The 264,867-nt window shown below is 38.3% G+C and overlaps 7 protein-coding genes and 5 non-coding genes across 22 annotated transcripts; 8 read left to right on the top strand and 4 right to left on the bottom strand.

Annotated features, from left to right (window-relative positions):
- Positions 1 to 18,657: 18,657 nt before the first annotated feature.
- On the bottom strand, positions 18,658 to 25,047 carry chmp2bb (charged multivesicular body protein 2Bb). Its single transcript, XM_026932376.3, has 6 exons — positions 24,889 to 25,047; positions 24,348 to 24,439; positions 21,588 to 21,782; positions 21,303 to 21,405; positions 21,056 to 21,162; positions 18,658 to 19,385 (listed from the first exon to the last, which is right to left on the bottom strand). The coding sequence occupies exons 1-6, from the start codon at positions 24,920 to 24,922 to the stop codon at positions 19,272 to 19,274; spliced, it is 645 nt and encodes a 214-aa protein (XP_026788177.1). The 5' UTR covers positions 24,923 to 25,047; the 3' UTR covers positions 18,658 to 19,271.
- Positions 25,048 to 26,520: 1,473 nt separating this feature from the next.
- On the top strand, positions 26,521 to 37,039 carry creb1a (cAMP responsive element binding protein 1a). Of its 2 annotated transcripts, none has more exons than XM_026931688.3 (8): positions 26,521 to 26,728; positions 30,245 to 30,385; positions 31,803 to 31,952; positions 32,054 to 32,154; positions 32,261 to 32,400; positions 33,858 to 34,040; positions 35,364 to 35,502; positions 35,670 to 37,039. In XM_026931688.3, exons 2-8 carry the CDS (start codon positions 30,296 to 30,298, stop codon positions 35,812 to 35,814), a joined length of 948 nt encoding a protein of 315 aa, XP_026787489.1. In that variant the 5' UTR covers positions 26,521 to 26,728; positions 30,245 to 30,295; the 3' UTR covers positions 35,815 to 37,039. The 2 variants fall into 2 exon arrangements, with proteins under 2 accessions (XP_026787489.1, XP_026787490.1); XM_026931689.3 differs by having other exon boundaries at positions 26,523 to 26,728; positions 31,806 to 31,952.
- A 21,781-nt stretch (positions 37,040 to 58,820) lies between these two features.
- Positions 58,821 to 99,756, bottom strand: dhrsx (dehydrogenase/reductase (SDR family) X-linked). 4 transcript variants are annotated; one of them, XM_026932368.3, is made up of 7 exons: positions 99,105 to 99,756; positions 87,522 to 87,629; positions 84,831 to 84,899; positions 72,730 to 72,831; positions 68,971 to 69,178; positions 67,495 to 67,702; positions 58,821 to 60,925 (listed from the first exon to the last, which is right to left on the bottom strand). In XM_026932368.3, the coding sequence occupies exons 2-7, from the start codon at positions 87,574 to 87,576 to the stop codon at positions 60,743 to 60,745; spliced, it is 825 nt and encodes a 274-aa protein (XP_026788169.1). In that variant the 5' UTR covers positions 87,577 to 87,629; positions 99,105 to 99,756; the 3' UTR covers positions 58,821 to 60,742. The 4 variants fall into 4 exon arrangements, with proteins under 4 accessions (XP_026788169.1, XP_026788167.1, XP_053086023.1 ...); XM_026932366.3 differs by lacking the exon at positions 99,105 to 99,756 and adding an exon at positions 91,915 to 92,084; XM_053230048.1 differs by lacking the exons at positions 87,522 to 87,629; positions 99,105 to 99,756 and adding an exon at positions 91,915 to 92,089.
- A 5,144-nt stretch (positions 99,757 to 104,900) lies between these two features.
- Positions 104,901 to 132,457, top strand: cd99 (CD99 molecule). Of its 2 annotated transcripts, XM_026931799.3 has the most exons (13): positions 104,907 to 105,142; positions 111,032 to 111,058; positions 111,228 to 111,260; positions 111,626 to 111,655; positions 112,628 to 112,657; positions 112,811 to 112,834; positions 113,408 to 113,443; positions 113,537 to 113,617; positions 115,194 to 115,214; positions 116,601 to 116,624; positions 128,693 to 128,809; positions 129,768 to 129,821; positions 130,854 to 132,457. In XM_026931799.3, exons 1-13 carry the CDS (start codon positions 105,085 to 105,087, stop codon positions 130,880 to 130,882), a joined length of 564 nt encoding a protein of 187 aa, XP_026787600.1. In that variant the 5' UTR covers positions 104,907 to 105,084; the 3' UTR covers positions 130,883 to 132,457. The 2 variants fall into 2 exon arrangements, with proteins under 2 accessions (XP_026787601.1, XP_026787600.1); XM_026931800.3 differs by lacking the exons at positions 128,693 to 128,809; positions 129,768 to 129,821; positions 130,854 to 132,457 and adding an exon at positions 119,500 to 122,756 and having other exon boundaries at positions 104,901 to 105,142.
- trnar-ucu (transfer RNA arginine (anticodon UCU)) lies at positions 125,617 to 125,708 on the top strand. Its single transcript is given in 2 exon segments — positions 125,617 to 125,653; positions 125,673 to 125,708. It is a non-coding gene; the product is annotated as a tRNA-Arg (tRNA).
- Positions 126,612 to 126,703, top strand: trnar-ucu (transfer RNA arginine (anticodon UCU)). Its single transcript is given in 2 exon segments — positions 126,612 to 126,648; positions 126,668 to 126,703. It is a non-coding gene; the product is annotated as a tRNA-Arg (tRNA).
- On the top strand, positions 127,654 to 127,745 carry trnar-ucu (transfer RNA arginine (anticodon UCU)). The gene is given in 2 exon segments: positions 127,654 to 127,690; positions 127,710 to 127,745. It is a non-coding gene; the product is annotated as a tRNA-Arg (tRNA).
- On the top strand, positions 128,136 to 128,227 carry trnar-ucu (transfer RNA arginine (anticodon UCU)). The gene is given in 2 exon segments: positions 128,136 to 128,172; positions 128,192 to 128,227. It is a non-coding gene; the product is annotated as a tRNA-Arg (tRNA).
- trnar-ucu (transfer RNA arginine (anticodon UCU)) lies at positions 129,565 to 129,656 on the top strand. The gene is given in 2 exon segments: positions 129,565 to 129,601; positions 129,621 to 129,656. It is a non-coding gene; the product is annotated as a tRNA-Arg (tRNA).
- A 148-nt stretch (positions 132,458 to 132,605) lies between the features above and the next one.
- gyg2 (glycogenin 2) lies at positions 132,606 to 146,964 on the top strand. Of its 5 annotated transcripts, XM_026932068.3 has the most exons (11): positions 132,606 to 133,465; positions 134,876 to 135,017; positions 135,691 to 135,865; positions 136,477 to 136,639; positions 136,894 to 137,020; positions 137,347 to 137,614; positions 138,572 to 138,733; positions 141,589 to 141,729; positions 142,091 to 142,231; positions 144,047 to 144,189; positions 145,314 to 146,949. In XM_026932068.3, the coding sequence occupies exons 1-10, from the start codon at positions 133,459 to 133,461 to the stop codon at positions 144,170 to 144,172; spliced, it is 1,452 nt and encodes a 483-aa protein (XP_026787869.3). In that variant the 5' UTR covers positions 132,606 to 133,458; the 3' UTR covers positions 144,173 to 144,189; positions 145,314 to 146,949. The 5 variants fall into 5 exon arrangements, with proteins under 5 accessions (XP_026787869.3, XP_034155910.2, XP_026787868.3 ...); XM_034300019.2 differs by having other exon boundaries at positions 134,847 to 135,017; positions 144,047 to 146,953; XM_026932067.3 differs by having other exon boundaries at positions 144,047 to 146,952.
- A 4,644-nt stretch (positions 146,965 to 151,608) lies between these two features.
- On the bottom strand, positions 151,609 to 165,267 carry mxra5a (matrix-remodelling associated 5a). 2 transcript variants are annotated; one of them, XM_026932116.3, is made up of 7 exons: positions 164,572 to 165,267; positions 164,094 to 164,311; positions 162,223 to 162,352; positions 161,722 to 162,112; positions 156,954 to 161,072; positions 155,018 to 155,939; positions 151,609 to 154,559 (listed from the first exon to the last, which is right to left on the bottom strand). In XM_026932116.3, exons 2-7 carry the CDS (start codon positions 164,270 to 164,272, stop codon positions 152,651 to 152,653), a joined length of 7,650 nt encoding a protein of 2,549 aa, XP_026787917.3. In that variant the 5' UTR covers positions 164,273 to 164,311; positions 164,572 to 165,267; the 3' UTR covers positions 151,609 to 152,650. The 2 variants fall into 2 exon arrangements, with proteins under 2 accessions (XP_026787917.3, XP_026787918.3); XM_026932117.3 differs by having other exon boundaries at positions 156,954 to 161,069; positions 164,572 to 165,266.
- Positions 165,268 to 182,103: 16,836 nt separating this feature from the next.
- prkx (protein kinase X-linked) lies at positions 182,104 to 219,963 on the bottom strand. The gene is made up of 8 exons (XM_026932122.3): positions 219,360 to 219,963; positions 206,045 to 206,213; positions 205,488 to 205,751; positions 199,909 to 200,028; positions 192,767 to 192,862; positions 189,337 to 189,394; positions 186,600 to 186,677; positions 182,104 to 185,882 (listed from the first exon to the last, which is right to left on the bottom strand). The coding sequence occupies exons 1-8, from the start codon at positions 219,517 to 219,519 to the stop codon at positions 185,757 to 185,759; spliced, it is 1,071 nt and encodes a 356-aa protein (XP_026787923.1). The 5' UTR covers positions 219,520 to 219,963; the 3' UTR covers positions 182,104 to 185,756.
- Between the last annotated feature and the right edge of the window lie 44,904 nt (positions 219,964 to 264,867).

Genomic DNA, 264,867 nt, shown 5'->3' with positions numbered 1-264,867 from the left:
CAGCGCCAAGAAATAGCACAGTTTGGTACCTTAATTTCTAAGAGTGTATGTAACTATGTGAGAACAGCACCTTGTTATTATGCAGTTCTCAATATTTCCATATTTTAAGATCTCTATTTTACTTACTACATTTCCCTATCAAAATCTGCTTATATAAAATAGGCATACTTTATGAATACATGTTTGACTTAATCCAACTTTACACTAACAAATTTTGTTGCAGACAAAAATTTGCCCATCATAAACAATTTTTGGGGCATGAGATGAGATCGGAGGTCTTAAAAAGCTTAATGTGATTTGCTCACCAGTCTCCGATTTAGTGTCATTGCGACCAAGACAGCCAATGACAAAGTTCTGGCACTGTCAGAATTTTTTTTTTCAGAGAGTAATCATAACTACGGTGCTCATCTAGAAGCCACTATATGGAGGACGGTATAGGATTATGCAAAACTCACAGGACAACAAATACAGTAGTAGCCATGGCAAAACATAAATGAAACATGCTCATCACCAGAATGTATTTAGGTCGCATTGACTGACGGCAAGCAGGATGTCATTTTTAAGCCACAGGTCTATTATCAGAGATCCGTAATCATACAGTCACAGAGGTGATGCAAAAAAAGGCTAGCTAGCTATCTACCCAAATAGCAGATGATTTCAGAACAAACATATTTGAGTATAGTCACCTAAGGCTCAGTTAATACAGCAGCAGTGGTACCTGAGCCAAAAGTCGCCTGATTACAGCCACATTTAAGGGGTTTTGTGGCATTTGGAATCTTGTAATAAGTGCCATTTTAGCTTTGACCCTAAGGTGTAGGTTCTAGTCCATATAAAGCCTGAAATATGGCTTCATCAAAGTGGAGTTATGGCACCCAAATTTGTTAGGGTTTGTTGCTATCATTCCACTATCACATATGGGTCAGATGAAAGTGTAAGTGTGGGCCAACACTAGGCTATCGCTCATTTGCTATCTGGGACATACCACCATGGAATAAGGGGTTGACATAATCAGAAACTTGCTGCCAGAAGATCAAATTAACATTAATGAGACCACATCTCAGGCAAAATGTGGACCAGCTGGACCAGTTTGAGAGAGAACTGAAATGCTACACAGACACTAGATAGGTTTGATTTAATTTAGGCCATTTTTGATTCGGATTCCAAATACTGTAAAAACATTAAATATGGCTGCTCACGGTTCAGAAACTCCTTGTCCCAAAATATTGCCAAATATTTTTTTATTGCCATAAACCTACTGCTTAAACCCAACCATATTTGGCCCAGAAAATGATCTGTTGTAAATGCTCATATGAGTTGGGTCATATAAATTCTTACAAATATACAACATCTCTTCTTGATGGTTGGAGACAAAGGTTAACATTCAAAATTATTAAAGAGACCAAAAGTATGTTTATCTCATACCAACACCAAACCCACCATGACGTCAGTGTCATTACCAACAATATCTTGTCAATGGTGGTCCCATGGTGGTCCCTTTCCACTGATGGACAGGGTGGGGTGGGCTGACAAATTGTCCACAGTAGCACTTGGACTAAAAGTGTACAGTATATCTACAGTAACCTTTGTTCATATGGTTGGTTTACCTGCAAAAATGGAGATATATGTTAATTGGAGCTAATACTGTATACTGTATACAGTATTATCTATGACACCTTTACTTCATTAAGAATTAAATGTAAGTCAAAGAGCATAGTCTGTCATAAGAGTATAGTCTGACATAATTTAAAAAGCAACATACTTAAAATACTTTATATCAAATTATAGCGTTAATGGCAGTTTAAAGATGTATGTATAAGGCCAAAGAATTTCAGATGTCTCCTCTAACACCATTTGCAATGAATGCCAACTCTGAATTTTAGCACCATGCGTGCACCCATTAGGCCATTCTCCACAGTCCCTGGGAGCTTCAGTCCTGCTGTGTGTGATTCATAATAGTGAGAACTTAAGCAGGGTCTTGGTTATGTAACTGATGAGAGAGTGTCACACAAACCAGACTGTCTTTCAGATATTGGTTCTGCACATGGCTAGATAAAATTTTTAGCCCAGGCACCACCTCAGTCTAAACACTTCATAAGCCATAGACTAGAATATAAGATTAGATATGATTTGCATTGCATATAAATTCCTCTGTAAGAGTGTGTGTGTGCATGTGTCTGTGTGTGTGTCACAATAGGGTTTTAATGGAGTGTGCCAGAGGAAGCCCGTGGGGTGACCTCTTTAAAATTTGAGGTGGCAAAATATACTGAGGGAGACGATGATGTGATGATGTAGAACAAAAGAGGACAACATGACAGAAAAATGCCTATGCCTGCAAGTGTAAGGGAGAATAATAAACAATTGAACAGGTTAGCTGGCACAGGAAGAGAGAGAGAGAGAGAGAGACTGAGGTGGTGGCAGTGTCCTGGCAACCGTGTGAAGCTCTTACGCAGGCTGTTACTTTTCTTCCTCGCAGTCAATCTTCCCCTGAGCAGAAGATTCATCACCCAAGGAGCTTTATCCATTGCAGAGACTCGTAAGATACAAGAAGATTATTATGTATCTTTTTTCCCCATCTTTTCCGGAGCCAAGGAAATGCACTCTTATTTAAAGCAAGCTTTTTCGCATAAAATGGCTTTTAAGGCAGTCCCTTTTAAAAGTTCAGGTTATGTGCACATATGTATTAGGAGTAGTAATTCAAAAGCAATGCCAAAAAAATACAGAGTATCCATTTTTATGGTTTAATTTTTCTGTAAGTCTATATATAGTATATACAGAACAACAGACAAAATATTTGTCCACCTATAAGAGTCATGGTTATTGTCCTTAAACAGAATGTGGGAGCTAGCTACCAGAAGGTTGTGAGTTCAAATACTAGGACTGCCAGAGAGTTAAACCCCTGAGCATTAGTCCATTAACCCTCAACTGCACATCAATATGTTTGGATTGGGTTCGGTTTTGGGTGAAAGCTTTTGCCAAATGTATAAATGTGTAAATGTGTAAAAAAAAAAAAAAAAAAAGTCTAGAATTGAGTGCTATCCAGATACCAAGACTACCAAAAAAAAAAATCCCATACATACATTTCTCCTGAGCTGTAATACCCCCCATTAATGGACCATGTAAATCCTTTCAGCTCTATCATTATACTTCAGCTGCTGGAATTACAGCACTACATGCGCATAGCACCTATTATTATCACCAATCAAGTGCAATTACTTGCAATACCCTAAACTCGCTACATTCTGTACATATTGTGAAATATGCTCAGGTTGTAATTATACTACTGTTAAACCTGTACATAAAGTGCATGTTGTATTTTGTACACTGCATCTAGTTGACATTTTTAATGCTTGCATTATCTTCTCTTAGACAGCTTTTTCTTATTTTTGTTGGTTACAGAATTCTGTGTCCATGTAATCCAACATGAATGATATTTGACTTGGCCAGTGAAAATGATTCTGATCCTGATGCACAAAGCATTGAAATAGCAATATAAACCCTTTTAGCTGCTCAGATTCTAAAACGAAGTACACCGTAATGAATGCATGAGATCAGTATGTATACATGTATATATAGATATTGTATGTATATATGTATAATATATACATGTATGGATGGATATATGTAGAATATATTATATTGTAAAAAGTATAATAAGGTATAATACAGTATAAGACAGGTGGGCGCCCAGCTAGTTCAGTTGGTAGAGCATGGGATTCATGATCTCAGGATTGTGTGATTTTAGCCCCATGGTGGTCACCAACCCCAGCCACTGGGGTGCACAGGCTAGTGCACTCTCAGTGCCGGTCCCAAGCCTGGATAAATGGGAAGGGTTGTGCCAGGAAGGTCAAAAACCTTAACTCCTAAAGGGAGCAGCTGAAAGAACAACAGCAACAACAGTATAAGGCAGTTCGCAGTCCAGATGTGGACTCAGTAAAGTATTTTAGCGGACTAACTCAATCATTTAAAAAATAAATAAATACTGTAGCAAAACTGATCAAATGTCCATAGTTCAACTACACTAGTTTTCTAAAAAAAAAAAAAAAAAACAGCATGGCTTCTGTAGCAGACTCAGCTTGTTATGGCTTGTAGCAGCCAGTCACATCCATTTATGTAAATAATTTAGCTAGCTAGAGACAGTAGAGAGAGTTTTCACAGACTATCAAAGATTTTCTTTACATTTTTATTTATGTTTACTTAATTTGGGTGACACTTTTATCCAAACAACTTACAATTGAGATTATTTATCATCTTACAATTGAGACAAGATACAACTGAGCAGCTCAAGATTAAGGGCCTTTCTCAACAGCCCAACAGTGGCAGTGCAGTGGTGCTGGGATTTGACTTCATAAACTTCTAATTAGTAATCCTGTTGCCCAATACCTTTACCACTGAGCTGTCACTGCCCTACCACTGCCTTCTCTGGTCTTATTTGTAAAATAAATAAGACATGGCTTAAAATAAGTCGATGATGAAAACAAAATGTTTAAAGATATGAGCTTATTGTCTTGCTGTCAGATTCAAAACAGGGGTCTCATCAATTCAGAGTCCATGGCTCTACCCAAAGGTGGTAACGTGTCTTATTCATAGTCACGGTCTAATCATTAATGATTGAGCATTATTGTAAATGGTAGCTGTTTTGTCATCCAGTCATGCTGGGTGACCTTTGTAAGCAAGCAATTTTATGTAACTGGACAGATTTTTGTTGGTGTAAGGTTGTTTTGTTGGTGTGTAGGTTGTCAAAACATGAAACAGTAATATATTGAAAGCAGCAATGGATTTGATCACAAGCAGATCTTCATCAGCTCCAGCACAGGCATTAGCCCACTCACAGTCTTCTAGCTATTACCAAGGTAAGCTGCTCCTCATCTCACTAATGGGACTCAAAATACACCACCACTTCAACCCTCTCATTTGCGAAGTCTTGCCATTGTTTCTCCCATTGTGCATTTCTGAGCCTTTGTTCTTAGTTTGGTTTTGTGGCTTTGATCTTTGCGTAGTTCACTCAACTTGACTGTTTCCTGCTCTTCCTATAGTAGCCTGCTTGTCTGTCTTTATTTGACCTTGCCTAGCTTGAGTATGACTCATTTGGATCCATTCAATTGTATTCTACCAACTCTGTGTGATCTTGACAAAGATTCTCTGTTAATGTTGTCACCTTGTTAGTAAAGAGATATATTAATCCACACACACAAGCCCCCCCCCAAAAAACACACACACACACACACACACACACACACATACATACACACACACACACACACACACAAAGTGTGAGGTGTAAGTGGTGTCAGCGTAGGTTGTGCTACACCTGTTGATGCAAACACCATTTGAAAGGTTATTCAAAAGATTATTTTTGCAAGTGTTGCAAGCAACCATCTCAGACCTACAGCAAATCCCTGCAATACCCCTGGAAATGCAATCCTTTTTCAAAGCCATTAAACGAAATGTATTTTGGATGTTTTTTATGTGTTTTTAAGATAAGAGGATGAAAAAAATGAGACAACAATTTAAATTTTCTGAAGGAAAAAGAAAAAGCAGACACCGAGCACCACATTAATGAGAGCTACTTGATGTGTGGTGGTGGCAGAAGATAAAGGCAGCCTGTTTCAAATTCCGCCTGTTCATATCTCATATATATTGCAATCATTTCACCTGTAGCATTTTTTGTTGTTGTTGTGTTTTTTGGAAAGCCGAGTTGCTGAAATAACGCCTTGAAGCTTGCACATAACTTTGTGTTTGATCAACTCATAGCAGCTCTGTGTCATACTTTCTTTTATTTATTTCATTATACAGAAGATTGTGAGAATAAGGGTATATCGCAATAATCCTTTTGTGCTTCTTTGCAGTGGTGTTTTAGCACCCCGTGTTTATCTAGGGCAGAGAGAGAGAGAGAGGGCGCAGTGAGCATTGCATATATAGGACACAACCCCAGCACTCCTATTTCATCCATGTTCCTACACCGATCAGAGGCAACGACCCTACTTTACAAGCCGAACCTCACTTGACATACCCTAACTGGCTCCCTAAAATCCACACACACACACACACACACACAGCCCCCTGCCCGCCCCCTGCCCATTTGGTTGTTCATCTGTTTTGCCTATCTCTCTCACACACTCAACACGGAGTAGGTCTAAATAACTCTAATGTCATATGATGTCTATCTCGGCTCATCAGGCTTCTAATACCCTGTGCTACGGCTGTATGGGAAAGTGAGATAAGGATAACAGAGAACTAGGCATCCACACAATGTAACAAACATGCACTCCCAGGTGTTTTTGAAACAGGTCTCAGCTTTCAGCTCTTGAAACACAACTGGGAAATGTGGGTAGATCGAAAAAACTGATAAACCTGCTATTATGCCATTAATCTGGTGCTTAAAATTAACATGGATGGGGAGCTAGAATGATTAAACCCCATACAAACAGGGATAAAGGACTAACAAAAAAGCAGATATAAGAGGATATAAGGATACTTTTAACAAAGAGCTTAGTCCAAAGAGATGTATATGGTGGCTGTAGGATTCAATAAGCGTAGTTAGAAAGTCCATGTTGGAAATAAGTGGTGATGTCTGTGCATTGATTCAGGTGAGGATATCAATAGTGTTAGAAACGGTAGTTTCAGCTTCTCAAAGGAGATATTGACTGAGAATGCCCAGGGACTATAACCACGACGACACTGAGATCACAATGTTATGTTTTCTTTGACAATGCTTTTCTAAATAGCTGAGAATATAATAGTGCAGCCCAACTCAATTCTCTAATATTTCTGTTCAACTTGGTAATTAACTGATGAACTGAATCAGGTTTAATTAAGCAGAAAAATCACCAAACCATGCTGAAATGTTGTTGTACAGAGCCACTGGGGAAACTCTGGTGTAAAACTTTAGCTTGTCTCTAGCACTTGGCTTCTCCATGAAACACACACACACATATATATATATATATATATATATATAGGGCTTCATTTCTCACTTACCATTTTCCAGCAATGTCATATCAATGTCACAGTAATGAGAAATCCAACACAGAATTAGTGGAGACAGCAAACATTTGTCAGAAATCTGTTTGATCAGAGTGTATAGCTGAGGTGAAAGGTGTACAGACCAAAGGTTTAAAGCACTGCTGCAATGCTAACCTCAGGTTAGAGATGAAGCAAAGGCTAAATCCTACTGGAACTACTATAAGCAGGTAGGCAGATGGCATTGTGGGTAGTCTGAGCAAAAAGAAAGTACTTGATTTTCCTTTTAAATAATACCTAGCTATTGTATGGGGCTAAGACATGTTTGGGGTCTGATGTTTGCTTGCTAAGTTTTGTACTGCAGTTATGAGGTTAATGTTGCTAAGTAGTAAGGCTAGTTTATAGTTTCCGGGTTAGCATTGTGCAAGAAATCATGACGAAATCATCTCACACTAATCATAAAAGATGTAATTTGACTGAGTAATACCATTTGCACATAAACACTTTCCAAAATTGTGTCCATGCCTTAGAATGGCATGTAGAAGAAAGTAATTTGGCTATAAAATGGAGCTACAACTATCTTCATCTCTGTGACATCATTTATGTCCATCATGTCATACAGCCTTGACTAAAGAAGCAAACTTTCAACCCCTGTATTGTCTTGGCTGATCCACTACACTACAAACTATTTCTTTACAGCACCAGCACCAGTTAGAAATGCTAACCAGAGTGACAAGAAAGCTAATGGTAGGAAGTGAAGTGGCACTGCTAATGATGGAAGTAAGATAATGAATGGAAACATTAGTCACCTGCTCATTTAGAAAAAGCAAAAAAGTAACTTATGATTCTCTTTCACTTTCATGGAAACTCTCTGAATGAGTACATTTGATTTGCTCGCGGTTATTTGCTTTGATACAACAAACACATTCATTATACAATCAATCATTTAACCCTGCTGCTGCTCTTGATGCAAAACAGCAGAAATTAATTACCCATTTCCATGAAAAGAGAAACTCTAGTGGGCTTATTTCTTCATTCAAGTGTAATGATGTTTTTTTATTGCCTTTGCCAATGACAGATATACACTAACTACTGCAAACTGTTTCCAGTGAGCAACAACAACACTAAAGTTTAATGAGATACTTTTATAATAGGTTGAAGAAAAGTTGCCCTTTGCATTAATATTAGACAAAGGTGTCATACCTGTAACCTCAAACGCAACTGTAATCACAATCAAGCCAAGATGCTGATGGAAATAAATACGGGTCCTTAATTCAAAGCATAGCTATTGTCCCTGACCTGTGTCTGTTATTAATGCTTAAAGGGAACAGTGCATCACCAACGATGAGCTTGGGTCTCAGGCCCAATCTTATGCAAGCAAATAAGGATGAAAATGGTTTATAAATGAGAAAGCGTCCTGGGAGATCCTGATCAAAATGGTATTCAGTCTTGGAACATGTGTTTGGAGCAAGACAATAATGACATAGAAGTGGTCATGGGGCTTCAGTGCACCATGACATCATTCAGGCTCTCATCTCTTAATCATGAAGGACTTTCATTGCCTCTTCCTGGCGTGCAGGTCTCTCTCTCTCTCTCTCTCTCTCTCTCTCTCTCTCTCTCCCTCTCTGTCTTTCTCATCTCTCCCTCTGGCCTTTCAGTATAATTGGAGAATGTTGCTTCTATTGTCTGTGAGGCAGATAGTGGCAGCATGGAAGCAAAAATGCCAAACATTAGTATCAGTCATGGACAGGGTTGTTACTATGTCCCGGTTTCATGGTTAGTCTTGATGCATGATTGGATGGTTTCCTCACCTTTTTCAAAATACTGATTAAAATGCATTTCCGTCTATTACTGTCTACCCGGTCAACTTCCTTACTCCAGTGTTTCTCATCACGTTTATGTCTGGCTGTGACTTCACAAAAATTTCCACCTTAATCACACTACAGCAGCCCCCATTTCTCAGCACAGGGGACTTGGATTGCACTGAAAACCCTTTGGCTATGTGATCTGCTACACATTACATGCTCCTAGCATGTTCCTAACTTTATCATACTCTACAGAAAGAACATGCATTGCTGACCAGAGCTAAATGTAACAACGTTCTAATTTTGGCTAAATAGTGCTGCACACTGCCTCGCTAGTTTGACTTATTTTTCCCCTCAATGTCCTGCCTTTTCTCACAGCTGCACTCTCTTTCAACTTATAATGACACCATGATAGATACTGACAATGGGCCTCGTTACTCAATCTTGTGTGTAAATGTTTGCGTAAAACAAAATGAACGAAAATTTTCTGCCAGATTTATATAAGATCGGGGAACGCTGATCTTCTTCATATTCGCGTGCGTATGTAAATTAATGACAAAGACTGGATATTACCAGGCATGTGCACAGCCTAGCTGATTTGCTGATTAGCTTATTTATAATTTGATCTGGAGCCAAATTAAAAAAAAGTTAAATTCAGTGTGAATTAAGTGAGGTGAAAATAAAATGGTTTGACATGAAAATGCAGAAAAAAATATATGGCTACTGTACCCATGTAATAATGGACACCAAGGACATCACACAAGGAAACTGCTTTTTTTCTTTTTCTTTTTTTTTTTTTTATTCAAAGCATCTTGTCGCCTGTCTGACAAAAATCCCTCACACACTAATATACCCTGTTGGCACACATGACACATTGCAGCTTGAGGCATACCAGATCAGTCACTTATTAGACACTTAGTGTTGTTTTAATAAAGCATTTCACAGCATTAAAAGAAGATGTTGTGCAAACGGAACCAAGTTATACGCTGAACTATTACAACTCGTCCTCCTTTTATACAGCAGCATTTCTTCTTAACTGAATGACTAGTCTTATTTGTCCTAATTTATGGATTTATGTTGGCTTGCTTTCTTTAATTTTTTAATATTTAATATTTAATTAATGTGATTGATATAAAATGATTGGGTTTCATTAAATGTTTGTGTGTAATTGAAATACATAAACTATTTAAACTTGACAGCATAAACTGCATATAAAAGTGAAGTAATCTATGCAAATGATATGCTTTGAAGCTGATCAGCTGAGTTAGTCTTCTTATACATAAATTTACACACACTCAGGAGTACAAGTAGGATATGAATGTTTTTACAAAATTACGGGATTTTCATTAATACCAAATTTCTTGTGTAAATCACGATTTATGAATAAATCCATTCTCAAGCAGCTTGATAAATGAGGCTCCATGTAAAAGAGTTAATGGAAAAGTTGTTCTAAAATTGTTAAATTAAAGTTGTTCTTTTGGTTTTATGTTTTATATACAAGAATGTGCAAAGAGACTTTTGTACAGTGAGATTGTAATACATTTTTACTTTATTTTTCTCTGTTTTGAAATGGTAAATTAGTGCCAAGATGTGGTGAAACCATGATATTTTTAGACTAGGTTATCATATTGTGAAAATTTCAAACCATATCACCCATAGCCATGGTTACAATATGACTACTTCGCAGATGACTGATGCGTTTATCTTCACAGGATATTCACTGTAGGTGTTGGAAAGAACTCTTGACTGACGTTCTTTCCACAGACTTGAAATCTACTTCCCATTTAGTCTCCGATCGCATTTGCATTCTCATCAGCCCAGAAGATCTCAAGGCAGCGGCTCATCTAAACACATTTATCTGATCAGTTTAAAAATTAATGGACTTGAAAGGCATTGTGTTCAAGCAGCCAGGCTTGCTGCGTGACTCTAGCCTTGGGTGCATATCAGCATGGTTTGCAATGGGTCTTCTGGGGAATTCCTTTTTTTCTCAGGATCGAAATTCAGATTCACTGTCATAACATGGAGCTTTTGAGAGTGCCAGCATGCAAGCCAAGTAGCTGAACAGAGAAGGTGCTGCCTTCCAAGTTCATTTTTACCATTTATACCTCTGACAGTGAGAAATACCAGTGGGAGGCCTGAAAGTTAAAACTGATTGACAAGAGTCTTAAGCTGTTTTGTTTCATAGACTGCAGAGAGGTCTTTAGAGTCAATGCCCTCCATTATTTGTCAACAGCTGGACTGCCACTGGGTGTGTCATGACCTGAGAAGAGAACCTAAGTACGTGTGGCAAGAAGATTCCTTTGAGCCCAGACACTTGCACACCAGACACTTGCTTGAGCCCAGACACTGCTAAACCCACAAAGGTGCAAAGAGGCCCTTTGTGGTACATGCCTTTTAATCATAAAGGAAGTTGAAATACAATGGTGCATTTCCCCAGAACACAACTGTCTAGTTTTTTCCAGTGACCTTCAAGTGACGCCCACAATTGAAATTCGAGGGCTTAAAAAAACTAGATGTAGGATTTGTATGTGATCGCAAGAAATCAATTTTTAATCTTTGAAGGAGAAGGCCGCTGAGTGTTGTTGCTTGTGTTCCTGTTGCTGTGACAGTAGCACTGAACAAGCGATAAGCTGGCTGAAACATCCAAACAATTTCTTCTTTACTTTTAACCTTGCTTAACTATATCAGCATTTCCTGTTTCCAACGAGTCATGGTCAATACAGCCATAAACAAGACAAATTGCACATAACAGGCTGACTCAGAGTTCGGTGAAGGTACAGAGACATTTATTATTGACCTACTGACTTGTGTATGAGTCAACAAACAAGTCCAGATGCATCCAATGACTCACCTTCGACATTGTACATCCATGATCTAAACATCGGACTCATTCATGAGCTAGTAATTCATCAATCCAACCTTTTTAATAAAGGGTTTTACAGGTGTCTGTTGAATTTCAATCAGATTGTATACTCAACTGCAATTAAAATGTGATCATTTGATCTCAGCCTATTCTAAATGGTCCTAATCTAAAGGTTAATCTAGATTAACCAAACCAAAATATCAGCATAAAGCATTAAATCAGCTATATACAGAGAAGCAGGGCAGAGAAGAGGAATGTGCCCCTTCATAGAGAGAGAGAGAGAGAGAGAGGGCAGAAAGAGCTAACAGTCAATAAGAGTCAATAAGAGTCAATTATCAGCACAATTCAATGATGTGATGATAACAGAGTAGCAAATCTCAGCACCATACCAAATTGAATCTAAAAGCAATAAATAATCTACGTGTACAGCATACTATTGTTCTTACAACATTAACTTTCAGCCGCAGATTCTTTATTATGTGAAATTGTTAGCAATAACAACACCTGCCATAGACTCATGGCTTGCATTCAAATCCCACTGTGTTTATGAGAAAATTCCACAGGAATGCAACAATATTGCAATATCTTTTTCCTGACAATCATGATTCCATGAACTGTTGACGTTTGTTAATTACGGAAGAATCCTTGGTCGCTTGTTTAGTAGCTGATGCCATGTATAATTACAGTATAATTTTTGCTCAATACAATCTAGTTGCCTAGCAACAGTGTTGTCATGAGTTTAACTTGAACTCATGAGTTCCATTAGAAAGCATCATGAATTTACATTTAATCATTTCATCATATGCAGCGCTTGAATGATGTTGTTTGTTCATCGTGTACACAATATGAATTTACATGAACGCCTTAGTCTTGTGATATTCGCTCCTAGTAGCCCCGAGTTTACAAGTTGTGACTCAGCACTGATGTTTCTCAATATGATGGAGCCTACATTAGTTCAGTTAGGTTTTATTTTGGTGTGATTGAGCTGAGTCATTTTTTTTTTTTTATTAATTTATCAACACGTCTGAGGAAATGTTGCATATTCCTAACAGTTTTGTCTTGTTTCCACTGACTAGCTAACTGAAATAATAGCTTCATTCATACACTTTGCATCCATGTTTCACCCAGTAATTAACCACTTGAACGAGTATACAGTTCATTTGCATTTCCAATGGAAATGCGCTCACCATATCATCAGGAAATTGCGAGTTTGAATCCAAACCACACCCCAGGGAGACCAAGAGTAAAATTATGGGAGACCAAGAGTAAAATTGGTGCAGCTGTCTGGGTGGAAAAGATGGACTCACTCTGACCCCTGTCAATCAGAGCAACAGTGGCAAAATATAGGCAAGGATGAGCTCATGTATACTAAAAGGGCAGTTAGCGTCTGCTCTGTGACGTAGCATGAGCAGAAGTTTGAAAATATGTAGAGGCAGAGCAGCACATCTCAGAGGAAACATGTTAGCCATCATCTTCTCCTGGCTGGTAGCTGTCATGTAAAAGGTAATAAAGATTTAAAGGGATTTTGCTTACATTCACATATTCGACCCAAAAAACCTGTTTCCTCAAAGTCTAACAAACTTCTTGAACACGCTCTCGATCTCATAAACTTCAGCAAAGTTCTTCCTTGGAGTGTTTTAGAAAGCTGGATACTTTATAACTAGTCTCAGCCCCAGACATTCTGCCAACAGGCTAAGGAACTTTTGATAGTTTTATTACACTTTTCTGGCCACAAGCTTCAGGATCTTGCAATATGGCTCGCCACACTTCCATGTACATTTCTCTATCCTGGTTTCTGGCAGGGAAAAAACTTTAAACCCTGGAGCACAATATAGTCACTAGATTGAAAAAAAAAATCATGGCATCACATCTATAAAAGTTATGAGTTTTGTTTGAAAAGTGACAGATAAACGAAACATCTTTGCGTGTGTTCCAATATGCACTCTAAAAGGCTTACGGTTGTTTGGGTGTATGGTTTGTGATGAATCATACCAGACACCCTAGTGAAGGCTAATTTATCACCGATTTACCACTTAAGTAAAAACAATGCCATCTTATCATCTGTTTAAAATTCCCCTTGGAACCTTAGTATTCCCCTGTGTGTCAGTGTGTCTCCAACATACTTCATTCGATCTTCTTCTTTGGCCCATTAATTCCTTCCCCTCAATGTCATGGCAATCCATTTTTACTTTTCTTTGCTTTTGTAATATTACTGCCTTCTGTGAATGTGTTTCTAGTAGTCACATTGAAAAGGGTCTGAACTATATATATATATATATATATATATATATATATATATATATATATATATATATATATATATATACACACTATATTACCAAAAGTATTCGGTCATCTGCCTTGACTCACATATGAACTTAGGTGCCATCCCATTCCTAACCCATAGGGTTCAATATGATGTCGGTCCACCTTTTGCAGCTATTACAGCTTCAACTCTTCTGGGAAGGCTGTCCACAAGGTTGAGGAGTGTGTTTATAGGAATTTTTGACCATTCTTCCAAAAGCGCATTGGTGAGGTCACACACTGATGTTGGTCGAGAAGGCCTGGCTCTCAGTCTCCGCTCTAATTCATCCCAAATGTGTTCTATCGGGTTCAGGTCAGGACTCTGTGCAGGCCAGTCAAGTTCATCCACACCAGACTCTGTCATCCATGTCTTTATGGACCTTGCTTTGTGCACTGGTGCACAGTCATGTTGGAAGAGGAAGGGGCCCGCTCCAAACTGTTCCCACAAGGTTGGGAGCATGGAATTGTCCAAAATGTCTTGGTATCCTGAAGCATTCAAAGTTCCTTTCACTGGAACTAAGGGGCCAAGCCCAACTCCTGAAAAACAACCCCACACCATAATTCCTCCTCCACCAAATTTCACACTCGGCACAATGCAGTCCGAAATGTACCGTTCTCCTGGCAACCTCCAAACCCAGACTCGTCCATCAGACTGCCAGATGGAAAAGCGTGATTCATCACTCCAGAGAACGCGTCTCCACTGCTCTAGAGTCCAGTGGCGGCGTGCTTTACACCACTGCACCCGACGCTTTGCATTGCACTTGGTGATGTGTAGCTTGGATGCAGCTGCTCGGCCATGGAAACCCATTCCATGAAGCTCTCTGCGTACTGTACTTGGGCTAATCTGAAGGTCAAATGAAGTTGGGAGCTCTGTAGCAATTGACTGTGAAGATAGTCGACGACCTCTTTGCACTATGCGCTTCAGCATCCGCTGACCCCTCTCCGTCAGTTTACGTGGCCTACCACTTCGTGGCTGAGTTGCTGTTGTTCCCAAACTCTTCCATTTTGTTATGGTAAAGCTGACAGTTGACTGTGGAATATTTAGTAGCGAGGAAATTTCACGAATGGATTTGTTGCACAGGTGGCATCCTATGACAGTTCCACGCTGGAATTCACTGAACTCCTGAGAGCGGCCCATTCTTTCACAAATGTTTGTAAAAACAGTCTGCATGCCTAAGTGCTTGATTTTATACACCTATGGCCAGGCCAAGTGATTAGGACACCTGATTCTGATCATTTGGATGGGTGACCGAATACTTTTGGTAATATAGTGTATATATAGTTATAAATATATATATATATATACTTGCAGCCATTCACTTCAACTATAAAATGTAAAAAATGTTTCAAAAGAAAAAGCTTCAGTTGTGAAATCACTGACCGTACAGTAACATGAAGAAGAATGTGACACAAATTTTGCACCAGTTTGCAATTTGATATTTTATGATTACATGTTTAATAACAGCTACAACCAAAGCCAGAAGTTACACAAGTTCATGGCTGGCTTCCTAGACAGATGGTGGATGACACATGGTGGATGCCTCCAATGTTTTTCAGTTCTCTCACAACAGAACAAAATGTTGTAGTGTCGAAAAACAAGCAAAGTGTATCTACTTTAAGCAACACAGATTTCACACTGAAATCTTCACAACAGTACAGTGGTAGCTCGGTGTAAATCTGTGTTACAGCGAGTTCAAATCCTAAACCAGAGATCTACTGTTACGACCTTAAGCAAGGCAATACATTTTTAATAGCTCGGTTCTAGCTGTGGTAATACATTCTCAGGTTCACCTAGCGTGTGTCTATGAGGACAGGTCTAAAGCAATAACAGAGCTGTTTGTAATTTTTAAAGCCTTCTGATGCTGTTGAAGCAATGTGCTACTGCAGTGAAAACATTAAAGAGATTTCCATTTTTCCCTTTCCCACAACCGAGCCACACTTCCTCTAATGAAACTGTGGCATCCTGTCACTTTAATTGGTGCCTCGATGATTCCTTGAGTCTACATTCTTCCACCCATGATCCAGAAATCTTTCAAAGCCCACTATGTTTAAGGGCATACCAATTGTTTAAGCACATTCAATGATATAGGTATTCTAGATTAATGATACACAGGTGCTTTTTAATGCAATCTTTTATTGCAGTTTGTGCTATAAGCATTGGGTACAAATGCTTCCCCTGCTCCAAAAACAAATTCCAGTAAGTAATATGATGAGAAGCACTAATAGAATGTTAACCAGAATATTCAAGCGTGTGATATTCATCCATCCATTTTCCGTACTGCTTATCCTATACAGGGTCACAGGGAGCCTATCCCAGGGGACTCGGGGCACAAGGTGGGGGACACCCTGGATGGGGTGCCAACCCATTGCAGGGCACAATCATGCACACACACACACACACACACTATGGACAATTTAGAGATGCCAGTCAGCCTATAATGCACGTCTTTGGACTGGAGGAGGAAGCCGGAGTACCCAGACAAAGCCCCCAAAGCACAGGGAGAACATGCAAGCTCCACGCACACAGGACAGAAACGGGAATTGAACCCTCAACCCTGAAGGTGCGAGGCAAATGTGCTAACCACTAATATTAATGTTTTTATTGATGTTTACTCCGGGGCGGAATCAGACCACACTGTGTATATGCAGATTCGTTATGACCTATGCAATATGTCATCAACAAGAGAAGACACATTAGAGTGATGCCTTAGTGAGAGAGGACAGCTCATTTGGCAAATATGTTTCCTGTCCTCAGAGGGAGGATCTAACAAGCAAGGAAAATAAATGAGGAGGTGCAATTAAAGAAATGAGAAGCCACCGTGTTGATTTTGTGGGTTCCTTTTTGAGGAAAGATGCATAGATGAGTAGCTGTGGCAGCTGGAGGCAGAGGAAATTTACAGGCTTAAAAAAACAAAAGAACTTGCTGAATCCATACATGACAATATCTTAAATCAGCAGTTTTCTGTAGGCTGTACAAACGCCTTGAGTGAGTTTTAATCTCAGAGCTCATGAAACAATGGCAAAGAAAGCTGGATTATTTTACCTGGCTTGTTACAGAGAGAATGCTATTTTTGTCTTTAACCTGCCCCCTTGTTTGATTGATGTTGTCACTTTAGCACTAGTCCATGGTTGGAACAATTGATATTTTTACTACACTTTTCTGGCCACAAGATTCAGGATCTTGAAGGTGGCAGTACGATCAACTCTCTGTAATTCCATGTACATTTCTGTGTGCTGGTTTCCATTAAACAATCTTTAAACACTATGACAATTTTTTCCAATCTTCAACTATTCAGTTTTTCGGTGAGCCTGTGCCAACTGTAGACTGTCTTCTGCACTTTTACCCACTAAGGATTTGCACAAAAAGGAGGTTTGTGCATTCTGAGATGCTTTTCTGATCACATTTTTCCCCATTCTGATGTTTGATGTGAACTTTAACTGAGCTGCTGCAGCATATTTTTATGCATTGCTCTGCTGCCACATGATTGGCTGATTGGATAACTGCATAAATGAGCAAGTGTACAAGTGTTCCTATTCACGTGGCAGATGAGCGTAGTCACTATGCTGATATAAGTTCAAGGCATTCCATTGATTAAAGATATGCAAGAGTTGTGCTTGAAGCTGTCCAGCGATGACTAAACAAAATCTTTCGAAGAGATACCAGACTGCACCTTTAAGTGTTCACCGAAGCTCGCATATTCTGACACTGCAACATTAGTGCAAGCTTGAAAAGTCTATGGATTTCAATCCCTGCTATATACCCAGCTTTGAATCTCAGTTTAAGCTGGAGGCTTCAGCACCTCATGCTTACACACTGCCCTCTGGTGTCACAACCAAATCCAGCAGAGTGTACTGTTTACATGTGCATTACACTTCCATTCACACTTAAAATAGAAGACATACAAAAGACAGGATAGTTAAAAAGGCGCTTTATTCATGGTTAACAAAAAAAAAATCTCCCATAACTGTTCAACAAATATCAATATCCCCTAACTCTGATAAATATGGCTATGAATAAGAAACAGAAAAAAATAATCATCCACACTTGCACTATTTACAAATTTATAAAGCCTATTGGAGTGATTCTTAAGACACAGTGGATTGTGCCTGGCGTAGGTTTAAAATTAGATTCAAACAGAGCTGTTGTTAATTAAATCCCATTGTGGACTGTGATTTTAATTAAAAAAAAACCATCTTGCTTCGAGGCTGCACTCACCCTCAGTGATAAATGTTCAAATTAAATTTAGCGACCCTAAATAACAAGCTCATGGGGTAAAGAATACAACTCCTTCCTGTAAGAAAATGAGTACCAGTGCCTTTCACATCCAAGCTGACCTCGAAGTTGGCCTGAAGGCTACCAAGCCTACGCCTCAGCACTCCTGCAATAAGACATGCTAAATGAACACCAGAGCTTATGAGAACAAATTACACGGTTGAAAATCCTGCCTTGTCTATTCATCCATTCTCTTTTAACGAAGCCATGGTGATGGACAATTAGAAAATGGCAAAAGTTTGGCCAAAAAAATAAATAAATAAAAAGAAGAATGACAGCAAGGCATGAAAGTGATCTAGCTTCGTCATGCTAACTGCTGATTTTCGTGCTTCGTTAGCACTTATTCATTGTTATTCAGCTGAAATCCCACAAAATCAATCCAGAAACACAATCAGGCAGACAGGTAGCTGGGAGACATGAAGGAAGAATAAAGCGCTCAACTATAGCTGGGATTTTGGAAGTCGTTTTAACAAGATGTGCTACTGATGTGCCAGGATCGAAGATGGGTTTTTTTTTTTAGAAGGATAAAACTACAAAGGAGAGATGTGAAAAGTAGGAAAGTATAAAGGATGAATCAACTCCCAAAAGTACAGTGCCACTGTTTCTAGTCTGTTATTGGAGGTAGATCTCTCTAGAGAGTTCAGGGAAAGGAAGAGGAAAAGTTTTTGTTTTTTTGCTTAATGATTTGATCTCAACCTCTCATGCATTCCAGTACACATTCAATTTATTTAATGAATTTTTATAATAGTGAATAAAACCAATGATATGCAAGCATGCATTCAAAAACTGTATATCAGAACAGTTTTCTTTAAATATTTACACTTTTTTTAAAATTTTCAACACAATTTAAACAGTGGCTCGTCGGTAGGAGTCCTACCGCAACAACGGAACGGAATTTTCCTGCTGTGGCACTTTTTCCCCGAGTGACTGCAAATGTCAAGGCTGAGAGTTCAGTAGTGTGTGTGTGTGTGTGTGTGTGTGTGTGTGTGTGTGTGTGTGTGTGTGTGTGTGTGCGTGTGTGTGTGTGTGCATGTTGCCAGGCAAATCAGAGATGTACATGTCAGCATTAGTCCACTCCAAGAGCTTTTAGCTGTCTCTCTATCTCCTCGTCTGATATCCCATCTGCTTTGGAGGTGGAGGCGGTGGGTTTGGTTCGGCTGGCAGAGGGAGCGTGGGCCATCTGCCGAGGAAACAAGAGGACGGTTAGGGCTTAAAAACGTAATGCAGAAACGCAACAGAAGACACAAAACGTCAGGATGCTGCAGAGCTCAGAATATCTATGATAACTTTCACATTAGTGAGATAAAAGGAAGTGGCAAACTGGTTTATGTGATGTATGTATGTATATTTCAGATAATTATCAAGATGGTAAATGCGTCTTGTGCTATGAGAAACATAGGCAAGCGGAAATGACTTGTGGGATTGTTCCGATGTCTTGATGATAAATGCACAGATAAATATGTAAAGCAATAAAATATCTTCAAAGTACTTTAACATAGTCGTTTATGTTTAAAGTTGCAGTTTGTAATGTTTATAGAAATACTTTTGCTGTTATTGGAAAATAATCAGTGGGCAACTTGTTCCACCGAAGTTCCACAACATTATACTTTGTAACTATAAATGGATAAAGATATTGGGTCATTCTTTAATAAATTAAAACAAAGTAATTGTTGGCAAACTGCTGTGGTGTAAGTGGCACTTCGGGATATGCTGTTATTATAGTCGTTGATTATTTTCCTCTAACCGGACGCTCCATCTTGTTTTTTTCCATACACAGCTGACAAAGAAAGAAATAAATACAATAACCTGCAAATTATGCTAACTGTCAGTTTAGCCACACAAGCAAAAAATTATCCAAATGGGGAATACTGATGTATATATTTTGACTTCAGAGCACCAAACTCATGTGCTTGAATATATACACTCATCACCCACTTTATTAGGAACTCTTTCGCATTAGTGCAGTTATCCAATCAGCCAATCATGTGGTGCAAAGCATATAACCATACAGATGCAGGTGAAGAGCTTCAGTTAATGTTCACATCAAACATCAGAACTTGTGACTTGTGGCCTTGGCATGGCTGTTAGTGCCAGACGGGCTGATTTGAATATTTCAGAAACTGCTGATCTCCTGGGATTTTCACACACAACAGTAGAGAGGCAGTTCTGTAGGCGGAAACACCTTGCTGATGAGAGAGATCAGAGGAGGATGGCCAGATCGGTTTGAGGAAGGCTATGGTACCTCAAATAAGCACTCTTTACAACCATGGTGAGCAGAAAAGCAACTCAGAATGCAAAACACGTTGAACCATGAGGCGGACTACAGAAACTAGACAGTTGCAGATTGGCATTTTTCCCCATTCTGATGTTTGATATGAACTTTAACTGAAGCTCTTAATCTGCAGCACATGATTTTATACATTGCTCTGCTGCCATATGATTGGCTGATTGGATAACTGCATGAATGAGCAGGTGTACAAGTGTTCCTATTCAGGTGGCAGGTGAGTGTAGTCACTGTATAGAAATAAGTTCAAGGCATCCCACTGATTATAGATAATCTGTATCTGCATGATTTTATAGACTGCACTGCTGCCACATGATTGGCTGATATTTGCATGACTGAGCAGGTGTACATATTAAACTGGGTGGTGAGTGTATATAAAAATGCTGTTTACACACTGGTTTTGGGTGGGCTTTAATATGAGTAGTATGCATAGTATGCAAAATTAAAGGGCCCTAAAATATGAAAGACTGCTCCTTTAATAAAGAATCCTGTGCTTATATACTGAAGCCTTATATACTGAATTTCAGTTTTTAATCTCAGCCGTGCGTGAAGCGCATCGCTCTCACCTTTCCTGAGATCTCGATGCCGATCTCATCCAGCACCTGGTTCACAATGTCCTGAGATTCTTCCTCGTCTCCTGAGTCCTCAAAGAGATCGTCCAGCGTGTCGTTAACTGAGAAGGGGAAAAAAAAGCATACCGGGATCGTTACGTTCTACGGCTAACGTTGGACTCCGCCTGATCAATACCATTTAGATGAGTCCTCTGATCAGTGAAGAGGTTTTAAACATTAAAAATTGAAGGGGAATACTTACTCATCTCTTCGGTCATCTCCATCTTCGCTGTTTCTTTCTGGAAGTTCTGCATAGTCTGCATAGTCTTCTGAGGATCCATCTTCTTATTGACTGCCTGCATCGTCTGGAAAAAAGATACACCACGAGCCCATGAAATGAACATACGGATTTACAATTCAATATTAATGTGCTGTTATACCGAAACATCCACAAGATGATTGGTGTAGACCATTAAAATGATCAATGATGAACACTTAACAAATACTTTTGTGAACTTGTAGTATATCTTTATATGCTGCCCCGTACCTTAGCGGTGGTGCCCATGGCTCCTGCCATCTTCATCTGCGAGTGCATGAGCTTGCTCTGAGTGGACATGGACGTGACTTTAGAGCTGACGGCGTACGTCCTGGTCTTCTGTTTTCTCAGCTGCACCAGCTGTTTGGCCAGGACCTTACACGCCTCCTTATTCCCCGATTTGGCCATCTTCTTGATCTCCATCTCCTGTTTCAGCAAGAAGAGATGCAACAGTTACAGAATGTATACAGGATGTATATAGTACAGTTGGTAGTGGTGGCTGCAAGGCAAATCACAGGTTTAAATTAATAAATGTAACTATAAACTGATAAAAAAGTGCCCTTTTTCCAGAAATAAAAAAGTTGTGCATATTATTATTATTATTATTATTATTATTATTCATTTGCAGTGGCAATTTAAGGTGTAGCGGAGCCCCTCGACTACATTTAAGTTTAAAATGATATGAAAAAAAAAACAAAAAACACATGGGGTGTGCTCTTATAAAAACATTTTTTTGACTGAATAGTCACTCTTATACCACAGCAATCTGCCAACAATTTTTTTTAATTAAAGGTCAAAACATTGTACTTTCTATTCATTTATAATTACATTTCATTTTGTAGAACATCCATGAATCAAATTACTTCCTGTTATCACACTTTTCTCCCTTTGAAGTTAACAAGACCAAAAAAGTGCAGCTTGTCATGTTAACAAAAAGCCGTAAAGCGCAAAGTACTCCATGAAGACTTTCCCAAGTCAGAAATCTTGTTACAAAGTGCTGACACTGTAGACTCCTTTCAAAAATGTGAAATAAACATCTACTCACAGAAAACTTCACCATATCAACAGTTAGACACGTTTTTAGATCTGTTTATGTGGACTGTCCTCTATAAAACCCCTGTGAATGAGCTCTAACATATTAGAATGAGTGCATTAATGTAAACCTGGGATTTGTTTGTCTTGCAGCCGGAACTACTGTAAGAGCTGCTGTTATAGAAAATTAATCAACACCTTCTATAAGAAGAACAAGCTTGTAATTGTAATGTCAAGGACAAAAATTGCACAAGCTATTAATAAAATGAATAAAATGCTTATTTAATGTTATAATGCCTATATTCTACTTATTTAAGGTTGTGTAACACATCCACATCATACAACACTGTACAGCGAGGGGCTTTTTTGATATATTTTTTTGAAACTTTAGCAATATCAGATGTGTGAGTACTGCCTGATAAGATACTAACATTCCCTTCCTGACTTTGGGCAAGCTTCAGGCTCTCAGAACTCTGGAGCAGATTGATATGCCACATTCAGCAATCTGATTGGCCGCCACCTAGGGGTATTCACGTCTTGTTACATCAAGTTACATAATATTTTTTTAAAATTTCACTTGTCTCCACAGAAAATGAAATGAAAATGAGTTTTAAAAAAATAATCTTTGCACTTCAATGCGAATGCACCATTAGTGATTTGCAAACCTCTCTTTTGTAGCCAGGACTGTAAAATAAATTCCACTGACCTCCCATCAGCACAGATTTATTTCATTATATACATGTGACCACACTGATCAAAAAGGCACAACAGCGCCTTTACTTCCTTAGGAAACTAAGGAAAGCTCACTTATCCCCCCAGACACTACTGAACTTTTACCGCTTCACCACTGACAGTGTCTTAACAAACTGCATCACAGTGTGGTACGGCAATTCCACGGTCTCAGATCAGAAGGCCCTCCAGCGGGTGGTGAAAACTGCACAATACATCACTGGTGTCCAGCTACCTTCAATCAAAGACAAATCATCAAAAACTCTGCTTACGGAGGCTGAGAAGTATAATCAAAGACATCTCTCCCCCAACCATAGTCTGTTTACTCCTCTACTATCTGGGAAATGCTACAGGAGTCTTCGCCATCTCAGACTCAAGAACAGTTTCTTCCCATCAGCTGTCAGAATTCTGAACTCAGGCGCTGAACTGTACACCCCTATTCTGACCAATGTTATTTAAAAAAACAAAAAAAAAACAAAAACAAAAAAAAACACTGTACTGTACAATATTAATGCTGTGTGCACTCTTAAATACCATCTGTATCTTGTCACCTTGTATATTTGTACACCTTGTCATTTGCACTGAGCTGGTCTCTACTTTCTCTACCTCACACCTTGCACATGTATATACACACACGTGTATATATATATATATATATATATATATATATATATATATATATATACATACATATATATATATATATATATATATACACATATATATATATATATATATATATAAATAAATAAATATGTGTATGACATATTGCTATTTGCACTTCTGGTTAGATGCTAAACTGCATTTCGTTGGCTCTGTACTCATACTCTGCACAATTACAATAAAGTTGTATCTAATCTAATCTAATGTGTACAATAATATGTTTCTATTTATTAGAGTCATAGAACTTCCTACTCTTGAACGTCAGACTGACGGAACACGTTAGGTCCAAGTTTTTATTGTTTTTGAGCAATTAAACCCATTCAGTTGAAGAGATCATAACTAGATATACTCAGTAATAAATATAAAGCTTTGATAAAGACGTCATGTGATTTGCGCCACTGTAACTGAATTAAAAATTCACAGACTCCCTGGACATGCTCCATGGACCCCTGGGAGTCATTTAGTGGATTCATTTCCATACTGAAACTTTCTGTGATACCAGAAATCACAAACACTTTATCCAGCAGCCTTACTGATACGCTGAAACTGGAGGGAGGTGTCTCTCACCAGTTGTTTTTCCTGTTTCTCCAGTGCGGCCCGGTCTCGCGTGATCTGCCTCTGGGTTCCTCTCAGCTCCTTATTCTGCTCCTTTATGACATCTGTAACACAAGACCAGAAATAGCTCTGAGTCAACATGTCCATTACGTTGTTGTTGGTGAGGAATTCAGACACTCAATCAGTTCAATCAGTTCCTAGTCCTGTCCTCTTGATTTCCTCTTGGTTCTGTCAGAAATGGACTTTTCTTTACACAGTGATGTTCCTATTAGAGCAGGAATTCTTTAAATATCCACCAGAAATGACAAACTTGACACTGGCAGCATTTGTATTCACAAAATACAGGCTGCCAAGAGAAATAGTAATCGATTACAGCCAATGTGTCATGAATCACACATATGAAATTAGCAAACAATACTAATAATACTAAACCGAGGAATTAAAGTTACACCCAAATCAACAGTCATCAACACTGCTGTTAGCTCCCTACAGCTAGTTCCAGCTGGGCTTGTTTTTATTTCATAAAACTGTCTCAATTCCGCTGTAAACTCACCTTCCACCGTCTTCTTCTTGAACAGCGACGCCATAATAACCTACAATATCGACCAAACAAAAAAATACTATTAAACAAATCCTTCTGTCAGACTTTCTGCTACTTCTGTGCCGTCTGATAAAATGACATACCGACCTAGTTCCTGGTTCTTTCCCTAATAGGCGGGACAAATAGACCAACCGAAGTCTCGGATTGGTGCATATTTGTGTCATGTTTTTGAATCGACCAATCAAAATCGTTCTCTGAAACAAGAAGTGGAAACGAAAAGAAAGACGCTATTGTATTCCTCATTGAGATATATATTTTTTATTATTTAATTTATTAATTGAGTCATTGTATATAACACTATTTTTATTTAGTTAAAAAATAGTTTTAGATTTTACATATATAGTTATATACTTTATAACACCATTGTTTTAGGGAGTTATGCTACCCACAATGCACTGCAGTAGTTAGCGTCAAAACGACGTAACCAAGGGGATGTGATTTTCATTATTATTATTATTGTTGTTGTTGTTCCAATGCTGCTCAAAACAACTTCATATTAATAATAATTCAGTTAGAAGGTGAAAGAATCTCGCAGATTTTCTTTATAAACATATTTAAATCATAAATCTCCATAATCCTGACTCCTCTGAGTTCAGCACTAATTCTTTTGATAACCCTTTGACTCAGTGACCAATATAATGGCCAACAGTCATTTACATTTTTTTTTTTTGATTTAATAAGTCAATATAATTATTTTCTTTTCGTGAGATCTGTTTTTTAAAAATAAAATCCTGACTAAAGCACTGACCTTCAATATGGAAAAAAACCCCAAAAAAACACCCTTTCCCAGTTTTCCATTGGAAATGTTTATAGTTTGGTGTGTAACTTGTATTACAATTGTAGTGCTATAATGCAGTGTCACTTTAATACTGTTGTGTGTTTGTGTTTTTGTGCATTCTTGGTGTGTCTCTTTTATATTTTTTATACTTATATATATATATACATATATATATATATATATATATATATATATATATATATATATATATATATATATATATATATATATATATATATATATATATATAGGGGGACGAATAAAGGATTATCTTATCTTATCTCTAACCTAAACTAACCATGACAAATCTCTGATTTTACATCCATATAGTACACTCATTATCTATTAAAATTTACCCAATCAGCGTCTAAAACTTTACTTGTATAAATGAAAACCGAATATAAGACTTTCTAATAGCAGATTTCTGCCCTGCACTTTGTATCATGGCACTTTTTAACTGGAATCTTTACACTTTCTTGCACATTTGCACAACATCCAAGTGCATTTGTTAACATTTTTTTAATGCATATTTTTGTATAGAGAAGCTTTTAGAAACTCTTTCCTTTGATTTTGACTAGATTATTGTTTTTTTGCACTGTGCTTCTTTACTTTATTTTATTTTTATTTCTAGCTAGCTACCTATATTTGCAGAGAACAGACTGTAAGAAATGCACTATTTAGGAAATACTACAGCAGTTCTTTGGCATTATCCAATCACGTTGGGCGAGTTTCCGCGCATGCGCAGTATAAGCACGAACGCTCCCTTCGTGAAAGTCCGGCCGAGCTTCGTGGTGACTTCGTGAGTCTTCGCGCGCGCTCGACGCTTTCCGGCGCTCCCCGATAGCGAGTCGTGCCGCAGTTTCGTCCTTGCTCGCGTTGTTGTTGTCTGCGGTGACGCGGCGGAGGTGTACCCTGACGCGGGCTCTTACGTGTCGGACTGAATAAAAAGTGGAGCTCCGGAGGCCCGGGAGTGACGCGAGAACAGAGAGAGCGAGTAAGCGAGTCCGTGACCGGGTAAGGAGGAGATACGCAACGCAAATAAACGCGCGTCTAGTTTTCAGCCATGGCGTTTCCTAACACAAAGCGATCATGGCGGCGGCGGGCATGTTGTTGTTTCACAGCACAAGCTACACCGAGCCGCTTTCAGTCAATGAGTCACACCGAGCCGGGGGAGCACAGGGAAGGCAAATGGGGTCCTAGAAATGTAGCTGTGTTCAAAACGCACACACTTCTAACAGATAAGCTGAGCAGAGCTATAAAGCGAAGATGAAACCAGCAGCTAGCTAGCCACCAGGAAAATGTTTTCCAGAGCGCGCGAGCCTGCAGCATTAGCTGGCTAGCTGAAATAGCTAACCAGGGTGACTGTACAGTGTGTGTGGTGTGGTGTGGGTGTGTGTGTGTATATATTTATATATATAATGATGTAGCATTAGCTTGCTAACTACATTACAGAGCATCTCATCCCTCAGAGCATCAGTGCTTGGACTCTCCAGATGTAACATCAGCTGTATTTTACAGACTGATGTCGGAATTGCACCCTAAAGTATTGCCCATTTAGGACAAAAACAACGCTTTCACTGTTAAACAGATCATTATGATTAATATACCGCATTTCCTCATCCACCACGCAAACTAGTGATGATTTGTTTTTGCACATTTGTGTTCTAGTGAAGGTCATTTTTGATTTGTTGTGAAAAAACAACCTCTACTAAATGTCTCTCATGAGCGACTCAGGTGAATCGGTGAATCAGGTGAATCGACTCTCGAACACGAATCGAAAATCATTTATTTGTACGTAACTAAAGTAAGTTGTGCTTTTTAATGAATTATTTTTCATATCTATGGCGTTTTGGTTAATTGCTTGTATTAAATAAAACACGGAAATATACACTTAGTAACTAAACAACTAACACATTCATTGTAACTGTTCATGTAAAGTATATTAATATTAAAAACCAGCCCAACTACAAAGTAGATCTGTTACAGAGACAAAACAACAATCTTATATATTGGGTCTGTCTATCTATCTATCTATTTATCTATCTATCTATCTATCTATCTATCTATCTATCTATTGCACGGTGTTTGTGAATGAAGCTACGAATCAAATGAATCAAAAGTCGCGTACCGATTCACTTAAACGAGTAGTTCAAAAGAATCGATTCACTCTAGTGTGTCCTAAGCCCATCGCGGCTTGTGTATGCGGAAGTAAAAAGGCGCCAAAAAGGTACAAGAATTCCTGATGGCTGGACTGATTGTATGGTTCAGTACCAAAACTCACAAAAACACATTTCCAAAAAGAATAAACTTACATGAATTGAGTATAAAGTGCTACATTTAAACCCATATTAACTATAATTATAATAAATCCCAGTGGAGTCACATTGTACCATTATAATTGTTATAAATGATCACATTTGTTAGATATGTCATTGATTTCAACCTAAAGTCCCTCTGAAAGCCACGCAGATCATCACCAAGCATCTTAATACCCCACACAATGAATATATACGCTGCACTGGATCTGGGCCGAAGCGTCACATCTTCATAAGATCTGCATCTCAGAGCTGATCCTGTGTCACATCGGTGCAATAATGGAACCGATCAGTTTTTACCAGATCTGCACCAAAGCAGATTTAGAACCGGCCCAGACTAGCAATTAACCAGTGCAACAGAAAAGCGTTCACCCTATCATCTGGAGATCGTGATCATTTGAAACGATGTGGTTGGCAGCTTCATGTGAATCGGAGGAAGCACGTGATACCCTACGCCCTCCCAGATTGGTAGCTGTCGTATGATAGGAGAGACCTGAAAAAAACAAAAAAAAAAAACAAACAATGAATATCACATTACATCTGGCTCTGAGGTGTAGGTGCAAATGATATTTTTAATATCTGGCCCAAATGTGGCACGGATCCGGTTTCATAAACAAAATGATGACTTCAGTAGATTTGGCAAAACTGATTTTTTTGAAAGTTTATTGCTAAAGAAGCCATTCGAGCCACAGCAGAATTCACACCTGAACAGCACAAATAAAGATTTTTGCGTGACTGGTTTCTCACAGAGTTATTCCCAAGCGGTTTATTACCATCTGTCGTTTTATTACTCTGAACCCGAGCCACTTTGACGTATAAACCTGTACGCTACATTTACAGGACAAATGGTTAAAGGAACTTGGTTACTGAATAACATACACTATTAGTCATCTCACAGTAAACCATGATTTCTAGATTTTTCTCTCTCAGCTACACAGACACTTTTTTATTTTTTATCTTTTATATTTTTTAGATATTGTTCCTGAATCTTTATCAGAAGTGCTGTGCAGCAAAACAGATGGAATTATTATTATTAAAAATAAAGTTTACATTAAAAAAGCTACCTTTATCTGTTGATTGTTGTCGTGATGATTGATCCTGAAAGGAGGAAGGTTAGCTTTATAGCAGCGCTGTAGGATAATTAATGAATAAATCAAGTTACTCTTACCACCTTGAAGTTGATTATTTTCCAATAACAGCATGTCCCAAAGTGTTTTATTTCTCCTACATCACAGTGATTTTCTAATGATTCATTTTTTTTATTTAGTAAAGAATGACACATGGTACTTTTTGTCCGTTTATAGTTTAATTTAATGTTGTGGAACTTCCACAAAGCCAGTTATTTCCTAGCAGCTATAAACACTTGTTCACTCACCAGCTTGTCTTTTTTTCTGTTAATAAGACACAAAAATTGTCCTGAAGACTTTCCCATGTCAGAACAGCTTTACTTCTGACTGTTTCAAAGCACCGACACTGGAGACTCCTTCTGTAAATGTTGAATAAACATTTACTCACAGAAAACGTCAACCTATAAATATATGTAGACATCATTTCTAAATAATTCTTCAGATGGTTAAAGCCTTAGATGTAAACTGCAGTTTGACCGCCTACAACAAATTAGCGTTGCATGTCGATGCGTTTTCTGGTGATTAAAAAAAAATCCTTGGATGCATAGTTATACGAGTTAGCATCATGAAAGCTACATGCAGAAATCAGCACACACTTGTTTTATTTGACTTAGTAATGCTTAGTGCATAATCAGTTTTATAAAATAGTAGAATAATCCATGTTTAAAAGTTTACGCTTAAAAAAATTCAAGTAATTCCATGTACAGACTGACATCAGCTAGTATTCTGCAATGTTTCTGACGTCATGTCAAAAGAGTAGACATGATCTGAAAAGCTTCTGTTACTCCAGTAAAAAAAAAAAAAAAAAAAAAAAAAAAAAAAAGAAGGAACTCTGAGAAACCAAACGCGTCTTAGTTGAATGAATACACTTGATTCAAAGTAAACGTAGATATCAATGTAGTGGTGTTTTTTTTTTTTTTTTTTTTTTTTTTTGACCAATTCATTAAAACCAAAACATTCCAGTAGGAATATTTATTGTCTTTGTTTTCTGCGTTGGTGTTAAGAGCTGCTTTGTGAAATACTTACACACGTCGTGTACACGTGAAGTGGCTTCAGCGTAATTGTTTTCTTTTTCCTCGTCCCCTCAGGCAGGCCGTGCTAACCGAGTCCACCTCGTTTTCTCACTGCGACTTTTCTAAATGACCATGGACGCAGGAGCAGATGTGCAGCAGGGCAGCGAGACAGCTGTCTCTGAGACAGACACGCAGCAGATTGCCACCCTGGCGCAGGTGAGCTGAATGCTTTATCCGCATTGCGCTGTTGGAATAGTACAGTTAGAAAGTGTGTTTGTGTAACTTCTTTAGGAGTTATTTTGTGTGTGATGTGTGAAATGGTTCCTAACAGTATTCTTACACATGATGAAATTGGCTCAATATATCGCTTAAACAGACCAAGGCGCTATACTACTCCTGGGTCAACAACAGTGCCACTTTAGTTCAGTTTGATCAGCTGATTACAAACTTCACTGTGTGACATCATCACTGAATCTGTGTAGTGCTTCCCATTCAACACTGATTTTAAATAATAATGGTGTGTTAGTAATCTACCCCAAAGTGTTTTATTTCTCTTAGACCACAGCAATTTCCTATCAGTTACCTTCTTATCTATTTATAGACACATTTAACAATGTAAAATTTTACGAAAAAAAGTTCCTGTGATCACTTCCGTTATAGCAGCTGTAAACAGTTGTTCCATCACCAGCCTCTGTTTTTTTCTGTCTCGAAGTGAATAAAGCAAACACGCAGCTTGTCATGTTACCAAGAAACCATAACGTGCAAAAACCTGAGGACTTATCCATGATGGAAAACATACGAGTGGTTACAAAGTGCTGACACTGGAGACTCCTCCCATAAATGTTTATTTAACATCTCCTTACAGAAAACTTCTCCGTATCAACGATTATACATTTTTCTTTATTTACCAATAGCATGTTTTTTTTTTCTTTTCTTATATTATTGTGGACCGTTTGACACTATATAGGTCCCTGTGTATGTTGTTACTATAGAAACGATAATGTATTTGCACATGAATATAAACCTGTGAACTGAATTACAGCCAGAAGTACTGTTATAGAAAATTAATTATCACCTCCTGACCAATCAGAATCGAGAACTCAGTGACGAGCTATGAAAATGTGGCACTCTGCTACCGTTGTAAGTAGTTAGTTAGCTTTGTTTAAACCATTTGCGAGTGACTTATGAAATTTAACCTAAGCCCCGACCTTACTGACCGGGGAATGCTTTGACATGATCAGTTAGTTGATTAGGAAATGTTAGTAGTAGTAGTATGTTTGACATATGCACAAAGGTAAACATATTTTTACATATAACGTCTATATGTGTCTACCAGATTCCATTTTATTTTATATTTATATTTTATATTCTAATCATTATAGTCAGCTTTTGTTATATTCTGCTTTTATTATGTATCACTGTTGCACTGTGGGACGAGGCACTAAGGAAAAACATTTCACTACATTAATACATCACATGTATGTAATGTATGTGACAAATAAAGAACCTTGAACCTTGAATGGTGTTTTGTGTGACCAGTACCTACAGCATAAAGATAATAAATATATTTTATAATTTCTCATTACAGTACATTACACTGTTTCTAAATAACACTCTGTGTGTGTGTGTGAAGCAGGTTTCCATGGCAGCCGGCCAGGCCTCAGCCACCGGGCCCACCGTCACACTGGTGCAGCTGCCTAACGGTCAGACGGTGCAGGTTCATGGTGTGATCCAGGCAGCGCAGCCGTCTGTCATCCAGTCTCCCCAGGTCCAAGCCGTACAGGTGAGCGAGAGAACTTCCTGGCTTGTCGGACTGATTTTCTCTCACTGACTGACTCAACACTGATGATCCACCATGTTTATTTTTTTGATGCTTGGTCTCAGATCTCCACCATTGCTGAGAGTGAGGACTCGCAGGAGTCAGTGGACAGTGTGACAGACACTCAGAAAAGGAGAGAGATCCTCTCCAGGCGGCCCTCATACAGGTTCGTACTTTTCTCCAATCCATATTGTCTCGAAGCTCTCGGGTCTTTGTATTAGTCCGTCATATATTAGCTTGATTTAAACCCGATTCTTTGCTTTCCTCTACAGAAAAATCTTGAACGATCTCTCATCAGACACTCCAGCCGTGCCTCGGATAGAGGAGGAGAAAAACGAGGAGGAATCGGCCCCAGCCATAACTACAGTCACAGTGCCCACCCCCATTTACCAAACCAGCAGTGGACAATACAGTGAGTGAGATGATGACCTTCTCTCTCTCTCTCTCTCTCTCTCTCTCTCTCTCTCTCTCTCTCTCTCACACACACTCTCATACTCTCTCTCACACAACACACACACACACACACTCTCAATCACACACTTTTAGACAAAGCAGTTCAGTAGGTCACCTGTATTTTTATGCAGCTGAATTATTAGTCATCTTGAATTCGACATGTTGCCATTAGGTGGATTTTAGAAAAGATTTACTCCATTGTAAAAACATTACTCTTTTATTAGAGAGACAGTTTTACCTGCCATGTTTTTTTTGTTGTTTTTTTTTAACCTTTAATAAACTCTACCAGAAGAACATTTTCTGTGCTGCCGTTTATTAGGCAGCCTCCACACAAATGCAGGTTTGTTGAAGTGTCTAACTTAACAATATTGTACACACTGAATATCATAATTTATATGGTATAGATTTATATTGGTGTAGATCTCTTCACAGTTCTAAATTAATGATCTACATACTATGAAACAATGGCAACAATCCTAAATTATACTTCAGGTTAAGCCTATGTTGCTAAAATAATAAAAAAAAATTAATGTCATGTATGTATGCAGAAAGATTATTTATAAGAGCATATACTGAAACCTAACTATAATAGAAATTGTATAATTTTAGCCCATTGATACACTATATGGCTAAAAGTTTGTGGACACTTGACCATCACACCCATATGTGGATTTTGCCTAAACAATTGAATAGGATGTCTTCCCTTCACTGGAACTAAGAGACCCAAACCTGTTCCAGCATGACATTGCCCCTGTGCACAAAGCGAGCTCCATGAAGACATGGTTCGCAAAAAGCTGGAGTGGAAGAACTCGAGTGTCCTGCACAGAGCCCTGACCTCAACCCCACTGAACACCTTTGGGATGCTGACTGCACTTCAGGTCTCCTCACCTGACATCAATGCTCAACCTCACTAATACTCAAATCCCCACAGCCACACTCCAAAATCTAGTGGAAAGCCTTCCCAGAAGAGTGGAGCTTATTATAGTAGCAAAGAGGGGACTAAATCTGGAGTGGGATGTTCAACAAGCACAAATGGATCCACATTTTTTTGGCCATAAAGTGTATGTTGAGATGCAGATTTAGAATTGGTAATGCTTTTGCGTAATTAAAACATCTTCAGCAAAGTAATGGCTGCTGATGCATGTGTGTAATTGGAAAGAAATGACTTGGTGTTCTGTTGTTCCTTGCCTCTGCCTTGTCTGTTATGTTCTGATGTCAGGAAACTTTCTAGGCGTTATCTTTTATATGTTGTGTAAAAAATTATCGGCACTGATTCATTAAAAAATATATATATATAATGTTACTAAGTACTGTACGAAAACCAATTAAAATCTTGCTCATATTAGTTCAGTGATTAATATTTGTTGGGAAAGACTGTAGTTTGTAAAAGGCTTTCTGCTTCATTTCCTCTCTCAGTTGCCATCACGCAAGGCGGAGCCATCCAGCTGGCCAATAACGGCACAGACGGCGTTCAGGGCCTGCAGACTCTGACGATGACTAACACAGCAGGGGCCCAGTCAGGCGCCACCATCCTGCAGTACGCTCAGACCAGCGACGGCCAGCAGATCCTGGTGCCCAGTAACCAGGTGGTGGTGCAGGGTGAGCACTCTTAAGCACTCTGTCTGTATAGACAGAGTATGTTGGGTTATACAGTGGGATAAATTAATTGTCCGTCGAGGCAATACAGAGGCTTCGTAAACGAGTCTACACACAGTCCAAACCTGATGACCACAGCACTCTTGAATTCTCAAAATTCATTTTCTGCACTCGTTCTAATACATTATCGTTTCTGTAGTAACCTACACAGGGAATTGTATGGTGGATGCTCCAGATAAAAGTGTGTAATTATTGCAATTCCTGTGTCACAGTGCTTATTTATGAAAGGAGTCTCCAGTGTGAGCGCTTTGTAAGAGTCAGTATGTTTTCCACTACAGAAAAGTCTTCAAGACTTTCTACTTTCCGGTTTCTCTTTAACATGATAATCTGCAGGTTTTTTTTGTATCATTGACTTCATGCAAGAAATTAGAGAGAGGCTGGTGAGGGAACGTAAGTAGGAACTCACTTCTGCTAACAGTTTAGATCTAAAACAGTTTTCAAGCCTGCACGTTAAAATGTTGTAGTCAGTATTGTCAAATGACGTTATTTTTATGTTGCTGTTCTGAGTTTACACGGGATCAGACAGGAAGCCACTGAACTGAGTACAAAAAAATACAAAAAAAAAGTGTTTAACTTGTAACACTTTAAAACAGCATACTAGCAATGCAGTAAATCTCTCAGGATATTTCCTTTCATGAGGCAAAATTTTCTGGCTCAATAACATGATCCAAACATAACTTGTACATTGTGAATCGCTCTTGCATTTTAGACACTATTTTCCTCTTCAAGCTGCATGACTAAATGGGCAGAACTGTTTTCTGAAATGGCAGTTGGTTTTTAGTCTCAGTGACTTGGAATGAAAATATTTATTTTGCGCTTTTTCCTCCTGGGGTTGCACAATATACCATTTTTAAAATCATTACTGCAATATTGATCTTTGAAATATTGATATTGCAGAAGCCAGTACACATTGTTAGTCTGTTCAGACCTATCTCACATTCCGAGTAGATAAATCCTGATAAATCCTAGTATTGGTATAATAAGAAATAGTTTTGGGTGAATTATGCAGGTCTATAACTATAAGGTTCACCAGTGTGATTTAATATATTGCACACCACAATCGCAATGTAAAGAAGTATATAATTTCAGTGTAATATTTGGCCATATACAGCTGTAATTCGTGATAGATATTTGATCGACGTCGTAACATTTTACTTGTAGCTTCATGTGCGTCCTTAGAGCAGCGTGCATTACACAAGAAAGTTGTCGTTTTTGTGTGCCCTGCTCTGTGGCTAACATGTTATCTCTCTCTGTCATGCTGCTCAGCTGCATCTGGCGATGTGCAGGCGTATCAGATCCGCACGGCATCGTCAGGCACCATCGCTCCCGGAGTGGTGATGGCGCCGGGTCAGGGAGGTGCCGAGGAGGCCACGCGCAAGAGAGAGGTCCGCCTCATGAAGAACAGGTACAACTCGTACACACTCGGGGTCTGCGGCTTGACAGCTTGTGGTGGGAAAGAAGGAAAAGTGTCTGAGTAGCGGCAGGATAGACAAAAATGTAACGTAAATGTTAAACCGAGGCAGATTTAACGTGTTCTTGTTCTCTGAGTGTAATGCTGAGTTTTGGCCACAGGGAGGCAGCGCGAGAGTGTCGTCGCAAGAAGAAGGAATATGTGAAGTGTCTGGAGAATCGTGTGGCTGTGCTGGAAAACCAGAACAAAACCCTCATCGAGGAGCTGAAAGCACTTAAGGACTTGTACTGTCACAAATCGGAATAACACTCGCACACGCATGCACACACACACACACACACACACACATATTGCGCTTTTCCCCAGGTCCTACTGAGGCAGTGACTCTTCCCCGTTACATAGGCACCTGGGCAGCAGTCTTTTCTTTTTCTATCTGTCTCTTTTTTTTTGTTTTGTTTTGTTTTTGTGTGTTTTTTTTTTTTTTTTTTTTTTAAAGATATTGGCCTATAAGAAATGAGAAAACCCGAACTCCTAAAATCTAATGCCTTTATTGTCTTCTGTATAAAAAAAAAATCCAACCTTTTAAAAGAGTGTCTCGTGAGACGTAAAACTCCAAAGCGGCCCGACAGATGTGTTACGAGGTATCGCAGATGCAAAAACAGGGCTGATTTCATCTCAAGTCCTTCACCGTGATTGCGATTTCATTCGGAGAAATCCCACGATGCACCGGTGTTGGATGGCCACGCCTCCTTTCAATCACGCTGACTTTTTGGGAGACGGCGTTCGTCCGATATCACCAAGTGGGACTTCAGTGAATTAACAAATGAACTCGGATTTGTTTGAATTTCTATGTGCTTCTGTTACTAACACATGAACCCTATTTTGATATGAAAAATCTATCGAATATGTATGTATATGCTTCTATTATGGGTTGTTTTGCCATTTAACCTGCGCCTTTGCCTCTTTCTTTCAGCTCCAGCTTCGTTGCATTGTTTGTGTTAAAGGAAATAGGACTTTCGATCTAAATCAGGATAAAAGTGATTATTTCTGCAATGTTCAAAATACAGTTAAACGCTTTTCAGCATAAGAGCTACACTTGTAAAAAACATTTTTATAGAACATTAACACATTTACGTATTCATATCTGTTTTCATTATTGAGTTGATTCTATTATTGATTTATTCTTTATCCATTTCATATAACGGGACCCAATCCTGAAACACTTTGTGCTGGAATTTTTTTTTTTTTGGCTCATTTTACAACAGAAAATTTTATATTATATATATATATATATATATATATATATATATATATATATATATAAAATGACTGCTTGTACCTCTATCTCGCGCTCGCTGCTGAGTTGAAAACCCATGTTATGCTTTTGTTTTCAAATGTAGCCATCTGCCATCTGAAACAATATTATATGCATCCTGTTTTTAAATCTGCCTTTTTGCCATTTTATTTTCTGTATACGTTGTAATTTTAATCATGTGTTGCTTACACACATGGAATACAGTGCGGAAATGCCTCCTGGAGCCGATTTTCTTCAGTGATTACCCATTTGGCAGCTGATGCTAATCAAAAGCGTCAGTTATGCCTGTCAAATTTTGTGTTCTTGCTAATTCCTGTGATTTGGCATGTAGGTCATGCATGCTTTCGAAACATCCTTTTTCACCCTCTTCTTACCTGGACACAGTTGGCGGTGTCATTTTTGCGTGTGTGTGTGTGTGCGTGTGTGTGTTTACTTGAGCTCAGTTTAATATGCAAACCAAGACACATGAATAATACACTTCTGGATGTGCTGTTATAGGAAAATGTTCAACTTCAGGGTGATAACAGTAACTCCGCTTCAGGTCACACCACCCTGTTACAGATCCTTCCTTATTTAATTAATTGACATATGAGTTGTATTTACTGAATTATAATAGAAGGAACCAATAGTTTTAACAATGATCTCCTTCTTGCGTGTAGAGCAATCTACTTGGGCATCATACTGATCTTTTATAAAATGTTCTAGAAAAGGAAAAACACTGAAATATAGTAGTTCAGATCCAGGATTAGGAAACACTGCCCTAAATAAATTCAGTGATTTATTTGACTCGATGTTATGACGTTGTCGTTGTCCCCCTTCGGCTGAAAGCTTTCCAAAAGCATCTGCTCAGAGGACAAGAAGGACTCCTTGGACCTGTCGTACACCATCTGAGCTCCGTTTCTTCTCATCAGCGTTCCTATGCAGCAATGGAAAAGTATGGAATTTGATTTAAATAATTATCCAATCATGAAGGATTAAGTGTGAGAACTGGTGTTGCTATACATTTGCTGTATTTATAACTTGTGTGTAGATGATTTTATCACTTCTCCCAAGGTGATGCTAATCCTAATGAGCCTCGTGCATAAGACAGGATCTTGCGTTGTCTTCTGTCTTGTGTCCACCCCCACCCTTTTTTTTTTTAACTCAGATTGGTCACCTGCCAATTCCCACCCACCAGCCAACTATCCTCTGTCATATGACGGCACACAAACAGGGAGACACATGAAGCCGAACTGCTGCTCATGCTGTGTCACAGGGCAGCATAGCACCTGTTTCAGGAGGAAAGCGCTATCTGCCCTCTTCAGTTTTGCTCCTTCGGAAATGGATGGCTGTGGCATCGTCTAGATTCAGAGTCACAATCTCCCGACGATAGGGCAAATACATTTTTGTTGCACCACTTGGAAGCAAATTATAGCATTTTAATAGCATTTTACGAACAGTGCTGAAAATTAGAGAAAGTCCTGTGGTCTGAATTGGCCCTTCTTTGTGTTTATGTAGGAGGCATGGAATTAGAGGTCTCTAATCAATGTTCTGAAGACTGCTTGTCATCTGTTAACTATGACTTATCCATGATTAATACAGCTTTGGCCCAGACTGGAAATCAAACACAAAAATGTTTTTTTTCCCCTCATGTTTCATACTAATAAGATCAAAGTTTTGGGGAGAAAAATGTATTAAATTGAAAAAATGAACAACGGATAATTTCTCCCCAAACCTCACATACAAACACTAATAATCAATATATTATTACGATAGTCTACTCTGATTTGTTGGTATTCAACATTTTATGGTTTTAATTTGTAGTTCTACAGAAGTGCATTTAGTATTTTTGTATTGTTGAATTATTAGGTCCAAATGGTTAACTTTTTGGTGAATGGTCAATTAAAAAAAAGTTTAACCAGTAATAATTCTAGCAAAATTGGGCTAATATTGGAAAAGTGAACCTAAATAAAAAGTAAACTAAAACTAGTCTTCCATACAAAAAAAAAAAAAGGATTGTGTATATGTACTGTATATGTGCCCAACGTAGCATCGCATTCCCGTTCTTGCCTGACAGGAGTGGAACCTGGTGTGGTCTTCTGCTGTTGGATGCTTTTCTGCTCACCGCGGTTGTAAAGAGTGGTTATTTGTGGTTATAAGTCTTACTGTCAGCTCGAACCAGTCTGGCCATTCTCCTCTGACCTCTCTCATCAACAAGGCGTTTCTGCCTGCAGAACTACTGTTTGTTTTTCTACACCATTCTGTCTAAATTCTAGAGACCAGCTACTCTGGAACCTTTAACTATGGTTATCTCCATTCTGATGTTTGATGTGAACATTAGCTGAAGCTCTTGACCTGTATATGTTTTTTGCACTGCACTATGAACATGATTGGCTGATTGGATGATTGCATGAATAAGCAAGGGTACAGGTGTTCCTATTAAAGTGGCCGGTGAGTGTATTTATCCTTGTTGGAAGTAATGAAGAATGCTCATATAAAAAAAAAACCTTTGGTGATTATGTCAGAAAAGTGGGCAAAGTGTGGAATTTCGAAAGGAAAATGTGTAGAAATCGTTCAACGTTCATCTTCGCTATATTTGTGCAATCATGACAAATGAGGAGTTATCACATAGGAAGAGATTCCATTAGAAGATAAATGGAGAGAGCGAGAGAGGATGTGACGGAGGAATAAAGACTCATGCAGTAGCATTCGGTGACATTGACTTCAAACCTAATTAGATTTATAGCATCAGAAACCTATTTAGATTTATCAAACACTTTTAGCAGATGATTGTTGTAACCAGGTGAGTGAAAGTGAAAAGGCTCATCCTGACATTGTCCAAATGAAAAGCTAAATCATTGCTGATTAGTGTAAATGTCAATCCAGATGTTGCTTTGAATGTTGATCATGACTTAATGAGATCGTTAAGCTGAATGAGGATCAATAATGATGACTAAACTATTAGTATTGATCCACCAAATGATTAGACCTACAAATGACCCATTACAGTGGCTCAATAATAATGACCCGATATTCTTTTGTGAGTCTGATTTGAGTGACAGCACATATTCATGATTGAATTAGCTTGCATGTAGCTAAAAGTATGCAACGACGCCATCCAGTCTAGCAAACAGTGCAACGCAGATAGTCGACAAAACAAGCACAAAATAAAGCTTGTTATTTACACAAGCCACTTCCCATGCCCACAGAAGTCTGTGTGCAGAAAGACAGCAGGCATTTATAGCATCCAAACTGCAATCTAGACAATAATCCGCAAGCAAACACACACACGACTGCTTTGCATCAGCTTCCCCGCTCGGTCATTCGTTAGTCACATCTGATTAGCGATCACTGATATGCACAGAGTGATTGCTTTTGCCCTGCTACAGCTGTGACAGGACGACCAGCTGAGGTTGTCCACTCGAGGCCATATGGTAGGACACAACCTCTCTTTCTGCTGTCTCTCTTCACTTCTCTCTGCATGGCCAACAAGATGGCAGCCATTTTTAGCCTGAGGATTGTTGCACAATAGACATTACACAATCCACATCCATCCATCCATCCATGCATCCCATACATCCAACTATCCATTCATCCATCAGCTGCCTTGATTCTTCTTCAAATCTGTCCCTATTGCAGATCTTTTAGTCAATCTAATCCATCTCTCCAACCATCCATTTTGATTCTGCTCTCTCTCTTTCTTTTTCTTTTGATGCCACATAGATAGATGGATGGATGTGTTGATGTGGTACTAGGCTGAGACAGGATAATTGGATGGATGGATAAAAAGAATGGATAAGTTTATATGGTACTAAAAGATCTGCTTTCGGGTCAGATATGAAAGAGAATAATTGAGACAGTTGATGGATGGATGGATGGATGGATGGAGGGGGGATGAGTTGATGTGGCATCAAAAGAATGATTCTTGATTCTGCTCCTTCTCTTCTCACTCTTTTAATGCCACATCAAATCCATCCATCAATCAATCCATCCATCCATTACTCTACCCACTTATCCCTTACATCCAACCAACCATCCATCTAAACAAGTGCAATAACATATCCATCCATCCATCCATCCATTCCTTCCATCAATTCATGTACCATCCATCCATTCATTGATCTATCAAACATTCATCTATACATCTATTCATTCAACTACCTATTTATTCAACCACTGATCCAAACATCCATCCATTTGTACATTTATCTGTCCATCTATCTGTCAAATTATACAGTCCACACAACATACACTCTATTCATCCAACATTTCATTCGTCCTTCCACCCACCCATCCATTGACTGTGTTTGTCTTGGTTCTTCTCTTTCAAATCTGACCCCAGAATCAGTCTCTTAGTGCCGCACCAACAAGAAGATTCTGTCCTAGTCTCAGGATGGATGTGAGATTAAATCCCAGGACAGCCACGAGGTCACTGATGGATCCTTTAAGAATACACTGAGTGTGTTATTGGTCAACACTTCCACTAAACACAGAATCCATGATGGATATTTCCTCATTCTGGTATTTCAACAATTTCCCCCATACAAAATATTTCTTTGTTATACAGTTCCTACAAACAGCCTGCAAATGAGATCTAATTAAATTGTAATTACCTAACAAACGGTGTATGAATACTCTGGAGCTGGCAGTCTTCTTTCTCAATCTTGCTGAAGCAAATGACTTAAATGAGAAATCAAAAGCAAAGTATTTGTCTCCATGAAATCAAAGACAATATAATACTTAAACCCACATGCTTCAAAAGGTACAAGTAGTGCATATTTGAACAATTTCCTCAATTCCTTTACAAGTATGCAGATTAAACAAAGCTCACAGTGACTTCATAATTACAGTTTGGATTAAGTCTCTCAAATTTCTCACTCAGCTCATTCACTCTGCTTTTGTTCTTTGGAGTACAAAAAACCCTTCCTCGCGTGTATCAATATCATGTGTCTATTCATTCAAATGGGATTCATTTTCAGTCGAGTAGGCCCGTGTATCATCATTCAGAATATGCACAGGTATCACACACTGACAAAAGTCCATTCAGCCACTCAATAAAAGCAGCGTAGTGGGTCGCGTCTGCCTGAAGTCCATTTCTTTTCGATTTGGAGACGTTTCAATTATCTCCGAAAAAGTGCTGCGAGCATGAGTGGACATGAATGAGGATTCAAGAACTTAATTTCACTGGGCTTCTTCACAATCAGACGCTTCCTGACGCCTGCAGCGAGACAACCAGTCGCACAAAGGTCAGCCAGACAATGAACAGCCATATTACTTATAGCCGATGGCATGGGGAATGGAAAGGAAACACTGAAAGTCTGTTTACGCTTTTCATTTGGGTACATGGTAGGCTTTGTTATTTTGTGTGCAGACATTTTTCTCTCTCAAAGATAACATGGAGAAATTGTTTTTGGAGAAAAGAGTGACAAATGTGGAATTACAGTTGGTATGGTTTTTTTTACAAGATATGGTAGGCCTATTGCATAACATGATCAATGTTTTATAATAAGCTTACAGTTAGGAAATTTCATTTCAAAACTTAAATCACTTTTGGTCCATTTACTGACTGACAAAAACCTCAAAGGAAATGTAGGTTACAAGATTAAATATTTAAGATTGGCTTTTATTGGGGCAGTTCTTCAAACTGGACTTACTCCTCTCACTTAGAGCCAACCCCAGAATTATTGACGCCATTAATGAAATAAATCAGAAATGCAAAGACTGTTATTTTAAGTTTAAGCATATGGGAACAGTGTACACTGTATTTTTGTGGTCATTATCTTGTTGACTTGTGCCCAAATCTTAACCTCCCAGCAGAGGCAACCAGGCTTTTGGATAGAATATCCTGCTATTTCACTGGTACATGATTGCATCAGTCTTCACTAACACCATATTTTACAGAAGTACCGGAGGCTTTTCCTTTTTTCCCTACGTTTTGCAGCCATGACAATGGTGTTCATGGCCAGAAAGTGAGACAAAATCTTGCTCTAATTTGATCGCAGTAGATTCCAATATTAGTTACAATGAGGCTGGATGAAGTTCATCTGCTGCATTTTGTGTGCCTTTTACATAGCTTATTGCCATGGAGGTGGCATCTTCTTTTGAAACTTAAAAACCCCAAAATCAGCAAAACTGTACAATTATGTAACTGTGATCTTTTGACTCCTCTTAGATTCACTTTGCTGCTCCTTGGGGTATTAATAATCAATATATTTTTGAGATACAATGAGATAGAGTGAGAGGAAAGGTAACTATCTTCTCCAACTTTTGTAGCAAAAATGTTTGAATGTAGTGTTTATTTACACCATAATCTTTGCTGATTTTCCTGATGGGTGCCAATAATTCTGAAGTTGACTGTAAATACATTAGGCATACTAGGTTATTTTTTCTTGTCTTTGTCAATGGTCTTGATAAAGTAAGCCTTGTAACAGATAGAATGTATTAAAGTCCTCTTTATGACCTTAGATATGCAAGAGATAATGACTAATCCTGCATTTCCTGCAAAGCTTACACAGATCTGTTTGCATTCAAACCTTAACAAGCGTATCAGCTCGCTAACGAGGCCGTGACGACAGTCGGCTAGTGATGATGAATATGTCTATTCCCGCGACACTGACAAATCCCATTTTCATTCTCAGTACTCTCCATGTGTCCAGACACATTCTATTTTCTCTCAATAAGCAGCCTGCGATCCCATGCTGGATGGATAATTCTTCCCACGCAAACTGCCCAGAGGAGAAGCAGCTGCCGTCATTCAGATTTAGTTTTCGCTGCTTGTGATGGGTCATGTCTTAAATCACATACTTCTATTAAATAGTATGACAATAGAATGTCAGAAGGAATACTGTTTCTAATAATAGAGTAAAAGGTGGTCTGATGTGACAAAAAATTGACTCGATGCTATTCAGTCCAATAGTTCCAGGTATTTAAAGGGGGCGTGTCTTCTGAGGCCGTAAGTCAACCCTGAGATGATGTTTATTCACATTCTAAATGTATTGAAAAGTATTGAGATAAAGATGTTTCTGCTGGTTAGCCAGTTCTACCATTAGATTCAGATGCGAGTGTAAGTAAATAGCAGACAGATAGTTTTATAATGAACACTATGGTTGATTGCAGTGAGCAGTAAAGTCTAAAAAAATAAAGGAGAGTTCATGGGTATCTTTTCCCTTTTGGTGACATTCCTGGCTTCTTTGAGATTGAGGCGGATGTCTCATGTTGTTTTCAACTTGTTGGGTGCATGTCTTTTTTGGTGCTGATCGCTGCACTTTCCCCTGTGTGGGGAAATATCGCAACCTTTCTATATGGATTTCCTCTTCAGTCTTGGGTTGGTGTTTACATCATAGTTTGATGGTCTTGTTTCAAAGGCAACTGAGGAGGGAAGCTTCCTGGATTTGTCATAAACATCATATTTGGAAGATCTCAAGCTTTTTCATGTCTCCGGTATATCTTGAATTTGTCTTTCAATATGGTTGCCTGAGCACTCTTGCTCTAACTCTCTGCTGTGGATGGCACTTTCTTTTCTTGGACCAGTGACTCCAGATATTTGGACTCCTTGATCTGCTAGATTTAGAGTCCATTGGGGTAGATAATAGTTTGTGATCCATCATGTATACACATCATGTATACAGTCGTTAAATGTAAACTAAAAATGTTGGTCTACACGACGCTATTTATTGATCGTTCACTGACCCGGAGACTATTCCAGGACCACTGGACAGGAGGCAGGAATACACCCTGGATGGCATGCCAGTCCATCACAGGTATACAGTAAAGTATTATGATATGATGATATGAGGCTAGACCATGTAGCCATTTTCTGTGGGATAAATTTTTGGATAGACTTATATATTCTTAAATAACTTAAATATTCTGCAATGACAACTACAGTGTATTGGAACTGCTCATGTCAGCCATCTGGTTATCATTCACTGTACCCGTAGCATAGAGAAGAATAGTTCCGTTTTGCATCATGTTTTCCATAAGTAATCTCACTTCATTCCCTTTTTCCCATTTGGATAAATATTGAATTTCCTGCTGACAGTCCATCCGATTTGCTCTCTATATTCTGTTGAGAATAGTGTTACAGGGAAGCTTGATGATTACAGTGTTATGGCTACTATCAGCTGCCAGTTATTGCCTTTTTGTTGCCACGGTGAAGCAAATTTTAGTCACTGTTACAATTTCAGGAGATTCTGATGTTAGTGAGGCCTGTGCCCCAAGTTCCAGGCATTGAATTTGCACTGAAATGGAAAAATAAGGTTGGAATTAAAGAGTGGGTTAGTAAAATACCTCAGCTGCCAATGCTGGCTAATAACACTCTGAAATATTTAAATGTTAAGTGTTACGGTGAAGAAGAATTTCAGATACCCGAGTACCAAAGGACCTGGAGTATAAATGTGTGGAAGAATATGGAAAGTACTGATGATTTGCATGTATTTGTTTAGCTGATGCTTTATCCAAATGTGGCAGAATTCAATTTGTTCAAAGGCTAGGGCAGTGCTAGGATGCGAACTCACAGCCTTCTGAGACAGAGGGCAAACACGAGAAAGTGAACATCACAGAGGTCTGAGGATAAAAGGGGAAAAATCAAGGATAGGACATGAAGTACATCTAGAGTGAGCAAGCAAAATTGGGAAAGAAAGGGGAGGCACACTGGCTTGTCTTTGTTCCATGATTAATGGCTATGGCTCTGAGCTGTTGACCTTGAGCACTCAGTCATTACAGGTGGCTGCTTATGGGAGAATAGGCAGAGCAGATGGGATACATTAGGCCTTGTATACCAACACAGAGGGACATTTCACAGCATTAACACACTGACTCACCTCAGTATTCAACATGTGCTGTGGTAGCCATTTAGAGCCACCTGATGAACAGTATGTGATTCGGTTATGGGCTGCGTGCTGAGATCCAGTGTCCACACTACAGAGATCCAGATCCACACTACAGAAATGTCCTGAATTTTTGCCAGCAAGAATAATTTCTTCATTTACAAAGCAAAATTCAGTTCATTTACATATTCTGTCTTTTCCTTAAAGGAGCAGTCTGTAAATATTAGAGCCCTCTGCTTCCTGGGTGGTGAATTGCATCAAAACCATTGACAAACACAGGGAATGTATGACCCTTGAAAGTAGTTGGGTATATGGAAAACTAGGAAAGAGGTTGGATTTTCTGAAATAGAGAACCAAAACAAAGGAAATGGTAATTATTTAGTGACCTTTTTTACTCACTCACAGTTGCAAGCAAGCAAACAAACAAATAAAATAGCTAATGTTACCTCCATGTTCATCCTAAATTATCCAAAAGAGCCTCCCATAATCACCTAGATGTGACTTTTGAATTTTAAATTAGATAGAGAGACAAATATCCAATGCAACGTCACCATTAACGGGTGCTTTTAATGTAGGGATGTAACTGAATTTGAATACATTATTTGGAATAAACAGAGAACGTATTCTAAACAGATACAAATACAGAAACAAATAGGAGGCATATTACTGTTGTTTTAGAAAGCTTGGGACAAAGGATCACAAAGCATCTGGAGTCTAGAGGTGTGAATCGGGACAGGGGTCACACAAAAATTCCCATAAACAGGAAGTTTTTACTTTCATGAAGCTGCAGGACAAAGAAAGACCACATTAATTAAAATGAATGATGCATTTACAGAGTTCATTTATTCATCCTTAGTAACTGCCTGGTCATGGTCATGGTGGTTTCAATTAGGCTAGTAATTTCTTTATATTTTAGAAAAAAGAACCAACTAAATTTGTTTTAAAAAGTGAAGAAGAAAGAAGCATAGTAAAATCCGCTTCAGGTTTAAATCCAATTACAGATACAGATACTGATATTTGTAGCACTAAACAGATACATATACAGGCATAGCGTTACTCCAATACTTTAATGTAAAGCAGTTCAGCTGCATTACAATCCAAATATGAAGTCTAAGTATTGTCATTTTATTCAGTCAGGTAAGGTCATGTAATGATATTTGTATCAAAATGCATTTAAAAGCACACAGAAAAAACACACATGGATGTTATTTCTCTACAGTTTCTACCATTCCACTTTCCCGCAAGCTATGACATTGTCATACATACGATTTTCTCTATTTCAGAGAGTTTCACATTCAGAGTATATTTACAACATTAATTCAGTTCTATTTGCAGGGTTTCCTCAGGATATGACATCATGATGACACCTTCAGGAAACATCATCATAATTATGCCTCTAAGTCGACCAGTGACCCTCATGCACCTGAATGACCTTCAACACAGCACGTGAGGGATTTCTGAGGTGACTTTAGACTTCTGTAATAAAGCATTGTGAGCTTTCTGTTTTTACACTCAGTAATAGACAACACCTAATGTGGATTTACAACATGATTGGACAAAACATCTGTAAGATTGAAATTTATATAGAGGGGTGTACCGGAGCGTGTCCCTCATGTATTATTCAAAAGCTCACCCCTGAACCTTGCTCAGCTGCGCTGCTAACGTGGCAGTTTATTTTCCCGTGGTGCCCCCTTCAGACACGCTTCACCTTGAAATCAGCGTGAACAGTGGAGGGGGGTGAAAAAGGAAAACACAACACCTTCTCTGCATAACAATCAGCATTTGAAATGCAAATCAGCCCCAGATGATGATATAACTCAGCCTATTTTAGTTGTTTCTGTTTTAATTCAGTGATTTTGTTAAGCCGACATTTGGGCTGTAAATCAGCAATGGTATCTTGTCCTTCCTTTAATTCTGTGTGGGTGATGGGTTACTTTTTCAGCATAAACACACATCCTTGGTATATCATCTTGTTCAGTAATGCACAAGCCCTCTAGGTAAATACCCACCCACACTCAGACACACCGTGACACATCGCAATCCTCCGATGTCTTAAATTACACACACTGGGTTTATATTAACAGCCCTGATATTGCAGCAGGCGTGGCAGCCATCCATCAGTGGGGCAATTTCATCATGTGCCGAGGCCCATTTCGGAAGAAATAAGCACAGCCATTCATCACAGTGTGTATTCTGAAGCAGAGTCCTGTAGCCTTATGGATGCAGGTCCTTATTAAAAGGGTTGGAATGGCTTGTATTAGCCACTGCACCTACAATAGTCAAAGTGAGGCTTTCACTAAAGCTCTAGGAATTCTATTATGGTGACCAGCAAGATGGATTTTTCCTTAGAACCCATGTCTCTGTGAGTATAATAATATGTGCATTTATACATCAGCCAAGCTTCACTCTGAATGCGAATCCATTTGCAATTTTTGCCTCCTTTTTATAAGGGTGTTATTTTTTTTACCCCCTTATACTTTCGACTTTATGAACTAGCGTAAATGACATTTCAAATGACATTTAAAGTGAAGTAGAGTTACTCTTACTACCACAAAGTTCATGATTTTCAGCTAACAGCACAAAGTGTTTTATTCCTCTTACATCACTGCAGCTTTTTATCATTAAATATAACACATCATAGTATTATCCATTTATAGTTATGTTTACTGTTGTGGAACATATAAGAAACAAATTAGTTCCTAGGGGGAATAGCGGCTTATTGGTTAGCACGTCTGCCTCACACCTCCAGGGTTGGGGGTTCGATTCCTATCTCTGCCCTGTGTGTGGAGTTTGCATGTTCTCTCTGTGCTCTGGGGACTCTGGTTTCTTCCCCAGTCCAAAGACATGCATTGTAGGCTGATTGGCATCTATAAAGTGTCTTTGTGTGTGCAGTTGTGCCCTATGATGGGTTGGCACGCCATACAGGGTGTCCTTGCACCTTGTGCCCTGAGTTGTCCTCTGGGACTGGCTCCAGGCTCCCTCTAACCCTGTGTAGGATAAGCGGTACAGAAGAAAGTTAGTTCCTGTTATTCTTATATTTTAGCAGATATAAACAGTTGTTCCCTCACCAGCCTCTCTTTTTTCTCTCTCGTTTGACAAAAAAATACAGCTTGTCATGTTACCTATTACCAATAAAATCCTCCATCCATCCCAAGACATTCTTGTGTCAGAAAACCTTTACCTCTGACTGTTACAAAGCACTGACACTGGAGACTCCTTCCAGAAATAAGCGTATCCTCAGCGAAGACTTAACCATATCAACAATAACACACTTTTTTTTGTATTGTTTATGTGGAGCTTCTGGCATACAGTTCCCTGTTGTTACTACTAGAAATGAAACAGGTGCTTTAATATAAACTTGAGATTTGTATTACTGTAAGAGCTACTGTTATAGAAAATTAATCAACACCTTCTGACCAATCAGATTTGAGAATTTAATGGCGCTGAGCAAGGGCAAAGTGGCTAGATTTTGTTATTTGTTAATTTCCTTAAAATGAAGTCTTAAGGATCAAATGCTATCCCCACCCCCAGCTTTTTGTATTTTTTTCATGTAAATTGTTATGAATTTTCAAGTATGAGACTATATCAAGAGAATAGATGACATTACAATTATGTCTCTATTTCAGCAAAGATAAATACTCAATTTAAAAGTAAATCAGGATTAAACGGTCAGGAAATAAATGTTTCCATGTGATATAGTGTATTTATACTATATTTTATATAGTGTGAACTAGAGCTATGTTCACTTTACTTATTATGAAAATTACTATACCAAAACATGCAACAAGAAAGAAAAAGCCAAAAGCCATGAAAATCCATTTTCATCCATTTTCTTCCACCTCATTCTGCTTCACCTGCTCATTGCCATTTCTCAGTAGCCAGCAGTGAAGACTGTCTAGCCCTATAATGCATGTGTAGTGCAATTACTGTCCTTTCCCCATCTGTCTTTGAGCACCTAATATCACCCACAAGGCACTGCACCATAACTCCATTTCTTTTGAGAGCTCAGAGAAAGATAGCTGGCCAGGCATCGGTTCTCATTTGGGCAAACTTTGAGAGTCCTTTCAAACCCATTTGGGCTGTAAGTGCACCAATGCAAGAGAGGTTGTTAAAAAGGGTTTGAAAATCAGTTCAGGCTGCTCAGAAACCTTATTCAGACAAATATCTGTAGTAGGATATGGTACGGCTGAACTTTACGCTTAATGTATTGCGTTTTTTTTTTAAACACTATCATTTCAGAAGCATACTGTATAATCATGTGCATTGGCTATATAATATATATATATATATATATATATATATATAATGAATTTTATATATATGACCATCAGACTCCACACCCATATGTCGTTCTTCTCCAAACTGTTGTCACAAAGCTGGAAGCACACAATTGTATAGAATGTCTTTGTATGCTGTAGCATTACAGTTTCCCTTCACTGGAACTAAGAGGCCTTAGTGAAACCTGTTCCAGCATGACAATACCCCTGTGCACAATGCGAGCTCCATGAAGACATGGTTTGCCAAGGGTGGAGTAGAAGAACTCGAGTGTCCTGCACAGAGCCCTGACCTAAACCCCACTGAACACCTTTGCTATGAAGTGAAGCACCGACTGAACCCCAGGCCTCGTCACCCAACATCAGTGACGGACCTTATTAATGCTCCTGTAGCTGAATGAACACAAGCCCCCTCAGCCACGCTCCAAAATTAATATCTGCCAGTCTTTCCTCTAGAGAAAATAACAGCACTGAGCCAAATCCTCTCTGGAATTTGAAATATGCCAGTGCAAGCTGAATTTAAAATGAACAAATCCTTTATTTGAATTTGTAATTTCTGAAGTTGAATTACATCACATTGATCACATCCACATTCCATGGCTTGAATTTGAACTCCGAGGCAGTGTGACTGAAATCTTTAAGAACAACCTAATCAGCAAGCAGAAGTGTAAACAGGGAAAAACTGGATCAAAAACAGAAGGAAGCAAACAGCACAAAATAACAATGATCAGAAAGAGAAAATGGTTGGAATTGGACATCAAAATGAAATGACAAACCCTCAGAAACAACTGAGTGAAAGTGTGCTCTTTAAGTACACTGACTAATTAACAGGACGTGAGAAACAGGTGAGAAAAATCTGAAGTGAGTTAGAGAATTGTAAAGTCTGGACTGGATCTCAAGAGTGTGCGGTGGCTCGTGGATCGGCAGTGGAGCTGGATGTGACAAAAAAATCAAATTCGATTTTTCTTGGCACAATTCATTCAAATTCAGTTCTTCAAATTCAGATTCAAATTTTCTTTGGAAAAGCAAAGTGAAACATTGCTCTCAATGTCCACTATTTCAGCCAATGAGCAAATAATGTGCTGAATCTGAAGAATTTAACATTTTTTTTTTACACCAGATTATTGTAAAATTGAATTTGAAACCTTGCAGACAAATTCAACACATGGAATTTCAAGTTCACCAACAAAACCTCACTTACAATTTCAAATAAAAGCTTACAAATTCAGATCGTAGTGGCACATTTCTCATTCCATAATCCTGTATTGTCTAACAATGTTTGACGACCTTGAAGTTTGTTTATGTGGACTCCCTCTTTGATTTAAAGTTGGATTCAAATCTGGAGATTCTCAATGCAGTGTTCATTATCTCATCAGTCTTCTAATAATTCAGGGTGCCAATAATTCTGAAAGTAACTTTATACTGGAGTACAGAGTAATAAATAATACTTGAGCACTCTCAGAGGGGGGTGAAACTGGATTGTCTTATTTCACCTGGCTGTTTTAAGTTGCCTGCGATTGTAAATACTCTACTTATTGTTTCATTTTCTTTGTGTCATTTTTTATACTCGTGTCTGGGCTTTGAGCAGAAATGCCAGCGTGGGGTCACACTGAGTTACCTTATTACCATTATTGATTGGATTTGGACAATATGTCGGTTGGTGCAGGGGAGGAATTTAAATCAGTGTTTAACTTTATTCTATTACGCTTTTTCATTAAAAGGTCAATACCATGAGTGCTACACATTTTATGGTTCTGGTAGCTGGAGATTATTTATGTCAGTACAGCTTTTAGCGCCAACATCAACCACAGCATGCGTCATTCACAACATTAGGCATAAAATGGCGCAACCAAAATTTAGTCACTCCGGGGAACATGAAAAGGTCAGTATTGCGATAGTTGGAGCAGATTTATTGAACCGTGGACCCTGCAGACCTACATCGTGTTGTAAAAAAGGTTAACTATTGGATTGAAGTCTTGTCAAATGTGAAATTCAACATGGACTGTGAGATCTTAATGAGAACACACCATATATGTACTCTCCTGGAAATGATAATTAAAGAGTCCAAGAATTTGCACAGATTTGTGTATTTCTCGAGTACCTCATACATGACCCCAATCCTGGACTAGAGAGATCATTAGCAGTAAAACATTCACTGGTTTAATCCAGGAGTGTTCAATCTTATCCACAAAGGCCCAGTGTGGGTGCAAGTTTTCATTCCAATCAGGCAGGAGCCACACCCGATTCCACCTGTTTAATCAGCTGGCTTTCAATAGACTCAGGTGTGGCTTCTGCTTGGCTGGAATGAAAACCTGCACCCACACCGGCCCTTTCCGGATAAGACTGGACACCCCTGGTTTAATCGTTCATGGTGAAATCTCACCCTCAGTTCCCCTTTGTTTGTCAACCATCAGTGAATCATCAGTCAGCTCCTGACGTCTGTGATTTGGACTACAGATTGTTTACACAGGCATGTTCAACTTCAAGGTCAACTTGACGTGATGCTTTGTTTGAACGTGAATAATGGGTGTCTTTTCACCTCATACCGAAGATCTACTTCAGTGAGAAAAATTCTTCTTAGATTCTGGTGAGTGCCAACCATCCTACCATAATGGTGGAAGTGGTGATTTTCTTATGAAAATCCATCTGAGATTCTCGTTAGCATGATATCTCAAGAGCAAGCGGTCGAATGTTTGTAGGATTTATATGGAATTATCATTCTAACCAGCAGATGAACTGATTAGATTCTGGAATTTGATCCAAACAAGGTCAGGGTCAATTATCTGAAAATATTCCTGTTTGAAGTATATTTTATGGGTATTTCAGGCATACAAATTAGTAACACCAAGGACTAGACTTGGAGGCAGAGGCGTCCCCGTCACACTGTTGGCAAGTTCTGCTTGTTTCCCAGATTTTTCTCCACAATTTAGTCACCTGCCAATTCCCACCCAGCAGCTAACCGAACGCCTTCTGTTGTGCTACTTGGGAACGGAACACTCATTAACCATTAATGTTTGCGTTGCATGCATTTAAAATATTTGCAAAGAAATTGTAGTTCTTCTTTTATCTGCCACAAAGCAACATTTTAAGTATGTGTTGAAATCACAGCATATATGATTAGCATCTTACTTAAAGCATTGTGTTGGAATACACATAGCCTCTAAAAGTGTCACGTTATTCAAAATCATAAGAAAATTATAAGAAGCTGCATCTCTTAATGCTCCAATGGGTATTATAGTATATCTAGGTTAATGTGTGGATTAACAGTAGTACATTTAGCCACAGATGCTCACAGAAGGCGAGCAACAGGAAACCAGTATTTGGAGGAAGAGATAGTGCTCAAAAACTGTTCAGCCAAAAGGAGAGCTCTTTTTTGATGAATGGATCGAAATGAACTGGTTCCTCTAAAAGACCCAGAATGTTATAGTCATGTAGTTGTTAATGCTTGGGCTTAAATCATTTCATAGCTGTGACTTTCACTACAGCTCATACTGTATGTATAGTTTCGGAAGACCTTCACTGAGCAATTGTAATGATTTTATATTTTTTTAGTAACTGAATAAATGGGTGCTACCATGATTGCCATTTGTGTCTCACTGATATATTTACAAATATTTATGTAAAGTAAAAGACATTTTAAACAAGCTGTGCCTGTCTCAACCTACGTTAACTACACTTTACCTCAAAATATAATCATTAATTTCTACAAATATCTTATTTTTCCGCATTAATGTGTGAATCTCTTTAACACCACATGCTTGAAACATCCTTTTCCATGAGTCGTCCATTATAGGTTATTTTATTTGTGTCCAATAACCTTCAATCACCCTTATGAAATATTTGGAATACCCCATGTTCAACAGGAACTTGCATCATATGCATTTCCTGAAGATCATTGGAAGAAGAAATGTAAGTTCTCTCGTTTTTTTGAGTTGCTTTTCAGTGATATTTTGAGGCTGACGAGGTCACTTTGAAAGTACAACCCTGTTATACAAATTATGATTGAAAGTAAATTATTAATTATTCATTGTCCTCATCCCATTAGCTTCTCCTTCATCTTCTTCTGCTAGTTAACCACGTTTGTGTCACTCTATGCTACAAAGCTGTTATTGCCAACCTTGTTACTCATGTAAGAGCAAAATACACCTCATAAAAAGTGACCTATTGTTACCAGATATGGGTTAACACACTTTTTGAATGGTCTAATCTATGTTTTCTGAGATTCAGTACTAAAAAAATGATGAACAAATGGCTAAACAACATCATGGAATTGTAGAAATGTTATAATGAGGGTAAACAAATTGCTACATACTGAGCTCATCCCTAACCTGTTGTATCTGGATTCATGTTGTTTGGCAAACAGATGACAATTAGCACAACAGGTAGATCAACAGGACTCCTCTAGATACGCAATATGAGGCAGGTTTGTGTTTACAGATGATTAAACAGCATTATTTTTGACATGCAGGTTTTAGAATAACAACATTACGATAATTAGAGAAGAGGTTTGTGTTTTACTTGGAATTCACTCACTTTAAATCTGGCTTCAGCTTTAAGAGCCAGGATAATAGGAACCACTTGATTTGCCAATTTTGGTGTCACATTGTGTTCTAGGATTTTATATAATAATTCTATAGGGAAGAAAGAAGGTGTGCTTGCTAAGATTAGCACCCTAATCCACCTCAAAGAACTGGCATGTTAGCATAGCTGTCCTAAATCCACTTAAAACCTCAGAAAAGACTTTATCATGCAGCTGACCTCACATATTATATATATATATATATATATATATATATATATATATATATATATATATATATATATAGGGCTTATACAAATGTGACAAATAGACTTCCTCACTAACCCCTGTGTAATGAATATTTAGCATTTAGAGCGCATTTCAATTTGATCTATCATTATGTATCTCCACTCAGGGGAGCAGAGCGCAGTGATAAACTCCTGTTAAATATGGATGTTCTCCAGGACAGGCAGACAGAAAGAGGGAAAGCAAGGGAGGGAGAGAGAGTCTTGGGTTTATCGAGACAGCGTTTAAGCAGGCCTGCTGCTCCAAGGAGATAAGGCCTCATGGTGGAGCTCGCTCTCAGAGCTCAGAGGGGCTAGTCACTGCAAGTTTGAGCTCACTCAGTGACAGCTCAGAGCAGAACCGGCCCGCTGATCCAGAACCGGCTTTCCTTACCTACAGGACAAAGTGGCAAAAGGGGTCTCTCAGCTGAGCTCCGATTCTCCGGTTCCCAGTGACTCCATTTCCAGTGTGTCTCAGACAAGGATCTGTGTGGGAAAAACCTGCAGTTTCGTCTCATGCTGTAGGAAATGAGAGATTTCCCAGCCAAGCTTTAGAGGCTTACGGTTTCACAAGCACAAAGCTCACCGTCTGGGACGTAGACTATCGGAGTGGAACTGATATTCAAGCAAATACATCTAGCGTTCCCGTTAAAGCTGACACACTATTATAGTCCTGACCTAATTTGCAACCTCAGTTCAATAATAGGATTTCCTCTAATGATTGGAAGGTTGGGAGCTTAAATCCCAGCAACACTAAGATTTAACTGTGGCCTTGAGCAAGACCTTTACCCTATGTTGTCACAATAGTAAGCGACAAGTTGCTCATGTTGCTTGTAGTTTGTCTCTTGTGGGCATGATATGACAGCTACTAATGCTAACTGTTTAAACACAAAGTAAATAGCACACTATTCAGTGTGAAAACTGGCTGTTCGATTTACATGTTACGTGCTAGGCTTCGTACTAGCTTCACTAGCAGCTATCCTCACTAGCTACGCACACTCAACAGGGGCACCAACAATCTCTGCTACTGCTTTTGAAGCTTTATTATTATTATTATTTTTTATAAAGTCTCTATACAGATTTAATGAGAAGTCTTATATGACAGAGTAATTACTGAGAAATTCAAATGTCACTTGTTGCGCTGTCGCATGCTGCTGTTGCTGAGGTCTTGGCTCATTGTCATGCATATACATAGAAAATGAAGGTCATCTGTTGCTTTGTTGCTTGCTCATGTGAACATAGGGTTAAGCTTCAACTGCAGAGCTCAGTCTGCCTGTTGAATAAACATCAATGCTAATAAGTTCATGGCTGCGTCCAAAATCGCGTACTGTGAAAGTATGTACTGCATTTGATTCATTACCTACTGCTTGGCTGTTGATCAGTATAGTAATTAGTACCAGTAATTATAAAATACTTTTTTAATATATTTCTATTATACACCGATCAGCCATAACATTATGACCACCTGCCTAATATTGTGTTGGTCCCCCTTTTGCTGCCAAAACAGCCCTGACCCGTCGAGGCATGGACTCCACTAGATCCCTGAAGGTGTGCTGTGGTATCTGGCACAAAGAAGGTAGCAGCAGATCCTTTAAGTCCCGTAGGTTGCGAGGTGGGCTCTACATGGATCGGACTTGATGGCCAGCACACCCCACAGATGTTCGATTGGATTGAGATCTGGGGAATTTGGAGGCCAAGTCAACACCTTGAACTCTTTGTCATGTTCCTCAAACCATTCTTGAACAATTTTTACAGTGTAGCAGGGTGCATTATCCTGCCGAAAGAGGTCACTTCCATTAGGGAATACCGTTGCCATGAAGGGATGTACATGGCCTGCAACAATGTTTAGGTAGGAGGTATGTGTCAAAATAACATCCACATGAATGCCAGGACCCAAAACTTCCCAGCAGAACATTGCCCAGAGCATCACACTGCCTCTGCCAGCTTGCGTTCTTCCCATAGTGCATGCTGGTGCCATCTCTTCCCCAGGTAAACGATGCACATGCACCCGGCCTTCCACATGATGTAAAAGAAAATGTGATTTATTGGACCAGGCCACCTTCTTCCATTGCTCCGTGGTCCAGTTCTGATGCTCACCTGTCCATTGTAGGCACTTTTGGCAGTGGACAGAGGTCAGCATGGGCACTCTGACAGGTCTGTGGCTACACAGCCCCATATGCAGCAAGCTGCAATGCACTGTGTGTTCTGACACCTTTCTATCATAGCCAGCTTTAACTTTTCAGCAATTTGTGCTACAATAGCTCTTCTGTGGGATCAGACCAGACGGACAAGCCTTCACTCCCCACACGCATCAGTGAGCCTTGGGCGCCCATGACCCTGTCGCTAGTTCACCGGGTGTCCTTCCTTGGACCACTTTTGGTAGGTACTAACCACTGCATCCCGGGACACCCCACAAGGCCTGCCGTTTTAAAGATGCTCTGATCCAGTCTTCTAGCCATCACAATTTGGCCGTTGTCAAAGTCTCTCTAATCCTTATGCTTGCCCATTTTTCCTGTTTCCAACACTTCAACTTCGAGAACCGACTGGTCACCTGCTGCCTAATATATTTCAACCCTTGACAGGTGCTATTGTAACGAGATAATCAATATTATTCACTTCACCTGTCAGTGGTCATAATGTTATGGCTGATCGGTGTATGTATTATATATCTATCTATCTATCTATCTATCTATCTATCTATCTATCCACACACACACTCACATGTTTATAATTAACAACTAATCTGAAAATGTTTTTTTCCATTCTGTTCTATTTTTTGATAAGACTTTTTAACACACCCTCCATTATCAACACTATATAAAGAAAGGTAATGTTAGCTGGCTAGCTAACTTAGGCAAATGCTAGCGGGGTTTCAGTAGCTTGCTAGGTTCGTTATGAAGCTAGTTCACGTTGTTACTAGCTATCTATCAAAGACGCCCCTTCCACATTATCCTGAGCGTTATACTTAGACAACACTACCAGCAATCACTAACAAACATCAAAGATCTGGCTAGCTAGTCTAGCTCACTCAGCTAGCTAATGGCTTACCTGTATGTTTCCACAGGTTGGCTGTTGAGCTCTGAAATGCTGATGTCTCTACGTGTAATCTGCAGATTGTTATCAAGCTGTTTCCTCTGAAGAATTTTAAAACTGAAGAGACCTGATAAATTGGGTCAGGTCTTCACTGTCTCAGACATTGCTGCTTAGAATTTGGCACCTGAAGTATAGATTTTAGGCAGAAAACTGTTTTTTATTTTGACTAGGACTTGAATTTGAATTATTTAAAATTTGCACGGCTTTCAATTGGGGTTAAAGTCATTACTATTATTATACTCTGTAACGCCGATCAAAAATAAATGCAGTGATGTTGAATATTTTATTTTTAAAAAAACTCAAGTAAAAGTACTATGATTTTATTACACACAAAAAAGTACTGTTACAATAAGCCATATCCTCAAGTACTGTATGGAGAGTACTTAATAATTCACTGCATTCCAACTGGTCATATCTTTCATTTTGTGCAGGGAAACAAACTGGAATGCAACAGGGTTCGAGTTTAGGACCTGGATTTGCACACAAACACTAGGTAATCAGGATGCTTATTTAATATGCTTATTTAACCTTTAATCACTGCAATAAAACTGGAGGAAGACAAAAAGGAAACACATTGTATGGTAGACTGAAGGGTTGCTGGATTTAATTGACGGGGTCATACTTGATTTAGAGTGCAGCGAAAGTTGCGTACTGGTGCATCAATACTCGAGTGTGTCTTTAAATTCAGCTCAGCTATGTTTGGTGGAAGAGGAGGGCGCTGCATGTCAGGACTTCAAACGGCTCCGTCTGATTTGCCCACGCTGCTGAGGGAAAACGTGACCCATCAGCCTTTGATGAGTCAAGTACTCCTACAGTGAGGAGCGAAACACACACTCAGGCACTATCTCTCATGCGCACACACACACACACACACACAAACCAACCCACACAGCTTATGACATCTTTATGCCACTCACCAAAAGAACACATGGGTGATGTACACAGAGCAATTTCAAAACCAAGATGTCAATTATTTTTATGACTTGTAGGTGACAGTATCTTTTTCTACAAGGGAAACCATTTCTCATTCCACAAAAATAAATTTTAATTCCCCACTCACCGGCATCACACATCAAATAAAGACACGACAGCTGAAGTAACATTGATTTCAAGGTTTCTTTTGAAATTTCAACCAAAGGAAATGCGTTTTCTTCTTTTTTTTTTCTCCCTGTTTAAGAGACGATGACACTTCCACATCACTCGACAGAACGCTCCACTTGTGTCGAGTGTTAAGAGATTGAGAATGACGATCAAACCATAATGGCGCTGTTCACAGTGAGCAGTGGTTGCCTTTAATAATCACGAGCGTGTGTGCAATTATCTCCTTCTGAGCTGCGTTTCTGATCAATCCTAAATATTGTTACAGATTTATTCCTTACCTTCTTATCGCTATCTAATTAAACTGACTGGTAGCTGAGCAAGGAAGCAATCACTCTAGGGCTGCAATTACAGCTGTAATTACCCTTGCGATTGGGATGAAAGCCAAATAGCTCCGACTGATTAGCATACACAGATCATACAATACGCTGGGATCAAAGAGAACCCGGCTCTTGATTGGTTAAAATAGAAGGGGAAGTTTGAATGGAGTTCACAGGAACAGTGAAATACTGGGAAGCGTACTGTTATAGCATTCTGAGCACATGTTTGGGCAACTCATTGGTCACTTACACATAAATACAGACACGTACACTTAACACAGTAACATTTGACATGGATACAAGTGAAATTTTCTGCAGGGCGAAGCAGCACTTGGAGGAGTTCACACATTCCAGTCACTCATAGTTTTACACAAGGGAGCTAGAAAACTAGAAGTCCTTTCTATTCATTTCTTATTTCTTTCCATTGCTTCACTCATCTTTCTTTTATCCAAAATACTTAGTCAAGCGCTGTGAATTCACAATGAGACTTGGCCGACTGGATTCAAAGTATTATTCAGGACACGTTTGAGTGTTTACGTCTAGTATCGAAACACTCCAAATACCGTATTCACAATTTATAAAATTCAAACATTTCCTCTCAACAGTTCCATGATAAGAGAACGACTAAATGGTGAAAAAAAAGGAGAAACAGAACACTACAGCTGTTAGTAGATTGCTCAGACACTACAATCACATTTTTCTAACACATCACAGTCACCAAAGATAGACAAAATAATAATAACAAAAGAAAAATAAAATCCTAGCAGGAAAGAGTAGGTAGGCCCAGGTGAAGTACCTGCATTGGGAAAAGCTACCGAGACGCTACTCAGAATTTCAGGGTGGAAAACTGAAAAATGAAGCTTTATCAAATAACTGTTTCCCCCGCTGTAGCCTTCTGGCTGTGCATCTGCAGTGTTTTCAATTGCACTCGGTTGGTTTCCATCATTAAGTGTTAGAGCATTTTTGATTTAGCAGCGAGAAAAGGACCACACAGGAACAGGGGAATTCACTGAAGACAGCACAAGACGAGATTTTTTCCCCTGAAGCAGGAGGAAATGAAAACAGAGAGGCAGAGCGTTGTCCATTTTGGACATTTTTTTTTTTTGAGGCAGTACATGACCATAATCCACAGGTCAAGTTGATTGTTTTTTGTTTTGTTTTGTTTTGTTTTTTACAGTAATTTAAAAGCCACCGCTTGCAGCTTGGCAAATCAGTAGAACTTGTTATTGCATTGATTCTGGTTCTTAGCATTAATGTTATAAAAGTTCTCATAGTGCAGAATCACAACACTGGGCTTGGAAATGGTATACTTTTTGTCCTTTTTGAGAAATATTTACCTTCAGACAGAAGAATCAATCTCCAGGGATTGCTACAAAGGAAGAAGTAATAACTTCTTCCTCTATAATGCAATATACCAGGTATGAGACAAAGTGCAAAATGAAACTGCCAGCAAATGAACCTTTGTCATTGTAATCATGACTCAAATGCTCATCAGGAAGATGTTCAGATGTTCCTCAAGGTTCTTCAGGCTTTCTGAAGACCCACCATCGCACAGCTCTTGGTCCACAGCTTTTCCTGCAGCTGTTTATCATAGGAGCTTGCTGAGGAGATCTTCTTCTGGCCGTTGTATAGGTACAGGCCACCGAGCCCCTCCAGCTCAGAGGTGGTGGCTGCGTAAACGCCCGTGGACGCTCCTTCAGCCGGAGTCTGTACGAGTGAAGCACAGGAGAAAGAGACACCCTGAAGGTTACATTTCAAAAGGCAGGTTTTTTTAAAAGCTTTCACTGAAAATAACACCACAGATGTGAGCATTCTTCAAATATTGAAATTAAGATGAAATCCAATTAGGTAAAGAAGAAAAATGGATGTGGTTTGAGCATACTCATGAACTACACAAACCATTAAAAAGCTTTCTAGAGCTTTTAAAGTGCTGCTTATTTTTATTCTAACAGCAAAATGATTTGGCAGTTACTTTAGTGAAAATGTGTCTGATAGATTTGAGGTAAAGTGCTTTATTCGAACAGAAATGCACCTTTTCAATACTTTCCTGCCATTATACACTCTATACCTAATTTTATACAATAATTTAGTGTTCCACAATCAGTGATAAAAAGAAACCTTTTAAAAAACAAAAATTTTGGCAAGTAATCCAAAAGTGTGCACACACACATACACACACACACACACACACACACACACACACACATACTGTATATATGTAGTGGAGAAAATTACCTCGCTAGCTAAATTTGTTGCAATATTTAGCAAGGTTAAATGAGATCTAATGTGATACTGTGGTGGTGTAATGTGGTGTTGCAAATAGCTACAGTGTATTATAGGAAAGTGGCCGTGCTGTTATAGGAAAATACTCCACACCGGGGTGGTGTGACATGAAGCAGAGGGCCATTACCACCCTGAAGTTGATTATTTTCCTATAACAACACACTCCATAGTGTTATTCCTTTTACACTCAGCAACGATTACAATTCTTAATTTAATACACATCATAATTTTAAATAATTTATCGTTACATTGAATGTTGTGGAACATCTATGAGACTTATCACCTACATAATAGCAGCTAGAAATAGTCGTCAGAGCTGCTGTTATAGAGAATTAATCCACACTTTACCTTCTGATTTGAGAATTCAAGGTAGTGATGTTGAATTTTCAGTTCTGATTGGTCAAAAGGTGTTGATTAATTTTCTATAAGAGCAGATCTCACAGGAGGATCTCTGGCTGCAAGGTAAATTACCGGTCTATATTAAGGTACTTGTTCTACTACGTTATTGTTTCCATAGTAACATCTTACACAGGGACCTTTTTGGCATACACTTCATATAAACAGATTGAAAATTCTGTGTAATCATAGTTATGGTGAGTTCTTCTAGGAGGAGACATTTGTTTTTGGAAGGATTCTCCAGTGTCAGCTTTTTTTAAGTTATCCTCCATGTGAGAGTGTGCAGGAGTTTGTGTTTTGTGCTTGAGGGAACGACTATTTAAGCTGCTATAACAGGAACATTAAATGTTTCAGGGACATTAAACATAAATATCTCAGAATTAAAATTATATCATGTTTTCATCACAATACAACTTTAAGAGAAGCAATATTAAAACGATTTCTTTTATATGTGTGTAGAGTAAGATCTCTCTAGTTTCACCCCGAACCCGATGAGATTGCTATGCAGGTGGTCAGTCAGTTCAGGCGGATCAATTATGGAAGCAGCTCAGCGTTGTGGAACGCCTGTGGCATGGCATGTGCTTCAAAAAGCCAGCCCTGAGGCTGGGCGACCGCGGCCGAGCAATTTCCTCTCTCCTGCCTTCCACTTCCCCATTTGAGGGAATTTGGATTAGGGTCAGTGAGCCTTTACAAAAACTTTCGCTTGGCCAAGTGGAATCAATATTCCAAACAAAAGAGAAAGAAAAGCCTCTTCTGAGGTGGCAGTCACCACACACACCTGCAGAGGTTGCACGCCTCGTAAGAACTAGCTGCTAAAAAGACTCGGGTAAGGGAACTGTTGCATAAATCAATACTGCACCCTAAAGTCCAGCAGAGATGCACCTTATTTACAGCCCAAAGATGTTTTCCTGCTGTGTTCTCCAGGAATCATGACCAAGCGTGACTGGAAAGCTCTGAGATAACAGTCTATTAGCATTGTTTCCTGGTGACTTGACTAATTTCAAATGCTGAGAGAGACACAGACAGAGAAACAGAGAGAGGTAGAGAGAGAGGCAGGGAGAGAGGTAGAGAGAGAGGTAGAGAGAGAGGCAGGGAGAGAGGCAGGGAGAGAAGTGGCGAGAAAATGAGAAAAACAGAGACAGACACTGAGACACAGAGAAAGTCAGAGACAGAGAGTGAAACACAGAGAAAGACAGAGAGAACAACGGAGAGAGTCACAGAGAGAGAGAGAGAGAGAGAGAGAGATACACAGTGAGACAGTCAGACAGAGTGATGCAGAGAGATAGAGAGAGTGAAAGACAGAGAGCAAGACAGAGATTGAGACAGAGAGAACCAGAGAGACATAGAGAGAGATAAAGACACAGACAGTGAAAGACACAGAAAGAGGAATAATCAGAGAGAAAGACAGACAGAGAGAGAGAGTTTTGGGTAATAAAGAATGGAAGGAAATCATGATTAGGATTCAAAGAGCGCTAAATACAGCACAGTGCTTCTTATTTTAAATCTCTTTAAATTTTAGAACACTAACTGATCCAGACACCAAATCTTAGGAACAGTACGCGCACCAAGTGAACGTCTGGCTAAATCGATGTGCAGCCGCAATGCAATACTATCCACGGTGTGTTTTTTTTTAGTGCCGTTCACAAGGTCAGCGTGAATGTGGACTGTAAAAAAATAAAAAAGTTCTCTCATTTAAATGCTCAGTGGTCATAATTTAACTCTTTAGACTCCAAGGTCCAGACTTGGTTGGCACTCTGCTAAATACCTGTCCTACTTCACTCTAGTTACTGTATAATTCATAACGAACTTAATAATAACCCAAATGACTCAACAATGTTACATAAACCCAAGACATGTCTCGTTTTCTCTCCGTTTCGCTCTTTCTCTCTCTACTTTTTTGGCAGAAAAGGCTGTCAGTGACTGAGACAGTGCTAAAAATAGAACTTTGGAATCTCATTCAGAAAATAGAAAATGTTCCACAAAACTAGTTATAACTCAGAGCTTCTCATTAAAGGTGCTGTGTCTGGGTTTTATTGTTTTAACATCTGGATAATCTGTCAGAAATCCCCTCACCCCATCCAGCACCTTTTTTCTCCCCCTGATGCCTTTCAAAATAATTTCCTGATGCGCGTCCCTAATTTCTTTGTCTATCCAATCGTGAAATGATCCCTGATGCTTCCATCCATTATTCATGATCGTGCTGCTTGGTGAGTTTTTAAGGTGCATACCTTCTAGCATAGCATGACGTGTTTGAAGAGCCAGAAATGAATGAACAGATGGGAAATGTACGTCAATAAACAATCTGGGACTCATTTGGATCTTCAAAAGCTTGTAGTTTACAATTGCGTACAAGTGTACAATTATATCAGCACTGGACTAATGTTTTGATATGACTGATATTTCAATATTTGTCACATTTACTGGATTCCAGAAAATACCAGAAGAACTTAAACAAGTGTGATTAAAGTAATAACACTGAACTCATATAGCTATCAGACTGAGTCACAGAGGCCACGCCTCCTTTCCTGAGACTGAGTCACAGAGGCCACACCTCCTTTAGTGGGACTAAGTCACAGAGGCCACACCTCCTTTAGTGGGACTAAGTCACAGAGGCCACACCTCCTTTAGAGGGACTTTATGAAATGCCCATGTGTTGAATCAATGAATCCTATTAGAGTTTCTTTTTGAATTGCTGATTCTTTACACCCCTGATTCCATAAATCTGGAGGTTTTGTAATATTTACACTGTGATGCTCAGACATATAAAGCTTAGAAACGACCTCCCAGATAATATGTGACAGCTTTGACCCCTTCTCCTCCACGTGAGCCATGTGCGTGAAAAGGAATATCACCATGGCAATGAACATCCCAATGAATCAATATCGGCACTCATCATCTCGACAAGAGCAGGAGTTTCACGGAAATTAAATTCAGATGAGAAAGATAAGTGTGATTTTTTTTTATCTGAAGGCCACTAGAACGACTGGCAGCTTACTAGCCACTCTGAAGGGTCCTTTCATGTCAGCATAATCACCTCAGTGTTACCTATTTTGAAAACAGGCTTCATAATATGCATGAAGAAACTAATAATAATCACAGCGTCACCTGATTTGCAAGCACTATGGAAAACAACAATACAGAAAATTACTCATTTTACTGAACCATTCAAAGGTGAAGCAGTCACCTATGATTACCACCAACCACCCCCTTCCCCACACACACACCTACCACCTCTACAAACATACACACACACACACTTATCTTCTTTTTGATGTGCAGACAAATAATAAATCCAATTATCCTTCACCTCGACACACATCATGGCGAGCAACTATAAGATTTTCAAGATAAATTCCAAGGGACCAGCTGGTCTTGTTGACAGCCACGAAAACAAATACACCAATAAAAAGACAAAAAAAAAAAAAAAAAAAAAAAAAAAAAAAGAAAGTGAACAGAACAGTGTCACGTCCAAGGCTGTAGAGAATCATTATCATATTACAACATATTCGGTCATGAAGGCTGGATCATAGAGACAAATGCTGCAATCATCACATTTTCTGTATCATGTCAGTCCAAACACAATTCTATTTATTACTTCACTCCTTGTAAATGATGTTGGTGATATTTTTTGTGAAAAAACATACACTTGTAAAGGTTCTTTGTGGGTTCTATGGATAGTTACGGGTTCTTAGTTTCTAAAAAGGGGGTCTATGTGGAAAATTCCCTGATAAGGAAACACATTGCAGGGTGCTACATAGAACCCTTAAGGCTAAATAATCAAATAAAAATTAAGTGTTCATGATTTTTCCTGAGTTTTTTCTGTTTTCTATGTTTTTTTAGAAGAGTGTATAAGGTTAGTGCGTAGTTTTATCAGTATTTAAAACAAGAAACTGTTTTCAAAAGTACTGGCACTTCACAATTAATATTTAGTGAAAACAACACTGAGTCTCTTCCTGTAATTTCTAACAAAGTTAGAGACACTTGTAAAGGGATTTTAGACCATCTCATTATGCAGAACATTTCAAACACCTTTATATTATTAGGTCTGTGCATGCTGAGTTTCCTCTTCAATTAAGATCCAGGGTTTCACCCAAGTTCCAATCCACAGGCTGACATGCTCCTTGTGAAACGTTTATTTTTTTCCCTACAATTATTTCTGTGTTGATGTGCATTTCGGTTTTGGTTAAATTTTCTTGTTTAAAGAAATACAGCCAAGTCTTAACCAACTGAGTTTTGGGGTGAAATATCCTGGTACTTTTTCGTGATGTTATGTTCAAGTTTTATACAAGCCCCTGAATTACCACAAAACAGTCCCAAAGTATCAATGGTTCACCACCGTATTTTACACTGAGCATCAGGTGCTTTTCCTTTTCCATGTATGCAGTCTCTATTCTCAAGTTATCCTCAACTAGTTTCTTGAATTTTTGCATAGAAAATCGTAATTATTCTGTGCAAAGTTTAACACAATTTTCACCCATTCTCTTGAAGGGTGCCAATATTTCTGGAGCTGACCGAATGAACTCTGATGGGCAATGAGCTATGATGAGTTCTGTAACCAATCCCAGGTACAAGCTGTTTCTGCTCACCTTATGCCAGTGGTGAGAAAATTGTGTTCAAGAACAGATGTATATGAAAAGAGGATATAAAGTAGAGCAATGTGTGTCCTTCAAGTTTTATCTTAACATGGAAGAAATTCTCCAAAATCTGTTGCTGTTAGTGGTGATTGCATGAGTAAATCATGTTTATCAGTAATAAAGTAAGAATGTAGTTGTGTAACAGTTGTACATGGATTTGTTCCAGGTACACTGCGTACCAACTGAGGAGGATAACAGGATTGCACATAATATTGCTGTATATATACATCGTTCTTTGAAATAAATGTGAAGTCTTTTTCTCAAGGAATTTCAGCATTAAAAGAATTGCTTGTGCTTTATCTTACTTGCCTGCGCTGTATGACCAAACAGAAAGGATAAAGTAGATGAGACACCAGACATAAATGGAAAACTGAACTAGGCTTGTGCAATATAGATTTTTGCCTGTTCATGATGTACCATTAAAAATAAATTTAATAAAGGATTTATTCATCCAAAACCAATAGCCTAAAAAAAAAAAAAAAAAAAGGAAAATGATATTAGTGATATTAATTTTCCGTGCAGTTGGGAACTGCTTGTTGGCAGTGGCAATCATGAAAACTCAGCTCGATGGTGGTTTATTAGGTGATACTACAGTTATAAACAGTAAGAAAACAGTGGATTATTAATGTAATCCTTTTACAAATCAGTTTCTAATGTGTAATAGGTCGGTTGGCTCAATCCCTCATTTTATTGGGGGAAGAAAGACTGCTTAGGTGTATTTTTGAGTGATACTCATACTAGTGTACTCTGATGTTAAATTGTAAAGCTCCTACATAAAATGCACCAAGGCTGGTAGGTCTGGTAATATAATATCAGAGTAAACAGCAATTAATATTGATTGAGTACAGAATTATTGTAGTTTAATAAATGGCAAAAGTCCTGTTTGACCTTTGCAAATTATAGCTTAACAAGAATTAGCCACAACTAAGTGAGAAAATGAGCAGTGTTTTTTCTTCATCTCACCCTGAAGAGTAGTTTGGCCACAGGTTTTTTGGCCAGCTGAGCAGGAGAGCACAGGTTCTGGTACAAGTCCGTGTCCACCATGCCAGGGTCCACAGCGTTAGCCGTTATTGGATCACCTCGAGCCCACAGCTGCTCCTGCAGGTGATAGGTGAAAAGCACCAGGGCCAGTTTACTCTGAGAGTACGCACCATGGGAACAGTAACACGACCTGAAATAGAGAGAGGTAGAATAGTCTTTTGTAAAATTGAGAGCTTCTTAATAGTCCAATTTTATTGACTATATCAGACACCCTACAAAACATATTTTACATGGTTTTAGATTGATGGATATGGGATGGACATCAGGCCCACACCATGAGGCTATATCATACTGAATTAATAGTATAACATTTTCAGTTAATAAATTAAATTATTTTACTTTTTTTTTTTACGTAAAATAGTAAAGAACTGGCCTCAAATCTTAACAAAGGTAATTTATTCATTGTTCTTTCTCAGAAAGACCAATTCCTCTGTAAACTCAACCATCCTTTATTCAAGCTCAGGCTGCTACTCACATACTTGATGTAGAACACTACAAGTTATTACATGGGTACATACAAGGTCCTGCGCTTGCTGTATTTCATTTTCTCCCTCGTCTGTATTTATTGCGGTGTTTGTAGTCGGCTCTTGTGGGAAGCCGGCAAACATTCAGTCAATCAATAGACACAAGGCTCAACTGGGTGTGCAGAATTATAGTCCTTGTGTCCTTGAGCAGCAAAGAATATCAGCAATATGCAGCTGCAGCGAAGGAGGAAACCTCTCAAACCCAAAAGCAATAAAAACAAGACCAGGGAAGAACAAGCAAACGGAAATGATACATTTTGAAGTGCCAGGTCACTGCTGGCGCCAGTTGGGTCTTGACCAGTGTAGGAAAAGGAAAGTGTTTAATATGACACTCAAGGACAAAATCATAGAGACTGAGCGTTGGAATATTTTCGGTTTGTAGGTAAAATTTTCATAGACTTGCAAATCTGACTGTAGTGTTTCTTACTGGGCTGTTTTTCTGGCTTATAAGATGATTATTAAGATATGAGATGAAAAGGGACAACATGTTATTTTCTTTTTATGCACTCACTCACCAATCACACACTTAGAGGGAAAAACATGCTTGCAAAAATTAATTCCTGTAATTACAAAAGCTGAACAATGGATAATATATGCCTTTACCTAGAACTACCTCTTCATTTTTTACAGTAATTTCTGAACCCAAGTTATACAAGAACATTCAGTGATCCAAGTTAATAAGGCTGAATGAATGTCATATGAGTGTTAAACATCAAATGGCCAATATATTTTATTAAGAACTAAAAGAAGCAAAAAGGGAATTTAATTTTGTATTTGTAAATTTCAATCTCGGTAAATGATGTTAGTTCAAGAGTAAGCAAACATAAATTACGCATTTTTATATGGTTGGTTTGAGAATTAAAGCTTGCTTTACCTGCCCTGCAGGTCGTTTAGGTCAAGTCTTCCTCCATAATGAGTGGCTGAGGACACTGTGACGATTCGGGAGTACCTCCCACTCTGCCCAGAATCTCTCAGCACGTCAAGCAGCAAGTTGGTCAACAAGAAATGGCCCAAATAGTTCAGTCCAAAGTGCAACTCAAATCCGTCCTCTGTCTTCCTTTCTGGGACCAGCATAACACCAGCTAGTGATGTGGAAAATGCAGAAAAAGCTCTAATATTATCTCAGAAAAGCATAAAATTATCAACTGCATTATGGGTAAAAGGAGTACAGAGCTCTATTCTTTTTCATAGATCATTTTATTCACAGCCAGTCTTGGTTATATTTGCGGGGGATTTGCCATAATAGACTCTAAAGCTATAATAAGCAGTGAAGCATGGGGGCTGTTAAAACACTGGTCTTCAGCCTGAACACAGATAAGGTGGCAAACTACATTACTAGAACAGATTCTGAGCCATAGGGGGGAAAGAGGCTCTAGACTAAAGTGGCTGTAAAAATGTTTGTCAGATTACCAAAGAGGGCATCCGAGGAGGAAAGGGGGGGTCAGATATCTCTGGGTGATTGTTGCACTAGCCCTCTCATGTCATTGACCCATTTTAGACACTTGGATTGTTCAATTGCTGAGGCTGAAGTGGTTTTGTCCAAAGAAATATAAAAAACAGTCGATACTGCAACTATCCCTGAAGTACCTTTTACCTGAAGTAAAAAAGGGAGTAAACTACCATTGCTTGTCACTGTGAGACCCTTAAGGGTATGTCCTTTAAGTACACTTCAAACATGACTAGAGCTGAAGCTCTGGGACTTCTGGTTCCTGAGAAACAAACCTCCCTGGGGCTCCAAATTGCAAATCTCTGGAATTCTGCAACAGACAACATTTGAAGTGCTTATAATGCTCATTAATATACTTCAAAACTATGTCCTCTGGTTCCTTAGGAATGAGCCCCCAGGTGCCCCAATTTGAAGCTGTGTATCTCCGGAATGCCACAAAGGACATGGACAAAATTTCAATTTATTATAATACTTGCAAATATGCTTCGAAAGAGACTGGAACTGAAAAATGGAATTTTACCTCAGCCATTGCCCTGAAGGTCTAATTATGTTCATTATTTTTCCCCATTTTCTTCCCCCAATTTGATCACCTGCCAATTCCCATCCACCTGCCAGTTCTCCCCTGTCATACAACAGCTAGTGTTGCTGTGATTGACAGAGGAGAGAACATGGCCAATTTTGCTCCCTTGGCTCCCAGCCACAAATGGCTGTGCCATTGTTGGGACTCACAATCTCTTGACAATAGGGTGAACGCTTTTGTTATGCCACTCGGAAACCCCTCGGGACTTTTAAAGGTACACTAAATTCACTTTCCTAGGAAAAAAGAGATGTACCAGAGTACAAGAGATGTAACCTTGAGAGAACCATCCCAATGATAACCAATATATCTTTTTTTCAGAGTGCACCTTTCTCTGAAAATGTATTCACGGTTTTCTTCACTCAGTTATGACGGAGTGAAAGGGTGTCAAGATCACTGCAGGCCATGTTCACCTTGACCCAAACCTTTCTGCCTTGATGCTTGAGCTCGCTGGAAACCACCTTGTGCAAGGTTCCATTATGAACAGCGAGTGCTGGATAATTTGACACAGGGGAGAAGTCATTATGGCATGGAAATAAACAGTGCTTAATCCGTGCCAAAGATCAAGCCCCCCATTGTCTTTGTGCACAACCTATTCTCAGGAAAGAGCATCAGCTTTACAACATATGCTCCATCGTAATTCTCTTTAGAGAATTACTGCTTGGCTCCTTTGAGCACATGGTAATCAGGATTACAGCAGCACTCTGTTCAATGATGTAATTAAAACCAAAATTAAGCTTTATGCTCTTTTAATTCTACAAAGAGCTGTCAATTCAGATGCAACAATACTTCTGTAAAATAAATCATGTGTTTGTGGAATTCTTAAGAAAAACAGAATCTGCATCTACTGACTGGTCAAAATGGCTAACCATATCGTCTCTGTGCCACTGATGAGGCTCTCGGGGGTCAAGCAGTGACCTTTCCGCATCATTAGACCCTCAATGGGGCGGTACAGATGCGTTTGTCCTTCAGCTGTTATCAGCAGGAAGGGACGTGTGCCGGGAGGCAGAGGCAGAGAGAAAGAGAGAGTGAGCGTGAGAGAGAGAGTGAGTGTGAATTATTAATTCTCCCCTGTTTGAGACAGGACGGAGTGTGACTGTTCCTGTCGTCTGCGACGTTCCCTGGGGAAGGCTGCTAAATAGGAGCCATCTAGTTAAAAACAAACGACCCCTAAGGCCCCGAGGACCTGGATCAGACACTTCAAAAAAAAAAAAAACCACAGGAGAGCTGGATTTCTATTGAAAGTGCCAGGTGGACAGTTCTTAACTGTGATCCTTGCTAATTTTGAAAGCTTTGGCACAGTTTTGGAAAGAACTCCACAGGCACTCTGGACAAGAACTCTGTATTCAGACTTAAGGGTTAGGAGTTACAGGGTTTTGGCAAGAGGTTGTGAAGGCCTTAAAGTCACCAGAAACTTGTTTGGAAAATCTTTTTATGTTAAATATTGAAAAGATTGACTTGCTGCTTTAAAAAAAAAAACCCAAAAAGGTACACACATACCTACACCCTTCCTCTCATCGAGGAATCAAATCTCTTGTATACTCATTGGTCCCACAGTGGTTCTTTTTTTTTTTCAAAGACTGTATATACAATAGAAAAAATAGAAAATTCCTTCAAGCTTCTATTTGCCTGCCCCTTTTCCCTCATCAACCAGAGCTGCATGGCTTGCATTTGCATACTGGAATGTGATAGGCTCTTATACTTTATTATATAATAATATGATTTTTTAAAAGGAATGTAGTAAAACCATTGTAGTTTACAACTTGTCCTTCTGAGCATAATGCCTAATGACCAAGCCAGAGGCGAGAGTGCAGAAGAAAATATCCTCAGAAGACATGAAGAAATCTCGAGAGGAAAGAGATGCAAAAGGGGACCTGTTCTCTTCTGGGTGACACCAGATAGTGCTACTATAAATCATTATAGTATAAGGGGTTTAGAAGTGTAAAGACAAGTTCAGGGTGAGTGTACGTGTTGTTCTTATACTTATCATTTGAGTGCTCAAGTGCTGAGCCTTATAGTTTGGGGAAAAAAAAGTATATAAATATAATAATATAAAAGAAAGCACATTAAAAGCTCTTTCAGTTTGTTGCTCTTAAGGGAATGGCCTTAAATGTTCTTTACATCAGAGGGTTTTTTTCTTCTACAAAAGGGTCCAAGTAAAACCCCTGTAGGAATCTAAAGAACCTTTGAGGTTTGATACTGAAAACCAGGTCATGATTAACACAAGCAAGCACCAAAACAGCTAGGACCAAAATCTTGCAAAGCACATTGACGATACACCCTATCTGTTTAATACTAAAGCTCTAAATCTCTAAAACAAACAAAAGAAAAATCGATTTTGCACTGTTAAGGGTTCTTTGGTTTGATCTTCTGGGGAAACTTCCAAGGAACTTCCATTAAAGAAGCTTCCAAGTACAGCCCCTTCAGCAAACTGTGAATTCCTCCAATCCTTCATTTTGTTCCTCTGAAGAAGCACTGAAAGGATCTTGAGAAACTTTACTTGGAAAATTATGTGAAGGAGAAACCCAAGGAACCTTTAAACACCTTTTTTTCTAAGAATGTAGCTGCTCTTTATTTATGATGCCGAGTGATCCATCAGGGCTACATACCGTTATTGACGAGAGTGTGTAGAGGCAGACCCCTGGCTTTAAATCTCTGCACAAACTGTCGCACGGACTTCAAGGAGGCCAAGTCCAGGTACATGAACTCCACTGCAAACAGAAGTGCAGCATAAGATCATTACTAATGCAACTACATCCAACCATCGATCATTTAAATCAATACAGTGCCATTTATTCTACGAGCTTACAAAGAGCTCAAACAGAATGGCTTATTGTCACGACTTCCATATCAACAAAAAAGCATTCGTGCCATTTCACACTGCTTTAATCAGCTGAATAAATGATTAACATTTATTTATATATATTTTTATGTATTTAAATATTGGGAAACGCAGAGATGGCAAGTTTAAAACTGTCAAGTTTAAAATTGAAGACAAAAAAGCAAAGCCTAAGTGAGATGCAATACTCAGATGACTGAAGAAAGTTTTTACAGCCAAAGCCAAATTAGCATTCCCATATACCTACACCTTCATGCAGATGCCCATTTTTGTTACAAAAGTCCACAAAATACACATACACAAGTACACAAGTATAAACACAGAAGTACTGTGTACATAAAGTATACCACGCGTCACGTTTCTGACTCTGTCTAAAGACAAAAAGTCATTCTGCATGCTGGCTGAAAGTCATCAAGCCATGCACGTGTACTTCTTCATGGAGCGGTTCACCCGCTAACCTTTCTCTGGGTTCCTCTGGGTCTCCGATCAAAGTAGATTTCCAATTAAACGACATATGAAGGGTGAATTGCTCATCAGTTTATACTGCAGACAAAGTGTGGATAAAACATCCAACTACAGCTGGTCCAAATATCCTGCCTGAGATGCTTAACTTCCTCAATTCCACATAAAACAATCAAATTTTTTCTTTGCACTTCATTTAAAATGTTTTGGATCTAAATTACTCAGCATTTTGATCAGGAAAGCTATTGTGGAGTGTAAAAGTTTGCACACCCTTGGGATAAAACAAAGAAGATGAAATGTAATTAACAGCAACAAGATGTTTAGTGTGTTCAGTTTCACAGATGTTCCTTAAGACAAGTAAATATAAACAGTAAACTAGTGCATCTTACGATATTAATAGCGGGGAAAAAATATGAAATCAATTCCAAAGAGGGCAGTTTCTTGCTATAAGTGGTATAAATAGTTGCTTAAAGTCCCCGGACCACCAGGGGGCACCATGATTTTTAAAACAGATATGAAAAAAGCAGACTTGACTATCATTAGGTGGAAAGGTTTATATAGGCAGTCAAAAGGTGTAAAAAGAATCGAAACTGCAATATACATAACTAAGGTAACTATCTTCAGAGGATCAGAGGATTGTTGATGTAACTGAAATGAAAAATGTTTGTGGCTAACTAGCTAGCTTAGAATCCAGAGCTAGCTAAGATCTGGTGCCTTGTTCAGTTGTTTTTATTTTATTGTTTATTAAACTGTTTTCCCTCATCCAAAATAATGAAGTATTAATTCTGTTCACTCTTGCATATAAAATTATATGATTGGTGTGGGTGGGGGAGACCTGAGAGAATTGGCACTTAGGGGCCCCAAATGTTCAGAAACGACCCTCAAAATGTTGCATTTCCATTTCTGGAAATGATAACAATATTCTCTAATATCCTGTTTGCTCATCCTTTGCCTTTAGATCCACTGAGCCGTTTTTCAGTGATATTCAGTAGAAAATGTGCAAAATAGCTTTTTTTCATTCAATAACAGAAGGGATGCAAATGTTTGCACTGAACTGTGTAAGATTCCGCCTTCTGAAAAAGCCCTCGAATGGAAAATCAATAAAGTAAATTGTTTATATCACCAGCCTCTTACAATTTGCACATCAAATAAACTCATTACACTGACACAACGTTTACAAAGCCTGCTTAATATCGATCATGCGAAGATCAAGATATCTGCGTGGGTGAGCTGGACCCTAACAACCATTTTATACAATCTGACGACTCCCCCGTGTCTCTGTTGGGGGGGGAGAAGAGAAAATCTTTTGTGTATCTGACTCTGGGCCTCCGCTTGCCCCCGGTGTCAACTCTAATTAGTCACGTTGTTCATTCCATCAGGCAGGAGGAACCTTTGAGCTAATAACGGCAATGAAAGTTATTACACAATTACCAGAGTGGACACGCCTCAATTGTCACAGGCCACAAAGAGTCAAAGGCTATGATGAGGGTTAACTACGGCTAAAGGGAACGAGACAGAAAACGAATATAAACACGTCCAACTGCTGCCTGAGGAAATGAGGAAATGTTGTTCATATTAGAACCAATTATTTCCTCATTCCATCCTTTACTTTTTTTTTTTTTAAATAAATCAAGCTCTACAATGAACTACCATGTTTAAACCAGTTTAAACCACAGCGCTATTGAATTTTCAACTCTGATTGGTCAGAAGGTGTTGATTAATTTCCCATAATGGTACCTGCGACTGTAATTCAAATCACAGGTTTATATTAACGTGCTCTTTCTAATGCGTTAATGTTTCTATTGTAACAAGTTATGCAGGGATTGTGTGGTCGATGCTCCACATAAATGGATGAAAAATTGTGAAATTGTTGACATATTTAAGTTTTCTATAAGAAGAAATTCATTTTTGGAAGGAGTCTCCAGTGTCAGTACTTTGTAACAGGCAGCGGTACAGCTGTAACTTTAAGTTTTCCAACACAGGAAAGTCTTCAGGACAGAGAAGTTTGCTCTTTCTATTTCTTTCTTTCTTTTTTTTTGTAACATGATATGCTGCATTTTTTTTGTCCTATTTACTTCAAGGGAAATTTTTCAGTCTTATATTATCTGCTTTCCTAACCTTTGTTCATAACAGATGAATATTATCAGTGAACCAGGGTAAGTGCAACAAGGGGTTAAACTAGGGGTAAAGCTATACAGAGGCCCTGACAGGAGACATTTTAGCCAAGATAGCTAACATTTGCTAGCTAGCAAGCTACCCATCGCTGACAGTAACTACTTAAATATAAATTAATAAATTCGTACAAATTATAATTATGTACCCATAAAAAACTAGACTGTAACAAAGGAAAACAGCTAACAGGTGTGGTAGTGTTAACGTAGCTAGCTAACAGCTAGCCCCTGCTAGCAAAGTTTTCTACTCAGAGAAAAAAAAAACAACTTGGCCTGTGCATTATTCAGATGCTGAACACTTGTTTGTGATGGTACCTTATAAAAAAAAAAAACAAAGCACACCCCTTCACCCCTCCAGTTATATGCATTATCATTGCTTTAATTACCTTAGCTATTCATGTTATGCTAATTCTGGTATTTGGCAGGTTCGCTCCCCCTGACACTCGGCACAATAGCTGAGGAGAAACGAGGTCGCTTATTACAAAGTGTGCGACGTGGCTCGCCTCTAGACGCTAAGTGGATTATCGGTAGCCTTAGCCTGTAGCGGGCCTCTGTGGATGACGGGATATGGAGGAGGCTTGCTGGCAAATACAGCTGGCAAAAAAAAAAAAAAAAAAAAAAAAAGTGTGTGGAGGAAAGATGGACTAAAGGGATTCTGTGATTTGTTTTCCAGCAGATCTTTGGTTTGAATTTGGGGGAGGTTTCAGTTTCATCACAGCAAAAAACGAAGCTGACTTGCCCGATTTATTTTTGTTCCAGGTTAAAAGTATGTTGATATGGCAGATTGTCTTTAACGTTTAGATCCAGATATGAGGTCCAAAAGACTTCATTTAATCTAAAACATCAAATCAAATAAAATTGCACTCAGTGTTCCTGGGACAGGCTCCAGAACCACCACCTGACCAGCATAAAGCGGTTACTGAAGATGAATAAAACAATGAAAACAAATAAAGAAATAAAATAAAAAAATGTTTAGTAAATATTCCAATTAAAATTCCATTAGTAAGAAACCCTATTGGATTCATATAGACCCTACGACTGTGAGTGGTTTTTCTTCTTACATCCAAGGCTTAATTAAGTTACAGTACAATCCTGAAATATTGGCACCCTTTAAGAGAAGAGAACGGGCAAAAATGACTGTAAGAAATAAAGGATTTCTCTTATGACTCAAATTCTGCTCTCAAACAGTTAAAGAAAATTAAATTGTAGCATTTTAACAAAGTGAGGCCTGAGCTGAAGAAAGCATTCTGCATGAAGGAGGGGCCAACGTGTCTCCGCCCTTGTTAGAGGCTGTTATTAGAGACTGTTATTCTCTCCATTGGATTATTAATTTTGGGGCATTTAGATAATTTTGCAACCAGTGTTTTATAGGAAAAAAAAATGCATTACTTATGAAAATGTTTGTATGTTTAAGCTTAAAGTCACACTCACTGCATATATTATACATTTATAGTCTTATTATATTATTATAGCCTTCTTCCCCTGTTTTCAAGGCCTATAAATTTATGACTGGCTGTAAACGATTGACTTAATGCTAAATAAAATTCAGCTAAGCTGCAATACAAGATGGACTACTCCCACAATACGATCCGTTCTTTCTGTCTTGATGCTTAAAGATTTGTGTTTGTACATGCTCCTTCCGAAATGATTCCTGGAAAATTAAAAATCAATCAGTCCAAAAATGGCATATCAGACTTCTCTGACAAAATATCTTTATGATACACCTCTCTCCCCGTCTCTGTCTCTCTGTCGTTCTCTTTCTGACTAAAACAACATTTTGCAGCATGGCGAAATGACCTTGAAAGCCTGCGAGCCGAAAGCGCTTCTCCTTCTTCCACCCCTGTCTGTCAGCCGCGACTGTAATTTACACATTAAATGAATTAACCATATCACTCACCAGCCAATCATCAAGCATGCCTCGGACTATATTAATTTGCATTTTAATCTGACTTCTGACGTTAATTGTCTCCTTGCTGTCTCCCTAATTGATTCAATATATCGCGTTGAACTTTTGATAGCTGAAGCCAAGAATGAGTGTCATTTCCTGTACATGCTGTGGTGCCTTCTGGCTGATGAAGGACACTCCTGATAGGGCAGGCTTTACAGAGACACTTTTCACACCAAAAAATGACTACTTCACTAACAACAGCATAACATTGACAGAAAAAAAGTCAAACTTTGGATTTGGGCCATTCAAACCAGTAATCTAGCTGTCTGTTAAAACAAAAACAACACCTGAATCAGTCACTGCATACAGCATGTCCCTGTGGGACGTCCTTGCCTGAGGAGACGATACACTCCCTGGCTGCTTTTTAGCTGGTGGGACCTCCGAGCTATCAATCCACTTCATCCATCGCTGGAGAAGTAAGCAAGGGAGAACAAAAATATTCACTGAGAGCAGTGAGAAGACTGACAAACACTGGAAAAAAAAAAAGACTGTCACACTGTTGATAAACGATTCAGTTGTAACCATTTCATACCCTTTCACACCAATAAACGCTATCATCATCGCTATTACTATGATATATAATTAATATGTTATACACTGGCATTATATAATCATGCTTCATATTATCAGCATACAGCTGTTTGACTATTTATATTCACCGCTGTTCATAATAACATATCTGAAGTATCAGCTTGTCGACATCGTGCTCTGGGCACGGCACGCGTGGTTCCTGAGCCGACTACTCAACCGCATAATTAAACTAATTATAGTCACGCAATCACTGTAATTACCAAGCACATTACACTAATTGCCCTCTTTGCGGGGAGAGATCGACTTCAATCTGGCAACCCTTCATTAGTGCAAAAACGCTCACCCATGTCCCAAACACATTACTTAGTAAAAGCACTCGCTGACAGTCCATTAGCTGCGCTTATAAATATTGTAATAAATGCTTAATAAGGTGATTAGTACATCAGGGTGAGGTTATAACTGCTCAATAAAGCTAAGCTCTACAAGTAGACCCACATACAGAATATGTTGTAGTCACTTCACAATCACATCTGAGTGAATATCAAATAAAACTGGAGAGAAAACTCAATTTCTAAACCTTACAGCGAAAACGAAATGTTAATTTTCTCTCACTGTCTCTTAAAGCCAATCTTTCCTCACTGCCGCTCCCATTCACGTACTTATGTACTTATGCATAATCCTCTTAAGATTTGCCAAGGAATCCCACACACACACACACACACACACACACACACGCACACACACAAAATGCGTCCCTTAAATGTGTCCCTTTCAGAGCCTCTCATCTTGTTCATTTTCCAAGCAGCCAGCGAACTCTTTCTCTCATCTCCACGCTTTTCTTATCTCTCAAAGCTCCACCACTTCGCTCCAGTGGCCTGAGAGAGATTTTGAGAGCGAATCCTGAACTGGCTCATATCAGTGAGGCAGCAGTGTGTGTATAAAACACAATGTGAGAAGTTCATGAGTCTGAGTAAGAAGAAGTGAGAAGTTAGTGCCTACTGTTCTAAATCTGAGAAGATCTGATTGTCTGACAATGTACAACCCTGATCACTGTATCTCACAGCTGCATGCACATTTTCAGTGCATGTCAAGATGATGTTATAATGAAGGAATGAAATTAGTTTGGACTGTGCTGATATAGGAAAATAATCAGCGATGGGATAGTGTGATGTGGCCCAATGCACTGCAAGTCCTGGGGTGTTTTACCCTCTTACACCACGTACCTATTACATATTCCCAATGGTAATTTTTTTTTATTTATTGAAGCACAACACATCATACTTTCCCTCAAGCTCAAAGTCCTCTGTCCTGAAGACTTTTCCATAAAACTTTAAAGTTACAGCTTTACCTCTAACCCTTACAAAGCGCTAATCCTGGAGATTCCTTCCAAACTATACTAAATAAACATCTTACAGAAAACCAGACCAGAAACCATTGCACAGTTTTTAAATCCATTTATGTTGTGTGTCCAGTGTACAAGCCCCTGTGTTGTTACTTTAGCAACAATAACGTATTAGAACCAGCACATTAATATAAACCTGTCATGTACCTTTTTGTATATGCACACTTTTGTACACACTTTCCAACAGGAAAAAAATGTATAAAATATGACTTGTCTATAGTATCCTGTCTTTCTTTATTTTCAAGAGATTTGTTTGAAACACTTAGTTCAAGTACATGTGGTTGGCGGTTTGCATTGCTAGTCAGACCTGTGAATGTAGGAAGTTCTTGGCCATGTTTTTTTGAAGAAACATACAAGACTCTAGCGAGGTTTGGCTTGCAAGACTACTAAAACTAGCTAGACTAGCTGGTGGGTTTGAAGTGTCTTGGACTAAATTCGAAAGAAGCAGGTGGGTTAGTGACGCAATGGATCGGCACCAAGATTCTCAGTTGTGGTTCACAGTGTGCGTGTGGTTTCCTCCAGGTTGTCTGGTTTCCTCACACTCTAGAAACATGGGAGCTGGATTGGCTATACGAAATAGCCCCTAAGTGTGAATAAGTATGCAAACGTGTATGATGTCCTGCGATGGACTGGAGGGCGTATTCCCATCTCACACGAGTATTCCCATCTCAGACTCCGGCGCCACCTCAACCCTGAACAGGACAAAGCCCTTACAGAAGACTACGACTTATTTTCAGTATCTGATATACTGTCACATCCCTTATTAGGAAGGATTCATACAGGTTAAGAATTCAAACCTGCAGATTTTGCCATTAGGATGAGAATCCAAGACCTGAAAATGAATACCTGACCTCACACTGTGTTTTCTCCTGATTATGGTCTGACAGGTTGCCTCGTTATAAAGTAAATATACAGCCCAGCTTGTGGATCAGGACAATCAATCGCAAAAACCCCACTATCTCTCTAAGTCTCATCAATCGTAGTATAGGTGCCAGAGACAGTAATGAGAAGCCTAGAAACAGTCTGCCAGCGTGCCAGCTGGTGGGAGCTATGACTGGCATCCTGCCATTTCTCGACACCGACAAAGACATCTTCTTTCCTCGAAGAGCACCAGCGAAACACACACCATTGATGTGATGCCCGTGCGATGGCACTTCTGCCTGGCAACGGGGAAAGGCACAGGTGTGCCAATGTGGTGACTTCGTCTTGAAAACAAGCCAGATTGGACAGAGAGCCATTCTCCAAGGAGGAGGAGGAGGAAGAGGAGGAGGAGACTGGACATTGGCAGATCGGTAAAATTGAAGGAAGGATGGCTGTGATAAGATTTATCTCTCTCTTTCAGTGCAGGATGAGTAGAGTGGAAATCAATGAAAGGCATAAAATACAAGAGAGGATGAAGGGTTTCTCACACTCCTCCCCCTTGTGTCATGATTGCAGTGACACGGTCGGTATCTGATTAAAGGACAGGAGCGGATCATCAAGGTCAGGCTGATAAATACACCCTTACTGAAGGATGCTGTCTATATGCACGGAAGGTTGTATAGCTGCATGACACACACTTTTATGATAAAAAAGTGTGTGTGGCTGTGTAGCATCTTTGACACACAGCGTGTGATTGATAAGTGTTGGGCTGCTGAAGTAATTGCATCACACACAGGGGTCCTCGGCGGCCATTTTCCAAAAAAAACCGGCTCCACCGGGACACAGGAACAAAGCTGACTGTGCCAAGGTCTGTTCACTGTGGCAACGACCAGATGACTGCTAACAAACACACTCAGAACACACACTGACTACACACACACATACCAGATGCCCACTTGTCGTTAAAAAAAAAATGTTATTTTCCAGGCAAAAGTAAATGTATGTACAGTGAAATTATTATTTTATTAATAGCAAAACTGGGGATTTCAGGCAAATTATTATTCTGATTTTTAAGGCTTTATTCTGACCGCAATCTCAGCCTGACTTAAAAAATATTTTGGGATATTTATGTATGTACTGTGGACCAGAACAGACAAAATTAGATATGAAATATATCATGCATGTTTAAATGTATTCTCATTATCACGTCATCTGTCAATTAAACTCAGAGGGTGGAATATCAGATATCATCACGAAACTCTAAACTGGGAGTATATACTGCATGTCAGGATTCATTTATGTAAATCCCACTATATATATTAAGCATACACGCTAATGGCAAATGTCACATCAGCAGTGTTTCAACAATAACATGTAACACCAAAGTGATGGAAAAAAAATGCTGTACCTGTAACACAAAGAAAGGAGCTTTAATGTTACATGTCACACCAATATTTCCTGCTTCTGCCTTGCCTTGTCACAAAGGCACTGTGATAGTATGGGTCTGTGTGTTTGTGTGTCTCCAGCAGGCTGCCCTCGTTCAGTCACTCAGTGCTTCACACAGAGATACTTCTACAATGTGGAGGAGGCTAAGCTTTGAGAGCTGCAAGATTTTCAACGTGACATTATTTCTGTCACAGAACATCGCAGCATCTATTCACAGAGGTGCCAACATTGCTAACAAGAAAATCCTAGCAAGCAGAGAGAAAAACAGAATTGGACCACAAGAATTCTAGTGTATATCAGTGGATGAGATGAGTAAATTTTTTAGACATCTGTATCAAATATGAACCCTCTTGACCATCTCGGTGATGCTATCTTAACCTGTAGGAATTTTGCTGACAGTCCCAGTTCCATCATGTAGCTCCTAGCAGCCCTGGTGGATTCCTGCATACCATTGTATTTTTCCCCAAGATCAAGGTTGCTGTCTCTGAAACCAAACATTCATTGACCACAGTACTGCTGCACCATGCTCACACCGACAAAAATATTTCCAATACCTAGTATACATTCATTCAATCATCTTTAGTATCCGATTTATCCTGGTCATGGTTGCAGTGGATCTGGAGCCTAAGGCAGGAATACACCCTGGATGGGACACCAGTCTACTGCAGAGCATATTCAAACACTCATTCACACTTTGGGTTAATTTAGAGCAGACATTCCACCCACAGGCTTGTTTTGGGAGGTGGGAGGGAACTCATGGACAACTTTAAAAACTCTCTACACACAGTAACCCGAGATCAGGATCAAACCGGGGATCCTAGAGCTAAAAGGCAGCAATGCTACCCACTGTGCCACCATGCCAAACAGGATACCTGACATAAAACAAAAATTGGATTGCATGCCACTGGAAATGGCTGGTGTTGGAGATGCAGTCCCATTATGCAGCTCCTAAAAGCCTTATAGAGCTATCCAATGATGGATTTGTGTATACTGTTGGTTATTTTACCAAACCATGCAGTCCCATCACTTGAATCAGCTGACTTGGCAGGCCTTGGCAGGGAATGCAGATGATTTGCAACCACCATGGACTTTGTGGCACATTGACCTGGGGTTACTCCTGATACCTTCCCTTGGACTAACTCCACAGTCTGTCAAACAGCAAGGAAGTGGGAATTGTGGTGGCTGGCTACTGGGTAGAATTCAATATACTTTCCATACCAATTTGCTAATACCAGTTGCTCAACCAAAGACCACTGCTGAGTAACCAAAATGGTCTCACACTTGCAAATTTGTAGCATAACTCAAGGTTTAAAACTCAAGGCGCAAAAGGTAAGGTTGGCATTAGTGGTTGGATTAGCCTTAGTACTTTCCCTTAAGACTTCAATGTGTGAAACCAAATAAAATCCAACCACATTGCCCTTGTTCATTCAAATTCGTACAAATTTCTCATGAGGTTCCCATCAGGTTGAAGGTAGATTCCTGACAGTTCACATCCAAAGTTGGTGTAAAGTATTTTGCTTTTTTAGTATTAAATTTCCTCTCTCATTTTCTTTTAGTATTAGCACTTAGATAGAACCACAAAAGATGGCACTCTCTGGCTCAGGTGCTCTCTTTGGCTGGGTCATGACCACTTGAACACAGCCCACAATGAGTCTCTGACTCACTGTCAGACCCAGTATTGCCAGTATTATTATTTCTTCTGAGGTACAAAGCTGAGAATTTGACTTTGCAGTTCTCCTCTTCGCCAAATCAGAAACGTACTGCCAGCGGACATCATTGTCCATTCAACTGCAGGAGCTGCATACAAATCATCTTTGTGCAAGGTCATCCCACTCTTTATTAGTGTTTGCCATGTAGCCACCAGGGTTATAAAACACTGTATCCTCTATGTAACTCTGACTTTTTTCTTTTTAAAATTTGTTTGTGCTTACGTCAAGCATCAGCTAATTTAAATCAGTGCCTGTTTATACAGTTGTTCTCTTTGGTCATTTTATAGAAATTCTATCTCTTAATCGATGGCATGAATTTGGTTGTCCATAATCAAGATCCCGAGAGCTTCACCTCCTGCTTCTGGATTGATTACAATTCGGGTCTGGTAAAAACCCTGATCAGCTTTTTAGCCATTATCATGCAGCCGTAATCATAGCTGAATCTGTTGTGTTAGAGCAGTAAACACGCCCGACCCTGCAGAGATCACCCAGTGCTCCGTAAACCATTAACACGGATGCTAATCCCTGTATATAATCACAGTAGAGGAGAAACATTAGCATGTTCTGCCTCTGCGTCTCTCTGTAATGAATCACATCCCCTTGCGAAGGTGATGAGTGGCTCTTGCTGGCAGTTTAAGCACCGTTTCCCGCTACAGGTGGTTTCACCTGACTGAGTGACATCATTAGCCTGTCGCTGAGTGCCAATGTGATGGATCGCACAGCACACAGGAGAGGCAACACACACAAACACACACACACAAGAAGACAGCAGCTGTCCCGGATCTGCCGTGTCAAAAGCAAACATGTTCATTTCTCGTTTAGTGCAAGCTCCCTGCACAAAGATTAAGCACTGAAGGTTGGGCCCATCTCGCTCTCTTTCTCTCTCTCCGTCTAGTTTGGAGAAATCGGTGGCATGTCGAGGCGCTGACAGTAAATCAGTGAGACGAAAGAAGGCGGATGGGTGGGAGTTTAAAGCAGGGATAAGGAGACGCCTTCATCCATATCGCATCTGCATGACAATGCGTCTGACCGGGGGACGGTGTTCTTCAGCGCCTGCGCATTTATCAAACGTTTTACTCCCATTTTCTGTCACGTAAACACAATCTTCCTGCCTCCTGCTACTTCTGTCTTCCTCATTCACTCCTTCTCACAGAAAAATTGGTTCCCTAGTGCACTTGAAAGCAAAACAGCACCAACAAAAAGTGATTCCAGATAGCTGAGAATAAATACAATGCATTTTTTTCCAAAAAAAAAAAATCCTTTCACGTTTCCTGGACACAATGAAATTTAATGCAAGTTTTGCTCATTCCCACAGAGTGCAGCGTCTGACCTGACACGTACCTTTCCTGTGTCCGCTCTCCTTCTGGATTTTCTTCACTGCAATGAGACCCTCCTCTTCCTCATTTCCAGCTGGAGGAGTAAAAAAAACAACAGGTTAATACAAAACTATCCAAACAAAAAATTTACAAAACACTAACATTTGACTGAACTTATAAATTTTACTAATTACTAATTAGAATTATTAAATTTAAGTACTAATAAAAAATTTAAACATGAAAAATGTTTAAAATGTCCATAAAAAAACAAAATTTCCAAACACAAAAGATGTTTAAAAAAAAATCAAATTATAAAAAATATATATATAATACAAAAATTCTGAACACAAAATTGATCAAAAAGATCAAATCCTAACTTTCCAAATACAAAAAATTATAAAATATAAAAATTTCCAAACAAAAACTGCTGAAAAAAAAGATCAAAACTTGCATTTCGAATGTAAAATATATAAAACAAAATTTCCAAATAAAACAAATTATCAGAAAGATTAATTTAACTAACAAATATTCAGACACAAAAAATTTAAACTAAATAAATAAATTTTAAAATGCTTCTATATGATAAATATAGAAAAGAAAATATAAAATACTTTTGTATTATAAATGTTATATATAGTATTAATCTAATGTTATCTATATGTTATACCCTATGTAGTGAGCGTATGTAGTGAAAAGGAAGTTACTTTAGAATTACTCCTACATTAAGGATGAGGCTGAGAATGGTAGATCTTTACACAGTTTGCCTAAGAAATTAAAAGTTTGGAGAAAGTTTCACAGCTAGTAATGTTTTTTTCATGTTTGGTACTGTTGCCTAAGGTTCTGAATCTTTCAACAAAGAACTGCACTGGATCTTTGAATCAATTATTTTTTCTGTTCTATGACCCTTCGTGGCAAGAGTTTAATTTTGTTTTTTGGGTTTAATGTCCTTGGGACCTCACATTAAGTGTTAAAAGCTCAGGGGTGTACTTCCTGTTGTCAGGAATATGACATGAACTCTCTCTCTCTCTCGCTCTCTCTGCATTTAAATGAACAGGTGAGGAGAGGAAATAAATAGTTCATGCATGGACCATTCTCACTGAATTTCTACAGTCTTTTTCTCCTCAGGTTACTGAAACCCACTCTCACACTGGCTGAAAAGTAAAAAAAACCTGTAGGATTTTTCCTAATATAATTATCTGTTGTGTATAACTCCAGTCCTAAGGTTGTTTTCCCCAGATTTAACAATTTTTATTTATTCATTTATCATACTGATGAACATGTTAGAGCTGGGAACAAACCTGTGCAAGATTGTGGTCCAGGGGAAACACTAAATTATGCAGTGTGCACTTCTGACCTAGAGCGATAACCAGCATAAAATCACTTACGTTCTAGCAGCTATAAACAGCCCCTTCCCTCTCCAGTATCTCTTTTCTCTCTCTCTTCAAGTAAGACAGATGAAACCTGAAAGTGCAAACTATTCTGTTCTGAAGACTTAAAATTACAGCTTTACCTCTGACTGTTACAAATTGCTGAAACTGGAGACTCCTTCCAAAAATATTAAATAAACAAGTCCTTACAGAAAACGTCATCATATCAACAATGGGCCTGTTTCACATGTGAGTGTTTTTGCTGCCAGAAGTAGCTTTCACAGTTGTAACTTTCACTACAACAACAACAACAACAACAACAACCTCAACTGCAACGGCCCGATTAAAGAATAAGAGCTTTTGTCATACTAGTAATAGTAATATTAGTTATTAATATAATTAATAATATAAATTCTGTCGAATAAATTTGACACTGAACAAACAAAACCACTCATCATTCTCACTACACGTGTTAACTCAGCTCTCGATTAACTAGCAATACAGCTAGCTAACATTAACAAACCATGCTATCATTGATTATGTAAGGAATTTTAACATGATTTAAACTTAACTTCCAAACTTAAACTAATGGAAATGAACTCTAAATGAAAGCATGGCTGAGTCTTGAGACCGAAAATCACTGAATCTTTTTCGAGGCCAAGCCTTCACTTTAGCTAGGTGGTGTCATTCGTGCATTGTGCCAATGATTATGCTGTTCACTAGAAGAAGGAATGATTTCTTATCAAACTTTGTGTATGGAAAATACAACGCAAACATTATTTTTACAAACTCTCGGTCGAAACAAAGACCATGTTCAGCGAGACTGAGGACGAGTACAAATGCAAATAAGTCTGAGACAAGTCCAAGTCAATACTGAAAACGTCTCGAGAGCAGACTTGAGTCCTACAGCGCTACGATTAGCTACATATCTAGCTGCATATCATCATGCTAACATCAGTTAATGTTACTTTACCCTGAGGGGTGTGAATGAATTCTTTCCACTGTGAGTGAAGGTGGTTAAAATTGCTGGTGTTGCTCTGGTAAACATTTGGCTATAAGGCTTACCAGAAACCATTTCACTCTGCATCTACGTTCTTCCAGTTTTCATGGGAAAAAATTCACGAAATTAGATACGTTAGATATACATTAGATATGTTTTTTAATCTGTTTATGTGGAGCATCCACCACACAGTCCCTGCGTAAGTTGTTACTATAGAAACGATAACATATTAGATCTATTAGAATTATTCCCTAAAAGCAGACAGTGCACTGTGGAGTGGAAAGGGCATGTCCTCGACACACATATCTGATGTGAGAGACTGTGAGACTGAGCGAGTGTGATGTGTTACCGATGACCACATGCGTGCCCAGGCTCGCCAGGTGTCGAGAAGTTTCATAGCCCATTCCTCTGGCTCCTCCCGTCACTATGGCAACCCTCCCATTCTGTCTGGGCAAAACTGATCGGGGAAAAAGGATGAAAAGAGAACAGGATTAAAAAAAAAAAAAACATTAAGGGAAAAAAATGATGCTACTTCTCGGCTTCCTGATGAAGGACACAGTGTCCATCTCACTGGGACTTCTGCAAAAAGGAACTGAAAAGTGTGTGTGTGTGTTTGTGTGTGTGTGTGTGTGTGTGTGTCTAACAGTGCATTATTTCACAGAATCATGCAGCAGGCGTCGTCTCAGTGAAATTTTAGGGTCAAGCTGGAAACAGTATCTGTAGCCAGGACGTACCGCTGGCAGCATGGAATAAAGTTTGTGACACTGAGATTCTGAGTTGAATTTTTATGTTTTATATGAAACTGAATATCAAGTTTTCAAAGTTAAGTTAAATCCAAACGTTTTGAGCATGTATGTATAGGTTTAAATACTCAGCTTCAGTTTAATTTTAGTCACATCATATGGACAAAATTCTAATACAACACAACATCAGAGAAATTCATTAGAAAAATGCACAGCTTTTTCAGTCGTTTCAGCCAATCAGCAGTCAGGAAATGATCAGCTGCTTTTCTCATAGTGAATCTGAATTTGATGCATTGAATTTGAAATCTGATGCATTGATTTGAATTTTGGACATTCATTTTTTTTTTATTTGATTGAATAGTGATTTGATTTGATCACTTAAGCCATTTTGCGGAATGAAATTATGGACGAAAATTTGGAAATTCATTGTCCGCTTTCCACTGGCTGGATTTGTATGACACATGGGTCGCATATGAATCAGGAAAGGGTTTTTCATCACTCTCTGTCTGTTATTAAAAGCATATTACATCTTTCCATCTGCCCTAATAACTAGTAACATCAACAGCCTTCACAAAATAGCATCAAGCTCCAAAACAAAAACAACTGAAAAACATGTAAAGGTAGAAGTAGCTAGTTTGTTAACATCAGGTTTATCTGAATTAATTAGCTGCCGATTGCTAGCTAATGAACTAGTCTAGCATTACATGAATTATTGTTACACCAGGTTTGTTTTATTTCACAAAATAGTAGCAAGATACAAAACAATAATAAGGCAATAATGATTTGATCATGTCAGGGTTTTTTTTTTTTTTGTGAGCGATTTAGTGAACTAGCATTTGATAGATATTTGAGTGTGTTGATATTCGTGCCCATATATGGAAAGCAGGGTTCGGGTTGGTACCGCTGCAGACTCATTTTAATCAATTTCAGATTAAGTCAACTTTAAAACATAATACACAATTTGACAAAAAAAGTATTATATTTCTGATTTACAAAATCCAGAATCCCAGGAACAGAAATATCATTCTTCAGATCGAATAAAAGTCATAAGAAGGTTTTAAAGTTTATAAGCTTTATAAGCATTTTAATAATAATAATAATAATAATAATAATTAGAGCTGATATCACACATATTCCAATTTTCCCATGTTTATGTATAATCACGGAGCTCATTTTGGTATTTTGTTATTTCTCATTTTAAGCACAGCATGAACTGACAGAAAATAACGGAAAACAGGCATGTACTCACAGCTTGTAATTAATTAAGTGAAGAGAAAGTATCAGATCAGTATTGGATAATGAGCTCACTATCAATTAAATGTGTAAAAAAATGAAAACAAAAAGGCTCTGTACATTTTTATTAACAGGAATTATAAAGCACTGCTGTAAAACAGCTAAGAATTATGAACTAAGTGAGCTTTAAGTAATGAATAAGACACATGGGGCATGCTGCTATCACAAATTATAAAGGATGAAGTAGTGTGATTCAGCCTGGTGCACTGATTATTGATTATTTTCCTATAACGGCACATCCTGAAGTGTTTTATATCTCTTCTACCTCAGCAATTTGCCAATGATTACAAATTATGTTTATTAGTGAACAACATATCATACTTTCTAACCGAGTATAGTTACATTTAATGTAATGTTGCAAAATATCCACAAGAGAAGTTAGCTCCTGTTATTACTTACGTTACAGCAGCTATAAACAGTCATTCCCTCACCAGCATCTCTTTTTTTTTATCTCTCTTGAAGTTAATAAGACAAAAAAAGACAGGTTGTCATGTTACCGAGAAACTGAAAAGCATAAACTCCTCCATCTTGAAGACTTTCCCATGGTGGAAAACTTACTGACTGTTGAAAAGCACTGTCACTGGAGACTCCTTCCATAAACGTTAAATAATCGTGTCCTGACAGAAAACATATCAACAATTAATTGTTTTCCTTTGTTAAATAACTCGTTTTTAATCTGTTTATTATTAGATCATGTCCTGTGAATGAGCTGTTACTATAGAAACGATAAAGAATTTGAACAAGCGCATTAATGTAAACCTGTGATTGAAATTACTCACTGGTACTTCTGTTATAGAAAATTAATCAACACCTTCTGACCAATCAGATTCAAGAATTCAACAGCGCAGTTGTGGTAAAAACACAGTTAACTGCTCAAGCATTGGTGTGTCAGCTGAGAGCCAGACATCTATGCAACACAAATTACACCATGTCCGCAGTCCTCAGGGACAACGTTTCCTCAGTAAGGCAAGTCTAAACTCGATTTAAAGAGTGCTCTATTGTTCAGCGATAATTGGATATCTCACTCCAAATCAAAGGAAGGACTGTGGTATTCTTTGCAAGATCGAATTCTTCTTCTCTGATCTATACCTTAACAGGACACAGACAGGTAAAGCTTCCTGTGCTGGCTGATCGCTATGACCAGCTATTTCTGCTTTTCTCCTGTCACTAATGCGTGTGAACAAGAGTCCATTGTGTAGTGCGTCTAAATCCCCTACACGCCACCTATCGCTGATCCGAGATCAGTTTCTTCATCTTCAGCCTGCATTACAGCTCCTCTGTGATGAAAGAAAAAGAAGTACAAAATGTCACCAAAAGCCATTTGTTCTTTCAGAGACTCAGTCGGCTTAGCTGCATATTTCTTCAGGATTTGGGTCAGAGGTTGTTCACGCAATCATCACTATGAAACATTAATCGCTTTTTCCTTTTACCCTAAACAGTGCACCAAAATGATTTCACATTTTCTGACCTTCATTCCCAGTAGAGATTTAAAGACAAAAAAAACAATACAGGATGAATACAATTACATTAACATTATTCTTAAAGATAGTATCATAAAGAGGTTTCATTAAACAGAAGACGAAAGGATAAATATGAAAAATATGACCATAAACAAAGACCATGCATTAGACCATAAACTGGAATTAAAAAAGTGATGTCTTATTGTTTAATAATAAATAAAATGATAGAATCGGTGAATAGCTGTGGTTTAAGAGGAATAAAACACACCACGCCATCACTAATTCCTCTTATATCTTACTTAACACTATATATACTCATAGTACCGATGATATCTATGAGATTTTGATGATACACATAAGCACAGGACATAAACAGTCTTCAAGCCGCCATCATCCCCAAGCTGGGTTTGGTGACTGTCAGGATGTCAGGTATCATCAGACACGCAGAGGTATTTATATCAGTATTGTATCGTTTATTCATTCACTCATCTTCACTACCTGGTCAGGGTCGCGGTGGATCTGGAGCCTATCCCGGGAATACTGCCTGTCAGGTGGGAATACACCCTGTACAGGACACCAGTCCATCCATGACAACATGCACACACACACACATTAAAGGCAATGGAGAGTATCCAATCCGCCTAAACCGGAGAACCCTGAAGAAACCCCCATGCACATGTACTTATATGTATTTGGAGCTGAACATTATGATGAAGGGATGATCAGGTACAGTGTAACAGGACATGTAGTCATATTCGCCATTTGGCAAAAGCTCAAAGTCCAAACCGTTTCTCACTCCACATGCAGTGTACTGATAAGCCCTAAGCACTTCTCATCTCTAGCACTTATAATAAGAGTGTAGTATGATTTTGGACGAAACCAATGATACACACCTACAAATAAATATATGTACTTTTTTTTCTAACATTTCTAACATTTTTTAATATTTTATTTACTAATATTTTCTAAAATTTTGTGTATTAATGGCTTGTCACTAGAAAGAATTTGTGATATAAGATATAAGTTAAGCAATTTTATACATTTGTACATGATAAAAATGAGAATATTGTTTAAACTAAACTAGAATAAATAAATAAACAACAGTAACAACAACAACAAACAAACAAACCACGTGATACGTCTCACTTCTGAACTTTCTTCTCTTTAAGAAGTAAAGCAATGTGCTGAACTTTGGCACAAAAAAAACAGAAAAAACACTCCATGGACCGTTTCAGACGCCTCTAACCTGGTAAAGCGAAGGATCTGTGGAGCAGCTGGTCGATGAGCACTTTCACACCGATGAAATAAAGCCTGATAACCGGCAGGATGAAGGCGAGCAGCCGCCACATCGCGCACTCTGACAGCGCTGTCCGGAGAGTGTCTCACTGTTTACAGTCCGACCTGACGCCAGCTCCATCCTGAATGATTCCGCTTTAGAGTCACAGTGCACTACGTAGGGTGTTTAAGACGGTAATACTTACCCTATATAGGGCACTTGTAGAGGGACTATACAGTTATTTGGGATACTGATATGAAGGCGGGGGTTTGTAGTAGTGAGTCGATACCGAGGAAAGCGACTCTAAAAAAATACACAAATAAAAATGATAGATAGATAGATAGATGTGCAGAAGTTCTATTTTTCAAAGCCACTCAAAAAAGGGCAAAAATAAAATATAATTCTACAAATATGTAAAAAAAAAAGTGTATAATTTATCATTTTGAATTATGTACATAAATCTGTAATGACTTGATGAGAAATATGTAATATCATAATATAACTATATGTTCATAAATAATACTGTTATATTCAATGTAATATTTATTATTTAATATTTATTATTATTATTATTATTATTATTATTAACAATAATAATAACAATAATAATAATAATAATAATAATATATTTATTATTATTTAATAATATTTTTAATAATAATAATACTTTTGTCATACATTTATTTAGCAACAGTTCTGGGATATTGTTGTGTGTTGGAGGTACATGTGCTGCGTCTCAATTCGCCTACTATCCGTCCTCAGTAGTATCCGAGATTGGAATTAGTGTGTCCCAAATCGTAGTATATTGAAATGAATATCCCAGAGGTACCCAGATGGTCTACTGTTTCTGGTAGATTTTTGAAGTGTGGATCTGTGGACACTTTTTCAGCTAATATTACCCACAACTCCTTGCGTGAGAGAGGATCAGTGTTGTGACGGTTTGTTTCGCTGAATTCAAGGACGCATTTTAGAGAGGTGTAAATGAAACGTGGAAAAATAAATCAAGGGAATGGTGAATGAAATTATATAGTATAAATTATATAATGAATAACGAATGAAGAAACTCTGAAACGCAGCGTTTGTTTACGGTGACAGTGTGCATTCTCTTCCGTTACGTGACGTGCTACTATGTCCTAGTACTTAATGTTCTTTTGCTACACACTCAAAAGTATGTACTTTTTCTTCACAGAAAGAGTACATACTTTTAGTGCATAGTATAAGTAGGTGAATTGAGACGCAGCAAGTCATTGGTGTTGGTATTAGGTGTTTTTTTGGGGTTTTTTTGGCATTGTGTGTATTTGTGTCATTATGGTAACAGTAATAATGCACCTATAGGTGTGTGAGAGGATCCTCACTGCATCCTGGACAGGGTTGTATCTTACATAAATTAAATGTTATTTACAAAAAAAATTCAATGCATGCCTATGGGGGACATACACTATATGGCCAAAAGTATGTGGACACCCCTTATGATTGACACCATTGCTATTAGGTGCATAAAATCAAGTACAAAGTCATTCATCCTCCATAGACGAACATTGGCTGTAGAAAGACAGCTCAGTATTAATGCCAATGGTTTTGGAATGGGATATCCAACAAGCTCAACAAGATGTGATGGTGAGGTGTTCGCATACTTTTGGCCATATAGTGTATGAGTGTTGCTGTGGTGGTGGCTTCAGGCGTGTGCCTTTTGTCGCCTAAGTCTTTAGTATGTTTATTTATGTGACTAGGTGGAAAGGCACTGGTCTATTAAACCTCCATTCATATCTTTATACTTGCTAAACCCAAAGGGCAGGTAGATACGTGAGGGATGTTTGGCATCTTCAGTGTTTAGGAATCAGAAGGTTATGAGTTCATGACTGCCATAACCCTCATCTGATCAAGGAGCATGGCTGTACTTTCTTTTACATTGGGATATTTGAAAAAAAAAAGGCAATTTCCTTTAGGGGATTACTAAAGTATATCAACCAAAATGGTTTCTCCTGTAAATTCAATTCACAAAGCAATCAGACAGACCAACAGCCAGAATGGGTAATGAGATGGGGGAGAGAAAAAGTGCTATTTTCCTAAAAGAATGCCCCTAACTGTGTTATTATAAGCAATGAAATTATTACAGCACTAGGAAAAGCAGATTTCAGAAATAAAGACAAACCAAAACCTCATTTCCTATCAGAGACATAAAACCACATATACAAAAAGAAGTGAAAAAAGGAAAGTTTAAAGATAACAAACAATAATATGGACGTGAGGAAGTTGTTGTTTTTATTTTATACCACATCTCTGCTGAATTCTCGATTCTGATTGGTCAAAAGGTGTTGAGTAATTTTCTCTAACAGCAGCTCTGACACTAGTATACTGGTTATTCATAAGATTATGGTAATGCATGTTCTAATATGTTTTTGCTTCTATAGTAACAACTTACACAGGGACTCGTATTACTGATGCTCCATATAAATATTTTAAAAACAAAAGTGTGTAATTGTTGATATGCGGAAGTTTTCTGTAAGGAGTGGTTTATTTGGTATTTTTGGAAGGAGTCTCCGGTGTCAGCACTTTGTAGAGGTAAAGCTGGTGGGGGAGCTGCTATAACCTAAGTTATAATATGAACTAATGCAGTGCCCTGTTACAATAATTGGACAGAATGTATGATGTCATTTTTTTAATAAATAAAACAATGTTAACTTTGGAAAACTGCTGTAGCATAAGATAGGAATAAAACATTTCAGGAGGTGCTGTTATTGGAAAATAATCAACTTTATGTGGTAAGAGTAACTCTGCTCTTTGATTATTTTTCCATAACAGCATGCCCCCAAGTGTTTTATGCAGAAATTTGACACAACCATTGGAAATGTTCATTTCATGCATTTCCAGGTTCAGAGGATTGATGAACTACAGAAAGACTGATTTCGTCCGTCCATGTATCAGTATTTTACTGATACATTTTACTGGGTATTTTACTGGGTACATCTCCAGAGAGCATGTTTTATTGTGATTATTGGCATTGAGCTCCTCCTCACAATTTTGGAGACGATCCCAGGTTAAACACTTTTCGCCCATTTCAGGCTCCAACACAGAAAAAAAGAAATGTCAGTACGTTTTGCTAATCTGTATTAGCAAGACATTTGGCAAGCGTGTTCCCTAGACTTACCACTTTCCAAGAGCCACCTGCTGTGATTATGTCTTATAAGGAAATCAATAAAATGCTGATTAAGTAATTATCTCTGACATGATGAAGGCGGCAATGGTGCTTTTCCTTCAGCAGGTGATATTCACTTGAAGGAACGACTAATTCCATGTCTTCGTAAAGAGGGAATGATGCTCTCAAGGGCACAGAAAAAAATGTAATGAAAGCTCCAAATGATGAGCATGAGGTTGTCATGTGATTGGGTGATGTCATGCTGATTGACAGGGGTGAGAGTAATGCCATCCTTTCCTACCCAGAGAGCAGAGCCAATTACGAATTCTTGGACTCCTGGCCATCGATGACTGTGGCATCAATTTGAATTTGTGATCTCTCAGTGATAGAGCGAATGCTCATGCCTGGTTTATACCTGATGTGTCATGATGGTTGCTTTATATTCAGATAAATCGGAAAAATATCATCAATTCTGTCATGTACATTAATGAAAAAGACTTTTGTAGAGAGGCTGGTGGGAGAAATATGAATATAGGGACAGGGACCATAAAGACAAGGAAAAAAAAAGAAAAGGACGTTTATACCTATCCTTCTCCTACCCCTCTTTGTTAATTGACTGAAAAGACAATCTCGTATTGTGTTTGCTCCTTAAAAACTAGCAACACAAACCTCAATTCCAATTCCTCCAGAAGCAGATCAGCACCGGGAGCTGCCATTTTCTAACAATTACTTTTACTGCAACTTTGACCCTGCCAGTGCCATACTGCTATTCCGCTATACCATTCAAGACGAGGTAGATGAGAATAAAATGCTTTCCGGTCATGCACCACCCATCCATTGTTATTCACCCTACAAACAATGTGGAATGAAGGGAAAAAAAAACACCCTTCAGACTAGAGGACTGTTTTTTAAACCCACTCCATCTCCCGAAGGAATTCTGACCAAGCCCATCCGCTCAGTTATTTTTGTTTTTATATGCTTGCTCCATTTTCAAATGAAATTAATTGGTTATGTTTCCCAAAATAGAAACAAATTAGTCATTGTAACCACTCCAGGATCGAGCAGTTATTAAGGATGAATGAATGCTGTAAAATGCGTAAATGATCGTGGCCTTTTTTTTTTGGCCCAAGAGTTTCATATGTGACTCTTTGTTTCCTGCAGGTCCCACAGGATCCCAGTTCTGATGCACACCTCTACTTCAGACCACCATGCACCCTGGGAGTCTTTTTTAAATTCGCTTTATTTATCACCAAAATGCCAAGTGTCTTTATTTTCATATATGCCAGTCTTGGAGCAAAGCTGGGGTTAGAGCACCAGAGAACTGGAACCACTGAGGATGTACCAAACCACGGTGGAACCAATTGGTATTGGGAACGTAGTGGCTTCAAACTCTAGATCTAGAATCTTTGTGGAGTTCAAGTGCCTATAGGAGCCCCACAGGGTTCACAACACTATAGGGAACATGATACGGTTCTTCCACTGTGTGTCTTGGGGGACCCTTATAGGTTGTACATAGTCTCCTACAACAAGGGTTTTGCTATTAGAAAGGGTTCCAAGAAGAATCACATTTTCGGAAGCTAAAAACCTTTAATTAACCAGTGAACCCTTGAAGAACCCCTTTTTTGGTCCAAATTACTGGTAATTATTTTCTCCTTAATTACCAGAACCTCTCAGGTGTTTAATATCTAGTCTTGGTAATCGATACGTGCTTAGAAAAAAGGGCTTTTTAAGGGTTTTTTAAGGGTTCATTGGATATTTAAATGTTCTTAGCCTCCTAAAAGGGCTCTAGGAAAACACTCTGTTGTAGATTATATGAGATTTGCCATTAAACTGATCCACTGATGAACTCGACTTACAATAAAACCCTGTCTTAAAACTTGTCACCATCATAACTCAGATGTTCTGCATAAAGTATTAACAGATCATTATCAGGTATCAGCTGATATTCAGAGCACTGATGTTGCTATTGTGTAAAGAAACAGGGAAAAATACCCTGCAGTGCCTAGTTCTTAGTTCAAGTCTTTGCTCAAGAATTCGCTGCCTCTGGTTGTGGCTCACATATCCCACTTTATTTTACTGAGTGTGTAATGAAGAGCTTCGCTCCACCGTTAAACTGCAGGGAGAAAGCCCCAAGGAGACGACGCAGCAGGCGCAGACTGGAAATCAAATTCCCACACTGTGCACGAAGCCGGAGCAGCCGCGAGATCCCCTTGTGTCTGAGTGGCATTCTGCAAACAGGGCTTTTCCTTCTGAGATTGCTCTCAGGTCTCTCCGTGACAGGGGGCTGTTATCTGAAGACCAGATGCTTAAACTTGTCGCAGTTGCAGCTGAAAAACAGCTGTGAGACATTGCTCAGGAGTTGGGAGATGAATCTTTTTTAGAGTTTATGAATGTCCAACTGAAATGATGCACGCTTTATGTCATTGTTTAGAGGAAGAGCAGGGGTAACCCTTTGTCCTGGTGAGGCCACTGTATCATTGTGAAGACATGCAGTGCTGTAAATATTTGTGTGCCTCGCTGGTCTTCCAGAACATACCTCGCCTTTCCGAAACCTTACTCCACTTGGCCACGAGTGCTTGGTATTCAAGGCTGACCTTGGTCATGACTCACGAGCAGTGCTTCTCAGAACTGCATGCCCGCCAGACATCATGCAAACACACACACACACACACACTCACATACAGACACACACGTTGTCAATGCTGTATGGCATAACAGCTGTCGCATCTCTCCCTCTCAGAGTTTGTTTGCATCTACGGGCTTCCTGTCAGAACGCATTTCCAATAGCACTAACAGAAGGAACACAACTCCAGGGTACTTCAGGAAGAAAAAACAAAACAAAAAAACAAAACAAAACAACAACAACAACAACAACAACTGCTGATTCACATGCTTTTTTTAGACACCAAACTCAGCAATGCACAGATGCCAAGGAGAATGAGCGGAAAGGCGCAGAAAAGGGTGCAAACCGTTTTGCGTGCCCTCTATTCGTCCTTCACGGCGCAAAATGCATGCGCATTTCCGCTTGGATTTGCGCACTGTGCTGTATTGTGTTGCGTTGTGTTGCATTGTGTTGTGTTGCATTGTGTTGTGGTGTGCTGTGATGTGACGATGTGGTGCTCCTGGTACTGCACTGATGCCCGTTCCAGGCTCACGCGCCGGGTCGCACGGGTTTGTCCGCTACCTCACGCGGACACTTTCGCAGACGTAGCCTGTACGAAGCGCGTGCGAAAGCGCGTTTGCGATTCTCCTCACGTTCATAGCGCGAGGATTAAAAATCGGTGAGTCACAGCGCTCAACGTTTTCTCCAGCGTGAAGGGGAAAGAAATCAATGTGAGGTGAAAAACAGACCCGGTGTATCTCACGGTGTGGAGATTTTTTTTTTCTTTCGGTACAGCATATACCCTACTACAGGACCAAGCAGTACAGAACAGTGCCACCATACCATACAGTCAACGCTTATGGAATTTCAATATGTAGTGCGCTTGCATGAACCTTTGCATGCTAATAAGCGGGGGAAAAGGTACCTGAGGTTCCAAACCGTGTTATAATTCATTATTAGGGCAAAAGCAATGGACGTGCTACAGGTTTGCGTTCCACTTTTACTAGCATCGACCTCTTGTCACCTGTAGGAACGCACACTTGGCACAGAACAAGACGCTCGTGGTGCACAACTTTATGGTGAAGCTGCATCAAAGGCGCGCGCTCTGCATGTCATAATGCTGCTGAAAAATGAATGCATGTCGCTAGAATATATATTTTTGAAAAAAAAAAAAAAAAAAAGATGTGTTGCATCTGAGCAGATATCTGGCTGACCCTTTTGTTTTGCCTGGCTGCAGCAACATGTGGGAAAAATGTTGCGCGAGCTCGAAAGGATGTACCGTGCATTAAATAATCATCAAAGCACACACTCACAATATATATGAAAAGGATCAAATCTTTTTTTTTTTTAATAATGCGATGGAGTTGCTCAGATTTGGCATGCACTGAATTGCTGATGGCAGAAGGGGAACGGTGCACTCACCACGGCGAGGTCATCCCCGTTCCCAAGGCGGCTCGCGTGCTCCAGAAAAAGAAAAAAAATCATAAATCAGATGCCGTGGTCGCAGTCCACGTCACGACATATGTACCACAGGATCACGTAGAGGATGAGCAAGATGGCGAAAATGAACAAGGCAACCAAGATCGCTTTGGTCACCGGTGAGATTAAGGACTGCATGTCAGCGGCGCGGACGCGAGCCGTTCACGAGAGCCGGACGCACGCGAGCCAATCCGCGGCGTCCGCATGGGCGCGCGCCGAGACGCGTTGCGATGTGCTCGTGCTGCAGAGGAACACACAACGCGCGCGCGTCAGGAAAGAAAGAAAGAAAGAAACTAAGACAAAAAAAAAAAAAATTCGTCCGCGCTCTTGCGCATCCGGTGCTCACCGCGTCGTCAGGGGTCGAGGTGACCTATAGGCTCATGAAGCTCAATCCGGTCAACAAAAACACGTGCGTTTCGGTTTTGAGGAAATAAAACTACTCAAATATCCAAAGTCTAACCAAGAGAAAGATAAGAACTTTCTTTAATCAACTCATCTCAGCGCACAATGATGCACAAATGTTCTTCAGCTGTAGATCCTCGCCAACGGACAGTCCATGAACGCTGTAGTGGCTTGTGAATGATTAAGTGATTGAGGAGGTTGCACCCATGCAAGGTCACAGAGAGAGAGAGAGAGAGAGAGAGAGAGAGAGAGATGGAGATGAGCTGATGCTCAGCACACACTTCAGGATCTGGCGCACTGTTCTGCTGCACTGTGTTGTGTTTGCTTTATCCAAACACTAGGGGTCAGAAAAAACCGGAGTAATCAACAGGTCTTTGTGTAATTATGTGCGCTACAGCGGTGATAATGTGTTCAATCCAGACCCAGATCTCCGAATTAACACTATACTATTATACATACTACTACTAAACTACCAGGTTCAAACCAAAATGTGATCAGAATCAGGCCAAAACACAAATCGTGACTGGTGTCACAGTGGGTAATGGGTAACAATGGTGCAGTGGGTAATAGGTAATGGTGGTGCAGTGTGTAATGGGTAACGGTGGCACAGTGGGTAATGATGGCGCAGTGGGTAACGGGTAATGGTGGCACAGTGGGTAACACAGACGCAGTGAGTAATGGGTAACGATGGTGCAGTGGGTATCAGGTAACGGTGGCACAGTGGGTAACAGTGGCACAGTGTGTAATGGGTACCGATGGTGCAGTGGGTAATATGTAACGGTGGCGCAGTGGGTCATGGGTAACAGTGGCACAGTGGGTAATGGGTAATGGGTGGGCAGTGGGTAACAGTGGCACAGTGGGTAATGGGTACCGATGGTGCAGTGGGTAATATGTAACGGTGGCGCAGTGGGTCATGGGTAACAGTGGCACAGTGGGTAATGGGTAACGGTGGTGCAGTGGGTAATGGGTAATGGGTGGGCAGTGGGTAACAGTGGCACAGTGGGTAATGGGTAAAGGTGGCACAGTGGGTAATGGGTAACGGTGGCGCAGTGGGTAATATGTATCGGTGGCGCAGTAGGTAATGGGTAATGGTGGCACAGTGGGTAATGGGTAATGGGTGGGCAGTGGGTAACAGTGGCACAGTGGGTAATGGGTAACAGTGGCACAGTGGGTAATGGGTAATGGTGGCACAGTGGGTAATGGGTAACGGTGGCACAGTGGGTAATGGGTAACGGTGGTGCAGTGGGTAATGGGTAACGGTGGTGCAGTGGGTAATGGGTAACGGTGGCACAGTGGGTAATGGGTAACGGTGGTGCAGTGGATAATGGGTAACGGTGGTGCAGTGGGTAATGGGTAACGGTGGCACAGTGGGTAATGGGTAATGATGGCGCAGTGGGTAATGGGTAACGGTGGTGCAGTGGGTAATGGGAAATGGTTGGGCAGTGAGTAACGGTGGCACAGTGGGTAATGGGTAACAGTGATGCAGTGGGTAATGGGTAACGGTGGTGCAGTGGGTAACAGTGATGCAGTGGGTAATGGGTAACAGTGATGCAGTGGGTAATGGGTAATGATGGCGCAGTGGGTAATGGGTAACGGTGGCACAATAGGTCATGGGTAACGGTGGCACAGTGGGTAACAGTGATGCAGTGGGAAATGGGTAACAGTGGTGCAGTGGGTAACAGTGATGCAGTGGGTAATGGGTAATGATGGCGCAGTGGGTAATGGGTAACGGTGGCACAATGGGTCATGGGTAATGGTGGCACAGTGGGTAACAGTGATGCAGTGGGAAATGGGTAACGGTGGTGCAGTGGGTTACTGCTTATGCAGAGTTTTGCACAATGTTCTCCCAGCGTTCTCTGGTTTCCTCCCACTTCCCAAAAACATGCAAGTAGGAGGATTGGTGAATGTGTGTTCATGGTGCTCCAAGATGAACCAACATTCCATCCAGGGTGTACTCCCACCCTCTGCCTAGTGTTCATAGGTTAGACTCCGTATCCACCGTGACCCTGACCAGGATAAAGCACTTGAATGAATATTTATTCAAAATAGCTAGTAAGTTGGCTGTGCAACTAAAATCTGTAGCTTCCATAAATGTTGGAATCAAAATACCAACATGTTGCAAATTTTCAACAGTCACATCTGCACTATTTATACAACATATCCTAAGACTCAAGTGGCTCTGAAAATTCCTCATTTGCTCCCTGTTACCCTTATACAACTTGATATCAGTCACTGCCTTCAGTAATTTCTTTCCTTCAGATGCTGCTGACACATTTCTTCTTGCCTCCAATGTTTCTCTCAGTGATTTATAAACCTGGGTGAATTGTGTAAGCTATATATGAGTGTTCCAGGTCCTAATAGCACACAAATCAAGCCAACATCAAAATTAGGACTATGAAATGTGCTTCTTCCTAAATAGGAAGGCACTGTCACAACATTGTTCATCACTGTTCTTATACCACAGCGCTGATGCACTCTTGAATCTGGTGTGAAGGTGTGGATTAATTTTCTATAACAGGGTTAGTTTATACTAATGCATTTGATTTAATACGTTACTGTTTCTATAGTTACAACTCATTCACAGGGGATATACTGTATATGGTGGATGATCTATGTCTAATCTAAAGCTAATAATACACAGATTAAAAAGCATGTATTCCTATTTAACAAAGAAAACACAAGGAGGCATTTATTTAATGTTTATGGAAGGAGTCTCCAGTGTCAGCGCTCTGTAACTGTAAGTTTTCCGCCACAAGAAAGTCTTCAGATCAGAGGAGTTTGCGCTTTCTTGTGCAAGCTGTGTTTTTTTTTTTTGTCTTGTTAGCTTCAGTTACAATCATACAACCATATCATAAAATAACACAAAATTAAAAGCTATTTTTACTTTGCACTGGATGTTTGTTGTCTAAATGGATCAGCAGTGTGCTAAAGCTTTGACAGGATGCACATTAAGTTGGGAAAATCACAAGTGTAATTGAACAAATCAGTGAACTTGTCAATGAAGGAATCGTTTAGCTGAACAGAGATAAATGACTCATGTCACTATGGAACCTTCCTTCTAGTTTAACCCCTGCTTATAACATGGAGCGAAACAGAGCACGAGTGTAACATGAGTAGAGATAATGAAATGGATAGAAGTGCTCGCGAGACATAAAAACAGTCTTCATATGTCTTGCATTTAGGCTGCAGTGAAATGCTGGAAAGATCTGACCGAAATAAACAAATAAACTTTCACATGACACACCCAAACAAGCCAGGGAATTATGCTATGGAAGGCCATAAGCTTCGAAAAATGCCTGCGCTTTGTCCAGGTACAAATGAAAGTCTGGCTGTAACAGTTTCAAGTCTTTATTTATCAACACATAATATCATGGCTGTCACATTCTAGATTCATTTTGTTGCCAGATTTAGTATCACTAATGTGACTATTAGCAAGACCACCCACTTTTTTTTCTTCGGCCACTGCCATTAGGGGTCATCTGGCAGATCATTGATGGGCATATTTGATTTGGCACAGTTTTTATGCCGGATTTCATTCCTGACGTAGCCTTCCCCAATTTTATCCAGGCTTGGGACTGGCAATGGAGTGCACTGTCTTGTTCCCTGGCTGGGAATCAAACCCAGGCTGCAGCGGTGAGAGCGCCGAGGCCTAACCACTAGTCCTCCAGGGACCCATTAGCAAGACTAAATGTATCTGCAAAAACAAATAAATGATTAATTAAATGACTAATGCAATTCTGTACAAGTAATAAATTACTTTCTGTTAGTGAAACACTTTTTCACTGGACTTTAATGATGGAGTTTTATTATGCAGGCTGATGGTAATACAGTAACATAGGCCTATTCAATACGCACTATTCACACACACACACACACACACACACACACACACACACACACCCATTAATGTTAGCCTACCTGCTGTTACAGGTGCTGAATAAACACTCTTTCCTGGAGTAGCTGGTGCAGTTTTTATTTTTGTGGTGGTTTTCATCCTTGCCCTCGATAAGCATAATATATGTATCATTAATTTTTTTAATTATATAACCTGGGAAATCATCTGAAGTTCTTTTCTGCTTGCTGTCTGACATTTTTGTTTGTCAAATGTGTCAGCAGCTATTCTGCTATAAAGGCTTTAACATGAACATCCTTGATTACCCAGACTTTTGTTCAAAATGAACATTTCCACAACTCCATCAGGAGTGAATGGACTACTTGAATTCAATGCTATGATGCATGTTTGTTTAGAAATAGTGTGGCTGTCACGTTTCCAGAAGCATTATTTACATTCATCAGACAGCAGTGAGACAGCAGCTTATCTGTCTCTAACTATAATTCCTATACTTATATAAGTGTGTTTATATGCTTTATATATAAAATAGATTTCTTACTGTCGTAGTTTGAAGTCCTTCTCAAAAACAGTGACTAGTTCGGTCAGCGTTATAGATTTAACCAAGTACTGTGTACTGTGTCTGTATATTAACTGATCTAAACCCAATACTGCTATAAACTCATTTAAAAGACTAGAAGTGATACCTGAGTGGGCGGCCATGTTGATTTAATGTCACTTTAGTTGCGTCCCAATTGACGTACTATACACTATGCACTTACACTATGCACTATGTACTCTACCATCTAGTGCATGAAATTTAGAAGGGTAGTATCATCTCAAATGGACCACTAGCAGTTTTTTACTAACTGGAAGTATAAACTGTTTCCCAGTCGATGGCAAATGACGTCAAATGCACGTAACGCGACGCCGCTAGCTTTAGCAGAATACCCAGAATCAGCGAAAATGAATTTCATTGTATCAAGGTAACACAAATAGTAAAATGAAGAAATTCGTTTACTGAAGTTTCCACACTCCTTTTTTTTTTTTTTTTAAATTCTGAGCAAACTTGAGCCAGCGTCGGCGCCTTTTAGCCCCGTCCCTCGTCCACCACGTAAGCAAAGCTGCAACCGTTGAGTGCATGAAATGCCCAACATTCCACACTTCCTTTTTTCGTTTGAATACGTGCATCATCCGGGTACCTGAAGTGCACTTCTTCTTGTTGGAATTTATACATTTTCACACTAATCACACTATTTATAGTACAAAACGGCGTAGAATAGTGCATAGGTATGCGATTTGGGACGCGCTTTCTGTAAACAGGGAAGGAACTGGTAGTTGAGAAGACTACTCCAAGTTGACGAGTAGAAATTATGACTTGAGGAGACATTTTTGGTGGCTTTTACTGGATGTAGGCAGGAGTCACAAGTTGCAACTTCGCCCTGAGAGCACTTTTTGACCCTTGTGGCCTTCCACATTTTCCCTGCGTCACTTCAGAGCTCTACACTCCTGCTTTGCTCTGTGAGGTGGAGTGCTGAAGGGGGCTTGGATTACTCGTTGTTTCTGGCAGGGTGTGTCCTTTGTGACTTGACACACCCATTTCAGAAGTATTAACTCTTTCTTCATGTGGATAAAAGTCCCATAGCTCGGAGGATCCACAGCCAGTGTCCTGTGCTCATCTTCAGCTCAAAAATGACTTCTTATCTGTGGATTTTACTTTTTGGAGTGCTTGTGATCACCAAAGCGCAGGGTAGGTGTTCTTTTCACACTTCCGGCCTAGTTTTAGTGTGCATTCGAGGCTGAAGCTTTGCTCATGCTTTTTCCCTTAGAAGGCAGACGCAATTCACTTGGACTTTTGCGACTTTAAAAAGTATCTATTGGAAAGTTAGTTGTTGTCTTGACCAGGTTCAGACCTGCACACTACTGCACTAAACAGCATGGCAATATAACACTAGGTCTATTTATACTTACTTACTCACTTACTATGTAGTATGTAGTATCACTCTCAGAAAAACATGTACCTTTCACAGGGGTGGTTCCTGTTTGCCTGCAGCATAGTGCAAAAGTTTGTGCACCCTTACTACATATATTTACGTCAACAAGACATTAAATGCAAAGTTTCACAGATGTTATTCCATTAACATAAGCACCAAAAATGGTCAAAATGTGTAAAAAAAAAAGCAACAAACAAACAAACAAAAACCCTTGATCTTTCAGTTTTGTTTGTTTAGGATTTTAAAGTTGCCTTTTAAACCTCATTTAAGCCACATAAATGAACCATCAGGGACCACTGTTGTACTCTTTGAGGCTATTTTTACACTGTAGCCTGCATTAGGAAACAAAAAATGGGTCACATTTGTTTTCTAATAGTGTATGTGGTGGCAAAAAAAGCTTCTCAAATGAAATGAGGTTTATTAGAACACACCCTGTTAGCTTGTTTCCTGATATGTTTACAAGTACTGTATGTTACATCGAAGTTAAATAACCTAAACGTGCCACGCCTTAACAAAAAAAGTCTAAGACCGGTTAAGTTTATTATTAAATGCGTGTAGGTATGAGTGCTGAGTAGAAGCTCTTTGATGAGCATGACATATTTGGAAAATCTCAGGCATGCTTCTTCCCTGAGTCACTTGAGTTACAATCTGGTTTGAGTACAGCATGAGGGGGAAAAAACAGCTATTGTTATTGTAATGCTATCCAATTTGAAAATTCTGCAAGAGAACAAAGATTTTTTCATGCGTATCAATTCTACAATTGACTAAATACAGGTTCTTGCGGTACAGTACAATATAGTGTACCATAAGGCTAAAGACTAGGACTAAGAAATCTGATGAAGTCATACTGATATTGTGATATAATAACATCATAACACATTTTTCAGAGTCAGTGCTTTTATAACTCATTTGTTACTCATTTGTAAAACGTAACTGACTGATTTTTGTACCAAGTATTTTATTTTTTTCTCCTTTCTTTGTGAAATGCAGTAATCTTGGAAACTGGATACTTCCATTTGCAAAAACATCACCTAGTAATTTTCAGCTTCTCAAATGTCCAGTTTTGGGGAACTTGTGCTCACTGTAGCATCACATTCCTGTTCTTGGCTTAAAGGACTGAAACCTGAGGTGGTCTTCTGCCTTTGTAGCCCATCTACCTCAAGGTTTGACGTATTGTGCGTTCTGAGATGCTTTTCTGCTCATCGTGGATGTAAAGAGTGATTATTTGAGTTACTGTAGACTTCCTGTCAGCTAGAGCCATTCTTCTCTAAGCTCTGTCATCAAAAATTACCGCCAACAGAACTACCACTCACTGGGTGTTTTTTTTGTTTTTAACTTCTGTGTAAACTCTAGAGACTGTTGTGCGTGAAAATCCTAGGAGATCAGCAGTTTCTGAAATACTCGAACCACATGATTAGCTGATTGGAAAATTGCAGGTGTGCAGCGGTTCCTGTCAATGTGGTTGGTGAGTGGATATATATTGTGTAGTGTGAAGATGACCACACGTATTGTGATATAATATTTTGCCCAGTTGCCCACCTCTACTAAACGACTGATGTTTTTAATGCTAATGTTCTGTACATCAAACAAAGTCCAATTTATGGTTATTTTTGGAGAAAGTTTCTTCAGCACATCAACAGTTTGCATTGTCTTCTGTTACTTTCACCCCAGGGGCTGTTTAGCCATGTGATACTCTTATAAATGATAATCCTTCGATAAAGCACATTAAAAATAAAATGATTAAGACATGGAAAGAAGATGAGTAGATGCACAGTCATGCAATGGTTTTAGGGAAATTTAGAGCCGCAGACTCAGAAATGGTATCGTCGGGTTCTCAGCGCTGAACATCCATTAGATAAAAGCACAGGCACATACTGTCCAAGTAAATGGGTCTGTATCTTTATTTGGCTTCATTTTGGGGTGAAATTGGTCATTCTGAGAAATGAAGTGCACGCTCCAAAAAAACATGTTAAAGTTCAAACATATTAAACATTGTTTTAGATTTTTACTGATACCACTTTAAAAACCCTCAGAAGAAAACAGATATATAAAATGTTTATATAAGTATTCTGTATGGTGTCTGTATGTATTTCTGTGTAAAAAAAAATAAATACAGATTACATTATACACCACAACCCCACTACATCTACGCACATCTCAGTGACTTTGACCACGGCATGGTTGTTGATGCACAGATTGAGTATTTCAGAAACTGCTGATCCCATGGGATTTTCACACACAACAGGTTCTAGAGTTTACACAGAATGGTGCGAAAAACAAAGAACATCGAGTGAGCAGCAGTTTTGCAGGTCGAAACACTTTGTTGATGAGAGAGCTCAGAGGAGAATGGCCAGACTGGTTCACGCTGACAGGAAGGTTACGGTAATTCAAATAACCACTCTTTACAACCGTGGTGAGCAGAAAAGCATCTCAGAACTCGCAACATGTTGAACCTGTTGAGACCAGCAGATGAGCCACAACAGCAGAAGATCACACCGGGTTCCATTCCTGTCAGCCGAGAACAGGACTCTGAGGCTACAGTGTGCACAGGCTCACTAAACCCAGCTCACTGAACTTCTGCCAAGGAAATGAAATATTTTAGCAAGCCAGTCTTTATGATTGTAAATAAAATTCATATCAGTGACCAATGCATCACTATCCAGTGTTATATGCAACATATTAGTATAGGACAGTATTATAGTATGCACAGTGTATTAGAAAACTGCAATCTTTTCTATACAAAATATACATACTTTCACACTATACAGTTACATAGATACTGAAGACCTACTGAACACCCGTGTTAATCTCAGGGCCAGCCGCTTAGTTTCATTCGGCCCAAACAAACCTGAAAAAAATTATAATGAAACGGCCCGCAGGACATTACCTACACAGCATGTTTACGCTACATCAGTAATATGCAAAATTCACAGGAGACGTGTAGTGTAAAGACCACCCACAATTTGCACACATCACTGTACGGTGCGAGTGAGCTCACATCTCATGCGGCTAAAACGCTGATTAAAATCTTATAAATGACAGACCCCCATCTAACAACAAAGACTCAGAAATGCATCAGGTGTTGGCCTTTAGTGTAAATTAGTGATTGACTCCAAATCCTGAAATGTATTAGTCAGTAGAGCCCTACAAATATGCTGAAAAAACAAAAAATCAGGCGGCGCAAAGACAAGACAAATGGGAGACTAAGGACATGTTCTTAGCTGAGATAATCCTGTGCGAATTCTTCTTAAAACTCTTTTCATACCATTATTTATTTTCAATATTTGGAAAACAGACATAGCCTATATAAGCGGTTATTGAAAAAAGTAGTGGACTACTGGGCTAGTCATCTTTTCCCTAGTTAAAGCAAAAACAGATGAGTGCAGTACACTTCATACAGATTGATATTAGAGTGAATCACATTCCATTAAAAAGGAAAAGAAAAAAAAAACTCTTCCGACACAGTGTTACAGAATGTGTAATTAACTCTGGAAGTCTGAAATATTGCATTTACACATTGTACATTTTTTTTTTTTTTTTTTTTTTTTTTTTTTTTTTTTTTTTTTTTTTTTAAACCATCTGCTTCACTGTTTTTTCCTACTGCCCCAACTAGTCCACATACCCACAGCGGCGACTAGTCCATCTAATCGACTAGTTTATGTAATATATATATATATATATATATATATAGTATATATTAAAAGAAAATTTGAATGTATTTGATAAATGTTATGACCTACTAGTGCATACAGTTGAATATTTTCTGTTAGCCCTTCTTTTTCTCCTAGAAACATCCTGTTCTACTTTTAGAATATGTTACAATAGATTAAATAGACAATAATAGTAATGTGTTTAAAAAAATATGTTTAAAGGCTCACAGAAATACTGAATTTGGCAGAATTTGAGCTTGAGACCGCTGTCCTAACACCAATTTATAGTCCTAATATTAATCAGCATTTAACCATATAAGCCATCGGAGTAGAGACAAGTGAGACAAGTAAGTGACACATAGTGTTGTATATTTTGCTTTTGCGTGACTTGAAGTCTTGTACTTCCTGTGATGCCGTGACTGCAGCTTGATGCCCACAAGCACCAAACCACAATGTGCGCTGTTTAATTTTAAAAGATGGCATGAATCAAATTCTCCTTTTTAACTCATTCTTTAACTCTAGCTTTTTACTTTAACTGCAGAAACCATTCGATTTTATATGACACAAGACTAGATCTTAGATCTTTGTGTCATAAATGACCTCAGAACATGTCGTTGTTCTTAAAAAACATTCTTTAGTTTCAGTAGTGAGTCAACATTAATCACCATAGGATACAGACAAACAATAATAACCGCCAAACATCACCGTGGCAACCTGTTTATACAGAATACACACTGCCTGTTTTGGTTTCAGGTTCCGTAAATGATTCATTCAGACAGTTGCCCTCCTAAGCAGTGTCGTAATATCAGACATGTTTAGACCTTGTTTATTAAACGCAGATCTAAAATGTTTTGGACATTTTTGAATATATTATCCATTATGGAAATTATTTGCTTGGACGAGAAGTTTGCCTGAGACAACACGAGTGGCATTTGTAGTGCAGGGTGTGTATGAGTACACAGGTTGAGGTAAAGTCATTCAAATTCTTTCTTAAGTCTCCTTCACTATCAGTATTCCCAATGTTTCACTGTTTTGCAAGGTTCTTGTACAGGAAAGTTCAGGAAAAGAATCGAATTTAAAGGCATCTATTTCAAGTCCCGGAAAAAGCATGGAAGTATTTGGAATATTATGGTGTCCTTTATATAGAGTCAAGGTTCTAAATCTGTAACAAATCTCATTTTCTGCACTAACACAGCCTCTGTAAAGTGTATCACCTTTATTTTTTTCTTGATACAGTTAATGACCTTTAAAACTGGAACATAATGTTTCAATGGAGCATAGAAAGTCTGGAAAGGAAAAAAAAAAGCAATCTGCAGAAGTCTCTAAAAGGTCTGAATTTGATTCATGAATAAAGGGCAAGAACACTGTATAAGGTTAAGTTGTTAATTTAAGTAGTGCAATCCGGTGCATAGGGTGTGGTTTTGATGTTGTTCTTTGCATACCCTGACCAGAGTCAAGCGCTGTACAGGGCTCGGTGGCTCAGTCATACTCTGGTGGCCTAACAACATGCAGATTGATGACTAGCGCAGAATTTTACACCGAGTTACTACTAGACCCAAACATTTTTGGAAACAAAACCAGGATTACATAAGGGCAAGCACGATTTCTTACATTAAACCAATGTGAGAATGACCATTAAATAGAGTTTACTGTGGGGTTAATGTGACCAAACGTAATTAATCAATACAATGCTATAACAAATAGGGGGTCTGTGTTTGTATGAGAAATTATAGTTACTTGTTAGTGTGATTAGCAGAGCACTTTGCATATTGTTGTCAAGGTAACTATAGATGATGACTAGAATAATTGGATGTATCTTGTTGAAACCATGTTTGATTTTTCAGTATTTATTTGATATTTGGAGCCTAAAACTTTTTTGAAGATCTCCATTTTGAAAATTCTCAAGACTTTTTGATGTTTGAACTGGATTCTTTAATCAGCTGAATATAATGCATAAATTTTAATATTAATAACAATGTTTTTCTCCTTTTGCAGATTTGAGTCTTTCAGATGCCTTAGACGGTAAGTTAAAACTCGTGTTGAAATTTGAAACACATTGTAAAATGCATACTCCTGGTAATTAGTTCATTTCTTAAATATTCTGAAGACTTTATATTTTTGTAATTGCTTGTTTCAATCATTAAAGAGCATCTTTTATAATTATTATTAATTATAATGCTTTCTTTTTAAGATGATGATGATAAACCACCTACATCTAAACCAGGTAAAGTTCCTATATATTTAATTTGTTTTTTATTGGTATTTTATTGATATTACAACAAATGCCTCATATTAAGAATTTCTAAATACTCTCCAAACGTTTTATTTTGCTGAATATTCTCAAATGTTTGTAATGATTTATAGAATTCAATATTTTAACATTTCAAGACATATTACAGTTTGGTGATAGACTGGAATATACTACTTGACATAAGAACATTTACTATATGTGCAACAGACAGCTATCTAAAAATGATCTATGTAATATATAATTATACTGTATTACATAATAATGCTTACATGGTCTAAGAGCACTGACTGGTGTCCTGTGATTCTATGATTTTGATTATTGTGTTCTATGTCATACAGAGCAAAAGCCGCCCAAGACAGGAGGAGATGGTGAGGTCACACACACAGATGCACAATGTCTTTTAATACACATTGTAAATGTGAGATGTCTGGGAAAACCCATCATATGTTTCTGTGGCTAAATTCTTGTTAAACATACTACAATTATATAAAAAAATCTGGTTTTCACTAAAAGAAAACAGTAATATATTTTGCCAAAATATATAATATAGAAATGATTTTTATGTAGCACTCTTACTAACCTTGCCTTGGCTTTTGTCTCCAAATATTATTTTTTTGTTATGAATTCCTCCTCTCAGTGTGCGGTACCCAGTGACATGACCTTAGCTTTCGCTTCTGTAGTTCTCCATGTGCTTTTGTGTATATTTTGCCATGTGCCTTTGTTTTGGTTTTGGTTCTGTCCGCCCCTCTGTCCTGTCATTGGTCTGTTACCTATTGTGTACACCTGTTTTATGTTTGAGTCGTGATTAGTTTGCCTTCTAATATCCTCCGTGTCTTATTGTTCTTTGTGAAATCTTGTTCACTGTTATTGTGTTACTGTGATACTTCTTAACCTTGTTTCCACATTCTGTTTGGTTTTGACCCTTGCCTATTTCTCTTGGTTTGATCATGGATAATTCCTGTTTCACGCAGTATGCATGCTGGTGTATTGAACCTCGCTGTGGATGTTAACTATTTTCAGATTTAACCTAATAAAGTGGTAAATGCAGTCAGTTTACCTTAGTACATCTAAAACCTTGCTAGTGAAGTGCACTATATTTTATATTTTTGTTGGATAGCTAGCTGTCATAGCTAAATGTACAAATGTGTATTCAATTCATCAAAATGTCCGCAATGCTCCTGTGCTGTCACATCATCATCAGAACAGAGAAGGTAGACAACGTTTCCAAAAATTTAAATATGTACAATGTCAAAATCTGACCATGTGATGGGTTTTCACAGGCCGCCACACGTTATGTGAGTGTTTCTATTGAAAACATTTCTGTGTTTTTCTGTTCCTAGGCCTTGACCTTGCAGATGCTCTCCTTCCAGGTATAATCTTGATCGCTGCAAAGTCTCTAATCAGCTGAAAGCAAATTGTACTGAAGCAGAGGTCTTTCCTTTAGCTGTAAAGCTATCTCAGAAATCTGCTTCATTGATAATCCTGATGATGACGTGTGTTGAAATTTTCTTTTTTTGTTGTAGACCCAAAAAAACCTGATGCTGAAGGTAAAACACACACACACACACACACACACTAAAATAAATTCATAGTTTTTCCAAAATATATTCATAATCATCATCTATCATAATATCATCGATCGAGTTCTTTGATGTGACTGTGTTTAACCAATCAACACACTCCTTGTATGCAAATTCAGTGATAGCGAGGACAATATGAAATCATGCTGGTGATGATTTCTAATGTTTTTATTGCAACTTAAAGGTGCAGTTTGTTGTCTTTAAAAGTGTTTCTAGAGCTCTAAAATTTTTAGAATCTTTCATGAATCTGGCTAGTTTCATCGCTTCAGGTTTCTCTTTACATTTTTCTGGCTCCACTCCCAGCCTTATTACAGCTGCTCAGCTCTTCCTCTTTTCTTCAAAAGGCAACTTATGATGCGTACACCGTATCCACAGAGGGGGCTTGTCAATCGTGTGAAGTCTTAGCGATATATTTCTTGCAGAGAGCTCTAAACGTTACAGACCTAAACCTTTAAGCAACAATGCAATAAAGTCTCTCTACTAGTTGTTGTGAGCTTTTCCTCCAAACTGTTAATACTTTCTCATTGTATGTTTTTGCAGATCCTGTGCAACCTGTAGTCCCACCAAAGGGTGGAGGTATGGCCCATATGCTGTGTGTATGTGCGTGTGTGTGTGTTTGTATGTTTCTGTGTTGTGACTTCTGTAAACACCCTTTCTTTTTTGTTGTAGGGGGCTTCAGTGATACAGATCTTGAAGAGGCTGGTAATGATGGATACAATCCTGATGTCAATCCCGGGGGTCGGTCTAGAGGTATACACTCATCTCTCTGGTTCTTTTTTACTGTATATTTTCCAGTGATCAAATCTGAACTGAAAATTATTTCATTTTAATAACTGGAAAATGAGCAGTGAGTGATAAAAAAAGATAAAAAAAAATATAAATATAGTATTAGGGAAATAAAAAAACTGAGCCTTCTTTTATGAAGCAGAGATAAATATGCCCTAACAGGAGCGGTTCACCACAATAAAAAAATGATTGTTATGTGTGATTACCAATGTGAAAAGTGCCATATCTTGATCTGTGCTTGAACTTGAGTAACCTTTTACAAACATAGGAAGGAATCTGTCAGATTTCCACTAAGGCAAATTCAGTCCATTTGAATGCTGCGAAGTAGTGCTGCTTATAAAAGCCATGCTCCCTCTATCGCTCTGTGTATCAGAACAGTTTATGACATGCAGACAATGTATTACATACAGCTGTACATACTGTACAGTATACACACGCTTAGGCAGCTTTACAGAGTGTAGAATTGACTGCAGCAGTATAACAGAATTTTTGGACTTTCTGCACACATGCTAATAGTACATTAACACTGCAGCTAGCAGTGTCGCTAAAATGCAAGCATGTTTAGGCGAGAGTGAAGTCCATGTAGTGTTGTGGATTATTTCCTATCTGATCTTGTCTGTACAGAGTGTCTAAGCGCTCCTCTCTGTTTTGATGATGGCGTGACGGCACAGGAGCATCGTTATCTCTTTAAGCTCATGTTTTGGTTGCATGTATTGTTTGTTAATCGTTATTGCACTACTGCAAATCTGTAATTGTGTGCTGTGAGTCACAAAATTCAACTCAAGTCATGTTATGTTAAAAATTCATATTAATGTTTTGGAATAATGTTCTTTACCTAGATCAAGTCAAGGGCTCAGATTTGTTTTATAGTATGTAGCACAAATAATCTCAATACAGTGTTATGTGAATATCACACTGCAGTAGGTTCATTTAGGAATATTTTAAATATTAACGGAGGCAATAAGATCTTTATGGTGCTTTCACACTTGGTGTATGTAATACTATCAGGAAAAGGTGTGTTTTTGGTCAAAGTCGAACTTCTACAATTGAAAAAAGGTTAACTTTTCAGAAAAGCGCTCAAGTGATTTTTACCTCCTGACCAATCAGGTCACAAAATGGAGGGAAAGTGAGAAAAACAAACATGGAGGACAGAGTGCTGGTGAAAAGTTATTCTTGTTAGTGAGCCAATTTGAGTTGAAAATTCAAAAACATTGAAATGAAAGCTAACAAAAATTAATAATGTACTAGTTTTGGGACAAACTTTGGCCTCTCTTCGAGTGTTAAACCTATCTACCTTAATCAAATTTCATCTAATCTAGATATCAAGCTAGACTAGTTAGTTAGCTAATACTGGCTCGGACTGCTTAGAGCGTTGTTATGGTTACAGTGTGTGAAAGCATCCTAAAGCAGTTCTTTTATTGTGTTTTCAATTTGTAAATTTGCTTTTCACTGTATTCAAGATACCAGTACTGTTAGTATTAGTATTAGTATTTCTAATTTACTTCTTTTTGTGTGTGTGTTTCTGTGTTTCTGGCTCTAGGTAGTGCCGGTGACATCCCAGGTAAGTTCTTCACCTTTTTTATAGTTAAAGTGCGGTGTTGTCTGTGTTAGCCTGGAAGTTGAATAAAAACACATCACATGGGAAATTTGACAAGAATTTGCAGAGCTTTTCTTAGTGTCCCTGAAATTAAAAGATGTTTGTAAACTCCTATTGGCTGAATCCTACTGGTGTTTGGGTTGAATTTGTTATTACAATCCTAAACCTTTTAGTTTTTTTTCATTTAAAAGTGAGTCTGAAACCATCACATAAACTTTTAGGCACAGAACCTTCATTTTAAGCTCAGTAGCTAGCTAACTAGTTTGTCTGCTATGAAATCAATGGTTAAGAATATGACTAAGCAGGTTGAGACTCATGCAGAAATCTCACTTTTTTTTATCTGAAACAAATACTAGCTTGTTACTGGCAGTTGTTAGCTGACTTGTGAAGTTAGCTAACGTTAGTCATATCTGAAGACATGGGTGCTTTTTCAAAATGTGTACTCATGTATATTCATGAATCCTGGCACTTCTAATGAGAATAAAGATATAGAGAAGTTCCTGGACCACATTAGTGAGATTTCTTTTAAAAATATATTTCAATTTATTACTCTACATAGTCATTTTTAAAGGTTTAAATGACATGATCTGGGATGAATGAAATGATCTAAGTAATGGCTGATTTTCAGCACCCTCAAAAACATCTCAAAGCCTTGATAGGTGTAGTTAGAGGACGTATAGAAACCAGGGAGGAGTGCTGGTTATAATGTGAAGGCACGCTTGGTCAGAGAGGCATGACAGAGCATTCTGGATTTTTGTGCTTTGTATGAAGAAAGTGTAAGATCTTCACTTAAGGGCAGTTTTGATGAACCTGATACAGTTTTCCTTTAATTAGTAGGTACTATATCAGGTTATCGCAAACAATCAAATATATATTTGTTTACAGTAGAGTAGCCACTATCTGTGTAAATTTAGTGTGTCAAATATCACTATCTGTATCCGTATTTGGATTTAGATTATTTAAACCACCGTGACCCTGACCAGGCAGTTACTAAGGATGCTGTAAATGAATCACTCAGAGCCACTAACCACTTCCAGGCTAACACAGACAGCACCGCATTTTAACCATAATGTCTTAATGTGATCTTTGTTTGTCACGGGCGCTTCATATCTGACCACTAAAAACCTCCCGTTCGCACAACTTTTTGTTGTATCCCATGTGATCCCCCCCCCCAAAAAAAAGAATAGTGCACTTCCTATTCGTATCTGTTTAGAACACATTATCTGCTCATTCAGAATAATTTATTCTTATTTGCTTACATCTGTAATATACAGTTATTTATATAAGTTACCAGACTGCATGTAAAAAATTTTGATATTGTCCATTTGTTTGTTCCATTTGTCTCTTTAGATACTCAAGATGACAACACTAAAGGTAAATACACAATCTTTCATTTATATTAAGGACTTACAGTCATATCTACCTGTTGTTAATAGTGATAGTCCTCGGACTAAAGGAAGCAATAAAGGTGTCTTGAGTTCGTGTTAAATCCAGGCTCACATGAATGTTGAGAGTTTATACATTTGTGAGTGTGTGAAAGGTGCAGAAACAGAGTAACCATCAAGCAACAGGAATGAGTTTTGTAAGGTACCCTTTTTCTCAGTAACTTACAGTAACACACACCTCATGTGTACGGAGAAAAGGGTTCTCTAAAAGTCATTTTGATAGTTAAGGGTTCTTAGCTTGCTAAACAGGCTCTATTAATAAGCCTCTAGGGTTCTCTGTAAAACCTTGAAGAGTCTAACATGAAATCTTTATTTAAGCCACCTTAGCAGTCATGGAACCCTTCCTTCTAGGGTTATTTGAGGGTTCTTTGAATGATGCAGGTGTTCTGACTTCTTGGGGGTTCTACTTGGAACTTCTTCTGAAAGGAAAACGTTTTCAGGAAGGAAAGGGAAACGCTGTGTTACAGGGTTCAACATAAAACCTTTATGGGTTCCCTCAGAGAGACAAACTGAAGAATGCTTCACAGTTCTACATGAGACTTCTCCATAAGTTCTAGATGAGACCACTCCATAAGTTGTCTGGATGGTCAGGATTCCTATGGGTTAGACTTAGAACATTCTCTGAAAGGGAAACTTTGTGTTGTAGTATTATATATAACCTTAAAGTGTTCCCCTAAAGGGACAAAATGAAGAGCACATTACAGTGCTAGATGTAAATGCTGAGGTGTTTTTATGAATGGATACTTGCTGTTGTAGGGTTATACAGGACAATGACATATATATGAGGATAATACCGTCTAAAAAAAAGTGTCCTTGAGGGTCTTTGGGTTCTGGATTCCTATGGGTTCTATATGGAAGCTTTCCTGGAAGTTAAATCCCTCTGTTGTAGGGTTATACGTGGAACCTTTAAGGGTTCACCTAGAGAAACAAAACAAAGAAAGTGCTAGATGGAACTTTTTTTTTCTTTCTCCCCTTTCTGAAGGGGAAACATTATGTTGTAGGGTTCTACATAGAGCGAGTTCTACTAGACCAATGTGTCAAAAGAAGCCTTTCAGAGTGAATCTGATTTTGATTGAATCTTTTCTCTTTTGCATCCATGTAGAAGAGTGGTGCAGTTAGTTAAGGGTTCTGGCTTCCTCTTGGTTCATGTTTTCTCAATGGTCAACCCTCTGTTGTAGGGCTCTACATGGAACCCTTATGGTTTTCCACAGAAGAACAAACTGAAGAAGGGTGCTAGTTAGAGTCTTTCTTTTTAAGAGTGTGTTCACAGCTTTTGAGTGAGTCATGACACTGTGTGGTCCATGACGCTCACAGTAGTCATTGTTTTTTTCAGAGGAAATATCACCATAGGAAATGTTTTGCTCTGGTCACAGTATGACCAGAGTTCCTCCTAGTAGTAGAATTACATCCATTCAGGAAATACATTTTGACATCTATGGCTAAAAAGTTGAAAGGATATTGGGAAAAAAAAGTATTTTCTTAATTTAAACAGTAATAGATATATACTGTTAGCAAGTATATAGCAAGTAAATATAGGAATATAGCAAGTAAATACTTGCTAGATCCATAAGCATTCTTAAATGTGGGGTCAGGGATTTTTAACATTTCATCAGCTCTCAATAAAATATCTGCTCAAGAGAAAAAGGCTGGTCCAAGAAAGCTCCACCTTGCATTAGCACGTAGTTGCATTAGCCGAGGCATGCGTTTTTGCCATTGTGGATGATTGCATTGTTCCCGGTACAGCAGTGCGCCTTGGTAATGGTATGCATTAGCACGCAGTCGCTTCAGCCTAGGCATATGTTTTTGCCATTGTGGATGATTACATTGTTCCCGGTACGCCAGTGCCACTTGGTAATGGTAACGTAACTGTCTATTGTTCTTCTGAGGTGTGACTTGAAACTTTTTTTCATGTACAGTCTGGAAGGATTTGGATATTTGGTGTCCTTTAGATGTTCTTTTGTCTAAAATATGGGCTACTTTCAAACCCTCCTTCCCTTCCTTTCATTCCTTTTATTATCTTTTCCTTCCCCTCTCTTTAACCTTTCAAACCCTGTTCATTGTCAGTACTAACCTCTGGCACTGATAACATAACTCTCTACGTTCTTTTTCAAGGACAATCTGGAAAGATATGGATATTTGGAGATGAATAGTGGGCTATAAGTATTCCTGGTTGGATTCAGACTCACACAGTTAGGATAGGGAAATCCTGAAGGTGGAAGTCCGACTATGAGGGAAAGACGTCCCTGAAAGTAATAACAGAAAGGATATACTATAAAACGCATGCACGTTCTTGCAGTCATAGCCGTATGACAGTAGTGTGTCATGTAGTATTGGTAGTTTATGAAAGCTTACACACTTTAATTTGGTCTTTGTCTGCTCCTCATAGCATAAACCACATATGGGAATTTCTGTGTGCGAGCAAGTCAGGAACACTGCAGTTCTGATGAATAAAATGCCCCATAACTCTTACATAAGCATCAGACCGTCCAGCACACGGAAACAATTACTCCGGTGGTCTCGTGATCCGATGCTTGGTGACCTCAAATGGCATTTTAAAGCCATTTCTACAAGATTTTGCAAACACACTTCCATACTGGCCTTATACTGTATTTGTGCTTGGATTTAATATGGTTTCATTCTTCATTTTGATCACACATGATGCAGTTCTTGGTTGTGTCACTAATGGAGCATTTTCGGTTGTTCTAAAATGTAATAGAAAGCATGATTTGCTTGGTTTTCTTTGGCTGTCCATTATGTGAGAGACAGTGCCCTAAAATCTCTGCTTCGATATCCTGTCGTTGCAGAACTATACCAGCAGTGGCTGAAGCTCCTGACGTTGCTAGGAGATAACTTGCCAGAAGGCCTCCTTGCCTGGATTGCCAACTCTAAACAAGTTGTAGTGTCCCTTCTAGAAAAGCTGCTGGAGCTCCTGGACTTAGCTGAAGCAGAGAAGCAGTCTTGATGATCCAAAGTGCAGCGAGTCTGTTTGTCTGGTCTCATTAAAAGCAAGAGGCATGTTTGAACAGGTTACTGAAGGTGGTTTGGTGGTGTGACTGTTGTTGGTATGTCTGTTAATATTAAGCTTTGTCTGGAGTTGCTCAGTCTTTACATTGGGATAATGGATTTGTTCTCATTTCTTTACTTGAACCCTGACCTATGATAAGCTGTTAGATCTGAAGTTGTTCTTTTATCTGAAGTATGGGCCACTTTCCAACCATCACCTCCTTCCTTTCATTCTTTTTAATTAATTGTCCTTCTTTGTATTTTTCTTCCCCCTGTTTTTCCATTGTCAGAAATACTCTTCTTCCATGATTGCACCGAATCTCTGCTCACTATCCAGTAGTGGTGGTTTTGTATTGTGTTTGACTCTAGTTTCAGACCAAACCAGCTTGTCCTCTGAGGTTTTGTGGTATGAAGTTATCCCCGGGGCTGTTAATGGTACATTCTTCTCAGCTGAATTTTCAGCGGCTTATCTGCCCGTTCTCCCCAAACACCAACAATTTAAAGCTCACGTGTACTTTGTTTTTGTTTCACCCATTTAGAGTTAAAAACATTAGTTAATGTAGCAGTGTGGTCTGATAATTTTTGAATAATTCTGCAAGAGATTTTCAAATATTAAATAAAAATATTTAAACCTTCTAACTGATACAGTTAACAAAACCTCTAGAAATTGTTTACATTTAGACTGAATTTCTAGTATATTATGAACTAGAAAATTGTAACTAATAAGATATTCTAGTGCTGACCCGAACAGCATTTTACAGGCTTTGAATAATGTTGGTGTTTCCAGATGAGTAACTAAACACTCATTCTCAAAACCCTTAAAAGTAATATTTACTTTTCATGTTTACACACCTCAGGTGTTGGGGGTTCGAATCCAGCCTCTGCCCTGTGTGCATGGAGTTTGCATGTTCTTCCTGTGCTTTGGGTATTTCCTCCCCCAGTCCAAAGACATGCTTTGTAGGCTGATTGGTATCTCCAAATTATCCGGAGTGTGTGTGGGCGATCCAGGGTGACCCCCGCCTTTGCCCCGAGTTCCCTGGGATAGGCTCTAGGCTCCCCAGCAATGTAGGATAAGATACAGATAGATGGATAATCAACCACAAGCATGTTCATTATAGCAGTTCAAAATATATCTGGCAGGCAGCAAAGATGTATTAATAACACAAAAGAACTGAAATTGGCTGTGCACGAGTTATTTTTGCACTCATTGACTCATTGATTTTCTGTTTTATTATTATACAAACAGAAAGTCAATGACTCTAAACAAATAATTAGAAAATAAGACTAATCCATATCAACATCACCCTGTTTAATTTCAGGGACAATAAAATGAGGAACAAATTAAAAACAATCATTGTAGGTGTACACTTTCAGTGTCCGATTTCATTTGCACAAGTTCACAATGTCTTTGTTTTCTGTTCCCCTCATCAACAGCTGTTTTAAGCAATCATTTTCTGTTATTTTAGGCAACATATATTTTTTGTGTTAGACTGACTGTGATTCAGGGATACATATTGACAGACTCATGTAACATTATATATGATCAATAGTTATAATTCAAATAAATTAGGACATGGTTTTGGTCACATGACCCTTCCCAGAAGTTAGCTGCATTTGACAATTCCCAAATTGACTCACAATTTGAAACTATTGTGCACAAGTTAGAGTAGGGAAACCTTATTTCATTGTCTATGTGGTACACTTGTATAGTTGTCAGGAAACAGTTGAGAATACAAGTGCAGGTACTCAGTGGTTTAATTAATCATGGAAAAAAGACAAAGACATAATCCAAAAATGAAGTCACAAAACAAGCAAGGGTCAGGCGATGTGCAAAGAACATAAACGAGTTCAGACAAGAGCAAAACGTGAATAACAGGAACTAGATCGAACCAGGTAAGCAGACAGCAAACCTATGCTTGGTATCGACTGGCACAGTGACACAGAGTGTATACTTCACAAAGAGTGTGAGAACTGGAAGTCCTTAAATACTGTGAGTGGGGTTGCGACTGTGATTGAGTCCAGGTGTGTGTAATCAGTGATCTGGTGAGTGTGAACGTGAAAGAGTCTGAGTGTTGTTGTTTTTAGCGGCCATGTTTGTAGGCTGTGCTGAGTTTTGGGAAGTGTAGATTGACGCAGTGACAATAGGGAGTAAGAAGCTAAAGACAAAGCTTCCAAAATCAAATAGAGAAAAGGATCCCAGCATACTGAATGAATACATGGGTATTTAATTCCAGCTAGGCCTACAATTTTCATAATCAGCCAGGTTACTGCAAAGAGATGCTAACTTTTCCAGTAACTCAACAGAACATGTGGTAGAATGATAGCAAGACAGGTTCTCCTGTATTTGCTTACCTTTTTTAAAAGCACTTTTGTTTTGGTTATAACCAACTTTAATTGATCTTTAGTTATAAAAACAGAGTATGAACGAAAGCTAAAATCGTCTTGTTTTGCCTTCCAGTCTTTTTGATATTGGCATTGTTTTGTCTCCTTATCATCTTGTTAGTGTTCCTCTTTCCCTCTTTAGTCAAAACTGTTGACATCTGGTTTGTGTTTGTACTGAAAGTGTCTCTCCTAGTGAGACATATTAATTAATTAAGAGGCTCCTCTCAGGTGTAATATCTTTATTCCTTGAAACATGTTTTCATAACAAGCTGACCTTCACTGTTACTGACATTTCAGTAGACCTGAGAGAGTGTGAGTCACAACACATTCCACACATAGCATGTGTTCATTAGTTGGAGAAAAGCGGAGATCAGACACACGTTGTTCTCTGAGATGTGAAGAAACGTGGGATGAAGTCTGCTCTGCATGTCTTCCTTACTTTCTCTGATGAGATGGGAGTTTGATTTGAATCAAAGGAGGTTTCTTTTTTTTTTTTTTTACCTTAGACTTTAACTAGCTTCTGTGTTTTATGTACTGAATGGGCAATCCTGTTACAACATTGCATTGTTTATTACTGTTTATTACTGTTCATTCATGGTGTCCTTTTTTCCCCCTCCTGTGTCTAACTGCCCCTGGCTCTGTGTTTCTTTAAATAAACTTTATATGAAAGGCGAAACCATTTTGAATTCCTTCACTAGTGAAGCCGCTGCTATTATTAAATCTTTGAGCCGAACTCATCCGTAACATGGCATCCACACTGACATTTCCAGAATGGCGTGTGTGTTAATGTGTTTGTGGCCTCTCCTGCCTCAGGGTATGTATTTGGAAATGACCTGAAAGCTGGCTGATTGCTTGCTGGCTTTGAAATAACTTTAAAATATGGAAACTGCTCTAAAATCAGTGCAAATATACAGTTCCCTTACTGCATTTTGACTTGATTTGGCACTTTCCTTCCTATATTCAGAGGTAATATTGTTACTGGCTAGAAAGAAAAAAAAAATAGCTGGCTCAGTATACAATACAATACAATACAATACTAAGGAGTTCTCCAACACTTCTTACTTTCATCCAGGAGGCCACGTCCTTAAAACTGTGTATGTAATATTCCATAAAGAATATTTATGGAATCAGAATGACCATAACTACCAAAGGTATCGTATACATCCATACGCACAATTCTAGTCTTGCTACAAAGTTTTATCTGCTTTATTTTACCTGAGCAATTTCTTAAAACTGGATTAAACCCATTATCAGATTTCAAGTTATTTGATATAGAAACCCTGATTTTAGCACAATAATTGAGTTAATCATCACACTGATTAATTTATATGTTTCATTTTATATTCTTCTTTTTCTTCTTCTTCTACTACTAGTGTTTTTGCATGCATGCAGTCTTAGAAATAAAAAGCTCAAAGAATGACATCATTATGTACAACTTGCACCCATGCAAAACTAAATGCGAATGAATATTCACAAGCAAAGTGACTTAAGAATAATTCATCATGTTAACAGCGAACCTCAAGTCAACTGTGCTTCCAGCCAGCTAACAACTACCATAAAATATGGACTATATTATAGCTCTGTGAAGTTGTCTTTCCATATAAAAAGATATTAAGAGCAACCACAGATTTTTTTCTTGATTTATGCTGTAAAAATCTTTGGAATGGTTTTTGAGATATATATTACAGCAGTGAATATATCAGTGGTTGAGTGCGGCATCCCAGTGAAATGAAAGTGTAATTTGTCAAAAAAATCACAGATGCATACTATTTTTGTACAGCACAAATCACCACAAACTAATGATCCTAATTAGGTTAGATTTATGCTTTTGGGTGCGAATTGATTGCAGTTTAATGCACCGTGACATCATTCTTGGCAGTAGACTTATACTGAAATATAACCATTAAAAATACCAATATCTAAAATACCAAAGGAAGACCAGAAATATTTTTCAAATAAATGACAAAAAATCAGCACAAACAAATGACAAGAGTTTTATGGTTTGTAGACGGGGTGACAGTTTTATAGAGGTTAATGTTGTATATGATAATAAAATGAAACGATGCTGCTGCTAATACATTCAAGCTACTAAAAAGGAAAATGTAATTAAACTAATAGCTTTGTAATACGTTTTAATACTTTGAACACTATAACAACATTGGTTAAAAAAAATCTGATTTAAGATTACTATCATTATAAGATTACTTAATGTAAAAACATTATTATTATTATTATTATTATTATTATATAAAACCATTGAATTATTTACACAACTAAATCAGATTGATTTAGTTATCAGATTAGTTGTACATGTAAACACACTGACTTGTAAATAAAATAGTGTAACTACAGTTGAGCTACTAGTTTAAAAATGAAGTGACACTACCACCTTCTGTAGGAAAATTTAATTAAACTATTAACTTTATTTATACTTAGATAAGAACAGCACTATTTAATCTGATTATCATCTCATGTAGATTGAGGTTTTTCGTTATCAGATTACGTAAATAATGTAAAGACTTTGACTTATTTATGCAACAAAAATCAGATAGGTTTTTTGCAATAATTATTATTTATTTTTCTGATAATTAGTTATCAGATTAGTTGGACATGTAAACACGCTGACTTGTTACATGGTCTATACTGAATCACAACATCCTGACAACGTAGTGTCTAAATGTAGTGGCTAAAACATCTGGGTCTGGTGCAGAAAAATTACTGAGCAATACATCTCTGACTCATTGTGGAGCAGCGGACTCCGCCTCTTCATGTCTCTGTGTTTTTTTTAGCTTCACTAGTACTGAATGACTCACTTACATTTGAATAATACTTGGCCTTCCCCAAAATAATGAGGTTTCATGTCAAGGCAGTTAATACTGTAGTCACGGTGCCTTTACGTTTGTCACTGTGACTTTTTCTATCCCCACAGCTGTAATGTAATGTAATGTAATATATTATAGCAGGAACTGCATCACAGTATAAGTTACTATACAGGGCCTTATTAATTATTTTGGGAAAACTGGGCAAGACATCACCACCTAGTGGTAGAAATACACACTACATTTTGTTTTTTCTTTTGTTAATATCCAGAAGTGGATTAAATTATTTCATTTTAAATTTCTGTTTAGTTTTGCACTCATGAAGTGACACAACATTTCATATTTTAGATATATTCTAGATATAATAGATATTAAGTGACTTAACTCAAATTCATGAATCCTACACTGAGTTGCATTACTTTATTCTTTTTTTCCCCCCATAGAATAAGCACTTTGTTGTAATACTTGGAGTTGTATTAATGTATGTTACACCTTTCTTAAGGTTTGATAATATAATTTCAGTCAAATAAAGGAACTGTTGAAAGAAATTAGACATTTTTTTAAACATTTTATCTAACAGAACCAATGGATTATTGTTTATTTGACACAATGTTATGTTAACATAGCAAGCTCCTTTTAAATGTTGTGCCTTTAATGTCTAGGTGCAAGTATAGTAAAGCTGTTGTCTCAATCACCTCTGCCTAAAGGTCAGCCAGTGGCTCTGTGGCGCAATGGATAGCGCATTGGACTTCTAAGTAGCACTTGGTGGAGTGATTCAAAGGTTGTGGGTTCGAGTCCCACCAGAGTCGAAGTTTTGCATTGAGTTACCATTTTAACACTTTGATAGTAACAACACTAGTAAAAAAAAAAAAAAAAAAACCATCTGATTATTGACTCATGTAGATTGAGTTTTCTCATTATAAGATTGCTTAAGTAATGTAAAAGCACTGAATAATTATTATACAAAAACCAATTAATTATTTACACAACTATGTCAGATTGCTGTAGTTATCAGATTGGTTGTACATGTAAAAACACTGCCTTGTTAGTAAAATAGTTTAAGGTACTAGTTTAAAATGAAGCGACACTACCACCTAACTGTAGAAAATTTTAATTAAACTAAGAGCTTTTATTATACTTAGATAGGAACAATACTATTAAATCTGATTATCGTCTGACTCATGTAGATTGAGTTTTTTTTGTTATCAGATTACTTAAGTAATGTTACAACTTTGAATTATTTACGCAACAAAAGTTCAGATTCGTTTTTTGTTATAAATATTAATTATTATTATTTTTTTGCATTGAGTTTGTAATTAAAAATGACTCTGGGACCTCACATGACTGTGAGAAGATCTCTTTTATTTTAAATTTTGTCATCCCCTCCATTTTTATACAGTTCGTGCTTTTTAAAATTGTTAGTTGTATTCTCTGTTGATAGTAAGGTGAAGTAAAAGTTAAGTGAAAGTTCCAGAGAAACCGGACATTTCTGAGTCCTTAATCAGCTGCAAAAACAGTCAGTATTAGACTTGTAGATCTGATTTAATGGATTTGATAGATTTGCAGATCTTGAAGTCTGATTTCATTATTTTGGCCATATAAAATAATATATAAAATAGTATATAGTTTGAAAGTGTTTGTCTCAATCACTTTTGCTAAGGGTGCAACAAGTGGCTTTGTGACGCAACAAGTGGTTCTGTGGTGTAGCAAGTGGCTCTGTGGCGCAATGGATAGCGCATTGGACTTCTAAGTAGCACTTGGTGGAGTGATTCAAAGGTTGTGGGTTCGAGTCCCACCAGAGTCGTGGTTTTGCATTGCGTCTATAGTGAAAAAGATTTACGTTAACAAGACAGAGCCTGGATGTCCCATGACACACTGGGAGAAGACCGCTTTTACTTTAAATGTTGTCTGTTTTTTCCCCGGAATTTTTTTTTTCCAGAATAAGTACTTTTAAAAGTTTGCTGTTGTATTATCTCTCTGGATAGATAGATGTACAAAAAGTTAAGCGAAAGTTCTAGAGAAACGGGAAGTTTCTGAGCCATTCGTCAGCTGTACAAGCAAAATCCATATTAGACTTGTATTTAAATCTGATCAGATTATTTTGGCCATATAAAGGGATTGCCAGACCTGGCTCTTGTAAAAAGAAGTGTGTAAAAAAAAAACTTAAAAAATTTATCATTTGTTAAAAACGACACAAGTGTATTATCATAATCTTCAACAATCCAGTAACCTCATTGTTAGTGTAATATATTCAGTATTATAAATAATTTTCATTTTTAATTCCCTTGTCTGTTATTTATGAACAAATATACTTGGATTACCTTTCAAACTCTGAATTTACATTTATAATTGGTATATTTTGTTATTTTGTTATGCTGATTCTTTAAACCAGAGGGACTGGAGTGCTGTGCAGTGTGTTGATTAACATGGTAATTACCTGAAGAGTTAAATATCTGTGTTTTTCAGCAGGACAGTTGTACATTTGAGCCAAATTGAACTTTCATTGAGAACGCTGTGAAAGTGATTCATATTGATTTTAGATAGAACCTCAGTGCAGTGATAGAGGTTCAGTGTTCAGCTGGAGAACTCCTCAGTAGATCTGATTTAATGGATTTGATAGATTTGCAGATCTTGAAGTCTGATTTAATTATTTTGGCCATATAAAATAATATATAAAATAGTATATAATTTGAAAGTGTTTGTCTCAATCACTTCTGCTAAGGGTGCAACAAGTGGCTTTGTGACGCAACAAGTGGCTCTGTGGCGCAATGGATAGCGCATTGGACTTCTAAGTAGCACTTGGTGGAGTGATTCAAAGGTTGTGGGTTCGAGTCCCACCAGAGTCGTGGTTTTGCATTGCGTCTATAGTGAAAAAGATTTACGTTAACAAGACAGAGCCTGGAAGTCCCATGACACACTGGGAGAAGACCGCTTTTACTTTAAATGTTGTCTGTTTTTCCCCAGAATTTTTTTTTTTTCCAGAATAAGTACTTTTAAAAGTTTGCTGTTGTATTATCTCTCGATAGATGGATGTATAAAAAGTTAAGCGAAAGTTCTAGAGAAACGGGAAGTTTCTGAGCCATTCGTCAGCTGTACAAGCAAAATCCATATTAGACTTGTATTTAAATCTGGTCAGATTATTTTGGCCATATAAAGGGATTGCCAGACCTGGCTCTTGTAAAAAGAAGTGTGTAAAAAAAAAAGGGTGCAACAAGTGGCTCTGTAGCGCAACAAGTGGCTCTGTGGCGCAATGGATAGCGCATTGGACTTCTAAGTAGCACTTGGTGGAGTGATTCAAAGGTTGTGGGTTCGAGTCCCACTAGAGTCGTGGTTTTGCATTGCGTCTATAGTGAAAAAGATTTACGTTAACAAGACAGAGCCTGGACGTCCCATGACACACTGTGGGAAGACCCTTTTGTTAAAAACAACACAAGTGTACCTCATTGTTGTTGTAATATATTGTTAGTGAACTTTCGCTTTACATTTATAATTAGTATATTTTGTTATTTTGTTATGCTGATTCTTTAAACCAGAGGGACTGGAGTGCTGTGCAGTGTGTTGATTAACATGATAATTACCTGAAGAGTTAAATATCTGTGTTTTTCAGAAGGACAGCTGTACATTTGAGCCAAATTGAACTTTCATTGAGCACGCTGTGAAAGTGATTCATATTGATTTTAGATAGAACCTCAGTGCAGTGATAGAGGTTCAGTGTTCAGCTGAAGAACTCCTCAGTCTTCTGCTAAGGTCTATTTCATGAGTTTCTTTAACCATGTCCTTGTTTGACACACAGCGGCTGAAGGTGGGCAGATGGCGGCCATCATCAGCGCTGTGGCAGTGGCCATATTTGGTGCAGCCTCCAGCTATTTTGCTTACCAGAAGAAGAAACTCTGTTTTAAGGCGCAAGGAGGTGAGTGATTGACCATACAGTGCTAACATTCCAGCCAGGTTAATGGAATAGAGTTCACTGCAAATGAAGAAGAAAAAACTTTGGAATGCCATTCTCCAGGACCTTCGTGACTGTACTTCCTTATGGACGACCTTGAGAGTTCAAAAGTTGTTGTTGTTATTATTATTATTATTATTATTATTATTATTATTAACCCATAGCAGCATGACATTACATTTATATAAGCTTTCAGAGATATTTCTTATAACAGTCTTATACTTATTATCACAAGTAACAAAAATGGTCACATAGTGTATGTTCAGATATTGCTAGTGAAACAAATCAGAAGTAAATTATTAAAAAGTTTGCATCTCATTTTTGAATGTAATATAAATATTCTTTGCCAGTTATAATTCTTCTGTCGGTTATAATTTTTTAAATGTCTGAAGACCAAAGCTCTCAGTTTTGGTTCTTTTCAGATAATATTTCTGTGTATTTTTATTGTATATTTTGAATTTATCCTGGTGCAGGATGCAACAGGATGCAAAAGAACAAGATTATTATGGGCCTCTTTTTATTCAAAACACTTGAGGAGCACAAACTTTTGCACTCCCTGTAGTGTTAAACTCTAGAGTCAGCACTGCAGTTTAGTGTGAAGTGTGTGTGGTGGTGTTGAGGCGCCACACTGCCGTAGTGGCGAAAACGTGTAATTGCAGCAGCCATCTGGCAGCGAGTGTCAGGTTACAAAAGGCCTAAAAGCCAAAGCTTCAACAAGTGGCTCTGTGGCGCAATGGATAGCGCATTGGACTTCTAAGTAACACTTGGTGGAGTGATTCAAAGGTTGTGGGTTCGAGTCCCACCAGAGTCGCGGTTTTTAATTAAGTATTGCATAGAGTGAGTAATTAAAAAGACTCTGGGTTAATGAAGGTGAGGGCTCGTGTGAAAATCCTGGTTTATTTATGTGTGTGTGTGTGTGTAGGAACCGACCCTGAGAGCGGTAGAACCCAATCTACCACGCAGTCTGATCCACAAGGTAAGCTGTCCTACAAAGTTTTAATTTTACCATTTTTTAGGAAACATTTAATTCTTAAATGTGTATCTTTTTTTAAAAAAAAATCATAATTTTAATCCATTCAAATGGATGTCGTCATTCAGTGACTTTCAACCAGATATTCAAAAAGTAATTAATTTTTTAAAGTATTAGTTTTAACTGTGAAATTCATGTACTCTTCAGAAATAATGAAATGCAAAATAAGCATGTCAAATTAATGTTTCTTTATTAAAATGTAATAAAGGTTTAATAATTGAACAATTAAAAACAGTTAATGTACATATTTGTTAATTATTTTACACTGCATAATGTAATCTAACATTATGCTTAAACCATGTCTAAACTCTAAACCTGGGCAATTGCTGATAAAACAAACAGACAGATAGATAGATAGATAGATAGATAGATAGATAGATAGACACTCAAAGAGAGTGTCTAAACAAGTATAATTATATACACGCATTTGCTTAACATGTTTTTATTTATTATTCATTAAATGTGCAGTATGTCATTTTTAAATATATTTCAATATAATCACAATACAATAATCATTTAATTTAAAAGATACCTTAGAAAAACCCATTTACAGCACCACCATGCAGTGGATATGGCTAAGTTTGTTCATTTCAGGCCTCTTTTTACATTTTTCTGACCCTGAAATGAGCTTTGTCTTCTGTTTGGGTGTGACTTTTGTCCCCAAAAAAAGTCGGGGATTCACGAGCAGTAAGTAGTTTCACCAGAGGGGGTGGAGTGGGTTCGGGTACAGATGACTTGTTTTTTTTTTTGGTGTTTTCAATACAATTGCACAGGTTACAAAGTTGAAGAAATTGCAGATGGCTCCTTTAAAATGATTCAGTTGGTATTTTGACTGTATACTATGTATACTAAAATTGTAGCCTTTTTTGGTTTTGGTGTTATTGAGATAAAAACCATTTTTAAAAAGACATCACAAACACACGACACAATGGCTTTTCACATGCTAATTCTGCTCTAACGGCTTTGCTTTGTCTGCAGCTTATAGCAACCTCCTCCGATCGTCCTAACTCAATGGATCGGCACAAACCTACATACCAACTGAGGCCTGAAGAGGAAGTGTTTAATCATTTTAGTCTTCTTTTATGTGTTATAGTGTGTTAATTCATTGATTTTTTTTGCTTGTTATTAGTGTATATTGGTCCAACTTTGTTTCTTTGTCGAAGAATGTGTATATTACAGAATTTTCCGTTTACTTTTAAACGGGAAGCGTTGTACTGTCACATGCTAGCAAGTAAATACGATTGAATAGACTTTAGTTTAGGGCTGATTATTTTATTGCAGACAAATCAGTTAACTGTCACTTTTTTAAATGTATAGGCGACACAAATTTGGGGAGTAAGCTAACATTACAGGTGAATTAACATCAAACAATGTCATCAAGCATGCTGATTTAAAAAAAAATGATTTCTAACTTTCGTTATGGTTCTGTAGAAAGGGCTTCAATGACTGGTAACTTCATTACTTATTTTTTGATAATCGAGACATTTTAGTAGACTACACTAACACTCAGCTTTACAAACATTATTAGGTATTAGGTATTACATTAGATTCTATAAAAAAATCTGAAATGGAAAGCATTAGTGATTTAGTTGTGTTGAATAGTAGCAGTAGGAGTAGAAGTGTGTGTGTGTGTCTGTGTGTGTGTGTGTGTGTGTGTGTGTATGTGTTTTATGATGCCTGTTAACACAGTGTGTGATAACTTAAATGCTGCCTTTACGGACATTCTTCCTATTTAATTGAAGATATGGAGGAATTTCATGTTTCATTCTGTAAAGTATCACTATTTGCTGTGGATGTCATTACATTTGTTGGATTTGATTTGTCTGATTTGTCTTTACTTGAAACATGCATCATAAGACTGACATGATCCAGAGATAAACATAACATACGCCATGACTAGTTTTTGGCTAATTGCGCTTTAGTTAGCATATTTTTTGTGCCTTCCTAACAACTGGAAATATATGATCCAAACTCTTATGACTGCTGTAACAATTTTCCCCCTAGTGGTTTATATCCAACAATAAAACAGTAGTGATGTTACATGTCATGTCAAGTGGTAGGACCGTTGTCACAAGTTCTTTGTTGTAACTTATGCTAACTAGAGTGCATAAACATGGCATTAAATATTATGACAGCAATCATTAGAGTTATATGTTATTATCACTGTTAAATGACCGAACATAAATTGTCATGGCGTGTTTATGACAGCCTTATGACACAGGGTTCAAGAAAGCTATTTAGTAATTTTTTTAAATATAAATTTCTTTTTTTTTTTTTTTTTAAATACAAAAGTGCATTTAAGAGCCTTTAAGTGCCTTTAAGCTTTTGCTCCATGACACTGTTCTTTACTTTGATTAATTTGAAAAATAGCACTAACAATATAAAGAGAAAGCTGAATACAGTTTGTATTTTAAACTTTTTCTTGAAGTGTAAATATTATAATAACCTTTTAGCTTTTGTCACCAATTAATGATTGCTTTAATTGTGCAAATTGTTACCATGAGGACTAACATCTGAACAGTAATCTGTTATTTATGTGCCCAGTTGATGTCAATAAGGAATAAACAGAATAATGTCATTGACCTTTTTTAAGATGTTGAACCTTAATTTGAAGTGAAAAGTGAAATATAAAGTGATATTTTATATTCTAGTGGGTTTATATTAATGTGCTTGTTCTAATACATTATCATTTCTATAGTAACAGCTTACACAGGGACTTGTATGGCAGATGCACCACATAAGCTAAGCTTAATAAACAGATTACAAACATGCTGTTATTTAATGACACAAAATATATAATCATTAATAGTGAAGATGTTTATTTGACATTTATGGAAGGAGTCCCCAGTGTTAGCTCTTTCTAACAGCCAGTAAGTAACAGGAACTTTGCACTTTGCAGTTTTTCTGTAATATGACAAGGTGCATTTATTTGTCTGATTAAATTGAAGAGAGGACAAAGAGAGGCTGGTGAGGAAATGTCTGTTTATAGCTGCAAAAATGTAAGCGATAACAGGAACTATTTTTTTTAGACATTCCACAACATTAAATGTAACTATAAATGGATAAAAATGTGACATTCTTTAATAAATTAAAAATTGGAATCATAACTCCACTTTGCATTGGGCATTTAGATATAAAGGGAATAAATATATATTTTACATATAAAGGGAATAAATATATATTTTACATATAAAGGGAATAAATATGTTATATTTAGTTTACTGCAGGTTTCCAGGCCAACTGTGGTGGTGCAGTTAAATGACCAAAGTCTCATGACCCAGAGACCACACTGAACGTTTGTTTAACATGTTGTCATCTGGAGTTACCATTAGGAGTGGTTGAGTTTCAGTTTGCTTCACACCATACAGGGCATAAGCTCTGCAGCCTTGGCTATAGAAGTGATTTCTAGATATAGCCAGTCAACTTGATTCTTGGAAAACGCAGAGTGATACACAGCGTGACAGTATTGGTCTCAGCACAGCAGCTGCCTTCGAATAGAACTCTGTACATGCTGGATTTTGTGGCCTGAATTTGTGTCCAGCTGAAGACACCAGGAGCATAGGCCAAAAGAACAACATAGAAAATGCCAGGTAAGTGCATAATTCACTTAAAAATGATTTACATTTCATTTTTCTGATCTCAGACAACTCATGTGGTCCACAAAATAATAAATGGCAATATAAACGACAAAACACTGTACTGTCATATCAGAAGTCTTGTACATACTGCATGCAAGATCAAGAAGCGGATATGTGAATTATATAAAAGAATGTGTTATAATTTTTTTAAAAAAGAATATTTTCATAGTAACTACTCCAACCTCACAGAAGGCTAATGCAATCCTAGTCTATTTTAATAACACACATCATAAAGCATATTGAATGAAGTGTTGCTACTGAAAGCATGAACTATATAATTAGTTTTTAGTCTGCATGGCAACATAGCTCTTCGGTTATTATGACCTTGATTGTCATCCAATATATGGTGACATTTCATTCATGTAGCAGCCATCTGTTTCTTTGGTCTGCTGGAGAGAAGGTCAGAGAGACAATGCTGCCATTAATCAAATTTCCGAAAGCTTTGGACTCATCAAGCTCGCATCAAAGGACACTGCATACTAGTAAGCTATAGCAAGGGGCATCTAGACTTAACAATGTATCGCTGACTTATTGTCATTTCTGTCCAACAATCCGCCTGGTATGAGAGAGGGAAGGAGAAAATACTGAAGTTCTTACACTAGTATATTATATCTAGATAAAGAAGTGGTTCAGAGAACAAAATAAAATTTAAATGTAGTCAACTGGCTGTTTGGGGTTTAAATTTGGATTTTGTTTAGATAAGAAATGCAGTTTAATTAAGAGGAATTTGACTTGACAGTTAGCTACACGTAACTTGAATTGTAACAGAAGTTGTTAAAGAACGTACCTAAACAAACAGCATCATAAAGGCCAAGGAAGTATCAAAGCAAGTCTGGAATAAAAGAATATCCCAAACACTGACAATCCTGCAGCGTACCATTAAATTCATTATTAAAAAAATGGAAGGAAATTGGCAAAACCATGACTATGTCTAGAGGAGGCCGTCCACCAAAAGTCAGTGACCAGGTAAACAGGGGATTAGTTAGAAAAATAAACAAGAGGACAAGGTGCTACCACCATGCTATCACCACCATGCTTCACTGTGGCAATGGTGCTTTCAGGTTCTTGAGCAGAGTTGGGTAGAGCTTTGTGCCAAGGCCAATAAGTTAAATTTTGGTTGCATCAGACCAGAGAATCTTTTCCCACATGTTTGCTGAGTCTTCAGTACTTTTGGCAAACTCCAAATGGAATTTCAAAAGGCTCACCACTCTTCCATAAAGCTCACCTTTGTGGAGTGTCTGGGTTTTGGTTGTTGTGTGAACAGTTTTCTCCATGTGAGCTGTGGATCTCCCCAGCTTCATCAGGCTTACCCTTTTCATGTCTTGTCTATCAGCTATTTTCTTGTCTGTCATTCTGTATTAGAGGCTAACCAGGCCTTTGTGACCCTGGCTACTAGTGATGCCTACTGCATGGGGAGTCTAGTGGTGGGCAAGTGCTTGCGAAAGCATGGAACAACTCGAAAACTGGTGGTGATGGTTTCTCCCAACATTAGCAGAGAGGCACGGTAAGAGAGTCAATAAAATGATAATGGTTACTTAATTAAAATATTAGAGTGAATCATGTTCCAGTATGCACATGCAGGCCATGCAACACCAGTTATTTAAACAATTTCAATCCAGCACAGGAACTGGGTGGTCACTCTTGGACAACCCTTAAAAATTCTATGTAGAGGTCTTTGAAAGAGAAGAACCCCCTACAGTAAGGTTCCAAGTAGAACCCTTACTGATACAACAAATGTTTTACAAAGAAACTTAGTCAAGATGAACTTGACAATTATATGGGTTTTAAATGTTATGTATCTAAGATATCAGCAAGTGGATTCCAGCTGTTGTGGGTTCTATAAAATATCACCAAGAGCCTACAGAATTTGAGGTGCAAATATCCCCTTGGGTCAAACTAACACCTTTATGTCTTTACAAGAAAAGTTGCTGCTTAGAATCAATAAATGTCCCAACAAACTAGCTCTTTAGTAGGTAAGCTTTTTTGGGTGTTTCTAATTCGCATATTCATACAATCCGAATTTCTTGATGGGCGTAAACACACGTGCCTTTTATTGTTGTCTAAAAGTGGAACTGTCAGTTTATTATTTAATATACAAATAAAGCTATGGTCTTGAAGACAAGTTCTGGGTGACTTTAACTGTTCATGCACAGCTGCTGTCTTCTATATGTATCCAGTTTGTCTTTAGAAGACGTGTTTGATGAGGTTGTAGTGGTGGACGTGTTGGACAGCAGGGACAGGGCTCACCTTTTCTGGCTGAGGCGTCCAGACCTGGGTGTCACCTTCACCAAACTTCACTGTTGGACGCTCACACAGTACACCAAATGTGTGTTTCTGGATGCTGATACACTTGTGAGTAGTTAGTATGAAATAACTTTTAATGCATCTGCTGATTGTATCATTGAGTTTTGACAAAATGAAAAAAATGGCAGGTGATGATTTACTCTTAAATTATGTCTTCATTCGGTTTAATCTCGTGAAGAAAACATTATCGATTATCACAGTGGGAATAAAGAGGACTTAAATAGACTGCATTCACTTGGATCAGTGATTTATGGCAAATACCACTCAGTGCAAATCCAAAATATGGGGTCGCCAGGTCAACTATACAGCAATGTTTTTTCTAAAGAGCTATGAAGTGTGACATGGGAATCAATAATGAGCATTAGTGTTCACAACATCCTGAACACAGTTCCTTTGCTGACAGAGCAAATATAGAAACACAGCATTAGGATAGATGTGTGATCAAAAGCCACGACTAACCAGAAAGGTGGTCTGAAATGCAGAGTTACAGTGAATGAGTTGTTACTATAGAAATGAGAACATATTAGAATGAGCACACTGATACAAACCTGTGATTTGCCTTGCAGCCAGAACTATTGTCAGAGCTGCTATTATATAAAATTAATCAACACCTTCTGACCGATCCGATTCAAGAATATCCGGGATATGTGCTCTTGCAGGTGCTGTGTAATGTCGATGAGCTGTTTGAGCGAGAAGAGCTCTCTGCGGCTCCAGATCCAGGCTGGCCCGATTGCTTCAACTCTGGCGTGTTTGTATTCAGACCGTCACTGGAGACCCACTCACACCTGCTGGAGCACGCCAAGATGTGTGGCAGCTTTGATGGTGAGGATGAAGTAGAGACGGAGGGAGTGGAGGAGAAAAGAGAATCAGGAGTGGGATGAGAAGGATATACTATAGCCACAGGATACATAACTAGGATAGTGGTTACTGAAGATAAAGGAATGAATGATTTTTCATGCTTAGTGCTATTTAAGATTTTAAGGATGAGAAAATTTGACAAACACCCATATATTCACGAGTACTGTTTTAATATAGTGTTTTCTTGTTGGTTTTTTGTTTGTTTTGTTTGTTTTTAGGAGGTGATCAGGGACTTTTAAATGCCTTTTTCAGTGACTGGGCAATAAAGGACATCAATAAGCATCTCCCATTCATTTACAACCTCAGCACCAATGCAATCTACACCTATTTACCAGCTTTCCACAAGTATGTATTCAACAGAATGGTTAAGAATCACTTCCTGTGGCTGCAAAAGCAAAATATGAAACATGCTAAAGGATATCTTAAAGGAATATTCTAGCATCCAATCTCAAATCTACTACATATCTAGCATATATGATTACCATGGACAAGAATTTCAACATGTTTCCATGTACTGAAAAAAACCCACTAATTATGGAAGTCTAATGGTAGTTGTTGAATTTTGTAGGAATTTTGTAGAAAAAGGAAAGGAAGAAATTCTTGTCTGTGGTATGAGATTATGTTTTATCCTCTAAATTCAGTTCTTTTCCATTGTGCTCATTGTTGTGCAGTTATGGCCATCAAGCAAAGATCGTCCACTTCCTGGGAAAGAACAAGCCATGGCATGTTCCATACAAGCAGCAACCATCCACTGAGGTTACTCAATGGGATTCCAACAGGATCTTGGAGCAATATGTGAACCTGTGGTGGGCAGAGTACAACGCTCACACAAAAACGCATGTAGATGAGCCTGCTGAGCGCCATGATTCTGAACCGATTGAGCAGCTATGCAAAATGGCAGCTGCACCCTGTTCCACCCATGTGACCACTTCGCCGCATGTAAGGCTACACTCTTTCATCGATGTGAAACATTTAAAATTTAAAAAATGCATCAAATGTTTATAATACCTTACTTCCCATTATACCGTGCACTGTGGAATTCTTGAGTCTGATTGTTCAGAAGGTGTTCATTTATTTTTCGTAACAGGGACTTGGGATTTGTATGGTGGACACTACACATATACAGATTAAAAAAAACATGTAAATGTTTATATGGTGTGATTTTTTTTGTAAGTATATGTTTCTTTAGCAATTTCGGAAGGAGTCTCTGGTTTCAGAGTTTTGTATCTGTAACATTTTCCAAGTCTTCCAAACGGACTTTCCCAGTAATGAGAGGAAAAAGAGAGGCTGGTGAGGGGTTTTAGAGTTGCTTTAACATAAGTGATAACAGGAACTAATCTCTTTCCTGGACATTCGACCACATTAAACATAACTATAAATGGATAATGATATTATTTAATGAATAAAAATGGTAATTGTTGGTAAAAAGAGGAATAAAATACTGAAGGACATGCTGTTAAATTATTTGGTTTCATATAACATATTTGTTTTCATATAACAGCACATTCCTTGTTTTATTCCTTTATAGTACACAAAGTAGTTTTGTTGCGGTTAATAATAATAGCAATATAAAGTACTAAATTAAGTTGAATGGACTTGTCTTATAAGATTGTAGATACAGATGATTGTGGTTACTCAGTTGTTACTCATCAAAGGGGTTCCTTTCAGATCTTCTGAAGTCTTTTGAATAAACATTTGAATAGTTGTGTAATTATTTGTACTGAACCCTATGTGCATAATATGTCCAAGCTCTTACATAACAGTCCTCTAGAACATGTATGTGCTCTGCATACATATTTGCTCAGCACGCTTTAACATACAAGACAAGGTTAGAGTGCATTCCCGAGCATGTGGAGGTAGATATCGGCTTACTTTCCTGTTTTTTTTGTGCTCTAGAGGTCACAGCCCACTGCAACATCACCCACCGCTCCTTTTCCTCACAGCCGTGAGTCAGTCTCTCAGGCCGAGGACAGAGAAGAGAAAATACCCAGTGAATCACTCGGGAAGCTGACGGTGAATGTGCCGAGCTCAAGTACATATCATCAGCTGGAGGACATGGTGAGAGGAGTGATTTTGAGCTGTTTACATTTACATTTATTCAAATGGAATACACTTTTATGCAAAATGACTTTCAAGTGAGAGTCCAAATCTAGCGTATGTGAGCAGTTAAAGGTGTTTCTCAAGGACCCAACAGCGGCACTTCGGTTCTGTGTCAGTTCTTAGATTTCAGCTTACAAGCTTCTGGTTACTACCATAGATTAGAAATCAGGTAGCATTGATTCCTGAAATCACTCTCAGAATCTGCAGTTCAGTTCAAGCATCCAGTGTGCGCTTAAAAAGAGAACTAGGGATCTTTTTCAGACCGAGTACAAGCTCAGTGGTTAAGGCTCTGGGTTACTGATCAGGATGTCAGGAGTTCGAGCTCCAGGACTAGCAAGCTGCCACTGTCAGGCCCTTGAGCAAGGCCTTTAACCCTGTCCGCTCCAGGGGCACAGTATCATGGCTGATCCTGTGCTCTGATCCCAGCTTCCTAACAAGCTGGGATAAGCAATAAAAAGAATTTTGATGTGCTGTACTGTACATGTGACAGATAAAGGCTTCTTCTATTTGGTACTCATTGATACAATACTGATAAGGAAATGAGTAACCTACTTTGAATTAAGCAATCAGGGGCATCATTGAAAATGTTATTTAGCTCTTTTCCACCCCCAGTTTAAATCCTGGCCATGAAAAGCTCATCTGTGTATTTATTTGTTCATGCACGTAGGTTACTAGGCTCATTTTTTAAAAATAATGTTAGTTAGTTGGTTTTAAATGAAGTGCATTAGCTAGCTCCGTTAGTTACTTTGGATTAAATATGGTTGTAAAGTACCTTATTGTTTTCATTGCATTGGAGTCCCTCATTGTCAATGACTGATAGCGGCTGATTATAAGGAACAACATGTTGGGTAAAAGCTGTTATTTTCTCTCACTTAGTACTGTCTGTAGAAAGTATTTCTCATCTAGCCAGCATTTGCTGCTGCGTGCTGCTAGCAATAAACACCTCAGGCTGAGTTTTATGTTTTAAATGATTTATCAGGTTACATGTAATGTAGGAAGATGCTGCAGTTCCTCCTCTTAATATTTTCGCAGAGCACAGTTTTGCAGATTGTCATCATTAATCTTGAAATATTTCCAGATCACTATCATTTCATTTCATTAGTGCAGTAATGTACACTAGGCTAACGTCACACAGTGTCACATGAATGTGGGTATCGAAGCATGAGTACGTTACCATGGTATCGACCAGAATTAGTATCAATGCATCCCTAGTAAAAGCAACTGCATCTGCACAAACTCACTCCCACACACATATAGAAAATCCATCAAAACATTTGGAGGATGACTCAAGGGTGAGAATGGAACTCATCAGCCAGAGCAATAATGGGCTTGCTTTGTGTGAAAGACTCTTCAGCAACAATATTAGCTCTGCAATGACCCTCGGGCTGTGACACACTGTGACAAATGAAGTCAGAGAGGCTGCATCGTGCTCCTCTTCTACAAGGAATTGTAATTTTTCATTTTCTGCTAACTGGAGGACATATGGCATCAGGGTTGTAATTTTATTAAAGAACATCTCGCTCCTGCCCTGAATGTTTTTCGCAGTGAAGATGAAATTCTCTCAGGTCACACGTGACCGTTGGCCAAATAAAACCTGTACTCAGTTCAGATCCAGTAATCTTTATCACCTTTTCATTTGGAGTTCAAAATCTCCGAGTGCTTTACATAAAAAAGGATTAACAGGTCAAAACTAAGTATTTATGATAAGTAAGGAATAACACACAAGAGGACATGCTGTTATAGGAAAATAATCAATGACATGATTGCGCAATGCTGCCCGATGCAAAGTGGTATTACTGACACCTCCACAAAGCTGATTATTTTCCAATGACACCACATCCGATAGAGGTTCGTTCCTCTTATCACACAGCAATTTACCACTGAATATTGTTAGAACTTAATCAACACCTTCTGACCAATCAGATTCGAGAATTCAACAGCGTTGTGATACAAGGTTGTGGTACAATATGCAGGCATGAATGACCTGAACTAGAAATCTACTGTACGTCAATTACTCCAAATCATCAGTAGGATGTGTTACAACCTAAAAGACACAAGTACTAAGAATGCGCAATGTTAAACAAGTACAGTTTCAATTTGGATTTAAAAACACATATAGAGTGTTCTTAATATTCCTAATAATCTATTCCATATATGAAATATGGCCAATTCGAAATAATTTGAGCTTCGGTAAACTCCAGTTTAATATTTAATTGCTCTGTTTGGTAATTCGGTGTACTCTGATTTTTAAGATTGATGATATGATCTGAACTTAGGCCTTTACTCTTGAGTTTGAAATGCATCAGGCACTTTATTTGAGAAACATGCAGACTTTTAAAGATCTTTAGAATCTTTTAGACAAGTAGAAATTTGGGGAAACTATTAGGGAATCTAATCTCTCTCTCTCTCCCTCTCTGACTCATAATAACTCCATAATGACTCCATCGTGGAGACCAGCAGTAAACCCTCGGGCATTCTTCAACTCACTGCTGAAGAATTTAGACACGCCTTGTGAAAAACACATCAACCCTTTATACACAGAGCGAGGTAGAAAACTGGATGGTGTGTGTGATTCACTGTCATGCATTAATTCACAGGAAATAACCCTTAGAAAGTGTTAAATGAGTGCACTGAACATTCTACAGTTACTGAAGCACAATGTTAGTCATTAGTAATATATTTTAAGCAGCCAGGCAAAGTTATTTTACAGTTGTTCCCCCCTCCAAGCAATTCTGATTTGAATCTACTGCAGTGCATATTTATTCTATCAGTGTTACTGATATGTTCTCATTTTATTGCCCCAAACACTCCAGTGTTCTACTCTTGACATTGTATCTGCTGCCGATCCTGAGGATTTGGAAAAGTCCGAGCTTCAGGAGCCACTAGTTGAACAAAAACAATTAGAAGACGTCTCAGGAGCAGAATCTGCCCTCTCAGAAGCCACACCAGACAATGTAGGTCTCAAAGACTTTTTTGAAGAAAGTGGAATAGAAAGTGGACGAATTTATTGCTTTCAGATTGTCAGCCATTTTGGCTTTGAAGTTTTGCAGACCAATAAGAAATCTGGCCAGTCTTATTTTTAGCTATACGTAAGCAAATGATTAAATTTTTTCCAGTGGAATTGGAAACCTCAAGAACATTCTACAGTTACTGAAGCACAATGTTAGTCATTAGTAATATATTGTAAGCAGCCAGGCAAAGTTATTTTACAGTTGTTCCCCCCTCCAAGCAATTCTGATTTGAATCTACTGCAGTGCATATTTATTCTATCAGTGTTACTGATGTGTTCTCATTTTATTGCCCCAAACACTCCAGTGTTCTACTCTTGACATTGTATCTGCTGCCAATCCTGAGGATTTGGAAAAGTCCGAGCTTCAGGAGCCACTAGTTGAACAAAAACAGTTAGAAGAGGTCTCAGGAGCAGAATCTGCCCTCTCAGAAGCCACACCAGACAATGTAGGTCTCAGACTTTTTTGAAGAATGTGGGATGGAAAGTGGACGAATTTATTGCCTTCAGATTGTCAGCCATTTTGGCTTTGAAGTTTTGCAGACCAATAAGAAATCTGGCCAGTCTTATTTTTAGCTATACATAAGCAAATGATTAAATTTTTTCCAGTGGAATTGGAAACCTCAAGAATTTTCCTTGCTCTTTTACACTCATGCGTAGAGATTTACTAAAATCAGTTCATCTACTGCCATCTGTTGGTAAAAAAATAGCTAATGCTTGACAGTCTGTAGAGTACTCTCTCTGTGAATTTCTGAGCCTTAATGTCAGTCCATTAGGTCAAATCTCAAAAATGAGCATTACCAACATAAGTGATTATACAGATTTTGCTAGCTGAATGTAACAGTATGAATAATTTGGTAGATATAAAATGACTTACATCAGTTTGTCCAAAAAGATATTAGCAAGCACTGTTACGTACTGTAACTAAAGACAGCTATCTAAAGACAGCAACAGGTTAACTAGGAAGTGAAAACCAAATGGTGAAATAACTAGTCAAATTAATAATGAGTTAAGTTAAGAATACATGAAGTTAGCCTAATCTCAGCAAGCTGCCATGATAAAATGAACTAGCTATAGAGGTAGCATTGGTAATAGAAATGAGCATGTTTTACATGTGTAGTGTGTGTAGATTATTTTAAAATACATGGATATATAGCATGAATTCATATCTGATCCCATTCAGTGAATCCTAAATCACATTTAAGCCAGTGCTCACAGAATGCTAGCTTTCCATCTACTAACCAATAAAGCTAGCTAGTTAGGCTAAATAATGATTTAAAAAAAAAAGTGACGTGTGGCCAAGTATGGTGACCCATTTAACCCATCCAAGTGCGCACACACACCCAGAGCAGTGGGCAGCCTTTTTTGCTGCAGCTCCCAGGGAGCAGTTGGGGTTCAGTGCCTTGCTCAAGAGTCTCACCTCAGTCATGGTATTGAGTGCTGTTGCATTCTCAAAGCTGTCGATTATTTGATTACTAATTCACAGGGGTTTGTAGGGCGGACACTCCATTGAATTTATGCGAGTGACATAACCAAAATGTAATCATTGATATGGTAAAATTTTTTTAAAGGAGTCTCCAGTGTCAGTGCCTCGTAACAGCTGTAACTTTAAGTTTTCCGCCACTGGAAAGTTTTTGGACAGCTTTGCTCAGTAACATAATCAAAAATTATATTTTTGTCTTATTAACGTCCAGAGAGGGAGAAAAAATGAGAGGCTGGTGAGGGAACGACTGTTTATATCTGCCAAAACAAACAGAAACTAACTGGGTTTGTGGACATTCCACAACATTAACCATAACTCTAAATGGATAAAAAAAGTGTAATGTGATGTTTAATTAATTAATTGATAATTATATAAAAGAAAATCACTGACAAATTGCTGTGGTATAAGAGTAATAAAACACTTCTGGCCATGCTGTTATTGAAAAATGATCAACTTTGTTGATAATTTGTTGATTTTTTATTTTCCTATAACAACACATCTCAGTGTGTTTTATTACTTAAATAATACATTTTCAGTGAATGCATTAATAACAATAGTCATTCGAGTTTCAAATAAAAACAATTCTGAAGTTTTGCTGTGTGCGGAGTAATTGAATCTAATTGAATTTTAGATACAAACAAACATATTGAAATATGGATAAATTTTGACTTTGGAGAAAGCAGTGTTCCTTTGTAGTGCAAGCTTACACCTAAACAGAGCTCTACAGATAAATCTCTTCATGTCACCTTCAACTAAAACATTTTTTATTTGACTTTTTCAGGCCACAATGGAGGCTTTAAAGGAGAATTTGGAGCATCGGAAGAGGTGGGAAGAGGGCCATATTGATTACCTGGGCAAAGATGCCTTCGAGAACATCCGGATAAAGCTTGACCAATTTCTCAAATAATATCGTGTTTTATGCGTGTGAGTGAATAAGTAACAAATGTTCATTTGGATTGTATCCATTATCATTTCACTATGTCTACCTCTATTATATCTACTCTACAGCTAATCAAAGGGGCTCCTGAGTGACACGCAAAAAAAAAAAAAAAAAAAAAAGCATTTTACCTTCTTGTCAGCAATTTGTGAGTTTGAATCCCATCAGTGCCACAGATATCCATGGCCCGGGAGTGAAGAGAGCAAATTGGCCGTGCTCTCTGGGTGGAAGGGATGGCATATTCTCTCTCCTCTGTCAGTCAGAGTGACACCAGCCAATCATGAGTGTCTGTGAGCTCATGTATGCGGAAGAGGGCAGATAGCACTTTTCACGTTATGGTGCCTTGTGACGCAACATGAGCAGCAGTTCGAAAGGAAGGAGGAAGAACATGTCAGCCCTCACCCTCCCTGATTGCTAGCTATCATGCGATAGGAGAGAGGTAGCTAGTGGGTAGGATTTGGCAGATGACCAAACTGGGGAGAGGGCGGGGCCTTGTTAGTGCTAAGAGGTACAGAAAAAAAAAAAAAAAAAAAATCAGAAACATTTGTTTTTACTTTATCTTTTCCTTATTTTGATTTTCTAAATTTAGAAGATTTAATATGAACCCACTGCTCATTAAATCTTAATTCTCTAATGCTTATTAATTCTATTTCATTTTCTATTTCAATTTATTGCATTAAGTTCCTGTGAGATTTAGAGGACCACAGTCTGCGTGCTTGTAATTGAGTGGTTAATATCACGTGCTATCTTTTCAGTTCAATTGTTTTGCATAAATTATATGGTGTTAATGAAATATTAAATATTAGAATACAAGAATATTTTAATTCTTGTGGTGGTTTGCACTGAGCACTGCTAAAATTGACCTTAGTCCTACACTAGGGGGTGCTCTTTCTGCAATTTGCAAAATGTTAAAGCCTTCCAGACAGATTTCAGCATTTTAGATTGCTTATATTAGATCTATTTAAAATAAAATGTGCACTGTGGATGACAACAGTAGTGCTTCTGTTTACATCTGCACGGCGGTTGTTTGCAGGTATTGGCAGTCATAACTACATCCTCTTGCTGCTGCCTATTTAATAAGTTAACAACACACTCACTTGTCTCCCTGTAGGGAACGCAACAAACTTTACCAGATGTTACCTACAAACATCCTGACTCACCTCTGACTTTACTCCAAGATGGAGGGACGTTGATGTCCATTTGTATGTTTACCTTGTTTTAGTTTATAAATAGCATTTTGCTCTAAATACAACTAATTATTTTCTATTGACCCAGGGTGTGGCTGTCATTCCTAATGAAATAAACATTTCAGTTAGACTGGTATGGCTGTACTGCTGATTTGGAAAGATGCAGAGTGTAGGGTTATGAGATGTGTTTTTCTCCTCTGTGCCTTTCTTAAGTACAGAAGCCCTAAACCTCAAGTTCAGAAACTGAAACAATGATGAAGTGCTATGTCATTATTTCGACTTAATCTCTCTCTCTCTCTCTCTCTCTCTTTTAAAGATAGTATGTTGATATTTTATCTTATACCCTGACCCAAATCTGGTTGGTCTGAAAGAACTACTCTGACAGTAGTTCTGTCTGATTTTTAAATCACAGGATTATATTAATGTGCTTATTCTAATACATTACAGTTTCTATATCCACAGCTCATTCACAGTGGACGATCTACCTAATTTAATGTTAATAATTAGTGGATTTAAAACACTGTTGTGTTTAACAAAATAAAATGAATAATTGTTGATATACAGCTTTCTGGAAGGGAATTTTTAACTAACATTTATGGAAGGAGTCTCCAGCATCAGCATGTTTCCGCCACGTAAGAGTCTTCAGGACAGACAACTTTGTGCTTTGTGTTTTTTTTTTTTTTTTTTAAAAGCATGATGTATTAATAAATAAAAAATCCTAATTGTTTGCAAGAGGAATAAAATACTTTGGATGTGCTGTTATATAATTTGTTAAATAATCAAATTTGGGGTAACTGACACCACTCTGTTCTATAAAGGCACACCCCCAATTTTTTTTATTAAGTGTTTTCTTTCTTACTTAATATTTTGTTATTTTGAATGAATGACTCATTATTTCAAGATATTATAGCAGCTTCTTGAGTTATTATCTCATTATTTTGACTAAATAACTCATTTCAACTTGTCATATTTCGATGGTCACTTGATTTATTACATCAAGATAACAAGATATTAAGTTAAAATGACAATATCTTGAAGCAGCAAGTTATGACATTAAAATAATGACATATTAAGTGGAAATAATGACATAGCACTTCCATACTTATGGGATTCCTTACCTGAAACTGCATTTTCATCATGTGCGTGTATTAGTAACTGATGTTTTATGAAGAATGATCTGATGCTTATCCTGTTTGACTTTATTTAAAGGTTGGGTTTATTCATAAATCTCCCTTGACTATGTAAATATTTCTATTCGGTTCAACTCTGCACAATCAAAACATAGGAAGTAGCACAAGTCGTCATCATTTATGTCAGTTACAGTTTGTTTGCAGAGGCAATAAACTGAAGCTGTTTGTCACTGGTGTAAATATTTAGCCGAATCATGAATATTATTCAACGGATTTCCCCAACTTTTGATGTCTTTCACATACAAGGCTATGAAAATATTGCCTACTATGACCCATGTATTTTTACATCCAACATCTGCCACTCAATATATATGTCTACCTCATCACTCATTGTGACATTTTCCTAATCCTGCAAGAATATAATTCCAGACAGCGCTACACAACTGTTTCCAAAACACTTGGTCTGCTATGCTAAGATCATAGCTGTGTGCTTTGAAAACTAGCTGTCAGGTGAAAATAAACAGAAACACTGAAGAGGACAGCAGATGTCAACTGGGTAAAGGATTCCTGTGAGTTTAACATCTGTCCAGCATGCTCTCTTGTATTCCACATGTACGTTACAAACGTCCACTCTTTCAGGGCTTGGATCAGATTTCTACACTGTTCACAGTGATTTCAGAGATAGAAGTTTAGTGATCCAAAATCATTAACCCTACTCTGAGATAATATCTGCAAAATACATGATCAGCTTAAGGATATTAAGAATACAGTAACTGTGCTTATTATTATTATTTTTATTTTTCAAATCAAATTCTTTGTCTTGGTCTTGAGATAATTTTAGTAATGAGTCACCACAAGATCATGCAAGACCTCCTGCTTCTACTAACCTGCATAGTCAACACCATAATTATTGGCACCTTTCATGATTTTTGAAAATTCATAAAAATTAATAACATGCAATGAGTGATATTTTGAGATTAAATATATGGGTTGCTGTATAGGTTTATTTTAACACAACAATTTTTTTTGGTTTAGTTTTCCCCATTAAAATAAAATAGTTTTTAAATGACAAAATATTTTAAATGTGTGCAAACTCAAAATTAAAATTAGTATTTTTTTAAGGATGGCACTTTGTTTGTTAAATATTTTTAAATATTTAACTTAAATAACATTAAATATGATTTTCTACAAATAGTATCTCCAGTCGTTTGAGGGGAAAAGTTGAAACATTGTGCTTAATATATAGTTCATGCAATCATATTTACCTATTCTCGTGAAGAGGTGCCAGTACTTTTGCAGGCGACAGTAGCAACAGAGTTAACAAATATTATTCATTTTGTGTATTTGTTATGTCTTTGTGGACTAGCCTGCTGGGCCACCAGTGTCAGCAGGTTTTTTGGTCCTCATAATAGCGTTGAAAAATGAGAAACATTGCAGCTCCCACGCAGCCTAAAGTACCTCCATATGGCTGAAGTCAACATCCATCATTCTCCATACTACACATGGTGAACGAACCATATCCACATTCTGATGAGAACACATCTGCTATACAGCAACTTAGTGAGTTTGTAGTTTACAACACATAAAAAGCTAGAAAATGGACCTTCACACCAGGACATCACCAAATGAGTCTAAGTGTTGCTCAGTTTGAAAGATGAAGACAGTTAATTCAGTAAGGAAGTGATAAATAAAAGAAAAACCACTCTGAAAGTCACTACGGAAGCAAATCCCTCACCATTTGCACACTGCTGACTCAGCTCAGCAACTCATAACATTTGGATGCTCCAAACCAAATAAAGGGCAAGTGTTCTGCTAGCGCATGTGAAAATTTTGGTGGGTCACATCCACAAGCATACCATGCTAATTACCAGCATCTACAAACTAAACAATCAAACTTGATAGCCTCATATTTAGCCAACTCTTTAATTATGGCAGAAACCACCTCACATTACATTCTAATTAGGCTGCAATTCCACGTCTAACACTCATTGCTAGGAAAGAACGTGACCATATAGGACGCAACTTGGGTGGTTGCAGGTCTCCCATCTTTCAGTGCAATTAATGCGTGTGAATTAATAGTGCATGTATAGCATACACTGAGTTGCCAGTTTAGGCAGTCGTGGCCTAATGGTTAGAGGCTTGGACTTGGAACCTGAAGGTTGTGGGTTCGAGTCTCAGGTCCGGCAGGGATTGTAGGTGGGGGGAGTGAATGACCAGCGCTCTCCCCTACCCTCAATACCATGACTGAGGTGAGACCCTTGAGCAAGGCACCGAACCCCCAACTGCTCCTCAGGCGCCGCAGCAAAAAAAGGCTGCCCACTGCTCTGGGTGTGTGTTCACTACTGTGTGTGTGTGTGTGTGTGTTCACTACTGTGTGTGTGTGCGCACTTGGATGGGTTAAATGCAGAGCACAAATTCCGAGTATGGGTCACCATACTTGGCCACAAGTCATGTCACTTCACTTCACTTCACTTCTAAGAACAGGATCTGGTACCTCTCAGATTTAAAGCACCTGCTGACCAAAACTTATTTATGTGATCCGGGACCGCTGTTCCTTTTTAAAATAAAATAATATAAAATAAAGTAATAAAGCAATAAAGTAAAAATAAAGTAATAATAATAAAAAAAACTATTTTAATGAAATGATCACTCTGTATGTTTCACCTCCCTTCCAAAAATATGATTGGCTCATTTCCATTAGCTATCATAGTGTACTCATTTATTATCAGCCAAATGCAGTGCTCACACATCAGTAGAGCTAGCCAGTGGAGAGTCTTGGATGTGACTGACTTTTCACATCCAAGGAAAAAGTGATGGGGCAGAAAAAGATGCTAAAAATGCTCACTGGCCACACTGGCCACAAGAACCCTGTGCCATATGTGTGTTCTGGGGTTTCTAAGGGAAACTCTCACAGATAAGCAGAGAAGATTTGTGAAGTTAAACACAATGGAAATGTGCAGTTGACTCCTCCAGTCCTCCAGCAGCACTGCTGAAGTGTTATGGTTGCAATGCCTTATTGTTCCACTGTCTATACTAACATTATTGGCTCTAGGTCTATGATGGCACAAACACTACAGCATGTGGAGCACTGTTGCGTCTATACATTCTGGGACCTTTTCCCTCCTTGTCCTCTTACTGGATCACCCTTCCATTAGCGTTCAGTGTTTATAAGGTACACCTATATATATAGTATATAATAAACTCAGGCCTGAGGTCCACTGTGGTCATGGTAACTGCTGCTACTGTATGTGAATTTATTCAACTGTCTTCATTTCCTCTTAAAAAAGATTTTTATTTTCACATTTTCATTTAAACTCGCCAATAACACACTTGCACAGTACCATTATATAAATATTTGAGAAGCTTAGGTCTTTGTACTGTGGAATGGTAAAACTCTATTTAAAATCTGATGGAAAATGCAGATACAAATTAGCTAAACCTGTGGTATTTTTATTGTTGTTATATAAGAACAGTTGGATCATTCTTATTAACAACTTTGGAAAGGCATAAAATCACAAATCTGGAAAGGAGACCTAGACAGCTAGACTCAAACATTCAGGAAATACAATTACCTTGTTACCAGTTCGTCACAGTTCTGGCAGGTCAATATTCCCAGGTGTGCCCAAGATGCAATAGTCCAGCTCTTGATTGTCTAGGCCCAAATCCAGTTCAGGAAAAACGAAGCCTTCTTTCACTTTTCTTTGCTGCCTCCACTTGTAAAAATCAGTCCTGTAGGTGATCACACTTTTCAATTTACAGCCTTTCAGCTTTAACTCTTGGAAAAATGATTACCACCCCTTTAAGCACCACTAACCCGAAGTTTGTTCCTCACCATATCATGAATTGCCATGGGAGGGGAGTAGAGGAAGTGAACAAGGATTCACTTCATGTGGATTGGAATTAAGCCATGCTATTCATTTGAGCTCAATTTAGCAACACACAGCAGCTACACTATATGGCTAGAAGGTTGTTGACACCTGACCATCACACCCACATTTGCTTTTGAACATCTCATTGCAGATTTAGTCCCCCTTTGTAGTTATGATAACTTTGGGGATTTGCCCATTCAGCCACAAGAGCATTAGTGAGGTCAGGCACTGATGTTGGGCGAGGAGACTTTGGGCGCAATCAGAGTTCCAGTTCATCCCAAAGGTGTTCAGTGGGGTTGAGGTCAGAGCTCTGTGCAGGACACTTGACTTTTTCTACACCAACCTGGGCAAACCATGTCTTCATGGAGCTCGCTTTGTGCACAGGGGCGCTATCAAGCTGGAACAGGTTTGGGCCTCTTAGTTCCAGTGAAGGGAAATTTTAATGCTACAGCATACTAAGACATTCTATACAATTGGTTGCTTACAACGTTGTGGCAACAGTTTGTGAAAGAACCACATCTTCCCTATGTTTTTCTCAACTATTAGACAGATTTGAAATTACATCAGAGGTGTTAAAAAGACCAGAATTCTTTACTCAAATTAAAGTGCAATTACTCATCTGAATAAATTGTCTGGTAACGTTAACGATTCAAATTTATCACTCAAATTTACTTACAATATGAAAGTAAAACTGTCTCACATCACACACTGATTTTAGTTACCGATGGTAAATTAGTGCCTCTTTTACCAAGAACCAAGGAACTTTGGAAAACATTTTCTAAGTCTAACTAACAACACCTTTATTCAATTGTTACCTACAATTATAATGACTAGCTAAAATGCTAAATAGAAAATTGCTAAATGCAAAGTGTATGTCCTTGCAGCGACAACTAGATTACAGTGATGGGTATCAAGACTCGTTCTCTCCATCACATCTCTTAAAGTTTAGATTAGTTAGGAATCTGGATCAACTTCTTGAAGTTGTTTGATGCTAAAAAATGTTTCCTTTTGAAATTAAGTAAAAGTCAAAGGAATTGGGTGAAAGAAACTTCAAGTAAAGTACATTTTCCTTAACACCAGACAGTAATTATACTTTGTTACATTTCACCTCTTAATTTCATAACTGTCTTGTGGAATTGTCACTTCACTCTCTTCAAATCGCATGGTCTGCACTGTAGAGGCTTTTTAGTAGGATGGTTTCCAGTAAACATTTAAGTAGGTTGTGTAAAAAGGTCTTTATTAAAGATATCCAAAATAAAATTAAATCTCAATACAAGTCTTTAAAAGACAAATAAGTTAAAGCAACGTCATGGAAAACAAACATGTGCCTTTTTTGGTCAGTTCTACAGAGATGCAGTCAGTATACGTACAAAATCCTACACAACTGGTATGTAGAATACACGTTTAGACAATGTTCACTTCTGAAAGGGGTTCTGTTTATAAACTGAATAGGAAACGCTATAGAACATTCTTACATATAATGCTATAAGTGAGGAAAGTTCTCAACAACGTCCTCATTTTTGTCATGTTCTGTTTGTATACACATCTAAGCCATTAACTGTAACCAAGTCTACATGAAAAGTTAGCTGTTTTAGTTAACTCAGCGCATAGTGCTTTCCAGGGTTGGGTTTGAACATTTCTCCCAGTCAGTCCAATGTCAACAATGTCCTACAGCAAATATGTAAAAAAAAATTGCCAAGAAAAACTATACCTTTATAGGTTTGAGTGTACCGGAACAGGAAAGGTTAATGTGTTCAAAAGCAATAAAAATTACTTTAAACAGTTTTCCTTCTCCCATTTTGAATTAAAAACATTAGTTAATGTAGCTGTCTGGTTTAATATCCCTGAATGATTCATATTTCCATATTGAAGATGTCAGTGATATCCTCAGATTATTTTTCAAGATTAAATAAAAAAAATATAGGCCTCATATATACAGTTTGACATAAATTGTCCCTGGCTGCAACAGTTAAAAAAAGCAGGTTGTAGTATTTACATTAAAAAAATTACACTGAATTGTCAGATTAGTAGTTACTAGGTATTAGGTATGAATTGGATAAGTAGCACACCTTCCTAGATGTTTGCAATAACTGATGTAATAGAAAAACTGACTGGCAAAGTGATGATAAAGATTCCAGAAACACAGTAGAACATGTCCTAGAATGATAACAAGTCATGTTCACATTGAAAAATAGCTAGAAATAAAGCTGTGGATTAGCTGAACCTCGCAGATCTTTGGGCATGTTTTGAATTTACTGCTTTTCAGTACACATGAAGGTATGTACCCTTTGAGTCAACCCCAATCACATTTCTAGCTGTACATCTGTAGAAACCTGTGTCTCTTGGCGTGGGGTTCTGGATTATAAGGAAGCCCTGAGGGTGTATATACTTGTTTCCAAACAGGCGTGGCTGAGTACTGACAATTAACCTTGTTCTGTCTGGAGTCTCCCATGCCACTTCTGCCTTGGGGATACCAGTAGCTACACAATTCAGTTGAACAGCAACTCCTCTTCTGGCATAGGTGGTAGGAGGTGGGCCACTGGAGATTCGTGGTGAGTACGCAATTATAGCCACTGGGATTGTTAGCAAGGAGCTTCCATATTCGTTTGCGGCACGGCACGTGTAAGAGCCCCTGTCGTACACAGAAGCCTGCTGGATGGAAAGAGTACCATTTGGTAGAACAGCATAGCGACCTGCCCGTTGAGGTCGGTTTAGAACAACCCCACTTGGCAAAGTCCATGTAAGACGGACAGGGTCACTAGTAGACAGACAGTGCAACTGTAGGCTTTCACCATTTATCACACTAACAGGTGAGTTGTATCTGTTATTAATCTCTGGCTTCCGCCCTGGAGTCAGCACTACAGTCCTCTCAACCAGTCCACCAGCATTGCGCCCCAAGCATCGATACGTTCCCGCCTCTGACACAGCCGGGTTAGTAATTACCAAAGTCCCATCAGACCTGTGGTAGAACTTGTTAAATTGGGAGCCACTCATTAGTGGAGAACCACTAGGAAGAACCCAGGTCAATTGTGGTGCTGGGGAACCTTCAACAGAACAATTTAGCATCATTGTCCTGCCAACAGTTAGAGTGAAAGATTCCGTTTTAGGACTCTTGAGTCTTGGTTTCTCTATAATGTCCATCACATCAAGTTGTACCATGAGCCTTGCTTCCCCACCTTCGTTACGAGCAATGCAGGTTAATTTAGCTGTGTCGGTTACCCTTAATGAATGAATATCAAGTGTGCCATTTCGATGGACTGTCATCCGGGTTCCATAGTATGGTGCTGGCAGAATAACATTCTCTGGGAAAACCCATAGCACATGAGGAACAGGAGTACCAGAAGCCTCACAGTGGATCAGCTTTCTTTGATTCTTCATTGCAGACACTTTCAAAGAGTTTGTGGAGCCTCTTAGCCCATTGATAGCAGGAGGTGATACCAGGATTTCCAGCCTGGCCACTTTACGATCTTGCCCTGCACTGTTCCTGGCTAGACATGTGTAGTTCCCGCCATCAAAGCGCTGCACTTTCTGAATGACCAGTGTCCCATCATTATGGATCAAGTACTTGTCTGAGGCAGAAGGAATCACTCTATTTGTTGGAGAGAACCACAGTATATGAGGGTTAGGCTCTCCTTTGGCAGTACACTTCAGTGAGGCTGAATCTCCATACATGACCCTGATTACCTCAAAGGTCTTGTTTCTGATCACAGGTACATCTGCCACCACCTTGACATGTACTTTCATCTCATCTTTGCCAATCTGGTTCTCAGCATAACATGTGTAATCACCTTCCTCGTGCATCCCCACATCATTAAAGAATAAGGTGCCATTGTCAAAAACCACATATCTACTACTTGGACCACCACTGCTCCTGTCAGATTTCATAATGCTGTTGACCATAGTGCCATCAGGCAGAGCCCACTGGATCTGTGGGTTTGGTAGACCTGATGCAACACAGTCGACTTTCAGGTCACCCCCGTACATCACCTTCTGGTTGATCTGTGTCTTCTGCTCAATCTTGGCTGGCTTTGTCAAGATACTGACCTTAAGGGGTGCATAATCATCTCCCATTTTGTTATGTGCAGCACAAAGATAGTCACCTTCATCTTTCTCTGTTACAGAGTGGATAGACAGTGACCCATTGGCAAACACCTTGATTCGTGGATCGTAACTGGAAAACAAAGAATATTGAAGACATAATTTGAGTAAGTGGGTAAAAAATGTGAAATAAACTATAGTAATCTGTATGTGTACCTAATAAACTGTATTCACCAGTTTATTAGGTACACTTATTTAGTATATTCATTCAGCATTCTCTTCAGTAAGCACTTATCCTGGTCAGGGCTGTGGTGGATCCAGAGCCTTTTCCAAGAATGCTGGGTGTGAGGCAGGAATACACTCTCGATGGGACACCAGTCCACTGCAGGGCACCATTTACACACTCATTCACACCTACAGGCAATTTAGCATGGCCAATTCACCTATGTACCTGTGTGTTTTGGGGACGTAGGAGGAAACCAAATAACTTGGAACAAGTAAGTGTAACAGTAGGTATAATTTTACACCTGTATGGAAGGGGTATGTATCAGTTTATATGTGATTGAGTTAATTAATTTATGTTTTTATTACCTATAATGAGCATCCACAAGCTTTTTGGATGGAGTCCTCCAGATGACCCTCGGCTCTGGATCTCCCGCTGCAACACAGTCCAGTTGCAGCTTTCCCCCATAGATGACATCTGTTTTCTGTGGAGATGAGGAAGTAATCCTGGCTCTGGCTGATGCAATAGATTTTTTCACTGTCAAACTAACAGCTCTGGATGAAATCCCAACTGTATTAGTAGCCGTGCATTCATATTTCCCTGCATTTGCCGGACTCAACCCACGAATGTACAGGGTCCCATTGTTGAAAACAAAGAGGTTGAGGCCACTAACAAATTCTGAAGAATGAAGCTGCACACCATTTGGCATAGACCAGCTTATCGCAGGAGGAGGAGCACCTTTGGCACTGCAGTTCAGGTAGACAGTGCTGCCTTCTGGGAGTGTAATATTCTCATTCTTCAGTTGCTGGATCACTGGAGGTAAAGCAGCAACTGTAAGACGAACAGATATAGTGTCTGCACCAGCTGCATTGCTAGCAATGCACTTATAAACCCCACGATCTGTGTATGTAGCAGATTTAATCCGGAGTGTGCCATTGGCTAAAATTGAAATTCGATGTTCATGTGTACCAAGTGAGGGAGCTTCCATATGTACTATTGCCCTATTAGGGAGCACCCATGTAGTGCGAGGATGAGGGTTTCCTTGGGAACGACACTCCAAATCAATAGTATCTCCCAGGGTTTTGGTTATGTCTTGATAGCGTGGCTGAAACACCCTGGGGTGTTCAGCTAAGACTATCAAAGTGACCACCAATTTGTCTTGTCCATACTGGTTCTGGACACTGCAGAGGTACTGGCCTTGGTCTAATGGAAGGATATTGCGGATTGTGAGGGTGCCATTAGGGTGGACTTCAAATCGCTGAATCTTTGTGTTCTGAGTAATGCTGGCTCCTACAGAGGGATACAATGGCATTGATTAGGAGATTGCATATTGGTGCTAATAATAAACTGAAGGATTATGTGAACAGTTATTGAGTCACAATAACAATGATACCAGATATTGAGCAGGTGACCAGTTAGTGGCTATAAAAATCCTTTGTTCTATAACAACGATAATATTTAGCTGTCAGTTTAATTTAATATCCATGCCTCTGATTTATCAGTGTTAGAATGTTAGAGAAACAAAGTTTATTATTGGAAATATATAATAAACCAGTATGTGACACTGATTCTCTATTACCTTAAAATTTTACATTTTTACACTGATTCTCTATTACCTTAACATTTTATTTGCATATTAGCAAATGCAAGTATTTTAAGGTATTAATAGATGTATAGATGTTTAGATTTTAAGATGTTTTATTTACATCTTAAATATAAATCAGAATCTATGCATTAACTGATATATCCCTCTTTTGGAAAATGTACCTCATTGTGTTTACAGCTTAAATTCATGCTGCTGAAAACTGAACATAAACCAAAACATTAAGGTCTTTTTACAGAAACAAATAATTCTCTGTTTTCAACATAAACCACTGAGGGCATTCCTTCCAGATGATGAGGCCTGTAAAGAGGTCAGCAATAGGGAAATGACATCATATTCAGTTTAGCTAAAATGTGGTAACTGTGGGATTTAAAAAAAAAAATTTCTGTCATAAATCAATATCTCTCAGTGCAAAATGGTTCGGTCGGCTGTTTTAAATTAACATGCATTAAATGCAAACACACATAAACTAAACAAAAGCCAAATTACTGTATTACCTTTTACAGAGTCACTATGATCTGTGTGATGAAATTTTATTTTTTCATTTAATCAGATCATATTGTGATAATGATTATATTACCTTTTATGGCATGGCAAAATATTAGCAGTGTTTTACAAATAAAAACATTTTTAACAACATTACCATATTTTGGATTGTATTAACTAGCATCTATCAGATCTAGAAGTATTTAGAAGTATACCTGTTGAGATCTTAGTCCAGGAGAGGAAGGGTCTAGGCTCTCCTACAGCCACACAGGGTAGATAGGCATCAGATTCAGCCTGTACTGTCACTGTGCTAATATTGGTGTTGATAATCTTAGGCCGTCCTCTTCTGGCTGGGATAACTGGCTTTTGCTGAGAATGATCGACACTGTAGGTGGATGTAGGATGGTGGATAAAGGAAGAACTACCATTTGGCTTCACAGGAAGGGTTTGTCTTGGAGGAGGAACTAGGACTTCTGGGGTAGTTGTGGGAACTTTAAGTGTAGTTTGTGGTTTTGGCTTTTTGGTGCTTAATTCAGTGTCAGTGCTATCTGTTTTAATATGTTCTGATAGACTTGTTGAATGAAATTCAGTTGGCCTGTTTCTATTAGGTGACCTGATACTCTGCTCTGGGTTTACAATTCTTTCTCTGTGTCTGTCAGGAATATGATTTGGACTGTCAGGTATACCTGACCTGCCCCAAATGGAAGGTATATTCTGGAAAGATGTATGTGGGTGGCTTACAGAGGGTCTACATCTCTTTGGAGTTGTTGGAGGCAGTGTTGTTACTGATAATGTTTTTGGTGGTGGTGTTGTTGTTGGAGTATTAGCAGTAATTGCTGTTGTTGTTTTCAGGGTGGTGACAGGGTTATGATCTTCCATCAGAGGTACAGTATTTTCTTCTGCAATTTCAGCCTTCCTACCTGAGACTGTTTCTTGTTTTCCATTAGGTGAAGCACTGTTTAGTTTTGTTGTAGTGGCCATACCAGATTGTTGAGCATTTTGGGATGTTATGAACCTCTCTGTTGTAACCTGAGAATTCTCAGGAGCCCCCTCATAGATGTTTGCTTTTGTTGAACCGCTAGGGATTTCTGAGTCATGGCTTGCAATGATTTCATGCTGGGTTCTCACAGCAGATGAGGGGAAAGGTTTAAGTGAGAACGCCTTCACAAGCTCCTTGGATGGAGTCACAAATTTATTTTCACTAGACTTATACTGATTTTCTGCTTTGTCTAGACTTGCACCTGGTATTGCTTCTGATTGTGTTTGAGGACTCTCAGAGGATGTGTCATATTTTATCCCTGAGCTGGGATGTCCTGTAGTGCTTTCACTTTCTGCCTCTTCAAAATGTATTCCCATCAGGGGATGGAGGCTTATAACTGTCTCATGGTCAGTAGATGGAGTGTTCTGAATTAGAGGAGGTAGAGTAGAAACTGTTTCTCTGTGTATGTTTGATTGTCCTATAAAACCTAAGGATGTTGATGAAGACACTGACAACACTGTATTGCCTAGGGATATATTATGTGGTATAGCATATGGCAATGGTGTATGCTCTGCTTCTGACACTTTCTCACTGACAGAAGTATCAGGGGATATAGTATTTCTGATGTCCAATAAAGGGTCTGATCTGTTTTCATTACTTGTTTCACTAAGTGATGTTGCCTGGATGTCAGTAAGTGGAACAGTGCTATTCACTTTGGCTCCAATGCTCATAACCCCTGTAGATGTTGCTATTTTCGACTCAGATGTGGCAGTCATCTTGGTGACCTCAGAAACAATGGCTAAAGTAGTGGGCTTTGGTGTGATATTCATGAAGTATGCAGATTGGGACAGTATTGGTTTTGTACTTTTTCTATTAGGCTTTCTTCGTCTGCCATTATTCTTACGTTTTGAATTGGATGAGACCCTAGCATGTGAGGGAGGCTTAAGATTAATTGAGGTAGTATGCGTTCCTCTGTCATTTTCTAAAGTGGATTGAGATCTTGGTGCCATAGTGGTAAGCACTGGAATTTGTGAACTGTCATGTTTCTCTTGCAATGCAGTTTTTGCAATGTCAGTAGATAGACGAGTAGCATAATAATTTTTCGGGTTTTGTTCTTCAAAAACCATAGATGTGGTGGATATTGGACTGTGGTCAGACTTTCCTTGATAAACCTCAATTCCATGGCTTTTTAAAATGCTATCTTCATTATCACCAGCATTGTCATTCCCATCACCTCTAGCCCTGGGAATTGCTTCAGTTTCTTTGCTACCCAACGTGTGGCTTTGGTTATGTTGAAAAAGAGTTGTGCTCTCAACAGTGCTCACTTCATCCCACTTGGCAATATCTGCATCTATCACTGAATGAGCAGTAGGCTGTGGACCAATTGTGGTATATGCAGCATCAATCAAGTCAGAATCTTGGTTGACTTCGGGTGCAGCGATTTGGTAGGTTATGTGTATCTGATCTTCAGCATCCAGTGGTTTTATATCTAAGCTGAGTGCAGTGGTTTGCACCGATGTCTCTGATGCTGTGACTGTGTGTGATGCTTCTTGTGGTGTTGCTCTGGTTGTACTACTATCTGGTATTGATCCCTCCATTCTCTTAAGAGATTCTGATTGCTTTGTGATAGCAGTGTCGACCTGCTGTAATCTATTTGTGCTAGTCAAAACAGAACTTGTTGTAGTTGTAGTCGTTTTTGCATTGTCACCACTATTGCGGACTTTTGCCAGAATGTTAGCCCAATGCTCTGGATCTATCTGGCCATTTGACACATTGATTCTTCTCCTTATTTCTGTCCGGTTACTCCTTTCAGCTCCCTTAGAGATTATTTGTCTTCTTGGCAAGGGAGGACGTCTCCACACCTTTCTGGTTGGGTGTCCACCCCGTACAGGAGCATTTGGAATTCTCCTTTTATAAGAGGTATCCAATTGTTCAAAAGTTTTTGCTTCAGGCCCTTCATTTTCATTGTCCCCAGATGCTTCCACATCATTATTTATTGGAGCTTTTATTTTGGTTGAGACTCCTTCTGCAGGCTGAGGTCTACTGGAATATTTCCTTATAGGATGTCCTCCGGAGGGCCTTGTCAGAGTTACTTTTGTGGCTAATGAGTCCACACCATGTTGAGTTTCAGCCACACATTTATAAAAACCATTGTCTGAGAGCTGGCTATTGCGAATGGTTAAAGTTCCATTTGAGGCCACAAACATCCTGGATAAATTTGACCATGTGTTTATAATAGTGTTGTCTGGCAGGATCCAATTTATATCTGGATCAGGAGAACCCAGGGCTACACAGGGAAGAGAAACAGGCCTGCCAGCGACTCCTGCCATAGGTTCAGCCATACCCTCACTTCCAGGAGCTGGAGTAGAAGAGTCCTCCACTGTCAGACGAAAGGGAAGAATACTTACATCACCTACCACTATTGCTATACAGTAATAAACACCTGAGTCCGAGTGATCCACAGCTGTTATAGCCAACAAACCAGATGGAGACACTGTGATCCTGTTATCGCTGCTTTGATATGGGGCCTCAACTTTAGACCCATTGGGCAGCATCCACTTTATTGATGGGTTCCCTGAGCTGTGCACATTGCAGTGCATCTGAATTGGGTTGCCCACCACAACAACCTGAGATATTTTGGTGCTGTTTCTGGACTCTATCAAAACCCACTGTCTCCTCTGTTGCCTCTCTTCCTCTGCCTCTACCAACTGTGTTAGATGGGTGCTGAGAGTTAGTCTAACCCTTTTACTTGTGGACTGAGGTCTATTTAACTGTAAGTTCACTGCTGACTGCATTATCCATGCAGGTTCTGCCACCATATTGGCTTTCATGCCAGTGAAGTAAACAGCATCCATTTCTGCATCCTGCCGATACCTGTAGCTAATATGAGGGTCTTTGCTCAACATAATCTCCCTTTTCAGGTGAGCAGGTACATCACTATAATACGCAACAAGTCTCCATAGCTTTTCATAAGTGCCCCTGTCAATTGGGCATTCTAGATCTAATGTCACAGTGACATTTGTGTTAATCTGAAATGAGTTAACATGGTTCCAGTTCATTCTGGTCGACTTGGTCGGTTCATTGACATGACAATTCAGATCTACTTGGTTTCCATGTTCGTCTGTCAAGCCAAGTGAAACATTCCCAAGAGGTTGACTGAAGTCATCTAATGTCATGAGTTCACTCTCTGTGTCCAGGGTAGAGGTCCTGTGAGGGGCACTAATGACAGGACTAGTGCATTTTGGGTTGTCTAGCTCCCGAAGATCTTTTTTCTTTAGTTGTCTAGGAGAGAAACACACAGGGCACAACTGTCCTCCAGGGAAAGCTCTATCTTTCTTGCATTTGAGTACATCTGCTGAGAAAAGAGTTCATGGATTAATAAGAGATATGGTAATGTATAGTAATCTGCTAAAGGCACTAATAGAATTAAACTGACATTAAAAAAAAAAAATCAAACATCAGACAGCGTCAGCAACATACAAGTCTCAATTCTCAGCATTTCCCACACTTCTTAAGTGATCTTTAAAGCATCTTTAAAGATCTTTATAAGCATTGATATATTACATATACAGTATAACAGTTGCACAATAATATTCTCCCGCTGTAACTATTATATCCACAGCTACCACTTTAACTAATTCCCTCTTTAATAACAGCTTTATCCTGGTCAGGGTTGCTATGGATCTGGAGCCTATCCTAGGAACACTGTGCACAAGTGGGAATACATCACAGACCACCATGCACACCCACATTCACACACTCATTTAAACGTAGGGGCAGTTTAACATTGGCAGTTTACCTATTGGAATGTTTTTGTAAGGTTTGAGGGAACCAGAAAACCTAGAGGAAACCCACATGATGCGAATATGCAAAGCTTACACACAGAGAGTAACCTGAGCTCAAGATTGAACCCTGCTGATGTGAGGCAGCAACACTACCCATTGCACCACTGTGCTGCTCATTCCCTGTTTTGCAATGTAACTTATATAGAACATGATGCTGACCTGGTGCACTTGAGCTCCACTCTTTGAACCATTTTATCCTACAGTCACAGGTCCAGGGGTTCTCATGCAAGAACAAGTTCTCCAGTTGAGGCATAGTAGCTAACATCTTTTGTGATAGTGTTGTAAGCCCATTCTCGGACAGGTACAGGTGCTTCAGAGTGGACATGGGGAAGTAGCTGAGTACAGAGAAAGTTGCAAAGGTGGCTGGATGGAGCTGCTGCAGACGGTTGCCTTCCAACTGAAGCAGGCGGAGAGAGGTGAGGCCTTGGAATGCATCCGGGTGTATGAACTCCAGATGGTTATGGTCCAGGTGCAGCCTTGCTAAATTCCAGAGACCTTGAAATGTGCGTCTACTAATGATCTTCAGCTTGTTGTAGCTCATCTTCATCATCTGAGAGGGTATAGAGCAAAAACAAAAAAAAAATGCAACATTTTGGTATTTATGATTTTGTCCAAATAAAATAATGACAAAAAAAAAAAGAGCCAGTATACTCCACTCACCTGAAGAGATATTAGATCATGAAATGCTCCATCAGGAATGTTATGAATATTATTCCCATGCATCATAAGGAGTTCTAGCTTTCGCATACCAGCAAAAGATCTGTCTGTTATTCGGTTTATTGTGTTGAACCTGAAACAAGACCAATTACAGTACACAATAATTCTTCAGACCTAAGATCTAGTCCATAAATATTCTGTCTAAAAATTGATGAAGATGAAATATTTAAGCAGGATTTTAAATCATGATTTGGAGGAATGCTATGTTGTGTCTTGAGCTTGTGTCTAAATCATATGGGGAGACAGGTGTGTGTTCATCCAGTTCATTTTGATTAGCAATGAGGAAGAAAACAGTAGTGGCTTTATTTGGTATGGTGGCTGAGAGACAGTACTAAACAGAATCCACAACACAATTTTGACTATAGAAAGTCTGACAACACAGTAAAATGTAAAGAAACAGGATCTCTGTGCAATTAGGGAAAATAGCACTAATGCTAGCTAATAGTTCCAAAATACTTTTTCCATTTTGTGAAGTCCTTCTAAGGCAGAAACTTATATTTTGTAATTCTTACTGTGCAAATACTCCATTTTTAGTAAGTAAGGAATACGTTGCAAATGGACAGTCAATGCAGGTAGCTAGCCTTAAATTGTTTAACATGCCATTAAGTATGCTAGGTAAATAGTCTAAATAGCAATGCCTTTCTATTAGTTAGTTAGTTGCTTAGAGCTACATTATTAACTCTTTTCGCATCTTACTAAACCCTATATTCCATGGACAGGTTTATTTAACATTGTGATTTTCCTCTCATCCTTTACCGTTATTGGACATAAAATGGTAGCGAAGTGACAATAGCCACATATGTCTTCTAGTATCGTTTCTATAGTAACAGCCTACTCACAGTGACTTGTATGAAGATCTGCCTCATAAGATAAATCTAATAATCAACTGATAAAACATGTTGTTATTTAACAATAATGAAAACCATCTAATCACTGAAATTGTAAAGTTTCCTGGAATTTATGGAAGGAGTCTAAATGGAGTGATAAAAGGAGCTAACCTGATTTGCAGCATTAAACATTACTGTAACTGGATAAAAAGTATGATGTATCATTCTTTAATAAGTTAAAAATTGGAATCGTAAGAGTTACTCTGCTTTGCACTGATCAGCATCACACCGCCCCATTGTTGATTATTTTCCTATAATAGCATGCCCTCAAGCATTTTATTCCGTACCTAAAAATGTTTCTTAAAGTATGTAGCTAGACTAGCTAGCTTATCTCATTTGTGCATGTAGTATGAGAAAACGTGCCACAGACAAACATAAAAATGTTTTAAAATAAAAGATAATTTTGTGGTGTTGTCAACCCCTTGTTTATGCGTTGATGGATTTGGGTTTAAGAAAAATTTGTAGTGTTGCGATTGTCGTCAATGGTCAATGGACAAGTGCAGCTACATTCAGTGTGGAGTTCTGCATGAACCTACATACAATTATGACAATAGGCAATAGTGTGCAAATGCATTTTATGCAAATATAGTTTGTGCACTATGTAAGGGCACCTGTGCAAATGAAATATATACTTTTTTAAATCTTAGCTAGACTATCACCCAGCAAAGATAAGGGATGTGGTGGTAAAAGCAGTCAGTTTGCCTAAAGGTGTCTAAAACCTTGCTAGCTAAGTGTGGTTTCCTTTATCATGCTTTAATAAAGTTGTTGTGTAGCTACCTGCCCTAGTGAAATGGACATAAGTGTAATCAATTCAGTTTGTAATCAGATATGGTCTGTCAATATGTCCGTGCTGCTCCTGTGCCACAGTCAAAATGAAATCTTTAAATGCAGTTTCCTCCCTTTTCACTTTTGGGGGACCACGCTTACCCTAGGTTCATGCGCTCCACTTGTCGGGACACGCCAGCAGGCACCGTGAGCAGAGAGCGAAACGTGCAGTGAACCTCTCCGGGCTGCGGGCACGCGCACGGACGCGGACAGCCTCGCGCGCTTCTCGCCAGCGCCGCCAGCGTAAAGAGAGTCAGCACGCGCACAACACAGCGGCCCATCTTCAGCTTCACAGCTGCAGCCAAACTTTTACAAAACCACTGTGGAGCACCACAATAATCATCAAGACTGAAATGCAAAGCAGTATGCAAAAAAAAAAAAATAAATAAAATAAAATAAAATAAAAGTGAAACGCACTGTGGGAAATAACGATGCTGTCTTTTATTTCTTGAACTGCAATATATGCATTACAAAAAGTTTAAACTTTTTTGCACTAAAATTCAAGCATTTGACTCAACCTGGGTGCAACTGCAAGAAAAAAATAACCATGAAATTAATAAAACAGGACTGAAAGACTTACCTTATATGCTCTGTGTTATTAAAGTCGTTTTTCTACTAAATTTCAACATGACTTTCATTCATTCTTCTCCTGAAAAGTTTCTTTTCGAGTGTCAACGTGGACTGCAACACTGAAGCAATGGTGAAGAAACAACAAATCCAGAACGTTTTCATTCATGGAAACTTTTCACAGAATACCCCACAATTTCTCTGTATCCACTGTCACTCCAATGCAATAGCCATAAAGACAACCAAAAAGCTATAAATAAAAATAAATATGTTCCTTTCAGCCTGGGAATTCCATATAGTCTGTCTGTTGCTCTGCAGCTGCTTCTGCGTTTAGTTTAGAGAACTTTTGAGAGGGTTTTTTTTCTGGCAGATGAGTGTGCTTTAGGGATGAGGAGGAGTGGCTGAGCGCGCGCTCTTCACGCTCCTTCCTTCCCAAACACTTCCACTGAGGGCTGGACAACTGAGTGACTTTCCTCAAACACTGATCCAGGGAGGAAAAGATGCTTCGGTGCACTAAGAAACAAATCAGGAAATTGACTCACATTTTCCACTTAAGCTCAGTGCAGCCAATCAGCCAAGATGTGTTTGGTGTCAAAATTCTTCTTTAGTTTTGCACTGGAGCTGGGTAATGGAAACATACGATCAGCAGGCAGCTTTGGGGTACAGGGAGCTCACTGGAAGAGGTTCTGTGCTGGTGATTGGAAGGCTGTGAGTTCAAATTTCAAGGCTTATAGAGAGCCAATTTGGGGGTAAGACCCTCAGTCTTGGATAAAAACATCTCTCAAATGTATAAATGTAAAGCATGTGGGACTCCCATGAAGAAATCATCAGACACCTGTTTCAAATCGAACTGAGTTTTCTCAGAATATTAGATTTGCATTCTACTATATGCATGTAATAATAATAATAATAATAATAATAATAATACAGACAAAATGAAACAATAATAATCAATAAAAAATAATAGATTTAATAAATTAAATTATAAAAAACAATAATAAGTGCAGCTGTAGATAAATAATAATAATAATAATAATAAGTATTCTTCTTATTATTATTAATACTACTACTACTACTACTATGTAAAGTTCATGAGTCTAAAGGAAGATACAACACAAAACTGATATAGAACTTCCACATTGCTTACAAGAGAGCAAAATACCATTAATCTAGTGACCTAATATTCTTCCTTATATTCCATTTTAATTATTAAATTTGATAAAATACAGAAAGAATGTAATAACTCATCTAGCCGAAAGCATCTAATAATCGCTGGTCTTGAAAATGCTTGTTATTTCTGTGACAAGCTGAAGTGGCTTCCTGTTAAATGGCTAAACGTCTTCTTAAGTAAAGTTCAGGCAGGGTTCAAAGCCTTGTCATTTACTTTTCAGCTCTCAGTCTCCCACCACACACACACACACACACACACACAGTACCCTAACCTATGAAGTTTGTGGTCTTTATGAGTCACTGCTGGAGCATTTAGTGTTTCAAAGTTACCAAACAAGCAAGGTCAAAGGTCGCAGCCTCCTGCCCTTGTTCTTGACTCCATCTAACGTCATGTGTCACTTTAAGCAAATAGCACTTCTGCATGAAAACACCAAGTAGGTGCTGTCATCGTTAACGTCTAATAATACTGTCTATGAGGTTCTGAACACACAATGCATTCAATTATGCACTAAATGTAGAGAGAAAACTATAACAAAAAATCTGACATATCTGTGGATATAAAACATGACAGAATATTGGAAGTACATCTAAAAAAAAAAAAAAGAGTTTAAATGCACGCAATTAGGTTGGATCACTTTCACAGTTTAAAAAATGTCCTTAATTACAATTGCTCCATCCATATCAGGTTTTTTGGAGCCTTAAATATAAAAACAGTTAATAAATAGATAAATAGAAAGTAAGACACACACACCTGCTGATTGGTAGGAAGCAAGTTATCGTGACCAGCACTAGTCACTATACAGGATGGTTATGCTACATGGTCTTTAAATGTACTCCCAGGAAGCATTAGGGGTCGAGCATTAGGGGTCGATGGCGCACATGGAGAATTCTTCTGTGGATTCTTCTATCACACAGGAGTCCAGTATAGATTGAGAAAGAGCAGGCTTACTGTGTCTGAGCAAAGCACCATGACGCTGAAAAATAAACCCAACAAAAACGAGTCTGACGTCTCAGACATATGGAGGTCGGCTGTGTCTCAAGACTACTGAGCAGAACTGAAGGTGAGACACACTTTACTGACCCTCAACTGAGAAGTCTGTCTGGAGTCAATGCCACATAGAAACATTTACGATGTGTTTACTGTAAGAAAACTAACAAACGCTGGATGGTTGAAAGGTTGCTTGTAGATAACCCATCTACTGAACATCAGCAGACTTTTTATTAGACATTTCACAGACATAAAGTGCACTGGGATTTTTCCAGAAGCAAATTTGGCTCAGTTAATAACTAAAAAAAAGTACTTCCAGCAATATGTGTAGTCTAGAAAAAAAAAAAAACATTGGATGTCGCTCTGGCTGAATTCTGGCAAACTGCCAAAAGTCATGTTTTGACCAAAATTTGATTTTTCTGCCTTTAACCTCAAAGTTGAGGTTTGAGACCCTTAAGAAACCAGAAGAAGTGTCACAATATATAATATATTGTAATATATGTCACCAAACACGTATGTAATGGACTCGTCCATCTTCAGTAAGTGCTTTATCCTGGTCAGGGTTGTGATGGAACCATGGGAACACACCCTAGATGGGACACTAGTTCATTACAAGGCACCACTCACCTACACATTCACATTCACGCAAGGGCAAATTTAAGATCGTCAGTCCTCCTTGAAGACAGGCATGTCTTCAGGAAGTGGGAGGGAACTAGAGAATCTGGAGGAATAGTCATGTCGGAGAACATGCAAAACTCCACACAGACACTAACCTGAAGTCAGAATTGAACCAGGGACCCTGGAGCTGTGAGGTAGCAACATTAGCCTTTGCACTGTGCTGCCTGTATGTAATATATTGCAAAATTTGCCAAAATAACGTGAGAATGTTTTTATTTATAAATTTAATCTTAGATAGACTATCTTCTGGCAAAGATAAGGGACGTGGTGGTAAAAACAGTCAGTTTGCCTAAAGGTATCTAAAACCTTGCTAGCTAAGTGTGGTTTCCTTTATCATGCTTCGATAAAGTTGTTGTGTAGCTACCTGCCCTAGTGAAATGGACATAAGTCTAATCAATTCAGTTTGTAATTAGATACTGTTTGTCAAAATGTCTGTGATGCTCCTGTGCCACAGTCAGGAAAAAATGTAGTTTTCATAACTACATACAGTAGAAAATGTCAAGATTTCACCATGTGAAGGGATTTGCCAGGCCGCCACATATATCTGCTGAAGGTGTAATTTATACTTAGGCTTAATCTGTGTCTGAAAAACAATGAGACCTGGGGAAAGATCCTAGCTTTAACTACGAAACACTAAAGGATTTAGTGTCTCTGATCTACATTTGATTACAGGCCACGCAGACATGTTGTATATCCAGATTGCTCAAAAAAAAAACCTTTGTTAGAATTAAAATCAAAGCTCACACCTGTCTCTTAAACAGACACACTACTGCTTCAGTAGCGATGCGTATTCCACCTGGTTAGCACATGTTAGCATTACCCATCTCCTGAAGGTTCTAGCAGTGATCCAGACTCGCCTGTCGTCCTGTGACAGGGTCGCGGCTTTGTACATGCTTGACCTCTAAGAAAACAGCCTTCAGGTGTAGGGTCAGCCTGTTGTCAATCAAATTATATGGGGTACAAAAGAGAGTTTCATGCTTCAAACTGAGGGAAAGAAGAAACAATCAATCGTAGTCATGAATTCACACAAATGAGTTAACTTATATAAAAATTGAGGTTGAGGTTAGGAAAAGAGGTGAGGTTATAGGTTTCTGCCTTTCATACATCTTGAATGAATATGAATTTGTGCGAGGTGAGGTTGAATAAGACAGATGCCTTCAGAATACGGAATTTTAACGGAAAGTATTATAATAATAAATCTATCACACCTGACACAGGAAATAAATACAGTTCCTATTTTCCTTCCCAGGAAAACGTTTTTCTGAATATTACCACCCCAGTCATCTGGTCTTCTCCTTATAATCCGTAGCATGTTCTTCGTTTCTCTGCCTATGAATCAAATTGAGTAAGAGTCTCTGGTTTATGCTGGTCCAGCACCAGCTTTTGCTTGCCCAATTGGTGAGCCCAGTGCTTATAAATAAAGTCACATAATTAATCTCAGAAATAGATCAAACATGCAATGCAGAGTTTCCACTGAGTGACACATATGACAGTTATGAACCATCCTGTTTAAGCTTCCCTCCCACCATTCAGTGGGTTTCCTCTGAAAAGGACCATCTGTGGCTCTGTACTGACCTGGATCTCCATGCAGCTTAGCAACAATAAACAGCACTTCACTTTTTATCCTGTGACCTCATATTTCAGTTTATTTACCATGGTGGCTTACTCTGTTCTGCATAGATGTTTGAAAGAAGACAGCGTAGCACCAAAAATGCATGACATACTGTATGAAGAAGCTGAAATTGAAATTTATGGTTAGTTAAAGAAGTCAAGAAGGGATCAGTGTTGCCAAGTTAGTAACTTTGTTGCTAGATTTGGTAACTTTGTAAAAAAAAAAAAAAAAAAAAAAAAAGAGACTAGCAACAAATCTAGCGAGTTTGGTAGCAGACATTAGCAACTGTTTGGCACTCAGTATGGCTCTCCGGCTCACATCACAGCTGCTGGTTATACTGAATATACAATTTTAAACTCTTTAATAAACAATAATTGTAGTTGTTGACCAATTGCTGTGGTATAAGGGGATAAAACTATTTGAGACATGCTGTTACAGGAAAATAACCACCACCCTAGAAAACAGCACCACCCCAGTGTTGATTACTTTCTAATAACAAAATGCCTCAAAGTGTTTTATTACTTGCTTAGCTTCCTACAGTGGCTTGGAGCCCTATTAGAGATTTTTAGGATTGCAGATATAACATTTCGTTCTGTAGGAGAGGGTAGTATGGTGCACATGCTTCTAAATGTTTTGTGAAAATGGCTCTTCAAGGTTTTTTTTTTTTTTTAAATAGTTAAGGGCATCTTAGTTACCTAAAGAGGTTCATCTTGGGTACAAACCAAAGAATAAATGGAACCATCTTTTTTTTCCTCTTCTGTTTAAATGAATACCTTGGTTTTCGACACATTGAACTTTCTGGAGCATTAGTGGCATACAATTTATGCTAGAAGTATGCAATTTCAGATGCGGCATATGTTTTTAAACATCCAACCCATAATCCAACACACGTGGCTCTAATATTCAGATGTTCCTGAGGACTTTCTTTAGCTGGATCAGGTGTCTCAGATTAGGGTTGGGGCTAAATGTTGCAGTACACTGGCAGGAGCTCTAGATCATGAGGAAATCTTTTCAAACATTATGATTTTGCATGCAGATAACAGCAAATAAAAAGTATATATAAAAAATATGGTACCCAGCATATCCTAGCTTGAAAACTAAACAACAACAAGAACAGGAAGGTAACTTATCATATGACTTCCATAGCTAATGGAATTTATATTTAAATTTTGTGTTTTTTTTTTTTTAAGAAACGGATGCTTTTAACACTGAACTTAGCTGTAGCTCTTAGAGTTAGCTCTAATCAGACCAGTCCTGCTGCCTTTACACTGAACAGTCCATTCCCTTTCGTGTCTTCTCATCATATTCTGTTAGAGCTCACAGATTTGTAGGTCACTCTTTAGTCTTAAGTCTCCCATACTCTTTGTCTTGCTTTCCTGGCCCAGTGCCGCACTCCCTCCTCTTGGACACAGCCTTACAATAAACAGCCTCCCAGCCTGCTGTGTGCAGCTGGACCTGGTGATCGAGGCGAGGTGTCTGCGACGGAAAACATGGCGCGTTGCTCCACATAACCCTACCTGAGGCGGGGAACCATTACCACCACAGTGAGGGGCCAATGCCAATTTATTGCGACCTGCTTACGGTAAAGGGCGTCAGCAAAAGAATTCTGAGAAACCTATCATGGGTGAGGTGCTGCTCTAGGCATTGACTGTTTTTTCCAAACATAAAATAAACCTAGACTTGGACTTTGGGGTATTTTCAAACAGGTAGTTACTCTTGACAAAGAAAATGTGTCCATTGGGTTTGAGGTTTTGAGGATTTGTAAACTGTTTGTTGGAGAATAACCTCGCATTCCTCCAGTCCTAAAATGGACAATTTATATAAATAAACCACTTCACCAAACATAGGCATCTTTTGATGCTAAGAACTTCATTTGGCTTGTAGCTACTCAAGACATTCCCAAGTGGTTACATCAAACATATCTGGTAGTTTATAGCTGAGGTATTTATGCTAAGCTGTTATAACACAGCGATATTGATAAATGTGTTACAGAAGCCTAAAAATAAGCCACCCAGCTTTCTTTTGAATGCATAACTAAGCTCCAGTGTACAGAAAGACCTACAGGTTATCTCCAGTTCAGCCAGGAGGAGGAGGCTGCCTTTATGGACTTTGGGCGTTTTCACACTTGGCCTGAATATTTGATTTCCCACTCAGGACCGATTCTGGGCTCGTTTGGAGGCAGGGCTTATAAATGCAGGTTTGCTTTCACTTTTGTATATGCAGGTTTGCAAAATAGTAAGCAGTGTTTTTTTCTTTGGTACCAGCACTGAAACTGTGAAGAACAGAACTTTTTGGATGCTTGGTATGTCATCAGGCAGGAATACTGCAAATGAGGTGCTGTTCTTGTAAAAGAAGATTTTTACCCATGCAGACCTGTGTATTTCAAGATACCCTCAGTGCAAGCACTCTCACCACAAAGTCCTATCTCCAGTCCTATGAAAGCCTGGTTTTACAAATCAATAAGGCATTTGGTCTCCTCCACTGACCATACTAACCCTTTTCCCACCATGAACCTTGAAACAGGAAATAACTTGACATGTTGACCCAATCACCTTACTTGAGAGACTATAGCTTCCACACCTGATGTGACTGTACTAGGGTTCAGAAGTGAGTCCAAGACTAATTTCAGAAGGATGAAGGATTTGTTCTCTGGATCAATCCCATGCTCAAAAGCAGCATTCTTTCTTCAGTGAACATACAGATCTCTCTGGGCCATCCAGGAAAAAAAGATGAAAACTGAAAACTTATTTGTCATCACCACTGAAGTGCAATACCCTGCCTATTCCTATTCCTCTTTGTTATACCATATACAGTGGACTCATTTACATTCTCATCTGCTAATGCACTTACAGCGCTGAACCCTGGAGGGATACATTTCAACACAGTTTGGTCATACCGATCTAGACTGGTCTAGACACTGCTATGAAGCCTTGCAATTGGAATTGCTTACTCATCACTGTTTTACTTCAAACCTTTGTCTTGATAGAGCTAGGTCAGGGTATTGCTGGATGCCAAATTCTCTGATCTGAGGTTACATTAAGTCATAATAATTGATAGCCAAGAGGAACACTGGTAGGTCTTGCTACCTGTAGCCCCATTTTCTGGCCCTTATTTTCTGTTTTCTTTGAGTATGATTGTCCGAGTTTTTGAAGAGATGTGGTTTGAGTTAAAATACTGTCACAGAATGATCTTTGCAGTTGAGCGTTGCGTCACTCTGTCTCTGGAGTCGTTTGTCTCTATTAAGGAATCATCGAGGCCCGGAGAAAAGGGGGATGGAAGGAGAGTTAAAACCTGGGAAAACTGATTAAAACAGTCTGACGAGGACCATCTGTGGAATGGCATTTTAATGAATACCTTTCATTTGGGGTTGTCGCATTCTAAAGGCAAGTAGCTGCCGAAACCTCATTAATAACATCCCAGCTGAAAACCAGAGAGCAAGAAAGAAAAACAAAATCTGATATCATCTTTCTTAAACAAACATCACGCAAGGTAAGAAGCCTTTGTTTTGTGCAGGAGGGTGTTTTTTTATCTTCAAGGAGAACAGAATGTAGTCATTACCTAGCAATGAACTGGGACTTTTTGAGATGACACATGATAAGGTGGGAAAAAAAAAACCTTATAAGGCTCCAAGGAGAGATAGTAGTCAGTACAATATTCTCCCAAACTGTGCATGTCCTGTGTCGGCTCCTGAATGGGACCGGAAGCAAATGTCATAAAGATAATCATTTTTACTGTAAGTAGAAAATGATGTAATTACTACCTGTGACAGCTGTAATGGTAAAGCCACAAACTGCTCACACACAATTAACCAAGCAGCTGCTCGCCACATCCAGAGAATAAAACACCAAATTACAAACACCAGATCCACATACTAATACACCCCTGTATGTCCAAGAAAGCTTTGAGGTTTTGTGCTAAAGAGCAGATGGGTTCTCCAACATCTTTATCTAATGTAGGTTGTGGATTTGTCTAGACAGTATCTGGGCAGTATCTCGATAGCTTACTTTAATGAAATGATGCAGATCTAAACGTTCATCCTGGGGAACAGAAAAAGATCCATCCCAAATAATTTCTTCTGCTATTTTATAGCTGTGTGCAAATGGATGTGAAATCTAGGCCAGCTATTTTTTATTTTTTTTTCGTTTCAGTTGAATTGAGAAGGAGCAGTACTTACTTTGGTAAGGGCCAATGCCAAAAAAAGACTAGGTCTCAATGCAGTGCTCCTTTTATAAAAACTTGCATTCACAGTTGAGAAGGTTCCTTGGAAAGACAGATACTACCACACAGCAAAATATGCATTTGGAAAATAGATGACAGCAGAGACAGATGGAATATTATTTGTGTGCTTCAGGGGATTTTAATGGATGAACCTCGGCACATGGATCCCTTTCAGGGGTCGGACTTGAGGGTCCAGCATATGGAAAGAAGATTGCAGGACCACCTCCAGAGAGGTAGAGGCAGAGAGATGACATTAGACAACCCCTACTGAGCTGAAGAAGGAGACTGATAACTCTTTTCCTGCATTATTTATTATTATATTTATTAAATTATGGTACTTTTCACAGACTTAGAATTCTACCACGTCTTTTATTAATGGTAAATGATTTGGTATTTAAAAAGAGCATGTTCTGGTTCCTGTAAAGGACCAGGACTGTGTTTTTAATCATTGCATAGATGTGAACATTAGCTGGACTGCAGTAGCCCTACGTCACCAGGACAAATTTGGCTTCTGGGTGGAATGTAGAGCCAGCCCCACAGCCTTGATGTGCCAAATGCCGATCTAAAAAAAAAAAAAAAAAGGAGAAAGGAAAAGGTAGTAACTCTGAAAGAGGAAATGGAAGTTTATTGGACCTGCTTTATTGTATTGGGTAGAAATTGGTGATTTCTTTTCCAGTCTCAAACGTTTAGCTTATAAGGCCCATTTGGACAAAGTCTCAAAGCTTGTGAACCTTGACAGTAGAGAAAGAAAAGAAAGTTAAATAAAATGTACAAAAGTTGGCTAATGAAAGTAGGACTTGTGCGTTTCCATCCAGTACAATTATGTGAATATTCTGAATAGGAACAACATGATGACAACAAGATGACAACTAAAAGAACACCACTGACTCCATCCCAAACCACATATGACTGAGTTAGAACCCAATTACTTGCAGATTTCCTTGGAACTTCACGGTAAGCATTAGCAACTTGTAGATTAATAGATAATCTGATCAAATTGATTTGTCCAGAAATTCACTGGGTGTAAACCACACACTTGAAAATATAATCAAAGATGCTAGGATACCACAACATCTACCCCTTTTGATACACCCACTTGGTCCATTAATAAACTTTGTTTACTCAATGTTGTCCGTCCTGCACACATCCCTACCTGAGACCAATTATGAACTGGAGTGATGTACCCAAGGTTGAGGAGCTGTCCTGATATTTCTATCTTTGGATGTTTTCCAGTGATTTCAGGGACAGCGTGGTAGGGTTCCTATTTAAAAAAAAAAAAAAAAAAAAAAAAGACTCCACCACATTTCCAGGTCAGATCAAACTAATTTACATCTGAATATAGATACAGATGTAGATGTTTGGAGCACTAAACATAGTGTCATTGCATTACACCCCTAATCTACAACCACTGGAGTCAAATATCAAGTCATCTTCATTTCTTTCTTGGGTTCTGTCTCAGTAACCTGAGCATGTATTGGTATTACCACAATCTCACCTATAGTGCCAACTTTCTTGCTTTTTTTTTTTTTTTTTTTGCTATATTGAGGTGTTTTAGATGCATAAAAACAGGCAGATAAAAACCTCTGAATATCTCTTGATTGGGATTTTATTGCAAACATTCCTCAGTAAGGAAACCGTATGTTAGGAAAAATTAAGGTAACGTTTAATAGTAGACTATGAACATGTTCATCCATGTATTGCTGTTGTTTGAGGCCCCAGGCCATGAAAGTAGTCATACACATAGTTCATGTCAGAAAAGCTTTTCGACGGTAATGGCTTGGTGATGACAGAATACACATAGAAGGTTGCAAGTTCACACAATGTCTGGTTTTTTTAAACCACATTTTCCCCCAGTTTACTCATCATCAATTCCCAGCAGGGTTGCCATGGTTGTGATGGTTTGGGGGGGGTTAAAAATAGTCAGTGACTGCCTTGTTTTAAAGCAAAATTCAATCTAATCAATTTGTGCAAACACAAGATGGCAAACAAAGGGGAAGTGTAAGTGCAGACAGTGTATCTATATTGTATATAACAATTTCTGTATATATCTTTGCAAAGATCGGGAAACGAAAAAGGGAATTATTGAGTGGATCATGGCCATACTAGGCAATAATAAAAAAAGGCACTGCAAATCAGAAATGCATGTACACCATGGTGTTTCATGCAAAGACAAAGAGATGTAGCTGAGCCAAGGTTCCCACCAACATGTTCCCACCAACAAAGATGTTCTTCCACATCTTTTTTGAACTACTGGTAAGGCACTATTATAACATGCTTAGAGGAGAGTTCTTTCATGACTCATTAGCATTGCTCCGATCAATAGCAAGTATGCATTCTGGCAATGGATGGCTCTGAAGTTATGAGGGTTCTTGAGGTTTCTCAGTGATAAGTGTGAGAGCTTAGCCAGTGGCACCACTCAAATCCCGGTAGACAGCTATCATCCACTTGCTGATAAGGCCACCACGTTCCTTGACAAGATAAAATGAACCAGATTAGCATTTGTACACTATTAAATCTCGCTGCTGCTTTCTAGTTATCAGTCTGTGTTTTACGTTTCCTCAGCTGGCGCCAAGAAAATATCCCAAATACACTTCGCCACTGCCAGCAGTGACTCATCACCTCTGTTCTACAAAGTGTGTCAGCGTGTCAAGACATGAGTGTGTTTTACAAGCGTCGTCGATGGAGTGACAGGAAAATTGGACCTATAGCTAGAGCTATTATTTAATCTAGTAAAACAAACTGTACCCCAGCATAGAGATAAATGCTACATTTTGTTGTGTATTGGAAACACTGGCTCTATTAAACATGAAGCTATGAAGTGTATCCAAGTATGTCCCTCACCCACTAATAAAAGACTATTCCAATTTAGACATTGCAAATCTCTAAATGCTTCAGTATGAAAGATACATTTTCACAGAGAAAATAAAATCGGTAGCATTGCTACTTCGTTAACAAAGCAGAGAAACTGTGATGATGAGTATGTCTTTTTAGCTGCTTTATCCTTATGGACTCAGAGCCCACACACACACACACACACACACACACAGACACACAGTCCTCAATGATTTTGACGATTCAATGATTATTTTCCCATAATAGCATGTCCCCAAGTATGTTAGTCTTTACTTAATGACAGTTATTTGACTTTTGTGTCCTAACATTCCTCTTAACTTGTGATCAGAGTAAAAAGAAATGAATGGTTCCTCCCAATGTGTCTCAAGAGTTTTCTTTAGAACTGAGCCCAGATCTCAAGAATGTTAATCATACCAAACTCCCAAACTCAGCTGTCACACTGAGCAGCTGTTTAATCAGGAGAAACTGCAGAAAAGTGTCAGCGTTAGATTGACCTAGTTATGATCTCATCATATCAGCTAGCCTCAATAGTCTCATAGTTTAAACTAAACATTGCATGTGTCAGTTATGGGTATGGTAATAATTATTTGAACTTAAAAGACATACGGTGTAGTACCACAACGATGTATATAGTTTATGATTTTACAGATCTTGCGAATAAGAAATGAAGTCTAAGAATCAGAATTGCGTATGAAAATCAAAATCAGGCTTTCAAGCACATGGCCATAGCATGTGCTCATAAAGTACCTCTTACAAATGCTTTGATTGGTGAGTGTGCCATTGTTTTCAACGGCCACTTCTATGAAGTTAAGCTTTAATCTTATTGGCTCTATTGCAAAACAATGGCTGAGTATATGAAGTGCAGAAAAAGCATGAGGTCATCATAACACAAAAGCAGTATAGCCAGTGTGTGACTTCGATGCAGATGTGCTTAAGCCACATCTGCACTTGGGTGGACAGAGATGTCCTCCTTTCTCCTGTTATGCTTATAAAAAGGATATAGTGTACAGTATCCACGTCCTTATTAACTGCAGTCTTGTCTGAATGTCTCTGTCCAGCTGTTTGTCCAACATGCTTTGCTTGTGAAATCAAGGAAATAATTACTGCTGCATCAACATTTGGTTCAGTGGCCTGTCCAGTGAATTGGACCAGCTGCCGAAAGACATTAAAAAAGGAACATTTGATATTAGTCTCAAACAGACCCAAATCTGGTTTCAGAAACTGTTTTTGTCCCAGAAGGCATGACACCAATCCTCCAGCGATGGGTTCTTTTCCAAAGAAATTCAAAGTGGACTTCAACACACAAAGCAGCTGCACGTTCTGGTCTGGAGAAAATAAATACCAAATACACCCGAGGATAAAAGTGAATAAAGTAACAAGGCCAAAAACTCAGACCCCTCTAAACACTGATTTCCCAAGTGTCAAATCAAAGGTAACATTTTTTTTTAGCTTTTCACTAATTATTATTACAGAAGTAGGGGTTGCATAACAAATTTTTAGTTGTGGATAAGCAAAATAGTTGACTAGTCATCTTTTCCATAGTTACTACAAAAAAAAAAAGGATATTGATTTTTAGACTTAATGATGGATGGAGGATGTGATGTCTACAGCAGCATCTGGGAGGATTTCTGCCATGTTTAACTCCAGCCTTTGTAGGGACCGAGCCTGGATCGGCCTCTTTGAGCTGACCTGCGCCTCCGATCAGACTCTAGGCGAAGTGGGATTGGATAGTGATGTGCAATCCGTGGCTTCAAAAGCACTCTTTCATACAGCACTGGTCACAAGCAAATCCACTGTCACTGACTGTAGAATTGACTTCAACCAGTCTGAAATATTTTCAGACTAACAAAGTACGTTTATCTGGTTTTCCGTCCTATCTGACTGCATCTCAGCCCTAACTGACAGCTTGCCAGAGTGGTGACTAGGGAATGCATTAGTCAGCTAGTCTAGGCAACCCCTATACAGAAGTCAGAGCAGCAGAGAAACAGCAGAGAAACTCTTGTCAGAGCTCTTCTGAGTGCGGGTGTGGCCGTGTGCTTGCACATGATGACAGGCCTCTTTGATCTTATCACACCTCGAGCTCTTAAGTGCCCTAATAAGAGCTCCAAACCTGACATTAACGGCAAGCTTCCTTTGTTGAGAGAGATGTTGTTGTTGACCCAGAGCTCTTCATCCATCGCTCTCTTTTGTGGTCTACAGAAGGTTGGTTAATGGAAATGTGCATGTGTGCCATTGCATTAGTCCCTTTAATCACATCAGACTCGTGTCCCAATTACAAGGTGGAAGTCGACGCAGGAAAAAAGTTGCCTTGTCTACAGCTTATATTTATGATGAGAAAGAGCTCATTTCTGCTTGAAACTTTCTGCAAAAGATTGCTAGTTCTGGTCTCATGTGGCACTTTTTGGAATTTCTTCCTAAAAATGGCAGCAAACTGGAAAGTAAAATTGCAGAGATGTATTCTTTTGTTAGAAACTTTTATCCTAAACAACTAAAAATTTAGGGCAAGATATTATAAGTCTAGAGTTGAGAGTTTAGAGTTAATCTTCATAAATTTCACATTCCATACATTTTAAATTCCATTGAAATACTAATTACCTCTTTTGATTCAACGTTTTAAAAATGTTATATCTGTCAAATGTGCTATTTGACAGATATAAATCGATGTTCCATTGATTTGCTCACCTTTCTAGACATTGTGCAACCATAGGGCAGTGAGCTCACTGCCCCCATTTAGTTCCATAGAGTTATTATCACACCTGATGGTCAAAAATGGGAACTGCAACAAGTGCTATTACAGGCCCATTGAGTTAGAAATCAAGCTGCCCCATGCTCACTCTATGAACATTTTCAGTGAAGGAGGAGCATTGGACAGGACAGTTAATGACAGGGTTGCCAGTGTCATGGTTATTATGCCAAATTGGGATAGTTTAAAAACACTCTGGTCTTTTATAGCTAAATCGGATTTAAATCTTATAAATTTCAGCAAACAAAAGCAAAATATAAGTGCAGTCAGTGTGTACTGATGTACAGAACCATTTCTATTGTAAGATATATTACAAAGATTGGGAGAGGGACAGGGGCATTATGGAGCAGATAATGTCTGTACATCAGAAATGCGTGTACACCACGGTGACCTTGTTTCCCAACCAAAGACTGATAAAAAAAAGAAGAAAAATATGTATCCCTTTTCTAATGCCTGAAGTCTTTTACATGGTTTTTAAGAAACCTGCCAACTGGTAACAATGATGTTAGCTCTTCTGTGTGCACTTCTCTGGCTGTATTGAACACAGTTTCTGTCCTGTCCCACCAAATTCTGTGGTCATGAGAAGCTGCTAGATGTATCCTTAAGGGGTACCATCCAAATGACAAGAATTTTTATCCTGAAAGGTGCAATTTAGTGCACTCTTCTGAAGAGACAGGAGCCTAAGTTTGTCTGCTGATGTGTCAAAATGTGCACTGTCATTACATAAATGTCATCGGGATTTAATAAAGCAGTGGGCAGCTATGTCGACAAAACTACCCGCAATGTCACTGGAATAAAAGGGGCTGGAAAAAGTTGCCCTATTAGTGTGGGATCACACAAAATAGACCAACCTCTGTTTTTTCCTAGAGCAGGTTCCAAGTTGCTTTGAAAGTTTCATTAGAATGAGAATCTTCAAGAGCTTTGGTAATATGAGGGACTAGTGATGCTGGAATCAATTCGCAGTCCTGCAGGATGGCAAGATCTCAAGAAGCAGGGTTGGGTAGTAGGTTAAGATCAAGTCAAGTGGAAATTCCAGAACCTTTTGAACTTCATCCAAGCCATGTTGGATTTGAAGGTCAGCAAGTCCTTGATGAGCGTGAAAAGCCCGACTTGATCTTTCAGCATAATGAAAGAACACGGCGATGATAATATCATTCAGCACCCACCAGGTCACAGTGAATGAACTAGCGTTTGAGTTTACTCAAGGCATAAGGTGGTGCGTTGTCTTACTGAAGATTTATAGTGGGTAAAACACCTACGCAACATGTTGTACGTAATGGCGTGGCTGGTTATTAATGTTATTTCAGAATATTAGACATTACCTACAGACATTTATGTCATATAGTGAGGTCATTTTGATGTTCAAGGATTTTTGCAACTTGCTATGCTTTTTTTTTGTAGCATTTCCTGTAAGGATTATAGAAGTCTATGTTCTCAGCATGCAAACATATTTTCTGGGAGACATGGGTACCTTAAAGCCATGGTTCTCAACGCTGGATCTGTGTTGCATAACCAGGGGGCCAGCGATTTTCAAATTTTGCCAGTGGTAGAAATCACAATCCATTATTATCAAAGTTATTATGCCTATAAATAATGCCAACTGGAATGTAAAGGCATTTTTAAAAAAAAGGGTTCTATGGGTGGAAATTTAATTTCAACTAGAAGTTAAAGACTGCAGTAAATAGACAAAAATATTATTGTACACATCTAAATATTATGCCTAATTCTTTGAATAGCTTGTTTGTACTGAGGGAGACAGTGATTTTTTTTTTTAAACCATTGAAGAGGTCCTTGAGTGTAAAAAGTTTGAAAAGCCTTAGAAAATATTAACATAGAAAAGCCATTAAGTTACTATTAGACCCTCGCAGTTGTTTTTCTAACTGCTCTAAATGCCATTAGATTGAAAAGTTAACTTAAGAGGTTACTTCAGAACTTCAGAAGTCAGAGACATGCTGAGTGTGAAGAGTCTACAAACTCCATAATCTTGCCTGAAAAGCTGATTCGACAATAAGCGTCTTGTGTCACATTAGTTGATAGGCTCATTTGTCCACACCAGCAGGGGATTTGAAAAATACCACTGAGGAGAGAAATGAATAAAACAAGGCAAAACACTCCACCATAAACATACTGCTTTATTCATAAGGAAAGAGGTGGGAAAGTACTGAGAAATTGTAAATGTCAAAAGCTTACTCAATTACAAATGGAAGTATGCAGCCGAAAATGTGCTCAAGTGTTGAGAAGTATCAAGTAAATGTTTTTAACTGATGAAATTATGTAATGTCAGATTTTCATGTGAAAAGTAACTTCGATTACTTATCTAAAGCTGATAGAGGATTTTCATTTTAAAGCAACTGTGCCATTTTTCCTGAAAACATGATTCAATCTCTTTAAGTTTGCTGGTCATTTGCACAGCAGACGACAACTTGGCACAGTTCTCGATAGTTCAGTGCTAATGCGAAACTGAAATGATTGTATGCTGAACTGATGCATAGCAGACAATCATTGGCTGGAAGAGAGAAGAGACCTTTGAGATTTATAATTTGTACTTTGAAGGTCTAAATAAAAAAGTAAAGAGTAAACCGTAATTTTTCTTTTTTCTTGCAAATGTAATTAAGAGTACAAATATTCAATTTCATTAGTATAAATATTCCAAAATAATACTTAATTGTAGTAATGAAGAACTATTACTCAAGTATTTTACAGCCATGATGAGGGATATGTCTTGCTAATTGGTTTTTGCTGGCTCTTTATGTTTAATAATAGAAAATAACGGCATGTTAAAGGTTTTAAATGAGCGACAATGTTAATACTTAGTTACTACAGTGTTGCCTTTCAGTTGGGTCCTGTCAGAGAACACTGTCAGCACATTATAGGTTTAATAATTCACTGTCATGTTCTGAGCTTGTCATGTTATGTCAAGATCAATCTCCTGATCAAGTTTGGGTTGATGCCAACCCATTTACTCCATTTATTCCAGATACCTTTTGGCAGACACTTTTTGTCAAAGTGCATTGTAATTGAAATCCAAGTGAGCAGCTAAAAAAGGTAAAGGTCTTACTCAGAACAGTAGCAGAACAATGGCTTTCTGTCAGGCCTGGGATTCGAATTTACATCCTTTCGTTCAATCGTGCACACCCACAAGCATAATCTTACACACTAAAATGTCATGCTAACAGTAAAAAATCCCAGTGCTTCCTTACTGTTAAATCAGACACACCAGAAATTCTGCTCAGGCTTTTTTCTTAAAAAAGAAAAAAAAGAGAGAGATGACAAAAACATCAGAGACTGTCCAACATGAAAGGTTTATTCTTTTCTGGTTTTTAGCTCTCGTAAACAGCAGGTAACACTGCTTTTGCACCACTTTAAATACACTGTTTGGGAAAAAAGCAACCAAATATAGACCGACTAAAGAACAAAAAAAAGTCAGCATTAAAATCAGTATAAAAATTTCCTATGTTTCATTTAAAGCAATATTTAAGTTCATAGAGCTTAAATATTGCTAGAGTTTTCACTGTAGCAAAAGACATCAAGAGGTAAAAAACTGAGAATGGTAGATCGTTTATAAAAAAAAAAAAAAAAAAAAAAAAAAAATCAGCAACATTGACTAAGACATGCAAGAGACAGTGTAGTAGTATTACAGATTCATTCACATGTGCAACCAAATATGTACATAGTTTTGCTTCCTATTTCTACACTGAGGAAACATTAAAAAAGTTGCTGAATATTAAAATACAGAGGTCATATGTTTTTTTTTTTTTTTAAATAAACAACACTAGGTAACTCTCAGAGAGCTAAAAGCTCCACACTTGGGGATTTTATGCAACAATCAGGGTTTTTTTTCCTTTCAGAGAGTTGGGCATAATATTTTCGAGTTGCCATAGCTATGACTGTCGAACCTTCTTGCAGTGGATTAGGTTGATATGTAGTGGAAGATCCAGCTGTCATGTTCAGTGATTTATCCTGTGTATATTTTTCCCCCTCACTGTAGTCTAGTTTAATGATGAATATACACAGTACACACTACCAGTCAAACATTAGGACACAGTAGATTGAATAAATATTTTTACAGCAGTGTTTAAGGCATTTTGCTTGAAATTTGTTTCTGCTTAGTTAGCACATGCATAAATGTATGTTTGAATCAAATGTATTTTTTAATAAGTAGCTTTAACTTATTTTAAATTTGATTTAAATTTAAATATTTTCCCAAACAAGTAGTTTTCATTTTAAGCAGGAAGGAGCTCTGACTATTTGGGAACTTTTAAGAAAAGTCTCCTGGGTGAAACTCCTCATGAAGCTGGTTCGGAAGATGTCACGAGTGTGTAAAGCTTCATTAGGAATATTTCTACGAATTTAAAATATAAAACAGTCTTGTCCAAACTTTTGACTGGTAATGAACTATGTGTTGCATAGACTAGTTAGCTAGTATATTCACTAGTTGCCACAGTGGGAGTGTTACTAGTTGGGGCAATGGAAATAATAATTATTAAAAAATAATAATAATTCAAACAAAAACACAGAGAGGCAAACGGTAAGGAGATGCCAGATAAATGTACATAAATGTACAAATCTACAGCCAAATGCACACTACATTGGGAAACGTTTTTTTTCTTTTGCTTTAATTAATGGAGTGTTAACTCTTTTTTCCTTTCTGAGCCATGGGTTGCACATCACTACCTAACCACCTCAGCTAGAGTATAGTCAGATCGGCAGTGAATCCCAGCTCAAAGAGACTTACTTTTGGATGCTGCTGAGGCTGCTGTAGACATCATATCCTCCTGCCATCATTAAGCTGTAAGGAGTTTCTGTACCATGCTGCATGTACAACGATTTCAAATCAACGATTTCAGCTGAGCCACCATCTCGTACATTTTAAGAACTGGTATGTCCTTAAATACTGAAATATTATACACAGATTTACTCTTTTGCCCATTTATTGCACTGATTTATTCACTTTCATCATTAACAGTGTAGCCTAAGACAGCAATAAAGCTGAAATGTAGTTTGTCACTTGTAATTTGTTGATTCATTCCTTTACTGCACAAATCAAACAACCTATAAATAATGACGTAAACGTTTTTTGCTTTAACTATGGACTAGACGAATTGTTGATTCCTTTTTTGACCTACTGTTCAACTAGTAAAAATTAGTAGTCGTGCAACCTCTGTAGAAGATGTGAATTTGTTCACTCATGAAAGTCCTCACGGTCAAGAAAAAGAAGAAGAAGAAGAAGAGGAGGAAGAACTTGATTTAGACACATACACACACTAGCTACTAATTTAACAGTAAACTTAAATCTCACGTCTCTATACAGTGTTTTTATATTCCAGAGTAAAAAGTGATTTGACTGCACCAGTTGCTTCAAACACACTAGTACCATTTGTTTTTGTTTTTTTTTTTGTTCTAAAAAAAAAAAAAAAACAAAAAAAAAAACTACATTTCAATTTACACATCCTAATATAAGGCCACCTTAGGCAAGTGCTAAAAGTTTAGTTACGTACATGCACTCATTTACAAGAGATAACGAGGACACAAATTCATAAGAGGAACATGAGGACACCGTATTTCTGAGGGTGCAGCAAAACCTTAACATAAACAAAACCTACCAGTTAAAAGTCAAAAAGCACCATAATACATTAACAATTAAAACAGTCAATTTTTGACCAAAATTTGGTAGAGATTATGATAGGGATGCATCAATACAATTACTGATATCAGTAAGATACTGTGCTCATTTACTCATAAAAACCTCATAAAAAATGCCAATACCAACATCCAATACTGGGTGATACTATGTGACATAGGCCTAGTCTATGTTGTTGAATTAATGAACAGACGACACAAAATGACAGTGATCTTAATGTATATGAATAATATGAATATACATTATGAATAATGATGGCAAAATGTGCTCTGCAAAAACATCAACAGGAGGAACTACAGCATCCTCCTACAAAACACATAAAACACACGCAAGCAGAGCGAAAATTTCAGCTTTTCTCCAGCGTATTGTTTCTTGACAATCAGCCACTATCGGTCCTCGGCAACAAGGGATTACCTACTTTACTTACCTCTTTAGGGAAGTGTATTTCCGACGGGAAACAAAACCTGCTCTACGCTGCAACCCTACGATCCGAGGTAACTATTGTAGCTAGCTAATGCACTTCTTATAAAATGAACTCACTCATAAAAAACGAGGCTCATAGCGTAAGGGCATGGACATGCACTTGTGCACTTTTCTTGGACACTATTTAATCCAGGGAAAATGAAATAGAGCTAAATAAAAGGTTCTGTGGCGTCTGGATTAATACTATGTAGGTTACTCATTTCGGTATCAGTATCGGTATCAACAAGCACTAAAAACATGTACTTGTATTTGGTCTGAAAAACAAAAATCGTATTGATGCATCCCTACTATAAGACATCATGTTTGTCGTATTACTTGTAGTTTATGATAAAAACCTTTAAATAAGAGCAAAGCTGGATGTATAATAAACCATCCGACATCTAGATTGAAAATAACATTAAAAGTGTAACACTTTGGGTTCTCTGGTTTTCCATTTCACATGACTTCATAGCCACACAACGAACATGTCCGAAATGCATTGTTTCCGATAGCTTAAACTGTAAACTGTATCGGACTACTGGCTTCTAGTGTGTTCTTGGCTTAGACACCTCTGTTTTGGTGTTTTTTTTGTTTTTTTTTGCATAAGAAAAGTAGGCTCAGAGAAACAGAAATAAATAGCGCTTCCTTCTCTCTACACTTGATCTTGAGGATGATGGTGATAGTAAACATGATGGCCAATCGTTCTCTATGTTGTCAATCAGGATGTGACAGAAGAGCAGGCTGAGGCTGGCCACCGGCATTGGAATTCCACCGGCATTGGAATGGACGCATTGCACCAGCGGAGGGAAACTTTGTTCCCTCTTTTTCCATTTTCAAAAGTTCTTGAAAATCTCTAGATCTTTTGGTGACACTGGGGTTTCTTTTTTCCACTCGTCCTCAGGGTAGGCTTCAAAGTTAGACGTGTCGCCTTCGTGAGATACCTTAGGAACTATGGGGGGCTGTAAAAAAGAACGAGGACTTAGGGTGTTGAAAAGAGAGTACAGTGCTAAAATCTTACCACAGCTTTGGAAAGCATGATGAGTACAATGGGACTAATAAAACTTTGCATGAAATCGTTTTTGCTAGACTAACTAGACAACTGACTGAAAAAGTGCAATTCTTTTTCCATGTGATAGTCTTATGCCATGCCCAATCAGCAACGAACATTTGAGTTAATGTGTTTCTGAATTTGAATTTGTTTGTGCTTTGCACTTATGCGCCACCGTAGGAATAACCACTACAACATCTCTGGGAAACTTCATTTCATCATCGAGGACTATCAATGAGTGTAATGTCAGCCAGGAACGAGCAGGTTTGGCTAACTAACACAGACGTGAACTATTACTTGGCCCCACTGACCACAACGAACAAACAGGCAAGCAAACATTGGGCAAAATTTTTAACACTAAGGATTTTCATTATTTGGAAACATTTGGAAACATTGGAATTGTTCAGTTCATTATTAGCTACCATTTTGGGATCCTGTCCAATGGGTATCCCGCTCAAGCCTTACACAGATAGGGGTAGCCATTATAGCCCCACCCCAGATAAAGTCACTGGGTCTAACCTGGCTACCCCATTGTGAAATGTTTGGCTACGTCTCTGTGTGTGTAACGTTGGTTATAATCTGTGACACTGGAAATCATTTGAAAGCTAAATCTAAATGAAAGATTTACCTTTAGTTTTCTATTGGGCACAGCATCCCAGTCTATAGTCTTGAACCACCTGTGCTTTTTCACATCTTCTGCTCCATTCTGCCAAATAAGAAGCACATGAAGACCTCCATAAGTGACTTCAGAGAGATAAGCAAAAAGAACTAAACCTCAGATTTTAAAGATTGCTGAAATAAGAAATCAATAAAAGAACACATATGTGTGTTAAAGTAAAACATTTCTTTCCATATGGGAGCAGAGCCAAACAAAAATCTCATGCATATGGGATTGTTTGTGCAAGGTTCATTGATATAGTGGGGAATTGTGAAATTCTGAGACCTTTCATCTTCAATATGGCAATCCATAGCCAATAACAGACAAGGACACAGGAAAAGGAAACACAAAAGTTCACGGAGGAAACATGTGGTACGTTTGTAAGATGACTTCAGCGCAGTGTAAGACCATGTCCATCTTCCTCTGAATGAGTACACTCTCTTTTCTTCAAGCTATCTTTCATTCTCATTGTCTTTTAACCATGAAGTTAGTAATTCATGCTGAGATGTAGGAAAAGAAAGACAGATGAGCAAAAAAATGACCATGACAGCAATAAAAGAACATCAAAGATCTTTGTGAGAAGTTAATCCGAGCATGCTTTCTGCATGGACACCACATTTTGATATTTTGATACACATCGTGGCAAGAGAGCGCACACAAAAAAGCTTACGAGTGGTAAGACAATCCACATTTGTTATGAATAATCATCTGTGGTTTTATTACCATAACTACAGTTGATGGAAAAATGGAAACGGATGCATGTGCATTCAACGACTTCTCAGCACTGATGACATCAGCGCCGAGATTGAGCACGCTTCAGCTGCCACTCCAAACGCTAATTTGTTAAATCTGCTCCAGCGGAGGACAATATGAAACATGCCTGCCATTAAATGGAAATCTACACCTGGTTAAAGCAACCCTAACTGAGCCTATCAGGGGATTGAAGCCCAGCTGGGAGATAACATCTCAAGACAGACTCTCTGCTACACTTTCCACGTTCTGTAGAAGAAATCCTGTAGGCACCCAAGTTCTACACCACGATCAGATTTCTTTCCATGCATTTGGAATTTTTTTTTTAATTCACCACAGACATCATACATTTTATAATAGCAGATCAGCAGATGTAGGTCAACATGTTGCAAAAGTGGCACCGTGTTCAATTTGTTTCAAATATGTGTGACAGTCTGGGAAACCCCACTGGCTGTCGCTGTGGATCAATTCTGGCAAGTAGCCAAAACTCTGCTAGCTAAGTGTGATCTCCTCACATCATGCTTTGATCAAGTTGTTGAAAACATTGAAAAAGTTGTTTTGTAGCCAAATGGACAAAAGCCAAATCGATTCAGTTTGAAGTCAGATACCAACTGTTGAAACGTCTACCATGCTTCTGCGCTGCAGTCTGAATGAAATCTTTAAATCCAATCTTCTCCCCTTTCACTTTTGGGAAACTTTAAACTGCTAGAACTTTACTTGTGGTTGGGATTCATGTAAAGGGAAACAGTTCATTTCAAGAAAGTTTGTAGTTTGCAAAACTGTATATAGTAGAAAATCAAAATTTCACAGTGTGAAGGGTTTTCCTAGGCCGCCACACATATCTTTAAATAGTCAGAATTTATCACAAAGCTGACTTTTATCTCCTTTCGATGGATAGCCGTGTTTTCATATTGTGCCAAATCAATTCAAACCAGTAGAGCACTGTAAAGGTTTAAAAGCTTCTTTTTGAATGTCATTAACTGAGACAAGTTTGAGAAATGTATAGCATGGCATAATGGTATGATTATGATTCAAATGTATGAGCAGTTTTATGAATTTTTTAATTATAGCACTACTGTACATAGAGGTGAATTTAGACAAAACGTCTTGGACTCTCTTAGGTTGAGGTCAATCAGTGATATCCAACGTTTGTTCTGAATACGTCATACTTGCAAAGATATGCCTTCACTTCCTTTTTGGTGACTTTGCCATCAAATTCGTTTGTGCGTTATGAATGAACGAGAAAATCCAATATGGTGGAAATTAACATCATGGTACCATGAGCCAGAGAATCAGAGGAAAGTGGAATCTATGCCATTGGATTGTGGAGTTATTATTGTAAATGTTTGTGCTAAGTGGCCCTATTGGTGGCACTTGAGTGGCGTACATCAAAACAGCTGTGAAGGTAGTTGAGACCTACTATCACTGTGCCAAATTTCATAAAAGGTGTATGAAGTGTTCTATGGGCTGTCATAGACTCCCATGTGGAAGTATAATATAAAAAATAAGCAGAAAACGTACAATATGCACGTTAGGTGCTTGGGTCCCTAATAATGATTATGTTATATAGTCTGACTTTTAAAGAGAAATGCTTTCATTTCAAATAAAATGTGTTCCTTCAATTAAGACAACTACGAAGTGCTGGTGATCACACAGTACAGCTGATCATTAAAACAAAATGGTGCTAGTCTAAAGGCTTGTGTAGTGTCTCTCTTCATCAGAAAAGAATCAGGAAATATTTTAGCATTTGTGATGCCAAAACTGACAAAAAAAAAAATTTACTTAAATTACCAAAAAAACAAAATTAATCACATGTCTGTAATATCAATGTTAAGAAGTCACTGTTGACACCCATGAAAGAATTAGGGCTTTCCCCACGTCCTAAATCCCAATTTAAACCCTAGCTTTCCTATGAAAAGTGCAAGGCCAGGTCAACTGACTCTAACATCATTCTCACCTTCATGTTCCCAAGTCTTCTTGCTCGGTCAATCACCAGAAACTTCTTGATGAGATCCCTGAATAGAAATGCACACAGAGAAGGTACATGAGGACAGCATAGTAAAGCTTTAGGTCCTGGCTATAAATCTCAATCTTACTCTAGTCATTCAGTTCATCCAACCAGTAGCCTCACAAAGAATTCCCATGAAATAAGTTTAAGCAATGTATCGCTGAAAGATTGCAGCAAATTACTTATGATGGTTTAAAAACACTTTTAAGCCTTACCCTCTTAAACTGATTTAAAAAAGCAAGTATGGTGTAATATTTGATTTAATACCACTGCGCTGTTGAATTCTCAAATCTGATTGGTCACATAGTGTTGATTAATTTTCTATAACAGCAGCTATGTGTATATTACAGCAGTCATTACAATACAGATCATTTCTATAGTAACAGCTCATTCAGGGACTAGTATAGTGGACACTCCAAGTAATCGAAGACCAATAATAAACTGGTTAAATTACGTGTTATTATTTAACATCGATATGCATACGTTTTCTGTGAGGAGATGTTTAACATTTACGGAAGGAGTCTCCAGTGTCAGTCGTAAGTTTTCTGCCAGAGAAAACATTGCAGTTTCTTGGTAAAACACTGCATTTTTTGTCTTCTTTACTTTGGAAGAGAGCGAAAAAAGAGAGGGAGGCGAGGGAACAACTGTTTATAGCTGCTATAATGTAAGTGATAAGAGGAATCAACCCCTTTCACAGACATTAAAAATAAATATAAATGGATAAAAAGTATGAGGTCATTCTTTATTAAATAAATTTGTAGTACTAGCAACTTTCTATGATATAAAGAGGAATAAAACACTGATATTGAAAAATAGTCAACATTGGGGTGGTATTGTATCACACCATCATCATGATGATTATTTTTACACCACATATGTTTTTTTTTTTCCCTTAAAAAACATATCCTGCAGATGACATTTATCTTTTCCGTATGTGTTTGACGTCATACTGGTAGCACTGGTAGTACTGTATCATGATAACTCTGGCATTTCTAATATCCACAGAGAGATAAGTCCAAATAAAAGCAGCTTTCTGATCTAACATTATTACTCGTAGCCACGTGCATGAATTATTGCTGCCTTTGTAATATTCTATTGCATTCACTGGAATATATTCATCTCATCATGCCTCAGTGTGCCAAGTAGCCTATTAAAATGCTGATTGTAGTAGAAAGGCCTCATATTTCTTTTGCTTATTACATTGTCAAGTTGACGTGAGTGATGCCTCGGATATGTGCTTTTGCCAAACTCGGCTTGGCGCACACAGATGCTTACCCGTCTCCTGAGTGATATCCTGTCTGTCTCTTCAAGCCTCTCTTGACATAAAGCTCTCGTCTGACCAATGTCTGGCCTACTTAGCGCTGTCAAAACGCCACTCCAACAAATGCACCCAGCTTAAAGGTCTGTATCTGCGTTTGAAGTTCCTCTAAGTGCCTTCAAACGTCTCCAGTGTGTGCTTAAGCCCCTAAAGTCCAATGATGCATTATGGGAAAGTGTGATATAATGCTAATGTATTCAGGTAATGTGCTGGATGGACACATTAGGCTTGAGAAAGCTATTTGTTTGGCCAGTACGACAGGAAATTTATAGATTCGATAGCTTAAAAGCTTAGCACAACCCTGGACATTATCACCAAACCTTCAAAAATAATGTTTGGGGTTTGAGTCATTTTACCCAGACACACACACACATACACCATTTCCATGAAGATATGTGACGCATTATATAAGGAATAAAATACAAATGGAGCGGAGTTACTGCTACCACTCCAATGTTGAATACCTTCCAGTAACAACAAGCATTTTATTCCACAGCTATTAGCCAATGCTAAGAATATTTTATTTATTGAAAAATGACATGTATGTTTTATCTGTTCATAGTTCTGACCAATCAGAATTAAGAATTCAACAGTGCTGTGACAATTTTTGTTTCAAACACTTTTATTGGTTTATAATCTGCATTTTCTCTCTACTTATGTCATGTTCTCAGAATTTGATCCTAATTTGCTCATAAATGGCACATTACTAGACTGTACCATTCATCTGACAAAGAATATTACCCCTGGTTCCTTAATTTCTGAACGCAACATGTGCATTTCTTTGTTGACTTTAGGCTTACATGTTGTTGTCGCTTCACTGTGCTAATGATTTAAGTTTCTCTTTAAAAAAAAAAATCCTCTTTCCCAGTAATGTAGCTATTTTGTTCACACATAAGCACTCCCAATAATTTCATATTAGTTGTACTAGAATCTGACTTGGTCTTCTAGGGAATTCAACTTGTTCACACTTAACATTTTCCTGATTAATTATCACTGAATTCCTTTATAAAAAAAAGGACTGGAGATCCAATTAAGTGCAAAAGTTTACACTTGAATATTGAAGTGATCCATAATGAGGTTTCAACCTGCTACTGAAGTGTAGCATAGACAGCCATCATATGCCAGCTTTAGTGGTACACATTTAGTGCCCCAAATACTCAAATAATCTGTATTTGGAATTAAACCTAAAGTGGGTGTGGCCTAAACCAGAAGGGTGCTTTTTTTAATTTGAACCCTACCTCTATACCACTATGTGCCTGCATGAAAGTAAAAACCTCCCGATCACGTGATCCCAGTCCTCATGCTCACCTCTAGTCTCAACCGGATACCCTGTGTGGGCAAGCTTTCTTTAATAAATAAATAAATAAATAAATAAATAAAGATGATTCATTCCGAACAATGTATTTATATCCCTAATTCTTTCATTCTTTAACACTTTTACCTTCAAACCAGCTGGACTCAAACAGTTGGGTGACTTCTGCGCATGACAGTGCTGTAAATTTCACCATTCTTGCTGAAGGATTATGAGGAATGCCATAAGTAATGCTGTGAAATGAAATGGAACGCCTGCTGGTCTGATCAATCTTCCTTTCACTTCATGAAGGTGTATTAAGATGACTGATAACACACATCAAGTCATCTCTCCATACTGCATAAGCCTGATCTATAGTGTGTGAGTAGAAGGGCTGTGCAAGTGGGGTTAGTAGCAAGAGAGAGATAAAGAAAAAAAGACAGAGAGAGTAACAAGTGCGCATTCCTCCGCTGCAGCTGTCTCGGGCCTGAGCTAATGGGTTCACATCAGCACTACTCAGATTAGATTGCAGCACATTTTGAGAATGTGTGTGTGTGTGTGTGTGTGTGTGTGTATGTGTTTGTCTCTCGACTACACTTCGGTTAGCTGTGTTCAGGTCACAGAGGCAAACCCATCTACAAGACAGTGTATTAGCAAAATTAATCAACTTGATGAATAAGCCAACTCTGTCCTTTCTAGTCACCTTGTTAACGGAGAGTGTGTAATTAAGCCTCGTTCATTTGTCTTTGCATTGTTTGGCTCGAGCTTACTTTACGTAGAAATCCAGATGCCGTGGAAACTCCAGCTTTCCCGCCAGGATCTTCTGATAGATGCCAAAGGGATTATCGTCAAAAAATGGCGGGTACCTACAAAAACATCAAGACAGAATTACAAGTGAGGCAGAAAGCGATTAGTGTGGATGGCAAGACCATAGATTCAAACACATTTGAAATAGAGAACACCCTGACTGTGTAGAAATGAATACAAAAATGAAAACAAAAATCTGTTCACTTTCCTACTGCAAAAGATTACTGTGTCAAATTACTGTTTAAAAAAAAAGGCCATTAATAAAGACTAATGCAGAGCTCTCTGGCTTGTTGGCAGGACTACTGAATTCAGTAAATCTGTGCAAAGTGATGAGAAGTAACAAATGATCTGTCTCCAGTTGCTCAGTTACGTTAATGCCTCTTCCAATACTGAAAAATATTGGCACCTCAATTCAGCTGACCTCTAAAGACAGCATGTCTGTCAATTCCTTATTCACACAATATACAGAACTTATTCCAGCAGCAGCAGTTGTTTTATAGTCATATGCAAGTATTAAAAGTTTATTTCAAATTCTTGCAAAAGAGATGTGTGTGTTTCATATAGAGAAGTGTGAACTCTCTGCCGCCTGAGTGTTTCTCCAGGATTGACTGTGGGTCATTACCCTGCCAGCATTTACATTTACACCTAATCCTTCAACACACACACACACACACACACACACACACCGACTACAACACATTACATTTTATTAGGACTGTCAAATTTAAACTCAAATTTGATTTACTTCACAGATTTATTATTCAAAGCCATTAAGAGTCTAATGAGCCTGTAATTTTTTACTGCCACATGTTGCTGGAAGGAACACTCACACTACAGTGTGCATTAATGTTGTATTCCTATGCAAAGAAAATCACACTGGATATATACATATATAAAGGACATTTGTATCACAAAACTGATCTACTCATTGACATAACTCACAATATCTGCAATAATACAAGAAAATATTAACACCTTGGTGAAATAAATATATCTGGTCAGCTGGTAGAAATTAAAGGCTGTAAACTGGCATATTGCTAGTCTGGTTAGGAGTCAGTTTTTTATTTCCTGTTCTTCCCAGTTGCTACTTTCGTGGCTGTAAATAAATCCACCTGCACTGATGGGGTCAGAATCTGCCAGCACTGTAGTATTTTCAAATCTACTTTGGTCCACAGGACACAAAACAGTATTTTTCTGGTTTTATATGAAGGCTTAAAAGTCCTGTCATATTTCTCAACACAGTTTTGTGAAAGTACAATATTAATGTCACCAACTTGTAAATTAAAAAAAAAAGCAACTGACTGAATTATTTTATCACTAACAAATAAGAACAAGCAACTCTGAATCAGCTGGCTGGAGGAATGTTGATAGAATATCAGATTTAATATCATAAAACTGTCTAACGAAACTAAATACCAAACTTGCTAAATGTATTGTTCTAGCAATGTCAGCTCCACTAACAGCTCTATACTTGGATTGGATAATGTCCAATTAAAAGCGTCCTTAATGAATAAATGTATATCTGCACCAGTGTAGAAAAGACAAACTGGTTCCAGATCAGGGTTTTGTGAGCTTCCATTGTGAGGCCTTTGTGTGAAGTCATAGAGCTTAGTTACAGTAATGGATTTAGCCTCGGCAGGCTGCCGACACAAAGCAAATATGAAAGCCAAGAGATGGCAATAATAAAATGGCAATAAACAATGAGATTATCAAGCCGTTTTAACTAGGGGTTAATGACACAGAGTAGAAAGAAATTTAATTATTTGGGTTATGCACCTTGAACATTCTCTTCTAACACCACAGGTATCAGGAACTCCCAAAAAGCATGAGAAAGGGAGAAAGATAACTAAGCAGGGTGGGTGTGGATGGCAAGGTCCAACTCTCTGTCCTCCTCCAGGCTTGGAACACAAAAACAGCAGTGTGCTGTGCTATTACACCTGCATAAGGGTATAATAAGCCTGAAGACGCACGGCCGTAACGCATGTTGACAGTTGGCTCAGGCAAGAGCAGCAGGTGGAAGCACTTAACACGAGTTCAGCAGACTGTAGTACAGCATCAAAGCAAACATTTCTCACCAGAACCAGTGTAAAACTACTCATTATTATTATTATGACTCCACTCCTGAAAGCTTGACCAGACTGAAATGAACACCAGTTGACATTTTAGACATCAAACTCTATTATTTGGACCCTGGAGCCAATTGGTAGAGGTTTCCATAACAAGTCCTTACCTTGGAAATCTCAGTTTCCTCCAAGATCAAAGTGGAAGCAATGTACTCATACAAGAAGGACACTACCTCAACTCTGGTCTTTCTGGAATTCTAGCTTGATACACAAATGCCTCAGGATGTGTTCACACTAGTGGTATTTCTTTCTTCTTCTGGGATAATATGATGCACATGTCAATGTGTGATCAATGATTCAATGTATAAAATATAAAATTAAAGCAGTGAGATTGACAGACGGAGGCCACAACAGCTTCAATGGAGCTGAAAGACACAGAGGCCATGCCTCCTTCACTAGGACTGAAAGGAAAAAAGAAGCCCTGCCTCCTTCACTGAGACTGACCGGCTCACAGATCATGCCCCCTTCACTAGGACTGACAGCCAGAGAGGCCATGCCTCATTCACTGCGACCGAAAAGCATACAGAGGCCACACCTCCTTCACTGGGACCAAAAGGCACACAGAGACCAAGTTCCCTTTACTGGGACCAAAAGGCACAAAGAGGCCATGCCTCCTTCACTAGAACTGACAGACATAGTTAGTACCACTGGAGGAAGTATGGGCTCTGATACAAACACCATACCTCCTTTAACTGGAACTGAGGCAGAGAGGCCACACATTTTGCAAATGAGCCTGACTGACATAGAAGCCATACCTCTTTCACTGGAACCCAAAGGCACATAGGCCACGCCTTCTCAACCGTGACTGTCAGGTACCGAGTCCATGCCTTCTCGACTGGGACTGAGGCCCATAGACCATGCATCCTTCACTAAAACTGACAGAGATGCCCAAATCTGTTCCCAATTTTTACCTGATAAATGATGGGATGCATCAGCACAGGCGTATCGTAAATATTGGCACCAGTGCAAGAATGCAAATGGGTGAATCTTTGTACTCTCATTTAACTGTGCACTTTTCCAGGACCACCCTGACAACCAGAAAAACATCTGCATTCATGCAGTGCTAAATGAACCAGGCAGGAAACTGCTCTTTCATGAAGCACTCGCTACATTTCTGAAGAGCTGGTATGAGGCCTTTGACAATGCACACAAGACAGAGGAGCTCTATACGCCACTTAGACCTGAATGAGTCTAAGTGTGTGCGAGACGAGGAGGGATGTGGGCGAGAGAGAGAGAGAGAGAGAGAGAGAGAGAGTGTGTGTATGTGTGTGTGTGTCTTCTAAAGGACTGGAAAAAAGGCCAAGGTCCAAGAGCGGGTCTCTGTCTCACAGGACTGAACACTTCTAAAGAGGCTGGGGAGTAAGACGGGCGGGTCTCACTTTTTCCACTACGCAGTAGTCTGGGAAAAGCTGTATAGCACATTTAGAAAATAGAAAGGTCAGATGGAGGAGGTGAAGTTACTGCTGCAAAAACATGCATAAAAAAATGTCAAATTCAGGTTCAATAGGCAAATAAATTTGAGAATAAAGTTTCTTAAATGTATTGCCATTATAGAAACAGCTGCTAATATTAATATTATGGGCATTGCTAGTTAAAAATCCTTCAGTGGTGCTTTGAAAAATGATCAGCCATCTTCTATGCCTGGATTCTTCAATGCAGAGTTGATTGCATCTCTTGCAACATCCAACTTCTACAGATACACGAGCAGAGTTTAGAGCCTATAATTTTAGGCCACTTTTGAATTGTTATAGTTATAGTGATCATGGAAGACCAGGTGGATTTTACATTTTTTCCATTTTATTCTTTGCCTCAATGAACAAAAACTTAGCATTTTCTGTGACATAATATAGACATTAAAAATCATTGACATATCTTGCTTTTCTGAAACGACATCATTTTCACTAGTGCTGCTCTTTGGTTTTAACAGCTGCAAGTAATTAATGGACTTTCTGCAGTTTTTAGGATGTGAATTATTGCGCAAGCAGTAATGAGAATCTGTCGAGGTTATTATGATGTATGCAGGTTATTCCAGGACAGATAGCAAAATCCTAGCCAAGACCAGAGCTGATGTGTTTTGCTTATTGCATGATCAGAGAAGCAACAGGGATGTTTTCACCACAGGAACCTATTCAGGAGCCCATGAACATTTGCAGGAACTCAGGATCATTCTCACAGCAGAAGATCACCTTTTGAAGATCACAGGAACCTTAGTTTGGTTTCCACCACAAAGACTTTTTCAGGATCTCAGGAACTTTAGGTGGGTTTCCATCACAGGAACTTTATCCGGCTCCTTTGCAGGAGCCTTTTCAGGATCTTTTAGTTGTGGAAATCCAACATGAACTTTTTCAGGTTCTCAGGAACTTCAGGTGGGTTTCTACAACAGAGACTTTTTTCAGGATCTATTTTAGGCGGGTTTCCCTTGCAGGAGTCTTTTTAGAATCTTGGGAACTTTTAGGTTGGTTTCCATCTTAGGTACCCTTCAAGGATCTCAGAAACTTTAAGTGAGCTTAGGTGTGTTTTCAGCACAGGGATTTTTTCAGGATCTCCAGAACTCTTAGGTTGGTTTTTCACCACAGAAACCTTTTCATGATCTCTGCAACTTTTGCAGAGATTCAAGAACATTACCGTCTTTACACATTTAGTTCTTGGGCTGCAGGTCATTTTAGCTCCAGATTCAGTACTGTGGACCTGGAACCAGCTTGCCAGTCTGAAGATGGCTTCTTGGAGAAGAAGCTTCACAGAAAGACCTAAACATTTAAAACCTGTGTTAAGCCAAAAATCTCCCTTTTTGCCTCCTGAACAATCAGCTTGCAGGTTTAGGGGCAAGTGACAAACAGAGTGCCAGTGAAATCTCCAAAGAGGAGCCCAATGTTTGATCTCCAGAATGTCAAAGAAATTTCTGTTTAAACTGACAGGTCCAGAAAAAAAAAAAATCAAGAACCAAGGCATACAACACCCATAAAAATGTGTGTGTTGGCTTTATAATAGGGCAAGTCAAACCCACACCTAAACTGATTAAAATCCCTGACTCCAGTTACCCACGTTTCAGGAGGTCATTATGCTGGAGGTTCGAATGTTTTTTCCATCAATTCACTTATAACTGTTTAAACCATTTGTTCAATAAAAAACCTGCACCATAAACATCTGTACAGATATATATGTACGATATTATTGTTTGCACCTTGATGCAGAGCTACCTTGGATTGTACAGAAAATCATTTAATTTGAAGTTTGTTATGGAACAGTGGGGAAGATTAGACAGGACCATTTATATTTACATTTATATTTTCTGAACAAACTCCTTTCTTGCCAAGAAAAGCACAGTGCTTTTGAGTTACCGTATGGCGGCCAGGTAATTTGTCTTCGTACGAGCGTAACAAGCAGAACAGTTTTTCAGAACAGAGAGAACAGCAGCACCGCTGGGCTTCGCAGCTGGACAACCAGAAATGAAAAGCTTGTGTTGTCAAGCCATGTACAGTGGTCATGGTCGAGTGCTTACAAGGGTGTCTGGAGGTCAGGCTTGAAAAATAACAGCAGCATCTCTGACCATGTGCAGACTAATATTTCACCAAGCCCTGAACAATCAGGGGATAATATCTAATTACGATTTGTCTGACAAATATTGCGATTGCAATTTAAGTTGCTAGTATTTTCCAGAAATATAGCTCCAGGTCTATATTAGCTGGCTAGATGATATTAAATATCGACCAGACGTAATTAGGCAATTATCTTCTTCTTAAAAAGAATCAGATAAAATGATGCAGTTACTTATTGAACTGTTTATTTAAACAATTGTTTTGCTGAGTATGAAACCTGGTGTCATGTTGAAGCAATAAAATCAACTTAGCTTTGATAAGAATCTTAATTAAAAAAATAAATCTTGACCAAAGGAACAACAAAAAAAGTGTAAACGTTTGTACTCGGGTCTATGATATGGTATGGTTGCAATGAAGTACACTCTCATCTCTCAAGGGTTCTTAGCTTCCTAAAAGGTTCTAGTTCTGAATCTTTTTCACTCTGTTCATAGGGTTCTAAAGAGAACCTCTACGGTTCCAGCAAAAGGACAGTTACTGGTTGTAGATTTGACCTTTTTCAGCTGAGAGTATAGGACACAGTGCCATTGTTTGAGAGTACTGAGGAGGTAATTCTATAACACTGACCAGCTTTGTTATTTTTGTACCAGCTGTTTTATTTACTCTCCTCTTAAATAATTAAATCATTTTCGCAAACAGACAAACCCGGGCCAGATGTCAGGTGACATATCTGTCCTGAGCCATGAAACAGCTGCAATTGTCCCACATCTCCTTTGCTAGTGTTTGCTGTCCCTTATGTAGCACATCCGGTGTTTGCATAAACTATATACGGGTTTAAGCAATCAAAGGCGAGAGAGATAATGGAGCAACGTAATCTTTATGCTAAGTGAACAATAGCTAAAGAAATGTCCTGATAAAGAAGAAAATAATAATTTTTGGGTAAACTGCAATTGCAGTCAACAATGCAAATAATAATAAACATGTTTAAGATGTATTGTCAGGAAGTGGGTGAGAGAGAAAGTGAGAGAGTGGGAGGTAACACACCCTGTTGCAGCCAGGCTGATGGAGGTGCATCCTGGTATATTTCCAGGAAACTGATTTGGATTTTTGGATCATGATTTCAGTGTGACATTTCTAAACTGTTTCAGTTCGCGTTTGAGAAATTGAACGCAGCCAGATGGGTCAATTTCACTCATCCTTCCTGGCTAATGTTTGTGTTTTCTCACTTCAGAAAACCTTGCTGCAAGGACTTGCGGATGACTGCTGCCCTCTAGTGGTGAACATTTACCATGCTTGTATTGTTCAAGCATCTCTTTCTGATAAGCCACTGTTACTCTAAAAACTGTATTAACGAGGCAACTAATGGAAGCCAACCAATAACCCATGTAGTTAATTCTGTCTTTGTGTGTGTGTGTGTGTGTGTATGTGTGTGCTCCTTTGGCCACTCACCCAGCAAGCATTTCGAAAATGAGAACCCCCAGAGCCCACCAGTCCACTGCCCGGCCATGACCTTTACTCTGGATCACCTCTGGAGCTAAATACTCAGGAGTGCCGCACAGAGTCCACGTCCTGCAGGGACAAAGAAAGTGACAAAGAAACATGATTAGACATTTTTTTTTAAATAATACACATATACAGTATGTCATTTATTTTACATATTTTAAGAATTTTGATCTGAAAGTATCAGTAGCATAAAAGTGTTCAAAATGATTGAAAAAAAATGGAGACCTGAGTTGCCATAACATGCCGTTCTTCTTTAATTTACACACACAATTATATTAATGCGCTGTCTGTCTATTCCCATAAATCATGTTTATATCGCAAGTGATTAAGATAAAAATATATCACGAGTATTTTAAAATACAGTCCATTTCACATTTGCGTTTCTTTAAGCTTATCTGTGGTCAGTGGGACACTTCTATCTGAGGGAAAAGGATATTTTTCCATCTTATATTCTGTGTAGATTGAATGGATAGTGAGATACATTATGACAGTTTGCGCCGTGTATTCCCAGTTTATTAGATTCATTAGGTCCACTTATCTATTGCCTAATAAAGCGGCAAATCGGCGTAGAGTACATTTTCTTTTCCATAAACCACGATTTATTACATACTAAATAGGTGTAGCTAATAAACTGACAGCTCTGTTTATATGGCTCAGTTATGGATAAAAAAATTTCAGTGCACGTTTATGCATCCAGGTTTAAAAAGCTGAAGCAGCTGCGCCTCAAATGCTCCAACAAACCCTTATAAAATAAATAAATAAATAAATACACCCTTCAACTCAATCCTACATGTAATTCACATGCTGATCATTCATTGCAAAGCGATTTGATTACTATTTACACCCATGCGAGTGCTCTCACATCACAACATCCTGGCAGTTTGATTGGCAGTTGACAAGACGGTAATTCCGCAGAGACAACCTCTTCACCCTGCTATCTAGCAGCTTGTCGGATTTGTGGGTTTTGATAGCTGTGAGAAAAATTGCAGTATTTGGTACAGCTACATAAAATTCCTTGCTTACGAAGGTCCTTTGAATAATTCACATCAGTTTGAAGTGGTTATGTTTTGTTTCCTAGTGCAGCTTCATGTTACCACTTGTGACTAGTGGCATGGATTCTGAACAGATTAGACTTTTTTTTTTCTTTGGAACCAGAAAAAGTGTTTTCACAAACTTCTCATAGATTTTTTTTTTCTTTTCTCAATAAGCTGCATTCAGGCAAATAATTGACATAAATTCATGTGACTGGATGCGACAAACAAGAACAAGAAAAAATCTTTTTGGATAAAGGAGTAACTATACCATCAGGGAACAGTGAAATATAATCATTGATTATATTAATCTATAGTCCATTCTTTTGTACATCCTCTGTTACATGTTCACTTGCAATTTAGACGTTCGTGGAGGCACCGTCATGTCAAAATCTCACTGGGTGTGTTGCGGCAAAAGCACAACTTCATGCCAATCAATCTGTGTTTAGCCAATCAGGCGTGGGAATACTTTTATCCTGGTTCTTGCTTGTATTATTTAAAATAATGAATAAACAGTGTATGAAAATATGATTGAGTTACTTGTTAGCGATGCATGGAAACTTGCTAGCCAAGTAAAACAGACTTCACAGTTTATTTTTATACGTTTGATGTAAAATAACGTGTATTTGATTCTCTCCCAGCGCCTGTAACCAAATCCAGAGAAAATTTGCAAGGACACGTTCCATTAGGCTCGTCCTCATATTACTTTCGCCAGCATGAAATGTATGACTCCAACTCTAAGGAACTCATTTTCTTCATAAAAGTTCAGAGTTCCAGCATCTCTGGAGTGTTTCTAGGCGACTGGATGTAATTTTTAGAAGAGCACTTGAGTTAAAATTGAGATTCTGTCCATGTGGATGTGGAAAGTGGGAAAGGTCTGCAGTAAATGGTGCTCTGTAGTCGTGCTGGGCTCGCCATGCCCCTCAGTGCTGCTTGGCCACTGTTTCATTCTCTCAGCTGTGGGAGAGCAGCTAGTGCCATCAAGATACACGTACTCGCTTAGTTGCTGTGGTGACAGTGCTTTTGTGTGCAGAGGGCCAGATGCTGGGAAAGCTGTGCCCCCATTCATTCTCTCTCTCTCTCTCTCTCTCTCTAATGCTCACGCACATACATTTTAATACACTTTTGGATGCTGTGGATTAGCCAGAAATGTTCTGGTGACCCTGAATGGAAATCAGACTTTGGCGTCATTTCACTGAGCTGTATGTGCGTCACTCCTTATAATTGTGTAATTAACATCCAGACACAGATTTCCAGATTTTTTCACTTCACACTTCTGTATCCAGCCTCAGCTACGCCATACTCACGCCACGATAACCATGATGGGAAAGGTAAGGAAGACAGTTCTTCACCCACAGAGCACTACTGGATCCAGACCACACTAGCATGTCCTCAACAGATGGAAAGACGACAACATGACAAGGGTCTTCCTGATCCGTCACCCGCTGTGACAGAGTAATGGAAGTCTCATATCTAATATTTATTGTACACTTTTCTGGCTACAACCTTCAAAATATAGAAGGCTGCAATCTGATTGGCTCCTTTGTACATGAGAAAAACTTTTAAACACCATGACACAATGAGGGTTTAAAAGCAATATACAGTCACTGAATTGGAATCCCTTTTTTAAAATTATTCAAAGAAGACAAAAGGATAATGGGCTGAGGAAAAAGGTCTGTGATTGGTCGTCTGTCATCTTAGCCAAACTGAATGTTTTTGGGAAAATAGGCATTTCTTGGCCAACTTTATTGATGAAACATACCAGACTCTACCAGGAAAGCTAGTGGTCTGTTTTGCAAGACTAGAATAACGAGCCCTCATCTTTACAAGATGCTTAACCAGCGTAATTTGAGCTCTGAAGCTTCAGAAACAAAAATTTGCTCAGTCAAACGTGGACAGCAGAATCTTGCTTTTAAGCTCTGATCTTAGACCAGTACAAGCTGTACTACACACTCAGGTGACTAATACACCATTTGTTGAACCCAGATGGACTGCAGGAACAGTGTCAAGACATAAAAAAATTGGATGAAGTGTGATAGCAGTTTCAGGAGAGATAGTAGACCGAGGTAAACCTGTGCAATTCTTTTTTTTTTTTTTTGAAGTAGCAAAGAAGCTGTGGTGATTATTTGGAAAGGAGCATCAGGACTGCCAACAATATACATGCATGTACATGACTGATCAAATACATTGTCTGACAAACTCATCCGAGAACAGCACTAGCGATAACAAACGGCAGCCACCGGGTGGCAGTATCAATACATTACAGAACTCCACACTATCAGACAGTCACCTTTCGCTGTACCTCGGTTCATGCTTTCCATTTCTATAAGTGGGTCAGTTGCACATCGGAGAGCATCCTTTCCCCCGAATCTATTCCTCTCTCTCTGGTCTGTAAGGGGCAAAAATTAAATCGCTGCCCAATATATTTACGTCACAGGGGTCAGCTTGGGCTACAAAACACGGCAGTACTTTACACCGCACGTAACACACATGCATACTTTTCCCCAGGTAGCTTTTTTTTTTTTTTTTTTTTTTTTTTACTTGAGTGATACTTACAGGGTCCCTGCTGGTGGAGCTTTCAATTTCAGCAAGGTTATTTAGAAACTGGCGCCTCTCTCTTCAGGAAAAAAATAACAGTGAAGGCGGACAGGGCGAGCAGTTACAAGCCTTGCAAGTGTCTTTTTTTTTTTTTTTTTTTTTGCAAAAATTAATTCTACCTTATTACATCTAGTTGGATATGCACTTCATTACAGTTACAGCATTAGATGTACGACAACTACTAAAGCTTCCCTGTATAGCAGCTGTTCAATTTTAAGTTGGCAGATCATTTTCTGAACCACAGAGTTTTCAGAACATTTCTTTCCTATATTGCAACCAGTGGCTCTAAAATCAACCGTAATTGAACCATTATTATGATTTCTGCCTTTTTTTGACAGTAGTTCCACCTGCAAGGAAAATCACAGGCTTATGTAAGCAAATGTTCTAACATTTTTATCGTTTCTATAGTAACACCAGCGCAACAGCATAATTATAAATGGATTAAAAAGTACCAAGGGTTCTTTAATAAATAAAAATTGTAAATTGCAAGTTGTTGTGGTACAAGAGGATGTACCTCAGGTTGTGCTGTTATTGGAAAAGAAATAATCTCCTACACTGAACAGTAATGATTCAAGTCAGGGGGCTTTATGCTTTATTTACCTACAGCAGCACACCCCTGGAGTGTTTTATTCCTTATAAAATGTCTCTGACGCAAATTTCAAGCCCTCTAATTATGTTTTGACTGTTCATTCGGCTGTATACTGCAATGGCATATTTATCTTCATGTATTTATTCAGACTCTAAGTTTATATTCGTCATTCAAAAGACACACTCAGTTAATGTGACTAAACGGCAGTCTAATTTTGATTCCAAAATTGAAAAATATAATTATTTAAAGATTTGTAGGTTGATAATGTACAATATTACATTGGTGGAATAATTGTGATTAATAAACATGAGTCGATCTCGCCGCAACATTTTCAGTCACGCAAAAACACTGTTGCTAGGCAACCAGAAAACACTGACCATGAGCATAAAACTAGCTATGACTTGAGGCTCACGATTTTACCACCGAATACATAGCCATTAAGTATAAAATATAAACAATGTGAAGACAGAAGGACAGTAAAAACGTGACAAGAATATTGAGAATATCAACATTTCCCTCAGATGTGTTGGTAAATTATTAAAGAAATGCTCCGTATGACTAAAATTCCACCGTAAGCACACTTAGCATCGATCGCTAACTGAAAGTCAGTGGGCTTCACTACACCGAGAAACGCCAGAGTGGGACGATCCATTTGAATTCAGCATTAGATCATTGTAAATAATTATAATATCATGACGCATTCTCGGAACATTACAGGAACGTTATGTTTGTAACCTTTTTCTAACCTTGACTACACTACTGAGGGGGTTGGAAATGTTTGGCTGACTAACTATTGTCTTATTTGTTGTTGTTTTTGCTATTAAAAATACATCAGGGTGACTGTATGACCCCAAGAGCTTTATAGTCACTGTTATGAGTACTTTAAGTCTGATGGGGAAAAATAGCACAGCTACACACTCTTTTGAAAGAAAACACACAAAGCACACAAATACGACACAAACAACCCAGTACTTCCATGCCCTTATTTTGTGCATAAAGGAATTCCGAAACTGCTGGAAGCAACGTAGAACATAAAAGCATTTCAATGTGTAGGTAGTTATTAGGATTAAAACAATGTATACAGTAAATCAGGCTTGCCAAATCCACCCCTGGAGAACTATTATCCCACAATGTTTAGCTCAAACACTAAATAACAGGAGGTCTGAAGAAGCTCGCTTAGGATGTATTACGCTAAACTGCTGGAGGACAAATCCAAGAGAGTTTTTTTGACATAGAATAAGGCTCTGATATCATAGTTAATCAGCTGTATGTGTAAATAAGTGTGTGAAACAAGAGCATTCGCGTACCGATCGGAAAGTTTCTTCGCAAAGCCGAAGTCGGTGAGGCGGATGTGGCCTTCTCTGTCCAGCAGGATGTTCTCAGGCTTCAGGTCCCTGTAGACGATCTCTTTGGAGTGCAGGTACTCGATGGCACACACTATCTCTGCTGAGTAGAAGAGTCCCGTGCTGTTGCTGAAGCGGCCGCGGTTGCGCAGGTAGCTGAACAGCTCGCCGCCTGGCACGTAGTCCATTAGCATGTACAGGAAGCGCTCGTCATGGTGCGTCCAAAACCTACACGCAGAAATGTGGCTTGTAATAACAGAATGCAGAATACACACACACTCAGGGACTTATGTTAGAAACACACGTCAACAGATATACAGGGGAAACTTATAGTCTGTATTCAGACTCGTGCTTTGTAAATGCTTAATTAGATTTTCTGTATAGCTTCGAAGTCAAGCTAGGGCACTAGGTAGGGTGTATAGCTCCATTATACTTTACCCTTAATTACTGAATAGCAAGCCATTTGGGATTCGCTTAACTTGAAGATTTTTCTTGGTGTTCGAAATCCAAATCTCACTCACAGTCTGATGAGGAAGGGATGATTCACCTCCGTCAGAACCTCCTTCTCGTTATGAACGTGCTGCTCTTGTTTTAATCGGATGACGTCTGGGATCTTCATGGCTTTCAGGGCAAAGAAACCCCTCGTCTTTTTGTCCTTGACCAGAAAAACCCTTCCAAACGTCCCTGTGCCTGTCAAAGAGACACAAGTACAGGGGATGAGAGCTGCCATTAGAAGATTAGTTTTATAACCCATGCACCTTCCTATCAGGCGTCCTATCATTATCTGATTCAATACTTTCTCTTCATCTCATGTGGTAAGGAAGAGAGACATTACAGATCGCCATGAATCAAAAGAAAAAAAAGCTACACCATGCGCTTAACAGCTACTCAAATGTCTCTCAGGGAATCTCACGAACAATAGCTCCAGTAATGGCAGCACTCGAATGGCTCATGCAGTTCAACATGCCATTAGCCCATGCTTTAAAAACAGTGTCAGACAGGAAGCTGTCACAGAGCCGCTGGCTTCATTTTAATCTCAGATGACAAAAAACAATTCCGTCCTGATGTTCGCTCAGACATAATGCATGAAAATATTCCCTTTCTTCTCAGGTAGATAAAGAAATGACAATAACGTCAACAAACAAAACAAAACAAGCTAATACTGCTAGCTAGCATGATAAGATAGATAACAGGAAGTATGTAATCCTTAAAAGTCATCAAATGAGTAAAAAAAAATATAACTGCATACAAAAACGATTTACAAAGTGAGTCAATAAAATAAGTGAGGAATAAAACACACTGAAGCTTGCGGTTCAGGGAAAGCTAATCAGTGAACAGGCTTGTGAAGCGGAGTTACTGTTACCACCCCGAAGTCGATTATTATCCAATAACAGCACATCCTGAGGTGTTTTATTCCTTTTACACCACAGCAATTTTTCTTCATTAAAAAAAAAAGGACATGCAGTTTATAGTTACATGTGGAAAGTTTGTGCAAGTTCCTGTTATCATTTGCGTTACAGCAGCTATAAACAGTCGTTTCCTCACTAGCCTCTCTTTTTATTTTCTCTAGAAGTTAATAAGACAAAATTACTGAGTATCGTATTACTGTGAACCTGTAAAATTCCTCCTTTCTGAAGACTTTCCCATGAATATTACTAAGCCCTGACACTGGAGACTCCTTCCAAATGCCAAATGAACCTTAACCAATATCAAAGATTATATGTTTCATTAGTCATTCAGATTTGCACATTACAATATCAGTCCACGTCCACTGGTTTGATCAGATCCATGAATTGGACTCATGCCTGATATATCAGAGTTGCTTTTTTTCCCATTCAGATTGCCTGGATGTTTATTGTAGCATTTGGTAACATTACGGTTATACTTCACATATTTACACTGCTGCTCAGGACTAATAAAAGAGTTGACTACTGTGAAACAGAGCTTGTTGTGTAGAGAGATTGGTGTTTACTGTATTGTTTATTTTACAGTTTAGAATTTGTTGTCTGTATTTACTGACTTTGTAGTGTCTGTCATCTTGTCTTTCATTCAGTAGCTTTGCGATTCTGAGAGAACTATATTTCATTTCTTACAATACATGTGATGAGAAGAATCGCAACAAAGCCCACTTGACCTGACTACTTCAGTGGAATGAATATTAGTAGCTGTTCTTCTACAGTACTTTGTACGAGCAATGGATTATGTGTTTAAGAGTGTGTGTGAGAGAGAGAGAGAGAGAGAGAGAGAGAGAGAGAGAGGAGTGTGTATATTTGAGAAATGAGTGCATGGAGAGTGGTGCAGAGCTGCCGGTGGCTCTCACACAGGGGAACTCTGGGCCTTCTTGAGTAATAGACCCAACACTACACACATGATCAAGGGCAACACTGAGGTCGACCTGAACCTTCTAAAATATTACACACTAAGCAAAGCTCCAAGGAGCTACTTACACACCCAGTTCCTATTTCCAGTAAATAGATTAGCGAACCTCTAACTAAGGCACACAATGCATTAATGCATTACTATTAATAAGTGATAATGATAAGTGATTATGCAGCTCAATTTAATACAGTAAGCATTAACACTGCTTCATGTTCACCTTCAACGGTTCTTAAAAACAAATACATAGTGATTTTCTGGGCCCGGATTCGCTGCTTAATCTGGAGCTATTCAACTGTGAAAGAGCCGGTACTCGCCCAGCGGAACCGGTTTGATTCCCGAACCAAATAGCTGCTCACGGACCGAAAAGCTGGTGACGTTAGAGCCTCAGGAAAGACGCCCGAGGAATTCTGTCACCATAACAACAACTAGAATTATTTTTATGACCGCCATTGCGCTGAGATGTAAACTATGCATGACTAATATAGCCAAAAAAAAAATAAAGCTAAATTAAACATCTCTATGAATCATTGATCAGAAGAGGAAATATCATTCTTGTATAATAAATTATATACAAGCTACAATTCATCATTCGTTCAGGAAGGAATATAATACGTTAGGCAGTGCTGTTACAGGAAAATAATCAACAACGAGGTGAGGTGATGTGACCTGACGGGAAGCAGGGTTACTTTTAGTGATTATTTTCCTAAAACAGCACGCCCAGGTTTAATCCTTTTATACCACAGCAATTTACCAATAACATGTTGTACTTTTTATCCAATTATAGTTACATTTAAAGTTGTAGAACAAGTTAGCTTAGCTACTTTCAGTTTTGTTATCACAGCTATAAACTGTCGTTCCCTCACCAGCCTCTTTATTCTCTCTCGAAGTTAATAAGACAATATAAGCATGAAACTGCCAAACCCTGTGTCGGAAAGCGTAACGTTACAGCTTTAAGCTGAGTGTTATAACGCGTTGACACTGGAGACTCCTTCCAAAAATGCTAAAACACGCATCTCCTCACAGAAAAATAAACCATATTAACAATTCAATTAAAACTTCAACGAAGTGTGACAAAAACTTTATGACTTCATACTGTGTTTTTTTGCAAAACATAAACTTGTTATTGCTCAACATACAGTAACACAGATGTAAATGAAATGGAACGCTGTCACCTCACACAAGCAGTCATTGCTCAAAAGCCACTGTGTCTATATGCATACACACAGAAAAACTGGTACAGCTGTCGGTAAGAGAGGAGGAGGACTGCATGAAGGAACAAGTGGAGAATGCCTAAGCATGAGCAATAACATATTACTAAGCTGCGCCTTCTGGTAGCAAGGACATAACTCAAGGTGAGAGTGTGCTATGTGATCTGAACTAATATGAAATGTCTGAAGCATATTTCACCAGTGTGTTGAGGGATTAGTCTGAACATAGACAGTGTTCCTCATTAGTACAGCCACAGATAATCTATGTGATTTAAATTTGAATTAATCCTAAATGATTGCGGTTTTGATATTATTTATATTTTGTATTACATATGACTGTTTTATAACCATTTATGAATAACCGTACCACAAATAATATATTAATAAAACCAGAACATTTCACTCCAACCTCAAATAAATTACATAACTTGTATAACTCAAATGGACTATTGTGTTTATGTTTTTATGTTCTCAAAATAGCGTGCGGAAATGCTGGCAAGTCTGATAACAATAGGCTTGAGAATCTTTTTTTCGATTTGTTCTTTTTCTTTAAGATTATTGCTTTATAATAAAATATTTGTATTTGTATTTGGATGTATTCTTTTGTTCACCAAAGTGGGAACTTGGTCATTGGTTATACAAGAGCGACTCCAAACAACCAACCAAATCAACACAGAATCAACACCTCGGCTGTGAAGACATCCACATGCACAAATCTAAAGAAGCTTAAAGCTTAAAATGTCCTGGAAATGTTGCTCAATCTTGTTACACGCTACAGGACGTCTAACAAATATTAACTTTGGGGTGCCGCTCATTTCAAAAGCAGTGTTTTGCTGGAGGAGTCAAAAATTACTTTTTCAAAAATTTGTCTTTACTAGTCAAAAATTTGAACTATAGAGAATCTCCTCATGCTTACATCCGAAATATCAATTTCATGAGGGGTGCCAATAATTGTGGAGTTGATTGTGGAGTGCATTTCCCTTAACTGCTAGCCTATATCTAACTGAATCTAGCTTGTATGACATGCTAAATGAGATTAATATATTGAATTAAATATACTGAATATATTTAATTCAATATATTATATAATTCAATATATAATATATTGAATTAAAAGAAATGGAAAAAATTAGCATAATAATCTAATGATGTAGCATTACCCATACGTATTTCCTAAACTCCCATCAGCTTTCCTTCTTGATAATCACCTATATTTTGTAAGAACGCCTCCTCTGAATGTGTTCCCAATTGAAATAAATCTAGTTAGAATTAAAGTTGATCGAATAAATCAACTGGGAAAGTGCTATCTGTTTTCTTACGCTCGCAGACAAAATGATATTGTGCTCCAAACCGACTCTCGGATTTCTCATTCATGTCGCACACAAAAACACACATTCCTACGCATTTACTCACAACCCGAACCCCTCGAACAATGCGTTTTGCCATGGAGACTATCAACAGATCATTCCAGCACACACACTGACCATGAGAAAGCCCTGTGTGGAGAGCAAATACAGAATGGCATGCTTGATTATCAGCAGGAATTCTGGCACACAACATTTTTCACAGCAGAAAAGAGAAAATCCTCCAACAGGCAGCTGTTCAGCTCTGGAAATAAATAGCGTGTGTCTAAGCCATAAGCAGCAGCACATGAGATTATGAGTGAGCATGATCTAAGTGAGTTCATTTAGGTCATGTGACTGAATGAAAGAAATTCGCTTACTGTGCATGCTGATAATTTCATACGAAGCATATTACATTTAACTTCCTCAGAGGCGAGGATATGGCAAAAGTTTTCACAATATTGATGTGTATATAGGCTAATTCCTAAATGATAAAAAAAAATTATTCAAATACTTTATTTAAACTACTATTTAACAAGATTGATATGCTCTCTCTTCAAGTAATCAGCTGTGAGGACACTGTTGCTAGGCAACTGAAAAATATGAAAGCTAAGCAGAGCCCAGCTAATTTCTGAGGTGATTTTGTTAGCTAGCAAGAAGCTCTCTTGTATACAGACAATGAAAAGGCAGACATGTCAGTAAAAACCAAACAAATACATAGAGAATGTCAACATTTCTCTCAGAAGTGTTGGAAAATTACAAAGAAAGGACTCCATACAGCCCAAATTACACAGTAACTGCATTTAGCATGGTCTGCTAAATGAGGCTTCACAGACAACACTACTGCATGTTGAAAAACATCAACACTGTCAGATCATTATACCTGCACATGTATTCAGAATGCTGCAGGAATATGATTTTTGTAACTTTACAGTCTAACATTTTTAAAATCTGTCATGATAATTTTTTTTCTACACAGTTTTGTCTGAGTTCCTTCATCTGTAAGAGCGCTAACTTAACTTCTATGGGAAACGTCAAGGTTGAGTCACAACATGTGAAAGAACATTCGGCTTAGATGTGATAAAGATGTTCTCTAACAAAAAGTACACTTTTCATTTTTCCATTAAAATATCAGGAGATGCAATTTTTTGTCCCTCAACTGTACGATAAAGATGAATCCCTTTTTATAATGTTATAAACGCTAAAACATGACTTCGAGTAACTCTAACACGATAAAGGAGTCTTTATGCCAGTCATGCCATTACTTCAATGGAGCCTTCGCCTTAATTTATTCTGGTGGGTCGATGTGATTTTCCACTTAATAAATGATATACAAACACCAAACTGCTAGAAACAAGCACTCTCAGAAAAGTGTACGCAAATGTGACTGAACCGCAAAATAGTTTGCTGGCTGGTCTGGTCAATTCCAAGAAACATGGGTCATTCTCAAAACAAAACACACCCGTTGACACCGCAGTGCCCACCCTAAACCGTCTGACAGATTCTTTCTGCTTATTTCCAAGAATCTTCTAAACCTCACAGTCTTCATCAGCTGATCCGTGTGTGGACATGCAGCAGACGTTGTCTGTACCACCCAGTTCCAGTCTAACAGCTATTTCCATATTTATGTAGTGATACCCAAAATCTTCCTGACATCCTGGAGAAAGTTACCTCAGCTTTCCTAAACTCTAAATCACAAAAGCGTGACGCATCGCTTCTCTGCCGCACCTACTCTCTGCTGTGATTCATGTCAAGCCAAAACATGAGGGAGCTGTAGATACCGCTGATTCATGAAAACGAGCCCTTTCTTAATCATGCTAATGTTAAAATCTGTAATAAGAGCGTCAAGATGAGAGCGTAACTGATTCGTCACAGGCTGTAAATCCGTGGCGTCCAAGCACAGAGTCAGCAAATTGGATTTTTTATGCTAGGCCTAATGCTGTATGCTTGTCATTCTGCTGCGGTTCAGCTGGAGGTCTCCTTCCCAAGTGGGGCGTGTTACATCCTTTAAAAACATTTTTCCCCCCTACAGTGGAATTCCCTACACACATTCATTAACATTTAATTACTTGGCAGATGCGTTTATTCAGTGTGATTTACAAATGAGGCAGAATAAAGTCCAAGCATATGAATGAGCAGTTTAGAGTTAAGGATCTTGTTCGACTCTCTCGCAGTCATGGGAATTTGAACTCACAACCTTCCGATCACTAGCACATAATCTTTAACAATCTTTAACACAGATTCGTCTACAGCTTTGACTTGTATATTGGACAAGAGGTTTATTTCTTATGCACTAAAAACATTTCATTAGGGAACTGTTGATGAAATTGGCAGTCAGTTCATACCAGAGAACCTATTTAACACTGCAGGATCACCACACACACACACACACACACACACACACACACACACACACACACACACACACACACAAAACAAAACCCCTGATTTATGATGTATTAACTTCACCCTTAAAAATCAAACAGTGAATAAATAACTATACAAAGACTTTGATGAGTGCTGATTCGTAATATTCCGAACAATATATCAAAAAATATTTGTTACTTCTAAAATGCGGATTTGCAATCATGCTTTTTTCCTGTGAAGCCAGTGGACCTCTGCACCAAGATGAAAGTAAATCTCCATAGTAAGAAATTGCTAAATTAGTAATCAATATCTAAAATGTGAACTTTCATGATGTGGGCAACATTATAGGCTTTTAAGGCTTAAAACCATAACTACTGTACAGCCAAGTGCCTGAGTTATGAGTCATTACTGAGTCATTACTTTTTACTAATGCTTCTTTGAATTCGAATTTGACTGGTGATGAATTAACACTCTGAGAGCCTGATGACAAAAATAAGTATAAATATGTCATAAATGTGGATAATTTGAAGAATTAAGAATATGTGTGAGATATTTAAAAACTGATTGAAATTCCACTGTCTCGGCTTACAGTGATTATTTATAGCCTGTTGTAGGTGAACATTTTGGAGGATTTTAGTGTGGAGTGACATGAAGAAAAAAGAGAAATAAAAATATGAAAATTATGAAAACTATCATATTGACCATTTTAGCTGATGCTGACTTGATTAGTAATAAACACTTTTTTCTAATTTTGTTGACATATAAATAAATAAACAGAGTGTGCTGTTATAGCAAAATAATCAACAGTGGCTTGGTGTGATGTGACTCGACACAAAATGGAGTTAGTGTTACCGAAAAAAACCAAAACAAAACAAAAAACGCTTACCTAATGCACCTTTAAAGTTTGTCACAAAGTATTGACACTGGAGACTCCTTCCGAAAATGTTAAATAAACTCATAATCATATCAACAATTACACACATTTTCAATTTGTTTATGTGGCGCCTCTGCCATACAAGACCCTTTTTAAGTTACTACAGAAACGGAAATGAATCAAATGAACACCTCCGAACCAATTAGAATCAAGCATTCAAATGTGCTGTGGAAAAATTTTGTTTAAAATACGCCATCAAATTCACTCAATTACGGAGACGCTATGATTGAGAGTGATCTCATGTTCATCACATCGCATGCTTCGTGTTTAGGCCGAGAGGCAAATGAGCTGTTTGAACATTTGAATGTTATGGAATAGGAGAGTTCATCTGAGCAGCATCATTTATTTTCAGTCTATTTAAACTCTATAACCACACACACACACACACACACACACACACACACACACACACACACACACACACTCCGTTCAAAATCAAAAGCTTTAGTGCTTACGGCAGCAAAACACCATCTTTATCATCAAATAAAGATTTGGGTAAATAGAGAATTGTATAAAAGAAACGTAATGAATGGCATAAAGAGTGTTTCATTAATGACCGTGATATGGTGTTACACTGATTCATCAAACACCTGGCAAAAGAAGACATGTTAACACTTGTAGGTATGAAACTCTGAGGTAATATGTGTGTGTGCGTGTGTGTGTATATCCTAACATGACCTAGTTCTCATCCCTCAGGCCCTAGAGGAGGAGCTGTCCTTTCAAATTCACACACCAATGACCAAAGAGGCCACAAGGAGTACCACAACCACTACCACACACAGACACACAAACACACGATGACGTGTCTAAAAATAAGTGTGTGTCACCATGTTTCTGTTTTGTCTCTATTTGCTACTCACATTGTCATAATATTTTCATGTACAAGGTTTTAAAAAAATACACATAGAAGTTTACATGTTCTACCTTTCGTCATGACTTCCCTAAATATTTTGGGCAGATAAACCTTGATGTAGGAAAAGAGGTCTGCCATTACGAGTCTGGAATCAGGAGGTTTAGCACTAAGCTAGCTCCAAAGGTTTCCTCACAGTGCTATATTGTTGTTGTTGTTATTTTGTTTGAACCATAATGTGGTTTGCTGGGTTGTTATTCCTGTGAAGTATGGATCCCAGGTGGACTACAAAATCTGAGGTAAATATCAGCGACAAGAACAGCATGTAAATAAAAAAAATAAATCTAGATCATTAAAGTTTAACAAAAAAATAATGATGTTGCCTTCCTGTGAATGGTTTTCTTTTATTTCTGAGAAACTGACACTGGTTATAAAGTAGCTTTACTGCTAATGTTCGTTCTTTGTCCCTGAGTGTGTATAAAATTATAATCTCATTAACATTTGGATGGAATTTGAACACTATGAATACATTTCATGATAACATTGTGTGTTGGGGAAAGAGCACGTCATATTATATGACTGATTACCAAAACATAACTAAAGTACAGTTTTAGTTAAAGGCACAATAGGTGAATTTTTTCATTTCTATTACAAATACTATTACAAATAATCTAGAAAAGTATGTAGCACATGATAAAAAAATAATTGTTTACCAGTGGCCTCAGTATATGTGTATTAAGTGGCTGAGAAATCTTGTTTAGAATACTGCTCTCTGGGTAAGACAGTTTGTTTGTGTTTACATGGGCTTCCTGTCTGTTTTATTTAAGGGTCAATGATGTGACATCAGCTTGTGAAGAGCATCTGAGGACACATAACAGGTCAAGACCACTCTTTAAAAGATGGAAAATAATCATACTTTATGCTGTTGGTGTGTGGTTGACAAAACTGACCATCATGTGGTATGACCTCAAAAAGTCCCTGAACACTGTATTTTATTAAAAGCTGCATAATTCGATAATTAATTTCATAATGGCCTTGTGTGGTAAGAAAACCTGTTTTGCTAAGTGGCCAATTCTCTTAACTATAAATTTTGAGTAAATTCTAAATCATGTGACATGACCAAATTTCATGTGGTGCGACCATTGTTAAACATTGTCAGAGATGGATAAATTTTATGTAATTAATTTTCTTAATTAAGTAATTTAATCTATTATCATCAAATATCTATAAAGAACTGTAACCATAGTAACATACAGTTAAACTCACAGCTTCATTGTTAGTTGAAATGTGCATTACACGATTTTAGTGCACCCTTTTGGTATACATTTTACATACATTTGAAGTTTTAAAGAGAAATTTAATCTGTAAATTTCATGAACACCTGACAGACTGCTCCTAAAACAAAAAATAAACCTGTTACTTACAGGTATTTTAAAAAGTGCAAACTCATTTTTAAAGCATTTCACTGTACTACAAATAACATGTCAAAGTATTATATCCATGTAAAGGTAATATCTTATTTTAAATATCAGGGTTGCACCACATGACTATTTTATGGGCAAAAATTGGTTGAATTGGTAAAAAAACATTAAAACAACTTTTATGTTTTTAAGTTTAAACTTTTAAGTTTATGTTTATATTAAAATGTATGGGTACAGGGCTGTTCATTCAAATATTTGAATTATTGTAAAATATATGCAAGAATTTTATGATTTTGAAAAAACCCTTTTTTGAAAAATTCCCCTTTCATTCTGTTCACATCTCAATATTTAAAAAAAAAACAGCAGAATCTGCTAAGTGCCCAGAACAGCCAAAAACATTTAATTGGGGAAAAAAAACAATGCATTGCAAAAAAAAAACGTAATGAGAAGAAATGTAGGAAAAATGTAGTATTCCTCTGTATAAAGCGATGAACTGTTTGAATGGCCAGCTTTCACTTAGAGAGCCAGGTAAGGTAATGCTTTGGATAAACCAAATGATAAGTCCAGTGCTACTAACTATGCTAATTAGCTGACAATAGTAGTGACGGTCAGCTGAAAAACTCATGGGAGTTCATTAAAAAGAAAAACAGGACAGCAGCAGCATTCTGGCAAATAAGTATGAGCTGAAAATAATAAGTATGAGCTGAAACTGGTCTATTGTGCAGGTGAATGGTCGAGTGGGCAAAACCACAGGTCAGGCTAAAACGTTACCACCATCACCCATTTATCTGAACTCAGCTGTCCATCATAGAGCCTGAGAGCGTGGCTTCGTGTAAACTGTTGAGAATGGGAGACGTTAAAAAGAAATCGTTGCATTGTTGTTGCACTTCACCCACCTGACCACTAGAGCTCCCATCTTGACTCACCTCCACTAATACACCTTTACGCAAAACTAGCTCTCCGTTTTTCACTCATTCTCAAACAGACTTTGCGTTTGTGTCTCTGTATGCACACGAAGACACACAAAGACACTTAAAATATCATTTTCTAACACTTGTGGCAGTGGAGGAGAATGTGCTGAATGAAACTAATTAAAAGGTGTCAGAGCTGTGATTATGGTGAGGAAGTCTCTTCAGTAGGAGGAAATGTCAGGGTTCAGACACACAGTTACTGAAACTGCTCTGAAAAGCACCAACACTAACAATCTAAAAATATGGTGAAATTGTCACCTCCAAGTCCCTGTTACAACAGTGCATCTCAATAAGACATGACCAGAATGAGTTCAACAAGTGGTTTTTCATACTAATTATTAAAACTAATTTGTGCTGCCTGAACAAAAATCACTGCTCAAATACTAATAGTATTTTCATAATACAAATTTCACATTTGAATATTAACAGTCCCAGGTTCCACTTTTATTCAACTACATCTCATTTGACTGAATTCAGGTTCTGACATGGTTACACTGTCATGCTGCTTTTACATTGTTGGTACTAAAGATTTATTGCAGGAGTTCCCAAACATTTTGGGCAAACGACCCCATATTGACATTAGCATGAGCTGAATTGTTCGCACATGTACTTGTACAACCGGAAGATTTACAGATGACAATTACTAGATGGCATGTCAGAAACAAAACATCCCTGTCTGTCAGCTTTCCTGCATCACAAATCGCAAATTCTGACCTTACATTCAAAAGTATTTACTAATCTAGAAAATCCAGAAGACTGTACACAAAACAGACTGTAACAGTATGCAATTTTAGACACAATGCTAGCTTGCTTAGTCAAATAGTGGAATTAGATGGATGAGGAAATTTGTCCATTTTTACACTACACCCTGAAGTGTTTTATTCCTCTTATACCTCACCAATTTGTCAACAATTAATTTTTTTATTTATTAAACACCAACATCATGTCATACTTGGTTACTGTTTATCAGTTTACCTTTAATGTTGCGGACAGTCCAGCAAGCAACCTATTATCCTGTTTTCACTTATGTTTTAACAGCTATAAACAGTCATTTCTTTCATTTCCTCATTCTCCTTAAGGTAATGTGACAAAACACACAGCATGCCATGTTAGCAAGAAACTACAAAACACAAAGATCTCTGCCCTGAAGTCTTTCCACAGTGGATAAAATTACTGACTGACAAAGCGCTGACACTGGAGACTCCTTCATAGATGTTAAGTAAATGCCCCCTTACAAAACGCTTCACCATATCAACAATTATACTTTAAGGGATAACACACTCCAGCTGTGCTGTTACGCAAAAATTACGTACACAGGGGGGGTTGGGGGCGTAGTCTCCCCCTGAAGTCTCTCTCTCTTACTCTCACTCTCTCTCAATCAAAAATGCAGCTAGTCATTTTGCAGAGAAAGTGGAAAGCGTAAAAACTCCTGAAAATTTTCCTGTGCTGATAAACTTCACAGCATTGTGACTGTTACAACCAAGACTCCTTTTATAAATGTTAAATAAATGTCTCCTAACAAAAAAACATCACCACATCAGTGATTATAGGTTTTACTCTGTTAAACAATACTTAAAAAAAAAAAATCGGTTTATTGTTAGTCTTAGATTACGTAGGGTGCCTGGAGGATTAGTGGTTAGGCCACGACGCTCTCGCCACCGTGGCCTGGGTTCAATTCCCGGCCAGGGAACCGACCGACCAATTCCCGGCCACTGGGGGTGCAAACAACAATGCGCTGCCTGTGCCGGTCCCAAACCCGGATAAAACTGGGCAGAGTTGCTTCAGGAAGGGCATCTGGTGTAAAAACTGTGCCAAATCAAATACGCAGACCAATGATCCGCTGTGGCGACCCCTAACAGGAGCAGCCGAAAGAAGAACAACAGAGTCATGTGGCGCAACCACCATACAAATCCCTGTGTAGGAAAGGTCACTGCAGAAACAATGAGGTTTTAGAACAAGCTAATATTAACCTTTCCTTCAAATTACAGCTGGAACTACTTCCTAAGCCATGCTGTTTTACAGAAATAATGCACATCTTCTGACCAATCAGATTTGAGCATTCAACCGTGCTGGGGTATAATAAATAATCTTAAATAACACCACACTTTTAATCAGTTTATGATTAGTGTTAGATTAAGTGGCGCATCCGCCATACCAGTCCCAGGGAATGAGCTGTTACTATGGAAACGGTAACGTATTAGAACGAGCGCATTAATATAAATTTGAATTAGAGCCGGAACTACTGTCAGAGCCGCTGACCAATCAGAATGGAGAATTCAGCGTCTCTGTTGTCCAGAGTAGTGACCAGCGCTACAAAGTTTCCGGTGTGACTTCCGTATACAACAGGAGAAAAATGAACTCACCGACGGTGGCCACTGTATCGAAGTCGTCCAGAGAGTAAACCCTGTTGTTTAGAGCTAAAGATGCTGCCATTGTAGATAATGTGGCGCTGTTTGTTGTGTCTGTCTCTTCAGTGGTCAGTCCTTTTGCTGCTGCTGTTGTTGTTGTTATTGTTGTTGCCATCTTGCCATCCGCTCGACTCGTAAAAGGAACCAAGCAGCGTTTTTTTTACGAGTTATTCCGGTTTTTTCCCAGAAGATGGACACCGTTAACCTTCTTTGTTCACACAAACCTAAGTTTCTGTCTGATAAAGCACCACAACCGGTTATCTTCTAAACAAACAAGCATGCTAATTAATACACCTCACAGTCTGCGTTAATGGAAATGTCACGTAACGTCTCTCTCTCTCTACTTTAGAAAGCACTGAGCGTTAGTAAACAAAGGCACGACTGAGAACTGACAGGACAAAATGAACAAAAAAACTCCCGGTGTCAAAAAAATACCCCCTGACGCGTCCTTCCGTCTCTTCTCGCTATCTGAGACATTTAAATTATTCACTTCCTCCCTCGCCAGTGCCTACACCGAAACACGAACCCGTCTACTCCACCGGACAATGAATTAAAATAAATAAAAAAAGATTGACAACCACAAGAACCAATCACACCTATCGCATGTCAGGAATGGTCCAATGGAGTGTTAGAGGGGGCGGGGTTTAATCTAAGGGCGGCTCCGTGTCATGAGGGCGTGTCTGGCTTTCCTTATGGTTTCTGCCCATGTGTCTGAAGGCAACGTCCCAAACCGCAGCTAATAGTGTGTCTGAATAACACGGTTCCCACAGTTCCGGTTCAGCTTAGACATACTATTTAGTGTAGTAGTAAGCGATTTGAGACAGAACCAAGAGCTGTCTGTTTGGGAGAGAGATGCCAGTAAGAAATCTTTTCATTTCCTTGTCTTGTCTGTTTCTTTCTTTCTTTCTTTCTTTCTTTGTGTTTTTTTAGCCTTTTCGTTTCTCGTCTCGTTCTTCTTTCTTTTTTTTCTTTTCTTTTATTCCCCACATTTATTTATAATTTTTTATTTTTCCTTTTATTTCTTTTCCTTTTTTATTTCTTTTTTCTTTCATTTCTTTCTTTTTTCACTTGTCTTTTGTTGCTTTTTTCTTTTTTTGTGTATTTTATATAATATTATTTTTATTAGATAAGAGATACATATTTAAAGTCTTTTCATTTCTTGCTTTGTTTTCTTCTTTTTTATTTCTTTTTCATTTGTTTTCCCCTTTACTCTTTTTTCTCGTCTTTCTTTTCTTTTTTCCTTTATTTATAATCTTTTCCTTTTTCCTTTTATTTCTTTCTTTTGCTTTTTTTCCCCTGTCTTGTTTTTTCTTTCTTTCTTTCCTTTCTGTAGTTTTTCTTTTTTTATTTTCTCTTATTTCCTTTGCTTGTCCTTACTTTCTTTTTATTTTCTTGTCTTCAAACTTTTTTTCTTCAAACTCAGTTGAAGTGCTTGAAGTACAAGAAATTAGCTTTAAACCAAACTCTCTTGCTGAAATGTATTTAAAAACTGCTTGAATTAAAGGAAGACATTTAATATATAACATGACATTTATTATTTAATTAATCATGTATCATTAATCACTTACACCCGACACGCCTCGCTCTAGTGTGTGTTACGTGACTGAATGACGAAATGCTGGAAGCTGGAAAGTGTAACAGACTAACAGCTGGCTTCTGGAGGAGAAAACCTGGTGTAAACGTTGTACAACAATATAACAATATAAAAGTTTTTAGATGGACTTGTGTCCTTGTTGCATCATAATAAACTTTACAGTACGAGTCTGTATGTTAAAATCACTTGTGTTTAATCCACTTGTTCTGTAATTTGACAAAAGTGTGGACCAGCGGAGAGCGAGTCCTCCTGTTAAGATGCTCGGCTCCCCTTAAGGTTCCTCACTAATGTTCTTTGGGAGTTCCCTTGTGTTGTTCATGGTGTGGACTTGGCTAGATGAAGCTGGTTTGTGACAATGATTGTAGTTAAATGTGCACTATAAATATATAATAATTAAATTTAGGAAAAACATATTGCTGCGCTCGTCTCGGCTCAGAAGTAGGAAGTCAGAACTTGGAATTACGTCATTTTCAACCTCCAACAAAGTGTTGAAAAAACATGAACGCCTCCATGTTCGTCTTCCGGTAATTTCAACAATCTAGCCAGCTAACTGTGATGAGTGATGAATATATTCCTCCTCAAATCAGCAAACTAGCGAATATATCTGTATGTTGATCTCTCTAAAGCTAATACTAATCTATTTACACAGCATAACTCATTTAAAAGTAAAGAAGCGCCATTTTGTTTACTGCTGATGCTGTGAGCGGCCATGTTGATTTGACGTCACTTGCTGAACTTGAGGTCGAGTTGAGCTTTCTGAATAGGAATCCTGACTTGAGGGTGGTTTTATCCTCATCAGAGTTCAGAAAGTTCAGAAAGTTTTAGTTGAAGACAGCATTAAATAAAGAACCAGTTTTGTGAATAGACTCTGGTGTAGTCCTTTAAATAAAATCATTGTTGGGAAAAATCTGTACTTTTATTTTGAGGTAGTTCATGTGAAGTGAAATCCTCACTTTTTAGTGATGCATGATTTATTTATTACATGTTAATACAGTGTATCACTAATGAGAGAGACTACATAAAGAGTATATACAGCCCTCATTCCAAGAACTCTTGGGCCATCCTAAATTACTGCCAGCAGCTGGTTGGTTTCTCAGGCGACTCTTTAGATAGACTGGTACACACTTAGACTCACACACACACACACACACACTTACACAGAAGAGGCTCTTTCACTTGGTGACTTCCTGACCCACTGGCAAACAGTGTCTCATATTTCACTGTGTAAACTCTATACTCCTGTACACTCGTCTATAGGCCTGTGTGCGCCGTATTTCACTTCTGCAGGCGGCTAGAGCAAGAAATGTTAAATCTCTAACCAGACTTTTGTTGTGATCTTGACACCTCTGTTGTTCAACGCAGTCACAATGTCACGCTTGATGTGCTAGCTTTCTGTCTCATGAGTCTTGCTTCTCTCTGCAGTCTGCACACCTTTTCTCATTTCATTCTGTGAAATGGCTTTCTGTTAAGCATCCACGTAGTGCATATTAGGAAAATGAATGCCTCTCATGAGGCGTGTGATAAAATCATCCATCACTGGCTCATTTGTTTTCCACTTGCAGCGAAAAAATAAAAAAGCAATCATTATATACATTTCATATAGATTCACTAAGTTGTTATCAGAAACAGGCAAAACTACATAATACACTACACAAAATTCCAAAGTAAATGTATCATGATAAACGATAAATTACTGCAACTGATAAGCATACAGAAACACAGTTTGTAGTGCTGCTTCAGCAGATAAAGGAATTGTAACCTTTTAGTGGATGAGAGCTAAGACTAATGTTAGATATCCTTCAAAAACTACAATAATGGTCACCCAATCTTTCTGTATTTCAACTTTGGTTTCATTGTACCACAGTGTTAACTTTACTGGTATGATTTTCTTCCATGTGTTAGTCAGAGTGTAATAGCTACAAGATACAAGATCACAGCTAGCTAGCATCCAGCATAACAACTAGCAAACAGTACTGTGAATATGATGTATTACCGATCATATTTTAAATAAAGTTTTCTGCAAGTTTTGGAAAGGTTTGGCTGTAGCATCATGAAAAAAATTCCCATTATTTACATTCCCATTATATATATATATTTACACACACATATATATATATATATATATATATATATATATATATATATATATATATATATATATATATATATATATATATGGTCTTAGAACAATTTTACACAATGTTAACTGTCTGAAAAAACACTGTGGAAACTTTAGTATTAACATTCCTAAAGCTACAAATGTTGCAGCAACATTGTACGAATGTTTATTCTATGTTAGTTATCCTACAGGGCTGTTGAATTCTAAGTGGTTAGCACTGTTGCCTCGCACCTCTGGGGTTGGGGGCTCGAATCCCGCCTCTGCCCTGTGTGCATGGAGTTTGCATGTTCTGCAGTGCTTCAGGGTTTTTTCGGGGTTCTCCAGTTTCCTCCCCAGTCCAAAGACATGCGTTGTAGGCTAAGTTGTCTGTAGTGTGTGAGTATGAGTGCGATTGTGCCCTGTGATGGTTTTGCACCCCAGTCAGAGTGTCCCCCGCCTCATGCCCCGTGTCCCCTGGGATATGCTCCAGGCTCCTCGCGACCCTGTGTAGGATAAGCGGTACAGAAAATGGATGGATGGATAGTTCCAGCTGCAAGGCAAATCACGTTATTGTTTCTACACTCTTCGGCAAAACTAAATGGGCCAAGCCCAAAATGACAAATACTAAGCTTTTAATGGTCTAAAAAAGCTAGAAACAGGGAAATTCACTTCTATAGTCTTTGTTTATGCAAAGGTAAAATCATGATAATGATTAAAATGTTTGATGTAAAATTCAAACTAACACATATCTGGGTATACAAAATTTTCCAAAAATATCTTCTGGGATGTTTTTATTTTTTCTTAAAAGATGAATCATTATTTGGTTATCTGCCATACCTGATGCGGCCCATCAAGGGCCACAAGGCTAAAGAAATCAAAGAGAAAAGCTTCCCATACTAACCTCCTTTATCTATATGTTTAATTCTTGCTAATTTCCTGACCAGTGATTTGTCGAAGACCATTAAAAGCTTCATAATTTGCCATTTTGGGCTTGGGCCATTTTTTTTTGCTCAGAAGTGTATAGTAACAACAACAAAACAGAGAGATGCTGGTAAGGCTGCTAACATGTAACTGATAACAGGATCTAACTTGTTTCACTGAAGTTCCACATCATCAAATGTAACTATAAATGAAAACATGACAGATTGAACATTCTTTGCACCAGAAGGAACACTGAACCTAAAACATTAACACTGATTAAAACTGAAAACTGAATATTGTTCACTGCAAACAGTCCTGGTTTAGCCAGAGGAAACACAACTTGAAAAAGGATACAAGCTTCCTTGAAAACAAGTTACATAACCAGGCAATGTACTCCGATTTGCACACAAAATATCAAACATATTTTCGCTTTACCCAAAACTAGCTGAACTAGCTAGCAAAAGCAAACCTGCTGTATCTGACTGCAGCATGCTAGCGTAAATGTTATCACCTAGCAGCACATTTGCGACAGAATTTGTGCCATTACTTACACATTATAATGCAAGTCTGTTTGTATGAATGTTTATATTCTGTTTTATAACATATTAAATCTGAAGAGACCCTTCCCCAATGCCATGGGTAATAAATCATTATTTCTTTCCTAGCAAAGAATTTCTATTTTCAATGCATGCTTTAAAACATATAGGGAGTATCATCCCTGGCTATAACATAAGATCCTCGCTGAAGCTCACACCGATTATATCAGCAGGCATGGAGATAAAGGACACAGGACAGTTAGGCAGAGCAGTTAGCGCACATAACTCTATTATAGCTTTCAGCGATTGTCAGTTCAATTGATATCACACTCTTCAGACAGCCCATGAGACACCACTACTGTCCTTGAAACACTGCACATTCGGGTAAAATGTGTGAATGCGCGTTCGACAAGGCGGCGATCATTGGTGACAGCCAAAATGATGTACAGTTGTGAGAAAAAGTAGTACGAGTGTTTGATAGGAGACTGTTTTTGTACAATATATTCTAAAAAAATATCGGCCGTTGAAAAAATGTACAGTTTGGAAAACGTAAAACTAGCTCTATCGAGTAGGTAGCTAATGGGCTTCTTGCTAATTGGCTAAGTAGCAGTTTGTACAACATGGCTAGTGGGTCATAAATTAGCACACTCAAGTGGCTTTGTATAGAATAACACAATAAACCATCTAGTTCTCTAATATTCCAGAAATATTGGCACCTTCAGTACAGATGGCTCAAATGGATTTTGCACCCTAAAATATGAGATTTTATATATAGTTTGTTTTTACAAAACATGATGCCACAATTATTGGCAGCCCTGCATTTACTTTGTATAAACTCCAACTTCACAGCACTGAGTCCTCTCCTGTAATACACCATTATTTTATGTAAAGGAATAAACCACTTGGGGTTGTGTTGTTATTGGAAACAATAGAACGATGGGGTGGCGTCATGTGTGATGCGAAGCGGCGTTACTGTCACCACCACAAAGTTAATTATTTCCAATAACAGCATGCCTCAAACTGTGTATTAATCTTATACCGCAGTTATTTGTCAAACTATTATAATTTGTTATTAATGAAAGAATGATACACCATACTTGTTATCCATTTATTGTTACAATTAATGTTATGGAACACCTGTGAATCAAATTAGGGACTGTTATCACTTATAAAAGTTATAAACTAGTATTCCCTAGTTTACACATATTTAGAAATGTCAGCTTCTCAATTATAGCATCTGCCGTAGGACAAAGAGTAGTTTATCTTTATCCAGTTTTGCAAATGGCATCTGCGTCATAATGTAATATATTTGCACAGACCTAATCAATGTAGCATAATTTACTATATAATGAAAAATCATTTAGGTTGTTTCTGTCTCAGACAGTTTTTGCATCTAACTGAGTCTGGTGCAACACAGTTTCCAACAAAAAAGTAGACAATGGGATGAAGGTTTCAGTAATTCTGTGCTTGTATTGTGAAAATCTGTCCGTGAGGAAAGTTCCTGGGTGAGATGGAGCTCAGGTGTGACCCAGACTGACATGCAGCGAGGCTGTAACAAGTGTATGCCCACTGCAAGGCTGGTAACTCATCAGCACTTAAAATTCAACAGGTCAGGGAACCCTTTATTACCATGTGTAAAAATCTCCTCAAAATATTTTTACTTTCTCAGTTAATTGGACTGAACTCTGACATTTAAACAACCCATTTCCTGAAGTTTAACAAAAAATGTTAATACAGGGTGTTCAAAAAACTTTTGACTGGCAGTTATGTAACTTTTCACACAGTTTCATAAACAGTTCTTCATGCACAAAGAGGCTGAAAGTTGGTAAGGTCACTTCCATTTCTTTGACTGGGGGTAAAACAGGCAGATGATGTAAGCATAGTCCTAATGATGGTGTATACAGGGATCTGTACATTATTTTTAAATTTTTTTTTCAAATAAGAAAAAGTGCACAACCTCTTTTCCCACAGGATGTGTCTATTGTGCCAATGTGTCTATTTTGATGGGATATACACTCACTAGTTAATGGAACGCCAAACTGGGCAGTTGAAGATTGGAAAAAGACCAGCCCTGCGTCTCAATTCGCCTACTATCCGTCCTAAATAGTATCCGAGATTGGAATTAGTGTGTCCCAAATCATAGTATATTGAAATGAGTATCCCAAAAGACACTTTTTCAGCTAATATTACCCACAACTCCTTGCGTGAGGGAGGATCAGTGTTGTGACGGTTTGCTTTGCCGAATTCAAGGATGCATTTTAGAACAGTGTAAATTAAACATGGAAAAATAAATTGAGGAAATGTTCAATTAAATTATATAGTATAAATTATATAATGAATAATAAATGAAGAAAATAAATGAATAATAAATAAAGTATGTCCCAGTACTTGCATACTCTTTTGCTACACACTCAAAAGTATGTACTTTTTCTTCACAAAAAGAGTACATACTTTTAGTGCGCAGTATAAGTAGGTGAATTGAGATGCAGAGCAGGTGATGTTTTTCCAGTCTTCAGCTGTCCAGGTTTGGTGAGTCTGTGCCCACTGTAGCCTCAGATTCCTGTTCCTAGCTGGCAGAACGAGGAAAAAAGATGTAGTGTTCTGCTGTTGTAGCCCATCTGTTGGCATGTTGTGAGTTCTGAGGTGCTTTTCTGCTCACCATGGTTGTAAAGAGTGGTTATTTGAGATGCACTAGCCTTCCTGTCAGTCTGACCATTCTCTCCTGTCCTGTCTCATCAACAAGGTTCTGCCACTCACTGGATGTTTTTTTTTGTTGTTGTTGTTTTACTCACCATTCTGTGTAAAATCTAGAGACTGTTGTGTGTAAAAATCCCCAGAGGTCAGCAGTTTCACTGAGTCACCACGTTCACATGTTTGATGCGAACATTAACTGAAGCTCTTGACCATTCATTCAATTGATTTGTATGATTTCATGCATTGTGCTGCTGCCACATTGGCTGATTGGATAATTGCTTAATTGAATGATTGTGCAGGTGTACAGATGTTCCTAATAAAGTGGTTGGAGAGTGTATGTTATATGGGGTTATTTCCATATGACATGAAATGCCATTACCTTCTCATGTAAAACTAATCCAAATAGGTCTTACTCTTATATGATTTCAGAATATAGCTACATGTTTAGTCATGTACCAAGTACCAGATTGCATTTTCTTTAGTAATCTGTCTAACATGGACTATAATTAAGATTTCTGTGGAATAAAAAAGACAATGTAGAAGACATTGCCAATAATGGACAAGATAAGAACTTGGCACTTTGACAGAAAGCTTGCATGGCCCAGAACTCCTCAATCCCATTCCTAACCTCTTCCGGTGTTCATTTTAGTTATATAATGTCTGAAATGGAAATAGTAACCTGTTCTGGAAATTCGAAAGACACAGTTAGACACAATTGTCATTCTTCAGACATAACATAGACAATGCCAGCTATATGTGTTCGGGATGTATTCTTGGCAACAATATCACCAAGCACATATAAGAATATAGCACCAATCCAGCCAAGCACAGACAATTCGTCATGGCATCATGAACTGTCACGAGTATTATTTATATCCTAGAAGATACAGAACTGCATCCAGTAAGAGACAGTCACAGCTTACCAGCAAGATGAATCCAATACACTGTGTGGTATTTTCCTCTCACATCCAGCATTCTCAAAACCCTTATATGACTTCAAAATCCAATAATGTCACAAACTCTGAGAATCGCAAGGAGGAAGGAAGTGGCTGAAGCCCACAGCTCAGCGGTTTAAGAACACTCACTATCTTTTCATGGGGCAGAATGCATTGACACACAGCCAGCTGCTGCTGTATTCGGAATTCTACAGAGACCTGCTAAAACAGCGGTGTCAGGCCACAGCAGAACCACAGCAGTACAAGATGAATAGGTTTGGATGTGTTAAAATGCAGAAAACACTGAACTTCCTCTGAGGATCAGACATACACTAGCACTCTATTTAGCATATCTGTGAGTAGATTACAAAAACAGTATGAAGAGTTTCATATGCTAAATACACTAAATTAGGATTAAAGTAATTGCTAGCATTTGGCTGTTAAGTCTTTTATACAAGACAGAATAAGAATATAAATGAGACAAAACTATCAGGAATATCAACATTTTCCTCAGATGTGTTGGTTAAGCATCTAAAACAAGACTCTGGACAACTTAAATTACACTATAGATACTTAGCATCAACTGCTAATCCAATGTTCATGGGTTTCACCACACTGACAAATATCAACATTGCGGTTTATTTTTACTGCGTGAATAGTCAGTGCTGAATACCATAAGATGAATCTTCTTATTTTAATGTAGCATATGTAACCCTGTTTAAATTAGTGTTGATTTTGATAGCTAACTTAGACTTATCGTAGTGCTAGCCGTTTTTTGTTTATTGCTAGTTTTAGTCTAGGCTTAGCCAGCAAAAAAGTGCAAAACCATTATATAATACTAAATAAACGCGCTCACTTGAGTGACTCTAGTGGGGCATCATAATGTACTGTATACTAGTTCTTGCTAACTAGCATTATATTAGCATATTTTAGTTAGTTTTCTAGGCGTTTAGTTAAGGAAATAAACACTTGCCAGCATGCTATTATAGAAAGATAATACTCAACAGTTATTGTTAGCACCACCAAAGCTAATTATTATCTTAAAATAACAATTTTATTCTTCTTACACCACTGGAATTTTTAATGTTTAAAATTAAGTTTTACATTTAATATTGTGGAACATCCTTCAGCTGAATTAGTTCCTTTTATTACTATTGTTACTTACAATAGTAACCTGTGGAGGAAAACTTACTGACTGTTACTAAGTACTGACAGTGGAGACTCCTTCCATTAACGTTACATAAACGTCTTCTCAAAGAAAAATTGAACAATTTTTGTTTTTCTTTGTTAAATAATTTTTTTAAAATGTATTTTTAAATCTGTTTATTATTAGACTTCGATTATATGGTGCATCCACCATACAAGTTGTTGCATTAATATGAACATGTAATTTGAATTACAGCCAGAACTATTGTCAGAGCTGCTGTTATAGCAAATTAATGAACCATTAACCAATCAGAACTGAGACTTCAACAGCGTGGTGGAACGAAACATTTTATCACCAAAATAATATAATTTCAGTCAAGAAAGCTTGATAACGTTGTTAAGTTAGACGTAACCTACGGCAGCATGTCTCTGAAAACACAATGCTTTAACGTTAGCATATGCAGAACAAGAAGAAGACTACCTCGATGAAACCTGAATTCAAAATGGCTTCCTATTCCATAGAAATGTCAGAAATACAAGTGCTTTAAAATGCAGTTTATTCATTCGCTGCCATACTTTTAGTTTACTTTCGAGAGTAAGCTACTTTATCCATTTCCTTCTCGTTTCACATTCCTCTTCATTTATTCATCACAGTCCTTGTTCTTCCTCTCCGCTGAGATCTCAGACATCTCTCAGAGCGCTGCTGCACAGAACCTCATGAGCCATCAGTGGGATTTCCTCTTCTTGATGTGTACACCCTTTCTTGATGTGACGGCCTCTCAGGAACGTCTCTCTACGTTCTGCTCTCTCTTTAAAGCACATGTAGTGGCTCAGAGGTTCATCCATGTGCTAAATCAGCCGTGGTTTGAAGGATTATGTTCTACTCAAATAAGCTTAGTGAAAGGGAATGCTTTGGAGCATCTGCATTTTGGCTGTCAGTATCTGAAAGCACAGCTCGGATCCTGTTCCCATCTGTTTAAGTTTTTCAGACGCTCATGATGGAGTTAGCCGCGTGTGTAATTGTCACTTAATGTGGTCTGATCGTCCCATTGCTGGTCGTCCTCTGGCTCTCTCGCCATCTGTTTGGTGGTTAGTGTCGCCCTCTAGCTGCTAACTGCTGGGGCTTTGACTAGAATGAAGCCTCCTCTTGTTTTTGGCTAAGTGGTTAATTTGAAAGGAAGGAAGTGAGAGAATTTGTCAGATAGCAATGGGAATAACGATTCTTTTCAGTGAGTCAGATCACCAATAAATGCAGATTCTTGACTTGGCTCACTGCCAGTTTTTTTTTTTTTTTTTCCCAAAACCACCAAGTTGTTGAGTATTTGCCTATCCATCGTGTAAACTATTCAATTCAAACTATTCAACTGCATAATATATTAGAATTGTTCAATGCATTATCCATCCATCCATCCATCTATCCATTCTCTGTACCACTTATCCTACACAGGGTCGCGTGTCAATCCTTCGCAGGGCACAATCACGCACACAACCTACAGACCATTTGGAAATGCCAATCAGCCTAGAATGCATGTGTTTGGACTGGGGGAGGAAACCAGAGCACCCAGAGGAAACCCCTGAAGCACTGGGAGAACATGCAAACTCCACACACACAGGGCGGAGGTGGGATTCGAACCCCCAATTCTGGAGGTGCGAGGCAACAGCGCTAAGCCACTGTGCCCCCCTTCAATACATTATACTTTTCATATAGTTAAATATATGTAAAAACAGCAAGGTGCTGTGTAATAAAGCTGACAAATAGCATACAGTAAGCATTCTGATATTAATACTGAAGTAGAATTTAAAGAGGAGTTCTCTCCAGATAACCTCACCTCCCCAAAACCCTACACTGTGTACATTATACATCTGCAGTAACACATAGATCAGAGTTACAAATATACATGTTAACATGAACTGGCTCTAAATCATTATGCTGAGTCAAATGACTCATAAGATTCACTGGATTTTTTTTGATGACAGTTTCATTGCGTATAGTTTACAGCATTAGAGAATCCTGAATACTGATACATTTTCACCGAGAGCACCACAGGATCTACTTGTCATGTCCTTATTCATAAAAAATATATATTCTCTTCAGAAATGTGAATTGAGTCTGTTCCGAACCTTCACCGAAAAAATCCAGTGCAAGAGTCGATTCGTTCACGAAAGACACATCACTACTGTCAGATAGCCTGAGGAAACCTTTTTTTCTGTCACACCAAACCAGACATTTTTCATCACCCCTACTTTACAAAGCCGGCGCATAGCAGAAGCCAACAATAAGTATAATCAGACAAACATACACACCGACCAATGTTGGTTGTGTTATCACCCAATTATCCACCGAGAGTTTTACAGAAGTGTTTAGATGTAGCAGCGCTTCTCACATCAGTAGAACAAAAAGAGTGAGCTGTTGAGTCCCTTGGTTGTTGTTGATTAGGAGCTCGTGCCCAGAGGGAGCACATTGCAGATGGCGTTTTGCATGTTTTATGAGTCGCTCACATCGGCACGCTTGTGTGGGGAATACTAACAGAGCCGAGTTGGTAAATCAAAAGGTTTTGAGGAGCTGTGATCAGAAGAGGCTGGAGACAGGAAGGTAAATTGTATGTATACTGAGTGCATGCCTAAGTAGTAGCTTTGAACCAGTTTGGAATTTATTAGCATGAAAAGGCCATCTTTTCGCTGGTATAGTACAGAGGTCAGAGGGGCTAAAGTAAGAACTCAAACAGGAGCATAAAAAACAAACAAAAAAAACCCACCTTTTTACCTTCTATCATTTTTCATCTGTCCTGCATCAGAAAACGTAAAGTTACAGTTTTACCTCCAACTGTGACAAAGCTCTGGCACTGGAGACTCCTTCCAGAAATGTTAAATAAACATCTCCTTCCATCAGAACACGTCACCAAATATCATCAATTAAACACATTTTTAATTTGTTTATGTGGATCATCTGCCATGTATGTTGTTTACTACAGAAATACAGAATACTAACATATTAGAAAGAATACATTAATACAAACTAATGTCTGAGCCGTTCTGTTACAGAAAATTAATCCAAGACTTCAGACCAATCAGAATCAGGCATTCAACACCACTGTGGTATAAATATTTATTCATTCATTTCATTTGTGTTTTTATTTTTAGATATTTAAGGTGAGAAACAGGGTTAGTGGTCAAAGCATTTCTTACAGCTTTAATCATATGAAATCCAATAATTCACTCTCTCTCATTACAATCTGTCCAACTGTCTAATGCTTTCATAAAGTATAAATACTATAGAACTGGTATTTACTTTCCCATGTATGTCAGAGATTGCATTTATTTTTCAAATCCTTGTAGTGCTGTGAGTCGTGCCATCTATTGTTTTTGCTATCTATTTTTTTAACCAGTTCTGAAGAACCCTGCAAAAAAAAAAAAAAGGGAATACGTTAAGATCTTTTCTTCCTTGGATTGCTGGGAAGCATGAAGACAACAGGCCTCTCTTTTGCTTTTACTCTGACACACTCTCACTGAGAAGCTTGGGTCACGTCGTGTGTCAGTGATGTGCACACACATACACAGAGACACACACAGACACACTTCTGAACGCACAGTTTAGACTGCTCTCGCTCCTCTTTTATTGCACAACACACACACACACACACACACACACACACACACACACACAGAGTCAGGGGAGTGATGGACACTAATGGCAAAACAGAATGTCAACCCAAAAGTCTGCCTGGTTCAAGACACACTGTCAAACAGAGGAAAACACAGCTTGACTTGTGCCACAGAATATAATGGTGAAGGATAGGATTTCTCTGGAAGAGTCATTTATACTCCTTTGAGCTGCGGCTTCTCTGATAAACTCTGATACTCTGTGAATCTACACACTAAAAAAAAATCACAAAGCCGACAAGTGTTTTCATTGTGCCTTGAAGTTAGAGCCTATTTTATATTAAATCCAACCAAAAGATTATACGCTGCATTCGACTAAAACTTGTAACTTGGAATTTCCCTCCTCAGACTATGAAAAAAACAAATAAAACTATTCATAAACTCATAAACAATCTCCTCAACCCTGAGTTCAGCAAGTGACATCAAATCAACATGGCTGCTCTACAGTATGAACAGTAAACAAAGCAGCACTTCTTTACATTTAAATGCATTATACTCATATATATATATATATATATTATATAATTATATTTGCTTTATCAATCAATATACAAACATATTCGCTCATTAAATGTGTTAACAATGACTATACAGTTCGCCATTTTTAGCTTCTTGCTAACAAAAGACGAACATGGAGTTGTCCAGGCTTCCCCCATTATGCAGCTCGAACGCTCGGAGGTTGAAAATGATGTAGTTCTGACTTCCCACTTCTAATCCTGAAATACTCCTCTTTTTGTTGTATTTATAAATGTAGTAAAGTATTACCAAAATTTTTATAGTTGCACATGAGAGAATACAATTGTATACATTAGTTTTGGAGACATGCAAAATTTTTACTTCACTTCCTGTCATGTGATAAAGCCAATTTCCTGGAAGCAAGACTGAGTCAATTCCTCCAAATGGTTATAATGTAAACTTGATGTATTTTGTGTTGGCATGTTGAAATTTATTAAATTGTGAATCTCTCTACAGACTCCAACAGAATGAAATTTGAAAGCTATGAAAATATTCTAAATAGCTTATTGCTCTTTGAATCTGAAAAGAATTTTTAAAAAGAAAATTTAACATATATCACAAGGTTAACATTGTTTTCCTTTTTTCATTAAAATATGAAAAAAAGGGAAAACAAACAAAAAAAGCTGTGAACAAACTTTTTTTTTCTATTTTGTATCTACAAAGACAGGCTGCTTGAAAACCAAAGATTTCAAGATTCCACATATCTATATAAATTTATTTCATTTATTTACCAGTTGAAAATCTTTCAAACTGGACTTTTAATACAAACCCTCCACTGATTCCACATCGGTACACTGGCGCTGGAGAGAACGTGGGCTTGGGAGAACCTGCTCCTCAGAGCATGGAAGTGTGGGCTACTGCTCCACGCTGGCCACCTAGATAAGCCCCAGAGCCTGTTGGAAAATGCGTTCCTCCCAGCTTTATCAGCTTAAAACACGGGGTCTTTCTGCTCTGTAATTCTCTGGGCCATGTGGCTAAGCGGTAGTCTGGCTGAGACGAGGTGCGAGAACTTTCCAGAAGCCTGAATCACCTCACAAACGACAGAGAAAGAACTGGACGGCGTATCTGCATCAAACGTCAATCAACCGACTTATCTAACTAGACTTTCTTCCACTGTTACTTTTATCATATATCTCAGTGCAAAAGTTTGCACACCCCTAGAACAGAGATTTGATTCACTCCAATGAAACATTTGGTGTATTATGTCTCACGGTTGTTTCTTTATCATCACAAGTAACAAAAATGGACAAAAGGGTATGTTATGATAATAATAATAAAAAACCCTTAATATCTGTTTACAGTTTGAATGTAATATAATTATTCTCTAATAACTTGTATGTCCACCCTCTGCCTTTATAACGGCCGAAATTTCTTTCATATCCTCTGAGCATCATTTAAATCAGCCTCAACATATAAAGTCTATATGAAGCATATAAAGTTTGCGCTTTAAAGTTTCTTGGTAACATGACAAACTGCATTTTTTTCATCTTCAAGAGAGAGAGAAGGGAAAAAAAACAGGCTGGTGAGGGAACGAACGTGTTGCACAGATAATCCATATCATTAAACAGATAAATCATTGAACTATAAACAAGTGCTACATGTGGTTCTTTAGTATATAAAAAAAGTTGTTAGAGTTGACAAATGACTGTAGTGTAAAAAGAATTGTACTTCCTATTATTTGAGGAACAATTCTAAAACAGAGCTACAGCTTCTTCTTTTTTCCATCAGAAACCACTGGGGGTGCAAACTTTTGCACTCAACTGCACATTTTCACTAAAAATAACATATTTGAACCAAGACAGTCTCACAATCACAAATTTGCCAGAATTCTTCCTGTCAAGAGTTGACTTGTGACTATGAAAAGTTACAAATGTCAAAGGTTAGCCCTGAGGGACGCCTTAGTAGTCAGTTACTTATAATCCCATTCATATGAAATTCAATACAATTGTTTGAAATGAAACGTTAAATTGATAGAAATTTGTAACGAGTCTGATCCATACTCAAATATTAAACATATCTTGTGTGTAATGTATTATCATTTTTTTCCCCCATTCAAAATCTTTGGGGGATGCAAACTTTTACACCCAAAATAAATTAGATAACTTAAATGTTTCATTTGTGCAATTTCGTCTTTTATGTGCATTTCCGAATCTGTCACACTGATTTTCAGACTCGTGTTACCTCTTTCCTATCGAAAACCATCTGTCAGACCATGATGTGTTTTGAAAAGGAAAAAAACCAAACTTTTTTTTAGTGGTAACTGCACTAATTAAGCAGCTGTGATCAAGCAACGTGAGCTGATGGACATAACATCAATGTCCTCAGGACAAGATACGCAGAATGTTCTGGATTATTAGTGGAAATTCAAAAAAGGAGGGGGGGGGGGGAATGGGGGGGGGACACGAAGGACAGAAAAGTGTCTGCGGCATGCTAATTCACTTTCAAGGCTGAAACAAGGACATCTCAGTTCTACTCCATGAGGGATTTATTAAAAACGAGTAAGAATGTCTGTAATGACTGATAATGACTCTAAACCATTTAATCATACCATTTAATTCTGTATATTATACAGAAATCCAGGCTGATATATCTCCAAATTTGCTGCAAAACTCCACAGCATGGGCTCCATCCTTTTAAGACAGACGTCTATGCGCAAATTTGCACCTTTAAAGTAAATTAAAAGCTGTTTCCTGTACCGGTAGGGGATGTGATAAAGGGAAGAGAAGGAAATTCACTGACTAGGTTCTTAGATTCACACTTTTTCATTGTGTGTTACATTGTGATAATGAGTTAATGAAGTTTGAGTGTTGGAGAACAGAGTACAAAAGGTTTAAAACAGCATTCTTGGATAAACTAACACTTAGTTTGGTCTCATGTTTCATGTTAATGGTGGAAAAGTAGCAATAAAAATATGTACAAAGAAGCATGGCGTATTTCAAATTTGGAACTGATGGGGTGGGGATAAATTCAGGTTTCAGCATACATACTGTATAAACTGCTTATATATGTGTACGTTGACTTCTCAATTCTGATTATTCAGATATTGTTGATTCAACACATTTCTTTTTCTTTTTTTTGGATTTTCTCCATAATTTAGTCTTGGCCAATTACCACCATTAGTCAGGTCTCCTGTATCATATGACAGCTACCAACTGATAGTGAAGGCTATCACATGCTTCCTGTGAGACATGTGATGCCATCTAACCACATCTGCTGCTCCTGCTGCGTCACAGGGTGGTGTAACAGACTCGGAGGAAAGCGCTTCTGCATACATGAACTCATACGTGAGCTTGGTTAATGTCACTGTGATTGACAGGCGAGAGAGTATGCCATCCCTTCCACCCAGAAAGCACAGCCAAATTTTGCTCTCTTGGACTCAGGAGCCTGATCCAACTCATTTCTATTGTATGGTAGCAACATAGGGACTCATAGCGTGGATGCACCACATAAACGGATTAAAGATATGTATAGTTGTTGATGCGGTGACGTTTTCTGTAAGAAGACATTTATTTACCATTTCCGAAGGAGTCTCCCATATCAAAGCTTCGTGTCACTCAGAGGACAGAGGAGTTTGCGCTTTCCAGTTTCTCTGCAACATGACAAGCTGTGTTTTGTTGCAGAAGTTGGTGTATTTTATGGGTATGAGTAAAGGAGCACCAGTATCAGACCAATACCAGTATCAGTATCAATGCATCCCAAGATGGTGGCCAGTATGTATGCGGTGGTACAAGCTCAGATCTTCTACCAGCATGCATAGCTTTTTCCCTTGTTAGAGGTTACACTATAAATAGTGTATCACTGAGACAGTCTTTACTGCCATCAGCAAAAGCTCTCCACTCGTTTCCTGTCGAGTTGGGCAAGTGCAGTTCTCCCACTGGACCAGACCTCCTTTTACTGGATTTACACTGTGGACTGCAGCAAATTACTCTGACCACAAGCCATCGACCCACATCGACTGTCATTACTGTAGCAGATCTGTTGAGTTTGTGACCAATTGGATTAAACCTGTTGACTTACGGAGCCAAATGTTCCAGTCACAATATGGCCTTTGACAGCAACACCCACCCAACCCACACACACACACACCCACACACAAACACACACACACACAAATCCAACATGAAGGTATATGTGCTGCTCTACTGAACATTGATTTGTTCATCATATATTATTACACAGATTGTTGAGAAATTAGAGGATTTGCACACCTACATAGGGGGAGTATTTAAAAAAAAAAAAAAAACAGATACTGTCAACGGGATAGTTTATTCAGTCCTCACAGTGACTATTAATGGAAATTACAAAATCGAAGACTGGCTGATTTGTTTCATTTGAACTCAAAGCCCTTCTCAAGATCGATGTCTTTGTGTTAAAAATGACCTTATCTGCTCGAAGCCAATGTCAACGGCACCGTTATTATCCCTGCAGGGGATATTTGGGTAATGTAGCCAGATAGACAACAATACATAATATAGTCATGATCACAGATGTAAGATCACTCTAAGTGAAGTACTGGGACTGATGGAAGTTTGCAAAAAGGGATTTAGTTCAAAGCTCACATGTTCAAACTTGACCCAATTTACATTTGGTAGTTTCATGCATCTTGTGTCAGGTTGTATCCTGATAAATTTTTAACCACACACACACACACACACACACACACACACACACAGTTGTCAACAGTGTGTCTAGACTGAAATCTGACCTGTATATAATGCTTGAAGTATCACACATGAAATACTAATCAACCTAAAAGACATGACAACCAACTTCCTGTTTTCCTTGTTTTTAATGCAAAACCTGGTTCCTGCAGCAGAAAATGTGTCTTTTTTTGGCAGTCAGTCTTCAGAATAAGACACCTTTTAGACTGACCTACAGCTAATTCTTTTAATATTATTTTATCATGCATGTGCAAGCTTTATGTCCTATAATAATGGGAGGAGATTTGTTTGTCAAATGTAGATTGAAACAAAGCAAATGCAGTATTTATGTGATGTAAAATGTCACTGTGGCTGAATTCTGTCAAATAGGCAAAAATAGGATTTTGGCAGATCAACTTTAAGAAACTATCTATATACATAACCAAAATTACGTAGAAATGTCTAGAAACTGTCAGTTTGCCTAAAGATGTCTAAAACTTTGCTAGCCAAGTGTGATTTCTTCAGACAGTGAACAGGACACTTTAATCAAGTTGTTGGAAATGGACGAAAGCCTAATCAATTCAGTTTGTAATGAAATCTTTTAAATGCAAGTTTCCTCCTTTTTGGGTGACTTTAATTTGCTAGAACTTCAAATTTTAAATTTTAAGTGAGGCTACCACACATTAATGTATAATATTGTATAATATTTTGTCAGTACAAATGGCAACTGGTTTGAGTGATCATATTTACTTGTTTTAAATGTGTCTTTGATGACTTCAACATCAGCTGACAATCCATATCCAGATATATTTCTGATAACCAAGATAAATCAGATGTAAATGGGATCTACATCTCTTTGTCTTTATGGTGGGAACCCTGAGGCCTCATAGTAAAAGCCTGAACTAACTTCAGAGGAGACATGTGCCTTCCTCTGTACAGCCCTCTAGGTCAGAGAGCTATAGTTGACCCTCGCTAATAACTTTAATGTTCTTATTTACTAAAATCACGCTTGTGCTCCAGGCGAAATACAAAAGAACAGCAGCCAGTTGCACCAGCTGAACGTTAATAGCGTAGTTTGATCATAAATGGGTTTCAGGTTTATAAAGAAAATAAATAATGGTAGCACCATAAGTGACAGGTTCAACATAGCCTTAAGTTAGAACTTTAAACTCACATCTACCTGCTAGTAGGTGCAACATTCACCATAAATAAAACTACTCTGTGACTCAAAGTTAACAATGCTGCTGTGCACAAAGTAAAGAAGAGCATTTACACCTATAAAATCAACCTTCTTTGTATTTTGAATAGAGACCTCACACAAACCACCACACAATCAGCAAGGCTTCAAACCTGGCCTACTGTCCATGTGCTTTATATCATCTACAGGCAGGAAGTTCCTGAAATAACCAAAGAAGAGGACTAGCATTCAGAGAAGGTTGTCCCCCGGTGGCGTGGTGGTGAAGTGTTCCTGCTAGACATGCCAATATGACTACAAATGTTACTTTATATGAGCTAGCGTAGTCTAGTAGAGCAAAAATGTCATCAAATGCAGATATTAGGAAGTACGTTCAGCGTATTCAAATGCAGATAAGATTAGCAATTGATTCATTACTAAAATGCTGTTAAATACAAGAGATGGATAAATTCACTATGTTATTGTAAAGCACACTCCTTTTCTGAGTTTTTGCATTGTTTGTTCATTGTGGTACTTCCTGTTTATGTGGAATCGTGTTTCGTACTAGCTAGCGATGCTGAAATACGTGAAAGACTTTACGCATTACAAGTCACAACGTACCTTAAGTGTCTGTGGTGCATCTAAAATTCTATAGTTTGAAACTAACTCCTCCACATTATAGTTTAGGACCAAGACCTATGATCAAACTTACATTTAGCTAGTGCAACAGGGCCCAGGAGCGAACAAGGTCATCATTCCTGTACAGACAGTAAATGACATTTTGCTCAAATTTACTCTTAAAGGTAAGGAGCCTGCTGTTTACCAAAAACCCTCTTGCATGCTTTCATCTAACATCTCAAATCTTTCTGCAATCCAGAGAGATTGTTTTCTGGGCCAAGTGATTGGTCTTCTGCTTTCTCTGTTTGCTGAAAAAGAGGTTGCAAAGACATCAAGGTCTTTAAAAAAACAAGAATGCTGTAATCCCCTGGAATAGCGCATGGTACAACAGAGCTGTCAGCAAGTAAGAAGCGATAGGAGATTAGGTTTAAACTCCTTATGAAATGGCTTGAGAGCTGTGCTTTGATTCTGCATGATGCCGTACTTCCTTTTGAAACAGGAAGTCAGGCTGACGTCGTGTTTGTGATTGACGGATCAACAGCCAGTTGCATTCGAGATATGCCACACCCACTCCAAATCTAAACAACAGTGACCTAGCTAAATATATATAATAGCGAAGAATCTAGCAAGAGCATTTTTTTTCTCACCGTCACCTTCACCCATGCCTGTTCACTTTAACAAGGATGATATCTTAAATGACAAGATGCCCATTTTTGGAGTTCATGTTACACGTTTGAGCTGAAGTCAGCTGTCAGTGGTACCAATGGTGATGCTACTCGATAAAACAATATTACTTACTCTTACTTTCGGAGAAGCCCTGACTGTATATAAAGACGGAATTCCAGATCAGTGTGAAGGAATGATATTCCTGCATTGAATAGCCTCAGTTTGGCAAAACTGAAAAATTCCTTTGAAAAACAACCTGTTACATACCTGCCACCTCACACAAATTCCACCATCTTCCAAATGAATAAACTCCAAACATTTATTCTCAACAAAGACATGTCTGGAAAAGGAAATAGCATGCAGAAGGACGCAGAACCAAAAATGCACTGACGAACCACACTTCCTACTGCAGAGCAAGAGCCACCTTCAGGGGCAGGACATACTGTAATGGCTGTACTGTAATGGCTTGGGACTGCGATTGCTGTAGTGGCTTTGGGGCTGCGGTTGCCACGAACACCTTTATACTCAGGACTCCATCAGTGGACAGTGGATAGATTGTAACCAACCAGACTTCTTGCAAAAACTGTGATGAATTTATTGGTTGCACAATTGCACTATTTGTCCATATAGTACACAATAATAGAAGGGATTTATTTATAACTGCACTATCTGTTGCGCCCAGATGAGGATGCGTTCCCTTTTGAGCCTGGTTCCTCTCAAGGTCTCTTCCTCATATCATCTCAGGGAGTTTTTCCTTGCCACCGTCGCCTCTGGCTTGCTCATTAGGGATAAATTCACATATTTACAATATATTTTTTGTGAATCCATTTATTTCTGTAAAGCTACTTTGTGACAATGTCCATTGTTAAAAGCGCTATACTAATAAAAATGAATTGAAAATTGAATACAGGGTCTAGAGAGCAATTAATTGGACAATCACAACACTAGTACTGGTATAAATCACCAAAAAAATATGAATAGTCTCCTCAAAAGTGACAAACTATAAAATTAAAACGAGAATATCTTCAAAGCTTTTTTTGTTTGCTTTTTCCTAGTTATACTATTGTAATGGTTTTCGTAACACTAGAGGACATGTACAACAAGCTCTGAAACACCAATTTCAATGCTAATTCTAATTTCGAACTAATTCACACATTGATTAGCCAAACCAAGTGTGCTAGTTTGGCAATTTAGCAAACAGTGTATTTGATGGTAATCACAACTTGGCTGCCTTGGTAATGTAGGGAGATTTGAAATTGGCTAAGCTAACAATTAGTTTGGGGACCAACTTTTGTTTTCTTCCATCAGGAGAACTGTCAGCGAGCAATACCCCACCAAGCTGAACTTTCAACATACAGTATGATAATCCAACTATTTGGGCAAGTTTTATAGAAAATTCCAGGGGAGGCCCAAAAAACTGACTGCATCTTAAAGATCAGAAATATAGAAAACAAATCCAGTCAGCACCTGGCAGAGTTCTCTGCACCAAAGCCAGCTTTAACAGTGAGATGAAGTTTTTTTTTTTTTTAAAGCTGTAGAGTGCTTGTTGCAGCTGAAAAACTAAAATCTTTTACAGAAGCAAAGCTGAAGAGATTGTAGTAAGAATGGTAGTAAGGCTGCAAAGCAGGGCACATCAGCCAAAGGAAGAGAATATTTTAGAAACATGAGTCCAGATCTGAGTTCTTTCATTAGCAACACTAGTCGCAAAACTGCACATTACATTACACTATACGATAGTAAACATAACAGGATAAAAAAAACAGACTGGAAATATTATAATTCAACTGTGTAGCAAAAGATGAAGCATACTACTGACTTGTACCAATGCATCAGATGAGTGGTCCTAAACTTAGCACCCATGTACCCAAATACCCATGATGCATTTCCTTTCTATGCAAGGAGTGCTCATAACAACAACAACAACAACAACAACAACAACAGTATACTGATTAGATATGATGTTACCTAAAACCAGAACAAGGATGTTGAATAACAATCATACATACAGTATATGCTTCATTTCTGAGCATATTCGTTATTTATATTAATATATGGATGAGAAAATGTCTTTGTCCATATGAAGATTTTGCAATTTCTCAGGAGCGATAAACAACACATGAACAATCTTGAAATTTCTTGATGCAGTTATTTAATAACTGATTGGAGCTTAGATTTTTAAAAAATGAACAGAGCTTATGATATCTTTTAATGTACTATGGTCACTGGAGCATCACAGTCAGCTTAGCTTAGAGGAAAAAAAAAAAAAAACTATGAATGTTAAAAATGACCAAACCACTGCTACCAAGTGGATCTGCATGTACAGAAAAGGGTTTTTGGGGCTTGATGTTCTTAATACTGATCACCATGGATATGATTTGATAATTTTTTTTTTTCCGAAAAATAAATGGTAGGTATATAATACAGTGACACTCTCTGTATAGGTATCTTTTTAGTGCTCTAAATATTCTTATCTGAATTTTGATTTAAACCCCTATTATGCGTGACCTAAAATTGATTTTTTTTTTTTTAACTGAAATACTCATCCATGTCAAAGTAAAAAAAACAATATTTGTTGTGTCCCTGGTCTTTTGTTGTACGCCTCTATTCTCAGATCCAGTGTACCTTTCTTCCTATTCATATCTGTATCTGTATCCATTGACACATAAACTGTTCATTCTGAATGATATATTCATATTCGGTTATATCTCTAGTTCTGTTGTACTGGTATAAAAGCTAAAACAATGGCCAGAGGCAATGGGGCACATCACTGCTTTAGAGAACACAAGAGCTAATGGACACCTGGATCACATTTTTTCTGATTTGTCATGATGACCGAATACATCCATGCACTTAGGGTTGAAAGCTAAGTGGTCAGATCAACTAAGATTATTTTTGAGGAAGTCCAGTCATGAGGGTTTGAGTGCCAGAGTAAGGCAGTGAAATGCATACACCTGCACCCACCATTTCCATTAGATCACAGCTTTTACCTATTGCAAGTGTATTTTAAAAGAGTGTATCTCTAGCCGTTTTCTTCTTATTTTAGCACCGAGTGTCCACACTTCTTTTTTTGGTTTTGGTTCTTTTCTTTGCCTGACACATACGGTCACATTTTCAACAAAGCCCACTCACTCACTCACTCACTTTCTTGTGTTCCAGACCAGGCTCTTCCTCTTCGATCGTGCTCATGCTGTGTTAATTCAGGTAGTGGATGTGTGACAGTACGGGCAGTAAAGTGGTGACTACGCACAATTAAACCTTACACAGGATCAGAGAAATCCCCCAGGTGATGAGGAAACCGGAGGTATTGGGAACATCCTTCACTGCGGTAGCAAAGGAAACACTTGCTTTGGGTGCCAGATGGGGGTGCTGTGGCTCTGTTGTGACATCCACCATCACTCCTTCTTTGGATTGTCTCTGCAGTGATTGCTTAAATTAAACAGGAGTGGGCAAAGAGGGAGTGAGGGAGTGAGGGAGTGAGAGCAAAAGAGAAGGAGTCTAAGAGAGGTCCATTTTTACCTCCTGGTACTTTAGAGAGAGGAGGACAAGAAGAGAGGGAATGAGAAAGAAGGAGGACAGCAAATGAAAGTAGCAGTGTGAAATTATTAGTGGTTATGGAGCATAAGGTTATATATATTATATTCCAGTATGTTGGTATGGAAATGAGAAATAGCTATAGCAGACGTAATCAGCTAGCAGACCATGGTCTCTACTCGAAAAAATACAGCAGCAGAACTGATCAACGTATGAAAGAATCTGGCCATAGTTCAGCAACTCATAAGTTGACAGATAAGTCTCCATTTAATCTCCACTTCAAATTCATAACACGTGTATCTTAATCATGACCGTAGATGTATGTTTGTTAACAGAGGTTTAAGTAAAATCGGGATAAAAATGAACTCTACATACATCACATTCTTCTATGATAATCATTCAGCTAGTTCTTCACGATGGCATGTCTGATTTAGAGCAGTAGAGTGTTATTAGGAATGTGTCAATGATTATATCACTTTAACTGTACTGCACAATGTAGAAGGTAGTTGCTTGATGTGTTTTTCAAGCTTTTCCTTGTCTTGTTGAAATGATACTATCATTTGTTTCTCTGTAAGTCTTAAATATATATACTGTATATTTCACATTCACTGCTGAAAAGGTTACTTTGGTGTTTTTTTTCCCCCAACAGTTAGTAGTATGAAAGAGCAAATAAGCTAATTGGGTAGACAGTAATACTGTATGCGTAGTAGCAACTAGCAATTTTACTGCTTAGCAACTCTTATTGTTACATAGGTTCACATGCTAAGATTAGTTACTTGCGCCTAGGTTTAACCTTGGATGGTGAAACTGGCCTCTCTTAAATTCAGTCTCTGCTACGACTTATTTAGTTAATACAGACAACCCGGTTTGTGAATACTACGAGCAAGCCTCTTAACTCTAAATCTAAATATTCGGTAGTATAAATGTATAAACAACAGTATAAACGAAATGATAACATATAATGCCATACCAAAAACTGCTATTAGTTTACTAAGAAATTCCAAAAAAAAAAAACCTGTATATTTGATAGTGAAAGTTGGTAAAAGAAGACAACAGAAGCCAACGAATGGTTTTCTCATTATTACATGTAGTGCAGTGTTTATCCAACACTCTCACTGCCATGGCCTGGGTTCGATTCCCAGACAGGGAACCAACCCAGTCACTGGGAGTGTTACTCTCACAGTGGCTCTGCTGGTCCCAAGCCCAGATAAAATGGGAGGTTTGCATCAGGAAGAGCATCCAGCGTAAAACCTGTGCCAAATCAAACATGTGGACCAATGATCCGCTGTGGCGACCCCTAATGAGATCAGCCAGAAGAACAACATGTAGTGTGGTGCTTGGAACATATGTGGATGTAGGTATTTAAGTGATTAGAGTTTCATAAGGGAAAAAAGGAAAAAATCTCCAACCATCCAATTAGTTATTTCAGTGAAAACCATATGTATAGTTTTTACCAGTCTGTACCAGGGCTTCCCTAAGTGACATCCTATATATATTTTTAAAAACCCTGCACTCTTATGCAGCCATCTGGTGGCTTGTGGGCCCCAAACAACTGCTTATAATACTTATATCTATAAATGTCCTTATTTCTGTATATTAAATGTTATTAAGCTAGAAGCAACTAGAGTAGCAGATATCTAACCTGTGTGTGTGTTTGTGTGTTTGTGTGTATGAGAGAGAGAGAGAGAGAGAGTGTGTCCATGGAGGCGACTGGTGTCAGGATTGGCAATGATGGATTGGATTAACTTTATGCTCTAAGGCAAACGTCCACCGTTTCCTCAACCTGACCTTGTCAATTCAGTGGCACAATCTCTGAGGACTTCCTGTCTCTTTAGGCCAACTCAAACTGAATGCCTAGTGCACTTAAAACTCTGCTTAAGACTTTCATCACAACACCGGCAATGCTGACCAGCACAAAAATAAACACTCATATTTGTGGCATGACTAACCAATTCAAATGGTATTCGTTTTGTACGCAGGTGCTACTTTTTTTAAATCCGGATTGGCAGTGTGTTTTTTTTCCTCTTTACTATTTTTTGACAAACTCAAGGGTGCAATGATTATTTTAGCGCCATCTGGATGGACAGCTCTGTGATTTTATAGGCAGATGTTGGATGGATTTTTTTAACTGCTGCTATGTGTTTAGTCATCATTGCATGCACACACACACACACACACACACACAAATGCACATCCAGAGGATGTTTTTAAGACTTCCAATCATAAAATGGATGACATGAGGACTAACATCTAGCTGAAGTTTAATGTCGGCTTGAGTGAAAATGAGTAGGAAGCACCAAGAAGCATTAACATTATCTTTAAGTTTTTTTTTATTAGGTTTTCAGAGAAGATTTAGTCACTTATGTTTTACAATTAGTGAAGTAACTGTTAGCTACATTTTCTTTTAATGCTATCTAGCTAATTAACAATGAACTTGTTAGCTTGGATTAGCCATTATCAGATGAGTAAGTTGTGGTCATAAATTGATGCCCAATAAGCCTGTGGCATTTAAATGATGTTCAATTGGGATTAAGAGTTTTAATGTGTGCCAAGAAAACATTCCCCACAGCATTACACCACCTCCACCAGCCTGAACTGTCCAGGTTGTGTCCATGGATTCACTGTTGATGCCAAATTTTGACCCTACCATCTGCATGTTGCAGCAGAAATCAAGATTCATCAGATTCACTGCTCAGATTCCTGTTCTTGGCTGACAGGAGTGAAACCTGATGTAGTGTTCTGCTAGTCCAACTGAACTCAAGGTTCAATGTTTTATTAGGTCTGAGATGCTTTTCTGCTCACCATGGTTGCAAAGAGTGGTGATTCGAGCTGCTGTTAGCTCAAACCAGTCTGCTCATTCTACTCTGACCTCTCTCATCTACAAGTCCATCACTCTCATCTTTCTGTCCACAAAACTGGATGTTTATGAGTTTTTTTTTTATAAACTCTAGAGACTGTTGTACGTGAAAATTCCAAGAGATCAGCAGTTACTGAAGTACTCAAACCAGCCCATCCGGCACCAACAACCACATTTAAAGTCACTGGGTTTACATATTTCCCCTGGATATGCTTCACTGACCCCACTTTGAGAGCCACTGCGCTATGCTATAGTTATTTCCCTGACTCGTCGTGTTTTAGTGTAATTAATGCAGGCTCTGCGGCGAAGGCCATTTCTTCAGGAAAGTGAAAAAAGCTTTGATCTTATGGGAAATATTATGCGGAAAAAGTCCTCTTTGAAGTCACACAAATAGAGCTTATTAAACAATTAGCATCGCTATTTTGGTTGGAATCTCAGCAAGACTACTACAGAGGGAGATTTAAAAGTAGTAGCTGCAAATGAGAACAGCTCGGCTGTAGCCTGAATACATTCTCTCTCTCTCACATGCAGAAATACAGAGGCACTCATATTGATGAGATGTATTAGAGTCTGTTCCCCAAGGAGGCCCAGCGGAGTTCGCTTAGATCTTGTTTTAAGACAAACTGGCCCAAACAGATCTAAGCATTCTCTTTGATCCATCTTAAGTACAACATAGTCCTGAAACAGTGATGGTGAAACTCGGGAACATGGATGCATGGCTGTGGGATTATGGAATGACATTCATACAGGACTGTGAACCCCTGGATTGGATTATTTCAAGCTGGTAAAGGTGTAATTTTTGAAAAAAATGAAAAAAAAAGATCATATGGATGATGTGTGAGCCTTGCTTGAGATGTACAGTACATGGATCCAGTGTTAGTCATTGATATTACGTGTTGTGAAATGATACACTGGTTTGGGGAAACTGATGTTGAAAACTGAATTGTATTAGCCAAAATGCAAATGCAGCATAATATTAACATTTGCAAATGACAGTTTCATCCATCAGGATTGACTGATTTATATATATATATACACAGTCTATAGTATATACACACACATATATATATATATATTTGTTGGTTTGTTTTTTCATTATGATCAGTGGTATGGTCTGAGGTCTGTTCTTCTTTTCTTTTTGAATGGCAGAAAGAATAGGGAATAGGGAAAGAAAGAAAGAAAGAAAGAAAGAAAAATGTATGAAAGAAGAATGGAGAAATGACAAACAATGGGAAAGAACAATGGGATGGAATGATGAGTGAATAAATAAATAAATAAATAAATGTAAGTAGAAGGGACAAAATAACATTGTAATGGATAGGTAGATAGATAGATATATAGATAGAAAAATAAAGAGAAACAGGGTGAAAGAAAGAAAGCAAGCAAACTACATAAAAAGAAGAACAAAAGGGATGGAATGATAAACAAATAAAGAAAGAAACAAATAACTAGGTTCCATGCTCAGCTCTCCACTTGTTTTGGAATAAAAACCCACACTGTTTGCGCATTACAAGCCATTAGTGTCCTGCAGAGGACAAGCCACCCTCCTGTACCCCCTGAAGAATGGATATATACAAAGAGAGAGAGAGAGAGAGAGAGAGAGAGAGAGAACAGCTTATTGACTTTTGAGTCATGTCATCTATTGTAAGACTAGCAAAATGACAAGAATGGACTTGCTTTGTAAATATTAAACATCTGCAACCTTGGAGTGACCTTTGAGGTCCTGCAGCTACTCCTAGTTTATTCCCCAGGCTTAGCTTTTCTTTTTTGTTATGTAATAGCCAAATGGATGTGTACCTGTGGCTCAGTGGTCCTCAGGGTGAGTCTACTCTTAGGACAGGACAGTAATGACACAGCTTCTCTCGCTAGCTCTGTAATGTTTCTTCCAGTTTCAGCTTTAGTATGAGTTACAGCTTTGGTTTGATTGCACTGGCATTATGTTTGACTTCTTACTCATAGAAAAAAAAAGATTTTACTCCACCCTTTCATAGCCAATTTGTTGTTTTGCAAAAACGACCAAAAGCCTCTTTTTTTTTCGGGTTTCAAATGTATGAAGTTATAAGAAAAGAAAAGCTAAGATCTTTAATTTCAATCATAATTTTTTTTACAAAAATTCCATGAATATGAAATAATAAGGCCATGTTTTCAGACCTTGTTTACCCTATTAAACTTTATATATGAGTACGTATATATATATATATATATATATATATATATATATATATATATATATATATATATATATATATATATATACCGATCAGTGTTTAATCAAGGTCTGGGTCAGGACACTAAATAAATGACGTTGGTTGCTAGTCTGACGTCAGTCTGCTGCTCACCAGTCACAGAAAACACATTTAGCACATTTAGCAGACACGGTGCAGCTTCAAGTGGCCATGAAATGCTCTCGTACCCTGTTTCTGCCTGATTATATACTGCAGTGAGAAAACAGTGAGTCACCACCATGCTGTGCGCTGGAGTACAGAGAGAGAGTGAGCGAGAGAGGTGCGGAAAGAAAGAAAGAAAGAAAGAAAGAGGAAAGGAAGGAAAGAAAAGGAATGAAAGAACAATATGGTGGATTGAATAAAAAGAGAAGAAAAGAATGGTAAAAAAAAAGAAAGAAAGAATTCCAAAGGGATGAAGAAAGAAGGGGTGAAATAACAATATGATAGCAACAAATGAGTTAAAGCTCTTTGAGTAAATTAGGCTCCGCCTCAAAAGAATTGATTGACATGTGACAGCCGTATTGTTTACAAATGTCAACATGTTTTTTGATAGATTTTGAGGTTTCCCAAGGAATCGGACACCAGTTGTGTGAAAGAAAAAAGAAGAGAAGAAGGGATAAAAGAAAGAAAGAAATATTAAAACAGTCACTGTATCACTAGGAATTGGTTCAGTCGTTCTGTGTGTGTGTGTTTAAGAGAAAGCGAGAGAGAGAGAGAGAGAGAGAGAGAGGAGAGAGAGATCTTCAGTTATGGATCGCTGCTATTAGCAGGCCTCTGAAGCATTTTCCTGGTGCACTGAGTAAAGGCGATGAATAAGGCCATGCAGCTCGCTTGTTGTTTTTGTTTCCACATTAGCATTGTAAATTTGACCCTGGAGTAAAGCCCAACACCTGTTTAGCAGTGCATTAGCACCTTTTAATAATATTTTTACATTGCCTAACCTGATTGTAATGACCTGAAGCAGACAGCTGGCAGCCATGTGCATGCAGCAGAACCAATGTCTCCATCTCCTTTATTCTCCCTTAGATACACCATATTTATCATAGCAAGGACGTGCAAAGTGCTGGATCTATCAGCAAGCTACAATGACTGTTTTTGTTGTTTTTGATTCAAACCCAGGACATTTACTTTGCTTATTTCGTTGCATTTTGAGACTTTTTTCCACAGGGAAAATCTCCAAGTAAAAGAGTTCGTTTGTATCCAACTGCACTTACATAAACACTGGAGGTGTTAATTTCGCATCAGAATTTGCCTAGGTTTTCCTTTTTTTTTCTTCAGAGTTTTTTTGTGTGTAACTGGAGTTTCCTTTTTCATTTAGCCTCACATCCCCTATCAAGTGTTTTCCATTTCAAAGTAGAACTGTAACACAAAAATCTACTGGAGCAACCTAGTAGAACTCCAGTGTGCTATTCTGCTGGAAGATCTTCTTTGGTTTGGCCTTATATCCTTTAATCAAATGCCTTCTATTTCAGAAAAGGTTCCAAGTAGTACTCCAAAGAGCAACTGGAGGAACTGAGTAGAACTCCAAAAATCTACAGGAGGAAGCAAGTAACACTCCAAAGATCTGCTGGAACAAGGAAGTAGAACTATAAAGATCTACTGGAGCAACCAAGCAAACGCCAAAGATCTACTGGAGGAACCATGTAAAACACTAAAGATCCACTGCACAAAGAAGTAGAACTGCAATGAGCTACTGGAAATACCAAGTAGAATTCCAATGATCTACTGGAACCAATAGAACCTTGAGAAACCCCTTTTTTCTAAGAGTGTAGGATGAGGGGCAACTGATGTAGCTTTCCAAAGGAAGTGGCCTTACTTGTTAAAATTCCTGTAAATTTTGCTAGTTTTGATTTATTATAGATGAGACTCATTCTGAAGGTACATGCTGGAAAAAAAAAAAAAAAATCTGGAAATGTAAAAGTTTCTTCAGTTTGTCCATCTGTCCAACGTAGTGCTTTCCTAACTTCAAATCCTTTTAGAAAGCCAAGAATCCTATCCAAAGATCCCTTAAAGAACCCTTTTCTGCCAGAGACAGATGGTAACATGCTCGCTGAAGGAAACTGAAAACGATGGTGCATTTGACAGTTTTGAGAGAGAAAAAGAAGGGGAAAAGTGAGAAAGAATGGGCTGTTATTATGATAGTATGGTTTGGAATAGACCTTCTTCAAATAGGTTAATAGCTTGTGACTGAGAACAAGCCTTTGGCTGTATACGGCTTGACTTCAACTGGATTGAGAAGCTAAATGACCCCTTCCTAGGGGTGGAAATGGGGTAAGGGAACTAGAGAGTGCAATACACGGGTCATAGCACCAATCAACCTGCCCTACAAACTGGCTCAAGCATTTAACACTTTTCTTTCTGAAGTAGTTCACTGTTTTTGAAATAGCTTTACTGGAGCAAAAATGGTTCCTTTCTATACAGGAAGATCCTATAGCTTCTGCCACACATGTACCTAAGTGTGCAGATGCTGTATGTTTGTCAATGTGAAGTATTTTTAGATATTAAGTGGGTTTTGTGATTACATTTGGCCTGAATGTCAGGTGGAGGGCATTGCTATGAAATTAATTCAGAAAATATATTGATAGCAACATTGACATGCTAAGCCAATTAACTGGCAAGTAAGCCATTTCTAAGTTAATAAGCTGGGGAGTTAGCCTCCTGGGACTAATAGGAAGACCAAATTAAAAGGTGAATATAGTCTCTTCAGGTAATTGTTCTGGTAGAAGTACCAAGAGTTCCAGTAATTATTTGTTCTTTTTTTTTAAATGATAGCCCTAGTAATAACCAACTTTTAGTGCACACTTAAGTCACTAGTAGGAAATTAGGGATTAAATGAGACAACTGACCTTATTTACATCATTATTTAAATCAGACTGAATTGAATACTTTTTGCTAAACGAAAGCTAACAAGGGCACCACAATGCTTAACTGTGAGTTTTATGCCCTGCATTCAAAATGTAATTTTGGTATTCCAATAGGCTCTCTTCTAGGACCACTGTTTTTTTTTTTTTTTTAACAGTTATTTGTACTCACATGGATACCCTAAAGATTTACACTTCCCCAAAACAATTTATGCCCCCCGACTCACACATGCTTCGGTGGCTAATCTCATCTGGATAGTGTATTGCGGATAGTGGATAGACTTGTATCTAAGAACTGCTGCTGTAATCATAAAGACACATCCCAGGGCACTTATTCACAGTGTCAGTCAGAAGACGGTTGATTCCCTTCAAGGAGTCATCTTCCTTGCCACTGTCACCTCTGGCTTGCTCATTAGGGATCAATATCTACATCTGGATTTCTGCAAAGCTGCTTTGAAAAAATCTATTGTTCTTGGTGCGGTAGCAATAGGCTGAGAAAGTAAGTCAAGATTTTGCTATCCTCAGTCACATATTCCAACTCCTTCTGGGGGAACCTCAGACATTCCTAAGCCAGCTGTGAGATATAATACCTTCCAAAGGTCCTGGGTCTGCCTTGGGGTCTCTATCCAGTGGGGCATGACCGATACACCTCTAGTGGGAGCTGAGCAGGGGGCATCACTGGAAGGTGCCCAAACCACTTCAACTGGCTCCTCTCAATTTGGAAGAGCAGTGGTTCTACTCTGAGGTTCTAGGGGATTATCAACATCCTCACCATATCATGAAGCATAAGCCCAATAACCTCATGTCTACCACTTGTACAAGCGACCTTATACTTTCACCCACATCTTGTGACCAAAGGTAAGGATAGGGACATGGATTGACCAGTAAACAGAGAGCTTCATCTGGAAACTGAGCTCCTGCTTCACCACCACAGAATTAAATATAAAGGTTCTGTTCATTTCATTTTTTGTGGACAGTTGATACCAAAGTTTCCAACTACCTTGTTATTGATTAGCACTAAATGCTAAGTCAGTCTCTACTAGCACTCTCTTCTGCCATGTAAGCCATAGAAAAATTCTGCTTGTACATCTTCACAATGACTTGAGCATGAGTCCTTGGCATTAAATTGGAAGCTGGGACAAAAGGACAGAATATGAAGAGTGCAAGTACAAGTAGAGGAAGCACCAAGTGTGTGTGTGTGTGTGTGTGTATGTGTTAATAAGAGACAAGAGAGAGTGGTATCTCTGATTTTGCACCACAGGGAATGTGTGTGCAAATGTAGATATTTGTGTTGTGTGTCTCTAAGAGAGAGAGAGAGAGAGAGAGAGAGAGAAATGAAAACTGGTCACAGACAAGAGCAAGACACAGAGGGATATGAAAAAGTGGTCACAGAACGTGGTGGTGTGTGTAAGTGGGAGTATGTAGGTGGGTGGGAGTAGTGGGAGAGAAAGAAAGAGAGGTAGGTTTGTTTATGTACCAGAGGGAGTGTGTGCAAATGTATGATTGCTTGTGGTGTGTAGTCAAGATAGTGTGTGTGTGTGTGTGTGTGTGAGAAGAGAGAGAGAGAGGTAGAGGGAATGAGAGATAACAATTGGTCACAAACAAGAGCAGCACAGAAACAGAAACGAAAAGTGGTCACACAATGTGGCAGCAGTGTGAGTGTGTGTTCGTGTGTGAAGGTGAGATAGTGTGGACACATAGAATGTTTACGTAGAGTGTGTGCAAATATAGGAGACAGAAGTATGCGTAGGGCTGCTCAAAACTGGCTTGAATGCTCAATTTGATGTCACGATTATTTTTTACAATGATTATCAATGAAGTTTAGGAAGTAGGTTTATTGCATTTTATAATTTTATCATTTTAAATCAACAGACATGCAATGTTTAACATTTTATACTATAAACATTTATTATTTTAACTATATAAACCCTTAAATCAAATGTTATGTTAAAAGAATGTTATTTATATTTCTACCACACTGACATGCTGAATCTGATTGGTCAGAAGGTGTTTAATTTGCTATAACAGCAGCTCTGACTAAGCTCTGACTTAAAAAACATGCTGTTTTACATAAAAGAAACATAAATAATCTTTGAAAAGATGAGGTTTTCTGTAAGGAGGCTTTGTACATGTAACTATAAATGGATAAAAAGTATTTTTGGATATTACTATTTCATTAATAAAAAATGTAATCATTGACAAATTGCTGTGATATGAGAGAAATAAGACATTTTAAGACATTGGAAAATAATCAACCTCAGGAGGTAACAGTAACTATGTTTCATCACACTACTGCATCATTGATTGTTTTCCTATAACAGCACACCCTGTCATGTGTTATTCCATACTTAATTAACTAAGGTTATTTGGGTAATGTTATTTGGTGTTTAGCAGTCCATCTGAGCAATCATTATAGTGCAAACTCTAATGTTTGGGACTCATTTATCATGGTTTTCCCCTGATGGTGAAAAAGTTTGCATTGCACTATATGGCCAAAGGTTTGTGGACACCTGACCATCACACCCATATGTGCTTCTTCCCCAAACTGTTGCAACAAAGTTGGAAGTACACAACTGTATAGGATGTCTTTGTATTCTGTAATATTGTATGCTGTACAATTTCCCTTCACTGGAACTAAGGGGCCCAAACCTGTTCCAGCATGACAATGTCCCTGTGCACAAAGCGAGCTCCATGAAGACATGGTTCACCAAGGTTAGAGTAGAAGAGCTTGAGTGTCCTGCATAGAGCCCTGACCTCAACCCCACTGAACAATTTTTGGGATGAACCGGAATGCCGGCTTCATCCCAGACCTCCTCATGCTACATCAGTGCCAATGCTCTTGTCACTGAATGAACACAAATCCCATATAACCATGCTCCAAAATCTAGTGGAAAGCCTTCCCAGAAGAGTGGAGGATATTATAATGGCAAAGATTCCACTAAATCTGGAATGAAATATGCAAAAAGCACATGGATGTGATGGTCAGGTGTATGTGGGGAAGCCTAGAGAAACCCATCAGATGTCGCTGTGTCTGTTTTTTTGCCTATAACATATATGAACACCAACTTTATGAAATCAGTAATATATATTCCACCAAACCCAATGTAGAATTGTTTATCTTACTGCAAAGATCATGTCGTGTAAGGAGCCAGTTTAACGAATGCGGTGGTAAAATCAGTCAGTCTGCCTAAAGACGGCTAAAACCTTGCTAGCTAAGCATGATGTCCTCATACAGTGAAGGTCATGTTTTGTTTAAGTTGTTGGGCAGCCATGCATCGTAGTGAAAAGAACATGCCCTAATCAGTTCAGTTTGTAATCAGATACCAGTCGGAGTGAAATCTTTATATGCAATTTTCTCCCTTTTCACTTTTGGGGTAACTAGATTTTTATGCTAGAATTTTACTTCTGATTAAGATAAGGAGAAATATATTTCAGTTCAGGAAAATTTCCCATGCTGCCACACATATAGTGACTTGCTGCCCTTCTGTGGTGAATTTACACTTCAGAGCTTCAACTAATCACTATCTCATGCTTTTATCCTGTTCTATGCTTTCCTCAAGGTTACTGCTTATGTTTCATTATTACAACCACACAACAGGGTGGAAATGGTCACCATGTGTTTGCTTGTTGATTCTTGCTGTTACTGTACCGTTCATTAGCCGTTCTTAAAAACATTAGTTTTAAAAATAACTGGTGGATTTAATTGGTGCAAAACAACTCGGAGGCAAAGCTCACTGTGTGCTCCAGTTATGACAACTACCTACGTTAATTAACGCCACCCTGTAACACTTTCTAGCATGGGAAAACATGGTTTTGCTTGATCGCCCTTTTTTTTTTTCTTACAGAAGTGCACCCTGATTGCAACTTGTAAAAGCCACAACTCATCACACTCATTTACACAAACACCGAAAGTCAAGTCTCCCTTTAAAACCTTCCACGAATTCTGCAATCGGACATTACAAGCGATGTTTTCCCATTCTCTAGACCTGATCAAGTGCAGTAGAAAGCAAATGTTAATCCAAGTGCTTAATATTCTTGAGGGAGACGTTGGGTGCAATTGCACGGCATTAATATTTAACGATGTGGAGTGTTTTGATCTCAGAATATCTCTTGCCACATCTATGAACAGCTTTTGGATTTGATCTTCCCAAGGTCATGACTGTGAAATCCATCTGCTCTTTATTTAGAACGAATACAGAAACTATACAACAGGATATTCTTCTGTTTATTGCTGCAATCAATTTCCATGAGGTGATCTTTACGTATATGCTGGGATTCGTAACGATCCATGAAAATTAGAATAGCAGTCATTAAATATGAAATGAATTCATTGCTGTTGTAGGACAGGCTTCAGTAAACTGACATGCTTCAGAGCAGAATCTGATTCAATCTGAGCAGGATGTGATGCCTATAAGGATTTCACCATGTTTATTGGATATAATAGAAAATCCATGGATTCTTATAAGTGACTTTAGTACGATGTTGACAAACATATTTACCTGACCATATCATCAGTGTCTGTTGTGTGCAGCATAACCTGTTACTCTCCATGAAGTCATTGATCAATCAACATGATGTGATGTTATAAGATGTCAGATAGTCTGGTGTCTGGACTGCCTTCTGAGTTTGGATTTAAGGCAAAGGATTTTGTTTCAGATCCAATATTCTATCATAGGGACTGTATTTATATCTTGCTTTTATGCAGCTCTAGGGGATTACTGGGGTACCCAATGTACTGCCTGCAAGATTTTCCTACACCAGTGAAACTGCTGAGCAGCTGGTCCTGGCTCCAGAGCTGGTACCTAATCTACAACTGTTCCTGTGGTTTTCAAGTGCAAAACATCAAAATATTGTGGGTTTGGAACCAAAATTGGTAATGACAGGAGCTTTGAAGCAAAATCATTCAGTTGTCATGACAGAAAATGAGCAATTAAAGTAATTATCATGACTGCCATGAACAGTTTTCAAATATCTTTGAAAAGATTAGTGAAATTAAATATTGCAACCAGGAAGGAATTGTTGGAATGAATAAGTGTTTTATTGGCAATTGCAACAAACTAAATAGAAGCTTCCCGTCTAGGGTGTATTCCTGCCTATTGCCCAGTGTTCCAGGGGACCCCCCTGCGACCTGACCAGGTTACTGAATTGGGATGGGATTGTGAACTGGCAGAAGCACAAGACATTCTTAAAAAAAAAAGGGTTCTTGGCTCCTTGCACTGGCTCCAACTCCAGTACTGACACCTCAGTGGAAAGAAATAAGTATGAATTCAAACAGACAAGGGTGATGTGACAGGAATATGTTTGATTCATGCGAATGAAGTTATAACAAAAGATATGAATACTAACCCTACCCTAACCCTAACCTTGGTATTTTTTCATACAAGTTTAATCATGTGAACTGTTATGAATTTGCAAGTATGAGATCCTACTGGTGGAACCATGTTTGGACATGTATGGTGGTACGTGAAACATACAGTTATTTCACCGAGTACAGGGTAGTGCTGTGATTTTTAGGTCTTGGTCACAATATACTTGTTAGTGTGTCCACTCTAACACACATTCTATGATAAACATGTAGAATCGGACAGAAGAGTGTTGGTCTCCAAACTTCTTCAGTTTTCTGAAATTTTAGTCTTTCATGTGCCTTGGGTCTATGTTACTGACATGATATTATATAAAGCTGCATATCTAGATGCTCAGGATAATTCTATCTTGTCTTCTGCTAACAGTTCACCCTCTTGCCCTCATCTTGTCATTCCTTTTTCATCTCCTACTCTCTCTTTCCCCCTCTCTGTGTGCATCCCTCTCTGCTAGAATCGCAAGACTTCAGAACACTGCAGAAAGTTCTAAAACGTCCCAAAGATGGAAATGTCAAATGCATGGTGTGCCTTTAGCCAGGGGCATCCTTCACCACTCTTTTCATATATCTAAATGATTGAGAATCGGTTGAAAGAGCACAGCACAGAAAGAAGCATATGTTGGATTTCTGCTATTAGAATCGGACTGCCTAAGGCTGAATTAAACACCATTCAGGAAAGAAAAAAAACCTAATCAATGGCACACTGCTTTTTTTTTCCATGCTGGATCTAATTATTGATCTGAACCAGGAATTGATTTCATCTTGGCTTTACTACCTGCTCTGTGAACTTTTTTCCAGGAGAAAAAAATAGTTTAGGACCTTATTGGAAGCTTAAGTGGATACTATGCAATTTTAAAGACCCAATCAGGGTGTTGTTAAAGGAGAGTTTTCTTGCATAAATTCTGCACATCATAAACTTGCCACTTCACAGAACACTTTAGGAAAAAAGAAAGATACAATCTGGCTTCCTTAAGGCTTGTTCAGTTTGGCTCTTGTAAAGAATCTTTAAAGGTTCCATGTAGAACCCGACAACAGAAGGTTTCTTAAGTATACAAAACCTCTGATTTGAGTAAACTACACTAAGTGTTGCTGCCTTACAGCTCCAGGATCCACAGCTCCTGTGTTCCAGGGTTTCCTCTGGGGTCTCCAGTTTCCTCCCACCACCCAAAACCATGCAGTAGGTGGACTCGCAACTCTTAACTGTCTGTAGTCATGAATGTGGGTGTGTAGGACTGGTGTCCCATCCAGTGTGTATTCCTGCTTCATGCCCATTGCCTCTGGATCCAGCACAACTTTGATGAGGGTCAAGCAATTAGTGAAGATAAATGAATGAATGAATTTCAGGTATTTTTTTACATTTCTGTAGAAATGTTTTTGAATGCCATGTTATTTTAATTTAAAATGACTAATTTGCTGTAGCCAACATGGTCCCATGATTACAAATCTGTAATGAGTCTTATAAGCCAAATTATTATGAAAAGATATGAGTAATTAAGGTTAGGCAGAGTCATAGCTCTCCTTTCATGTTTATCCACATGATGTAGGTGTAAAACCCTCCTAAATGAGTCATGAATTCAAAGTGACATTCTGTTTTTTTCTTGCCATGCCAGAAACACTGAACCTTGAACCCTGAGTGACCAGGAACCCCGGAGCTTCCCACTGCTCCTCTTCTTCCTCCTTCATAAATCTGTGGTTAATGAGGTGAAAGGATCCAAAAAGGCAAAGTTTTCTTGATGAATCATTATTTTTGGAATTTCCTGCCGTGCTTTGATCCAGCAAAGCACGGCAACTTGAGAAGAGCAGAGGCGTGACCTTGTGGAAAGCTAAAAATGGAGAGTAGGTGGCCGCTGGAGCATAGATGGTGTAGTGTTGGTGTAACAAAATGCTTTTGTTTAAAAAAAAAAAAAAAAAAGTGAGAGGCAGCATGGATCATGGCTGAAATTTGGTCTTGGTGGTCAATAGGATCAAATGGAGAGAAGCTGGTCATCTGTGTATCTGATGTCTACAAAGGGTTTTTTCATGCTCCTAAAATCATCCATAACAAAATAATAAAATCTCCATAATAAAATGAAGTCTGATATATTGTGTATGCCATAAACATTTGAAATAAAAAAGCAGAATCTCTTTAACTTCTCTAAATCAGAGAGATTCCAGACCGACCACAAAAGCTCCCATGGGTCAGAATGGACCCAAGCATTAAAAATGCAATTACACTTGTAACACAATAATCGACACAGTTGTTCAGGGAAAATAGGCCTACACAAGCTATAATGTGGCTTCACAAAGAGCTCCCATTGATTAGGGAAGGAGCTGCCAAATTAGCTCTCCACAAAACAGATTTTCTATGCATATGTAAATATTAATGAACACTTAACAGAGCTGGTAGCAGAAAAGATCCTAAATAAATAAGAGTCTGGTGGAAAACTATTAATATAGTTAGACCTTTAAGCAATATATTTTTCCTGTAGGTAGATGAGTAAACAGTAGTGTCCCTATGTGTCTGCTGTAAAACCACTCCTTTGATAACTTTCATTAAAACTTCTAAAACCTACATGACTTCTGACCCCGCACTCTGGAGCTAATTCGTTGAGATGTTAAGAACAGGTTAAGGTGTTTCATCAAAGGCTACAAGATTTTTTTGTCTGTAAGTAGTGATTCAATACAGGGCTATTATAAAGTAAATGAAGCCATTATAAAGTACATGGTGATGTTACAAGTCTGCTGATTGTCCTGATATATCATTGTAAAGTCTTTTTTTCTCCCATCACAGTGGGACGTCTGATTGCCTTGCGGAGAATCTTTCAGGGTCAATCCATCCTTTATATTAATTCATCTGCAGGATCACTTTATATTAAATGACAGTGAGTAACAGTTTCTTATAGAAGTTCATCAAACTACATAAAGCTCAGTTTGGTGAGCAGACAGAGTTTTTCCTCTCTTTGGAAATGTATCTTTCCTTTAGACTCTGAGTTATTTCTGATTTTGCAATGTTTTCCAAACAAGCGGGACAATATGGTGAGTATGCACGACCTCCAAGGTTCATTAGGGTCCATGACGCTCCCAAAAATGTATTCTGGTATCCTTTTTAAACGCTGAGCAAACCCCAGTCTATGTGTACATAAGGTTTCCATTCCTCTGTGAGACTTTGGATTGGGGAATGCTCTTCTACTAAACCAAAAACTAACACGTTTCTGGCACGGATGTCAATTTCGATTGGCAACAACCTCAGGCTGAGTACTTCAGAGAAGTCTGTAGAAGGAAAGAGGATGGAGGATGGACAGGAATGGAAGATGGAGAGAGTCATTTCCACCCTTGAGAACCCTGAGAGTCAGCAAGGCTGTGAGTTGAGAATTCAAAGTCAGACCGTGATGAAAAACTGACGGCTGATAAGCGTCCATGGAGAGACTACTCCTTGCCAATGTCTGCGCGGCTCCAGGTGGGTGTTGGCCTTTTGCCCTCATCTGATCCGGGAATCATGTCCACTCTCCTAACCAAATCCTGGCCTTAACCATGGTAGAAAAAAAAAAGAAACTGATCAGGAGCAATGCAATTGCACATAATAAAATGGGAGCAGCGATCCTTTTAAGAAAGGCGTTTTCCTTTGTATTTATGCATCTCTGTGGCTTACGGTGGACCTAAGTGTTTGTTTTTGATGCTAAAAATGTCATGGTGAACCTCTGAACTGTCACATTATTTGCTTTTGAAGTTGTTCAGGGGATCATGAGCTGGCAGCTTGAAATATGTTTCTAACAAAGTCACAAAGTTCTTGGTTTAACACACACAACATGAGGAACGACAACAACAACAACAACAAAAAAACTGGGGAGTCAAAATTTTTGTGCCATTTACCTTAAGGTTTTTGCTTTGTAGTAAATGTACATTTAAATGTAGGAGGAAAACGTTAAATGCACTATGAAGAGGCTGAAACAGGGCAACAGGGTAATGCAGGAAGAATGAAAGATAAAAAAGGAGGAAAGGGATCAAAACATAAAAAAAGAAATAATACAGATGCAAAACAGGAAGCTGTCAAACTCTTGCAAGGAGTGTGTGGCGTGATGTGGTGCATATATAGAGAGTTAAATTAAATTAAACAGGAGTGGAGTTTTGGAGGATTCTTGAGTCGCAGTGGATTTGGGAATGACACTACACTGCACACTTTCTCCAAAGATATAATCTATACTTGAAGGAGCTCTTTTTAACTTTTAAAACCCTTGTCGTTGAAAGACAATGACAAATGTTTCCTTTCCCCCAGTTATCTTCAGGTGTTTGTTGAAACTATATATGCTAAAACATGAGTTGTGTTTAAGGAAGTGAGTCAGATCTGAGGGGCGGAGCTCATTTCTGGGCCAGAAAATCCAAGCTAAAGCCTGAAATACAGAAAACGTTAGCTAGATCCATTGTACTGCAATATGGAGAATCATAGTTTTTCCCAGTGTAGCTTTGAGGTGATATGATTATTACAGGTCTAGAGAAGTTTACAGGTCTTCTTAAAGAAAATCACCAGACAGTTTGAGTACAAGTATGCAATAAAGTGTCTGGCTGTAACACAGCTGTGGAGTTAGAGTTATATTTGACCAGATGTGCTTTCTTCCCCAAATATACCTCCTTACAATATATTTTGGATTTTATTTGCACTTATTGTCAATTGGGTCTCAGCTTACTCTGTAGCAGACGTTGCTAGGAAACATAGGGGAGTTTGTTTAATGGATAGCTTGTCTGGCAGATTAAAACAGACATCTAGAAGAATGGATCAGTGTCTGGAGAGACCGGACATCAAAATCTACAGTCAAGCACAGTGTACAGCTAAATGAATAAGAAAGGTCCAAATTGGTTGAGTAAAAAAATATATACACACACTGACAGTCAGGATTTATATTGGCGCTTACCCACTATTGGCAATTAAATAGGGAAAAATAAGGAAGGACTAGTGTTCCATCAAATCCCTAAATGACTGTACTGTAAACAGTTGTTTATTGTCCACTCTCAGATACTAATAAGACTCTAAATGAATGCTTTATTAAAGGCCAGTGCACTTGTTATTGTAATCCTGGATTTGTTTAACAGCTGATGTTAGACAGTGTTAGTGCCAATTGTAAGATAAATATATGTCATGTACTACAAACTCCTCATTAGAGTGATCCAGAGGGAGGTTTTCCAGAATTTTTTTCCAAAAAAAAAAGAAAAAGAGTCCTGACCAATGATCCTGACTCTTGGAACCTCTGAGAATTTCTCATAAACAAACATGGTGGATGACCGTTCAGCTTGGCTGTCATTAGTTATCCGTCTTTGACGCCTGACAAAGATTGCATTTCCACACAAGATATTGCATTACATATTTATGATTTTATTTATTATCAGGCCATGATTTGACTATGCGTAGATAAAAGGGGTTAAGGTTGGATTTTACACACCACAGGATTATCTGGGAAGGTCAGGCAACTGACATCTTGCCATTCTCTGTTTAAAAAATCAAGTATAAGCAATGAAATTCACTATGTAAGTAAATAAATAAAACTCTTCAGGCATGCTGTTATAGGAAAATAATCCATGATGGACTGGTGTGATACAGCCAGATGTGATTTTCATATAACAGCATGGCCCAAAGTGTTTTAATCATCTTATACCACACTGATTTGCCAACAATTACAGTTTTTAATTTATTATTGAATGACATGTCATGCTTTTTAACCCTTTAAAAGTTACTTTTAATGTTGTCGAATGTCCACAAGTTAGTTCTCACTTACAATATAGCAAGTGTAAACAGTCATTGTGTCACCAGCCTCTCTTTTTTCTCTCTCTCTCTTGGATAATAAGACAAAAAAGGCAGTTGGTGATGTTAGAGAGAAACTAGAAAGCACAAATTCCTCTGAAGCCTTTGCCAAATGTCAAAATATTTGAATAAGGTATACAGTAGAAACATCAAGGTTATAGTAGGTATCACATATTGTACAAGTAAACATACAGCATATGAATAATCTGTGCACAGAGAATATGTACTGAGATATTCTCTTTCTCTGGGTCTCTCTGCTTTTCCTGTTGCTTATTATATCCTCTGCCGTAAAACCACACTAGAAAATACACAAAGGCTTTTTTTTGTGTATACACTATCCGCTCTGCTTTATCCGACAAGATTCAACTCAGGGATTTAAACTGTAGATGAACAAACCTAGAGTAATGTCTAGTTATCAACTTCTCCCTGAGCCTTGCAAATGAAAATGTCAGAGCAGGCTTTGGCCGTAATCAGTGTCACACACACACACACACACACACACACACACACACACACACACACACACACACACAGCTCTGTGACTTAAAACGATGGCAGAATGATGAGGCAATAACCAAGAGTAGGTTTCATATCACATTATTAAGGACAACTGCCCACACACTCACATGCACAAAACACACACCGTCCCTCCACTTTTCATTCGCACCTACGGAAAGGATAAATGTGGAAATTAAAATACTTTAGAGGATAATGCATGCCTCCCATTCCTGGGTTGGTGAAATGGCCGTCTGTGCTACCCTCCAACGTCTATAAATACACCACCCTCCCTTCCTTCCATCACCCCGTCCAATTCCAGCTGTAATTAACAATCGATTTATGCCTCCGCCATGAGCTCGGCTAATTAAGTTAAATTAGTTATGCAAAGCGCAGGGAAAATTGAGGTTTGCCAAGGTTGTGGACTTTCCTAGCATAACCGTTCATCCCCCCCCCCCCCTTTGGAAGATGGAGCAGTTAGCGAGCAGTTGCTGACATTTAGCCAAGCCAACACGTCCAGTGGAGGGGCCTTCTGGAACTAATGGAATCTTATGCACTTGTGCATGATAATTACAGTAAAATCACCCTGCATTAAGCGTGAACTCATTTCAGAGTACTTCTGGATCAACTCTGGTTGATGCTGTTTGGGTCATGAGGCTAAATATGTGATTCCCAGAATTGATCCAGAACCAATTTGAACATGCACATGCACAAAGAATGACACCACATTATCATGAACATCTGGATCTTGTGATTATCAGTGTTTTATTATTTTCATGTTATATGTCAGCACTGTTAAATTCATGTTTCTTGTTGGAAGGTGTTGCTTAAGCTTCTGTAATGAACGAATGAAAGCCTTTATTGTCATTGTATATCTTCGTATATAACATTAGACATACCGTATACCGTATAGTATAAAAGTATGTATGTATACAGCAAGTATTCAGTATAAAGTATATACAGCAAGTGACTAGGTCATAATATTGCACATTGAACATTCAGAACATTCTGAAAAGTGGCCAGTGATAGTCTTGCACATTACCCTCTACATCAGTGTAAACAGTTTAGTATAGACACACAGAAGTACAGATTAAAATGGAATAAGTGACCGTAGTTGAGTAAGTGACCAGAGATAGTAATTGCACATTTATATTCTATATTTAGTGC

Source organism: Pangasianodon hypophthalmus, chromosome 26 (assembly GCF_027358585.1).
Source record: "Pangasianodon hypophthalmus isolate fPanHyp1 chromosome 26, fPanHyp1.pri, whole genome shotgun sequence".
Lineage (NCBI taxonomy): Eukaryota > Metazoa > Chordata > Actinopteri > Siluriformes > Pangasiidae > Pangasianodon > Pangasianodon hypophthalmus.
Note: the sequence above shows the minus strand (reverse complement) of the source record. Positions and strands in the feature narration are given on the sequence as shown.

Excerpts from the sequence above, each read along its gene's own strand:
- chmp2bb (XM_026932376.3), bottom strand. The coding sequence starts at position 24,922 with ATGGCGTCGCTGTTCAAGAAGAAGACGGTGGAAG. Across the intron at positions 24,440-24,888 it reads CAAGAAGAAGACGGTGGAAG|ATGTCATAAAGGAGCAGAAT; the intron begins GTGAGTTTACAG and ends CTTGTGTTACAG. Across the intron at positions 19,386-21,055 it reads GCATCGAGATCTCAGGAAAG|ATGGCCCACGCTCCCTCTGC; the intron begins GTGAGAGCGATG and ends TTTCCTCGGCAG.
- creb1a (XM_026931688.3), top strand. The coding sequence starts at position 30,296 with ATGACCATGGACGCAGGAGCAGATGTGCAGCAGGGCAGCGAGACAGCT. Across the intron at positions 30,386-31,802 it reads AGATTGCCACCCTGGCGCAG|CAGGTTTCCATGGCAGCCGG; the intron begins GTGAGCTGAATG and ends GTGTGTGTGAAG. Across the intron at positions 32,401-33,857 it reads AACCAGCAGTGGACAATACA|TTGCCATCACGCAAGGCGGA; the intron begins GTGAGTGAGATG and ends TTCCTCTCTCAG.
- dhrsx (XM_026932366.3), bottom strand. The coding sequence starts at position 92,017 with ATGTGGCGGCTGCTCGCCTTCATCCTGCCGGTTATCAGGCTTTATTTC. Across the intron at positions 84,900-87,521 it reads GGGCACGCATGTGGTCATCG|CTGGAAATGAGGAAGAGGAG; the intron begins GTAACACATCAC and ends TTACTCCTCCAG. Across the intron at positions 60,926-67,494 it reads TGGCCAAACTACTCTTCAGG|ACTCCGGCTGAAGGAGCGTC; the intron begins GTGAGATGAAGA and ends TCACTCGTACAG.
- cd99 (XM_026931799.3), top strand. The coding sequence starts at position 105,085 with ATGACTTCTTATCTGTGGATTTTACTTTTTGGAGTGCTTGTGATCACC. Across the intron at positions 111,261-111,625 it reads ACCACCTACATCTAAACCAG|AGCAAAAGCCGCCCAAGACA; the intron begins GTAAAGTTCCTA and ends TATGTCATACAG. Across the intron at positions 113,444-113,536 it reads AGTCCCACCAAAGGGTGGAG|GGGGCTTCAGTGATACAGAT; the intron begins GTATGGCCCATA and ends TTTTTGTTGTAG.
- gyg2 (XM_026932067.3), top strand. Across the intron at positions 137,021-137,346 it reads TATTTACCAGCTTTCCACAA|TTATGGCCATCAAGCAAAGA; the intron begins GTATGTATTCAA and ends ATTGTTGTGCAG. Across the intron at positions 141,730-142,090 it reads CAGAAGCCACACCAGACAAT|TGTTCTACTCTTGACATTGT; the intron begins GTAGGTCTCAAA and ends CAAACACTCCAG.
- mxra5a (XM_026932116.3), bottom strand. The coding sequence starts at position 164,272 with ATGGGCCGCTGTGTTGTGCGCGTGCTGACTCTCTTTACGCTGGCGGCG. Across the intron at positions 155,940-156,953 it reads CTGGACTAAGATCTCAACAG|GAGCCAGCATTACTCAGAAC; the intron begins GTATACTTCTAA and ends ATCCCTCTGTAG. Across the intron at positions 154,560-155,017 it reads CTTGTGGATGCTCATTATAG|TTACGATCCACGAATCAAGG; the intron begins GTAATAAAAACA and ends TTTGTTTTCCAG.
- prkx (XM_026932122.3), bottom strand. The coding sequence starts at position 219,519 with ATGGCAACAACAATAACAACAACAACAGCAGCAGCAAAAGGACTGACC. Across the intron at positions 192,863-199,908 it reads ATTTTCGAAATGCTTGCTGG|GTACCCGCCATTTTTTGACG; the intron begins GTGAGTGGCCAA and ends ATGTTTTTGTAG. Across the intron at positions 185,883-186,599 it reads TGCCCAATAGAAAACTAAAG|CCCCCCATAGTTCCTAAGGT; the intron begins GTAAATCTTTCA and ends TCTTTTTTACAG.